The 256085-nt window shown below is 37.9% G+C and overlaps 3 protein-coding genes and 1 non-coding gene across 5 annotated transcripts in view; all 4 read left to right on the top strand.

Annotated features, from left to right (window-relative positions):
* Positions 1-25060: 25060 nt before the first annotated feature.
* Positions 25061-153306, top strand: WDR49 (WD repeat domain 49). The gene is made up of 18 exons (XM_036447693.2): positions 25061-25430; positions 46014-46454; positions 51834-52010; positions 53234-53408; positions 63556-63723; positions 65408-65556; positions 76628-76861; positions 91653-91817; positions 95440-95555; positions 105279-105409; positions 108127-108225; positions 110521-110679; positions 113841-114028; positions 114993-115190; positions 119581-119762; positions 127957-128066; positions 130368-130514; positions 153169-153306. Exons 1-18 carry the CDS (start codon positions 25287-25289, stop codon positions 153297-153299), a joined length of 3114 nt encoding a protein of 1037 aa, XP_036303586.1. The 5' UTR covers positions 25061-25286; the 3' UTR covers positions 153300-153306.
* Positions 33239-33344, top strand: LOC118725022. Its single transcript, XR_004989788.1, has one exon. It is a non-coding gene; the product is annotated as a U6 spliceosomal RNA (small nuclear RNA).
* Positions 153307-160955: 7649 nt separating the features above from the next.
* On the top strand, positions 160956-193494 carry SERPINI2 (serpin family I member 2). 2 transcript variants are annotated; one of them, XM_036447773.2, is made up of 9 exons: positions 160956-161067; positions 163054-163305; positions 168108-168338; positions 169878-170072; positions 170476-170668; positions 180110-180207; positions 184859-184945; positions 188842-188931; positions 193239-193494. In XM_036447773.2, exons 2-9 carry the CDS (start codon positions 163062-163064, stop codon positions 193313-193315), a joined length of 1215 nt encoding a protein of 404 aa, XP_036303666.1. In that variant the 5' UTR covers positions 160956-161067; positions 163054-163061; the 3' UTR covers positions 193316-193494. The 2 variants fall into 2 exon arrangements, with proteins under 2 accessions (XP_036303666.1, XP_036303667.1); XM_036447774.2 differs by lacking the exon at positions 160956-161067 and adding an exon at positions 161246-161356.
* A 40042-nt stretch (positions 193495-233536) lies between these two features.
* Positions 233537-256085, top strand: part of ZBBX (zinc finger B-box domain containing) — a 100026-nt gene continuing 77477 nt past the window's right edge. Inside the window, exons 1-6 of the mRNA XM_045583654.1 lie at positions 233537-233608; positions 241412-241528; positions 243903-244016; positions 245826-245916; positions 252931-252979; positions 254071-254180. Of these exons, the coding sequence (XP_045439610.1) occupies positions 241461-241528; positions 243903-244016; positions 245826-245916; positions 252931-252979; positions 254071-254180 (432 nt within the window). The 5' untranslated portion in view covers positions 233537-233608; positions 241412-241460. The remainder of the gene's footprint in view (positions 233609-241411; positions 241529-243902; positions 244017-245825; positions 245917-252930; positions 252980-254070; positions 254181-256085) is intronic.

Here is a 256085-nt window from a genome sequence, read left to right as displayed (position 1 = left end):
GGTCATTTTTTAGATGTTCAAAATGTTCCCTCCTCACACTTTCTTGAAAGAAAATGATACAATTATAGATGGTAGGTTTTTTTTTATTATTGCATTTTAATAATCTTATCAGGCAACACAAGATTGGCAACCCAATATCAATCCCTCCTATTTTTTTTTCTTTTTATGGAAATTATTTTTTAGATATATATATAGGTAGTAGATGGATAGATATAGTTAGGTATAGATATACACACACACATATAATTTTATTTTTAAAACACCATTTTCCCTTCTAAGCCCTCTTCTACCTCCACCTAGAAATGACTTTAAATTTGCAGAAAATTGGCAAAAATAAGCATAGTACAGAGAACATCTACTCATTTTTTACCCAGATTCAACTATTACTGAGATTTTACCATTTTTGTTTTTAACATTTGCTTATTTACCCTCCCTGAAATCTCAGTGACTCCAGATAATTTCCATGGTCCCCTTTGTCCTTTACAGCTTTAACATAACATATTTCCGAAAAGTATAGTCTTTGTTTCCTCTACTCCCATTTTTAATGGTATGTTCTTCACTTTGGGTTTCCTCATTACATTCAGATTTTGCCTTCCTAAGATACCACATTGGTGATGCTGTGTCATATATCACAATCCATGGGAGACTTTAAATCCATGCTAACATTTCCCCCCGGATTTAGCATCTATTGATGATTTTTGCTTATTCCATCAGTTGCAAAATGGTGATTTCCTAATTATAGCATTTCTTCATTCTGCTATAAGTGGGAACACTCCTTTCTTCTTTATCTCTTTCCACCTGAATGTTTATATTAACTATTGTTTTGGACTCCTGGTTTTCTGTTTTTTTCAGGGCTTGCATTTCATTTCTTACTTTGTCTTGTCTTAGGTTTGGCTAATAGGAGCTTCTGGGTCCTAATCTCTTGTGGCATCTTCTATCTTTCTCCCCTCCTCCCCCCCATACCAACATAAATAAAAGATGTTCCAGGATCTAGAATTGGCAGTTTTTCCAAGGAACCTTGGCTGCTGGGTGTGTCGCCTTTACTAGGTGTTTTCCTGCTGCTAGGCCTATTCAGCAGAATAGGAAATGTGCATGTACACATCTTACGTGTGCTCGTATCCACATTTGATTTAGAAATCATGCGTTCACTGATACCTCCAATTCCATCCCTCTTCACAGGGTTCTTTCTTGCTTTCTCTATTTCATTTTTCTATGTCCCTTTTTCCTCGGAATCCTGGCTCTTTAAACAGTGCATCAGTTTATTCACTTGTTCAATCCTATAATACATCTAAAATAGTTTTCCTTGCTTTTGCCCACAGAATGTATAAAAACACACTTAAAAGCCTGCAATTTTGTTTGTATCCTCTCCCTATGTGTACCTTGCTTCAGACCAAAGATATATAATTACATTCTGTGTTCATAAATTACTTCAATTCATTCTCTTTTTTTTTTTTTAACTTTACTGTTACTTATTTGAAATAAATTGGGTTCAATTGTTTCAGTTTTCTTCCAAGTATAAGATCTATCTTGTTCCCCCTCACCCTTGACAATTACATCTGTGAATTGTTCATGATTAGTACTTTTGCTTAAGTTCTCTCAATCATCTAGGTTGGACAAAACTCATCCTCTAGTAGCTTTTATACCACACCTTTATATAATATTCTGAATTCTTGTATGTTCAAAATAATTTTCCTGCAGCCTTGATAGTTAAAGCATATATTGATTGTATATATCATGCTTGGTTCACATTTTCTTTCCTTAAGTTTCGTGAAAATAGCTTTACTGTTGCCTTGCTTTATACATTACTAGTATGTTGTTTTGAGTAGTCCAATGTCATCTAATTTTTTTGCCTTTACATTATTTTATCTTTTTGCCTGGAAACCTTAAAGATTTTTTTTTTTTTTTAATTTTCAGAGTCCAAAGTTTTATTATGATACTAGAGGCCCAGTGCATGAAATTCGTGCTCTCGGGGGGTGTGGTGGGGGGTCCCCTCAGCCCAGCCTGTGCCCTCTTGTAGTCCAGGAACCCTTGGGGGATGCCCGACTGACCGCTTAGGTCCACTCCCTGGGAGCAGGCCTAAGCCGTCAGTCGGACATCCTTAGCGCTGCCACGGAGGCAGCAGAGGCTCCCTCCACCACTGCTGCACGCACCAGCCGTGAGCCTGGCTTCTGGCAGAGCGATACTCCCCCTTTGGGAGCACACTGATCACCAGGAGGCAGTTCCTGTGTTGAACATCTGCCCTCTGGTGGTCAGTGCATCTCATAGCAACTGGTAGTTTTGCTGTTTGGTTGATTTGCATGTATCAGAATTGATCATTCCAGCTTAATTTTTTTGGCACTTGATGGGCCCTTTCTGTTTGTAGATTAAGGTCTTCCTTTATGTCTGAAAAGTTTTCATGGATTACAGTTTTAAGTATTAACTTCTGTTCCGTTGTTGAGCCCTCTTTGCCTATCTTCTGTTTTAACCACTTTCTCTGAAAACGTCTTGCCTTATTTCATTTTCACTTCTCTTGGTTGTTTTTTCCTACTTTTCTTCAAGACTTAATTTTTTATCCAAATCTACTTTCTCAAGCACCTTCGAATTTAATCTTGGTTTTTGGTATAATTTTCCCCCCTTCATTCAACCAACTCTCATTTCTTCCTATGTTTGTGTTTCTGTTATTAGTACCTCTGAGTTAGGCTACTTTTTTTTATATAATATGCCATATGTTTACTTGTGGATATTTTATTTAGTCAGGGTATGCTGGTATAGTTTTATTAGCTCCTTGGGGTATTTGATTTTCAGCTGCAGAAATGAATTCTGTTGATGTTGGAGAAAGCTCAGTGTGCCTTTATTACCATCAAATGCTTAATTTTCTTATTTTCTTCCCTCCTACTGTCTCATTCTTTTCTGAGTACAAGGCTTCTTCAAAGCAACCACTTCCAGTCTTGCCTCTTGCATGTAGATAACTAGTTCTATGAACTATCAAACGACCCATTTTCAGAATCTTGTCTTTTGCTGTTGCACTTTCTCTTTCCTAGGGGTGATTTAAGTTTGCTTTTTCTAAGTCCTCTGTTCCTTTTCTGTTTCTTAGCACAGAATCTCTTAAACTTGTCCCCACTTGCTCTCCTCACTCACTCCCAGGCTCGCCAACAGTAGGAGAGAAGTGTGAGCTCTGTTAGGATTTTTCTTCTCCACTTCCAGGCGGCACGAAGGTTGTCTCCTAATCCTGAAGGCACAAGTCATCTCAGGTTCAATTTACTCTCTTTGTTGCAATTAGTAATTTTATTTAGGAGGACATGGTGAATATTAAGAATCAGACACCCACCATTATTCTCCTAACCTGAAGTTTCCTTTTTCAGTTTCTAAAATAATTTTGCTTGCTTGTGAAGTCCAAAATTCCTAAAACCTATGGAATAAAAGACTAGGCCTGAGGGATTAATCATCACCTGGTGTTTTCTTGTGGGAGGACAGGTTCAGAGAAAACTATTGGCTCCCCTCAGTTCTGTCTGTCCCCTCCCAGAGGCAGCCCTAGTAGAAGTGAGCTCCACTGCTCTTTCCCGGTGTTGGCACTCTTGCTGCTCACTTGCTGGTTAAATTGGAATAAACTTTTCTGTTTTAACAAAGTTCTAAATGACATATTCATGTTGGCTAAAATGGAATGCTCAAGGGCTTCAAATGAAGAAATAATGTGTTTATTGAGTCCAGTGATTATTTTAAGTTGTCCAGCGAACTATGCAAATTAACTGTGAGAAGTGAGAGACTAAGTATAAATTTTGAGTAAAATCTATTGTTATTAATTCACATGTATTAGTCTAACTTTGACTGCTGTAAGGAAATGCCATAAACTGCATGCCTTAGCTAGGGGTGTCGAACTCAATCAGAGAAGGGGCCAAAATCTAAAATCCAGCCTAAATCGCGGGCCGAATGGTTTACTGAACAGTCATAAACTGACAATGTTAACCAGAAATGTGAATTTAAAATGAGTGGAACAATCTTTTCCTTAACAGTGCTGTTAACCAACTCACATGCTATCAAGCAAAACAGTAATATTGGTATCAAGCAAAACAGTAATATTGGAATGTACCTAAAATGCTCATTGTTTTGTTTTCTGGCTAGATGTCTGACACCGTTTTCCCCGGATCAATGAATCAATGTTCGGTTTTATTTCTTGGGCTGTAGCAACCCGCAAAACAGCATGGAGGTTGTCATCGGTAATGCGTGATCTGTGCTTGTTTTTGTTCAGATTCATTATTGAAAACATCTGTTCACAAAAATAGGTGCTCCCGAACATGGATAGAATACGGGCAGCATGAAGTCGGAGCTCTGGCATTGAGTCGGGGCAGTAGAGGGTAGAAGTCCTCAATTTCAACATCCTGAAACCTTGATTTCAGGCCACTGTCAGACTGAAGCTCGATTATCTCCATCTGAAGGTGATGGGGCACATTGTTGACATCAACTGTAAAAGGATTGGCAAAGATGTCAAAGCCTGAGTGCTGTGTTCTAAAGTCAGAGAAGCGCCGTTCAAATTCACTTAGGAAACGGCTAACTTTGGTAGCCAGCCGACTGCAAGGAAAAGTACCAGAAATAGTGGTTGAGATACTCAAACAAACGGGAAAGTGGGCAAGATTGTCCTGTTCCAGTTGGGACTTCCATAGTTGAAGTTTACGCTGGAATGCTGTGATCATGTCAGACATCTTCGTGATGACTTGTTTGCGTCCCTGCAGCTTCAGATTCAGTCAGGCTAGATGCTCGCATATGTCACACATCATAGCAAAATCACGTAGCCAGGCGGGATCCGACAGTTCAGGCAAGGGCTTTCCTTTACTTTCCATGAAAAGAGCAATTTGTTCTCTGAGCACAAAAAGTCTTTTGAGGACTGCGCTCTTGCTCAGCCATCTTACTTCTGTGTGGTATGGCACGTCTCCATGCTCTGCACCCACCTCCTGTAAAAACTGCTGGAACTGGCGATGATTCAGGCCACGTGCCCGTATAAAGTTAATAGTTTTAATGACTGTGGTCATTATGTCATTCATGTCCAGAACTTTTCCACACATAGCCTCTTGGTGGATAATGCAATGATAAGTAATCAAGGGTGTGTGGCAGTGACTTTTTTGCATTCTTTCCTTCATTAGTCCAACCAAGCCTTTCTTTTCTCCGCACATTGAAGGTGCGCCATCGGTAGTTAGCCCCACCAACTTTTCCCAGGGTAATTTAAAATTATTTATAGATTTCTCCACAGCCTCAAATATATCTCTACCAGTCGTCGTCCCATGCATGGCAGCTACATCCAAAAGTTCCTCAGTGTCAGAGAGGTCGGTCTTCGTAGCACGTATAAAGATGGACAGTTGCGCTGTATCAGTGTTGTCTGTGCTTTCATCGATAGCAAGTGAAAAAGCGAGATAACTGCATGCCTGTTCGGCCAGCTGTGATGATAGATTTCCTGAGAGTTCTTGAACTCTATCTGCAATGGTGTTTCTTGACAAACTGACATTTTGAAAACTCTGTATCTGGTCTGGGCATACTTGCTCACACACTTTTAGCATGCATTGCTTCAAAAAGGCACCCTCTGAAAAACACCTTGAAGTACGGGCAATTTCTTCAACCACTATAAAGCTTGCTTTCACTGCAGCATCATTTTTCGCTGTAGCCTTTGTAAACATTTGCTGCTGTGATTGTAGTTTGCCTTTTAGTTCTTTAACAATTTTATGCTTTTCTTCCAAAGTATATTTGCCATACTTAACATTATGTTTGGTGTCAAAATGACGACGTATATTGTACTCTTTCATCACCGACACTGTCTCATAACACAATATACACACTGGTTTGCCCTCTCTAAGCACAAACATGTATTCATTTTCCCATTTGTCATTAAATTGTCTGCCTTCACCGTCAACTTTTCTTTTCCTGGACATTTTGGGATCAATATTGGCAGTAAAAGATGTAGTTTATTGGAAATCTGCGTTAGAAGGAAAAAGTTGAAAACTGCACAGGGATAGCTTGATTTGGCAGATGGAGTGGGAAAAAAAAAAAAGTCAGTCAATAAATGCCTGGCTGGGTACAGATAGCAGATTCTGTTGCGATTTTTATGCCTGCACTTTATGCCAGGAACTGGCAGCTTCTGCTGTGTATTTTTTATGCCCGCACACTCACTCTCTGCTCTGCCACCTGCACAACCACATCGGATGCCTGACTATAGGTCACGCCTCCTGAATCTCGCGTGACTTGTTATCTATGCGCATGCGTAATAGATAGCAAGTACGGCGCAGCCGGCGAGATCACAAGCCTCCTATGTCACCGTGCGTCATTGTGATGGAATGCAGCGGAGTGCAGTGATGACAGCGCGGTGCGGGCCACATTGCAAGGCCTGGCGGGCTGGATTTGGCCCGCGGGCCTTGTGTTTGACATGTGTGCCTTAAACAGTAACTATTTTCCCACAGGTCTGGAGGCTGCAAGTCTGAGTGTGTGTCAACGTAGGTTCTGGTGAGGACTCTGTTCCTGGCTTGTAGATGGCTACCTTCTCACTGTGTCCTCACATGGCAGAGAGGGAGGGAGGGAGGGAAGCAAGAGGGAGGGAAATTGATCTTAATATAAGAAATTGACTAATGGAATTATGGAGGCTGATAGGTTTCCACATCTGCAAGGTAGTTGGCAAGCTGGACACCCAGGAAGACAATACGTTAGTTCCAGTCTGAGTGAAAGCCTGAGAGCCAGGAAAGCCAATGGTGCAGTTCCCGTCTGAAGGCAGGAGAGAAGCCAACATCCCGATTCAAAGTCCAGCAAGCAATGAAGAGTTATCTCTTAGGGCAGGGTCAGCCTTTTTGTTCTAGACAGGTCTTCGACTGATTGGAAGAGGTCCACCTACATTATGGAGGCAATCTGCTTTACTCAGTCTACTGATCTGAATGTTAACCTCACCCAAAATTACCCACATAGAAACACTCAGAATGATGTTTGACCAATTACCTGGGTACCCCCTTTTCCAGTCAAGCTGACATATGAAAGTAACCATCACAGACTGCAATGAGGGAATCTTGGATCTGTTGTTAAGACTAAGGGGAAGGAGATAACAGAACAACCTAGAACCAACAGTTTAAAAATCTGAATTTAGCCCTAGCCGGTTTGGCTCAGTAAACTGGATTCAAGGATCCCAGGTTCGATTCTGGTAAGGGCACTAGCTTGGTTTGCAGGTTCAATCCCCAGTAAGGGGCGTGCAGAAAGCAGCCAATCAATTCTCATTATTCATGTTTCTATCCCTCTCCCTCTCGTAAATCAATAAAAATAGATATATATTTAAAATCTGAATTTAGAATATAATTCATGTGAAATATTCCATTGTCTTTGAAATGTGATTGTGACATCATTAATGAAGTCAATCATTACAGTAATTTGGATTCTGAATATAAAGTTATCTTAATTTTTTATTTTAACACAAATCAATGGTTTATATTGATCACCCTCACTCCTGAACTATAGCTTACCAACAAGTAGGTCTAAAGAATGATTAAATAGTTTATTTTCATTGAAAAATAAATAGCATTATTAAATATTTGTTAAAATAATTTTATTGACATTACAATGTCACAGAATGCCACTCCCTTCCTAAAACACGCACAGAAAAATAAAGGAAAGCTAGCACAGTGCTTATTAACACTTAACAGGAAATTCATAAATGCTGAAGAAATGACCCATTAGCTACTTTTATTTCAATAATATTAAATGTAGAAAATCTTTAGAGAAGATTTCTACTAAGTGTAGAAAATCTTTAGAGAAGATTAAGGGTGTTAAAAGAGTATTTTATTTAATTTTTTTTCAGAGCAACAAATAAGAAGGAGGGGAATGCTAAGAAAAACTATTGAGCCTTCAAACATTTTGAGGAAGATCTAAGATTGATGCTAAAATTACTATTTAAAAAAAAAAAAAAAGAGGGATGAAGCCCCTGAAACACCCATACACACACACGAATATAAAAATGAATTTTCATACTATGCCTTTTAGCTACAAGATATTAGAGGAAGAAAGGAAATGTTCTAAAGCATGATTCTAAATAGCATTACTTACAAATGTACTGAAATGTTTTATTCCCCATAAAACAATTAAGATGCTTGTTACTGTTTTATAAAGATGCCAAATAAGAGCAAATAGTGCTTCAGAAAAGATGTCTCTTCACCTGGGCACATTGCCTAAAAAGCTACAAATTATCGACAAGACATTATTCTAAATGGAATTTGAAAAAGAAGAATTTATATAGATTAAATTCCAAATGAGCTAAGATTTCTGTGTGTGTGTGTGGGGGGAAGGGGGTGTGTCTGTATAATAGCCTATTTCATTATTGACATTTGTATTTGGCTTCTTTTTAAAGTTTATGCTTTTTTTCTTTCTTATTAAGCTTTTTTTCAAAGACTGTTTTTGAGAGTTTTTATAATTTTGTCTGGTTGACATTTCTATTCCAAGCAAAAGTGCTCAGCTTTTTCAAGCATTTGTTACTAAGATCTTAGTAAACCCAGTCATTTGATACCACTGCAGGGAAAGACTAACCATCTTTCCAAATCAAATCAGCTATTCACACACATATTTAATATTTTGTTTTATTCTATAATTATCCTACCGTGTCTGGTTTTGTGAGTATGGGTAGGTGTTACTCTCTGCATAGTGGTATACTCATTAACATACTTCTTACCTGTGTCCTTTTCTGATGGTACCTGTACTCGGAAGCGCTAGATGAGCTACGTTGGTTTCCTTCAGACCCCCTCTCTTAAGGAAACTGCCTCACCCATCGTCATTGCTGAAGGAAAAGGATCTTAACTGTTCCTTTGTGACCCTTCCCAGCTACACTGATTGGAACAGAGACGGAAACCTTGTCCAAGGGCAGAAAATGGCTGGTGGATGGCCTTTGGGCTTGCCAATTCATGATGAGCCAACCCTCTTCAGATTCCTGTTCCAGCTTCTAAACTGGAGAATTTTAAAGATTGATTGTCAGTGGGAGAGGAAACTGACAAAACACATGAAGCTGTAAAGCAGACAGGGCACCCCTGAGTAATATTGGAAGGAAGCAGAAACTGAGTAAGAATGAGGTAGGGAAAATTGATCTGAGTGTCAATTGTTAGTTCGTAGTGAAGAAGTAATGTAGAAACAAAAGCAGAAACACTGGGAGTTTCTCAAGGTACATTTAGATGAAAATCCATTTGACTGCTCTTGAGATAAAATAATTGAATTCCCAGCCCTGGTTGGGTTCCAGAATAACCTTCCAGTACTGAAGTATTACATCAAATTTGGTGGTGCTGCAATTTCTTCTCCAGGAGTCAGTCTCTCTCTCCCTCCCTTTCTCCTCCCTTCCCTTTTTTAATTGCACTATATAACAAACTCTCATTACTTGCCTATTTGAGAGAGCTTGTTTTTATAACCAAAATAGCCTGACCTACATTGCTTAATGGTAGTTCTTGGGTAGCTCTATTTATGGAATATTAATACTTAGGTATTCACTTGCTTTTCCTAATGCCAGAATACTATATTTGTTCTCTTATTTTCTCTATTCCTCCTCCCAATATATGTTGCCTCCCCCCATTTTTTAAATTTAATTTATTCATTGTTTCAAGTATTACATGAGTCTCTTTTTTCCACCATTGAACTCTCCCCTGCCACTCCCACCTTCTCCCCGCAGCACACCCCTGTATTGTCTGTGTTCACTGGTTATGCTCATATGTATGCATACAAGTTCTTTGGTTGATCTCTTACCTACCCCCCAACCCCCCAACACTCACCCTCCCTCTGAGATTTGACAGTCTGTTCAACGCTTCTATGTCTCTGGTTCTATTTTTGTTCATTAGTTTATATTGTTCATTATATTCCACAAATGAGATCATGTGATATTTATCTTTCTCCAACTGGCTTATTTCACTTAGCATAATTCTCTCCAGGTCCATCCATGCTGTTGCAAATGGTAAGAGTTCCTTCTTTTTACAGCAGTGTAGTATTCCATTATGTAGATGTATGACAGCTTTTTATTTTTATTTTAGGTGTGTTTTTTTTTTCAATTATGGTTGACATTCAATATTATATTAATTTCAGGTGTATATCATAGTGTTGAGACATTTATATAACTTACTAGGGTCCCAGTGCATGAATTCGTGCTCCTTGAAAGGAACTATGGGCTGCGAGGCTGCAATGGGCACACGGGCAGATTTAGCCCATCCTCCACACCCCGCCCATCCCCTCCCGCTGTGGCACCCAGTCCCCTGTCTGCCAGCATCTAGCACCCACTGACGGTGTGGAGCTATTGGGGCCAGCATCGCCATCAGTGGGTGAGAGCGGCAGCTGCTGCCCCCATCACCCTTTAGGAGCAGTGGGAGGTAGAGAAACCCTTGGGTGATCAGGGCCGGCAATTGGGGCCCGTGCTGGGCACCAGCAGTGGGTGTAAGCAGTGGCTCTGGTTCCAGCTATGGGTGTGAGCAGGGCCAGTGCCAGCAGTGGGTTTGAGTGGCAGCTCCGGCACCAATAATGTGTGAACAGGGCTGGCATCAACAAGTGCAAGTACCTAGGGGGACCGCGGCATGCTGGAACAAAGAATTTTCAGACCAGAGGCTCACTCCAATGACTGCGACCAGCACCCACTTGGTTTGGCATCCCTGCTCACTTGCTCCACCATCCCGCCATGACTGACTCCCACCATGTTCTGTGCTGTGCTGCCGACACCTGCTGTGTTCCGTGCATGCCCCCTGGTGGTCAGTGCACGTCATAGCGACTGGTTGTTTGGTTGTTCCACCTTTCACTCTCTTTACATATTAGGGTTTTATATATATATAGATGAGGTGATCCCCTTAATAAGTATAGTACCCACCTGGTATCACACAATAATATTGACTACATTCCCTGTGCTATACTTTGCATCCCAGTACCTGCTTTGTAATTGCCAATTTGTACTTATTTGTTTTTAAATCTTTATTGTTGAGATTATTGTAGATGTCTCTCTTACCCACCACCCAAGCTCCCCTCTACCCAGTTCCCGCATTGCCTTAGGCCCTCACCATGTGTCTGTGCCCATAAGTAATGCATACATGCATATAAGATCTTTTTCTAATCTCTTCCCCCCTACACACACACATACACACTTCCTTCTGCAAATCATCTGTCTGTTCCATTTCCATGCCCCTGACTCTATTCCATTCACCAGTTTATTCTGTTCATCAGATTTTTTAATTTGATTTTTAGATTCAATTGTTAATAGATATGTATTTTGCCACTTTGTTGTTCACATTTTTTATCTTTTTCTTCTTAAGGAATACCCTTCAGCATTTCATATAATACTGGTTTGGTGGTAATGAATTTCTTTAGCTTTTTCTAGTCTGTGAACCTCTTTATCTGACTTTCCATTCTAAATGATAGCTTTGCTGGATAGAGTAATCTTGGTTGTAGGTTCTTGCTATTCATCACTTTGAATATTTCTTGCCACTCCCTTCTGGCCTGAATAGTTTCTGTTGAGAAATCTGCTGACAATTGAATGGGCACTCCCTTTGAGGTAACTAACTGTTTTTTTTTGTTTGTTTTGTTTTGTTTTTTTCTGCTGCTTTTAAGATTCTCTCTTTGTCTTTTGCCCTTGGCATTTTAATTATGATGTGTCTTGGTGTGGTCCTCTTTGGATTTCTCTTATTTGGTATTCTCTGTGTTTCCTGGACTTGTAAGTCTGTTTCTTTCACCAGGTAGGGGAAGTTTTCTATCATTATTTCTTCAACTAAGTTTTCAATATCTTGCTCTCTCTTTTCTGCTGACATCCCCATAATTCGAATGTTGGTATGCTTGAAGTTGTCCCAGAAGCTCCTTACACTATCTTTATATTTTTAGATTATTTTTCCCTTTTGCTCTTCTGGTTGGGTGTATTTTACTTGCTCATATTTCAATTCATTGATTTGATTCTTGGGATCCTCTAGTCCAGTGGTCACCAACTTTTCGGACCTAATAGACCACTAGTGGTTCATGGACCACCAGTTGGCGACTACTGCTCTAGTCTACTATTGAATCCCTATCATTATTATTATTTTTTTAATTTCAGCCAGTTTATGCTTAATTTCTGACTGGTCCATTTCCATTTTTTTGGCATTATCATTAAGACCCTTAAAAATCTCACTTAGTCCCTTGGGGGTTTCTAGAAGATTCTTGAGTAACCTTATAACTGGTTTTGAACTCTATATCCAGTAGTTTGCTTTCCTTCATTTCTTTCGTTTGTGACATGTTTCTTTGACTCTGCATTTTGGCTGCTTCCCTGTGTTTGTTTCTATGTTTTAGGAAAGCTGCTAAGACTTAAGTTGACAGAATGGCCTTGTGTAGTAGGTGTCTTATAGGGCCCAGTGGCTCGGCCTGAGGTGGACACTCTTGGTGTGTACCCCTTTGTGGTGCACAGTGTTATAGTTGAGCCTTGATTGCTGTTGGTGTCACTGGGAGGAATTGACCTCCAGGCCAATTGGCTGTGACTACAGTGGAAGAGCTGCTGTGCAGGAGACACCCTTATGGAAGACTTGTTTCAGTGGGGCTTTGGTGCTCACTGAGTCTGTCCCATGAGTGCGTTGCTTATGGATGTGAGGAGTTGGTTAATCTGGCACAGTCTCACACTAATCGCTGGGTTCACTGGCTCTTAGGTCTCCAGGGAGGTGCAAAGTCAGCCATTGCCTGGGGCCACCCAGCAGGAGTTACAGATTCTTCCTCTTTGTATCGGGTTTGTAATTGCAAGACAAGGCAGGCTGCTGCTTGTTCTAGGTCTTGGGCCTTTTATTGATAGATTTGGGGCTCCCTGCTGCAGCTTGTTTCACAGGTTCCAGCCTGAGCTAGGACAAGTCATTCATATGCAAAAGCTGCTGCCCATAGCTTGAGTGGGGTTGCAGATTGGATGGGGCCGGGTCTCATAGAATCACCACGGAGGAGCAGACACAAAAGGCTGCCAGGTCCCAGTAAGGGAACAAAGACCACTGCAAGCACCTCCATAATGAAGAAAGCCGTCTCCGAGTTCCTGCCCTGATGTCAGACAGTCCAATTCCTCCTCATAGAAGTCTGGGTCCCCCATAGCCTCACGCTGGTGCTGGAGCTCAGAGGAAATAGGAGCTTGTAAGTTCAGTTCATGTTGCTGGCCTTTTAAGAGGAGCTGCTGGGTCTCCAGCAGCCTGTGTGTCACTCAGCCCCAATCTGCACTGTTTTATTCAGCCCATAGTTCTTACTGCTGTAGGGTCTTCTTCTCACAGATCTGGGACCCTCGGCTAGGGGTATAGTGTGGGGCTGGGACATATTCATAGAGATGGTCTCCTTCCCAATTAAAAAAGCAGCACATGGTTGCCGGACTAGCCCGTTCTGCACCTCCACACCTTCTACCAGTCTCAGTGTGCTTTCTTTTTTAATTCTTTAGTTGTAGGACTTCCATTCAGCTAACTTTCTGGCAATTCTGGATGAGGGTTGTTTTGTATTTTAATTGTAATTGTGATGTGATGTTGTGGGAGACAGTGAGTATGGGTGTTTACCTACACTGCCATCTTGGTTCTCCCATCCCTCATTTTTTTTTTTTTTTTTTTTCCCCCCAGATAATTTACCACTAAAATGAGCGAGGAAAAGAGAGGTGAATAGTGTAATTATGCATTGCTGTTCTTTCTGCTGGCCTGCATAATTATCAACATAGCATTCCCCTGGCTAATCAGAAAGTCCTTATAATTTAGAAAAGAATGGTGCCTACAATTCTATCTATCACTAACTAATAAAAGGCAGCTAGATTTTTTTTTTATTTGCTTTTTACTTTTCTGCTTAAGTGAGAAAACCATACATAACAGATACTTCCCAGGTAACAGGAAAGCACAACGATCCTTACCTGTTTGTTCCTTTACCTCCTGAGTGTTAAAAAATACAAAGAGCACAGACCTAGGAAAATGACTTCAGGTGTAGCTTTTCCATGATTGGTGGTCATAATCCTGATCTGTGCTGACCCCCCCACCCCCACCCCATTTTGATCTCCTTCCTTCCATCATAAATACAAAGCATAGAAAACACTCTGACATAAAAAGCCCAGTCTTGATTGGACACCCCACTTAGCTGATTGCCAGAAATCTGGGTTTCCTAAGTCTAAAACTTCATTTATTGCTTAAACTGTGCATATTCTCTAGTATTTTCTAACAAGACAAATGTTTTTATCTTCCTAATTGTATTGATCTGGAAGCATTAGGTAGTATTAGGAAGTATTATTTCTTAAACAAGAAATCTAGGAAAAGGCAGTTATTGATGTTGGTTAGAAGACTCAAGCATTGACTTTTGGAAATACTTTGCAGTCTTTCCCTCATTTACCAGGCATGATGTCTACCTTCGGGGCAGGATGAAGAAAAAGGGAACTCCTTTCCTATTTTACCAGATAAAACAAAAGCCATTCCAGGGCCCACTACAGTCTCCTACCTAGGGTTTCATTGGCCAGCATTGTGTCATTGTGTCAGGTGGCCATTTCTGTCTGTAAAGGAATCTGAGAAAGAAAAAAAAGCAGGCTGTCTTGCCTGGAGTTGGACAAGGTGTTCTTCATGTAATGAATGTTTCATTAGCAAGGAGGAGGCAGAGAAGAGATAAGGGTAGGAAACCCAAACTGTTAGCAATACGTCCAGAAGAAAAAGATTAACAGTTGATCCAGACACCTTTGCAAGCCTCAGAAATACGTGGCATTTGGCCTTTTATAGAATCCCTCTTGAAACATTAACTCCAAGAATTATAAGGAGGTTATGTAACTGGACCTAAGGAAAATGAGAGGACCCTAATGGTTCAAGCTCCTGTACTTTCCTGTCTCAAACGATTATGGAGAAATGGATAACTAATATTATGAGATGCAGGCTGCCCTGGAGAGTGGGCACAGTCATGGGCATCTGGGTGGGAGGAGGGGTGCTGTGACTCATTCTGTTACATCCACTGCTTAAAAATTCCCATGCTTCCCGTGCTCTCGGCAGGCACACCTGGCTCCTCCACACAGCTGTCATGGTCTAGACTAGCTTACTTCTGCAGCTGGACTCCTCCCCAACTCCCTGTCTTCCTTCCCTATGCTGCATGAGCCCTCCAGACTAAACTACTCATCCCCAGAAATCCCCCTGAGGCTATCAACTTGGTTCCCTGTAGACCTTTGACATACTGTGTCCTCTTTTTAAACTCTCTTCTTCCTGTTCTATCTGGCAAGTATCTAATCATCACTTGGGTGCCATCAGAGCTTCAGTTTCTTTCAATCTTCTTTCCTCATTTCTAGCTTTGGGTTAAGAGGCCCTGTCTGTGCTCCCTTGAATCCATCTCATCACTGCTCTTACAGCACTGAATGGCAATCTTCTCTTATTTATTTCACCCAACTAGGTTGTAAGCTTCATGAGAGTAGGGGCCAGTCTGTCTTTATCACTTTATATCACTGGTGCATAACCCTATGCTTGGCCCATAGTATCTAGCAATCACTGCATGGGGAAATGAATGGGTGAATAAACAAATACATTTACACTATATTCCTTTGGGAGAATTCACTAGCTATAAAACAAGTACCAAAATCCCCATGCAGGTAGAGTTGATAGCATAGGGCTCAGCATGTGGCATGCTTGACGGACAGATCCATTAGCTGATCATATGATGATTTCATTCATCATCATGAAAAAGTATGGATCATGTCCACATTCCATGAAATCATGTTCTGGGCACTACATGTGTCTGACCACAATTGTATTACCTGGGACATGGCATCTTTTCTTTTACTGAGGAACTCACAGCATTCTCATACTTTCCCTTCCCCCCTTTTTTTTAAATGAAGTACTGGAAGGGACTTTAAAGACCATGTGGTTTAAATTTGTAGATGAAGATTCTGAAATCAGAGAAGCTGAATAACTTCCTCCAAGGTCAAGCAGCTGGAGGCTGTTGAAGATTTGTGTCATTATCTCCTTTGTTGGAGACCTGACTCACTTTCCTAAATTTAGCATCCTGCTTGGTACATTTGTGAGCCAGACCATCACCACCACTCTATTTTCCCAGCAGGTGGAGGGGCTCTTTTTCCTGAGCTGACTGCCCCCTCTCCACACACGCACATCTGTAGTGGACAGGAACACAGTAATCAGCATCTAGCCATCTGTGTACTCCCCACTCCCCACCCCCTATTCGAGACTGCACTTTAAAAGCTTGCCTTGAAAGGACCTCGTGTGTGTGTTTTTACTTTTTTCAGGCATTGGCAAGAATTAATCCAGAGAATTACAAAGCCAAAATATGTTGAGTAAATTAAGACCCATTTTCTCTGACAGCATTTGGTGTAGGCAATGATTGCAACAGCTCCATCTGCATTTGCAAGATGCCTTCTCTATGAGTGCACTTAACAACTTGATTTAGGAGTGTACTTCTGATATTAATGTCACCAGTGCTGCTCCTGCCACGGGGAAATGGAGGCCCTGGGTCTTGAGGGCTTTTCATGAGAGCGCCAGTTCAGGAGCCCTACATTCTGTGAGAAATATTTATTGTGGCATTGCTCTCTCTCAGGATCACAGCTTTCAGTCTTTTGGAGTGCATTTGTCTCACAACTTTGATTTTTACAAGTTTTTGAATTTCTTTTTATTGCCTTTTATTTTTTTAAATGTCTTCACTTTCTAGATAGATTTTCTTAGAGTAAAGAAAGGTGACATGGCAGCATTTTTCACAGGAGTGCAAATTTTTCTAATTTGTGTGTGTGTGTGTGTGTGCGTGTGTGTGTAAGTACAGGATTGGCCCAAGGGAAGAAATACATTAAAAAAAAAATATATATATATATACATATATACATGTATATATATATTTGAACCTGGCCAGCATGTCTCAGTGGTTGAGCATTGGCCTATGAATGAGGAGGTCATGGTTCGATTTCCTATCAGGGGCACCTGCCTGGGTTGCAGTCTTGATCCCCAGTATGAGTTGTGTAGGAGGCAGCCAATGAATGATTCTCTCTCATCATTAATATTTCTCTCCCTCTCCCTTCCTCTCTGAAATTAATAAAGACATATTAAAAAAAATTGATCCCAATTAATTTCTTGTTCTGTAGTCTCTTTTTTATTTATTAAAACATTTACTCAATAAATATTTATTTGTTGTCTAGGATGCACCAACTGAGCTCGGTGTTTGATAATAATAAACATATTAATAACAAACATTTCTACACATGAATTCTCTTTCTTGTACTAGTATATCATAACCAACAATATTAGTTTCCAAAGGCTACCATAACCAAGTACCACAAAGTGAGTGGCTTAAACAAAAATGTATTATCTCAAGTTCTGGAGGCTGGAGGCACTAAGGAAGGATTTGTTTCAAGTCTCACTCATAGCTTTTGGTGGTTCCTTGGCTTGTGGCCACATAACTCCCATCAATACATGTTGTATGCATTTATGTACAAGTTTCCCCTTTTCATATGGACACTGTCATATTGGATTAGGGGCCCACTTACTCCAGTATAACCTTATCAAAATTTAACTAATACCTCTACCATAACCCTGTTCCAAATAAGGTCATATTCTGAGATATCAGAGGTTAAGACTTCACATAGAACTATTGGGGAAAATTCAAGCCATAATACCAAGTCCAATGTCACCTCTTCCAAAGCCATCTCTGCTCCATCCACCACACCCCCAGCTCTATTTAGGCAATGTCTTCTTTAACTGAACCCACATAGTATTTTATCTATAACATACTTTACCTGTATAACTGATTTTTTCAAATTTTATCCCCTTTCTGTTAAGACCCCTGACTAATAATCATTGGTATCAACAGTGTGATACCTACACATAATAAGTCACATCAATTTTTTTATAATATGAATGAATAAACCATCAGATATTTACATAGCCCTTCTTAGTTAGCAAATGTTTTCATATATATGATCTCATTTGAGCCTCAAAGCAAGTATTTGAAGCGGGCATGTAGGAATTATCCCCAGATATGATTGGTAAAACCCAAAGAAGGTATATGCCCAGAGCTATGTAGACATGGTGGAGGTTGCATTTAAATCCAGGTCTCCTGATTATGACCTTTGAGCTCTTGTATCATTGTGTTTTTTCCCTTTCAGAAATATTTTCATCTCCAAATTACTTCTGCCACCCAATCAGTGATCAGTGCTCATCCAAAACACTGTGACTACCACTCTTCTCCCCTGCTCATTAGGCACCATGTCTGAGAAGCTACACTCTTACACATCTCTTTTCTCTCCCTCTCTCCCTCTTGCTTTAGGTATATGTATAAACTTTCCTTGAGGCTAACCCATTCAGAGAGTCCATATTGAATTAAAATTTTATACTTCCCTTCTAGAATAGAATTTTTAAACAAAACAACTGATGCTGAGGACTCTGGCACTCAGACTATCTAAGAGTCATTTTATGATGGAGAGTAGTGGCACTGTTTTGGTTATGGGAAAGAGCTGTTTCTAATGTCTTTAAAACTGGATTCCAACAGTGCCAGACAGACCAGTTCTTAGGGAAGACTTTTGCAGTTACCATTAGCTTGGACTCATTCTAAGACAGAAAATATTCTTTCAAAGCATTAAAAACCACACATACACACATATTGTATTAATAACTACCCTTGAAAATATTGATTCGGAATGGATTTAGATACTAAAATGCCCTGGAGCAATAAAAATTAGTATACAACCCTGGCTTCAATATGAAGTGTCATGATGTGGCTAATTTTGCCTCATTCTGTTCTACAGTTACAATATTCCAATCCCTGTGCCAGTTCCTACCTGATCTCCTGAGTTGGAGGAATTTGCTTTTCTCTGACGGTGCATTAATATTAATGCTGACTTGTATGCATAATGTTCTTACAATTTGCAGACAGCTTTCACTATGTTATCTCATTTTACCTTCAGAACCATTCTATGAGGTCAACACTTTACTATCTTCATGTTGAGAAATGAGTCAGTTTGCCCAAGATTGCAGGTTGAAAGTGAGACATCAAAGATTTGAGCCTGGTATTCTGGCTCCAGATTTTGAGCTCCTTTGACTTTATTACCTGAGCTATGTTTTATTGTTTCCTCACTTTTGACACCTCTCAGCTCCCAAACTGGGTGATGTTTAGCAGATTATTCTGTATGGGGTTTTATACTATGGAGTATATAGAAGACTTGAGATTTTTTTTTTTTTTTTTTTGTGTGTGTGTGTGTGTGTGTGTGTGTGTGTGTGTTTGTTGTTGCTAATCCTTGTCCGAGGATATTTTTCCATTGATTTTTAGGGAGAATGAAAGTGAAAGGGAAAGACAGAGAAAAACAACCATGTGAGAGAAACATCGATTGGTTGCCTCCTGATGAGCCCTGGCCAGGGTCCAGGCTGGGGAGGAGCCTGCAACAGAGTTATGTACCCTTAATGGGAATTGAACCTGGGACTCTTTGGTCTACAGGCTGATACTCTATCCACTGAGCCAAATTGGTTAGGGCAAGAATCTAAGTTTTGAATTTCAGCTTTTCTACTTCTTTGTTAGGTGATATTGGACAAATTATGTATTTTGTTTAAGCCTTGGTTTCTTTATTTACTATATAAAATGGTGGTCTTAATAGTGCACAAATTATAAGATTTCAAAGATAATTAAAATGATTTTTTTAAAAAAATTGGTATAACATCTTATCAGAAACCATAGCATGACATTACAATTTATGAGTTGTGGGAAGTTGGGTGAGATACTTAATTTTGTTTAGCTCCGTCATCAGTATAAAAAAGGTGATAATATTAGTATTTTGCAGGTATATCGTGAGGTTTAATAAAATAACATTTGTGGGAGTGCCTACTACAAGGTTTGGCATATACTCGGAACTCAATAATTGTTAATTTCCAACCTACCTGCTTTCTTTCTCCCTTCAAAGAGAAAATCAATAAATGTTTACTGGATTTTCAGTGACCCCTTTCATCTAATGATTTTATGACTATTTTTTAGTGGTTCTGTACATGGATGCAAGTATTCAATATCAAGGTGACTTTGACAAACTGTTTTAAAGCTCCAAGTAGAATAAAACACAGTGTTCTCTCAGAGAGCAACATAAAGGAATCTGATAACCTAGTTCAGAGTAATTGCCCAGAAAGTGGCTCCCCAGTGAAAGCCTGGCTGACAACAAACAAGTCCAAGTGCAACCTTGAACGTGGACATTGGATTTCAAAGAGAAGGGTTTTTAAAGCAAATGAGGGCTTAAAAGTTATTAACTGTTGGAAAGACCCACCAGAATTTGCATTAAAAGACTGAACTTGAGCCGAAACCAGTTTGGCTCAGTGGATAAGAGTGTCAGCCTGTGGACTGAAAGGTCCCAGGTTCGATTCCCGTCAAGGGCATGTACCTTGGTTGCGGGCACGTCCCCAGTAGGGGGTGTGCAGGAGGCAGCTGATCGGTGTTTCTCTCTCATCGATGTTTCTAGCTCTCTATCCCTCTCCTTCCTCTCTGTAAAAAATCAATAAAATATATTTTTTTAAAAAAAGATTGAACTTGAGATATTTTTCAAGCACCGATTTTCAACATTCAGTTCAGTGGATCCTATTTGTCTATTGATAAAACCACAGTGGTCTTATTCAAATGGGTTAGAAATACTTAAGTCCATAATTGGGGTTTCTCAATTTTATATTCCACTTCCATATATTTTAAAATTTGGCCATCATTCCTTGCTTAGACTAGAACTTAAACAAAGTAAGCGATAAGTCATTCATTGCAGAATTACACATTTAGCTATTGTGGGATATCAATACTTTATGAATTTTCAGTGTTCAAATACTTGAATAACCTGAGAAATGCTGTTATGACTATAGTTTGCTACTTTGGACATTGTTCAGAAGATAGAAAAAGGCAAACATTGTGCTGTCTAAGATTTAACAGAGGACCTGCTTTCTCAAAAGACAGGATTAATTTAAGGCCAGCATGTACTGTTTTATGGGTCTCTGAGCAATGGTGGACAGAGAGCTGGGTCTCATTCATCTTTGCTTTTCTGGTGCTAGCGTCATGCCTGGCACAGAGTAGGGCCTGAACACATTTTCATCTTACATAAAAATTATATGTATAATAACAAGAAATGCTTTGGTTCAAGAGTGCTTGAATAATGTATTAAGAGTGTCTTAAAAAAAATGCACTCTCAAATTTTTTTCCCTCATTTTTTTTTTTTTTTTAAACATGGAATCCTGCTTGTGTTTCTGACTCATTGTCACCTATTCCCAGGACCCTTCTCTGCAAACTCAAAGCTATAGGTGAATTTCACTTTCCACCCATCTTACTTTACAAATCAGTATAGTTTTATGCAAAGCTCTGTGTTGGGCTATGTAAGGCTACCGGCCTCGGTGAGGTATTGTCCTTGTTCTTAGGGAGTTAATGCAGTCAGAGAGAGCGATACCCAGGAAACTAATTATATTTCAAGGCAGAAAGAAAAAGTGCTGTGGCTAAAGTACAAACAAAATGCTGTGGTTGCAGAGGGGAAGGAGTAATTAATTTGGACTGGGAGGAGGATCAGGAAGGAGGAAGGAAAGAAACTAATATTTATGGAGGGCTTAGAAGCTGCCAAAGGCAGGGCTGCTGCTTTCTTTCCCTCGGGCTCTGGGAGAAGGTTGTGTTGTGGCCCAGGCCAGTGTGGTTCAGTGGTAGAGCATCCATTGGCCTGTGCACCGAATGGTCTTGGATTCAATTCCCTGTTAAGGACATGTACCTGGGTTGCAGGTTTGATTCCCCAGCCCCAGTCTGGTGCATGCAGGAGGCAACCAATTGATGTTTCTCATATCAATGTTGCTTTCTCTCCCCTTCCTCCCACTCCTTTTTTCCTCTCTCTCTATAAATCAAGTGAGGATTAACAACAGCAACAAGAGCCTGGGGAGAGGAGGTTTGGCCACTGGCCCTTGTTGGAAAGGCCCATGTTCCAGAAAAAAGAAGACCATGGGAAGTCACCCTTGTACTGGTCCAAAGGGACATGGACTGAGACAAGAAACAGCCTCTACCAGAGATGGTTCAATGGGAAATGGGGTTGATACAAGGAAGCTGGTTTCAGTTAAAGTGAGGGGGCATTTGGGAGAATTCTAGGCACAGATGAAGAATGTTAATAAGAATAAGCTAACCTAACAGAGGAAAGATGAGGCCCACATTTATGCCGGTGAGTATAAATTACTGAGGAAAAAGGGAGTTGGGAAGAGGACAGATATGGGAGTGTCTATTCAATGGGGAGAGTGCGTCAGGCCCACGGTTCCACAGGAAGCAAAAGTGAGTGGATGTATCCATTTGCTTTGTTTTCTTGGGTGCTTAGCTCTCCAGTATGCTAGTGCGTGTTGGCCTGCCCCTAAAAGCGATGGAGCAAGAGTTGCTTGGTTTGTTAGCCTTCTTTCCAACTAAACTGTCCACTCCTTGAGAGCACAGATTGTCTCCATCACTACACCATTCCCCAAAGAGCTAGCATTGGGGCGGGCACGTGCAGATATTCACAGAACCATATTGCTGTATGAAAAGCAAGAAGATACATTTCAGCAGAGCCAAGAGGTTAGTTATGGATTTTGCAGGGTTGTGGGCATTTAACCTGAAAATGAACCACACAGTTACAAACTAGTTTAAAGTTATTTATGGCTTTACAACCAAGGACTGTTTTTTGATGCCATGAATTTACAGAAAGAAAATGGTGTCAATTGATTAACTTCTACAGTAATTTGTTAGTTGCTCATTCTATTTTCCTTTTTTGACTAATGAGAATATTTAGAGTTGCATGTTTATGAAGGCTAAGTAGCTCAGGCAGTTTGACTGTCTTAGAATAATGGTTCAGTTGGTTGGGTGTCATCCCAGGCACTGAAAGGTTGCTAGTTAGATTCCCAGGTTGCGGGCTACTGAGGATGTATAGGAATTAGTCAATCAATGTTTCACTCTCAGATCAATGTTTCTCTCTCTCTCCCTCTACCTTCTTCTCGCTTTAAAAATCAATAAAAGAGCCGAAACCGGTTTGGTTCAGTGGTAGAGCGTCAGTCTGCGGACCGAAAGGTCTCAGGTTCAATTCTTATCAGGGGCATGCATGTACTTTGGTTGCGGGTACATCCCCGTAAGGGGTGTGCAAGAGGCAGCTGGTCGATGTTTCTCTCTCATTGACGTTTCTAGCTCTCTATCTCTCTCCCTTCCTCTCTGTAAAAAATCAATAAAATATATTTAAAAAATAAACAAAATAAAAATCAATAAAAGATATTTTAAAAAAGAATAATTAGAGAATTTTGCATCATCAACCAGTGGGAAACCTCCTTCTCCTGCAGCTTCCCTTACTGAGCAAAGCCCACCTCTCCAGAATGCTACAATAAAACATTTTGCAAACAGTTATGGGACATAATCAGCTGATCTAAACTACTATTCATTTACAAGTTAGGATGGTATAAGGCAAATTTTATCCATATGTGAGATTGCTTATGGGGGTTTATAATATTAGGGCTTAAAAGTGGTCTCCTAACTTACATGAAGGGCTAAACCAAAGCAGGGAACTTTGTGGTAGACATGTCCCTTTTGCCTTCCTGTGCCCGTGATACACATTTATAATCTGTAACGCCTTTCTTCCCTGTGAGCCTAGGTATGATTTCAAAATCCTTCTCAATTCAACACTTTAGACAGCAAGAGGTTGAGTTTAACCTGAAAGATGAACTAGACAGGTAATCACCCCTGAAATGCTATAAACCCCTCTGGGTAGGTCCCAGGTTCAATTTAGGACTTGACACAGGGTAGGTTTTTAATAAATGGTTTTTGGAATAAATGACAGACAGAGAAATAGATGAATTAAAAATGCATAAATGAAATCTCATTTATTTTTCTAACACAGGCCTAGGAAAGTGTGTAGGATGCTTCCTTCTCTGCCTGGTAGGAAATGTACTGCATGTCACCATTAGCCTTGTGAACACCAGCTCATGGGATGACAGAGTGGAAAGGACCTAGAGAATGTTTAGTGACAGCTCTTCAGAGATGAAAATAAGGTGCAGAGAGGGCATCATCTATATTCAGGCTCTGGAAGAGGGAGCCAGGCAGGCTGCTGTCTCCCACACCTCACTCACTGTGTGCCCCACACCTCATTCACTGTGTGGCCCACACCTCACTCACAGTGTGGCCTTTGGCATTTGCTTTGTCCCTTCATCTGCAGAAAGGGGATCTTGAGCTTATCTGCCTGTGGGGTTGTTGTGAAGCTTAAGCTGGGTAAGGAATACAAAGTGCTTCCTGTAGTGCCTGGCACATGGCAAATACTTTTTAAAATATCAACATTTCTCTCCCCTTAGCCCCCACCCCCACCCCCCCACCCTGCCCTGCTCTTTTTCATTAATAAAAGCTGAACCAGTGATGGTATTATGAGTAGTTTTATCATAAGGTTTATCACATTATGTTTTGCTATGTTTTTCATCAGGTTTTCAGTGAATTGAAAATTCTTTCAACCCACCCTCAATTTACATTCATAGAAACCAAGGCAAAGAGAGCACAAGGAATGGATTCTTATGAAATAAGAAGAAAGAAAACATTTCCTAAGTGCAAAACATACAATTTCTAATGTCACACCTTTTTCTTAGTCTGATCCTGTTGTTTCATAATACATGACACGCTGCATAGAAAATATACTTATAAACGATGTCTAAATAAAATAGTGATAGAATGTAATGAAAAATGAGTGGGCTGAATTGTCCTTTTAAAAAAACCTCAGCGTGTTCATTGTCTATTTGAACTTTCAGGTCAGTTGTTAGTTGGGGGCTGGGGGGAGGAGAAAAGGGAAAGTTGTGGTTGCTTCTCTGTTGGTTGCCAGGAAACATAGAAAGCAGCAGGAACAGAGGGAACAAACTGGGCACTGCTGGGAGGTGGCCTGTAGAGGGGAGCCCTACCCTGGGGCAGAAACCTGGCAGCTGCCCCATCTAATGTCTCCGGACAAGAAAAGGGAGTTTAAAACCACAACATGTCAACAGATGTGAGGTTAGCCAACAAGGCTTTGAGAAGTTGCCTTGCTGGTGCGTGTGAACTGAGGATTAGAAGCTGGACTCTGGGCCCGTTGCTATAAACATTGGGGGAAGAAGCTTTATCCGATTTTAACCAAGTCAGGTCCAACCGAGTGTAAGGAGGGGGTGTTTTACAACCACTGGACTGTGGACTTGGAAAATAAGCTGTGGAATTCAGTAAGAGTGAGGTTGAGGGTCTCATTCTCCACCTCCCAGCTTAAACATTCTGCCTTCTTATTATAAGCCTTGACATGTATGTTTATTTGACATCCTATTGCTAAGTTGGGTTGTTCTTGTTGTTGCTTTTTTTCAAAGATACCTTTGGAAGAAAAAAAAATAAAGATATAGAAATAGTTGAAAGCTGTTGAGAGAGGTGAAACCATTATGAGTTTCCAGAGTGCTGCACCTGAGTTGAACAAGGGGTCAGAGCCTGGGCAAGGGAGAACAGAAGGAGAAGACCACAGCACAGCTTGGCTTGAAAACCAGCTTAGTGTGGGCGACTTTGTCAAAATCCAGAGGGCCTTTGAGGTAAGTGTTCATCTCATTTATTGGAGACTTGAACTTGCTCATGAGGGAGACTAAGATGAAAAGAGATTTTTTCTCTTAAAATTGCTAATATATTTAATGTTTAAAAATAAGTTCACATGGTGATTACTAGACTTAGTGGGGTGATCATATCATAAGGTATAAAAATGTTGCATTGCTAATTGTATACCTGAAACTAATATATCCAATATAGGATTATATAATAACTATACTTAAATAAAATAATAAAAAATAAAAATACATAAAGGCATTATTCTTAAAAACAAAACAAACAACAAAACGAAATTTTTAAAGAATTGGTCAGGCTTGGAGTAACTTTATCCCTCCATTCTTCCAACCAAATTATGCTAGTAAGTATGAAATTGTTTCTGTTGAATACCATTACAGTGAAGGAAGAAAAATTCATTATTGGACAAAATTCTTCTTATAGATTAATGAAAAGTATGGTTATGAGTGGGGAAAGCCAGGTCTCTAAGGTGACTCCCAGCAATAACTCTTCTTGCAAATAACAGGGAAGTAGGGCTTTGGAAATGCCTGCCTCTATTTTGAAAAAACTTTCCCTGCCTCCCCCTGAGTGACACAGCTCCTTTTCAAAGCTGATTTTGCTACTTCATTGTCTGGAGATCACAAGTGAGGGACCTGTCTCCCATTCTTTTTCTAAATATTGGAGCAGTGCAAAGAAAAACAAAATTACAAATTTTCCTTTTAATTCTACATCTATATATATAAAGCCTAAGCAACTGTTCCACTATTCGACTGTTAGACTGTTTGACCAGTAGCTATGATGCGCACTGACCACCAGGGGGCAGATGCTCAACACACAGGCATGGAACAGACTGATGAATCTCAGAGGGAAGGGAAGAGGGGGAGGGCAGGAAGAGATTGACCAAAGATCTTATAAGCATACTAGACGCCTGGTGCATGGATTCCTACACCGGTGGGGTCCTCAGCCTAGCCTGCAGGGACTGGACTAAAACTGACAGTCTGACATCCCTTGAGGGATCCCAGATTGCAAGAGGACACAGGCCAGGCTGAGGGACCCCACTGGTGCACAAATACATGCACCAAGCCTCTAGAATAAAATAAACCTTAAGTATTTTAATTATGCATGCATAATTTCTTTCTTAGTTAATTAGTTGGGCATTTTGTGACTCTGCACCATAAAGAGAATACTCACCAGAATGATTTTTAGTTTCTCATCTGGAGAGGAAGAAGTGCTCTTCTGTGCTGTGGAACTTAAGATAGGCATGAGCCTCCATCCTTTCTACTTCATTATGTTTGCTAAAATATGATCTTGGGCATTCAGAGAGTCCTCTAAGGATGCTTCGAAGTGTCCATATTAATTTGAAATAGATATACAATATTTTGGAATATTACCTTGAAATTAAGAAAGTCTGATGAAATCCAACAACTATATTATCCTATAATTGGCACAAATTTTAATCTTTAGCTATCCAAAAAAAAGGTAGTTGCTAACCACTGAAAAACTACTATACTGTGTTTTGTATTACAAGGTAGATTTTACCTGTGTTGATAAATTCCTGTCCCAATAGCATCAATCATTTTTTTTTACAACAGAATCTATCATATTTAGTAGCAAAGACCTGCTCTGCCCTACACTTTGCTCATTCTAATCTTTATGTATTTGTTGCTCATCCAGCCCCATTTGTCTGAAAGATTTCAGTGCTGCTCATGTCCGATGCCCCAAATAAATTTGGCATATGTTGACAGACGTTGCAAACATTTTGACAGGGCATTGAGAAAAACATATCAGGGGATTATGACAGCTTTGACTTTGCTATGAATAGAAACGTGGTAGTTTTATTCTGGTGCTAAGAACACAAACAATTTGAATGCTCAGGTTTATTAGAAGAGTCAATATTATAATATTAATATGTTAGAGAGTGAAACCACTTCAGAAGGTTGGGGGGTTAGGCATTCTTTCCAAATTACTGATTGATTATCTGGAATAAACCTATGTGCAACTGGTCAATTCAACATCAAGATTTTTCTTTCTTTATATATATATATATATATATTTTAACTTTAAATGTTTTAAAGGCCAGACCACTAATTTTGAAATTATCAGTTGGTAAAGCACATATATTACTGATGGGGGAAGAAATTGTAGTCTAGAGCTTGTATAAACACAGAAAATCTAATGACAGTTTTTAAAAAAGAAATTGAGCTTTGCAGGTGTATTATCAAGAAAAACAATGAAGTCTGTCCATTTTTTAACAGACCCAATGCACACAACATGAAAGAATTGAATGGCACATGTACAAGCAGGACTACAAGTTAAGCCCTTGAGCCAATGTGATTTTCAAAAATCGCATGGACACCTAGAGAAGAATGGCACCAGAGGCGATTTCCATGAAGTCCAGTCCATCAGTCAGGAGCATTGGGCCCACAGGTATAGACAGAGCTGCAAAAGGAAGCATTGCCAACTGTCCTGTCTGTGACACAGAACTTAAAGGCAGTGATTTGTAGCCCAATCACTAACGATGCAATCTGAGTCCCCAGAAATGTTCAGGGAGTGCTCAGAACAAACTTGTCTTGGGGGTGAGTAGAATACACTTGTGCTAACTTCATCTCAAAGGAACGGACAAGTTCAATAGGCAATTGTGCTTGTCTGAGAATTGTGCTTGAGGTGTAATGAAATGAATAAATCCACGGAATGTATGATACCCTCATGCTTGGTTGTCTTTTTCTATTTTTTATTTTTTTTGTCTAAAATTTTACATATATCTTCTTTTTTCCCACTTGACCCTTCTCCCCACCAGTCATTTTCACCCAAGGCAAGCCCCCACTGCCCCAGTCTCAGTGTCCATTGGTTATGCTAATATGCATGCCATTTGTCTCTGGATCTATTCTTGTTCATCAAATTATGTTGATCATTATATTCCATATATGAATGATATTTATCTTTCTCCAACTGGCTTATTTTACTTAGCATATGCTCTTCAGTTCCATCCATGCTGTTGCAAATGGCAAGTTCCTTCTTTTTTATAGCAGTGTAGTATGCCATTGTGTAGATGTACCACAGTTTTTAATCCACTCATCTGCTGATGGGCATTTAGGCTATTTCCAAATCTTAGCTACTGTAAATTGTGCTGCTATGACCATAGGGTGCACATATCCTTTCTGATTGTTGTTTCTAATTTCTTGGGATATATTCCTACAAGTGGGATTACAGGGTCAAATGGGAGTTCCTTTTTTAACTTTTTGAGGAAACTCCATGCTGTTCTCCATAGTGGCTGCACCAGTCTGCATTCCCACCAGCAGTGCATGAGGGTTCCTTTTTCTCCACTCCAGCACTTGTCATTCGTTGATTTGTTGATGACAGCCATTCTGACAGGTGTGAGATGGTATCTTACTGTTGTTTTGATTTGCATCTCTCGGATGATTAGTGACTTTGAATATGTTTTCATATGTCTCTCAGCCTTCTGTAAGTGCTCTTTCAAAAAGTGTCTATTTAAGTCCTTTGCCCATTTTTTTAAATTGATTTTTTTTAATCTTCCTTTTGTTAAGTTGTATGAATTCTCTGTAAATTTTGGTGACCCTTATCTGAAATATTGGCAAAAATGTTCTCCCATGCAATGGGCTTTCTTGTTGTTTTGTTGATAGTTTCTTTCGCTGTTCAGAAGCTTTTTATTTTGATGTAGTCCCATTTGTTTATTTTCTCCTTAGTCTCCATTGCCCTAGGAGCTGTGTCTGTAAAGCTATTGCTATGACATATGTCTATTGTTTTGCTGCTTATGGAGTCTTATAGGATTTTTATGGTTTCCCGTCTTACATTTAAGTATTTAGCCATTTTAAGTTTGTTTTTGTGTATGGTGTAAGTTGGTGGTATAGTTTCTTTTTTTTTTGCATGTATCTGACCAAATTTCCCAGCACCACTTATTGAAGAGACTATCTTGATTCCATTGTATGCTCTTGCTTCCTTTGTAAAATATTAATTGAGCATATGGCTTGGATTGAACTCTGGGTTCTCTGTTCTGTTCTATTGTCCTATATGTCTGTTCTTGTGCCAGTACCAGACAGTTTTTAGAACAGTGGCTTGGTAATATAGCTTGATATCTGGTATTGTGATCCCTCCAACTTTGTTCTTTCTTCTCAGGATTGCTGTGGCTATTCAGGTTTTTTGTTTTATTTTTGTCTCAGATTAATTTTTGTAGAGTTTGTTCTAGATCTTTGAAGTATGCTGTTGGTATTTTAATGGGAATTACATTGAATCTATAGATTGCTTTGGGTAGTATGGACACTTTATTAATGTTGATTCTACCAATCCATCCATGAACATGGTATATTCTTCCATTTGTTTATGCCTTCCTCTATCTCTTTTTTCAATGTCCTGTAGCTTTCTGAGTACAGATCTTTTACCTCCTTGGTTAAGTGTATTCCTAGGTATTTTAATTTTTTTTTTATTAAAAAAATTTTTTTTTTAGTGAATTTGTGAATGGGATTTTTTTTTTCATTTCTCTTTCTACAAGTTCATTATTGGTGTATAAAAAGGCCATAGATTTCTGTAAATTTTGTATCCTACTATATTGCTGAATTCATTTATTAGGTCTAGTAGTTTTTTTTATGGAGTCTTTTTGGTGCTTCCTATGAATAGTATCATGTTATCTGCAAATAAGGGCAGTTTTATTTCTTCTTTTCCAATGTGGATGCCTTTTATTTCTTCTTCTTGCTGATTGCTACAGCTAACACTTCCAGTACTATGTCAAACAGGAGTGGTGAGAGTGGGCATCCCTGTCTTTTCCTGTTCTAAGGGGAAATGAGTTTAGTTTTTGCCCATTGAGTATGATGTTGGCTGTAGGTTTGTCATTTAAGGCTTTTATTATGTTGAGATATGATCCCTCTATTCCCACTTTGCTGAGAGTTTTTATCAAAAAGGATGTTGGATTTTGTCAAATGCTTTTTCTGTATTGATTTATATGATTATGTGATTTTTGTCTTTCAGTTTGTTTGCTTGGTTGTCTTTATAAAATTCTAAAGATCGCTGTAGAATCTGTCTACAGCCATCTTTAGTATTTTATAAAGTCAACCAAGCAAACAATGATTCTGCCACTAGATCTCTCTCTCTCTCTCTCTCTCTCTCTCTCTCTCTCTCTCTCTCTCTCACTGTTTGCTTATGTGTGTCTGAAGGATTGTCAGACATTAGATAGTGTCCATCTCATTAATTGGCAGTGGTCATGCTTAATTGAAAAATGGAAAATTGGGTCTTTTAACTGTGGAGCAAATATTTCACACATATTTCCAAATGAAATATTACATACCATATAAAACTTGGTAGTAAAATTTAGAAATAAAGAAAGTAATGCTTATATTTATTGCAAGATGGTACAAATGAATTACAATCACTTATTGTTTGAATTCCAGTTTTGCCATTTATAATGTGATTCTGCAAATCACTTAACCTTTTTGAGCCTGTTTCCTTTATTTATAACATGGGGATAATAGGGTTGTTGTAAGGATTAAGTAAGATTCTATCTGGAGAGGACTTGAAAGAATAAGTGGTCAATTAATAGCTATGTAGAGGTTGAACCACATGGTGTCTAATGTCTTCATTCCTTTTGAAACTGTTTTTATTGATTTTAGAGAAAGGAAGGGAGAAGAAGAGAGGAATAGAAACACCAATTTTGAGAAAGAATCACTGGCTGGCTGCCTTCTGCATACGCCCCTTTGGGAATTGAGCCTACAGCCTGTGTATGTGCTCTGACCGGGAGTCGAACTGTGACCCCCTGGTTCATGGGTCAAAGCTCAACTAATGATCTACAATGGCTGGGCTCTAACCTCTTGATTCTAATTCATCTATTTCCTAAAGGCAATTAAACATTTAATAACACTCACAATGATGCTTCTATATTCATTTTAGTTGTGGTAGGAAGTGGGGGGTAATAAATTTTTCAAAGATATAAATTTACATAAAAGAGTTCAAAAACATAATTTTCCGTCTCCTACTTTATATTTTATTAACATTCAAATTATTTGAATTGATATCTTGATCCTCTTCTTTAGAACAAGAAAGTTACCTGGGTAGAAGTTACTTGAAAAATTTCCTGTGAATTTCATTTTCTTTCAAGTGGCGGTGTCCATATGTCAGCTTAAAGAGAGGGAAACTTGTATTATTCATAGAATGATAAAATGGTTATTACTCAAACTTTCCTATAGCACCTATAAAGTTTAGAGAAATAGCATGATCTCTGGATATTTATATTATTTTGATGTGAACCATATTTTACATTTTCTTAGATACTTCAAAAGTCAGCTATTGTGTAAGGAAAAATGGCTGAGGCTTGCTGATTTTATAGGAATGCTGAGAAGCAGAAATTACAGGCCAAGGGCAATGGGATGCTGGAAAAGTCTCATGGAGAACTGACATATATTGAGTTTCTTCCCAGAGTATAGCTCTGAAGGTGTTTGAGTATTTGTGTGAGTGTTGCTGTTTTTTTTGTTTGTTTGTTTTGTTTTTTGTAATTCCTTATTGTTGATCTCTATGTGGCAGGGCATTCTGACCTTTGGTCCTAGATGTCCTGCTGCCTATTTGGCCTAGGACTGTCGTTTACCCATTTTGCTGCAGTCACTGGATTGGGTCCTGACCTGCCTCTGTCACCAACCCTGCAATGTATCATCTGCTGAAGCATCTGTTCTGGCTCAGGTGATTGGCCCAAAGCCAAGGGCTGGCCCTGTGCTGTCTACTCCATGCTGCCATTTGACCAAGTCCTGCTAAATCTTTAGATTTAAATCCCCTAAATGACCCATCAAAGTAGAAAGGGCCAAAAAACTGGTAAATTCAGGGTAGGAAAGGTATAGTAAAATTCTGATCAGGAAGTCCCCAGAGATGTTCAGGGAGGGTGCTCAGAACAAACTTGTCTTGGGGGTGAGTGGAATCTAAACACAATACACTTGGGCTAACTTCATCTCAAAGGACCTGAGAAGTTCAGGAGGCAATTGTGCTTGTCTGAGAATTGTGCTTGAGATGTAATAAAATGAATGAATCTGCAGAATGTATGATATCCTCATTCTTGGTTGTCTTTATAAAATTCTAAAGATGGCTGCAGACATATTCTATACCAAGGCCTATCAGCAATGCTTCTTTGTTCCATCAGGTCAACACCAATGTTCTGATACCTTGCCAGGCAGACGAAGTTCTAAGGCGATCAAGAAAATCAAAGTTGCCGAAACCGGTTTGGCTCAATGGATAGAGCACTGGCTTGTGGACTGAAGGGTCCCAGGTTCTATTCTAGTCAAGGGGACATATCTTGGTTTCAGTCTCAATCCCTGGCCCTGGTCTGGACGCTTGCAGGAGCAACCAATTGATGTGTCTCTCTCACATTGATGTTTCTCTATGTCTGTCCCCTCCCTCCCACTCTCTAAAAAAAAATCAATGAAAAATATCCTTAGGTGGAGATTAACGAGAAAAAGAAAATGAGATTGAGTCCTTTTCTATCCCTCCATTATTTGTCCTTTTTTTCCTAAGCTCTCAGGTTCCTCCCAATTTATTAAGGAACAGTCTTCTCTTATCTTCTCATTGTCTTTTGTATCTTTGCTATCAAGTTACCCAAATGGACAGGGCTTCCTGGATGTGTCTCAGGTACTGGAACTATTCTCATCTCTTGCTTCTTTCCTTTCTACCCCAGGAATCAAACACATAAACAAAATCAGCCATTCTTGTTTCATTCCCTTTCCTTAAAACTTTTAGATTTTATCCTGTCTGACAAGATATAAGACAATCCATAACGATTTCAAAAAATTAAATAAAACTTACAGTTAAAAACTCTGCTGCTGGCTTCGGCAGCGCGTATACTAAAATTGGAACAATACAGAGAAGGTTAGCATGGCCCCTGCACAAGGATGGCACACAAATTCCTAAAGCCTCCCCACCCCCGCCAAGAAAAACTCTATGTATTATATTATCCAACAAAATTCAATTTTTATAGAAACCTCAATTTTTATAGAATGTGCAAACTGGATGAAACAGCTGAAACATGATAGAGTTTTCTTTCTCTCTTGTGTTCGAAAATAGAAAGTGGGTGTTTCTAATTGATGGGCAGCTCCAAGTAGACATTCAGGTACCCAGGCTCCTTTTACCTTCTACTTTCCACACTTGCCATACATCAAGCTAGCATGGGGCGGGGTGGAGGGTGTGTGCATGAAGCAGCACATGGGGGAGTTTTTATGGGCCAAACTTACATCCCAATTGCAAGGGTGACTGGAAAATGTAGGCAGGTGTTTGCCCAGAAAGCAGTTTCACCCACAACTCTTAGCGTTTAATGTTAGGAACATTTTCTTCTCTCCTAATAAACCAACATGCTGTATTTTGAAAATGAAGGAGAGTCATGTGCCTAATGGTGTTTTGTGTTCTGCCTTAGCTGCCAAGAAGTTAAAAGCTAAATTTAGTGTTCAACTGATAGAACTATTTTTAGCATAGATTTTTCTGGGACAATTATCTGTTATTTTCATTACATGACTTTTGTTCTTTTATCTTGGCTTTAATGGCCCAACTCCCTATGAACCTTCTGTTATAACTGAACTAGAACACTTTCTGGAAATCAGTGGAGGTAAAATGATGAATACAAATTTAATTTATTTCAAGTATGGTAAGATTTTATGAAGCACTTCTGTAAGTATTTTGACATTTGATCCTCTCACCGACCTGGAATGTAGTCAGGACAGACATTTTTATTTCCCATTTATGCATAAGGAGGATGAAGCTCAAAATGTTTAATGGAATTACCCATGGGGCAGGCAGAGCTAGGGCTCCGAATGTAGATTGTCAACTCTCTTTGGGATGTTGCTCTAACTAAGGATTAGGATAAGGGTTTCATTAACAAAACAAGCATGCTACCTTACCAACACACAGGCACTGTACCTTGGTAACTTGGAATTAATGTATATTCAGCAAGTAAACAATTCCTACAATGAAATCAATGCAGAGAAAGAATGGAAGAATAGAAGGAAAAGATAAGAATAACCCATTGCTTTTTAAAAATTATATTTTCCTGTCTAAAGGCATCTCAATGAAGACTGTGAGAAGGCAAACAGGTAAAGCTTAATTTATAACTCTATTCCATAGTGCACAGTGCATTCAACAGCTTCAGTCAATTCATCACCTACTGAACATGGGCAGCGGGTCAGAGCATTTCTTGCCCTGATGCCCTTAGAGGAATCAAAAACCCTATTTTGATGGCAGCAGAAAATCAGTGAGGCTCGGCAGGTCCCTCTTTTCAGCATTAGGTAATAGCGTGAAGACAAATCCAATTCCACTGCAGCTGGCATGATTGGAAATGACAGGGGACTCGTAGGTGGTTTCACCTGACTTGTTAGAATTCATGGGTGGGGTTAGCCACTAATGTCACCACCAAAGCGCAGGAAGTGGAGTTGTGTGTCAACACATGGAAATTTACTTTTCTTGAATGTCGTGGTCTTTGTGCCGAGTTTTGTGACAGCTTCATGCCTTCTCCAGTTTCTCTGTGTGCTTTCGGAACAGGTGCTTATAAAACTTAATGAGGATCAGAGAGGGTGATGAGGAATGCTTTTTGTGAACAAATAATTTAACCTTGAGCTTTGGCCAGGCTTTCAACAGGAAAGGAAACCACGAAACTTGTTATGAAGAAGAGAGAAGGAAAGCAAAGATGCTTATTGCTGTTCAATTGTGGTACATCAACGTAACCAGACCTATAGACCAAATCCTACTTTTTCAAATTTACTGAGAATTAAAAGGAAACAAGAAAATGAAGAACTGTCATTTGTACCATTTTGATCTCACATTTCTCACATATTTCCAAGTATAGCATACCCAATGATGATATAAGACCCCACCAACTCTGTTGCTAAAAAATAGAAAGCCTCTATATTTTCCTTTTAATTGAAGAGTTTGGTTAGATTCTGTAAACTTTTTCCCAGCTCTAAAATGCGTGAATTCAGGATACAGTAAACTCTTTGACTCAACTTATGGTTTATAACAAGAGGACAACAGCCCAAGTGCCCATCAGTAGATGAGTGGACAAAAAAAGCTGTGGTGTATATTTATACAATGGAATACTATACAGCTATAAAAAGAAGGAAATCTTACCTTTTGTGACAGCATGGATGAACCTGGAGATTATTGTGCTAAGTGAAATAAGCCAGTCAGAGAAGGACAAATACCATATGATCTCACTTCTATGTAGAATATAATGAACAAAATAAACTAATGAATAATATAGAGCCCTAACCGGTCTGGCTCAGTGGATAGAGCATCAGCCTGTGGACTCAATGGTCCCAGGTTCAATTCCGGTCAAGGGCATGTACCTTGGTTGCAGGCACATCCCCAGTAAAAGGTGTGCAGGAGGGAGCTGATTGATGTTTCCCTCTCATCGATGTTTCTAACTCTCTATCCCTCTACCTTCCTCTCTGTAAAAAAAAATCAATAAAATATATATATATTTTAAATAGAACCAGTGGCATGGATACATGGCACAGACTGACAGCTATCAGAGGGGAGGAGAGAGGGGCTGGATGAAAGAAAGTGAAGGGATTAACTAAAGAACATAAAAGCATAACCCATAGACTCAGAGAGCAGTGTGGTGACAGAGGGAAAAGGAGGTGGGGGCTGGGTAGAGGTGGGCAAAGAGGGGGGCTGGGAATGAAAAGAGACTTTGCTTGGGCGATAGGTGCACAATGCACTATGCAGATAATGTTTTATTGAGTTGTACACTTGAAACCTGTATGGTCTTGTGAACCAATATCACCCAAACAAATTTAATTAAAATATTTAAAAAACACACAATTAAACTTGTTTTTAAAAACAGCGTATGCTTAACCTTCTGTAGTGATATTTCCAAATGAAGATCATTGAAGCTCAATTGTTTCTTGGCTGCACCATTCCTCTGGTCAGGCTCTTGCCCCCAAGTTCAAACAGATGATAGTAATAAACTCACTTAGGTCTAAAGCAGAGAACTGACAATGTCCATAGACAGAGAAAAATGATATGGATAATTACACATTTCAGTGATTATGATTCTCTTTATTTAAAAGTGAAAGATAGATTTACTGATTTTTTGTTTTTTCTGCAGTTGCAATTCAATTCTAATTGACCAGTGGTAGAAAATCTAATTGTTGAAATTTTGGTCAAAGAAAGTTTAGTTCCAAACTCCAAATTTAGTATGGAGATGTCAAGATCCATGCCTTTGTTAGCCACAAAATTTAAACTCCATTTATATTGGGGAGCTTCTGAATCACTGATATTATAATGTAAATGAAAATTAAAATCAACTAAAATCTCTTCAAGCAAGCAAAAGGAGTAATATGAACTTTGGCTGGTAGACTAATCTCCTCTGTTCGGTTGTTCAGTCTCTCGTGAATGTGCATTGGAAGGTGAAAATTGGAGGAGGTGATGTATACTGCTGCCTCTGTTTTGGAATTACATATCTAGTTTGCTCCAGAAGGTGTTCATGGGGTTTGACAGCAAACACTAATACATATTCATTATCAATATGCTTGGTAACCAAGGGAAGTTGAGGCAAGTGTGACAGAATGAAGCATGAGAGAGCAGCGTGTTCATTTTAAATTTAATTACAGAGATGGAGGAAAGAATGCATGTTGATAGCACATACTAATTCAGCTGTCACAAAACATTACCCTAAAATCATGGCAAATATTTGGCAGAAGAAATGTTATTTATGGTGAAATGCTTGTTAAAACTAGCAGGTTCTGGGGAAGACAAGATTCTGAGATCCTATTAGAAACATTTTTTTTTTTCATGCAGAGAAAAAGAAACATTGCTGAATTCTAATGATCTGAAGTAAATGCAGGGAAAACAAAAAAGATCTCAAACTAAGGAAATATTTCTGAGGCACACAAGATTTCTATTTATGGATTTTTTTTGATGTGGTTAAAGGTTAAATTCAGTTTGAAATGGGGAAAAACAATAGTTAGTGTGATTCTTGTGACCTTATTATAATCTTGGTGCCTCGACCCATGTGTCATTCATAATGGCTAACTCTTCTAGCCTTCCCTTTTAAGAATAAGTATTTGACGAGCATAGACCTTGTCTGTCTTGTTCAAAGCTGGTGCTGTGAGCTTACAATAGAGTTTGACATGAAGCAGACACTTAATGAATATTTGTCAAATAAATAAATAAACCTACCCTATGCTAGCTTGTGTGCTGTACATGCTCAATACACATTTATTACTGAATAGATCAATAGATAGATATATAGATGGATAGAGGGAAATATTTCTCTAAGTGTCTTACAATTCATTAGACATTACTTTTCAGGAAGAAAATGCTAAACAATGGATAAGAGTAGTGATTCTTGGTCTGTGACATGCTAACACACTGTCAGGTTTGACAGAGGAGAAAATACCCAGATTTCTGTTCAAATTGAATTATACTCTCTCTGTAGTTTTTAACTCGGATCTATATTCTTGTCTTGGGCAAGTCTTTATTTACCAAGTAGGAGAAAAGAAGAAAGTTTTTCTTTCATCATTTCATTATCCAATATTACTATAGGAAAATGTTAAGGGGGAAAAACATAAACAACATTTATGAAAGTTGGCAGGTTTTTGAAAAAATTAAGTGTCTGCTTTGGGAATGTATTGCTCTGTTTTACCAGAAAGGATGTAAATGTTTAGGCTTTCTAGAACTATTTTTTAGCAACCAATTGATGAGTTTTATGAAGAATGAGAAAACCACAACTTTGGGACAATCTACGCAACCTCACATTTTTCTGAAGGAAATGTAAATCTGTTCAACCATCTCCAGAGGGGAGTTTGGCAAGATACATAAAAACTTTAAGAATGTGCGAATTCTATGACTCAGCAATTCTGCTTCTGGGAAATTTCTTCGAGGAACTAATTGGGCAACTGAGCAAAGATGTATGTATAAGAATGTTTGTTGCTGGCTGGTTTACATAATAGAGCAAAGAACTGGGAAGGTTGAAAATAATAGGGGTTTGTAAATTGTAGGTCTTCTCTGTGGAATATTGTGCCACCATTAAAAATAATGATAGCCGAAACCAGTTTGGCTCAGTGGATAGAGCGTCAATCTGCAGACTGAAAGGTCCTGGATTTGATTCCTGTCAAGGGCATGTACATGGTTGTGCGCACATCCCGGTGGTGGGTGTGCAGGAGGTAGCTGGTTGATGTTTCTCTCTCACTAATGTTTCTAGCTCTCTATCCCTCTCCCTTACTCTCTGTACAAAATCAATAAAATGTACTTAAAAAATTAAAAAAAAAAAAAGATGATAAAGGCCCAGCCAGCCCTGGGTTATTGGTTGAGCATTGACCTATGAACCAGAAAGTCATGGTTCGATTCCTCCTTACAGCACATGCCTGGGTTGTGGGCTCTATCCCCATTGGGGGGCATATAGGAGGCAGCTGATCAATGATTCCTCTCTTTTCATTGACTAGAGGCCCGGTGCATGCACTGGAGGGGGGAGGGTCCCTCAGCCCAGCCTGCCCCTCTCACAGTCTAGGAGCCCTCAGGGGCAGGATGTGACCTAGCAATTAGGGGAAGGCGACACCCCCATCACACCTCTGTTGTTGCCACTACCAGCAGTGCAAGCATTGGCTGACCTGGTTATTTGAGCCTTGGGGGTTCTTGGTGGCTGAACAACGACCATCTGAAGCTTGCCTGTGCCTTGCTCTGGCCCTGGGCAGCTGGGCAGCTGGGCAGCTGCCATCCGAGGCTTGCCTGTGCCATGGGCCGGCCCCTGAGGTGGTTGGGGGTGGGGGGGCTGAGGGGATGTGGGACTCTAGAGGCAGGCGTGCAAAGTGGCCAGACCTGCCTAGGGGTGGGCCTAGCCAGGTTGCCTGCCTGCTGCCCCACAGGGCTGCGAAGACTGGGGGCTGCCATCTTGTGGCTGTGGGCACTGCCATCTTTGTGATGGTCAATTAGCATATTTCCTCTTTATTAGATAGGATGTTCCTATCTCCCCTCTCTCCCTTTTTCTCTGATATCAATAAAGTATTTTTTTTAATTATGATAAAAACCAGTATTTATTGTACAAGGCATAGCTTCCTGATGTGGCCAAAAGTGGAAAAGCAGCAAAGATATATATCATGACCCCCACACAGACATTTCTATTCCTATAGAGAAAAAAATCTGGAAGACTGATGGCATTATGGAGGATTCATATTTGGGCTTAGATATATCTTGGATTTTCTATAGTGAAAACAGATTATTTTGTGCAAGATAAATAATTTAAAAAATGCACTTGTACATACACATTGCTAATTGAAAGCACAATGACCTCTACCTCTTCTTTAAGAAAAATATAGTGTCAAGTTTCTTACAAAGGGTATCTTCTTGAAGGTTTGCACTTAGATTTCCTATAAGTTACAGTGAAATCCAAGTTTTGCAAAGCTCCAACGGAAATTTTACAGAGTTTTTCCTTTTTTTTTTATAGGTAGGTTGCTCACTAAAACTGACTATATTGAAGAAAAGCCTTTCTAGGCAGAAGGAAATGATTTTTTTCAAGTATTCTTTGAAAAGGATTCAGGGAAACAGGAAACATTTCTAATGGTCTAAAGTTGTGCCTACTGAGAAAATCAACCAGACATTCTTGCAAGAAAAACTGGAGGAAATGACTGATTATTTTCTTACATAGCAAAATAAATTTACCAACATTATCTTAGGAAGAGCTGAATGAGAATATGCTTTCTAATGAATCTTACAGTTTTCACTTTTACCAGAAAATGAGTTCTAAGAAATAAGGAGTATTGAATTAGTACTTATTTATGTAGATAAGTATATGCGTATACAAAAATATGTATCGAGTCCTGGCTGTAGTAGCTCAGTTGGATGGAGCATGGTCCCAGTTGTGGGCTTGGTATTGAGTCAGGGAACATACCTAGGTTGTGGGTATGATCCCTGGTTGGGTTATATATAGGAGGCAGCCGATAGATTCATCTTTCTCTCTCTCTCTCTCTCTCTCTCTCTCTCTCTCTCTCTCTCTCTCTCTCTCTTACCTATATATTCAAAGATAGTTCAAAGGTAAATTATTTTGCCACACACTATTGAATCTAATACAGGTTGAGAGTTTGTAGCAACGAAAACATAGTATACATAAGCTCATTTTTAGATTGAAGGATTATTTTATCTTCCTTTCTGTGGAGTAACCTTTTGCCAAGAAGGTTAAGATGGACATCTCCCACTCACCTGAAGTTCATAGACCAGCAGAACAAGTTGCTCAAGACAAGACAGAAACTGCAATTCCCCTCAGTGATGAAATGTAGGCTTTATATGCATGAAATGGTCTGCCGGCATTGGTGTCTGGGAATAGGTAAACTTTACTTTCACTGGGCTCACTTAGGATGGTTTATACTTCTGCCTGGAGAAAGAGCAGCTGGAACAGAGTGTACACAGTTTCTGTTTCATGTTATGCTCAAATCTAGCATCTGCTATCATAACGGCAATGGCTGCAGACATAGTGCCACACATAATCCTGTTGTAGAGTCTCCTAGACATATTCTTCTGCCCCACTGAGAAGTCTCTTAGAACCAGCTAGTTAGCAGCTAGGCAACCCTAACAGATAGAATCAGCTTACTTTGTTTTTATTTAAACATTTTACTTGTTAATTTTAGAGAGAGAAAGGAAGGAGGAGAGAGAATGAGAGAAAGAGAGAGAGAGATTGGTTTATTGTTCTACTTATTTATGTATTCATTGGTTTAGTTGATCTGAAGATTGTGGGTTATTGTTAAGCTGATTAACATTATATATTCATTGGTTGATTCTTGTATGTAACCTGACTGGGAATTGAGCCTACAGCCTTGGTGTATCAGGGCAATGCTTAACTAACTAAGCTATCTGGCCAGGATGAATCAGTTTATTAAAAGTAGTAATTCTGTAGAACTCCAGAGACCTTACACAAACACACACACACACACACACACACACACACACACAAATGAATTTAGCTTAAATCCTCAGAGAAGAGTCATTGATCTCACGACTTTATAGTCTCAGTCTTTACTATAAAACCTTTAACAGAGAATTAAGCCTTCTTGAATATAAATGTGCTATACTTACAAAAAATCATACATTGAATTATCAACTAGCCCTCAGAGCTCCTTATTATATCCCTATTTAGAGGTGCAATAAATCAGGCTGAGGCAACCATACATGACATAGTCTCCTTACCACAGCTTGTAATATCCTATCTAATAAAGATGGAATATGCTAATTTACCCTTACTGCCCCACCCTCAAAGATGGCAGCACTTACAGTCAATAAGGAGGGAATATGCTAATTGACTGCCATGCCCTCAAAGATGGTGGTGCCCACAGCCTCAAGATGGCGGTGCTCAGTTCCCTTTGCCCCGCCAGTGCACCTGCCTCAGGAGTCCCCCAGGTCCCTCAGCCCCCAGCCTCCTAGGACTGGCCCAAGGCTCAGGCAAGTCTTGGATGGTGGCTGCCCAACTGCTCAGGGCTGCTGGAGGCTTAGGTAACCAGGGCTGGCCAAGGCTTGCGCTGCTGGCAGTGGAAGCAGCAGAGGTATGATGGGGCATTGCTTTCTTCTGATTGCCAAGTCACCTACTGCCCCTGAGTGCTCCCAGACTGTGAGAGGGGGCAGGCTGGGCTAGAGACCTCCCCCTCCAGTGCATGAATTTTCATGCACTGGGCCTCTAATACATATCTATCTATCTATCTATCTATCTATCTATCTATCTATCTATCATCTATCTATCTAAAATAGAGCAGAATGAATAAAGAAAGATATATATATATCCTGTTTCCCCGAAAATAAGACAATGTCTTATATTAATTTTTGCTCCCAAAGATGCGCTAGGTCTTATTTTCAGAGGATGTCTTATTTTTCCATGAAGAAGAATATGGTACACATTTATTGTTAAATGAAAATAAAGGAAATTTACTACCAATATACGGTACGGTAGTACGTAGTTGTCAACACAAACCAGACAAACTGTGAATCCTACAGTATCAAGAATTTACTCATTTATTCAATGATAATCATGTCATCATCTTCTGGAACATCATCATAACAATCCAATTCCTGAATTTCCTGATGAATTTCTTGTGACTCCATTTCTTTCAGAATCAGTGGACCAAATCTCTCATGTTTAGCAATAGCATTCTGAGACAGAGCCTGGGGGGGGGGCTTATTTTTTGGGGGGATGCCTTATATTTCACTCAGAAGGAAACCTATAAGTAGATCTTGTTTTTGGAGGTTTTTTTATTTTCGTGGAAATAAAACAGCCTCCTTTTGTGGGTTGTTGTTGTTTTTTGTATTAGAGCAGAATGAATGAATGAGTAATTCTAGTCCCAGAACATAAATGGGAACCACTGACAAAACAAGTTAATGCATTTGTGCTCTAAAGTTTGTATAAAAGATTACATACTTTAATTGTATATTTAACTAATTTATTAAAGAGACATGGAATTGATAAACATAAACCACATACTTGTTGATCAAGGCATAATGGTTCTCATTTATTTAGGCTTTTGTAGTAAAGGAAAATGTGTAAATTTTACCCAAAGCTATGCCAAAATTGTGGTTTTATTTTCAAACTTAAAACAACAAAAGCTCATGAGTGAACAATCAGTAATGAAACTGTCAGGTATATGATACAATTTAATTTTCTGTCAAATTTCTTCAAGTTGGGCATATTTATCAAATCTTCCCAGTGCATACTGGCATTATCAATGTCAGAAAATTATTTTCATTGTTTAACTCATTTTGGGGAAGAAAATTTGTTTTATTCTTTGTTTATGGTCTAGTTCCAATTTCATATTTCAAATTATAAAAACAGTTGTTTTGATATTTGTCAGTCTAACAGTTCTTGTTCTTAGAAATAAAAATAAATTACTCATTTATAGCAAGAAAATATTCTGAATTTTAACTTTAAAGTGTTTTTTAATGGAATACTAACATAGATATGAGGTTGATTGATGTAATGTAATAATTTAAAAGATCAACTTTGACTTAGTTTTCAGTTTTGTCTCAGATGGAGTGTTTTTAGGATAAGATTTCTCTCTCTACCACTTAAAATCTGGGTCACTGAAAAATTTGCATGTATCTAAGCTTTTTAGACTAAAAATAATTTAAAAAGATAAGAATAATGGACTTCTGAGTAGTGCAAAGGGCTAGATACCAATTATTTCTCAGGAAGTTAATTTAATTAAAAGCCTAGATTAACTTCTGTTATATACTTTATTACATAGTCATTGCATGCATATCTCAGTTAATCTTTTTGTATAAAGATCTTACACTTCTTGAGAAAAAAAAAGGAGTGTGATTGCTCAATTTATATATAATAAGAATATGGTTAGTTTTGTAGACATTGCCAAACTGTCTTTCAAAGTGGCTGTACCATTTTGCATTCCCAAAAAGCGATGTATGATTGTTCCCATTGCTCTACATCCTTATCAGTATTTGGTGTTATTAGTGTTCCAGATTTTGGCCATTCTAATAGGTGTGTAGTGATATTTCATTGTTGTTTTAATTTGCATTTCCCTAATGACATGATATGGAGCATCTTTCCATATGCTTATTTGCCATCTGTATGTTGTTGTGGGCTGTTGTTTTTTTTGTTTTGTTTTTCTGTTTGTTTTGTTTTGTTTTTTTTATGCTGGGGAGATACTCTAAGGTTTCTGGCCTACTTTTTTTTTTTTAATAGAGTTGTTTGTTTTCTTATTGTTGACATTTAAGAATTTTTCATAAGTGTTTTGTCAAACACTTATTAAAATATATTTTATTGATGTTTTTCAGAGAGGAAGTTAGAGAAGAGAGAGGAATAGAGAGAAACATCAGTGAGAGAGAATCATCGATCAGCTGCCTCTTGCACACCCTCTACTGGGGTTGTGCCCACAACCAAGGTACATACCCTTGACCAGAATCGAACCTGGGACCTTTCAGTCCACAGGCCGATGCTCTATCCACTGAGCCGGTTTCGGCTTGTCAAACTGGTTTCGGCTTGTCAAACACTTTTTATGCATCTATTGACATGTCAGTTAATCTTTATAACAATTTTCTTATAACTGATATTGCCATATTCATTTTATAGATGGGGAAACTAAGGTTCAGCACTGATGTAGCCTTCCAATAGTTCCCTAATTTCTGGTGGAATCAGGATTAAATCTACAATTGTTTGACCTGTTCTATAATAGGCTGCCTCCCAGAACTAACTGTCAACCCTTACTTTTTTAGCTATGAACTATTAGGAAAAGTAGATTCTCTCATCATGCATCTCAATATACTAAACAACCTACCAATATTAAGCTATGTACTTCCTTGAAATATGGATGATTTTTATTATTCATGAATTCTGTATTTGTGAATTTGCCTACTTGCTAAAACTTACTTATGATGTCAAAATCAATATTTAAGGCGATTTTATGAACATTCACAGACATATAAAGGGTAGCAAAAATCTTCCAAAGTACATATTCCGAGGTGAGGTCAAAGAAGAGAATACTGTACTCTGCCTTCTTATTCCAGTTCTCTTACCATAAACAAGAATCCTATTTGTGGTCTACTTAATGCCAAGTTGTGTTTATTGTTGTTGTTGTTTGCATTTTGTGCTTTTGGTTGTTATTTCACTCTTTATATGGCCCCAAAGAGCAATGCTGAAGTGCTACCTAGTGTTTCTAAGTGCCAGAAGGCTGTGATGTGCCTTATGGAGGAAATACCTGTGCTAGGTAAATTTCATCGAATCATGAGTTGTAGTGCTGCTGGCCATGAATTCGATGTTAGTGACTTAATAATATACATTTAAAAAGGTGTCTTTCAACAAAAACACACATAAAACAAAATTACAAATTGATCAGTTGATGAAAATACTGTGTCCAAAGGCTCAAAGAAGCCTAACCCTGTATTGTCCCTAGGATCAATGGTTGAGTATCTGCGGATTTAGTGTTTGTAGAGACTTCATAAAACATAACTAACGTGAACCACAAAAGTCAACTGTATATGTGTTTACTGTTCTTTGTGTGTATTTATAGAAGTGGACTACTTGCCCTTGAATTAAAGTTCCACTGTTGTATAATTTTATTGGTTGTGCTAAATTTTCTTCAGGGATTCACCCACTTTCTGTAAATCACTGAATTAATTTCCTATGGATGTTATAACCAATTATCATGAGTTTAATAGCTTAAAATACACAACTTTATCCTCTCACAGTTCTAGAAGTCAGAAGTTTCGAAATGAGTTTTATGGGGCTAAAATCAAGGTGATGTCAGACTTGTCTTTCTTCAATAGGCTCTAAGCCTTAAGGGAAAATCTATTTCCTTGCCTTTTTCAACTTCTAGAAGCTGCCCATGGTCCCTAATTCATAGCCCTGCATCAGTCTGACCCCCATTTCCATCTTCATATCTAATCTCTGACTCTCCTGCCTCCCTCTTCCACTTACAGGGACACATGTTATTGAGGATGTCTGTTTGTAACACTATCAATTATTTGCTTCCCCAACCAAAGTCACTTAAGCATAAAGTAAAAGACATTTTTCTTTGCATCTTGGAAGAATCGCTGATTAGATCCACCTTGGGGGTGGGGTGTAGCACAACACTCTGTTACTTATGATGATTTCACTGTTGTCTTTTTATTTCGATTTCTAGCCCCTAGAACCAGGTCAAACCATCTGTATGTCTCGAGAAGAGTTTATGCAGAGGATGACGGAGATTGTTGGCTGGGGCACCAAGGAGGACTATGGGAAGCTCTTTGACAAAGTGGATGTGGCCCAAGATGGCTTCATTAACTGGGACAAGCTGACTTCCTTTATGCTCTTAACACTTTATGAAAATGATGAACGAGCAAAGGCGACTTCGGTTCCCCAGTGGAAAGACCTTAAACTCCTACCAGGGAAACACAAGGACACCATTCAAAAAGTCATTTTCTTAAAGACCTCAAGCCGTTATCTGACCATCAGCAAGGAAGGCTTATTAGGGATCTGGGGAGAGAATTTAAAGCTGCAAGAGTCATTTCCCATCACTTCAGACGCCACCAAGCTTAAACACCTGTGGGTGACAAGCCTGGTTTCTTTGGAGAATGTAAACAAGGTACAAAGTCTTTATCCATAAATTTATTGCTTGTATAAGGGGACACATGGTGGGACAGGGTTCCAGATCAATACCAAGTGTTACACCAGCAGCGACAGAGCGCTGCATTACTCTTTTGTGCCTCTAACCTGACCTGGAGGGAACATAAGTAGAGCCGAGGGAGCTACTCTGTATTCCAAGCTGTTCTCTTTGTGTGCCTTTAAATGACTTGGCTGAGGATTCAGTTGCTTGGCTTTGTCTCCACTGTGGCCATGCTGTATTAGATGCAGAACTGAGAGGCTATACAATGCATGGCACAGCTGAGTGCAATTACCGGGAACTGCTTGTCTCATTTTGATGATTTTGACCACTGTACTAATCAGTTTCTTAATTCTGGTGTGTTGGGTCCACTCAGTCCAAATATCAAGTAACATACTGAAAAGACAATCATTTTGTGAGAGGATGCAGCTTAAATAATTTATGTTCTTAGTATTTTATATTAAATAGATGGTAAACTTCATTTAAAAAATTTTAAATTCACACATGAGCATGAATAATAGTATTGAGAACCAATATTCATCTTTAACCATTTTCTAATTCACATGCAATCTTATTTCATCTATACCTCCCCTCTTTGAAATCCAAGACATTCAATCATTTAATCTGTAAATATTTGATATTTTTAAAATGTGTCTGTTTTTAGTATAACCATGACACCATTATACATTGAATATAAATAGCAATAATTCATTAATATAATTAAATATCCAGTCATGTACATATTTTCTTTGTGTGTGTGTGTGTGTGTGTGTGTATGTGTGTGTGTGTGTTTAAGTTGCCAGAATGTGACTGTTTATTGAAGGACAAAGGGAACTGTGAAAACTAAAATAGATTTTAATGAATAAATAACATCAGAGGGACATAGTTAATATTGTGTCTTTGGAGAAAGTAGTTTAATCACTCCTAAACCTATGATTTCACATCAAGAATATATCTTATGTTTCATTGATAGTTTTAGAGAATAAACTATATTTTCCCACTGTAGGTATTTTGTATTATGTAAAACATAATAAATTGCTGTATATTTTAAAAATTTATATGAATTATATTATATTCTATCAACTCTTTGAACAGAACATAAAATTATAGACCTGGCCAGATAGCTCAGTTGGTTAGAAGATTGTCCTGAACAACTCTAAGGTTGTGGAATTGATCCCTGGTCAGGGTACAATGCACCAATCAACCAATAAATGCATAAACATGTGGAACAACGAATCTCTCTCTCTCAACAATCAATACATTTTTAAAATTGCTTAAGAATCAATATAAAATTACATAGTATGCATGCAACTCTTCATACAGCACAGTCGTTCTTTCTTTCTTTCTTTCTTTCTTTCTTTCTTTCTTTCTTTCTTTCTTTCTTTCTTTATTTATTTTTGCCCTTCTTAATTTTTTTTAAAATTTCTTTATTGATTAAGGTATTACATATGTGTCCTTATTGTTTGACAGTTAGTTTTAAACAAGATTCAAATAAATTTCAAACATTGTGAATAGTTGCTATGCCTCTTTTGTTCTACATATTTTCTCCTCTGTGTGGTTTGGTATTATGATAATACTAGAGGCCTGATGAAAGAAATTCATGCATGGGGTGGGGGCTGTCCCTCAGCCCAGCCTGCACTCTCTCCAATCTGGGACCTGCTTAGAAGACGTCAGACTGCCAATTTAGAGAACTGGATCTAAACCGGCAATGGGACATCACTCTCGCAATTCGGGACTGCTGGCTCCTAACCACTCGCCTGCCTACCTGCCTGATTGCCCTAACCATTCTGCCTGATCATCCCTTAAGTGCTCTCCTGCCAGCCTAATTGACATCTAACTGCTCCCCTGCCAGCATGATAATCTCCAACTGCCCACCCCTGCCAGCCTGATTGCCCCCATTGTCCTTCCCCTGTGGGGCTGGGGGAACTGGGGAACTCTGGCTGGATGAGGTGGGACTGAAGAGACTGGGGGATTGAGACTGGATGAGGTTGGATGCTGTGGGAACTGGGTGAGGTGGGGCTGAGGGGACTGGGGGACTGAGGCTGAATGAGGATGAGCTGAGGGGACAAGGGGACTGAAACTGGATGAGACAGGGCTGAGGGGACTGGGTACCACCATCTTGTGGCTGTGGGCACCACCATCTTGTGAGGGCATGACAGTCAATTAGCATATTCCCTTTTTATTAGATAGGATTGGTTTCATAAAATGATTTCAGAAGTGTTTATTCCACATCTATTTTTGGGGGAAGAGATTTAGAAGGACTAGTGTTGATTCTGTCAAACGTTTGTGGAATTTATTAGTGAATCATCTGGGACTAGAATTTTTTTGATTACTAATTTAGTCTTTTATTGTGTATCTGCTGAGTTTTTTTTATGCCTTTGGAGTTAGTTTAGGTAATTTTTGTATTTCTATGAATCTGTTCATTTAATTGAAGTTATTTGTTGCCATATAATTGTTCATGGTATTTCCTCCTCCTCCTCCTCCTCCTCCTCCTCCTCCTCCTCCTCCTCCTCCTCTTCCTCCTTCTCCTTCTCTTCTTCTTCTTCAATACTTACCCCAGGATATTTTTTCCATTTTTTTAATAAGTTTTTATTGTTCATATTATTACAAATGTTCCTTCCCCCCCCCCCCCCCACCATTGCTCTCCTCCACCAGGTTCCCACCCCACCCTCTGCCCTTTCCCCACTCCCCATTGTCCTCATCCATAGGTGTACAGTTTATGTTCAGTCTCTTCCCACAGCCCCCCTCCCCTTTTCCCCAAGAATTGTCAGTTCACTCCACTTCCATACCTCTGATTCTATTATATTCAACAGTTAATATTGTTCATCAAATATTTTGTTATGTATTTGTTGTTCATAATTTTTATCTTTATTTACTTTCTCTTCTGAAAGAACCCCCTTCAGCAATTCATATAATTCTGGTTTGGTGGTGATGAACTCCTTTGGCTTTTTTTTATTAGTGAAGCTCTTTATCTGACCTTCGATTCTGAGTGATAGCTTTGCTGAATAGATTATCTTTGGCTGTAGGTTCTTACTATTCATCACCTTGAATATTTCTTGCCATTCCCGTCTGGCCTGCATGGTTTCTGTTGAGAAGTCTGCTGATAATTGTATAGGTGCTTCTTTATAGGTAACTACCTTCTTTGCTCTTGCTGCCTTTAATATTCTCTCTTTGTCTTTTGCTCTTGGAATTTTAATTATGATGTGTCTTGGTGTGGTCCTCTTTGGATTCCTTTTGTTTGGAGTTCTGTGTGCTTCCTGGACTTGTAAGTCTAATTCTTTCACCAGGTGGGGGAAGTTTTCTGTCACTATTTCTTTCAGTATGTTTTCGATATCTTGCTCTTTCTCATCTTCTGGGACCCCATAATTCTGATGTTAGTTCTCTTGAAGTTATCCCAGAGGTTTCTTACATTATCTTCAATTTTCTGGATTCTCTTGCCTTCTAGCTTCTGTGGAGGAGTGTCTTCTGGCTCTTTATGTTCCAACTCTTTAACTTGATTCTTGTGATCTTCCATTCTGTTTTTAGGACTCTGTATAATATTTTTTATTTCAGACAATGTATTCTTTATTTCTTGTTGATCCCTTATCATTTCTTGTTGATCCCTTATCATTTCTTGTTGACTCCTTATTAATTCTAGTTGATCTCTTTTCAAACCCTCATAGGTCTTATCCATCTTTTCTAGGAAATTCTTGAAAAACCTTATAAGCGTAGATTTGAACTCTATATCCAGTAGCTTTTTGTCCTCCATTTCTTTCGTTTCTGATCTATTTCATTGTCACATTTCGCAGTTACAGATGGGACGGTATTTCAGGGTGGAGCCTACAGCCTTGGCTTCCGTCAGCCTCGCCCTATGTGGCTACTGCGTCTCAGGGTCCTTCAGTACTCGCTGCAAAACGCCTCTGAGAGATAGGTGCCCTTGATTTTCGCCTGCTGCCAAACAGTCTATGCTCTCCCCCAATGAGCCCGGTATTGGGGTTCAGTTCAGTTGGAAGTGGAATTGAAGGTGGCGTTCAGAGCAGACTGGAGCCCCAGTCTCCTTCCTGCCAGGGCAATCCCGCGGCACAGCCAACCATCTTTTATCTGTGCGCAATGTGCGCGCTGCCGGGACCTCCTTTCGCTGCTCCCAGGGGTTCTGCCTTACAGCCCAGCTCCCTATGGATGAGCTCTGGGTCCCCGGGGTCTGGCCTAGAATTGGGGTTCAGAGCAGTCAGAACTGGGGCCCAACACAGTCGGAGTTTTATCTCCTTCCCGCTAGGGAACACCAGCCAGGCACTTGGCCTCCCTCCTCTCTGGCTCCGTCCTCTCCGCGTGCCACGTGTCTCTGTACATTGGGCTTTTACAGCTCCTCCGTGCTTCCTTCTGGTTTTCTCCTTGCTTCTCGTTATAGAATTTCCAGTCAGTCGACTTTCCTGTAGTTCTGGGTAATGTCCATTTTATATTTTAGTTGTATTTTATTGAAATTGTTGTGTGCGGCTGCAGCTAGGTGTTTACCTGGGCACAGCCATCTTGGATCCTCTATCCACATCCATTTTTTTTTTTTTTTTTTTTTTTTTTAGAGAGAGAGTGGAAGAGAGAGGAAAAGACAGAGAGAAATATAAATGTGAGAGAAACACATTGATTGGTTGTCTCCTGCATGCACCCTGACCAGGGTCTGGGCCAGGGAGGAACCTGCAACCCAACCAAAGTATGTGCCCTTGAACAGAATCGAACCTGGGATGCTTCAGTCAGCAGGCCGATGCTCTATCCACCGAACCAAACTGGTTAGGGCCATGGTATCATCTTATAAGCCTTTCTTTTATTTCTATAAAGTTGATAGTAATATCCATTCTCTTATTTATGATTTAGTAATGTGTATCTTTTCTCTTACTTCTTGGGTTAGTTTAGATAAGCTTTGTCAACTTTATTGAAAAATTTGTTTGCTCTTTTAAAAATAGATTTTAGGATATTATCTGGCTTAGGAAGGTTTCTTACCAGGTTTTTATCTATTGAGTTTTGTGACAGCTTCTGCTTGCTTTGTAAAACATGGTTTGTGAAGTTTCTGTTATGACTGTGTGAACCTGTAGCTCTTTGTGTCTTTGTTTTGTTATTAATCATGTTCCCATGGATTGAAGTTGGTGAGTGTATAAAGTAAGAATAAAGAAAGAATGTTCAAATAACTTCAAAGGCAAGTATTTTTTCTTGATTACTGTCCAAAGTTAGAATAAAACACATTTGTGCCACTATGCAATACTTGTGTAATGCTCTTAAGAACCCTTAGGGAATGATGTCTGATTTGGTGCTAAGATTTGCATATCTGCTTTGCATATTGATTTCACTAAATCCATCAGACATGCTTTCTGACTTTCTACATTTTTTCTTTAGATAGCAGTGGCTTTTACAAGTAAAGAGATTTGTTTTTATGATCTGCTGTCCAAAGAACAATTTCCTTGTCAATATAAACTCCAAGGCCTGAAAGGAACACCAATTTGCATGGATTATTGGTATGACCCTCTTGATGCCAATGAATCAATTCTGTCTTTTGGGGACATAACTGGAAAGGTAAGCAAGGGAACAATAATATTAACACTATCTATTTAATTATCAAACAGTAGCTAAATATAGAAATAGAATACAATGAGTGTGACCTTCTAATTGAACTACATTATAGATTATAAGACCACACATGATGGACATAGAAAAAAATGGATTAGGTCATGACACTTTATCTTCTTTATTTTATTTTAAAGTTTATTTATTGATTGATTTGAGAGAGAGAGAGAAACATCTATCAGTTGCTTTCCTCCTAAGGCCAGACCAGGGATTAAACTTGCAACCTAGGTTTGTATTCTGACTAAGAATGGAACCTGCCACCTTTTGATGTATCGGATGACACTCCAACTAACAGCCACTCCAGCCAGGGCCTCTCTTCTTGCTTATAACAAATAATCTCCATTGTGGGTTTTCTTGGCTATGTATAATCTCAATTTTCATATTTAGATTCTATTTTCTTTTTTTTCACCATAGGATGCTTATAATCTTAAAATAAATATTTTTATTGATTTCAGAGGGGGAGAGAAAAATAAAAACATCAGTAATAAGAGAGAATCATTAATCGGCTGCCTCCTGCATGCTCCACACTGGGGATCAAGCCCACAACCTGGACATGTGCCCCAACCAGGAATCAATGTCCAACCATTAAGCAATTCTTACAGTCTTTTAGAGACCAATATTAATAAACATTTAATATCAAATGACTAAAGTTATCTCTCATAACTCTTTCAAATTTCTTATTCTGATTTTTGTTCATAAGGTTTCAGACTTCTCAGTACAAACTTCCTGGAAAGTAATCATTTCCTCTACATTTAACAAAAGATAGATGTATTAGAGAGGGCAGCACAGAACATGGAGGCATTGATGTCTGTCTTTTTATCAAATTCCACCCGATCTCTATAAAATTATTATCTACTGAATGACACTAGAATATTGCTGTGAACGCTTAAGTAGTCTAATTTGAATAATTTACTTTTGTAATTGTCAAAGATTTTTATTCTTACTGTTATTAATGATGAGTGTATCATAAAAGCAAATGAACCGCCCTTGGTAATTGCCTTATTAACATTGTAGTTGTTCTGTCTTTTAATATAACTGCTTGCATCTTTTAAATAATATTGAAGAGCTTCCTATTAATTCAGTATCAATTTTTTTTAATGTTAAAGAATGTAGATTTTTCTTGCAACAATTTCTCTGCCCATGTATGTTTCTTTTTCTGTATTTCTCTCAAGGTTCAAGCCATTGTTTTCACGACAGCTTTGATTTCCCTGTTTGAACGTCCCGCTAGTGCATGTGAAAACGAAGAAGCCACCATGACCATTAACTGGGCAGAACTGCTCTCTGGGTATCACAAATGTTGCTATACATTAGAGCACAAACTTCATCGTGGAGAGTGGGTCAGGCAAGGTATTGCATTTCCATAGTAATGAATGACACGATCAACTTCAACTTCTCCGTTTATATTCTTTGATGAAAACGTTTCCTACAAAATGTTCAAGTTTAGAAACCAGTAATTAGTTCTCTGGAGATTTTGTCCTGGACTCTTTGCTATCCCTTGCATACTAGCAGGACGCTTTCTTTCTTTTATGTCCTTCTAAATTATGCCTCATAGAATTAATTCAGGTGAACTGTGAGCTCAAAACATCTCAAGAGAAGGGAGAAAAATGCCACAGAATCCATTTAACTTCTGCTCCACTCTGATCCTAACTGGTCTCATCTAGTCGCTTCAAGATGCTTAATAAAAGGATTTAACAAATTTCCTCAAACCCACTCCTTTGTTTTCTTTATGCTCTCATGGGAAATATATTATATTACTTTGACTGCCTTCAAAATGGAATCTCCTTAATTACCTTTTCTCCTTTTCCCCCCTCTTTTTTGATATAATGACCGAGTTTCTCTGATCTAGAGTACTTAAGTGACATTTCTCTGTGTGATAGGATTAGTTGTAAAAACAGAAACTATGGAAAGCCAGAACTTTCATAAACCTAATCACCAATCAGTTTATCAGTCTCACAATATGCCTATTTTTTACAAAATTTGCATCTGACGGTGATGATCCAGGTGTGCAGTGTCCACTCTAATATGTCCTTGAGTCCAAACACTGAGGACTATGGTAATTTTCTCATTACTAAATAGCTACACTAAATAATACCCACAGAGAGGAGTGGAAACTCACTCTCATTGACTGCATTGTACATCTATTTCTAATTTGCTTTGAAGAATAGACAGTCAAAATGGACCCAACCATTGGTTCTTATGGTAGTTTTACACTTTTTGGGTTTTAGGAGGTTGGTGTTTTTTAATGCATGATCCACAATAATAATATTTCATAGGAAAACCTATAGATCCTGCATTTTTCCTTCAACATAAATTATACCATGTCTTTGGTACCTTCTACCCATCCTTTAATTATGGTAGAATATTAATATCGGGAAAAACAAACGATGTTATTTTATTTTTATTTTTTGGTCATCAACTGTGTGTGACAGGCCATTGAAGCTGCTTTCAAACAAGCATGATATTTTAATACATAAAACAAAGACTAAATAGACTATGAAAATAAAGTCATAGTTCTTTAAATTTACTTATGGTAGGTTTCCTGAAGTTTACTGCATTATTTGAGTCCCAATGACTTTAAATTAATATGGATAATACAGAGAAGTAGCTAATAGAAATCTACTTTTAAAAAGATTGGGGATGTACTAATTGAGCTGTTTAGATGTACTAATGTTTAGATGTACTAATTGAGAACAGGAATAATGTTTAAGTATGTTTAAGTATCACTTTTATGCTCAGGGGAAGAATGTCAAGTTCTCACTATCAACTCTGTCACACTTTCATTTAAACCATTCAAAAAGCAGCCCTGTTGGTGAAGTAAACTGCTCATGAGTATTTGTTAAATTAAAAGACAAACAACTTTTCTCTTGGGCAATGTGAATTCTTTGCTCATCTTGTTTATAATGTATGCTTTCTTATCATCTATAAACAAGAGAACATTGGAACTTAGTTTAGTTTAGTATCAACAGTAGATATTTATGTATAAAACCTGAAGAATCCAACTTTAGAGCTTAACCTCTAAATCATTGCAATTAGGAAATGGTTAAATAAAAGTTTTACATGTGAAAAACAGTAGGGATCTTTGCTACCTAACCTGGATGATGTAATTTCATAGCTTTTGAATTAAAATTCATTGTAACTAAGTTGGATAATCTTTAGAAGAATAGCTGAGAAAATATATTTACTTTGGCCAGTTTATTTAAATTGTAGACTTCATGTGTCAATCAATCAACAACTATTTATCTTTTATGTGCTTTAAAACTGCTTTAGGCATTGAAGACTGTAGAATTAAGAGTAATTATAGGCTTGACTCTTAAAAAACTTAATATATGAGGAGAAAGGAGGAAGCAGAGAGGAGTGAGGGAGGCTGGAGTTGAATATAGGACAATGGACTCCCTAGTCTGCAAGACTTAACTCTCTCAGGAGCAAGTAACCATTGGCTGCTTTCATTTGATATTCTTTTTACCCCAGCAACATGAATTGACAGCATGTACAATTAAGAAAAGAAATACTTGAGCATGCAGGCTAATAATGTTTCACTGAAGCTAAGGAGAGAATATCTGTAAAACGGAAATGTCAAAGGAAAAACCCAGTTTCCTACATAAGAGTACTAGCCTAGTGCTTTAAGATAAGGTTCCGACTTCTTATTTAATGCTTTGAGGGAGAAAATGTTTTCATCTTGTCTGAGGGGTTCTGTGTCGTATTTTTAATGGAAAAATAATTACATCCTGAAATGCTTGCAAAGTACAGAGATTTCAGGCAATAGTGGCAAGATGTAAATGTCTTAAATCTCAGGGAATTTCCCTTTTTTCGATCTCAAGTAATTGCCTTCTCGTGTAGACAGTATCATTGGAAACCACAGAATGGAGGTGCAGCTGTTGAAAGAGTGAACACTCAACAGTCAACAATAAAAACTATCGACTCTTTATTACATTGAACTGTGTTCTGCCACCTTTGTTTGACCATGGCCAGGAGAAGATACAAAACAGTTTGAACTGAGAGCAACATCACTAATTGCTGTGCTAATTAATGGAGCTGTGCCAGGGAATTTAGAATACAGATGCCAGGCTGTTTCTTCAGAGAGCCTTCATAATTGGTAGGGACTAGGCTTGGAATCAGATTTAGTGTCTTGCTTGTGTGTTGTTCCACATGGCTGTGTCTAAATCAGTCCTCTAGACAAAAAGATGGTGCACCACTGAGTTAGCTGGATCACTCGCCTTTCCTGCCAGTCCCCTTGCTGCATTCAAAGTAGTTGAAACCAGTTGCAAGCTGGTTGCCTAGGTTTGAATAAAAAAGTTTCTCCCTGCAGCTGGTCCTATGGCATGTCTGAAGAGGAAGGTCTGCTTGTATCATGAACATAGATCTAATCAGCATTTTGTAAAGTCATTAAATTAATTGGATTATTTAGAAAATTGCTTACCAATGATGCATTAGAAGCACTTTGATTTTTAAAAAAAGAATAGAGTTGTTTTTATCTTTCCTCTTTCAAATAATGGTTGCTTAGAATATAGAGAGCCCTGTGGTGGTCTCAGAGAATGGGATTCCAACTTCAAAATAAGAAATGTAACTGAAAAGAAATTCTCTCAAATAAGAGAACATCAAAGGAAGTTCAAGGCAGGGTGTTTTCCCAAGTCACATGACTCATAAAGTAAAAGCCCAGAGAAGGATAAGAATTCCTGGTTAGACATGGCCCAGTTTTTACCCTGCTTCAGATCTACCTGTTGGCAAATGACACAGAGTGGTTTTGTTCTAGCTCACTCTAAGTGCACCTAATAGCATTACTTACTTAGTTGTTAGGTATAATTTTTCATTTTCAAGTAACTTTCCCCACATTACCTAATTGCTGTTACACAGGGGCATTTTGACACTTGTGAGGACAAGGATTGATGGTAGATTCCTTAAAGTTTTCTAAAAATAACTAAATGGCAGATTGCAGAAAAGCTGAACGTTAGCATCTTAATGGACAGACATTATCAAGTTGTCTTTTTCTCCCTCAAAATATTATCTAACAAAAATTTATTTTTCATGCATTTATTCTAAGTTTCCACATGCGTTTTTATCAGTAAGTATAAGTGCTATGTGGTGTCATTTTGTGTCTTTTAAAGCCTTACGTAAATGTATCATTCTGCTTGCATTTTCCTGCAATTTGTATTACCACATGTTGTGAGATAAATCTGTGTTGATTTAAATGGATTCCTACCAGTATTTCTCAAGTTATAGATTTTTCTATCTTTTATCTAGTTTCCTAGATAAAGGAGCTTCCATTTCTTGCCACTACAAATTATGCTTCTAGAACATTCTTTACGTATTTTCTCATGCACATACATGGAGTCATTTCAGCTCACATGCTTAGGAGTGGACTTGCTATGTTGTGGGTTTGAGTTCATCTACCTTTAATTGCCAGGGCTGCCACATACAGTTATGCACAACTTTGCCATCTGATGCCAGATGGTTCTTCAAACTGGTTGTATCAACTGTAGGCATATGAGATCCTGGTTGTCCATATCCTCACCAACCTTGGAATTGTTAGATGTTTAAATTTTGCCCATCTGATGAGTGTGAAATACATTCATCAACTGTCATTTTAATTTGCATTCTCCTGATTACTTGTGAGAATAAAACATCTGTCATAAGTTTATTGGCCATTTAGAATTCGTCTTCTGTGAATTACCTAACATATTTTTCTATTGAATTATTTTTCTTTTTCTTATTCATTTGTGCTTCTTTTTTTGTCAGTTATCTGTGTTACAAATATTTTCTCTCAGTGTGAAGCATATTTTTCATTTTGTTTTATGGTGTTTTTTTATTTTTTTATGAAAACAAGTTTTTAATTTTAATGCCAAAATAATCAGTCTTTTATAATTTGTGCTTTTTTTGGTGTATTGTCTTTTTAAAAAATCTTTTTTTAAATTTCTCAATTATAGTTAACATATAATATTATATTAGTTTCAGGTGCATACTCCAGTGATTAGACATTATATAACTTGCTAAGTGATCATCCTGATAATTCTCATACCCATCTGATACCATAAATAGTTATTAGAATATTATTAACTATACTAATGACCCAGTGCATGGATTCCTGCACATTGAAAGGAAATTAATTAGAAGGTGGCCAGCAGGCGGGACTGGGTGAGATGAGCCAGACACATCTTGGAGCCAACCTCCTATAGTCCCTCCCTGGTGTCTTCAGAGTGAGCAGGGGTCCCTTTGGAAGGTGGGATCCCTCTGGAAGGTGAGGTCTCTTGGCCTGGCCTGTGGGGATCAAGCTGAAACCGGCATTCCAACACCCCCCAAAAAGTCCTGGAGTGTGAAAGGCATTCTGCAAAGTTCCTGTGGAATGCAAATGCAAGCGTGCAGTAAACTAGATTCAGGGCCCACAGTGCCCCAGCAACAACATAACCCGTGGCTGAAGGTGGAATTGTGCAGCCTGCAAGGAATTGGGCTCCTTCCTCTCCGGTTTTGGGGAGATCACCTGAAAACCAGTCACATAGTGATTGGTCAGACAGTAGGAGGGACACTTAGCATATTAGCTTTTTATATGTATACTAGAGGCCTGATGCATGAAATTCATGCAAGGGGCTCGGCCCTCATAGCCCTGGCTGCTGTCTTGACCTTCGCTGCTCTGGCTGCTTCATGGCTCTACCCCCATCCACTGGTCTTTCTGGAAGGTCGTTCCTTCCACTATCCATTCTAATTAGCATATTAGCTCTTTATTATTAATATATTATACACACACACACAAACACACACACACACTGAGTGACCAGATTATTATGATCTCTGAATGCATAATAATCTGGCCACTCAGTGTATATTCTATGTAATAAAAGGCTAATATGCAAATTGTCTCCTTGACCAGGAATTTGACTAACAGGCAGGCTGGCCAACTGCCCATATCCCTTCCCCCTGGCCAGGCTGGCCTGACCCCACCCATCACAAATTAATGCACTGGGCCTCTAATATATATATTGGTTGTTAGAAAATAGTCATAGGGTTGCTCTACTTTATATATATATTATGAATTCAGAGATCATAATAATCTGGCCACTCAGTGTATATATATCTGGCCATTCAGCAATATATATATATATATATATATTCCCTATGCTGTACTTTACATCCCTATGACCATTCTGTAACAACCAATTTGCACTTATTAATCTCTTCACCTTTTTCACCTATCCCCTCACCCTCCCTCCCATCTGGCAGCTAACAAAATGTTCTCTGTAGCTATGAGCCTATGTTATGTTTTTTAACAGAAATTAATTTTTTTCCTCTACCAATTCCCAAACTCACCAGAATATTAAAAACAAATCATTTATTTTTAATCAGCTCATCCCATTCCCTAGCCTGGTATTTTAAAAACATCATAACCTATCATTTCCTTTTCTATCTTTCAGAAGGAGGAAAACATATTTTATGTATCAGATAATTTAATTTTCAGGAAATGGCTTTACTCTCACCTTTTACTCAGGCATTCTCAGGAGGTATGGCATTCTACAATTTAATCAGAAACAAGTTCTCTCTTGCTTTACAAATACAGTGTGAATTGTTGAGTCTCCAATATATGACACTGCACACAGGCCCATAAATGTCACTTGGTTATCTGCGGATTCAAATCTTAAAGCTATACTTTGAATACCTGAGCAGAATGTACTTCTTTTTATATCCTTGAAACCGAAGATGATACTTGGATATAATGTGGGAACATGTGACAAAGTAATTTTCTGGGTAGAAATAACTTACTTGGATTATACTGTAGTGACATTAGGGAAGTTCATGAATTTGAAGACATACTTGTAGTATTTGGTTTATACTTTAGATCTTGTAATATTGCCTCACTGAGCCAAGTTACAATAACCCTAAGGATTTTCTCTAAACAAAAGGAATGTTTTAAGTGAGGTTGCTTCCTAATGAGAACAATTGTCATCAGATTTTATACTGTTGGCACTTCTAGTAAAGTAGCAATAGTGGAATTAGCAGGTGATCAGGAACTTCTATGCTCCTATAATTAATGGGAATTATCAGTTTATAGGAACTGATCACTTCTGCATCTTCTTCCCTTCCTTCTTTGCTTCCTTCCTTCCTTTTTTGCTTCTTTTTTTCTTTCTTTCTCCCTCTCTTCTTTTCCCTTCTCTTTCTTTTTTTTAGTAGGAAAGACAGTAGATACAAGAAAAGGACAAAGAGAGAACAAAGAGGACATAAAAATATTGCTCCTCGGGAGTAAGTGACAAGATCAGGAAAGAGAAAACTCAAGATAAAGTGGGGGCTTGGTCTGAGATTGAGAGTGTGGGGGACACAACTGTAGTTGGTAATGGAAACAGTCTCAGATCTGCATGCATGTGGCTGTGTGGCTTTGTGGAAAAGAATGATGCAGTAATGCAAAACAGAGCCCACCACCAAAGAAGAGTGGGTTCAATCTCATTTCTACCTCCAATTAGCTGCCTTCCCTTGGGTGAATTGGCTTTGGACTGTCCATTTCCTCATCAGTAATCTACCTGCTGAAGATGATCGAATGATGCCTAGTACAGGGGAGACATGCAATAAACTGTCCTAATAATTATAACAAATAATTTATAGGCTGAGGGAGACTGCATAATGGGAGATAAGAAAGAAATAAACCATCCAGGCTCATTCCAGGCAGAGTAGAGAAGTATGCCATTTTGGTCTTTAGTGGTGCTTCGGGCTTCATGACACACTTTTCGGTGAATTATTCTGTGTGCCTTGTGCTTATGGAGGCAGCTCTGGTTTGGTTCCCCTTCTGAGAGTCTCAGTCCACCTCAGGCCTTCCCTTTTCTTAGACATTGTGCCCAGACATTGATTAGGAGAATCCAGCATCAACGGCCAGTTAAACTCATCTAAAGAAGTCAAAGCTAAAAAAAAAAAAAAAAAAAAAAAAAAAAAAAAAAAAAAAAAAAAAAAAGGGAGCCCAACATCAGAATTGTTAAACACAAGAGTGAACATCAGTAATTGAAGTTTTAAGAATCACTTGAGAAAGCCAGTGAAGTGTTTCAACAATCCACAATTACCTTGTAGCTGGAGGTTCATCACCTGAGTTCCTCAAGTCTGCCATGGTTGGGCTTTGTGAATGAAAGTGGAGAGGTTCCTAAAATCCTGGTGTTTCATACAAAATGTTGTGTGTATATCCACCTTACTGGTGGAGAGGGCATATAGCTTTCATCCCATTTTCAAAGGGACATTTGGCCTCCTAAATTTTAGGAGCTATGAAGTGATTCTCTGGAGTATAAAATAATGCAGTACTCTCTGGAATGTATTCTGGTGTTTGCTACTTAAAGTGTGGTGATGAGCAAGCATCAGCAGTAACAACTCTGGGTTTGATAGAAATGCAAAATCTTAGTCCTACTGAATGACATTCTGCATTTTTACACTGATCTGATCCACAAGTGACTCACATTGAAATTTGAGAAGCTCTGTTCCAGTGGTAGAAGATCATGCCTGCATTCTGAATTTGTACTTTCACTTTGCCAAATGTTTTGTAACATTAAACTCTACCAAAAATCAGAGTCAGAATACTTGGGCTCCAGTGCAGTCTGACAACTATCAGTTGCTGACTGGCCAAATCATTGAACGTGCCTGGGTCTCTATTGCTTCTTCTGTAAAATAAAGTAGATTAGTCCTCTTTCCAGCTTCCCATACATGTGCTTTATCACCACTTCTCATCGATTGAAATGACATCTTCTTCTCAACACTCACCAAATGTCTTCTAAACCCCCCAGCCCATACTGTTTTGTTCTTTTTTGAACTTATACTTTCTGTACCATTCATTGATCAATTTATTAGTTTTTTCCTAGTTTTTGATTTACATCTTTTATCCCAAGCTTTGGAGCATCCAGACTGTGTACTTCTTCTCTTATTAATTTTGTCATAACCCAGAACACATAGCGGATGCCAATAAATCTTTGAAGATTGGATGCCATATTTGGAGAAACATTGAATACTCTCAATCTCATTAATTTATTTTTAAATTGGTCATGTTAAACCATATATTTTACAGTGAGATAAATATGAAGTATGTTAAATTAAGCTATTCACATAATGTAATATAGGCTCTTAAATTAATAAATTCTAGTTGTTATTAACTCAGTAAAAGGATAGAGGAAAAGAAATGTATTGAGTTATCTGGCCTCTCAAAATTTTCTTGCCTCTAGTATATATATATATATATATATATATATATATATATATGCCATGTCTAGCATAAACAACATACAAAACTAATACTGTGGTACTCACTTGGAGAAATAAAAATTAAAAAAAATCTTAAAATGAAAGATGATATAAGACTCCTATGTTAAAGACAAAAGATATGATTACTTACAACATAGCAAGCAACGTTGGCTTCAGCATATTCATGTTAGTTCCCCTTGCTAGCAAGTCCCCCAGCAACAAAGTATGGTCCCAAGTGAATACTTGCACATGCAGTGGGCTGTTAAAAGAAAGATCCTCAAGTTTAGAGAAGCTGAATCTTTTTTACTGAACCTGATGCAGGTCTGCCTTTCATTCCAGAGAAACACAGTATTTTTCTTATTCTAAGTTTGTGTACATTTTGTTGCAAAGAAAGACACCAAATCTACATTTCAAGGTTTTTTTCTAATCAAATGTCTTTGAAAAGATAGGCTGGAACAAAGAAAGTCAGTGATTAGTTTCAAAAGAAGTACAGGAATTCTAGCAATCTATTGAGAATTATTTTCTAGCAGTCTCACTCTTAATTCTATATTATAGAGATCAGGAATATTTCTAAGGGCCATTCTATTAAAACAACATTCCTCAGACTGTGCAAAGTTACAACATCCTTCTTTGTCATAAGGCAGGAATTTGATTTTGAGGTCCAATCAGAAATCCTTCAACTTGGCACAAATCATTGAGCAAAACATATGACATTCATGAGGGCAGCTATGGTTGGAAGTTGGGAAAAGATCTTTGCTTTTGGAGCCTGAGTCTGAAAGAATGGAAAGGTTCTTCTGACCAAAGACTCCTCACTTTCCTTGCTTGGGAAATAGGATTTTGCTCCACATTTTCTGGCACTGGGTCACAAGTAAGGCAGAAATACCCATTTTACCCAAGTCTCTAGCTGTGTTTATGAGTATTCACTGGGAACTGAGTCCTAGCCATCTCACTCTCAAACATTCTAGACCAGGCACAACTTAGATAAACCATGGTTTTGGCATGAGCTGGAACTCTGAGAGAAGCAGATGGCTGTTAAGTTCCTATTTGCCTCAGACCCCGGAGAAAGAACACAGGGATTTGAGCATATATTCCAATTAAAACATTCAAGGTAGCCTTATGTTGGGTAAAAAGTTTAAATGCAGACTTCGTTGTAACTTTCCAATGTAAATTCTTTAATGGGAGGTCAGTGGATGGGTAATCTGAGTTTAATTTTTAACTTTACATAGTAAAATGGTTCTATTTTGCTCATGTCTTGTGAGAAATCAATTAAATGTTATTTTCCTTTTTTTTTTTTTTTTTAAATCAGTTACTTACAATGCCTCTTTAGATGCTATCATTTCCAGCACAACCAACAATACAAACACTGTGGTACTGGCATGGAGAGAAAAATCAAAAAAGCATCTTCAAATGACATCTTTCAACATTGCCCAGGGCATTCATGCTTTTGATTACCACTCTCGGCTCAATTTAATTGGTACGTAAAATAAATTATGATAACTATGAGGGCCTCCTAGATAGTCTGGGTGTCTATTTGTATGCATAAAGCCTCTTCACCTAGTTGCTTTATTGCCAGAGAGACCAACATTTTATTGCCTGAGAAGGGTTGATAATGATGCCTTATGATGCACAGTGTAGAGAATCTGTACTGGGGTGAAAATCGGAGAAAGTGCCCCGATGCTTTAATTAGTGTTTTTATTAGCACGGGCAGGGTAGTAAAGTGATATACAGAAGACAGTTTGTGCAGTGTCTGCTATTCTACCATCATTCTAACACATCCAAAAGCTTAACACCCCCCCCCCCAATACGTCATTTCCTTGCTACCCATTCCCCCATCCACATGCACAACATGAACTTCAAAATGTAGAACATTTTCCTTTTCAGAACACAACCTCTAATGGTTTTTGAAAATATTCAGGTTATCCTAGCTGTAGGTTATTAAAGGAGAGTTTTTCTTTTGATATACAAAAACGTATTTTAGTTGTGGAAATAAAAGCACCACGGGTTTTCAGACATTAACTGTTTAAATATGTAAACATTTGAAAGCTGATAATTTGGTATGTATGATATTAGATCAAATATTATTTAAAAAAGTGAGGCACTATTAAAAAATGAACAGGGTAGTTATAGAGAATGACCATATATGGCCTACAGAAGGAATCATTTTAACCCTCATTCAATATCTATCATTCATATGAAGAATACTGATAGACTTTTGGCTCTATCAATAGGTACTGAGTATCAATTTAGATACTGAGTTCCTACATTTCCAACAATAATAGCTGACAACAATAGTGAAAGATACTCAGAATATGAATTCAGGAATCTGTCAACATTAAACTTTCACGGAGCATTGCTGATTTATTAGAGAATGCTGGAAGGGTTGGTGAATTGACTTTGGAAGGACTCAAATATCAGCCATTTCACTTACTGATTGATTGCTTAGGTCAATACTTTTCTACTGATCACTATTTTGCACCTGGCACAGTGCTGCCAAAATGAGGGTGAATAAGATCAGCTCCAGTTGGCCCTATCTGAGGGCACAACAGAGAATTCTCTTCTGGCTCTTCTGGTTTCTCCATAGACTCACAGGAGCCGCGTGGTCCCTGCTCTTCACGTGCTCCCTGAGTACAGCAAAATTTATATTAAAAAATACCATATTCTCTCAATTAAACAAGTCAAAAGGCTATTTGTGCTTCTTATTTGCCTGCAAATAATCATTTACATGGCAGTGAAAATAATTTATTTCTTTATAGTTTTTTAATTCATTTGGAAACTTTGAATATTGCTTAATTCTTTCTTACTCCTGGGACAGCTAATATGACTATGTCCCTAAGCTGTGTTGCCTGGCAGGTGGAAATGTCAGGACTGAAACGCAGGATTTTGTCCCCACCAGTTTGGGTCACTGGCTGCTTCCTAAATGGTATTGTGTTGACCTTTCACCTCAGGAGTACCCCTTTTCCCTGCTCCCGTGGTTTCAGCTATTTGTATGATAGAGCTCGTGCCCCATGAGCTTGAACCATTGGGCCATGACAAGATTTTCCATCATTTTGAGACTGGCACTTGTCTACAGCTATAAGACATATTCATTTAAAAAAAAAAAAGATGTGGATTATTCATGTTACTAAAAACATTTTTTTTTTCTTTTTGATTCTGATTAGCAACTGCTGGCATTAACAATAAAGTGTGCCTTTGGAACCCCTATGTGGTCTCTAAGCCAGTTGGTGTTCTTTGGGGTCACTCAACCAGTGTCGTAGCTGTCCAATTCTTTGCTGCAAGAAAACAACTTTTCAGCTTCTCCAAAGATAAAGTAAGTAGCATTGTGTATTTTTATAATTCTGCTTCCCCAGTTCTACCCAAATTTATTATTGATCCTAAACTACTCTGAGAGATGGTTTAGATTTTAAAATACACTGACTAACTACTATGTCTTTGAAAATTTATATTTGCAAAATATACTGATATTTATGTAACAATAATCCCAGGTTGTGGAGCAAAGTATAATATTTCATATTTTTTTAACAAAACCATATACTCATGAATTTAATTCATATTATTGAGCTCTTAATAGATCATATCTTGAGAGTTTTGAGAGTTCTCACTAATTCAATGGAAGAAAAACAGAAATGGGGACAAAGAAATGTTACTTTGGTGAGACACAGCCAATTAGCTGTTGTTGCTTCAATATTGAAGACTCAATAAGTAAGAAATTAAAGTTAATCTGAAGAATCTCAAGTACATTCAGAACATTTCAATTAATCAAATTAGTTCATTTCTATTTGATATTGATGGGATATTTCAAAGATGATGGAAAAAACATGGCAAAGGAACAAGATAGTCCCTGATGAATTCTGACCACATTATTTACTACTTATCTCCCCTCAGAAAAACTTCTTAATCTCTAAGAATCCATCATTTGTTCCTCAGTAAAATTTCCATTTCACATGATGCATGACTTCTAGATCTAGTTAACATGTGATAAGATTTTAAGACTCCTGGTTGTGAAGAGAAGGGTGAGCAATAGGCTTTGGGGGACAGCTTCTCAGACTCTTCCAGTGAATCTAACCTTTTGTTTTATTCTAAAGTGCCATGTAAAAACCAGAAATCTATCTTCAACTCCTAACCTCACCCCATCCTTAAATCCTGCCAAATGAGCATATTGTACTGTGTACCTATCACATCAATCCTCTCCCTTTCTTTTCGGCTTCACCAATCAACTACTAATTCCTGCCACCATTCAAATTCCAAATCTCATATTCCTTTGCTCTAAATACTACCAAGCTTTACTAACACATCTCCTCACTCTAAGATGGGTCTGACTTCAATCTCCCCTCTATTAAGAAAATTTCTCCAATCCTCATCTTTTCCCTTGACCTAACCATGGATTCTAAATGTCTCACTCTTTTATAGAAATCCCTGCCCTCCCAATCTATTTTACTTCCTGCTTTCCTCTTCCATTAATTTAATGCTCCAGCCCTATCAACCTCCTGGCTGCTTTCACGGGTGCGGTCTCCTGGCTGTGCAGCATGCTCTTCCTTCTGCCTTCAGTCCCCTCTCCTCTATGACCAATTGGCAAATTCCTAATTGTTCTAGAAGTTTCAGACTTTTTGGAGTCCTTCATGCACACCTACGTGTTTCCTTGCACTCCCATTGCATCTGTGTGTCCCTTGTTAGAGTCTGTGTCCTGTTGAACTGAAATGGTTATTTGCTTCCTTAAGCAGGATCAGGATCTTTATCTCTTGTACTCTATCCCAGTGCTTGGCCCTTTGTAGTGTTTGTTCCAAGATCAATTGTTGACAGCTTGAAGGGAAGACACATTACTGTGAATCGGAAGTACCACCGAAACTCAGAGTGAAACCTTGTTTTGATGCCCTGCTTAGATTTAATTGTTTTATTTTTATTTTTTTTTAGCTCATTTAGCATTTTGTTCTAACTTTCATTATTGAATTTAAGACAACCTGTCTTGTATACTGAAGGTTGTATATGTACATATTGTATTCCAAGAGGCAAAGATTACTTGTGAAGTTAATTTTCTTGTTTCCCAGGACTTTGCACACATTAGTACACATTAAACACATGTTAAGTACATAATATATAAAATAGTGTAATTGTCCACTAACTGATGGAATTTGTGAAGTTCGGGGCTAAGTCTTCTTTTGGATTGTGCCATGCATACAGGAGGTCCTCAATAATTCTTGAAGAAATAATAAATTTAGTTATTAGTTAAGTTAAAAATATCTACCAAACATATTGTAAATATAAATTAAATACTAGATATTTTATCATTACAGAGTTCTCTGAAAGGTTTGATAACTTTAAATGCAAGTGAAAAAAAAAATGTCCTTAGAGTCAGAACTGGTTGTATACAGCTATTATCAATGTTAAACCTACCTTGCCTCTTCCAAAGCACTTTTATCATTCTATTTTTGCTTGGACTTCTAAAAGCATTACATTATAATTAAGCTTGTCATGCTGTCTTTCACATTAGTCTGAATCCATTTCCCTTTGATAGATGCACGATAATCACAGTCTTTATGTCTTCACAACAAACAACAGGGCTTTCTGCTCTCAGGGTAAGCCTCTGCTTTATTACCATACATTATTTTGGGTATTTTATAGATGGGGGATAAATTAGGGAACAGGGAAAATGAAAGAAAGCATCCCTTTTTTAAAGAGCCTTTGAGTGAACCATATTTTGGTCAATGAATTACTAAATTAGAGGATTTTCAGAGCAAAGTAATGTAGATCTAAATAACTTCCTCTGAAAATGATCTGAGACTAGTTCTCTTTTGGAAGACTTCTCTATTGCCACTTTCCAATGACAAATAAGCAATGTTTATCCCTGTAGAGCTTGGTAGCATTCTAAATGATTGTCCAAGTGCAATCCATTCTAAATGGATTCCAAACTGCCTCACAAAATGGCAGTTGTGGAGCTCAAGGTCCTGCTGGAAGCCAGCAACTTGGTCATTTGATGGAGGAATCCCCATGGGGAGTGAGAGGATTTTCAGCCCAGGGGTTGATATTCCAACCAGTGGACCTGATTAGGCTTTTCTATTGTTCTTAACCCTTTTTCTCTTGGGTTACTAATCCATACCTACCAGAAGCAGATCATACTGTAACTTAATCTCTTGTTTGAGGTTCTGATTTTGCCCAGGGCCTGGTTTCTGTATTGTAGTCTTAAGGTTGGGAAGGAAAATACAGTTAGACTTTTGTGTTGGTGCTTCCATCTTATCTGTTTGTCTTCCTTTTCCTTCTGTATCACAACCCCCCATCCCCCATCCTCAACTTCCCTCTATTTACCCAGGAATAATAATTTTCATTTTCTTTTTTAAAAAAATATATATTTTATTGATTTTTTACAGAGAGAAAGGGAAAGGAATAGAGAGTTAGAAACATCCATGAGAGAGAAACATCTATCAGATGCCTATGTACATGCCCTTAACTGGAATCGAACCTGGGACCTTTCAGTCCGCAGACCGACACTCTATCCATTGAGCCAAACCGGTTTCGGCTTTAGAATTTTTTTGCACTTAACTTTGTTGTTTATTTTTGTGTAAAGTTTTTATTTTCTATAAATGGATATCTAAAATTATTTTAAAAATAATTTCTCTTCCATTAGTTTGAAATGCTATTATTTTTATCATTTGAAGTATTGTATATGAATGAATTTGTTTCTGGATGTTTTATTTGTTCCATCAGTACACGTGTCTTTTCCTACACTAACTTACCGTTGTTTAACTAGCATAGCTTTACTGTACATTTTGATCCTGGGTAGGGCAACTCCTACTTTTTGTGTTTCTTTTTTCAATTTTAACTATTGTCTGGCATTTTATTCTTCAAAATAAATTTTAGGATCAATATTTATGTTCTATAAAAGCCATATTAGTATTTGAATTGGAATTTCATTAAATTTGATATTTTGACACCTTTAAAATATTGAGAAAGTACATCCTGTATTTACCCACTTATTCATTCTTTTAGCTGTTTTTCAGGGGGAAAAAATATGCACAAATTTGTTTTCTTTTCTTTGTTTAGGTTTTCCCTCCATATTTTAGAAAACACCCTTATCATATATATTGTTACCTTTAAAAGGGGTGTTTCTGATGGGGGTATGCCCACTTTCATTATAACCCATACACTGAATTTTTAATTTTTATCATAGTTTTTTAAAAAAAATAATTTTAAACCTGCTTGCCAATTTTAAGTAGTCTTTCATTGTTCATTTTTGGAATTTTGACTTTTAGCTCTTTAATTTCATATTATTTTTTACATTCTTATCTGATAATTTCAATATCTGGAGTCTTTGGTTATTTAAAGTTGAAAATTGCTATTCTGGTGATTCTCCTTCAGGGTGACTTCTTATCTATATACATAAAAGCCTATCAAACCATTACAACCAAACAACCAGAAAAACCAGTTGACCAGTCAACCAGTCACTATGACATGCACTGACCACCAGGGGCCAGACATTCAATGCAGGAGCTGCCCACTGGTGGTCAGTGCACTCCCACAGCCAGCCTCCCATGGTCCCTCCCCCTGTCTAGCAGTCTCTGTCCAGCAGGCGCCAGTTGTCAGGCCCTGGCTGGCAGCTGGCAGGCCCTGATTGGGACTGAGCAAGACGGCCCCGATAGGTCCTGATCACCAGCCAGGCCTAAGAACCCCACCAGTGCATGATTTTCATACACTGGACCTCTAGTATTTTATATTACCTTTTATTAAAAAAAAAAAATATATATATATATATTTTTGCCAATTTTAAGTGTATATATATATATATATATATATATATATATATATATATGTTTTTATTGATTTTTAGAGAGAGGATAGAGAGAGAGAAAAACATCATTAATTGGTTGCCTCCTACACACTCCCTACTGGGGATCAAGCCTGCAAAGTGCTCTGACCAGAAATCGAACTGGTGATCTTCTGGTTCATGGGTCAATGTTCAACCACTAAGCAATACTGGTGGGGCTGCTTATCTTTTCTTGTTACTTTGTGTGTGTGTTTTTTTTTTTGCTGTTGCTAAACTATGGGCTTCCTGAGAAACTAAATGGAAGATGCTTTGCTCCTGAGGAGACATATTGTTTTTGACAGTGGAAATGAGGAAAACTCTGTCCTGAGGCGAATGCATTCTCCTTTTCCATCATCCAGTTTAATTGAACAGTCTCTTGCCTCAGTGCCCTACCTTGCTGCTGGTCCAAGGCTTAGGCTCCTGGTTGTAGTCTCTGCCTTTATGCTTACCCTTCACTGTCTCCATCTTGAGTTTGTTTGTTTTTTCATCTCTTTCTTCTTTTGGAACAGTGGAGGTTGTCCCCACTCCCTGAAGGCCCAGCAAGGCAGCAGTTATGTTTTATTCAGTGTTGTGTTTCTTTGAAGCAGGAAGGCCCCCTGTAGAAACCTACTCTGCAGTCATACTTGAACCAGAGTTCCTTTGTTCTACCTGTTTTTTTATTTATTTCCTTCAAAGATGTGGTTAGTATAAATTTTAAGTAGCTTAAAAGAGAAACTTCAAGTGCTAAGATTTACTTTGTAAAATAAAAGAGGAACTGTTATCTTTGAAAAGCAATGTTAGAAATCTTTTTAAAGACAAGCAGAAATTTTGTTCCTCCCCCCTCCACAGTGTCGTGTGAGTAATGAGAATGGAAAAAATCAATTTCCTTGAAAATTTAAAATTCCCTCAATGAACTTTTATTCTAAAAAAAGAAAGCAGCTAAAATGAAATGTTGACATTAGTTAGATGTATTGCCAAATTGGAACTGGGAAATCAATGTGATTTTTGCAGAACAATTCATAGTGTTAGAAAACATTTTGGGTTTTTTCAATGTCAACGTCAGAATCCACAAACAGACACATCATAAAAATCTGAGTTCTACAGCTGTATGTATTCTCTAATTTTTGTTAAAAAGAATGAAAAAAGAAAGATAGAAGAATAATGGTTATGGTGACAATTTAAAAAGAATAGCACAAGAGATTTTAATTTTTGATTAATATTTTGTTTGACTTTAGTATGGAAAAATAGTGAAAATATTTTTTAACGAAAGATTTGTTTTTTACTTTAAGATAAAAATGTTACTTGAGGCATCTTGCCAGCATATATCATGTCAAAAAAATTGCTTTTTACTAGTCACTGATTATGCTTTTGTGGATTATCCAAGGGCCCAAATTCTAAATAAATGGACTTGCTAATACATAAAGGTGTATTCAGGAAAACCACTCACTTCCTGTTATCCCATTATCTGCAAGTAGGCTATCCATTTTTGTGGATTACACCCTGGAAACCTAAGCTGCTGCACTGTTGTCCTCAAAATCCCCTAGTAATATATATATATATATATATATATATATATATATATTTATATATATACTCTCTCTCTTTTTTATTGTTATTTTATATCCATTTCCTATAGAATGGCAGGAGTTAATAGTAAATGTTTGATGACTCCATAGAGACATCTGAGTCTGTCTTCTACTTTCCCCTCACTCTTATATTATTACTAGAGGCCCCGTGCATGAAATACGTGCACTGGGTGTGTGTGTGGGGGGTCTGTCCCTCAAACCAGCCTGTTCCCTCTCGCAGCCCAGGACCCGTTGCTCCTTACCACCCATCAGCTGGTAGCTCCTTAAAGCTGCTATGGAGGTGGGAGAGGCTCTTGCCACTGCCACTGCAGTTGCGCTCACCAGCAGTGGGCCTGGTTTCTGACTGAGTGGCACTCCCGCCTGTGGGAGTGCACTAACCACCAGGGGGCAGCTCCTGCATTGGGCATCTGCCTCTGGTGGTCAGTGCACATCATAGCGACCGGTCATTCTGGTCATTGTAGAGAAATGGTCACCTAGGCTTTTATTGCATAGATAGCCTCATAAAGCCTATGTGAGATGACTCTGCCCATCTCTGGCTGGGAGCAGGTAGGGGTTCTTCAGCAGAACAAGACTAAAAACACGATGATGTCCATTTCTTTAGTTCGGTTTTCCTGCCACATCTCCTTGAGTTTGTTAGAACTATTGTTGCTTTTGAATCTTTAGATAATGGGTTGGGCAATTTCAGGACATTCTAGACCACATGTGTCAAACACAAGGCCCGCAGGCCAAATCCATCCCGCCAGGCCTTGCAATGTGGCCCGCACCACGCTGCCATCACTGCACTCCGCTGCGTTTCCATCACAATGACAGTTTATGACTGTTCAGTAAACCATTCGGCCCGCAATTTAGGCTGGATTTTAGATTTTGGCCCCTTCTCTGATTGAGTTCGACACCCCTATTCTAGACTAAACTGGCAAAACTTCAGAGCTGGCAGGAACTGTTTGGTAAATGGTGAGAGGTAACATCACATAGCCAAGTTGACAAACCTAAATAGTTTAAAACTAGGACCTGGGTGTCTGGAGTTTCAATAAATTAGTTTCTGGTTCTAGTGTATATAAATACTATAATATTTGCTTTCATAATCCTGCATTATAAACAGGTAAGTAGTTGAAAAAAGATAAAGTAGAAAAAATGTCATCATTCTTATGTGAATAGCTAAATTTTACCTTGATGTAAAAGCATAAGCTTACATACTTATTCTTCCTAATATGAAAAAGAGATGAAATAGAGAGACTTCCAATATGGAATTTTCAGGACTTCACTTAGTAAGTCTGGACAAACACCACAAGTTCTTAGTTATCATGCTATAACTAGAAATAGTGTAGTTTAGGTGAAAATATGTGGAAAATATTAAAAAAAAAACACAATAATTTAATTGTAATTTTTAAACTGAGGTCTTTGTCAATTTATTTATTTTTACTCATAAGAATAAAGAAAACTTCCTTAGGATACCTGGAATAAAAATTGACATTAATTATTGTCCTTTCTGAGCTATGGCCTCATTCTTTGCCAATGAGAATGAGAATCACAAATATTAACTAGATATTTAAGTGACATTTTGTCAAAGGATTGGATTAATAAAACTCCATTACTGTAAGATATTTTTCATGATTAAAAGGATATAGACTAATTAAGGAAGAAGGGCAGTACAGTTATCTGGTTTAAAGCCAAGCCACATAATATTACTGATTAAGCTGAGAGTAAGGTTTCTCATTCAAGGAGATTAGCATTGACCTGAAAACCAAGTAGAGAAGTTAAGGTATAATACAAAGGAAATACTGAGGAAATTAAAAAGAAATACTAATGTCTGATCCCCATGCTCAGAGATTATAATTTAATTGGCCTGAGAAAAGGGCACAAGCATAGGCAATTTCTAAAGCACCTTGGGTATATCTGATGTCAAGATTAAAGAACCACTGGTACTGAGTGTGGCTGAAAACTTATGGGGGGGGTCACATTTCATGAAGTGATTTCTAGGAAAATGCTGGAACACTGTTATATACATTGATGACAGCTTATCAATGCTGTTGTTTTGATTCTCAGTGGAGAGAAAAATTAAATAATTACAAAAAGGTGGTCTTGGTAGAATCATTAATTGAGAGAGTTCTCCAGATAAAGGGAAATCAAAACAATAACATTTATTTTGAGAAAAACTAATGAATATGCACACAATCTGATAAAAATATCTCTAATAGCAAGAAGTAACCAATTATAGACTAGAGAGCTTATTGCTCATGTATTTAAGATTTTTATTTAATTTACATGACTAAATTGTCAATAAAATATTAAAAGCCAATATAAATTACTTGAACAACACAGTGGAAAATGATTCTGGGGGAACTATAGTCCATTAATACTGTTGAGTTATTGTTAATCTATACTCAATTATGCCTCAGATAATTATTCTGACATGAAGTTAATTTTTGTATTTTAGAACAGGGTTCATACTAAATAAGACATGATTTTGGACAATGAAGGCAAGACTATCATAAGTAATATGAGTGTTTGAGAATGACCTAGATATGTCTAATCCTATGGTTTTAACATTCTAAAAATAGTTTATTGATTCTATTTATATTTAGGACACATTAAACTCTATTTGCAAGTCTTGGTTCTTGTAGAATCTATATTTCTGGGGATAAACATTTTCTAAAGGGCTTCCAGAATATTTTAAATAAAAATAATTTAGTAATTTTTAAGAATCAGAATTAGTACTTTAATAAAAAAAAATTCTTGTCAAGAAAACCCAATTTACTCTGTATTTATACAAGGTGGGACAAAGGTAGGTTTATAATTGTGAGTAAGTGAAACATAAGAGTTTATTTTTGTATTATTATTTATTAATTATTGTATTATTTTCAATATGAACAATTATAAACCTACTTTTTTATTCTCCTACCCTGTATACTCACCCACAATCGCCCCACAGAGGAAGGTCCAGGTCACCCTCTATACAGCAAGAGAGGCTCAGGCCAGCCAAGTGACCACACCCCATGCCTGTCGCCTGCAGAGGGAGGCAACTGGTGGCAGGGGAGGCGGGGGCAGCAGTTGGGGGAAGGAAAGTTCCAATAGGCCCTGATTGCTGGCCATGCCTAGGGACCCTACTGAGGGGTCCCAGATTGTGAGAGGGCACAGGCCAGGCTGAGGGACATCCCTCCCCCATGCACAAATTTCATGCACTGGGCCTCTAGTGTAATAATAAAAGAACAATTATTGAACACATTCCATGCTGGTTGTCATGCTAAATGCTTGACATGGGTTCTCATTTAATCCTCACAGCCTCAGATGAGAAAGGCACATAAAAAATTCGAGACAAAGACACTTGCTGGAGGTCACCCTGTGTAAGGGCCAGAGCCAAGATTAGAACCAAAGAAGTCTGGCCCAGAGCTGGTCTGCTAGTCCCCTTTGGAGGGGTTTTCCACTGTCTTCATTCGGACTCAGTTTATGTCACTTGCCTGAATTAGTTCTCACCACAACTTATAGTGGCAACACTTGGACCTGCAAAGCTACTCTTTCTGTTTTTTATTTTTTTCCTGCATTAGTTTTGTTCTATCTGCACATGATCTTTGTATTATGACTGGGCTTGAGTAAGAGGCTAATATTTTTGGATTATTTGAACTTGATATTAAAAGGGCCTGAAAGAAATTTTAGAGACAGGACAGGGAGTTTTAGGGAATAAAGAGGGTCCATGGAAGAGGAATGCATATATGGGGGCTTGAAGACGCAAAAAAATAAAATAAAAATGCTTATCTTACCGGTACAGAGGATAGAGAAATGCCGCAGGATAAGCAGGGAGGAAGACATAATTTCACAGAGGATAAAGAAAAGTCACAAGATATTGAGAAGAGGGAAACATTTTCACAGAGGATAGAGGAATGTTGCAGGATAAGGGAAAAGAAAGAGGTAGGGAAACCTGGTGGACTTAGAGCTTTGAAACTGATACTGTGTAGCAGAGGGACCAATGAGGGGTCCTAGATTGAGGAAAGGTCCAATTAGAAAGGCTCAGGTTCAGACACAAACCTACAGCATATAGAAACCAGGGGCAAAGAGACATGAGACAGAGTTTTAGATTTGTTTCCATTAGAGAGATAGAGAGCAGGCTTTTACCATTTGGGTGCCCCTTCCCGGGGGTCCCTTTTGGGGATACTCCTGCTTAGATGGAGTTTGTAAGTCCATGAATTTATCCTCATCTTTTGTCAGACAAGGACACACTAGAAGAAGTCTGCACCCCCAGCCTCACATTTCAATGTCATTTAAAACACACACAGAGAGAGAAGTAGAGGGAGAGGCAGGAAGAGAGGGAAAGAAAGAGAGCGAGAGAGATCATTAGTTTCCTATTTCTACTGTGACAAATCACCTCAAAGTTGGCTTGAAACAGTACAAAATTACTCTGTGTTCTGTAAGTTTGAGTTCTGGCATGGGTCTCACTGGGCTAAAATCAAGATGTTAGCAGGGCTGTCCTTTCTTGAGGCCCTGGAGGAGAATGCTTCATTGCCATTTCCAGCTTCCTTGTACCGAGGGGGCGACTCCCCGCCCCCAATTTCAAAGCCATCAGCAGTAGGTTGAGTCCTTATTACATTCCATCACTGGGATCTCCCTGGTGATTATATTGGACTCACCCAAATCATCGAGGATAGAGGATAACCTCTCCATCTCAACGTCCTTGATTTATCACATTTGCACTATACCCTTTCTTGAGTTAGATAGCATCACCACACAGTCCAGGGATAAGACAGGGACATCCCTGCGGATCATTCTGAGGGACATCATCTCTGTCTACCACAAGCACCTACTGCATTCCAGGGACCAAGGCAAAACACAATCCCATCCCTAGAGGAGATGGTTACAGCTGATGGAGTATGTAGACGGATAAGGGAAGAACACTATGTGCTATGACGGAAGCGTGACCAACTCTAATACACTGGAGAGAACAACCGCCTGCGGTCAAGGATGAAGCAGAAAAAAAAATTGGCCCAAGAATGAGAATTGTTCTTGACCTTTTCGTCTGACTTTACCACCAGGTTTTGAGACTCTGGGATATTCAGCACCAGCTGTCCATCCAGAGGATAGCGTGTTCTTTCCCCCCAAGTCAGGACTTTGGATGCCTCTTCCACTTTGATGAAGCCCACGGCCGACTTTTCATCTCCTGTCATCACCAGCTGGCCCTGCTGGCCATGGAACGGGAAGCCAGCCAGAGAGTGAAGAGCCACAAGAGCGCAGTCACGTGTGTCCTTTACCATTCAGGCTTGAGGCAGGTAAGGATGCTTTTCTCTCACCCTCCCTACCTATTTCCATAGCCAGAGGCTATTTCCACAATCCCATCTAAGGTCACTGAGGGCAAATAGAGAAAAAACAAAACCGTGGGCAGGGATTTCACAGGCGTGTGCTTTTCTGCGATACTGTGCGTTCAGGTGGATTTGGAGATGATTTTATTTTCAGCCAGCAACACCCCCCCCCCCCCCCCCATGTCAATGGACAAGCCTGCTCCCCTGGTGCAGAGCCTCCTTGGTGGATGGGAGGGGTAAGCCTGGGGGTATTTGCTGGGGAGAGACCATCTACTGCCATGATCACTTCAGGCCCTATTGTAACAGCACTGACAGGAACCCAGTATCCAGCTTTGGGCCAATTTAAACAAGAACTCCAGCCCATTCTTCCCTTCCCTCCATGGAAGGCTCTGCAGTCAGGCAGACAGGAGTAGTTCCCATCTTGTGCAGCGGGTGGAAAGCCCTTTGTTAGTAACAGTGTGTCTTGTCACTACATCAAACATTCTGTTTCCTGGCTATTCCAGGAGATAAAAATCCTTTATGCAGCGATCCATTTTGAATTCCATCTGGGGGAAATGTTCCCCCGTAAATGTGTTACTGAACTTTATGAAGGCAACCGATTCATTCGGCTCCCGGGTGGCCGCTGAGCGATGTGTTTGTTTCCAGGAGAACATTATGCTAATTGAGATCTGCAAAGTTAAACAGCTTAGGCTTGTGCTTAGATGCTGAGATCCGGCATCGCCTGGCCATAAGATAAGCCATATTCCCTGAGGAATTCAGGAAATGGGGCCCAAAGGAGTTCTAGAATACACCATAAAGAAAGCCAAGATAACAAATATATGCAAGTTTTTTAAGCAAGAATAAAATATGCACATGTGGTATATGCTGTAGGAAGGGTCACTGTACAGTTCAGTGTGTGCACCTCTTTATTTTCATTGTTAATAGCATAAATAATTAAAAGCATTGATACACATATAAAGCACACAGAACTGTGTCCCACATACGTAAGTGCTTTCTAGTAGCTGCTAAGCTATAGAAACACTTCTGTGCTGTATTCCATTTTTTAATTATGAAAATGTATCGACAGTCAAGAAAAAGAAAACAATATCATCCACAGTCCCATCAAGCAGTGATATTTGTCACTTTAGAGTAGACAAAACAAATAAAACAGGTTTGAAGAAATACCATGAGCCAGGACTGAGGGAGACTAATTTTTTTTATTTAAATATATATATATTTATTTCAGAGAGGAGGGTAGAGTGAGAAGTAGAAACCCCCCTGGGCTGATGGAGTCCCCAACCTAGGCATGTGCCCTTGACTAGAATGAACTCAGGACCCTTCAGTCCACAGGCTGATGCTCTATCTACAGAGCCAAACTAGCTAACGTGAGATTCCAGCCTTTAAGGACAGGTCCAGGGTGTCTTCCTGGTGTTCACTGCTCGGCAGGGCCTCCCACAGGATTGTGGAATACAAATGAGGAAGCAGACACATGACCAACTCACAAGGCCACAGTGGAGCTGAATGTAATGAAGTAGAGGTAAGAGCTACCCATGGAAAGTGATCAGTTCTGCCCGGGGCTGAGGAGGGTGGCATTTCAACAGAGCCTTGAAAGCCAGAGGAGAAGGAAGTAGTTCCAGACAGAAACCACAATGGGAGCACCTGCCAAGTGGCTTGAGCACTCAGAGTGCATTTACCGGGAGGGGGCCAGTTGGGGAGCACTTGGCAGATGTTGGCGTTGATGCAGTAAAGGGAGCTTAGAGCCAGATGGTGAAGGTCATTCACTGGCCATACCACAGTCTGGTCTTGGAAAAATTATTGCTTAAACCTGGGGTTAAGACACTAATTCTCAGACCCCAGGGGGCTCAGATCTCTTTTGGAGAATCTGGGAGGTCAATACTATTTTAATCATAATATTAACTTGTTTTTTTGTTTTTCACTCTCATTGTCTCATTAGTGTATAGAGTTTTCTAGAAGCTACCTGATGAGCAGTGATATTATTGCTGTGATGTCCAAAGGAATGTGTGCTTCTTATTATTGTGTTTTAACAAATTCTCAGTGTAAATTTCTAATGTAAATTTAGGTAATTTATCTATTATCTATCTATCTATCTATCTATCTTCTATCTATCTAATCTATAATCTATCTATTTCTTCCATATAAATAAAAGTTATTTGAGTTCTTCAATTATTTTAAGAATGTAAAGGGACCTGAAGACCACAAGTTTTGAGACACTTTGGGTTAGAGAAATCGGAGTTCAAATGTTGGGCAGATTACTTACCATGACTAAGCTTCAGTTTATTAACTTTTGAAAATGTGTGTATGTGCATGTTCGTGTGTGCGTGTGTGTGTGTGTGTGTGTGTGCACATGTGCGCGTGCTTCTGGGTCACAGACGTAACAAACAGTAGCAGTATGTATCTCTACTGCATCCCTGGGTATGGCCTCCTTTCGGAAGCAGTTTGTCCTGGAGCCAGCCCTACAAGCTCCCCATACCTCTCAGGTGGAGTGTTGAAGCTTTATCACATCTCTTTTGCTTAACTTCCCCACATTCGTTCATCTTTATGTAATCAGGCATCACGTGACAGCAGATGTTAGGAAGAGTTAGAAGATGATCTGGGCTTTATCACTAGCCTGCTTATCTTCAGGAACACCCTTTGAGGGGAGGATGTTGTTTGTCCTGTCCATTCTCAGCCATTGCAGTTCCTGCTCATAAACATTCAATTATTGGGGTCTACTTTGGTTCCCTCAACACCCTGAGTCTCCCAGGACAGCCCTGGCCATGCTGATCTCATTCCTTTCAGAGCATTGCTCACACCTGGAGATGCTTTCTAGTTATAATAAATACTTGGCAGAAGGGAAAGATACTAGTCTTCCACTTCTGTGTTTTCCAACAACTGTTAACATTTTTCTGAGCACTGAATGGATGCTCAGTTGCTAAATTATTGCCATTTCTCATACCAGGTTCACTGACCCTTGATCTTTGGTATTCTGGTTTGAAGTCTCTTTTGGGGACTTTCCATTTGTTTGAAATTAATGGAAAACCTTTCTTCTATTGCCATTTCAGCTGACATGCTAGTATTACTTAATTCCATTTGACTCCATGGAGACCTAACATTATCCCTATGTAAAAGCAACTTGGTACATTTCTGTGACTTTTCTTTATCTTCATGACTTTTGGCATCCCGGCATCCCTAATCAAGAAAGGAATGGCGAGCCATGCAAATCTTCTTACAAAGACCTGTGTGCTTTGTCACACCCTGTGAAGATTGCCTACACAGCTAGCAGCAGGACAAGTTGGGACAACATCAGAGAGTCCCTGGAATGTGCAATTTTAAAAGAATCAAAGTCACTCAGTATCCTAGAAGTAGTTCTCATAAACAGCCTTTGCAGCGAGTTCTTAACTGAAGCTTAAAAAAAATACCCAAGGATGTTAGGAACCTTTAAGAATATATTTGTAGCTATAAACAGGAATAAAGTTTTAGTTATCACTGCAACTCTCATCCTAATGATGGGGGCTAACCTGTTTCTGTAAAATAGGTAATGTTTCAGTTTGTTTTGCACCAAGGACACACTTAGGGCCAGGCTGGACATTCAAGTGTCATCAAATTGTGACAGACAATAAATTAAATAGTTTCATTTTTGAGAAACATTCCATGCTTATTGTGAGATGTTAGAACAATGCAGCAAAGCTCAAATAAGAAGCTAAATATCATCAGGTTCTAAATATCTCTCTGTGTGTAGACTATTTTGCATAAATGTGGTCTGCAACCCACATTTTTATTTATAATAGATTGAAATGTATTTCCCTGTACCCAAATGTAGATCTAGTTCATCATTTTTTAAAAGGCAGTACATATCCCACTATAGGTATGTATCACCATTTACAGATTCATTTGCCTTGATGATAATTTTGCTATTACGATTTTTTTTTTTTGTATATAACTATATTCACACTCATGACTTTATCTCTCTCGGGTAAAATCTTAGGAATGACTTTCTAGCTTAAAATATATGCACAGTATATAATTTGGTGTACAAATTGCTTCCCATAATTTTAGCATTTCATCCCATCTCCAAGAGTAAACATATTAATCGCATCCATAGTTATTGTACATAGAGAAATTTGTCAGACAATGCTGCCTAGCTGAGACCAGCAGGACTCCAGAGAGCCTGGATGGGTTTCATAATCCATATCGGGAGGTTAGGTTTGGAAATGTGAAGACTAAACTTTCTTTTCCTCATCCAGAGTGGTGCTGTTTCTTGAAGACAACTCTCACACTATCACAAGAAACATCGTTCCTGAAAAACGGCCCTCGGGTGTTATTTTTTGGTTCCAGTGCATCTCCTGTCCTCTTTTCTAGGCACCATTATTTTGGGGAATTGAGATTTTTGAGAATCTAAACAATTCAATGTGTAGTTCCCTTGGTAATTTTAAAATGTGAGAAAAGGGAGGCCGACAAATGTAAGGGAAATTTATCTCCATCTTACAAGACATTATACCTCTGGGGTGCTTGTATTTAGGGCAAGATTGATGAGCTTCTCTTTTGAACAGAACTAGCTGCCCACGGATGGAAGCGATGTCTTTGCCTGCCTCCTCGCTGGGCTCCAGGTGACCTCCATTCTGTTAGCATGGCTCTTCTTCCCTAGCAGGCTTAAGGCTTTACTTGGTTTCATGTCATTCCTGGCCTATGAGGTCTAATCACTAGCTGGAGACATGTGAAGTAAGTACCTCAGTCTTAAGATTATACCAAAACATACACACACACATGCACATACATGCATACCACATTCATTTAAATGTGATTAGCTTGGAAGGAATAACACATTTCAGTGTTATTATTATTCAAAAGAATAATAGTATATACCATGAAAGTTTCTTCTCATCCCGGTTGCCTACCTACCCAGTTTCCTTCCTATGAAGCAACCAGTTTTATGACTTCAGTGAGGCCCCAGCAAGGGCTTTTCTATTCATACACAAGTAAATATATATAGCATCTCTGACCGGTTTCTCAGTGGTTAGAGCAGCATCCAAGAACCAAAGGGTCTCTGGTTTGATTTCCAGTCAAGGGCATGTATCTTGGTTGCAGGTTTGATCCATGGCCCCAATCAGGATGCCTGAGGGAAGCAATCAACCAATGTGACTCTGGCATATCGATGCTTCTCTCTCTCTCTCTCTCTCTTCCCCCCAACCCTTCCCTTTCCTTTCTCTATCGCTAAAAATCAATGGGAAAAAATATCATCAGGTGAGGATTAAGAAAATTAAGATAATAATTTAATTAAAAAATGTTAAAAAATAAAAAATAAATAAAACTAAAAAAAAGAATAATTATCCTCAATTCAAAAAAAGAATATATATGTAATTATTAATTTTAAGAACATATTATTTTAAATGCGGTTTACATGAATGGTAGCATATTATATGCCCAGAAACATTGCTCTGTACATTGGTTTTTCACCTAATGCTACAGATCATTTCATCACATTACCTAGAGAGCACACTCTTTCCTTTTTACAGCTCTATGTTACTTTGTTACATGGGTCTAACAAACGTTTTGTTAATCACTTCTTATAGGCATTGGTGGTAATTCTGATATTTTTCTATTTCAAGTAATGTACAATAGTAGTTTTAACCTTGAACATACAAATTTTAGCACATGTGAGGATATATCTGTGTGATAAATTCCTAGAATTAGTCAGAAACTATGTCAGGAATCCTGATAGATATTGTCCAATGTTCACCAAAAGAGAAGCTGCATTAAATCTATCAGCAGGATAGAAGAGGACCCATCCTCAGCCTATCTCATCCTCATAGTCTTAGCTTTTTTAAAGACCTTATTTATTTTTCTAAAGAGCACTTTTAGGTTCACAGCAAAATTGGGAAGAAGGTATAGAAATATCTTGTTCCTTCTGTCCTCCCTCATGCACAGCCTCCCTGGTTATATACATTCTCCACATTTATTACAACTGATGAACTGAAATTGACCCATCCTTATCATCAAAGTAGAGGTCTGGTGCATGAATTCGTGCATGGGGGCAGGAGGAGTCCCTATGGGTGGAATTGGACCCCTAAATCCAGTCCTGCGTCTAGCGCCCTCCCAAGGGGAGTGGCCTGCAGGTTTTGGCTGAAACCAGCTCTCTGACATCCATAGAGGGGTCCCAGATTGTGAGAGAGCACAGGCCAGACTGAGGGACCCCATGGGTGCACGATTGAGCCAGGGAGGGACCACAGGAGGGCTCCAGGGTGTATCCAGCCCATCTTGCTCAGTCCCAATCAGCCAAACCCCAGCAGCAAGCTAAACTACTGGTCGGAACATTGCCTTCTGGTGGTCAGTGCATGTCATAGCGAGCAGTTGAGCAGTCTTAGCATATCATTAGCATAATACACTTTGATTGGTTGTTCCGTTGTTCTGCCATTCGGTCTATTTGCATATTGCCCTTTTATTATATAGGATGTAACTGCAGTATACATTAGGGTTCAATTTTGGTGTTATACATTTTGTAAGTTTAGACAAATGTATAACAACATGTATCTACCATTATAACATCATATAGAGTAACTTCACTGCCCTAAAAATCTTCTATGCTCCACCTTGTCTTCCCACCATCCTCCCCTAAACCCTGGCAACCACTGATATTTTTACTGTCTACACCATTTTGCCTTTTTCAGAATGTCATGTAGTTGGAATCTTTTATGTATGTAGCCTTTTAAGATTGGCTTCTATCACTCAATAATATGCATTTGCATTTCCTCTATGCATTTTTAATGACTTGTAAGCTATTTTTTACACTGAATAATATTTCATTGTGTGGATATGCCACAGATTATTTATTCATTCACCTGCGAGCATGGCAGTTATGAATAAAGCTGCTACACATCTGTGTGCAGGCTTTTTTGTGGACCTAAGTTTTCAACTCTTTGGGGTAAATATCAAGGAGCCCAATTGTCGAATTGACTGATGTGTTTAGTTTTGTAAAATAAATGCCCATTGCCTTTTAAAGTGGTTGCATCTATTTGCTTTCCCATCAGCAATGAAGGAATGTTCTCATTGTCCTACAGCCTGTCAAGATTTGGTGTTGTCAGTGTTCCAGATTCATGTCATTCTAATGCGTAGGATCACATTATTGTTTCACTATGCACCTCCCCGACCACATATGATGTGGGCCATCTTTTTTACATTATTTGACATTTGTTTATCTTCTTTGGTGATGTCTGGTAAGGTCTTTGGCCCATTTTAAAAATAGGTTCTTTGTTTTCTCATTGTTGAATTTTGAGTTCTTGGTATATTTTGGATAACAGTACCTGAAGAATATGTCTTTTAAGAATATTTTCTTTAAGTCTCTGGCTCGTTTTTTCATTCTTTTGACAGTGTGTGTTGCAGAGCAGAGATTTTTAAATTTAATGAAATTCAGTTTATAAATTATTTAATTCATAAACTATACCCTTGGTGTTTCACCTAAAAAGTCATTGCAAAACCAAAGGTTCTTTAAATTTTCTTCTATATTATCTGCTTTGAGTTCTATATCGTTTTGTTTGTTTTGTTTTATATGTAGGTCTGTGACCCATTCTGAGTTAGATTTCATGAAGGCTATACAGTCTTTCTAGATTCAGTTTTTAACAAGCAGAGTTCCAGTAGTTCCAGCACCATTTATTGAAAAGACTATCTTTCCTCCATCGTATTGCCTTTGCTTCTTTGTCAAAGATCAGCTCATTATATTTATGTGGGTCTATTTTTGGTCTCTCTATTCTGCTCCGGTGATCTATTGTCTCTTCTTTTGCTGATATCACACTGTCTTGATTATTGCAGCTTTATAGTAAGTTATGAGGTTGGGCAGTGTCAGTCTTTTGATTTTGTTCTGATTCTAAAATATATTGTGTTGGCTGCTCTGGGTCTTTGGCTTCTCTCTATAAACTTGTGTAGAATCAGTGCTGTCTATTTTTACCCAGGAGAGCTCTTAGCATATTCATAATCGTTCTTTTCACTTCATGATCTGAGAATTCAAACATCCCTGCCATGTCTGAGTCTGACATTTGCTCTGTATCCTCAGACTGAGTTTCTTGCCATTGAGTATGTTTTGTATTTTGTTCATAGTTGGACCTGATACACTGAGTCAAAGTGATTTCTGAAAATAGGCCTTTAGAAATGTGGCGGTGAGGGTGTGAGGGGCGGTGTAGCCTTCTAGAATCCAGTGGTTAGGTCTCAGACCTTCAGGGGGTCTGTGCCTACGGACTATGACCTTCACACATGCTTCTCTGTTGTCCCTCCTCCCCCTTGAATAGGACAGGAAGGCGAGAGGCGGCTAGACTTGGGAATTGCCCTCCCACAGGTCAATTAGCCTCTGATAAAACCATAGCAGGTTAGGGTCTGGTTAAATAGTTTCTCCTGAGGACAGACCCTGTTGGGACTCTGACATACTACTATTTCAAAATACTTTCGCCTGCCCCTGCCAGGAGCATGAGGGGATTTTTTTTCTTCAGTGTTTAAGGGAGAACCTGGTCGATATCCTCAAAACAAAACATAAAGTGATGGGGTTCCCCCATGACTGGCTCCCCCTGGAAATGTTAACTCTCAGACTTGTCCACTTGGAGCCCGCAGCAATTTGTCAATGGCAGTTCCCATTTCCCTATCTTGGCATTGCTGCCCCAGAGTTTTCAGTTTATGAGTTTTGCTGTGGTAAATTGTGACTTTATGTATTTGCCCAGGCCTTTCTGATTTTGGGGGCAGCGATTTGCCCTGTGACCTCATTTCTTATATTGATCTAAGAAGAGTTGTTGGTTTTTCAGTTTGCTCAGCTTTTCACTTGTTGCTGGGATAGAGTGAGAAATGTCAAACACGCAAAATCAGAACCTGGGAGTCCAATGTTGTCTCAGCTGATTTTTGAAGTAGTTTTTGCTTTCCCCCCCTCTTTTTTTCTTAGCTATTTCTTTACAATGTGAGAGGTGGTGGGATTTTAGAGTCAGAGTGCCCAGTGCTGTACATTGAGCAAGTTATTTAATTTATCTAAGCAACCGTTTTTGTTACTTTTTTAAAACCTAGAAAATAGATATTATAATACTACCCTTATAGTTGTTTTGTGAAGGATGAAAAGATATTGTGAATCAAGACACTCAGAATAAAGCAAGAGCAAAAGATAATTATTAATCAAAAAGTGGGAAATTATATGTCTGTGACTTTGTCCCCTGGTGTCTGTGGGTGTGGGGTGACCTTGGGAGTGTCCTGAATGCCTGCACAATGATCACAGGTGGGCGCATGCAGCCCACGGCCCTTCTCCTCACAGGGCCAAAGTCTTGCCAGCCTTTCTTGAAGTCCTTGAGCAAACCAAGGACACTGTGCCTCAGGGCCTTTGCATTGCTCTTTCCTTCTCTTCACTCAGGGATCTTCACAGCTTCCTCCTTCATCTCAGCCATGTCTTCCTCAAATGAATCCTTCTAAAACCCCCGATTTTGCACCAAATCCCAATGATCTCTACCCACTTCTCAGTTATATATTTTTTTCATATTGCTTCATATAAACATATATATGTAAATTCCTTTTAATATTTTCAAATCTGGTTGCATCTCTCCCCTCTTTCCCCCACTAGATATAAGGGCAGGAATTTTTCACTGATATAACTCCAATGCCTCCATCCTGTGTCTCTCCTATTGTAAGGTGTTCCATAAATTTAAGGAATGAATTACAAATTAATCTAAGAAGAGGCGATATCTAATAAATAAGTTTTATAAATGGAGAATCTGTTGTCTGTATCAGTATTCTGAGATATTATCATTTTTCTCATCTCACTACTTACTGAGATATAACTTCAGAGATTTGATGCAACACAGAAATAAAGAACATAGCCTGCTTTATATTATGGGACTATAAACAGCACTGACTAAAAAAAATAAATAAATAAATAAAAAGAAAAGAAGAGAGAAATTGAATCAAGTGTCCTGATCCCATGGTAACCAGCAACATGCACTGCTGTAATTTTTGATTCCTCTTGTTAGACCTAGGCTTGTGATGCATCTGAAAAAGAGCTAAAATGCTGACTCTTGTTGGAATAGCAAGAAGACAATTAGGGGACATGAGTACAATGTCACATCTCTTAGTGTTGGCTGATTGGCTGTGACAGCCTCAGATGAGAGAGATGAAAAGACCCGTACATTCCTAAACAGTCATTAACTCAGGAATAGAAGGTGGTGCATGCTCCCATCAGAACAACCATTTGCTCACAGAGACACAATGCACTGCAGTGTAGTTTTATAGAAATAGGCCTATTTCTGCTCTGCGACCCCCAGGGTCCTGCCCACATAGGCTGATGAGCAGCAGCCAGAAATAAAGTGAAAACTTAGAGAGATTTAATGTCATCAAAATGTGGCATGTGAATGGGATGCCAATACCTCTCCCTGGGCTTTCTGACCAATCAAAACAGCTTGCTAAAGATAAAGTGCCCTGCATTCTGCAGTCAAACCACTTCCTTCCTCTGCAAGTGTTGTTAACTGCACTTGTCTCTCACTAAACCTTGCAAGCCTTTTCATCTGCTTTGTTATTCTTGTTTTCTGACATTGTCACGGATGGTAGATGTTGGTTAATAGTGATTGTATGTTGTGATATAGTCAGTCCTAGTTTTTCAATGCATTGTTTTTGAGAAGCCTGCTTATTAAGGCAGATTGTCATAAAATTAAATTTGACTGACTATATACTGTTTCATTATTGATTCAGATTTCATGAGGAATTGTTTAATGAGCACAAAAAAATGTTGAAAACTGATGAATAGTATGTTGGAGTTCAGGCACGTGGGCAAAGAAGGGAGAGTGAGAAACAGCAAAAGCGATTTTATTAATTCTTGATTGAATGGCTACATTAAATAAAAGTGGTGGGTGGATGATTAGATGCTTTTTAATGTGGCTGGAGCTAGTCTTAAACAAGTAAGCAAGTATTCTCTGAATATAAACTTATTTTAGTTTGATCTTTTAATTTCTGCCAGGGAATGCCCAACTTTTAGGACAAAACTGTTAGTATGTAACAGGTGCTCAATCATTGTTTTTTTTATATCCTATAGAATAAAGAGCTAATATGCAAATAGTCATCATGCCCTCATGCCATCACACTCTAGTGCTGGGGCCAGGGGACCTGAGGTGGGTCCTCCCAGGACACCTGAGGCCGGTCCTCCAGCCTCCCGCATCAGGGCCAGGAGACCGGAAGCTGTGCCCCACCACCCTACAAGTCTTGAAAGGGGTGGGGCCAGCTAGGTCTGGGTATCACAGGATTTCGAGACATGTGCAGGTGGGCAGGGACTTGACTCTGGGTCCCATAGCATGTCCCAGACTCTAACAGGAGGGAGATTTTCACATACATTTCACTAATTTTCTTTCATCTCTGACACTTATAGAGAAAGGGCAAATAGCAATATTAAAATATTTCCTCTAATTAATTCCCTTTTAATGTGCATGAATTTTGTGTACCGGGCCACTAGTAGAAATAAAAAATTCTTCACAACCTTTAACTTTTTCTTAAAATACCACTTTTCAAATTTTCTCATTTTGTCTTCAATGAATGCAATTCAAATTTCTTAGCAATTACAGTATGAGAAAAATTCACAAGTAGTATTTAATTTGAAATCTTAATGTACATCTACAAATCTGGTTTCTGAAATTGTAATTATCTATATTCCCTGTCATGGTTAGAAGAAAGCAAGATACTAAATATTTTATAATTGATTTGGATATAAAAAGTGATATCAGCCCAAATTAAAGGTCAGACAAATAAAGCTTTCATTGAAATAGTAACACTACCTAATTGTATGACATGCTCTGTGTTTTGTAAATAGCTTATTTATATCTCTTAAATACAGTTTGAGATAGTTATTAGAAGTCTGTCTAGTTTATATGTGAGGAAATTAGAGCTTAGAAAGATTGAATAATGAGCCAAGGTCAGACAACTGACATCCAAACGGAGGCAACCTGGCTCTACGCACAAACTAAAGCAAACAGAAACACACTCAGTTACTTGGAATGATCCGTAAAATGCAGTCATACTATCTCAAAGATCCAGGTCATTCGTCCTAGAAATTACACTATCATTTAACGAAGGTAATTAAATATGTTAGCTACCTTTGATTTCACTAAGAGAAAATGTTTATCAGAATAGTATTGCTGTCCATCTGATGTGGCTCAATGGTTAAGCATCAACCTATGAACCAGGAGGTCATAGTTTGATTCTCCATCAGGGAACATGCCTGGGTTGCAGGCTTGATCCCCTGTAGAAGGCATGCAGGAGGCAGTTGATCAATGATTCTCTCTTATCATTGATGTTTTTATCTCTCTCTCTCTCTCTCTCTCTCTCTCTCTTTCTCTCTCTCTCTCTCTCTCTCTCTCTCTCTCTCTCTCTCTCTCATCAATAAAAAATATTTTAAAAAATAGTATTACATCATTTGATAAATTATCTGATTCTGAGTTGTAATTTTAGGAAAAAAGGTTATGAGAGATTATATGTTCATGATCATTTCTTTGCTGGGATATAATTGTTGTCCTTTTCCCCCTCAATCCCTCTTCTCCATTTATCTCCAGAACTGTCTTTGGTGACCATCTCTTATCTGGACTATTATAGCAGCCTCTTATTTGTTCTCCATACTGTCGCCAAAGGTATCTTCACAAACCAACAAAAATATGTTGTGTGACTCTCCTTTTTATTAAGACAAAGCAATTTTTCTTAATTTTATTTTGACTCATACATCCTATCGATAGTCCAATGAAAGCTGTAGACTATTTATGAGTAAAAATAACTTTATATACATTATTCATTATTCTCTGGCATAGCTTGTTTGGAATTTCAAATATCCACCATCAGCCTGCTTCCTCATCTGATATTCTATCATTTATCCCAACATCTGTACCCTGGTTTCATGACATTTCTATTGTTTTTGTCATGCTTGGAATATTCTCCAAGTTCTCTCTTCTATGCATTCTCTTATCTATCTAGAATACAATGCTGAAATAAAAGAAGGCCTTGTGATGTGTCTGCTATGGGCAGCCTTCACACCTCATTTTATAAGCTTGGGACTAGTATCTAGCTACTTACAATCTCAATTTTATCACTGGTGGATGAGGATGAGATCGGTATTTATTTTTCAGGTTTTTATAAAGATGAAATGAGATAGTGAATGTAAAGACTTTGGCAATCAATAAATACCCATCTTCAATACAGATTTATCATCTTCACTTTTTATTCCCTACCTCCCACCCCAGTGAGTGAATTTGGGGTTCCTTTCTGTGCCCCACAGCACCCAGGATGATACCTCTGAACCTGGAGCATTACTTGACATTTTCTGTTTCTTGTCTGTTTTTTTTTTAATCTCAACAATTTATTCTTAATCCAGATTGCACACTTAAGTAACGTGGGAAACTCTATTTACAAAATGCCCCTCCTTGCTGTAGCCAGTTTGGTTCAGTGGATAGAGTGTTGGAAGGGTCCCGGCTTTGATTCTGGTTCATGTGTCTCTCTCAAATTGATGTTTCTCTGTGTGTGTCTCTCCCCTTCCCTTTCACACTCTAAAAAATCAATGGAGAAATATCCATGGGTGAGGATTCACAGAAAGTAAATAAACAAATAAATAAATAATATCCCTCCTTGGTCCAATTAAATTAGAGTTTGGGCATGGTATGCAGTCATGGTGATTTTCATGGTCAAGCCTAGACTACAGACTCCTTGAGAGCAGGGATTCATCAGTGAACCCACTTCTATCATGGAGCTGCACATTGAACCTCCACCCAGTGATGCCCTAGAATGAATGAATGTGTGTAAGCATCATGGCCAGCTGCTACCCAGGCCTTATACAGTTGATAAACTTTAACCCATTTAATTATGAAAATGCAACACTCACATTTAACATATTTTTAATAAATGTACATTTATTCAATGGTAATCAATACGTAAGCAGATAAGGACATGCTTTAAGTTTTCTCAGAGTAGATGTTGCTTCAGGCAACCTTTTAATGTATATATTCATATGGTTAGTGAGCGGTTCTTGTTTTTTCATTCTTTGGGTATGGAAGTCCTATTGGTGAGATGGTTTTAGAAATCTCTTAAAGGGTGCTTAAATGCTTGGAGCTGAAATTAGTGGTCTGCCTGCCACTATAAGATTTCACACTGTTGGGTTTCTATATATAATTCTTTCCTGACTAGCATTTGTTTTGTTGCCTTTCTCTTGGGGGTGTATATGCAGATTTATATTTAACCTTCCTGTGTTCTTTCTTTTTAGTAACCCATCAATAATAGTGTTTGGCTGTAAAAATATACACAGTACCCCGAGAAAGGAAGAAGAAAGGGACTAATAGCATTAAAAGCAATAGCTCTAGCAATTTGTTGAAATTAACTTTTCCCCATAATGGCAAGCAGTGCTTTCTTTTCTGAATGCCAAATGGAAACTGATGTATAATAAAATGTGTCTTTCCATATAGTAAATAGTGTCAGATCACCATGACTACTAAAATCAACTTTCTCATTTAAATGCAAAAGATTTGTAAGTTTATTTTCAGTAGGATTCGATTTCAGGATGGCTTATGGGCAAGGGAAGTAGATTCCTATCTTTTCTCATAAAGAGAATCAGGACCTTATTATCTCAGTTCTGGCCTAGAAATTAAAATGTTATCAGCTCAACAAAAAGAAAAAACATACATTATAAAAATGTCTCTAACTGTTAGGTGATCCCAGTATGGAAAATGCATAGGTTAGGTAGTGTTATTGCAACAACAGTGATAGATTCTGGGACTATATTTAATTTCTTTACAATGTTATTTTCTCTTAGGTAATCAGTTCTGATGTGGGGTCAACAGTTTGCTTCTGGATGATAGACACTGGGCAGAAAATCAAACAATTTACTGGTTGTCATGGAAATGCAGAAATCAGCACTATGGCCCTTGATGCAAATGAGACACGGCTTTTGACTGGCAGCACAGATGGAACCGTTAAGGTAGGAAGAGGGGGCCAGAATTCTGTGAGAGGAAACACAGTGTTGACTGTATTTATTTGTGTGTGTTTTTTGTCCTTGCAAGAAGAGAGATGAGACAAGGTAAGGAGAGCAAAAGAACCCAAGCCATCTAATAACAAAGCTGTTAGGAAAATAAAAATTCTGTTGAAAAATGAATAAATGGGTTTTCTGAATAAATTATTTAGAATGAAAGCATAACTTGGCTTTCTTATTTCAGAAAGCTTTTTCCAGTGCTCTGGATAGAGGACTACTTTGGGGAATAAGAGGCCTGAATAATTTCAGCTAATGTCTCTCGTTTCCTTTTCCTCGATTTATAAATTGAGAAATCAGGGCATTTCAATATGGCATAGATGCAGTGTTTCCAGTAAATTAATATTTTAGAATCACCCCATTTTGTAATTTTTATTTTTATGTAAAGGTAAGGTAGTCAAGAAAGGAGGAAGAACAATCATGATCTTATTTCGAATTTATCTTACACTCACATGATGTTATGCTGTGGGGCTTTTCTTTATTTTGCAACTACTACTAATTTCTTCTGGGAGAACGACGATACTATTTTACTTTGAAAAAAAAAAAAGATCAAATTTTTATGCCAAGTTAGCTACAATGTGAAATCATGTCCATCAGTGAATCTCCCCCGCTTCCCCGGGCTCTGAGAGTAATGACAGTGTTTGATTGGAGATGACTTGTGACATTCTGAATAAGCTTTAAATGGTTTGCAAACGTCTGTCATATCTGGAGTCATGAGGGTGTTAGATGTCCTTTCCATGATAGGGTGTCTGATGCGTTCAGGGTCAGGGACGCTGTCTGGATATGTAGGTGTCATATCATGGAAGTTGGAGGCAAGCTTGCAGGAGGATTGCAAGATGCTAATGGCCGGTGGGAAGGAGGTGCTATGGCGTGTTACTGTGAAAATCTCTGGGAATCAGCAGAATTTGATTAACCTCTGGGAAGGTTAATGGATGAAGTGTGGACTGGGAGCTTGGATGTAAGCAAAATAGTCTCATTTATGGAAGGACTGACTGGTAAAAGGTGTGAGGGTAATGGAATAATCCCAATCCTAATAGTCAAGGTAGAATAAAATAAGAATAACTAGAAGTGGAGTATTAGACAGAGGCTTAGCAAAAGGAACAAGCAAGATTCTCACTTCTATTCCTGGGGAATGAGACAGAACTGAAAAATAAGGGAAGTGGATTAGGTACCTTTTACTCTTGTCATGGACAGTAGCCATCTGGAGTAGGGCAGATTTATAAATGGTTGCTAAAACAGTCCCAGCTAAGGGACGTGGTAGATTCTGGGCGAGTCACAACTTTACAATATCTATTTATGGTATTATTTTAGGTGGGCTTGGTTAGGAGACACGGGTAGAAAAAAACAGAATGACATGGGTGAGAAGATGTGCACTGTTCTGTCTCAGCTCAAGCCTTGACATCTTAGGAGCTAATGTGAATTTAGTAGTATAATCTCAGCTTTTGAAGGTACATTTATCTTTATCACAATAGCACAACAGAATTCTGAAATTTGGTAACCTCTACATAGGACACATAAATCAGGGTTGAGCTCTAGTGGCTGTATTTATGAAGAAATAAGAATGAATGACATTTTTCAATCTCATTTATCATTTGGCCTCTGTAATAAAGATTTGAAAGTATTGCCCTATTTATCAAGGTTTTGAAGTGCCTGTTTTTTTTAATTAATGTTTTGAATAATTAATACATACATATAATAACATTTAAAATATAAAATAGATGTAAAGTGAAAAAAAAAGTCTTCCACCCTTGCTTCCAGCTCCATTCTGTGCCTGCCACTGTTTCCAGCTTCTTATGCATGCTGCTGGCCTCTGATCATCACTTCTTTCTCAATGGCAGCTCACTGTCCATGCTGTTCTGCATTTTGTGTTTTCTGTCTAGACATTGATTCATATAAATAAAAACAATAGTCATAATGTAAGCTAACATTTAGTTCATGCTTACTAGTACTATGAACCAGGAAATTTCCTAGTGCTACACACACACACACACACACACACACACACACACACACATACACACACACACACACACACACAAATATGGTTGTTGCTTTTATTTTATCAGTTTTACAGATGAGAAAACTGAAGCCCAAGGAGATAAAGTGACTTTCTTAAGATTCCACAGATGGTTTAGTTTTGGCTTAGTTTAGACACATGGAGGTGACTTATTCTTAATGGCTACATTATATATCACTGTATAAATATTCCATATTCTGATGCTCAGTCTCTTATTAACTAACCTATAAATGCTTTCAAATCTTTAGCTTTTATAAACAACTAGAGGCCTGGTGCATGAAATTCATGCATGGTGGGGGGAGGTGTGTCCCTCAGCCCAGTCTGCACCCTCTCCAACCTGGGAGTCCTCAAGGGATATCCAACTGTCTGTTGGGATCAGGTCTAAATGACATTCTTCTCAAAATCCAGAACTGCTGGCTCCCAACTGCTTGCCTGCCTGCCTGCCTGATTGCCCTTAATGATTTCTGCCTGCTAGCTTGATCACCCCCTAATCATTCCCTGCCAGGCTGATCGACGCCTAACTGCTCCCTTGCTGGCCGATTGCCCCTAACTGCCCTTCCCCGCCAGTATGGTCACCCCTAAATGTCCTTCCCTGCAGGCATGGTCCCCAACTGTCCTCCCCTGCAGGCCTGATCGCCCCCAACTTCCCTCCCTTGCAGTTCTAGTCCCTTCCAACTGCCCTCCCATCTTGTGGTGGTCATATTGTGTCCACATGGGGAGGCATTCTTTGACCACATGGGGGCAGCCATCTTGTGTGTTGGAGTGATGGTCAATTTGCATATTACTCTTTTATTAGATAGGATGTTTCAAGAATATTCCACAAATTAGGCCATTTCACACATTTGAGCATCTCTGTGCAATGACTTTCTAGGAGTTGAATTTTTGAGTCAAAATGATATGCATTTTAAATTTGACAGGATGCTAGCTTACCCTTTGTGCATATGTACCCACAATGTCTCATAGCAAGGCATAGTTTTAACTGCTTGGGACTTTAATTACATTCTCTCTTAAAGCATTCCCATTGGGTCTATGTCCTCGCCAATGCCCAAGTGGAGTAATCTAGAATTGCCTGGGCTTACATAAGACTTAGTTCTAGCACCCACTATCAACAAGATGTTTTGTGGGCAGATGATGGAAAACTTGGTACAATAACTGTGTTTCAAGCTCTGTATTAAACCATTAAAATTCCAATCGCCCCTGAGAAATAATGTTAGAGACATTCTTAGAGTGATAAACAAGATTTCAACAAAATCAAAAATGGGGCTCTTCATAATTTCAACTTGCAACCCCCTTAAAAACACACACAAATTTGTTAGCCTTTGAATCAAACATTATTAGAATAAACTGGTAGTATTACCAGAGAGTAATACATATAATGGCTAAATTTCATTAGTGAGGGGATTTTCTTGAATTATTACGTATTCTGAGTAAATCAACCCTAATCCAGAATGGAAACACACACATTTAGAATAATCTTATTACACTGTGCTGTTTCACTCATTGAAGAAGATGTTTTCATTTTTTGTCTCAAAGGTGATTTAAATTTTTGTCTTAAAGGTGTGGGATTTCAATGGATATTGTCACCACACGCTAAATGTTGGAAAAGAGGGAGTTGTGGATATTTCACAGATCCTGGTACTTAAGAAGACAATACTGGTTACAGGCTGGGACAGGTATGATGTGCTTCACACAAAACTGTAGGAAGAATGTTCTTATTTGAATCAAAATATAAAAGAAAAAAAAGAACACAGAAATCTTGACTGATTCTAAGTCATTGACTTTCAGGTAACCTAGGTGAGTGAAACTGTTTGGAATTGACTGACTGCTTAGTGACTATACTATTATAAGATTGTATCGCTTGAGCAACTTTAAGAATTGTTTTAGGGCTTTCTCCTGGCTTTGGAAACCTTCCCTTTCCTTTAACCATTCCAGGTAGGGACATAATACCACATTCTGAGTATTAACACCAAAAGTTTCCCAAATGTGATAGGCAATAAATTCTTAATGCGTAAATTACATTCTCTCAAGTATAAAAGGAGCTCATTTCTTCTTCTCGTGTTGCTTATTTTAAATTGCAGCTCAAGAGGGAAATAGCGCACTGAATTCTGTGTTAGCACCTCCTTCATCTTAGTGCAGAGAGGCCCTTTCACAGCCCACTTACTGTTCTCAAGGAGCTATTCTTCCATTTCATTACAAGGGAAATTACTTTTCTTTCCTTTTTTTCCCTGAGAGAACTAAGAGATCACGAACAGAGTCTTTTCGATGGCGTTGTATAAGCACTAGGAAAATTAAAGTGCTGTGTTTTGAAAATATATTGTCCATAAATTCAACATTTCACAAAATATTGCTCTAATAGGTAATTTGCCCAGCATTATTCACTGTAGAATTATGATCTGAAGGGTTTGAAGCTAGGATTAAACAGATTTTATACCTAGAAAGCTAGCAGGACATACTTGGGGGTTTTTATCAATCATATGAAGGCTTTTCTTCTAATGCAAATGTGCATAGGCAGACAAACAGAGTGCCACACACAGCTCAGTTTCAGGGGAAGTTTGATGATAAGGAAGGAAATATAGACCAAATTATTCTACTTGATATTAAGAACTAATTCAATCATCCTCAAATTTGAAAGACAAGGCTTCGTTATATCCCTGGGAACAATCATGATCCATTAACCACTCATAACTGTTCCAATAGACTATGGCTTAATGATCTCTATAATTAGGCTGTGGCAGTGAATAACATTTAATTCTCTAATATCATGGCATGGTAGATGTGTAGTATTCAGATGACCCAATTTAAATTTGGGACAGAACAAGAAATAATTTTAAAAAGTAATCAGTGTCATTTATAACTGCAGGGATACCATTTTCTTAGATATATGTTTATGATCCCCATAGTTAGAAATTATCATCACATGTCTTATTTTTTATTGCTTCAGGAAAAAATTTTAAAAGATGAGATGTGTAGAGTCAACTGAAAATGGCTTAAAGGAACATCAATTTTCTATCTTTGTGGGTGATCATGTTCTAAAATCTTGGGGAGGAAGCTTTGGAAATGAGAGGAGGAAAGGTTACCACGTTTCCCATCTTTCACCATGTATTCCATTTTCCACAAGGTAGTCAAGACTTGGATCCCTTAGTTGGAATTGAAAGCTAAAACAATGTATTTTCAATGACTTCATGTCATTTTATATTGTTGGATTTAAAAATATATATATATTTTCTAAATCAGTGGCCTTATGTTAGAGGGGTTACTGGAGGATCTTTGCGGAGATCTTTTTACCAGGAGGCATTTGACAAAAGAAACAAGAGTATTGGTCAAGTATTTGGTAATAGCTTGGGAAGGATAGTCCATTATGCCAATTCCTTAATAGTTTAGTGATTAGAGAAGAAATAACTAGAAGACTGACAGCTCATTAAGCTTTCTTTAAAACCCAGAGGAAACTGGTAAGCTGAAGCTTTAACTTCAGGCTCTATCTAAAAAAGCCCTGTTTGCTAATTTTGCCCAGGATGGAATGAGAATTACACTTATTTAGTTAGGTAGATAAATATGTCACCTCATTTGTTTTATCCATAGAGCTTTGTAGCACTCCTTATTTGACACATTATCTAATTTAAACCTTGGCTTCACCTTGGAAGGTATGAGATATTTTATAGATATCTCAAATCTCTATCTTTAGCTCTTATCTCTCTAAACTCACTTTGCTGGGTGTGTTTGACTGCAATCCAAAAATCAACATATTCTAAACTGAAGGCATTATTTATTCCTCTCTCCAAAACCTGCTTCTTCTCTTACATTCAGAGTCTCAGTTAATAGTCAGAGACCTCGGTTTTCCCTTCTCACTCAACTTCACCACCAAGTAGTGACAAAGCCTTATCCATTGTATATTCTAAATATTTCTCAAACTTGCTCTCCTCACTACTACAACTGTATAATTCAGAGCACCATTTCTATATATATGAATGTCACAGCCTTCTAATTTGTCCTTTCTTCTAGTAATGCCTCTCTTTTACCTCTTAAATAGATACTGAACATTTTAGCTACAATGATTTCTTCCTACACAGCATTCTGTCAATGTCACTTCCTTATTTGACAACTTTCAGAGTGTCTACATAATAAATTGAAGTCCCCACTAGCTTGGACCTATTCTTAGTTTCATTCTCACTCATTCTCCTGAACATTCTAAACTCAAGGAGCAATCTACAGTCAGGATATTCCCCAACAAATTCACTGTTTCAATCCCCCTTGTCGTTATTCTCTGCCTTTCCCAAGCATTTCCTCATGTGGCTAATGTGCATTCCTAATTCAAGTCTCGTTCACATTTCTTCCCCATCAGGATATCCCTTTACTCCCAGGATGGAAAAATGCCTCCTTTTTGTCTTTGTGCTTTCTAGCTTCCTGCACTTCATCTAACATAAGAATAGAACACATGCCCTAACTGGTTTAGCTCAGTGGATAGAGCATCAGCTTGTGGATTGAAAGGTCCCAGATTCGATTCTGGTCAAGGGCTGGTACCTTGGTTGTGGGCACATCCCCAGTAGGAGGTAGCTGCTTGGGATCTTGGTGCAGGAGGCAGCTGATCGATATTTCTCTCTTATCAGTATTTCTAACTCTTTATCCCTCTTCCTTCCTCTCTGTAAAATATCAATGTATTAAAAAAAGAAAAAGAATAGGATACATATCATTGAGCATCTATTATAATAGATAGATGATAGATATAGTATGTATATTTATATAATGTCTAGTGCTTAATAGATACTCAATGATATTAGTTATATAACAATGTTTATTGACTAGACAAGGAATCTGATGATTAGCAAGATTAATTTCTTATTAGTCACACTCTGAATAAAAGGCATGCAGGGTATATATTAAAATCCATTCTCTCTTCACAATAAATCAGGAAGGTAAGTGTTACCAACTCTCTTCTATAAGAAAGGAAACGAAGCTTGAAGAAGTTGGGCAGCCGGGCCAAGCTTACAGAGCTAATAGGCAGCTGAGTTAGAATTTGACAGCAATGTCCATGCTCTTTCCATTATTTCTCAGTTACAGATGAAGTTGTTAAATCATGGGAAAGCAACTATATTCTTTTAAACAAGTAATTTGATTAAGTAGGTTGGTCATATCAATCAAAGGTAATGAATCATTTCTGTGCATTTGAAGAAGTGTATAAAAATGTATTAACTTAATAGCACCTTAAAGTTCTAGTGTATCATTATTCCTCCTATCTGTCTCTCAATTATTTTTAAATTGCACCTAAGTGAAAAGCATTGATTTAGAAACTATGATGGACTGAATGTGAAGAAGCATGATCCATGCTCTCAGTGGTATCACATTCTAATTGCGGAATCAACATATACAAGGCAAGACATGGTAAATGTCACTGTAAAATTATTCCAAGAAAAACCTGAATTAGAGAGCCCATATTAACTTCTTAGAAATACTGTAATTCTTATATAGAAAGTATTTCTGTCAGAAAAAGGAAGCCCCAAATTTAGAACTTCTAGAAATATGTTTCTTATAATTTTAAGCAAAATATCCTTTGAGACATAGGGTCAATTATATACCTGGCCATATTTATTTTTGTAAAATTAAGTAAATGAATGATGAATTATCTTTGTTTAAAATAGACATGTAATATGTATATTATGGTAAAATAAAATAAATAATCATAACAGTTTAGTATTTTATTCTGCCTTAAAATTCTGATTCTATACTTGTCAACTCTCTATAAAAATAGACTCAGATTCTTAGTTTTTTCCATTTTATTTCTCTTTCTGTTAAAGATGAGATCACTGTTTATGAAAAATTTTATTCCTTTTAAATACTTAGAACTATACAAACATTGAAAAAAAGAGAGAATCTATTATATAACTTCAAATAATTGTGAAAATATTTTTAAAAAATCTTTTTTATTGATTTCAGAGAAGAAGGGAGAGGAAGAGAAAGATAGAAACATCTAAGATGAGAGAGAGTCATCGATCAGCTGCCTCCTGCATGCCTTCCCTCCACCCCGCTAGGGATCAAGCTAGCAACCAAGCAACCCATCAGGAATTGAATTGGTAACTTCTTGGTTCAATAGCTGACCTACACCCAGCTGGGCTAAAATTATTCTTGATAGCAGTATTCTTCACAGTTTTGTAAAAAAGTGAGTGCTCAAAAATAGCTGTTGATATAATTTGATTTATAAATGTATTTTTAAATGAAATGAGATTAGGGATTTAAAGTTCCTCAACAATAAAATTTACCTATCACGAGATATTAAATACTTAATGATTACCTTAGTAATAAACTCTAATTCTATATGATTCAATTGGTTTATATTATTAGGATAAGAATCAGAATGAAAACTTCCAAAGTTGTGACTTATTTTTGCTAGAGGTCAGGAGGAGGCAGGAATTCACAAATAACTCTCAAATCTAATTTTGTGATGGTTTTAGTATTTTTAATTTGACTCCACAAATTTTAGGGAAATAGATAAAAGTGAACTGATATATAGTAAACTAGTTCTCTGCCTTTGAGATATCCCTTTTTAACCTAAAAGTCAGTACATAGTTCTTATAATTGGACAGGTAACCTCAAAGGGAACGCATAGTTGATTGTGTTCTTTCCAAAAAATTTTTACATAATTTAAGTTTTGTAAAAGATATTTTCCTAACTCATTCATCCTAAAAGGTTGTTTCTTAAAACATTTTTTTTTTTATTATTTTTCTGTACTTGACAGGAAAAACTAATTTTGTTCTCACAGAATTGGTCATTATATTTAAATTCTTAGCTAGAGATATGGTCATCTTCACAAAATGACACAATGACTCTCAGGATTTCAGATATGAGTTGTGAAATGGAACTCGTAAAGTCCTTCAATGTCAGAAAGAACAATCTCAGACTCTGAAAATGGCCTTAAAATTGGCTCATTATGTACTTTAATTTTACTCTTGGCAAAAGTATAAACCTAAAAAAGTTATATTTGAAATGAACGAAGTAAGAAATACAGTGTGGTTCTGAAGGTATTTTAAGGATAGCTGTCATTTCAGGTTGATATTTTAAGGGAAAGTTGGCAGCTAATTAGTTTCTTGAGATTTTGACACAGAAGGTCAAATATCAGAAGTGCTTCTTTTTGCACCATCTTATGAGTAGGACTTTGTGCCTTTGGGTGGTACTCCCTAACCACATCTAGTTAATATGGGTATCTTGGGGAAAATATATTTGACATTGAATTTTAGCTGAGAGATAATAGAAGAGCTAGAGGATTACTTCTTTCCTGTTACTCCCACCTTACATTCTCCATTCTCTGTCACTCCTATCTCACATTCACCATTGAAGGTTAATCTCTTTAATCAACCCAAAAGTTAAAGAGAACATTGAAAGTATATACATATAGAGCTATAATGATATTAACTGTAATATCAGAACTGCAAACTACCTTATTTATATTATCATCAGTGTCCCCGTTCACAGATTCATGCACATTGAAAGGAAATTAATTAGAAGAAATATTTTTAATATCGCTGTTTGCCCTTTCTCTATAATAGAACCATCAACTAAATTCACAATAGACAATGACAGATGAAAACACACATGTGCGATTGGTGTCAGCGAGAGCTTTATATGTATCACACATGCATGTGTCAACTTAGCCAAATTTCTAAACTTTCTAAGTCTCCATTTTCTGGATAATGAAAATAAAATAATATTCTACTGAGTCTCCTATCTACCTACTTCAGGATTTCTGTGAGGGTCAAATGAGATGAGGCACTGGAAAATGCTTCACAGACATTTAGTCAAAGTGTAAAATGTTTGCACCTGGCTATAAAACAGGTCAGGTTCCTGGGCTGAAGAAACTGCAAGGAGGCTAGTTGCTAGGGAGGGAGAGGAAGCTGGGTTTTGCTATGTGACATTATTACCCAACACTCACAAAGACCATTTCCAGGCTGGGTTGGGCTGTGGGCTGCATTTTGCTTTATGGGGTCTTGACAGCATTGGCTGTGATTTTGTGGGGTGTTGTTCCAGGGTGATGGCAGTGCCTGTATCCCACTTTGGGGAAGCCGAGTGTTGGTTTGTCAGCACCAGGTCCATGGTGTCATCGCAGCTCCTGTGTTGAGCATCTGCCCCCTGGTGGTCAGTGCATGTCATAGCTACCAGTCAGACAGACAGCCTTTTAAATTTATATATATATAAGAACATATTAAAAGAACATTTATTAAATTATTAAAAATAGAATTATTTATCCATTGATTCACTAAATATTAAGTGCCAATTATGTTCTAGGAACTGCTGATGAAGAAAGAAACAAAGTCCCTGCTCCCCCAGGCCTTATGTATGGCAGAATAAATGGAAAATAAACAGGCTAATAAACATAAACCACAATATCATATACAGATAATGTAATAAAGAAAAAATTATGTAGGTGAGGATGAGATGCTCAAAGAGACTTTAGGCTTATCAGAGAAGATTTACTTGAGAAAGCAACACTTAAGCAAAAATTTTTCATTCAGTCACTTGATAAATATTTATTGCACACTCAATATATATGTCACTATGCTTGCTACTGTGGGGTTGCAGAATAAGACAAGCTCTCTGGCTTCTGAGAACTTACAATGTAGCAGAGGAGTAAAGACTACATAATGTTTATTAAAGTGAAATGTGAACAATGTAAGAGGTCAAAAGAGGAAGGTATTTCTTTCAATTCTAGTAATTAAGGAAACCTCCCAGAACAAAATAGACCTTAGAGAATGGTGCATGGTTAGTAGATATGGGTCTGTGTGTGAAAGGAAATCCATATAGGGATGGAAGAATACATCATGAGTGACACAGAGCAATTAGAAGCATGAAAGGTGCCTAGAAAACATGAAAGATGCTTAAAGGAGAGCAATAAGAATATTGTTTCAGTTGACCAAAAGGTGAGCTTTGGAAATTTAGCCCCTGAATACTCCCAACAATTCAAAATAGCTCCTGCAAGCAAGAACTTTATTTTAAAACCTTATATTCTATCTTTAAAGTCCAGGTGAAACTTGCATTCTATTATATCAATTCATCTATCCTTATTTTAATGTAAAAAATATTTTCTCCAAAACTCTGAGTAAAATAATCACTTAGGAAGGAATTCTGTATATACCCTGTGACTTCCAGTAGTTCTGTCAAATATTTGCTTGGACATTCATTTGATTGGACATTAGAATTTTATTTTAAAAAGCAAGGATAGAAGAATAGAAAGTAATTATTTTTTCAAAAAATATATATTTTATTAATTTTTTTACAGAGAGAAAGGGAGAGGAATAGAGAGCTGGAAACATCGGTGAGAGAGAGACATCAACCAGCTGCCTCTTGCACACCCACTACTGGGGATGTGTCTGTAACCAATGTACATGCCCTTGAACGGAATCGAACCTGGGACCCTTTAGTCTGTAGACCAATGCTCTATCCACTGAGCAAAACTGGTTTTGGCTGAAAGTAATTGTTCTTAAAGACTTTATTGGATCTAAATATTATTGGGCTTTTAATAATAGGACCACGCATTTGAATTTTTTTCATGTAGGAAACTAGAAATGTTTTTCAATAGAGCATGAGCTTTAACTTTGCTCATGCAGTCTTCCCACTCTGCGTAGACTGCTTTCCTCTTTCAAATCCTACCCATCTATTATGGTTAAGCTCCACTATGACCCCTCCACTCAGCCTTCTATGATTTCTATACCTGGAATTCCATGGCAGTTGATCAGTAACTCCTTGGCATTTACCACAGTTCATTGAATTTTAGTCATTTTGTGTTCATGGCTCTATTTCCTGCAGAATAGAGACTTCCACAGAGGAAATAAGAAATGTTTATAGAATAAATGCATTTTAAGAACCCCCTGAAATGGAACCAGTAATTTAGTAGCAGGATGAGTGTACCAGAGGTGGCTAGTGAAAGTTGTTAAGAGATAGTTACAATCATTCAACTATGAGGTAGTGAGCACTGAACTAGGAAGTTGTCACTGGCTGATACAAATAAAAGGAGGAGATAAATATATAACATCTCACAAAAGTAGAATATACCTGACTGAGAAAGAGAAAGACATGCAGGAGGCTGAAATTATGGTCTATTAACCAAAATAAGGAATTTCAGGAGGGCTGATGAGTAGGGTAGATGAAAATTTTGGATTTTTGTTATGTTGCTAATGTGAGCATTATATGCAACTGCCAACTGGCAAGGTAGAACTATTCAGTCCTGGAAAACGTTATAAATGAAGGGAGTTTAAGAGCCATTTATAAGTGAGATTGGAGCTCACAGTGGTCTATAAAATTCCTGAACAAGCTCTTTTGAGTAGAGAGATGCACTGGAAGAATGACAATAAGGAATGTCCATATTAAAGAGGAGAGAGAAAAAGGAAGGGAAAATCGATTATAGGTAGTGAAAGTCAGGGAGGCAAGAAGAGAAGCAGGACATACTAGAAACAAAAGAGTTTATAGAATGAGAAAGCCACATCCATCAGAGAATAAGGAGTTACAATGATAGGGCTATTGCGGGAAACCTTCAGAGCAGTGGGAATAGAAGGAAGATTCTGGGGGATGAAGAGAATGAGGTCACCAAGTCTGTGGTTACCGATGCTCACTGAGCTGTGTGTGTGGCTTCAGAAGGAGGGAAAGGCTTAGTATAGGCTGGTAGCCAGGGTCCAAATCAAGGGGGAACAGGGTGGCAATTAATGCCCTCACAGTTTTGGGCTCTACACTTGCCCATCGAGCACTAGGCTTTGCATTCTCTGCCCATCCTAGCCCGCCCTCCAATTCACCATCAGGACCCCAAATGATTATTTCTGTTCAACATGTATCTGTCCTGTGTACCATTCCTGTGGAGAGGCATTTTCCAAGTGTGTTCCAAAACTAGTAGCTCTTCAAGACGCTGTATGTGAAAGGACTCTGCGGCCAAGGAAGTCTGGGAAATGCCTCAGGGTATGTTCACAAGTCCTGGATGCTCTGATGAAAAGAAATCTTGTCAGTTTTGTTCAAACTACCCAATAGTATGTGTTCACAGACTCATCCCCTTTTTCATTGTCACAGTCACAAAGCTCTTAGTGGCCCCAATACAGGGAAACTTTGCCAACTAGCAAGGTAGAAACTTAGGGTTCTGGTGATGAAGAATTCATCTGATAAGTGCATACATGTTTGGTATTAATGATTGTGAAAGGATAATTAACTTTTTAATACTAAGTGTTCATAATTTACCAGAGAATTTAATGAGAGTATCCAAGAGAAAACTTAATGTGGGGATTTCAGTATAATGGATGTCATGTGGGGATTAAATTTTGGATAGTGTAGCATTTTAGACCTCTCAAGTCACACTGCCCACATGGACAATAGCTACTCAATATCTCTATTAATTTTAGATCCCCAGCTAAATTTTATATCCCTTTTACTAGGGCTATTACCGTGTTTCGACCTCAGAACTTCAACCAGTTTTTCATCCACCCGGAGGAATGGGAAGGAGGAATACAGCACCAGGATGATATCATTTGTGCTGCATTTTTACCTCCACAAACGCTTGCTACAGGTTAAGTAAACCTTCACTTAACAATCAATGGTGAAAGTTTGAATTTTTTTAAATCTCATTAAAAACACACACACTGCCAAAACCGGTTTGGCTCAGTGGATAGAGCATCGGTCTGCTGACTGAAGGGTCCCAGGTTCGATTCGGGTCAAGGACATATACATTGGTTGTGAGCACATCCCTGGTAGGAGATGTGCAGGAGGCAGCTGGTCGATGTTTCTCTCTCATCGATGTTTCTAGCTCTCTATCCTTCTCCCTTCCTCTCTGTAAAAAATCAATTTTAAAAAATATCTTAAAATTCACACACACACACAGAGAAAAAAAAAAAAAGACAAAAACAAAAAACAAACAAACATAAAAAACTTTTCCCAACTGCAAAGTGATTCGATGTTTTGAAGAAGCACTTTTTTTAAAAATTTTATTTATTTATTTATTTATTTATTTATTTATTTATTTATTTTCATTTAAAGCTACTTTTGGCCATTATTTCTAGGGCACCTGAGCCTGGCTACCTGGCTTTAGATTTTGTTTTCACCACTTGCAACTCATGGTATTGGGCAGGTTATTTAAATCAGTTTTCTATGTGCCACAGGGTTAACAACAGTGTATCTATATCTTATTTTATAGTGAAGATTGAATAAGATAATCTGTGTAAGGGCTTACCTCAGTGCTCAGCACACAGTAAACTCATCAGTAAATGTTAGCTTTTTGAAAAAAAATTTAAATTGATTTCAGAGAACAAGGAAGAGAGATAGAGATAGAAAGAGAGAGAGAGAGAGAGAGAGAGAGAGAGAGAGAGAGAGAGAGAGAGAGAGAGAGAGACATCAATGATGAGAATCATTGATTGGCTGCCTCCCACATGCCCCCTACTGGGGATCAAGCCTGCATCCTGGGCATGTGCCCTGACTGGGAATTGAACTGTGATCTTCTGGTTCATAGGTCGATGCTCAGTCACTGAGCCACACCAGCTGGGTATAAATGTTAGCTTTTATTTTTATTGTCCTTTTTCCAGGAGCAGCATTAGGGCTCTTGGATAAAAATCACACTTCTGTGGCACTCAGATGTTTTGTCATGGGAATGTATTAACCCTTTGGCACAATGTAGTTCAAGTGATATTGGTTAAAGACTGGCTGCATAAAATGTCGACAAATGTAAGCTCTTAAAAGGACCCATGGACAGACTTTGATGTGACATATTAAGGAGAAACAGTCATTATTATATCATTTCTGGCCAAAGAAAAACAACTTATAAAGGCAGATCGCACCATGAAATTAACAAGCCCATATTTTGACAGCCTACTCTTTTTTCTTTTTTTAGAATAAAAAATGTCATTGATTAAGAGGAATGAAAGCTTACAGGAAAAAAGCCAGGATAGCTATGAAGTGTTGCAACATGAAGTGTACTGCTCTATCTACACTTAAAGTTGCAGCGTTTTTTTTTAGGACGTTCCTGATTACCGTCCATCACAGCCAACACTGCTATTCAATTTGCTTTATAGCTGCTGGAAGTCCACCCCCGCAGGGAGTAGCTCATACTGGAGGATAATGGAAACAAGCAATCTGTAAGGCGGTAGAGCTGTTATTCTGAAGTGTCATAAAATATCACTGTAATTGGTGAACAGATAATGTCTTCATTCAGTCCTATGTGCAAATGTTTGCTTAAGCCCTTTGAGAGCAGGGCATTTCAAAATCATAGGAGAAGATGGGTGATCTGATGGACTGCTAAACTGTGGAAATATATGAGTTGGCCAATTTATGAGTTACACAGGTGGCTCTCCCCAGGACAGTATTGGCAAGTTATTTAAATCAATTTTCTATGTGCCACAGGACCAACAGTATATCTATATCTTATTTTATAGTGAAGATTGAATAAGATAATCAGTGTAAGGCCTACCTCAGTAAGGATCTAGTATGTATTACTCTTTTCTCTTTCCAAATCCCAAGAAAGGCACCATTTATACATCCTACTCAAACTCAGCTTCTCCCCTCTGTTCTTTACTGGATTTTGACACTCTGCTCAGTAGGGAGCTGTCCTCATTGAACTGCTGATAGCAGAGACTTGGTCAGACTTGGCCTCAGTAGTTGGATTTTTCTATGTTCTCTGTGATGAGCAGTAAGAAAAGACTCTCTGCAGGGAAAATTGTATGATTAGAGAAAGTAATGTGCAACAAATAATATAGGAGGGAGAAAATGAAAAGAAGACACAGGCATCAAAGAAGAGATATGGGAAACAAATGTAGAGAAACTTGATCTGGCTGCCCTGACTCCTTAAAAAAGTATGATAATTATGAATACCTTTTCAGCACTTATGATATGCTAGGCACTATCCTAGGTACTTCTCATTTTGCACACCAACCCTAAGAAATACAATTTTAACCCAATTTTTTAGATGAGGAAATTGTGGCATCATGTAATTAAATAACTTGCCCGAGGTTACACAGCTAGGAGGTGGCAGAATGAGGACTCAAACTCAAGTTGTTTAATTGCAAAGCCCTTATTCTCTAAAATGAAAAGATAGAGTAATTTTTAATCACACTTAATGCATACAAATGTTTTGAAGATCGTTAAGTTCTAAATTTTAATAAAAATACTCCAAAAATAGAGTACCTATTATATGACAGATTCCATGTAAGCAATTATGCTAATGACTTCTTCTCATTGCAGTCGCTCCTATTCCTCTAACTTTCTGGCAATTTATGTTCTCCATGCTGGCTCACATAGGGAGTTATGACGGAGAAATTGTTCTGTGGAACAACAGCACCGAAAATGCTCACTATGTCCTTCACCCCAATTACCAGAGGCTGCTACACTCAAAACCAGGTGAGTGCAAGTTTGAAACTAAGATAATGTGGCTGAGTCAAGCCACAGCAGGCCTGTTTGTTTATGTATGTTCTGTTGCAGCTTGCTCCTAAATTATAGATGATTGGCTATAAGCGCAAGGGATTAGTGATATCGTTGTCTTGTCAAAGTGACTTTTAAAAAAATCCTTGAGATTTACTTGGCTTAGCAAATTCTCCTTGGCATGCCATTTTTTCCTCTTTATACTCTATCGGTGCTTCTGAATTACTGACAGCAGGGAGCAGGCCTCTCATTTCTATCTAGTTTAGTTGTTGTCAATAAACTTCACCAAATTGCCTTTGAGTGAACCTTGGGTACCCCTTGGTAAGAAAATGGGAACTCTTGTGCACTTGATTGGCTGCTCAGGCTCAGTCTGGAGCTTGTTTTAAATATTATGCCACCTGGAAATCTTAAATTATTTCTTGTTTTAGAAACTTGCCGGAGCATTAGATGGGAGTATATTGTATTTTATGGAAGTTAGTAGAGCACATGAATATTTTATACTTAAGCAAAATGTCTTGACAATTCCCTTTCACATTTTATTTTAGTTTTGTTAGATACTAAAGGTTCTTCCTTAGATTAATTTCTTCGAGTAATGAATATGTTATTTCTCATGGCCAAGCACGGTTCTCTTGTCTCAATTGGATACTCACAAAGGTTGAATTGGATCTTAGGAAAAGACTGGTCTTTGACACAGTGTTTGTTTTTGTTTTTGTGTGTGAAAAGTTGAGGGACTGATTTGATCTGAGTAAAGAAACACAGTTAAGAGATTTAGGACTTACTAGTCTGCAGGTCCCAAATTCTGACCTGCTTTATGTACAAGGAGCTAATTTAGGGCTCATCTGAACCCTCTATGAAGAGGATGGAATTCTGGTTCTTCCTCTATATTGGCCTTCAGGAGAGCACCTTATGGGTCTTATAGCAAACCTAACTGTGGTGACAATTAAAACATAGAGGTATGGTGCAACCACTGTGGAGAACAGTATGGAGTTTTCCTCAAAAAACTGAAAATGCAACTCTCATTTGACCCAGTAATCCCACTTCTAGGAATATATCCTAAGAAACCAGAAACACCAATAAGAAAGGAAATATCCACCCCTATGTTCATAGCAGCACAATTTACAATAGCTAGGATTTGGAAACAGCCTAGATGCCCATCAGCAGGTGATTGAATCAAAAAACTATGGTACATCTACCCAATAGAATACTGTGCTGCCATAAAAAAGAAGGAGTTCTCATCATTTGCAGCAACCTGGATGGAATTGGAGAACATCATGCTGAGTGAAATAAACCAGTCAATGAAAGAGAAACACCACATGACCTCACTCATTTATGGATAATAAAGAACATTATAAACTGATGAACAAAAAGATAGATACAGAGACAGTAAAGCAACAACCAGATTGTCAAATTACAGCGGGGAGGATAGGGAGATATGGGGGAGATAAGAGATCAATCAAAGGACTTGTATACATGCATATAAGCAAAACCAATGGACGAAAAACTCTGCAGGAGGGTGGGCATGTATGGGCATGGGGGGGGCAATGGAAAGATATATACACATATAATACCTTAATAAAAAAAGATAGAGGTAGAAAAGAAAGAAAAACAGATAGCATCAAGTTTCTAAAAGACACGAGAGGCATTGCTATAGATTTCTTGCCTTAAATATTTGAGGATACGTCTATATAGATTTTTCATAACTGTGTGCAGACTATTCATACGTTCTAGGATGAATATCCATAGTTTTTATTAATGTAGATTACAGATAGTGTCATGAAATAATCAAAAACCCATTAGGAATGACTTTCCAAGGTAACTCACTAATAAATAACATTGCTAAAATGATTATTTAAATATATTTAAATAGTTATTATGTCTCATCTTTATTAAATTATTTGCAAGATTAATATTCATGATTAGTAAGCTGAAAATTCTATGATAATAGAATCACATTTATTAATATCTTGAATATATCAAGATCTCTAAGATGTGACTACAAAATAAGGTACTTACAAATTCATATCAAGGGAAAACTCTGTACGTGTGTATGGAATAGGCAAACACAAAGGCAATCAAACAATCCTTCAAGTGGGGGTTGAGAAAGTGAATAGCAGAAGGCTGGATGGATATTAAGTGGAAACCTATTCTGAGACTTGATGGGGCCTTCTGAGACTGGGATGAAGTGGGATCTATTGTTCATAAGCATTTGTTTGAAAAGCAGATGTTTCTGTTCATTAAGACACCTTGTTTTGTCTCTCTCTCACACAAATATAGAGCCTCAAAAGCTCCTCAGTGCTGGGAAGAGCTGCTCCAGCGAGCCCATAGCAGAGCAGGCTACCCTGAGAGCCAGCTCCTATGAGACTGTCACTGAGTGCGATAATGCTGTGATGAGACTTTGCTTCCTGGAAGCAAGAAAAAACATTGCAGCGACAGGTAAACTATATACTTATACTTTGACTGCGGAGTGCTTTGATCTATTGTAAGATGTTGGGAAAGGGTGCAATAAAGAGAATTCAATCTAATTGTATCTAACCATTGTAGAGTTCGACTGTGTCTAGCTGACAGTCAGTACTGGGCCATGGGAGGCCTTGACTGCAAATGAGATTATGGTTCAGGAGGATGGGTCCAAGAATAGGATCCAGACTAGATGCCATCAACAACATATACAGTATTGCATACATCTGAATCAGAGTGAGAAAAACTCTGGCAAGCTACTTAATATGGGCAATGGTCAGAATTGGTGTTCCAGCCATGACATAAAGAGGTTTGGTAGGACAGAGGGCACAGTAAGAAATAGGCAATATCAGATGATATATCATAGAATTGTACACTTGATACCTATACAATTTTATTAACCAATGCCAGCCCTATAAATTTAATTTCAAAAAAATTAAAAAGAAGAAAAATGCTCCAAATATATGAGGGGAGCTTAGGTCTACATGCAGCATAACATGGGAGTCTGAGGCTGACAGCACTGGCACCTGGTTCGGATGGGCTGGGAGCAAATAGTGAGAAACTTAGAGATTGGATGCCATAGCAAAAGTTAAAATAGCTTTCGACTTTTTGTCTTAATAATTTGGAGAGGAGCTTACACTTTGGGTATCTTTACCAGCTGTGCATCAGCTGTGCATCAGGTTAGAGCTTCTGCTGAGAGGTATGCGAACACGGGTGCTGCCACATGATTTACTGTAGTTATTTAATAGGATACAGATGAAATAAACATTTTTTAAATTTCTCCTATGTTTTCAATGGCTGTGTTATCTTAGTGTTGATTCAGCCTGTGTCTACCCAAAATAAAAATATCCCTTTGAGAATAATGCTTATTTTTTACTTTTTATCTAATATATATATTTTTATCTAATATATTTATTTTTTACTTTTTATCTAATATATATATATATATATATATATATATGTTAAAAGCACTTTTAACATATATATATATATGTTAAAAGTGCTTTTTTAAAAAACATTAGGAATCTAGACATATATGTGTTATATGTTTAAAACAACATATCTGAACCATGTTTTCTTTTAAGAAATATATAGATATTTTTATTTATTTCAGAGAAGAAGGGAGAGGAAGAGAGAAATACAAACATCTATGATGAGAGGATCATTGATCAGCTGCCTCCTGAACACCCCACACTGGGCCCACAATCAAACTTTGGCCAGGAATCAAACCATAACTTCTGGTTCATAGGTCGGCTCTCAACCACTGCCTGGGTTGCACTATGTTTTCTATATTCGATTGTCCATATTCAATTTAGAAGTAGAAAATCTGCATGATTTTCATATAAAAATTTTCAACATTAAAACTGACAGTTATAATTCTATAAAGCTTTAGAAGCACCGTGGAATATTTAGAGTAGACTTTGGAACATATTCTGAAACTTCCTATTTTCTGGAACTCACTTATACTCACAATATGAACTATTATCCTGAAATTGCTCTCCAGACTAATTCCTCTTAATGTTATCAGTGTTCCTAAATTGTTTCCACTGAAGCAGCTACATGCTATTATTTCTACTTTAAATAGATATGATTGTTAATCGTCAGTACATTTGTGAAGCAAATTGAAAGTCATCTACAGATTTATCAAATAATAATAGAAACTTTGCCACAGAATAATTTAGATAAAGTGCTTCTACACAGCATATACAAATGGAAAATGAAAGGTTAGTTGTAGGCCTATGAACCAAAAAAGTGTCTCATAATAGCTTACAATAAATTATTGATTAAAAATGTAAAAGTAATATCATAAATAGGATTCTAAGCTGTGAATGTCACATCCTTTTGCAGCAAGAATTCAGGATCTGGAAAAGGGACTGCATACAAATGAATATATTGTAGTAGACAAGAAATATAAATTTAGAAGGCATGGGGGAGCCAGGCGGAGACTTTACTCTCTAGTGGAGAGGTTCTCTGAAACCCTGGACCCATGACCTTTTACTTATTTATTTTTAAAATATATTTTATTGATTCTTTACAGATAGGAAGGGAGAGGGATAGAGAGCTGGAAACATTGATCAGCTGCCTCCTGCACACTCTCTACTGGGTATGTGCCCGCAACCAAGGTCCATACCCTTGACTGGAACTTACCCGGGACCCTTGTGTCCACAGGCTGATGCTCTATCAACTGAGCCAAACTGGTCAGGGTCCATGAGCTTTTATTTACTAGAATACACATTTGCCCTTTAGGAAAGCAAACAATCATATCAATGGTAAAGTGTGGTAACAATAAAAGGATTATCAGGTTAGGGCAGTGGTCCGCAAACTCATTAGTCAACAGAGCCAAATATCAACGATTGAAATTTCTTCTGAGAGCCAACTTTTTAAAACTTAAGCTTCTTCTAACGCCACTTCTTCAAAATAGACTTGCCCAGGCAGTGGTATTTTATGGAAGAGCCACAATCAAGGGGCCAAAGAGCTGCATGTGGCTCTCGAGCTGCAGTTTGCCCACTACTGGTAAGGGTTTGCCTTCAGCCATTCAGCCAAAAGCAGGGCAATATTATGCTGATTGTCAGCCCTTGCTAAATATCAAAGTCCATTATCCTTCTAGCGGACTTCTTACATAATTATGCTAACTACTTGTGGTCTTACCCTCCAGTATATAAGCATGCTATTATACAGATAAATCAATGAGTATGCTACTATTGCTACATTTTGCAGCCAGATCTATGCATAAAGAGTTTTACTTCTTTGGTATTTGTGTCCAATACGTTATGAAAAAAGTTGGGGTTTGTGTAATCAGATTATCAAAAAGTTGCAATTAATGTTTTATAAATATATTTGAAGGCATAAATTAATTCTGTCTAAATAAAAAAAATATCAAAATAATGAATGAAGGAAAGGGAACTAAATTTAATGGAACATCTTACATATTCTATCTAATTTAATGTTCAACATAACCCAGTGAACTTATCAAAGGGTTATGTCAATTTTATATTTGAGAGAATTAAAGTGCTGGGAATTGAATCTCAGGGCTACCCACCTCTACAAAAATGCCATGCTTTCACTGAGCAAGCCACTGAAGTTGTTTCTGTAATCATTGTGGTCACAGCTTCCTAATGAGGTGATTCTTTTCCTGTCAGGAGGTGCTAACTTGGTGTCATGCGGAGGATCTGGGTATGTCAGACTCTGGGACACATTTAAGAGACAACTTCTGGCTGAATTTTTGGCTCATAGTGGAGTTGCATCTATTATTATGGCTACTGATAAACTGAATCGATACCTCGCCACAGGAGATCTTGATGGATGTTTGAAAATCTGGAATATAGAGGTGATTTGAAAACAGTCTACATCCACTTGATTATTTTGACTGCCTTTTGTTGCAGATAACTAGGAATCCAGCCTTGTCAGTATCCTAGATAAAAGAAGAAATATTCATTCTGATTATTTTATTTATTTTTACAGCATTTATTTTTAATTAAAAATGTTTAAATACCATTGACAATCATTATAGTAGTTTCAGATGTATAGCATAGTGGTTAGACTATTTATATAACTTACAAGGTGATCCCCTGACAGTCTGAGTATTTCAAAGGAAACATTTACAAGTATTGAGTAGAGACTTTCTTATTTTTTATTATTATTTTCAGAGAGTTCTTTTAAATAATTTATAGACAATACCAGATTTTCCTTAGTATTAAAAATCTTCTCTTAACATATACTCAAGTCAATCACCCAATTTAGAAATGCAATATTGTCAGTAAGGTACTGCAATATCATTTGAGCATAAATAATTTGGATATGCCTTTTTCAAAACAAGACTTTAAACATAATTTAAATGGAGTACCGGTCCTTCACCTAATATTATTGTCATCCTGAATTAATGTGGGATTTTTGTGTCACCGATTACCTCATCAATTTTCTAATAATAGTATAAAGTTGTATAATATGTGACTACCTATATGTGATAAAGTTCCCCTGTTATCAAATAACTCACTTTCATTTTCATTGTTTTCTTTTCATCTTTCCTCTCCCCCTCCTTCCTTTCTTTCAATTTTTCAGGTTAGTTAGATCAGATAGAAACCTCTTTTTTTTTTTTTTTTTTTTTAAAGTTAGTGTCATTTTTCTAACCTCTGTTATCATGAACTATTCTTTTGCATTTGGATCACAGATTATTGTTCCCAAATGGACCTACTTTTCATTCCTGTATCAGACTTTTTAAAAAAGAAGTAGTATGTCACTGTGATCATTACATATTTGGACTCTTTAAAATGCTGGCATTTCTTTTCATTCAGGAGTACTGTCTCCATTCTAGTGAGAGCAAAACCACACAGGCCCCAACTCTGATAAGATCATTCCAACCGCACGAAGACCAGATAAGTTCCTTGGAGATGTGCGAGCCCGGTGGCAGTTCGCTGATTATCTCATGCTCCGCAGACTGCAGTGTTTGCGTGACTGATGTCTGCGGCGCACCTGTCTACATCTTCGGTCAGGTAGAAATATTGCGTGTTTATTATTCTAGTATTTACTTGACATTTAGTATGAACTTGAGCTGATTTCCATTTGAATCTTATCAGCTGTTGATGTTCATTAGTCACAAAAGAACTGACTTCCATTCTGGAGCTGTAGCCCTAGGCATCTCTCCTTCCATTTACCATTAACCATGGCAGTTCCATCCAGTGGCTGACACCAGAGACAGGGAATCATGGTCTGGGCAGCTAAATGTGTACTAAGATTTTTGAGAAAAAAATTCTTCTCTAAAATAAGTGGATTCTTTCAATTTCAAAATTGAATAAAAATACTATGTGCAGAATATTAGCCTGTTATATGAAACAGATGACTCCATCAAGTAATAATGACGGTAATCAAATAGAACTTTTTAGAAAAAAACAAACTTTTTTATGGCTTATAGCCAATATTACCAGATTCTTTTTTTTAAATTTCTTTATTGATTTATGTATCACATATTTATCTTTGTCCCCTAATTCCCATCCCAAACCCCTCCCCACGCATGCCCCCACCCTCCTGTTGTCTGTCACCACTGGCTAGATTTATATGCATGCACACAAGTCCTTTGGTTGATCTCTCCCCCTTTGCCCCACCCTCTTCTACAGTCCCTCTGAGGTTTGACAGCTGATCCATGCTTCCCTGTCTCTGGGTCTATTTTTGTTCATTAGTTTATGTTGTTCGTTATTTCCCCTAGATGAGTGAAATTATGTGATACTAGAAATACTCTTATAAGGACCAAAAATGAGACAAGCAATAATGGTTATGCTGAGAGGCAAATGAATCAGTCTGTACTGAGTTTCTTTCTTGGACAACAATTCTTTCGAGTCCCAATTTTAATGTCAAATAGTTCCTTATGTGTACATCAGTAATGATATTTCAGTTCTGGCTGGTGAACAAATGGTGGTAATGCAAGTCCGACACTTTCTGCTTTGGTCCTGGGCAACCTGCAGCGACGCACAGCTGCTGTCTGCTGGTATGACAAGGCATTGTCAGTGTCTTCCATCTCTGGACTGTTTCTCTTCTGCCTTCATGGCTGGAGCAGTTCTGTCAATTCCTCTCTGTGCAGGAATCCACATGGTCTTAAAGTTGTTTTCTGAAAATATACAAACATATTCTCGGCCAAAAGTTAATAAAGGAATCTTCTATAAATTTGACTAGGGATTCTTTTCCATTTTTTGACCAAAAGATTTTCCTTTGACCAAAGGGGAAAAAAAACACAAAACAAACCTTGCTCTTCATCATCTGGTTTACGCTTATGAAAATAATAGCTAACATTTGTTGAGTGTTTCCTGTGTTCCCGAGGCACTGTCCTAATGTCTCTATATGAATAATCTAATGTAATCTTCACAATTGCCCATCCATTATGGAAGAACTTTCATTAGTACTGTTTTACAGGTGAGGAAACAGAAGTACAGAGCTCACAGAAGCTAATAAATGGTAGAGTTTTGCTTTGAACTCAAGCTGGTGTATGTCAGAGTTCATGCTTTTAACTGCGTGCTCCCATGAAAGGAAGCTCTCATTTGAAGAGGGAAAAATACCAAAGTGGGGGAATGGACGGAAGGAGCCATTCATCTTCTCACATTCCGGCTCTTTATTCAGTTTGTTTTTATGGGACCTCTGCTCCTGTTCCTTTGGTGCCATTGGGAACAAAATCTTGGTTTGATCTGTTTCCACCAGTACTGCTGGAACACGGTGGTGTGAGGTTACAGAGATGCTTTCATTTCTGTCTGGCTGGTTGGCTTGGTTCCATTCAGCCACCTCAGGTGTCATTCTCATGCCATGAGAGTACAAAGCAGCCCTCTTCATGTTGGAAGACAAAGGCTGTTGTTGCTCATTGTGAAGTCAGTTTGATGATGTCAACCTGTGTGGACAGAATTCTGTACAGCCCTTCAGGGCGTGAAGGGTGAGGGTAAGTCAGAACATAATCTGGGGAGGTGGACCCACAGTTGCCTGGGTACCCTGGGAGTCTCAGTGTAACGGTCAAGAACTGCACCATCTCTTCTGCTCTGCAAATGAAACATCTGCTGGGCTTTCTCAGGTAGAACAGCATCTGAGTGGGCATCAAACGAGTGTGGGTAGGTGTGTAGTGAGTGAGACAGAGTGGGGCACACTGGCTTTCTGAACACATAAAGAGGTGGAAAGCAGTTTCGGGCAGTTGAGAAGCTAATGCAATGCCAGCATTGCTGTACAGACAGGCCACATGGGGTCCCTTGAGATGAGGTGAGGTTAGAATGACGGGTAATCAGAGCATCATCAAGCTGGTGACTTACGGAATATAAGTCTCCCAGATGGGGTTGAAGCAAAAATAAGACTGTTCTACGTATGTGTGGGTGCCATAAAAACTGTGCCCACCAACCAGTCTGTACCTACATTTTATTTTAATTAAGAAGTATGTGCTAGTGAACTGTTCATTTTTATGTCTTGATATTTTTCCTTAGTTGTTTTGCAAAGTCTTTTGAAGGACATCAGGCCCCCAAAATCTGCATGAATTTTTTTTCCTTTTCATTTTCCTGCTATTGAAGACAGAAAAAGAGTCACCAGAGTTGGGGTAGTTTTACAAAGTCAAGTCTGGCAAAGCAGGGACAGCTGTGCTTTCTAGTCCCTTCTGCTTGAGCTGTTAAAGGTGTTTTTAAGACCTTTTTTTTTTTTTTTTTTTTTTTTAAGAATCAAACTGTCTTGAATAAGGGTGCTGCTTGTCTCAACGGATACAGGTGACTAATGCAGGAAAGGGGAAGGGAGGGAGAAAGGATGGAACCAGAAAAATAGCAGATACTGGAGAAGAGTAACAGTGAATGTCTTTCTCCAAGTGTGTAAAAAAGAGACATCCTTTTATAGTAAGATATGGGAGGCACATGGAAATATGTAGATAAGGAGAGCCATTTAGTAAATATAACTAGGTTCAGAACAATTCTTACTGAACAAACTTGCTTTGTAAAGCATAGTGCCTTTTTGCCCTACATTTGAATGACACATTTGTCTTTTTGTTGAATTAATTCAGGGTTAGCAGTTATAAAACAGAAGGAAAGCATTAGTATATTTTAATTTCCCATGTTAAAACTTAATTTTCAAATCACATACAGTCTGATTAAAGTGTTTAAAATTTAATGCAATGTGATCCTACATATTTCATGAAAGAAGTGTTTTTAATCACCGTGAATCACTTTTACAACATAGTTATTGATCAGAGATTGCTTTTCAAGTTAGATTTGTAAAAGTAAGTGGTTTTGTATGTCTATTTTTAGAGTTGGAGAAATGGGAGTGGAGATGATTTAACCACAGAGATACATTTATCCCAGGAAACTGTCGGGTGATTGTGGTATAAAAAGAAATTAGACACTGTGTGCAGTTCTTCAGCGCCTCTCCATAAGCACCCGCCACAGCTGGGTTGTGCTGAGTTATTTTATTGGTTCCTCTCCTCCTCCTGATCTGGGGGCCAGTGACTTTGTTCCTATTCACCCAGTGTTTAAAATTGAATTCAGTTCCCTCATTTAAAAAATGAAAGCATTTCCTATAAGATCCAGATTTCTTGCTTCTTTTGAAAAAGAGCATGCCATTTCCTGAGAGTACCTGTAAAATGAATTCTCCTAGCTCAGTAAGGCCGAATCTCATTTGCCACTCATCTTAGGTGAGCATTGGTTCATCCATTGACACTATCTTCCATCTTAGGTGAGCATTGGTTCATCCATTGAAATTATCTGTCAGCATTTCACTTCGCATGCCCTTTTGGCAAGGTTATCAGTTTGTTAGATAACAAACTGATAGGTCAGTCAGACATCCTGGGGGATGCCTGATGTTACCTTTCTATCACTCTGGCTACGTTCTCTGGTGCATTCCTGTGTATGCAATGTGAATTGATAGAAGACGAGGAAATGGATCCTATATTTAAAACATAAAATAGATTGTCATTGGTATTGTCATTGGGTATATAGATACATATTAAGAATTATAGCCAAGATCTGTGAAAATTACTATATCACATATATTTTTTGGGGGAGAGGGCTGGAGATGCTGAATATTTTAGGAAATAAGATGAAAAGAAAGTAATTATATCAAAAGATACTCTGATAATTCTTCAACAAAACCTTTGTTTTTCTTTTTTAGTAAATATACATCTTGCTACTGAGGATTTTAAAGCAAGAATGTCAATTTTTTGTAGTTCATTATTATATTTTCAGGGAATTTCTGATTCTGTGATTTACTTTCTACCTTTATTAAAGTTACATGTATGTGTTTTATCCTCCCTTATAAGGCCAAGTTTCTGGAGAACAGAAACCATGTCTTATTCTTTTATTGTGTGTGTTTCCAGGACTTTAATTCATAGTGTAGCATATAAGGAAGAAAATAATAAAAAAATAAATCTCTTTGTTTTCATAGGCAAAGCATTGGCGAATTGAAAGCTGTTTTTCTCTCCCTAAGAAGGATAATGATTTAATGGAAAGTGAGATTCAAAAAGAAAGCATAAGGGAAACTGCTTCACTTTCTAAGGAGGAATCATGTTTAGACCCAATAGAACATTCTCTACTTGATAAAAAAGACAAAGATGAGTCAACGTACAAGTAAGTAATTTTAAGTGTTACCAAGATGTCAACTGGTGTCTAGATAAGACTTAAGTAAGGTTGGCCCAAACTCCTTGTGTACTCTGTACAATGTCTAAGGATGACTTTGAGATTTTTCCTAAAGTCAGGGGATAGATAGGTTTGTACATGACAGCGGAGAATGTATGTCCTTGGGGTTATATGTGGTTCTGATTTCTTGCCTCCATTGAATTCTTGATTTCTATTCAGGGTCTTCCAGTCCTTTGCTTCTGCTCTATCAATAATTTACATGTGGAAACTTGCCTCTGTCCTCAAAAACAATATGTGTCTGTGTGTGTGTGTGTGTGTGTGTGTGTGTGCGCATATATGCAACCTGTGTCAGAATGTATGTCAGATTTTAGTTCTGGTTTTGGTAACTTTCACAGAAGTTTCTATGACAGCACTTGAAAGAGATCAACTTTAATATTAGACACAACTCCTTTGAATGCTTCTGGCCTTTCCTTTAATGCTCTTCAGCATTTGCTTCTCTTTGCACCACTCTGCTAGATCCCATTGTTACATTCCTCTTTCTCTCCCATGCCAGGCAGCTTCAGTTATTTCTTTTGTTTCCTATCGTCTTGCTAACCCATGCTCTCCTAATTTTACCTTTCATATTAAATAACTTTTATTTTTTGAAAGGATGCTTTTATTCATTGTATTTTCTTTAATCTGAATTTATTTATTTATTATTATTATTATTTTTTTTACCATACGCATACAGGATTGTAGAAAAATTGCACACAAAGTACAGAGTTTCTATATATCCCACCTTGCCCCACCAAATGTCTTGCATTAATGTGGTCCATTTGTTACAATCGATGAATCAATATTGATCCTTTATTATTAATTAAAGTCCATAATTTACATGAAGGGGGTACCGTTGTGGGTTCTTTGAGGGCCCCGCTCAGAGACCTCAGTATTGCACATTTACAAATCAAAGCTTCTTTGGCCAGTCACCTGTGGCTCTACCTCTCCCTGCTCCCCTGTTGGGGTTACCTTTGGAAATACACATCACAGTGTCTTTCTGTTAGAGTATACCTGCTTTGGCAGGCCTTCCTTCTTGCACAACCCCTCTAGGGCTGACGTCTGCTTGGCCAATAGAAAGCTCACACATCCTTGCCACACCAACTGCTCCCTGTGGTCCCCTCTAACCTTATTCACCTGGGTAGCTCCAGCCACAGCTTTTTGCCTGTAGGCTTTGGCAGGCATTAACGAACCTGTGTCCCTCTCATGATTTTCCGCAGACAACACACATTAAACTCTTTGACTGACTGTGAATGCAGGCTGGAAGTGAAGGGGAAGCTTCCCTCCACTCTCTCTGGAGTGGGCCTCAGTGAACACCAGCGCCTCCTCTCCTCTCTGATGTTATTGCCTATTTGGTCTGTTTATATCCTAGAAAGGTGGTTGGCCTAGGTTTCTCCAGGTTGGTTTTGGAGCTGCTTCAGGAATATGGGGACAGGTTTTACTTTTAATTAATTATTTTGCTTTCAGACCTTTTGGACTTCTGCTGACAGGGAAATGGAAGGGAAAATGAAGCCCTTTTAAAACTTTCTGTTGCACTGAATTACATTTTGGTATTTGTTCTTCTATTTCCTTGAATTATGGCGCACTGAAATGTCAAGTGGCATTTTACTTTCAAGTAGAATGATCTTTTCAGCTGAGAAATATAGCTTGACCAATCCTGTACACTAATAGGATCCTGGGAATGGAAAGACTTTTGATATGACAAAATGTCCCCACCCAGCTATCCATCATAATGTTATAGATCAGGAAATAAAGTTACCCAGGATCACACAGATAAATAATTGTTTCTCTTCCTGTCACACCCCTAAAAGAATAAAGGCAATTGTTATAGATTCCTGTTTAAGAGGACTTCAGCCAATATATTAATTTTCCCTTCCTTGTGACAAACTGTTATTATTATTTTTAAATCAGCCTTTCCCTAGAATTATAAAATAGCAATTTGAACCATTTACTTCTTACTTGACTTCTATCTTATCTTGTTACATTTACTATTGTTGCATGACACTTTGTGTTATGAAAATTAGTGCTGATACATAGGCTTCTAAATTCACAGATTTCTCTTAAACTGAGAGCTTTGTGTTCTGCCAGATTAGATAGGTGTACAGCAGAGTGATTTTTCTCATCTTGGTTGTAAGTTTCTGTAGGCCTTGGGGGAAATTTCCAGCAGTAAGAGGCAAAGTTATCTCTATTGTACTATAGCTTGTCAAATATCAATGTACCAAAAAGTACCTATGGTCTTTAAATTTATGCCTTTAACTAATCTGGGTGACTAGATTGAAATGATTTTAAGACTTTGCAATAATGACATAGTATAGAATAATATCATTTAAGAATTATTAAACAGGTTGAGAGAAAACGGTAAAAAAATGTATCCTCAGAAGTAACTGTCAGGTATACCCCTTACCTCTCACAGGAGGTTTGTGTGGAAAACATACAGGTGCAAATGTCATTGTCAGCTGTAAAATGTTTTTCATGGCCTCTGTCCAATATTGAAGAGATTACAGATTATTTTCTCCCTAATATTATTCTAAAGAATGTGCTGTTTTCCTAATCAGATTAAATCCAAGGAGAGAATGACACCAGTTCTCATTTGTACACAAAAATATGAAAAAAAATGTAAAAAAATTTAAAAAGATGAAGGGAGGGGATACTTTCTGTGTATATATATATATATATATATATATATATATATACACACACACACACACACACACACACACAGGCAGGGCTATGTTTAATGGAGGAGTTAAACAGTAAGAAAGATGGAGAAGCCAAAAGAAAAAGCCAATAAAAAATGGGAGAAGCAGGCAAAATGAAGAAAACAATTTAAAAATTTAAAACTGTGTTCTCAGTTTTAACACCTAAGATTTTTTCCCCCAGGATAAAAACCTTGGCATAGGTTTTCTTCTGGTTTACACATGCATACCAGTTTCCCATAGTGCTGAAGGTATTTTATAATATTATGTCTGAGAAGTAGGTAGGTGTTTAAATGTCATTTTTCATTTAAGCCCTGGGGAAATGAAGGTGAATATAGAATTTCAGAGAATAAGGAAGCTCTAATGCTAAGTTAACAATTGATACAGAGAAATAGCTTTTGCCCTTCCTTAAGTTCTATAAAAATTACCATTAGAAAATGAAAAAAGAGGAAGAAATAAATTAAATATAAGATAGGCAGCAGAAACTAGAATGGAGATGCATTTTTCTTAATTTATGGCAATATTTGGTTTCTGAATTCACACAAAATTAATCTAGAAAAATACACACAAAATAATTTAGAAAATACAACCTTAGGATATTTTTAATACAAAAGTAATACATGTTCATTAGGGAAAATTTGCAAGTACAAATAAGCAAGAAGAAGAAGGTAAAGAGAAATCACCTGTAGCAAAGCCATTGCTAACACTTAGGAATTTCACTCTCCTGGCTTGTTCTGGGCATAGTTATGATAATAAATAAATGTGCAGTGTATAAAAATGATGATTTAGTATACATAATTTATAACGTGTTTTATCACTCAAAAATATACAGCAAGTTTAGTTCTGTATTTTTAATATGAGTGTCCACAAACACCAACATTCATTAATGAGTCCCTAGAAATGTATCATGTGGCTTTTTAACCATTCTTTTCAAACATGTAGACTATTTATAAATTTTCACTGGAAAACATTTCTTTAAATACCTTCATATGCAATTGTTAGAGTAATGAGCTGAATTCAACCTTGGAATAAATTCTTTGAGGTGGCATTGCTGAGTGAAAAGTTTCAAAGGCCCTTGGGTCATCTTGCTAAAATGCTGGCCCTACACATGGACTCTCTCTCCAGCGTATATGAGAATGGCTGCCTTCTGAACCAACACTGAATGCTGTCATTGTCTTAAAACTGTTGCCATAATCTTTCATTATTGTTTTAAATTGCATATTTTAATTGAAGAAGTGAACATTTTTTTTCACATGCATATTAACCTTTGATAATTCAATAGTGAAGTTGAGAGAGATAGTAGAAGTCTATGAAAATAACTCCTGTGACAGCCTTGAGAGAAGCATGTCCCCAGCCTCCTCTTGAATAATTGCTATGGAATATGCTCACCATCTCACAATCACCATCTCTGTTATTGAACTGCTCTTTATTATAGAACTAGAAGCCCGATGCACAAAATTCATGCAGGGGGTTCAGCCCTCACAGCCATGACGGCTTGCCTTGGACCTCACAGCAGGGCTTCATCCAGAAGGTTGTCCAGAAGGACATCTAGAAGCATGTCCTGGCTAATGAGCATATTATGCTTTTATTATTATAGAACGGCTCTGATGCTAAAGTCAAATCTGCCCGTTCGTAGAGGTCTCGTTCATTGATCTTCATTCTTTTATTAGAACAATGAAGAGTGAGTCTTTTCTGCCTGCTTTTATCTATAAATTTTCCTCTGGCTATCATTTAAAAAGTTGCTTATGAGGATAGGGTTAATTATAAGAAGCCAGGATTTAAAAGCCAGATAGGAAATGAAACCTAAATTTCCATTTATTTCTCAGTAAGTTTATATAAGCAGAAGGCATAATTAAAATTAATGGTTTTTAGCCCAAACCGGTTTGGCTCAATGGATAGAGTGTCGGCTTGGGGACTGAAGGGTCCCGGGTTCGATTCCGGTCAAGGGCATGTACCTTGGTTGCGGGCATATCCCCAGTGGGGGGTGTGCAAGAGGCAGCTGATCAATGACTCTCTCTCATCAATGTTTCTAACTCTCTATCTCTCCCCCTTCCTCTCTGTACAAAATCAATAAAGTATATTTTTAAAAATTAATGGTTTTTAGACATGTGAAAAATTATGATGTTCTAAATTCTATAGTAGGGTAATGAGGGAACTGATATTTAATATTTTTATATGCTATTAATTACTTAATTATTCTGCCAGTAGATCTTATGTGAGAAATTAAATTGGAAAATTTATGGCCAACTATAAGGGGAAACATACACAAAGCAATAAAATCTTATTTAAAATCAGGTCTTATGTGACATAAAACACTTGGAGGACTGACAGTTTCCTTTCACCAACAATCTGTGGCAAGAACTATCATACACACATGCATGACAAATGAAAGCAAATGAAAGTCTACTCAACTTTTGAAATTTAAGTCTTAAAAATACTTGTATAGCAAATTACTATTTCTGTAAGTACTGTATGTCCTTATTTTTTTTGGTCTCATCATTCTGCTGGTTCCTAGGAGTCTTAGAACTGGCTGTAGAGAGTATTTGAATTCTCTGCTTTGAGTAGAAAGAATTGTCTTATTTTTACTTAACGTGATAGTAGCCAACACTTGTTAAGCTTTTAGAATAATCCAGGCACTGTCCTAAGGTCTTTATGTGTTTAGCTCATTTAATTGTCACTGTAGTCCTTAGAGATAGCTACAATTGTGATCCCTGGTTCATGACTAGGGAAGCAAGGCACACAGAGGTTAAATGATCAGCTGTGTCAACCAGACAGTAAGAGATGAAACAAGGATCCTACAACAGAGTCAGTACTCTGTGCCACTCCTCCATACTGTCTGTCCAAAAAGCATCCTGTTGAAAAGTTAGTGGTTTCTTAATCAAGTGATCAGATATTTTGCCAAGTACCTGCTATGTATAAGGCACAACTCTAGGCATAGTAGGACAGTGGGGGATTTGCCACACATCATTCTTCCCTTTACGTCCAAGACTGAGGGATGGCTGATCATTTAGAGCACATGTGTCAAACACAAGGCCCGCGGGCCAAATCCATCCCGCCAGGCCTTGCAATGTGGCCCGCACTGCGCAGTCATCACTGCACTCCGCTGCATTTCCATCACAATGACAGTTTATGACTGTTCAGTAAACCATTTGGCCCGCGATTTAGGCTGGATTTTAGATTTTGGCCCCTTCTCTGATTGAGTTCGACACCCCTAATTTAGAGCCTTTCCTTCTCATAGAATTGATGGCAAGACTGCTAGAGCCCGTAGTAGGCCCACTTTCTCGCAACACCATGTAAGACATGTTTGCAGAAGTTTTAAACTCAAGACTCTTTATTGCAGTCTTTTGCTTTTTTGTCTTCATCCATTAGGACTATTGGGGTTTTAGGAATATTCACCTCTTTCTAGTTCCCTGTACATTTTCACAGTAACCATTCTCCCAAATGTCAGATGTCTTTGGAAAAGAAGCATTAGGCTGGCCTCTAAATATGAAGTTAAGTCTTTGGTCTGTTTTTTTTACAGAACTGCTCTTTGCTTAGAGCTTTGTCAATACAGCTCCATTTCCTGGGCTGTCATCTAAGTAGTGAAATTTGTTTCAGTTTCCAGGAGATTTGCTCATACCCTGTGCCCACTTCTCTCCCTCTGTGGCTTAAACTCTTCAGTAGAGATAGTCCAAGTCTTCTGTTTTATACAAAAGATGTTTGATTTGAATACCAATGAGTGGGAAAGCAAGTGGTCTAAAAGCAGGAAACAGTTCAGGATGTTTGGTGGAAAATCAAGGCCTGATATTAACTAGTCTAAAGATAGATCTCACTACTTCTAGGCCTTTCTCAATCTTTTGTGCCTCAATTTATTTCAATAATACTTTTCTAAAAAACAATTCTCACCTTAATAACTATAAGGCCTAACAGCATCCTACTCTGTCCTTCTTTTATCCACCACCAGCTTCTCATTGTTACAGATTCTCCTACCATCATAAAATGACTCTAATATATTGTCATTTATGACTTCAAAGCCCAGATAGTGGCTACAGGATATGTCCCTCTGTATAGGAGATCCATGTTGTGAGGGAGGCCATTCCAGTGTGATCTGGGGGGAAACTGCCACCTGACCTCGGTCTTTTGGAAGGCAAGGGTTTTCTAAAGAAAAGGAAAATCTATAATTCCAAAAAATTAATGTAGATACTATCCCAATCAAGGCAGTAGAATTCCCCTCCTCATCCTCCTTTAAGTGTGGGCTGTACTTAGAAATTTGCTTCCAGAGAGAAGTGTATAGTAAAGAAGGGAAAATATAATTTTAAAAAAATATATATTTTATTGATTTTTTACAGAGAGGAAGAGAGAGGGATAGAGAGTTAGAAACAAAGGCAAGAGAGAATCATTGATCAGCTACCTCTTGCACACTCCCTGCTGGGGATGTGCCCGCAACCAAGGTACATGCCCTTGACCAGAATTGAACCTGGGACCTTTCAGTCCGCAGGCCAATGCTCTATCCACTGAGCCAAACCGATTTTGGCAAGAAAATATAACTTTTAAAATCCAGTGCAGAAACTTGGCCAACCCAACCTCGGTCAGGTGAGGAGGTTAACATCCACAGCAATGAGTCAGGTGACAGCATGTCCCCTTGATAAGATGTGGTGAGAAAATGGTTTCATCTCTGTTGACTTCCTCTCAACAACCCACAATTCCCATCTAACCATAAGAAAAACATCAGGCAAATACAAATTTAAGGGAAATTCTACAAAAAAAAAAAATCTGGCACGTATTCATTGGAACTTTGAAAGACATGAAAAACAAGGAAAGTCTGATAAACTGTCATAATCCAGAATAAACTAAGGAGTCAGCCTTTTGACAATGAAATGTGTAGCCAATAGGGTAGAGGTTATGAAAGTGAGTATGAAATATGTTTGACTGGAATTATATACAACTATATAATGATTTCACTCTGTTTTATTGATAAAACTATTTTTATTGGATCCAAGCTTACCTAAAATTTTCTTACAGATTCATATGAGAATCCTCAAAAATGCTGAATTTTTCTGAATTTTGTATATAAGTGAAGATGCAGCCTGATATCAGATAAAAGAGTTTTTCGCACATCTCACTGATTATCCCACATAATTGGCACATTATTTGTGTTTCTATAAAATTTTCTTCTGCATAGCTTTTTCTCTGACCTACCACTTGTTATGAGTACAAAGGTTTTTCTTTAGATTCTGAGCCTGTCTAGTTCTTACAGTTTTATATTACCACATGGCCAGCAGGCATTTTTTTCAAAGATTTGGCTTGTTTAGAATAAACAAATGTCACTATTTAGGACCACAGGATAGAGGAGATTTTTTTTTATTATTTTATTTATTATTTTTTTTTTGGTCAAAGTAACAGATGTGTTTATAGCCAGAGAGTGTCTGTTCATCCTTTGTGGTTAATTTTATTTCATATGAATTATTCTCTTCCAGTGTCGGATCACCAGAAGTCATAAATTTAGCTATAAAATATAAGGAAAGAAATTTATATAAGAAAAAAACACATAACCTTTACAGCAGTGAAGGTATTAAAAAATCATCTAGTAAGTAATTTCCACTGATATATATTTATAGTGTTATTATTTTTACTGATTGATATGAATAATAGATAGCTATTGTGTGTGCCAGGAATATTGCTGTTCCTTAATAGAATTGAAAGGAAGGTCCTGAGACCCCCACCTAACAAAGGAGGAAAATGAGGCTCAGAGACATTAAGTGATTTGTCCAAGGCTGCACAACATACAAGCAGCAGACATGTAAGCTATAAGACAAAAAACACATGTAACCTGCCCACTTTAGTTCCCCAAATAACGCTGACACAGAATGTGAATTATTTCCCTCAAGTGTTTAGAGATGAAAATGAATAAAAACAAATTTTGCTCTTAGGAAGCCCATAGCCACCCAGAATAGTGCATTCATTTAGTTAAAGGCTGACTAGAAAAATAATTATAAAAAAGTCATTGAAACAAAGGAATCATCATTATACTTAAGTGTATTATTTAACAGTATGATGATTGCCAGAGGGAAGAGGGTTGGGGGAGGTAGAAGAAGGTAAAAGGGGGATAAATGGTGATGGAAGGAGACTTGACTTAGAGTGATAAACACACAGTACAATGTTTAGATGACACATTGCAGAATTGTATAGCTGAAACCTGCATAATTTTATTAACCATTCTCATCCCAATAAATTCAATTAAAAAAAAAAAAGAAGCATAAAGAGAATCAGTCCTGAAGTTCCATCCTATAATGAGACTGTTTCACATACTATGAATCTTTTTTCAACTATGTCCATGGGGAAGCTGCACATTCAGAAAGTAGATATTTTAATTTTAGAATTTAGATTGAAATTTTGCTGTCAAAAGGTACATCCTTATTTGTTAATATTCAATGCACATTTATAAATTGATCTACTCCATAGGATTTTTGTCAGGATTACAAGAGATATTACATGTAAAGCACTTTGAATAGTGCCTGGCATTTTATCGAAACTTAATGCAATTTTATTAGCAATGTTATTATTGTTATTATTATTATACCTTGGAGCACTGTCTTTGGAGTAAAAGATACTTGAGTTTAAGTCTAAGGTCTAAGTTTCCCAGCTGTGCAAATTCGGACAAGTTATTAAAACATCTTAAGCCCACTTTCATTTCCTTATCTATTTCCTATTTATTATGTCAGCAGGGCATAATGGCATTTTACAGGTTGTGGAGATTTCTCCTTTGGTTTGACATAACACACTGCTTCTCAAACTTTGTTCTCTAGCCCAGTGGTCGGCAAACTCATTAGTCAACAGAGCCAACAATTGAAATTTCTTTTGAGAGTCAGATTTTTAAAATTTAAACTTCTTCTAAAACCACTTTTTCCAAAATAGACTAGCTCAGGCAGTGGTATTTTGTGGAAGAGCCACCCTCAAGGGGCCAAAGAGCCGCATGTGGCTCGAGAGCTGCAGTTTGCTGACCAAGGCTCTAGCCTAATGGCATCAACACCACCTGGAACTTAGAAATGTAAGTTCCCACCCCACCCTACTAAGTAAGAAACAAAGTGGGGTGTAATAGCTAGTTTATGCTTTAGTAAGTCCTCCAGGTGATTCTGAAGCCTGGCAAAGTTTGAGAACCACTGACAGCACAGGATCTGTCCCAGAACAGGTGCTGTATCTGTATTATCGATAGTTTTTCCTTTCCCATCTCAATGACCAAAGCACAGTTCCCATCTTCACAGAGCTAACAGTCAAACATAAAACCACATCCTGAATTATGGTTTGCAGGCTTCCAATCTATTGTCCGTTTATCCCAGGAAGCAAAGAGAAAACATTTTCATTGTCCAAGACTATGCTTTCAAGGGTGTGTGATCAAAAGAGCTTTCCTTCCCTCCATCTCATTATCTGCATCATAAATGCAATAACACAGCTCTGGTTTACTTGTTAGCAAAAATGAGAAAGTACCTGCAAATTCAAACATTCAGAGATGTTGTTAAACGAAGTGCATAAAAAGTAGATTTCCTGTCACAAGGGCTGCAGTTTTCTTATAGATAAAAGAGAAACTGGAGCTTTTCCAAAAATGCAGAATGCTAATTTTCAAGGTGAAATAGTAAAAGAGCACAAAATAAAAAATAATGAATAGGGAACTTTAGGTTGCTTTTGGTCCATTTGCTTGAAAGGACCATAGATTTATTGTGAACAGCTGTGCTTACAGGGTTTGCTGATGACTGCAGCTGAACCAGCTGAGTAACAGGAAGGTTACATTTTTTTTAAAAAAAAGTTAACTTGGAAATGTGCTACCTCCTTCTGAGGAATTAATGATACTGGACTTTTATCTCTATCTTCCCCCAACATGGCTGCTGTGAAGGCGTATTTAGGTCATTAAGCATCGGAGTCCTGAAAGACCTACCAGAAGTGAATAAACCGGCTTTTCTTCTAGACCCTGAGAAATACTTCAGGGAAGAGCCAGAGGAGGAGGGCTCCCAAATTCCAGAGCCCCCATCGCTCTCCCAGAGTAAGTCCCCAGCCATTGTCCACTTCCCCATCTCTCCCTGCGAAGCTCAGTGAATTAGAAGAGTGAAGTAGAAGTGAAAGCCGCACGTGTTTGCCTGCTGGGCTGCAGGGAAATGAGGTGTGGTTTGACTGGTAAGATTTATAGCTCCGCTGCTGATCTGTGCTCTCAGAAGGGACAGCCAACTTGCTGGGATACATTAAAAGAATATTTTTATTTTGTCACTTCTCTCCAGTCAGAATGCCATGAAGATGTATTATGAGTTGCTACGGATGGGAAGCCTTCCCTCCACATAATCTTAAATTTTCAAAACATACCAGAGAAAGAGACATCATAAGACTGTCTTAGAGCAGAGTCTCTGCTCATCTGGTTTTGTTCCTTTCATCTAAAACACTACAAATAAAAGGGTATTTATTTTTTTAAAATCTACCTGTATTGTTGAAAGTTTTACAGATGTCCCATTTTTCCCCCATTGACCCTTCTAGCCTGCCTCTAACCCCCCCCCCCCCCCCCAGGTCTTCCCCTCACTATTGTCTATGCCCCTAGGTTATGCATATAAATTCTTTGGTTAATCTCTTCCCACCCATCTTCCCTCTGAGATTCTGTAGTTGTGTCCCATGTTTCTATGTCTCTGGATCTATTTTGTTATCATCAGTTTATTTTGTTCTATAGATTTCACATATGATTGAGACTAGAGTGTATTATGCTAAGCAAAATAAGCCAGTCAGAGAAAGACAGTATCACATGATCTCACTCATATGTTGAATTCAAAGAACAAATAGAGGCTACTTAAAATGTATTGTCTTAGAGACTTCCAGCTGCAGTGTTAGGCTAATATGATGAGTAGACAAGAAAGCTGAATTTAGGAAATACAAGGAAATGCTCACTCAAGATTCAGAAACAAGATGTGTAAGAGGATGCTGTTTTTTAGACTATTATAAGCTTCTAAGACTTTGAAGAATAATATCTGTGCAAAAACGTTCCCCGTAAGGAGAGGCCCTGAGGGAGTGCAGATAACACAACCTGATTCTCAGTGGGAGTGCAGATAGCACAACCTGATTCTCAGGGAGGCATTCAGAAAGCATATGGACACCACAGGGAACTCATTTAAAATAATTAATGAAAAGTGCAAGTTGCAGCTTGCAATAATCAAAAGATCAGAACTACACTCTAACCCTCTTCCGAGATCTGTGGTTTCTAAACTTTTCCAATTCTCAGAGATGGGGATTTGGCATCCTCCTTGAGAAATAATAACCCTGTGGGAGGGAGACATTTCTTCATATCCACCGTTGAGGAAGTTCAGGTCTCTCATCTTCGCTTGGTCCCTTATGAAAAGGGAGAATAGCTGGTTGACATTTAATTTTTTTTTTTTTTTTAAATCTCAGAGAGAAAGGGAGAGGGAGAGAGAGATAGAAATGTCAATGATGAGAGAAAATCATTGATAGGCTGCTTCCTACAAGTCCCACACTGGGGATGGAGCCCATAGCCCAGGCATGTGCCCTGACTGGGAATCAAACCCTGACCTCCTGGTTCATAGGTCAAAGCTCAACCACTGAGCCACGCCAACAGGGTGATTTTTTTTTTTTTTTAATTTCACTTGTAAGCAAGGTGCAGTTGTCATTCCTCATTGCCAGAGTTTTCACTCTAATTACTATTATTATTTTTTTAAATATATTTTATTGATTTTTTTACAGAGAGGAAGAGAGAGGGATAGAAAGTTGGAAACATGGATGAGAGAGAATCATCTATCAGCTGCCTCTTGCACACCCCCTACTGGGGATGTGCCTGCAACCAAGGTACATGCCCTTAACTGGAATTGAACCTGGGATCCTTTCAGTCCGCAGACTGATGCTCTATCCACTGAGCCAAATTGGTTTTGGCTCAGTCTAATTATTATCAATTCCTTTGCCTTTTCTTAGAATTTCTCTTTCCTAAATTAATAATCATGTAATTTCTCTCATGAGGATCACCCATGGCTTCTGCTCGTTTCTTTTAAAACCATGAATCCATAAACATTAGGGATCGAAATAACTGACAGGGCTTTGATGGTATCATTCCATTGTTCTTCCCCAGGGTGATTCATCTTTAAGAATAAATATGGGGAGTACTTATCTCATCCTCCTGAATCACATCCAGAGAGTATGGGGAACAGACAGTTAGAAAAGCTTCAGAGAGCTAAGACAAAGTGTACAACAGTTGAGACATAGAACATGCCCATGGGAGGAAACCAGGATGGAGCCTAGAGTCAGACTGATGCAAGAAAAATGGGTGACACAGCATTCAGAAGCCGGAGAGCAGAAACTGAGAGAGATGGACAGTCAGTGTATCAACACCTCTCCTCAGCCCTGGGGAGAGGTGGGGGGCGGAGGAAGAAAGCCTGTTTATGTGAGGAGCCTGTATACTCTCCTTCATCCACAGATGAAATCTCCTAATGGGCAGGGTGAACGGGTGTGTGGAGAAGTAGAGTGGATAGCTGGATGGAAATACCTAAAATACCTAACAGACTCTAATACATCTTCAAAGAGATTATTTTTTTTTTTTTCTGGATTTGTTAATTTAAAAATTCCTTGTGTTTTTGTTTTTGTTCTAAATAATCTGCCTTTTATTTGTCCTGTGTTAAACTGACAATGAGGTTCATGGTAGCTCTCAATTAGAAATAAATTATTTGGAGATGAGATTAGCAATGTCTTCTGTGTTTCAGGAGTGGCAGCTTTAGAATTAAAACAGAAATAGACATCATCGAGGTAACATTAGGGTAAATTTTCTTTTTAAATCTTTATTGTTGAAAGTATTACATATGTCCCCCTTTTTTCCTCCATTGACCCCTTCCAGCATGTCCTTGCCCCAGACCTTCACCACGTATTCTCTGTGTCCATGGGTTATGTGTATGTGAACACAGTCCTACGGTTAAAAAAAGTTCTTGTAATTTCCACATAGTTTTGAAAAGGTGTGTGTGTGTGTGTGTGTGTGTGTGTGTGTGTGTGTATGTGTTTTTTTTTTCTTTTTGCTTGTTAAATTTTCTTCAACCTTTCTTTCTTTGCCTTTTCTGCAAGTGAAAATAGTTATTTTTTAAAGCCTAACATTTCACTTCACCAACTTGAAGTAGAGACAGAATGCATAATACATGACACCACAGAAGTGGTTCTGTCTAAGTACCATGGAAGAAGCCAGATTAATTGGCTAGGGCCTAGGAATGAATTCAAAGTGGATGTAACATCTGAACTGGGACTTAGAAAGAGTAGAAGTTCAAAGGGGGAGAGGAGTGGAAAAAAAGACAAAATTAAGGAAATAATGTAAGTAGGGCAGAAGTCCAAATGCCTACAACTTGACTGCAACAGCTGACTTCTGATGGTGACATGTTAACTGAGTTTGGCACAGTTGAGTCTGAAATGTGTTGGGTTTGAGGTACTGGTGTGCAATTTATCAATAAAGGTCTAGAGGATGGAAGAAGATTATAACATGCTCTGTGTAATCTATATATACTGAGTGGCCAGATTATTATGATCTCTGAACACATAATAATATGGCCACTCAGTGTATATCTTATATAATAAAAGGCTAATATGAAAATTGTCCTCTTGATCAGGAAGTTTGACCAGCTTGCAGGCTGGCCAACCACCCATGTCCCCTCCCCCTGGCCAGTCTGGCTGGACCTCACCCATGCACGAATTCATGCACCGGGCCTCTAATATATATATACGTAATGGCTTGAGAGTGTGACAACCATTTTCATATTAGCTCTTTATTACATAGAATATAGATTCAGTTCTTTTTTTTTTTTTTAACATATTTTATTGATTTTTTCACAGAGAGGAAGGAAGAGAGATAGAGAGCTAGAAACGTCGATGAGAGAGAAACATCGACCAGCTGCCTCTTGCACACCCCCTACTGTGGATGTGCCCGCAACCCAGGTACATGCCCTTGACCAGAATTGAACCTGGGACCTTTCAGTCTGCAGACCGATGTTCTACCACTGAGCCAAACCGGTTTTGTCTAGATTCAGTTCTATAAAGGTATTGGAATCTCTTTTATGAATATAGATTCTAATTCTCAGTTGAAATTACTCATATTTTCATCCAGTTTTTCCAAAATTTCTGTTTTTTAAAACATATTTATATGAATATTATATTTATAACATAATTTTGAAAATCCTGGCTTGCTAATATCAATATCTACATGATCCTGTGTCTGCTTCTAATGTCTATTTTTCCCTGTTAGGTATTAGTCACACTTTTCTTCCTCTTTATAAGTTCTGTAATTTCTGTACCATTTTTTTAAAATTTTATTTTATTTATTTATTTATTTATTTATTTATTTATTTATTTATTTTTTAAATCTATTTTTTTATTTATTAAATTATTATCTGTGTACATATTTTAACATTCCCCCCCCATACATACCCTCCCTCCCCAGAGTTTTGTGTCCATTGGTTGTACTTATATGCATGTATACAAGTCCTTCGGTTGATCTCTTATCTCCCCCAGATCTCCCTAAACTCCCTGCTGTAATTTTACAGTCTGCTTGTTGCTTTACTGTCTTTATATCTATCTTTTGGTTTGTCAATTTATAATGTTTTTTAATGTCCATAAATGAGTGAGGCCATGTGGTATTTCTCTTTTATTGACTGGCTTATTTCACTCAGCATAATGTTCTCTAGTTCTATCCAGGTTGCTGCAAATGATGAGAATTCCTTCTTTTTTATGGCAGCATAGTATTCCATTGTGTAGATGTACCATAGTTTTTGGATCCAATCATCTGCTGATGGGCACCTAGGCTGTTTCCAGATTCTAGCTATTGTTGATTGTGCTTGTATGAACATAGGGGTGCATATATCCTTTCTGATCGGTGTTTTTAGTTTCTTGGGATATATTCCTAGGAGTGGGATTACTGGGTCAAATGGGAGTTCCATTTTCAGTTTTTTGGGGAAACTCCACACTGTTCTCCACAATGGTTGTACCAGTCTGCATTCCCACCAGCAGTGCACGAGGGTTCCTTTTTCTCCGCAACCTCGCCAACACTTGTCGTTTGTTGATTTGTTGATGTTGGCCATTCTGACAGGTGTGAGATGGTACCGCATTGTTGTTTTGATTTGCATCTCTAGGATAATTAGTGACCTTGAGCATGTTTTCATGTGCCTTTTGGCTTTCCTTCTGTCTTCTTTTGAAAATATTCTATTTAGATCCATTGCCCATCTGTTTACATCTTCCTCTATCTCTTTCTTCAGTGTTGTGTAGTTTTCTGCGTATAGGTCCTTTACTTCCTTAGTTAAGTTTATTCCTAGGTATCTTAATTTTTTGGTGTGATGGTAAATGGAATTGCTTTTTTAGTCTCTGTTTCTATAAATTCGCTGTTGGTGTATAGAAATGCCATAGATTTCTTGGCATTAATTTTGTATCCTGCTACATTGCCAAATTCATTTATTAAGCCAATTAGTTTTTTAATGGAGTCTTTGGGGTTTTTTATATACAATATCATCTCATCTGCAAATAAGGATAAATTTACTTCTTCTTTTCCAATTTGGATGCCTTTTATTTCCTCCTCTTGTCTAATTGCAATGGCTAGTACTTCCAGTACTATGTCAAAGAGGAGTGGCGATAGTGGGCATCCCTGTCTTGTTCCTGTTCTTAGAGGGAATTGTTTTAGTTTTTGCCCATTGAGTATGATGTTGGCTGTGGGTTGATCATATATAGCTTTTATTATGTTGGTGTATGATCCTTGTACTCCCACCTTGTTGAGAGTTTTTATCAGGAAAGGGTGTTGGATTTTATCAAATGCTTTTTCTGCATCAATTGATATGACTATATGATTTTTATCTTTCAACTTGTTTATGTGATATATCACGTTTATTGATTTGTGGATATTATACCAACCTTGCATTCCTGGAATAAATCCTACTTGTTCATGGTGTATGATCTTTGTGATGCTCTGCTGGAGCCGATTTGCTAGAATTTTGTTCAGGATTTTGGCATCTATGTTCATGAGAGATATTGGCCTGTAGTTCTCTTTCATTGAGTTGTCTTTATCTGGTTTTGGTATTAGGGTGATGCTGGCTTCATAGAAGGAGTTTGGAAGTGTTCCTTCCTCTTGAATTTTTTGGAATAGTCTGAGGAGGATAGGTTTTAGTTCTTCCTTGAATGTTTGGTAAAACTCTCCTGTGAAGCCATCTGGCCCTGGGCTTTTGTTTGCTGGAAGTTTTTTGATGACTGTTTCAGTTTCATCCCAAGTCACTGCTCTATTGAGATTTTTAGATTCTTCCTGATTTAGTTTTGGAAGTTTGTATTTTTCTAGGAATATGTCCATTTCCTCCAGGTTGTTCAGTTTGTTGGAATAGAGTTGTTCGTAATATTTTGTAACAATCCTTTGTATTTCGGCGGGGTCTGTTGTTATTTCACCTCTTTTGTTTCTGATTTTGTTTTTTTGGGTCCTCTCTCTTTGTTTCTTGGTTAGCCTGGCTAGAGGTTCATCTATCTTGTTTATTCTTTCAAAGAACCAGCTCTTGGTTTTGTTGATCTTATGTATTGTTTCTTTGGTCTCGATGTTGTTTATCTCCGCTCTGATTTTTGTTATTTCCTTTCTTCTGCTTACACTGGGCTTTTCTTGTTGCTCTTTTTCTAACTCTTTGAGTTGTAGAGTTAGATCATTTGTTACCATTTTTTCTAGTTTTTTTGCAATAGGCTTGTAGGGATATGAACTTCCCTCTCAAAACTGCTTTTACTGTGTCCCATAGATTTTGGATAGTTGTGTTTTCATTGTCATTTGTTTCCAGGATGTTTTTAATTTCTTCCTTGATTTCTTTGGTAACCCAGTCCTTATTTAATAGCATGTTGTTTAGTCTCCATGTGTTTGATTTCTTTGGATTTTTTTCATTGTAGTTAATTTCCAGTTTTATGCCACTATGATCTGAGAAGATGCTTGATATGATTTCTATCTTCTTGAATTTGAAGAGACTTTGCCTATGTCCCAAAATGTGGTCTATCTTTGAGAATGTCCAATGTGCGCTTGAGAAGAATGTATATTCTGTGGCTTTGGGGTGGAATGTTCTGAAGATGTCGATTAATTCCATCTGGTCTAGCGAGTCATTTAGGATTGATATTTCTTTGGTGATTTTTTGTTTAGATGATTTGTCAAAGGGTGACAGTGGGGTATTAAAATCTCCTACTATGCTAATATCAATATCTACATGATCCTGTGTCTGCTTCTAATGTCTATTTTTCCCTATTAGGTATTAGTCACACTTTCCTTCCTCTTTATAAGTTCTGTAATTTCTGTACCATTTTTATTATATGAAAGAAATTATGTATAAAAGATCTATAGATACTGAAATTAATGTTATTTTCTCCCTGAGGTAGTTTACTATTTCCTCCTTTCAACAGAGAACATGAGGAGCCAAACACATTAATCTAATTGGAGATTGAGCTTGGTCAGTGCTTGGTTACAGCTTTAGTTATTATATTATACTTGCTTTACTTCTGATGTCAAATCTCTTTTGTTTTTATGCCTCTCTCTTTAGTGGCCTATTTTCTCTCTTTAGTGGGCTATGTTTCCTGCAAAACTGCAGGAAACTTCGCTCTGCCTCTCCAGTCTAATCTGCCACCTCCCACACCACCCCAGCTCTCAGAATGCATCCTATGGGGAACACTGGCCACAGCTATGAAATTTCTCTGGATTCCAATACATCACACCCACCCACACAGTCATCAAAAGCTTTTCTAATTTTACTTTCCCTTAGAATAATCTCTCTATGATAAGCCTGTTCCCAGAAATGCCCAGGCATGATAAGTCCCCAGGGAGAAGAAAACACTTGGCAATCTCAGCTCATCTAAGAAGGGTTCTACCATCTCTAGAATTTTAATTTGATAATCATGGCTTCCATGGCCCTCTGATAGCTTTAAAATTTTATCTCTGTAATTTACCATGGACTTTTGTTGTTGTTGCTGTTTTACAATCTGGTACAATGAAAAGAATGGCCTGCCTGTACCTATGAAATCTTATTTAGGAATAAAATTCCCGTTGATATGTTTAAAACAGGAAAGTGTCATGACCAGATTTGCATTTTAGAAAGTTTTTAGGAAACTGTGTAGTGGATGCGGGGTAATGAGGCTAGACTAGAGTCAGCATATTAAAGTAACGGGAACTTGTTCCCAACCAGCTACCTGTTTTTGAATCCTCCTTTTGTGTTCTCCTATTTGTTTACATATAGATAAATGACGTAAGCTATTAAGTCCTAAATTCTTCATCTGTTATATGGGGCTACTGATACTTGCTTCTTGGAATTGTGTGGGTTAATTTTAGCATGATGATCATCATTTACAGAGCATTCATTAAATAGTCCCTACTATTATGTTGATGATAAGGAGGCCCAAGAAAGGAAGTATCTAAGCTGAGAAATCTCAAGAAAAAAGAATTGAAAGGATTTTGTGCCCTGATGAGATGTGAAGATAAGTATTGGATATCTAGCTTGGATAATTATGCCCCCAAAGAAACTCTTCTTGAGAGAGAAAACACAGAAGAAGAAGGTGGTTTAGAGTTAATTTTTAGAATATGTTGAGATGGAGGGGTCTGTGGGACATCTCCCAAGAAAAACTAACACTTTTCCAAGAAACTAACGTAGAAAGGAGAGACAATGATTGGCAACAGAAGAGCAACTACAGTGAAGACAGGTTTGTCTCAGAACTAATTTTATTTTTAAGTTCATTTGATTTCTGACTTTGGATATAATATATGGGCATTGTAGAAAATTGGCTAATAAGAAGCAAAGAGAACTTTAAAGAACAAAGGAATAACAGATGTGAAGAGCTGAGACAGAGAGATGAAGGAAGATGCCCATCCAGCAGGTGGAACTTGCTGGAAGTTGGCTTTCAGGGGAGTCAAGGAGGCCATGCACAGGGAGGTGCTGGATCTCAGAACTCACTGCAAAGCCATCCTGGGGGTACTGGGTAGGCTGAGCTCAGGAAGGAGTCACATTGGAGGTCCTCTGCTTGGCTCTCGGGTGTTCTAGAAAGCCATTCACTGGTTGGTGCCAGATGGGTGGCCCTCGGCTGCAAAGCCACCTGAGGTTGTCAGTGGAAGCTGGTGGCTCTGGGCTGTGGAGGAGCCATGTCAGCATTGCAGGAGTCTGCAGTTGGAGGAGCTGGGTACTGGGAAAGTCATGCTAAAGAAGGGCTTGGTGCTGGAGAAACTACTGCAGGAATCTAGTGACAGGAGCAACCACTTGAGAGATCCATTTCTCCTTCAGTGTTTCTCCAGTGCCCTCTAGTGACAGAGCTCAATACCAGACCAGCAGACAAAGGAGAAATAGAGGGCTCCAGGCCATTTTCAGAGAAAGCAGTGAAGAGGGACTTTGGAGGTTAGGGCCAACACATTGTTTTTATCATTTTAACTAGTTCTTCATGCTCCTCCCTTCCCTCCACTCTGGGTTCTTTACACTATTTTGTAACCTTTGAAATCACAGTCATTGTTCCTTCTAAGTTATAAAGCCTTCATAGTTACAGTTGTCTTTGGGGGGAAATTCCATTTATAGAGGGAATAAAACTTGGAACTCTCAAAGCAATAAAGGTTTAAAGGCAACATTTGAAGTACAAGCCTGGCTTCAAGACGTTACCACTAGCTAGCTATATGGCCTTGAACAGGTCAATTAAACTCTCTGTGTGCCTTAGTTTCTTCAACTAAAAATGGGCACCATATTACTTACCATTCTCACAATGCTCCTATGAAATAACCCCTGTGACAGTCTTGTTACAGAGCCCAGCACCTAAAAAGAGTTTGATGCACTTGCATTATTGATAATATTTTGTTATTATTTCCCAAAACAGCTCTATGATATTGGGATTTTTATCATCCCTATTGTTTTATATGAAGAGTCTGTGGCACTCTGTGACATAGATATGTAGACTCTTCGGCACAGGCCTAGAGAGTTTAAATAACTTATCTAGTTTCTCAAGAGCTAGTGAAAGGTGGGTCCTATTAGAGAAGGGCCCATGCTATTAATATTTCTAAGTGCAGCCTTCCTTGTTCAAATAATGTACAAATTGCATTCCCAAGGAAGCCTACTCTTGGGCTGATTTCTACAACCAGCTTTTTACTATAGTATTATCTATTTTTATCACTTTTATTTAAAATTGTTCCTCTCATTTTCCACAGGATACTGATGAACTTAAAAATTGTTATTACAAAAGAGAACTTTTTTTAAAAAAATTCTATTATCAACGTATCCCCCTCTGCTCTGTCATTACAGTGTCCCTTATGTCTTTGCATTGCGTTTTGCACACATTCCCGCAAGCTCCATAATTATAGTGTGCAGAGTTATTTGGCAATTGTTTGATGAGAGGCTCTTTGCCAGACCTACTTTCAATGTTCTAAACTATCTCTTTGGAACTGGGGACAGTTTTCAAACACTTCATAATCCCCAGGTGACTTTTTAGTTTTACCTACTGGGTCTTTTATGTCCTTTTGTATTCTCTTTCCTTCCCTTTCAAGTTGAAACATCTTTCAGACTCTCTCTTTAGCTTCCAAGTTGTTCCCTGCAGACTCTCAAACAGCTTGAAATCCCTCTTTGATATGCCTAATTCAAAAGCCCACTTAGAAGTGTCTCTGGGTCAGACTTGGACAATAAATTCACATCCTTTCGGTACATCTTTAAAACTTCCAGTGCAGAGAAAATGCTGCATTTCTGATACCTCGGGTGAACTGTTTTGGTGTTGTTCTGTCAAAGACAAGATGAATGGGGCAATTAACACAGGTGATTTCAATTAGGCAATTGCAATGGAGAGAATATTCATTAAGGAGGAACATCTCAAAGGAAGGGCAATGTTTAGAGGTAGGTCAGTGAATCCAGGAGTCTCATTCCACTTGTGAGGAAGGGTAGAGAAGGTCTTATCTCAGCACTAGAGGCCCAGTGCATGAATTCACGCACCAGTGGGGTCCCTCCGCTTTGTATGCAGGATCAGGCTGAAACTGACTCTCCAACATTTCCTGAAGTGTCCTAGATTGCAAGAGTGTGCAGGTCAGGCCACGGGACCTCACTGGTGCATGATTGGGGCCAGGGAAGGATGCAAGAGGTTGGCCAGCTGGGGAGGGGACATAGGAGGACTCCAGAGTATGTGTGGTCCATCTCGCTCAGTCCTGATTGGCTGGACCCCAGCAGCAAGCTAACCTACAGGTCAGAGTGCCTGCCCCGTCGTGGTCAGTGCATGTCATAGTGAGTGGTTGAGCGACCTTAGCATATCATTAGCATATTATGCTTTGATTGGTTGAACAGGCAACTGGACAGCTAGACACTTACCATATTAGGCTTTTATTATATATAATAGGAGAGAGCAGAATGGCCCTTTGCTTGTTTCTGTATCCCAAACAAGAAGATGGTAGGAGGGTTTAACCATCTCTGCTTTCCAGGAGCACAGGGATCAGGTCATGCTTGAAATTGGTCCCCCCACTTTGGTTCCTGATGAAGGAATATAATTCATAACTGAACAACCCAGATGTGATCATAAACCTGGGTGGGGCAAAGCAAGGTCTAGGAAGTCATTTCTCAGGGATTCTTGTTGGTGTCACTCCTGCAAAATCAAATTGGTGGCAGCAGTCAGTTGTCTTGAAGTCCTGGAGATCCTGAGAGAAAGGACAGCTGCAAGACAGCAGAGTCTGGATAAGGATTCAGGCTGTCAGGTTTTATCTTATTATTTATTTTAAATTTTATTTTATTGTTTAAAGTATTATAAATAGTAGTACATATGTCTCACTTTTCCATTGACATTTTCCCAGCCTTTTCTCCCCCCAACATCCCCCTACCCCCCAGTGTCTTGCATTCATTGGTTATGCTTATATGCATGGAGACAAGCCCTTTGATCTCTTACCTCCCCACTGCGCCCCTCCCCCAAAACCCTCTCCAGCCTTCCTACTGTAGTTTGACAGTCTGTTCAATGCTTCTCTGCCTCTGTATCTATTTTTATTTATCAGTTTATAATATTCTTTATAGGGCTGTCAGGTTTTAGTTTTAGGCAGATGTGAGACCTGGAAAGGTTAGATTAGGGAATTGCAATCAGATATTGAAGGAAAGTGGAAGAATTGAAAATATAGGAAGGGCTGACAACTGGTACAAGGTAAGCTCCAATCCAATTTGCAGGCAATTCCAAAGAAGGGGAGGAAGTCAATTGAAACTCTACCAAATGAGACAGACAAGACTCTACCTCCTGTTCACTGGTAATCTGGAGTTTACAAAGAGGTGGCAAGATGGTTAAAAAAAAAAAAAAAAAAAAAAAAAAAAAGTGAACTCAGAATCTGACCACCTGACAATACACAATTTTCCATTGAAACACAAAAGTTCTCTCTATAGTTCTTAAACTACAGGTGAAAAAGGTACATGCAGGCCTGTTGTAAAATCTAGTATAATATATATATATATATGCTTTAGAATATAATCTTAAATCTAATACCAGTACAGGCAAAGAATTATTGCTATTATAAAAACCTTCTTACTTGAGCAAATGGTTAAAACACAAGAAGAAACCATTTATAAACATATTCATTTTAAGTAAGAAATGATATATTGCTGTATATGATTTGCTCCAACAAATTTTAAATAACTGGACAGCCATAATGAGTACAAAATTCAGAAACATTTTAGAAATAAAAATCTTTCTTACACTTTATATGTGTGTTTACAGGATGGCACCAAATTATCTTGAAAAATTACATACACCCACAAAACTTTGGGTTGTACAAAACAGAAGTAATTAATATATGAAAAAATGTCATTTAAAAGGTTCAGCAGATGGACCATATCATATTTCGTTAGGGAAATTCAAAGTAAAAAAAACAACAACACAATGAATTATTGCTGCACACCTGTTACACCAGCCCAAGCCCTGAACTCCCACAATTCCAAATGCTGATGAAGATATGGAGTGACAGGGACTCTCAAATTGCTGGCAGGACATCATACAGGAAGTCAGGCCATGGTTTCTTACAAACTAAACGAATTCTATCAGACAATCCAGCAGTCATGCTCCTTGGTATTTACCCAAAGGAGTGAAAAAGCCCTGCACATTGATGTTTATAGCAACTTTATTCACAATTACCTAAAGCAACAAAGATGTCCTTCAGTAGGTAATGGAAAAATAGACTGTGGTCCCTCCAGAAAATGGAGTATTATTCATCATTAAAAGAAGACCTACTAAGCTATGAAAAAACATGGAGGAATCTTAACTGGTCATTACTAAGTGATAAAAGAAAAGTTAATCTGAAAAGGAACATTAAGTGTGATTTCAACTATCTGACATTTTGGAAAAGGTGAAACTATAGTGACAATAAAACTTTCAGTGGTTGCCCTAGGTGGTTTGACTCAGTGGATAAAGCATCATCAGCTTGGGAATTGAAGGGTACCCCTTCTATTCCAGTCAAGAGCCATATGAGAGACAACCAATCCATGTGTTTCTCTCACATAGATTTTTTTTTTCCTCTCTGTCTCTCTCCCTTCCATTCTCTCCAAAAATCAATGGAAGAATATCCTCAGGTGAGGATTAACAAAACAACAAGAAAATCAATCAGTGATTGCTAGAGGTTGAGGGAGAAGAGATGAGTAGGACGTACACAGAAAACTGTTTGGGACATTGAAAGTACTCTGTACTATAATAAGGGATGCAAAAGCATTATCCTTTTGTTCAAACCCCCAAATATGTGCAATACTCAGGTTAACTAAGCACTTGGGATGATTATGATGTGTCAGTATAGATAGATTCATCCTTGGTTAAAAATAAAAACACAAACAAAAAAAACATTCTGGTGAGTGATGTTGATAATGGGGGAGGCTATTCATGTGTGGGAGCAGGAGGTTTATAAGAAATATATGTACCTGCATTTCAATTTTATTGTCAACCTAAAACAGCTTTTAAAAAATGTTGTTTTAGAAAAAGAAAGAAAAAAGTCTCTACAGGTCCCAAATAACAATAATTTAAGAGTTATGTGAAGACCAATATAGCATTGTGATTAATCCTGACCATCCTGTTGTTTTGTTATCTGAATATCACTCGATGATGGCCGAAGTTGAATGACAGCCTGGTAATACTGATCTAGAGTCCAGATTTAAGAACGAGAACCTTGACATCAAAATATGGGCAGTGGCTAATGGCACAGGCATCACCTGGAAACATAGTAGAAATGAAGTATCACAGGCCTCGAGTCAGATCTTTTGAATCACAACCTGCATTTGAACAAAAGATTTCTGGGCGATTTTTTAAATGCACATTAAAGTTTGAGAAGGATTTATCTGGAGGACTTCGAAGAGAATGGAGGGTGTAAATTAGAAGGGCGGTTTTCAGACTAGTGTACACCCATAGACTAACAACAGCTGGCCATTGCAGTGCAATATTTACATCGTAACCCAGTCCCTTCTTTTGGCAAGGTGCCACTATTGTTCATCTGATTAGTGGCCCATCAGGGGACAGGGGAAGAAGCAGATGACAACAGTTTAACTGGGATGCATTAAAATCACTGAATTATTTTATTTTAGTGGAAATCTTTTAGTAACTTCATGACCACCACATCTTTTATTTTCATTGCTTTAAAAACACCTTTTTGTTATCGTTATAACAAATCTTGTCAGGCAGTCAACCAACAAATGAAGTGATGAATGTATAACTATCATACATTCCCAGGTAGGAAACAGTGAATATAAATGTTACCAATAGCACTATGTTGAAGAGCAGGGTTTGTGGCAAGTGGATGGATATATAGTTGTCTGACACAAGAACCACTTTATCACTATTAGGAAGCCAAGCCCTACAGTCTCTGGAATGGAAGAATTCCAAAGTGTGAGGACTGAGTCCACCTCTTTGCATGCCTGGAGGTATCTTTATTCAGTTCTTCATTTATTCAACAAATATGTTTGTTGAACACCTCCCATGTACCAGACACAATGCTGGAGATAAGGGTATATGAGGCATAAAAGCAGAGCAAGTCTTTGAAATCAGTGAGTTTATCACCTGGAGAATAGAAGTAGATGATGCATAAGTAACTTTAAGGAGAAGATAGGTTTGGATAGTGATATTAATACTTAAAGTTCCTATAGTAGCAATCATGTGGGAATTAAGGATGCTTTAGGATAAGTTGCATATTTAAATATTTCTTTATAAGGAGTACCTAACAGAGTCCAGTCAAAACCATAGGAAACTTGGCCAACCAGTTTATTTGCCTCATTAAGAACACTGTACCCTTTGCAATTGTTCTGTGGCAAACAGTGTATTTTATGGCAAGCACATCAGTCAGGATCCGGGAAGCAAATCGAAGGACTATATAATAAAATTTATGATGTGGAATTGGTTTACGGGATTGTGTGGGCAGATGATCAAGTCCAAAATTAAGGAAAGATCATGGGCGAGCAGGGCACAGTCAGAAACTGTTGGCACAGTCAGAAACTGTTGTCAAGTCTTAGAATTTCCACCTCCCCCCCCCCCCCCCCCCCCCCCAGGGAAGCCTGCTTTGAGACATTCCAACTGATTAAGTCTGGCTCACCAGGTTATCCAAGATAATCTTTCCCCTCTACCCCCCAATTATAGAAGAAAGTTTATTTAGAAAGTCACAGAAGTAGAGAGAAGTGAGCCAGCTGGGCTGCATGGGCTCAGGAAACAAGAGGCAAAGGAAGGGATCTTGGAGTCCAAGGTGATGTGCCTGGGGAAAGAAGGAGGAGGAAAGGTGCCGGTGTGCTCTAGAAAGAGTGTGCATTGGGTTCAGGGTACTCTATTTTATTTAAAGTACATTAATTAGGGACTTCTATTACATCAGCAATATCCTTTCAGAGCAATATCTAGACTAATATTTAACTGTACAGCTGAGGACTTTAGCCTTGCCAAGTTAATACGTCAAGAAAACAAGTCGCCAGAGCAAGGCTAAAGACCTCCTTTTATAATCTTAAGTTCAATAAGTGGTTAATGGCTTCTTCCACATATCATAATACATGGCAGACTCACTGGCATCATTGTATGAAAGCATTATGCCATTAACCTAGCAGATGTTGCTCTTCTGAATAGTGAGAAGAAATGATTATCATTATCCATTTAAAAGGTGTTAGGTTAATTTCTACACTGCTTTTGCCATGTAAAGGAGATTGCGATGACACCATTGAAGGCTATGTTGTTTTATGGGCCTCAAATACAAAGATTATTGTAAGTGTTTGGGAAGTTAGGAGTTTTAGAGTGTTCTGGGTAAAGGACATAAGCCAGGATGCAAGCAGGAATCATTTCTAGGTGAGTAGTCCAGGTACCTTTTGTAAAAGAGACCTCAGAAGAAAAGAACACAAGCTCCAGTAATCCATGGAGATATTTTTCTCATTCTAAATAAATCGCCACTTTTATGAATAATTTTGTATTTATAATTTCATATTATTTTTCTTAAAGAAAGATCACAAAATTGTTAGCTTCAGACTCTCAAAACAGGGATCCACTCCTGCATATACATTTCTTAATCATCTGGGGGTTTTTAGCTCAAAAAAAAAGAGAAAGAAAGAAAGAAAGAAAGAAAGAAAGAAAGAAAGAAAGAAAGAAAGAAAGAAAGAAAGAAAGAGAGAGAGAAACAAAGAAAGAAACAAAGAAAGAAAGAAAAAAGAGTTTTACCAGCAGGATAGTCTCTCTCAAGATCTTACAAGGGCTCAGTTAGTTATTGGTTCAATTGTCCTGGAAACTGGTTAGTTACACTGAAAATGTCTCATCTAGTTTAGTTTAGAGACAAACATCAGTAAGACAGTATTTCAGAAGCCATAGTGAATTTCAGCTGAGCTCTATGGCATTCAGAACACTTTATGATTCTGAGTTGCTAATCTGTAGTCAGACGGGACAGGATCAACTGCTAACGTACAGAAATCCACATTATCCCCTACTGTGTTATTAGACAAATGAAAAGTGTTTTCATTTGTAGTTTCATTTGTAGCTCCACGTTTATTCATTTTGCTTAACACACACACACACACACACACACACACACACACACACACACCCTCATTCACCAATTCAGACACTAGAACAGTTAAAAAATAATTCAGTGAAAAGTCTCCCTCCCTTACACAATGCTGATCTTTCCAGTTCCCATTATCATCTATTTCTGGCAACCAGGATTATGAGTTTCTGTTTCCTTGGAGGGTTTCATATATATATATATAAAATAAAAGGGTAATATGCTAATTAGACTGGGAGACCTTCCAAATGTCCTTCCGAACAAAGCCATGGTGGCGGGGCTGAGGCAGAGGTGATTAGGGGCAGTCAGGCCAGGAGGGGAGGGAAGTTGGGGTGATCAGGCTGACAGGGGAGTCAGTTGGAGTAAGCAGACTGGTGTGGGGGCAGTTAGGGTTGATCAGGTAGGCAGGCAGGTGAGTAGTTAGGAGCCAGAGGTCCCAGATTGTGAGAAAGATGTCTGACTGGGATGGGGCCTACACCAGCAATTGGACATCTCCCAAGGGGTCCCAGATTGGAGAGGGTGCAGGCTGTCAGGCCGGGCTGAGGGCCTCCCCGTGCACAAATTTCATGCACCAGGCCACTAGCTTGTGTGTGTGTGTGTGTGTGTGTGTGTGTGTATGTGTATTTTATTGTTGAAAATATTACATAGGTCCTCCTTTCCCCCCCATTAACCTCTTCCTGCACCTGTTCCCATATCCCTCCTCCTCCCCACCCCATTATCTGTGTCCTTAAGCATATGTACATAGAAATTCATTGGTTGATCTCTTCCCACTCACCCTCCCCTGCCTTCCCAGTGGAAGGTTTCTGTATGCACTTATGATTCTGGATTTTGAGCCTTGCTTTCTTTTGATTCACCTAGATATTTTCTCAGCCCCTTTATTTAAACGTTTCTGAATCACTTTATTTTAAATGTATTGGTTTTTGCTTTTGATCCAACTAAAGATTTTTTTTTAAATCATGAAATTGATTGCATCTACCTTAATTGATATGCTAGACATTTTGGTTTTTATTTACCACATTCTTTTATGCTATTTTCTAGAGGGCAAGTGCACAAAATTCATACACTGGTGAGGGGCGGTCTCAGCCCGGCCTGCATCTTCTTGCAATTGGGAACCCCTGGGGGGATGTTGGGCCTAAACTGGCAGTCGGACATCCCTCTCACAATCTGGGATGCTGCATACACCAATGACCATAATTTTCATACACGTGAAAGGCATCTTGCTGTTGTATGGGCAGTTACATTTTTTTTGCCCTGATTATAAAAAAAAAAACAGTATATAACATGATCCTTCTGTAGTACCATTTCCCCCATCTTATGGGTGGAAAAACTGAAGCAGGAGAAGTTAAGTAATTGGCTTTGTCACATAGTTATAAGTGTCAGAATCAGGGCTGGCCACACAATGTGCCACCCAGAGTTCATGCATGATATCGCTGCATCATCCTGTTTTTTCAGTGTTAGCGTAGCCTTGCCAGGTTTTAATTTTTAAATCTAAGAGACTCTTCTCAATATATAGAGTAGGGTCCCTATAGGCCTGGCCAGTGATCAGGGCCATCTGTGGGGAGATCAGTGTTTGGGGCGATTCGGAGTTTCCCCCCCGCTACTAGTACTTGCCTTGGCTGATGGCCTGGCACTGCCCATTTGCTGTCCCCTCTCCCCCATTGCCACTGCCTGTTGTGGTTGTCTCCCTCTTGGGGGACAGATGCTCAATGCATTGTCTGCCCCCTGGTGGTCAGTGAGCATTATAGTGACCAGTAGTTCCTCTGGTAGTTCTGAGGTTCAGTTGATTTGCATATTTGAGTTTTATTATATAGGATTGTTTATACTTAAAGGTTTTCACTAGATCTGTAATTTTTTTTCTTTGTTTTTATTTGGATGGTTGTTATATGTTTCTTCTAGTGGTACCTTTATAATCGTAGGCTCATATAATTCTTCTAGCCCTTTATTTTTCTAAGACAGTAACAATTAAATCCATGCTTAGTGACAATAAAATGAATGTTTCTCCATTACTCAATCCTTCATCCTTTACACAATTTATTCAAGAACATAATCTTTCTTTCTGCTGATTTTTATTTTAAATTTGCTTATGTTGTTATTTGGTTTATCATGAATAGAGCTTCCCCCTTACCCTACCAGTTTTTGTTAATTAAACAAAATATGGCATATACTTTCTGTTTTTGTCATCCTAAACCCCATATTACGTGAGTCTCACTTCTACATTTAAATATATTCTGTGCTCAGCACCCAATCTCCTTCCAAATTTTTCTTAGTCATTTCTCAGGTTTGTTTTGCTGTAATTTCCTATAAAACACTCTTAGGAGCAATAGTCTCTGAATTCTCTGCATGTTGAAACTATTTGTCATTTTTAGATTTAAAGCACTACTTGGATGCATGTTTATAATATCCATACCTCACATATCCTTTCCTTGATTTTTTTTGTTGGTGTTGCTCTACTATATTCTGGTAATGATCATTGCCATGAAGATATCTAATGAAATATATATTCCTCTTCTTTTAAGTGACTCGATCATTTTATCTGGCTGTCAAATGATTTCGTCTTTATCTTTAAAGTCTAATAACCTTACTAGGCTATGCCTTGTTTTTGACTAATCGGAATCTATTATCCCTGGTACACAGTACAGTCAGCCCTTTGTGTCTGTGGCTTTTGCACCTGCAGATTCAACCAACTATAATGTTGGAACTAATAGAAAAAGAAGGTTGTTGCCAATATGTACTATGTATGATGCTTGAGTCTATATTGTACATGAAGAGACTTCTTTCCTTGTCATCATTCCCTGAACAGTTTAGTTTATCAACTAGTTATATAACATCTGCATTGTCGTGGTATTATAAGCCATCTAGAGGTGATTTAAGTATACAGGAGGATGTATGTAGGTTATGTTCAAATACAATGCCACCTGTACTAATAAAAGGATAATATGCTAATTAGACCAGAAGACCTTCTGGGAGACCTTCCAGACGTCCTTCCGGACAAAGCCATGGTGGTGAGGCCAAGGCAGAGGTGGTTAGGAGCGATCAGGCCAGAAAGGGAGGGCAGTTGGGGGTGATCAGGCTGGTGGGAAGGGGAAGTTTGGGGCAATCAGTCTGGCAGGAGAGGGTAGTTGAGGGCAAGTAGGCCCGTGGGGGTGAGGGGGCAGTTGGGGGCAAGCAGACCAGCAGGCAGAGTGGTTAGGGGTGATCAGGCAGGCAGGCAGTTGAGCAGTTAGGAACCAATGGTCCCGGATTGTGAGAGGGATGTCCAACTGCCGGTTTAGGCCCAATCCCTGTGGCAGTTGGACATTCCCCGAGGAGTCTCAGATTGAAAAAGGTGCAAGCTGGGCTGAGGGACCTCCCCCCATGCACAATTTTTGTGCACCAGGCCACTAGTTTACATAAAGGACTTGACCACGGGCTCCTGGATCCAATCTCTGATGAGTAAAAGGATGACTGTATGTCCCTACTATATACATCAAGTGATGCTTACATGAGGAAAGTCTTATTAAATGATAACTTTAAATATTGTTCGGCTTTGATTTTCTTTCTTAAGTACTCACCCCATTTATGAATTTCTTGGATCTATGTTTTTCACTATCTGCCGTTTTCTTCTCTAATTTGTTCTCTTTCATTTTCATCTTGTATTTGTTTTTCTCATTTGTATATTTCATATTCCCCATTATGTCTATTCTCACTTATGCCGTTTCCCTCTATATTTTCCTGAATCCTGACAGCTCACATTTCACCACTTCCTATTGATCTTTATTTCTTTCCTGAGTTCTTTCATTTCTACTCCGTGACCTTCCTTTATAGAAGCAACTGCTTTTTTAAGTTTTAAAATTGATCTTGTGACAAATGCTCAGTAACAATATTTATCTATCCAACGTATCAGTCCACGTATTTAATGAGCTTTGCTGCTCTTTTCAACATGTTTGGTTTTTCATTTTGCTTATAATACCTTTATGTCTGTGGTATGCTGATTTATTTTTTTCATTTTTTCTTTTAATCGATTAGCTTAATGAACTGGCTTTTCTTAAGCTTGAAGTTTGTAGGGGTCCCTGGGTAATACATGCTTGTGATCTGTGATCAGGATAGCCTTCAGATCTTACAACCCACAGGGGCAGACTGCTGTTAGCAAAAAATGGATCGGACATAAGAATAACTCCTATGAACCATTTCTTGCTAAAAACAGTCTGCTCCTGAGGGCTTTTGTGTCCAGTCTTATTTACCTCTGTGCATATCTGTAGGTAGAAATAAAAGACAAAGCATTTGTACTGCAGGGTGAGCCCCTCACCTTTGCTACCTTTTTGCCAGTACTTTCTGAGATGCTAATGTGCTTATGGGCTCCATCCTCATCACTTTCCTCTTGTCTCACTCTGCCCAATCCTGCATCTGGCTGCCCTTCTTCATATTTTATAGGCTTCAGGTTACATCTATCTTTGGGTTTTGCAGAATGTGGAATTTATTTGCAGAGTTATTTCCCCTCACGTTCCTGGCTGTTGCATAATATGAACGAGAAAAGGGAGGAGTGTATTGACTTACATTGTTATGTTTGTATAGGAAGTACAGAGTTTTGGTCTTTTTCAATTTAGTGAAGTTGCTCAGTGTTTACATAGTTTCTTTCCAATTCCTTGGCTTGGTATTTAAAGTATTCCTCAGTCTAGCTCCAGCCTCATTCTACTTTCATCTCCTTCATATTTCTTATGCTTTTGCTAAATCGGATTGAATTATTTAGCGTTAACTGAATGGCCGTTCTTGTTTCTCTATACTTTTATTCAATCTGTTCCTCCAGTTGACATTTCCTTTCCACCTTGGTCACCCTTCCTCATCCCCATGGTTCTTATTATCAATTAAAATCCTATCTGGACTTCAAGCTCCCCTGAATTAGCATCTAATTCTTAAAGATTTGCCTCTGGTTTCTACATATTTTATAATCTCTTTATGTGCTTAAGCACACTTTCCATACCTTGTATCCTCTTAGAACTGTCTCCTACTGTATATGTTAATTTGGTTATTGGGTACTGCTCCTACTTTCTACCAGCTGGAAGAAAACCTATGACTTAGTTATATTTGTGCCCCATTTATGCCTGAGCACAGAACATTGTGCATAATATACATTCAATAAACATTTGCTAAAATGATAAAGTTAAGAAAAGGCTAAAATTAGTTTTTTGAATGCATGGCACAATTTCCTCCTACTTCTCGCTGATGCACAATATTACCGCTCATGGGGATAATTTGGCTATTTTTGTTTGTTTGTTTTCTTTTTTTCTGAAGCCACCGATCCCTGCAGATCAAAGCATCTTATAAGAATATGATTGCAGATGTACTTGTTTAGTCATGCAGGCAGTCAAACTGTGTTTTGATTATTTTAATTGTCTTACTTTAATACAGAATAATTTGTCCCTGGCTTTTTATGGGTCTTTGATAGCTGTTAAGTATATTAAAAAACAAAAATGAAAAACAATCTTCTTTAATCTTCTACTGTTAGATGGTAGATCTCTATCATGATAATAAATATATTATAACCAATTGTGTTAAAATTTAACTTTTAAATTTAAAAAGGAATAGCAGAAGCTTAAACAGAAAATTTCCCCACAAAACTCTAGATTTTAGAAACAACTTTTTAAATAAAGTGAAACTTGAATATTTTCTCCCCACTATTTTATTTAATTGGGCTCCTTTTCAAATATAATTACATGTCACTTCTTCTCCATTTTTTTTTTAGCTTTGAAAGCTGTATTTGTTGAAAAAAACCTGTTTCCCAAAGACTTTCTGGATCGTGAAAGAAGAGCCAAGCAATTATGCCAAGAAACAAATAGTGAAGTGAATATAAAAAGAAATAAGAAGCAATTATAACTGAAAGGAAAATAAATATTTCATTGACACAAGAGAAATACGTGTATGAAATGCAGAAAATAAATAAAAAATTTTTTGCCATCTCCTTTTTTACTTTATATTTCAACTTCAGAAAGTTTTGTTTTCAGCAACATTCTTACCCATTACTTTTCACTTCCTATTTTCAATAAAAGAAAGATTGGACTAAGAGGGGATGATATCAATTGGTATTACCTGTTCTCAAGTGGTTTTATATTTAAAAAATGTACAATTGCAGAACAAAGCATTCTGACCTTTGGTTGCTCCTATAGACAAACATTTTGGTCAATTTTCTTTTAGAAAACTTGATTGAAATTAAACATGAAAAATATTGACACAGTGAATCTCTATAAACTTAACTAAGAAACTATGCCAACTTATTTATCCTTTCTAGTTCTGTGTGTGTGTGTGTTTTAAATGATACTGATAATGCAATAAGACTTTTTTTAGTAGCAGCTGTTCTACTAATTCATAATGATTTATATTCATTCTTATATGAAGTTATTGAGAAATTACTGCATAAGTTCTACTTCTATACTTTGTTATATTGTGTTATACTATACTCTAAAACTGAGTGGCATAGTACAGACAAAGTGGTAGAGCCTGGAGAAAAGAAGGGGCCTGAGGTTATATAAATAACTCACTTTATGTGGAAGGTCAAGTAGACGATATTTAGTTCTGAAACACAGTGCCTCACCTTTTTGATCCATTTTTCTTTATAAATAGCATCATCCATCAGGCAACCAATATTCTTTTATTTTTAAATACTTACCCAAGGATATGTTTCTATTGATTTCAGAGAGAGAAAAAAAGGGAAAGGGAGAGAGAGAGAGAGAGAGAAGAGAGAGAGAGAGCGAGCCAGCGAAAGAGAGAGAGAGAGAAACATTGATTGGTTGCCTTCTTTATATACCCTAACACCAGGAATGGAACCTATGACCTTTCAATGAGTGGGACGATGCTTCCACCAACTGAACCACTTGGCTAGGGCAGGCAACCAATAGTCTTATGCTGCTTTATTTATTCTGTCCTGTAAAAATAATTAATAAATTCTTTCAAGTAACTTTACTATATATTTGTATTTTAAAATGTCCTTCCAAAATATTTGAATTTTGAGAAGACTTTTGCAATAACATACAAAAATAAAGGAAATAACTAACAACATGTAGGGGCCTACTCTGCCCAGTAACTGCAAAATTTTATTGTGTTTAAACCCCACAATAATTATATAAAATATATCTATCTAAGGTTAATATGTGAGAGTTATATTTATTAAAAGAGTGCCCAATTATTGATGGTGAGTTAGGATTGGAGCCCAAATCAGTTTTTGACCTTCACCATTCTGTTTCCTTACCTGTCATTAATTATAAAGACAGTGAAATTAGCTCTAACAGAATTTCCAGCATCAGTGGAGCAAGTTTTAGTTTGGTGGAGAGGATGGCAATGGAAAGGTTTTTAGAAGACAGTTGCCTATTCCATCTATAATTAATTGCATCTGGAGTCAGGCATTGTGACTTTTGTGTATGTTGCTTTCCTTCTCATTAAGCAACATCACATATGAGGAAAATAGAGGAGCATAATACATGTGAAAGAATTCTGATGAATGTCTAAAGAGTGGTTAAGGCCATAGAAAGTATATTAAGAGGAACAAGAAATGGGAGGTCTAGTTTAAGAAAGAGAATTCATTCAGAGATACAAGCTATCCTCAAATATTTCAAAGCTGTAGTGAAGAAAAGAAGTAGAACTAATGAGCATAATTCTGAGAAGGCAGATGCTAGAATTGCTTCCTAATACCTGTTAAAACCTGGAAAAGTTTCTCATCCTCTTCCCATTGGCACTTTCCATCTTGGTGCAGAGTAAGTGGCAGCAGGCACACTGTATGGCTATGAAAGGAAGGCGAAGCCTAGAGAAGACCCACTGGATAATATGTTTACTGGAGCCGAGAGTATGGACGGTGTCACAGGAAGGGGGAGTGAAGGGTGTGAGGGCAGAGAGGGTGAGTGGAGGAGATGACCATCATGGTTGGAAATTAATTACATTGAGCAAATGAGAAGTGAATAAATAAATGAATAAAATTAGGAAACATATTGAGGATAATGAGTGCTAGATATCACACTGTTGTTGAAAGTAATTGCGAAACTTGAAAGGAGGAAATCTAGAAAGAACTCTGAGATTTTGAATTGGGATTGGAGATTTCAGATATCAGTGTGAATTCATGATTTTAGACAAGTAGATGAACAAAGTGGAATATTTAAGAACAATAGAAAATTATGTTTAACTTATTCTCAAATGATTAAAAATATAAATTATAATGTTTATGTATATATTTATACACATGCACTCAACACAATGCATATACATATTCACACACCAACATATTATATAGATAGGTGGATGGGTAAAGACTAGTTATATAGATAGAGCACACATGTGGTGAAATGTTAACTGGGAAAACTGAGAGAGAAGAGAGGGAGATAGTAGTTCTTTTTATTATATCAGCACTTTTCTGTTAACTTAAAAGTATTTCAATGTAAATTATTTTTTTAAAATGAAAATGTTGCCTTGGGACAGAGGATTCTTTGAGGTGTTCAGAAAAAGGCTGAATAACACACACAGGCATATTGCAGAGAATTCTTCCACTGGTTGGGAGATTTGATCGGACAATTCATCATTTCAAACTTTGAGCATATGATTTATGAGTCATATATTGCTGACAAAATAGTGGAGTGAAAATTGAGCCACATTTCCAGAAATTTAAAGGAATATTGAGATGTTAAGGACATGTAACATGGGTACCACATAGTTTGCAAAGGCTCTTTTCCCCATCCATCCATCCATCCACCCAATTATTGAAGGCATATGCAAGGGACTGTTTTAGATGCCAGATATACACAAATAAATAGAAACCACTTCTGCCACCAACTTTCTGAAATGAAAGCATATAAAAATATCATGGTCTATTAAACAATGGTTGAATGAGACCCCTAGTTTTCCTAGAATAATTTATTTTACTAGACATATTTTACTTTTTCTACCCCTAGAGAATACTTTGTTTGAAATTATTAGTCCAAAGTTGTCTGATTGATATAGATAGAGTTCTCTATAGCCTATTGCACGTGCAAAGCACCAAGCTGTGTGTGTCTCTAAACCCTAATTTAGTGCTTCCTCTATGAAAAGAATGGAGAGGAGCTGTCTCACAAGTATATTTAATGAGATAGAGTTTTGAAAAGTAAGAAAGTCTCTTTTAATGTTAATGTTTCTAATACTTAGGAACAAAACATACACAAAAGGAAAAAGCAACAACAACATTTAGTTATGTCTTACTCTTTTATAGCTTACAGCATCCAACTGAGTTAAGCTGATAGTAGGGTCTCACTTATCAAATATTAATAGAACTGAAGACTTTATATGCCATTTCTGAAATTAATATTTAGGTTTAATTATTTAAGACTCGTTTTTCTACAGTGAAAAGAACTTGTCACATTAAAATAGAATGTTGCCAACTCTGGCTTGGGGAGCTCAGTTGGGTGGAGAATCCTCCTGTGCACTGAAGGGCTGAAGGTTAGATGCTCTGTCAGAGCACAAGATTCCCCAGTCAGGACACACATGGTAGGGAGGCAACCAGACAACATTTCTCTCCCACTTCAATGTTTCTCTCCCTCTCTCTCTCTTTCTCTCTCTCTCCGCTCTCTCGCTCTCTCGCTCTCTCGCTCTCTCGCTCTTTCTCTCCCTGCCACTGCCTTTCTCTTTCTAAAATCAATAAGAAAAGAGTTATTTTTTAAAAAATGATGTCCTGGCCGGGACCGGTTTGGCTCAGTGGGTAGAGCGTCAGCCTGCGGACTGAAAGGTCCCGGGTTCGATTCTGGTCAAGGGCATGTACTTGGTTGCTGGCGCATCTCCAGTAGGGGGTGTGCAAGAGGCAGCTGATCGATGATTCTCTCTCATCGATGTTTCTAACTCTCTATCCCTCTCTCTTCCTCTCTGTGAAAAATCAATAAAATATATTTTTAAAAAATGATGTCCCATACTTTTCAGTAGGTTATTTTGTTTGTTATATGAAGATTTATGCTAAATATAATTTAATCTATTATCTTTTCAGAACATTTTTCTCCTATCACACAAAATATATAGAGCAAACTAGAAGAGGGGAAAAATACTGAAATTAAACAATGAAAAAAAATTAACTTTAAGTCCTTTATTTATTAATGAAAATACTTGATTGTGTGTTTTTTAAAGTTTGGAATTAAATATATTTTTACTTATAAAAAAAAGTACAAAATGCTATTAAATGCTAATTAGAAGGATAATGAGATTGAACCTATAAGCCCTTCCTATTATTCTTCCCACTGATGCTCTAGGTACAAAATTGAGTTATAAAAGAAACAGATTTATAAAAAATATTTAAAGGCTTGCAGTAATATTTTATGGACAATTGTGGTATCTTTACTGTCTATTAAAAAAGCTTAAACCAGCGAGGAGAAATTCATGCTCGCTGCTTTTTACTCCCTAAAAGAAAGGAACATGTACAGTCTGTGTGACCTGTGCTAACATAAGGTCCTTACAGAACAACTTCATTAAATGATCTTACTAAGACTGAGTGTCTGTCTCTGTCATTGGGAGGAAAAATAATGGCTTGTTCCTGGGCAAGTCACATTATGACCTGAATGCTGTAGACATAATAATTTGGTAACCAAGTGTACTTGTGATGGATGCTTGCTGGTGTCACTGCCTGGGTAGAAGAGCACTGATTGAATGATAGTCTTAGACATTTGGATTTATTATTTATGAATTGCAGAGTAGAACAGAAGAATGATTGTGTTCTTATGTTGCATAACTGTGATTTTGGAAAATAACCTCTCACAGTGTTATATTAAAAGCTCCAAATGAGTTTGCTTATATCAGAGAAAGTGATATTAGGGAACAACCCAACATTTAGAAAGCATTCAGAGATGCTTAAATGGGCAATTAAAAATTTTAGTAAATTAAATATTATGGCCAACATTGGTCATCAGAGTCCTCAAGTCTGTTACTAAGCTATAGCCTTAGGACACGGAAAGATGCTAACAGGATCCTTGAAAAGCTTTTTTTTTTTTTAACAAAAACTCTTTTAAAGGTATCTATAGTCATTTTACTTATGTTTCATAGCTTTATCAGAAATAATATTACATTTAGTAATCAACAGTAAATATTTGTTTAATTGAAACTGAAACAAATGTTCCATTCCTCTTCCTAAAGGCCACTTATTTAATATCTGATTGTCACTGACATTATTGATTTGAACTAGATTACTAGAACAATGAGATCAAAACCTATTCAATGATGCATCCACTTTTTATTAATGAACTGTTTGTAGAAAAAAATCATGTAAACTGGTAAGAGCACATAAATATAACACCAATGTTAACTATCAAATTACTTATGTTTAATAGTAATATTTTGATGTAATTTGGTAAATCTATAATCTTAATCTGGTCTTTTTGTTCAACATAAAGATTATGTATTTTTTAATATCCAGACTTTTCCCTGAGGATTCAAATGGGCCTTGTATCCAGAGAAAATTCATTTATTATGTAATTTGATTAATTGTTGAGAGCTCTAAATGTAGCAGTAATTTGTCTCTCTGCATTCTGGACTTGATTCAGCTTTATTCTTTTTGTCATACGGATTCAGAAATATTTATGATAGAATACATTGGTATTCTGATGTAGAATTCCTATGAGAAACAAAAAGAGCTAATTACTAGCAAATTTACAGACACTGGCACATTCTTCCAAATTCTGCTTCTTCTTATTATAAAAGAAGTGAAATAATAATATAAACTTCATGATCTTTTATTTTTATTTATTTATTTATTTATTTATTTATTTATTTATTTATTTATTGTTCCAGAAGTCTCATTTCTTTTTCTTTTTATATATATTTTTTAGTAAATAATTACATTTTATTTTATTTTTTTAAAATAAATCTTTATTGTTCAGATTATTACAAATGTGATCCTCTTCCCCCCTTCAATTGCTCCCCTTCACCAGGTTCCCACCCCACCCTCTGTCCTTTTCCCATCCACCATTGTCCTCATCCATAGGTGCACAGTTTTTGTTCAGTCTCTTCCCGCACCCCCACTCCCCTTTTCCCTGAGAATCGTCAGTCCACTCCCCTTCCATACCTCTGATTCTATTATATTCACCAGTTAATATTGTTCATCAGATTTTTAAATTCCCTTGGTTTTTAGATTCACTTGTTGATAGCTACATATTTGTTGATCATAATTTTTATCTTTATCTTCTTCCTCTTCCTAAATAACCTCCTTCAGCAATTCATATAATTATGGTTTGGTGGTGATGAACTCTTTTAGCTTTTTTTTATTTGTGAAGCTCTTTATCTGTCCTTTGATTCTGAGAGATAGCTTTGCTGGGTAGATTATTTTTGGCTGTAGGTTCTTGTTATTCATCACCTTGAATATTTCTTGCCATTCCCGTCTGGCCTGCATGGTTTCTGTTGAGAAATTAGCTGACAATCTTATGGGTGCTCCTTTTAGGTCACTACCTGCTTTTCTATTGCTGCTTTTAATATTCTCTCTTTGTCTTTTGCTCTTGGAATTTTAATTATGATATGTCTTGGTGTGGTCCTCCTTGGATTCCTTTTGTTTGGGGTTCTGCGGGCTTCCTGAACTTGTAAGTCTATTTCTTTCCCCAAGTGGGGAAGTTTTCTGTCACTATTTCTTCTAGTACTCTTTCGGTATCTTGCTCTCTCTCTTCTGGAATCCCCATAATTCTGATGTTGGTTCGCTTGAAATTGCCCCAGAGGTTTCTTACACTATCTTCAACTTTCTGGATTCTCTTATCTTCTCCCTTCTGCAGAGGAGTGTCCTCTGGCTCTTTGTGTTCTAAATCTTTGTCTTGATTCTTGTGATATTCTAGTCTGTTTTTAGGACTTTGTATAATATTTTTTATTTCAGACAATGTTTTCTTCATTTCTTGTTGATCCCTTATTATTTCTAGTTGCTCCCTTTTCATATCCTCATAGGTCTCATTTATTTTATCGGCCTTTTTTAGGATATTGTTGAATAACCTTATAACTGTAGTTTTTAACTCAATGTCCAATCTTTTCTTTTCCTCCATCTCCTTCCTTGTGTCCTTCTTCTTGTCTGCATTTTAGTTGTTTCCCTGATTTTATGGAATAGCTTTGTGTGCTAGGTGTTCTGGTAGAGCCCAATAGCACAGCCTTCCCAGTTACCTGCAGTGGACAGTCTTGGTGTAGCCCTTTGTGGGCTGTGTGTGCAGTCTTGTTGTTAAGCCTTGCTTATTGTTGGTATTTATTTTTTTACAGAAAGGAAGAGAGAGGGATAGTTAGAAACATCGATGAGAGAGAATCATCGATCAGCTGCCTCTTGCACACTCCCTACTGGGAATGTGCCTGCATCCAAGGTACATGCCCTTGACCAGAATCGAACCTAGGACCTTTCAATCCGCAGGCCGACGCTCTATCCACTGAGCCAAAACGGCCTCAGCAACTTCATGATCTTTTAAAATTCTAATATTGCCTTCTCTCTCAGTTCTTGCATATTTCATCATTGATCATTAACCTGATCATATCAGACCTTTCATTCAAATGTGGTAAACACCTGCTTTGGTTTTAGAGGAATTAATCTAACATTCAAGATAAATAGAGTTGGCCTTGACCGATCAGGTGTCCCATATACTAGTGTTTCTCAGCAGACATAAGATAACCGTGAATGATCAGAAGCAAATTTTGAGTAAGTACCTTAAAATTAAATTGCTTTTGAATAAAGTATATATGCAATAATATTAATTATGAGTGTTTAATAGAGTAAGACTGATGTTTTAAGTTTATATTATTTAATAAATACTAAGTTTATCAAGTATATATTATTTAAGTTTATCAAGTTAATGCATTACGTTTATTCTCCTTAAAATATGTCACTATAAATTTGAATATTGCATTCTTATAGGACTATTCATCAGTTTTTTAAGTTCATTAGTACTTTGTGATTTCTAATGAGATATGATCCAAAAGCCAATGAGGTAAATGAATTTTTTAAACCAACATTTTGTGTGAGCTTGTAATTTACTAAGTACCTAGAAATTTTCTATGAGTAATGGATGCTCAAAGAATGTATATTTTAGTTATTAAGATTATTAATAACAAAGAGAGGATAACGTCCTGATTTAGCTATAAGAGTAAAAATACATCCTTCATAATAGTGTTTATTATTTTAATAAAAATCAAGAACATAAAGATGTACCTAATGGAATACCATTTAAAAGTACTGATAACATGGTGACTGAATATCTACGAACTAATATTTTAGACAGAAATCTTCTGAGATAGTAAATATATTAGAAAATGATATGCAGAAATTTATTTTGTGTTAGTTTTTGTTGCACTACTACTAACCACCTTAGGTACCAATCTAATCCTCAATAAAGCATTTGCTTGTTTAATATATGTATGTATATTTTTAGTTTAAAAAACATTATTTTCTATTATTTGGATTGAACTTATAGCTCTTTTTTCTTTGTAAATTTTATAAGCATGTAGAGTTTACCAATATATATTAGAAAATAATTTGAAATATCTGGATAATGACTCTGTAGCTTAGTTTTGGAGAATTTTGACTATTGGTAATCTTTATATATATAGCAGTGATCTTAATGACTTTTAATTCACTTGTGAGTATGGGTGACCTTCCTAATGGCCTATAAAACACTCTAGAAATATAGTTCGTTAATAATTTAAGTTTAACAACACAGTATTCCAAAGGCTTTTATCTTTACCCCCAATTAAAATTACTTCCTACCAATCTATTTGACTAGAAATTATTACGGGCTACTGAAATGTATTATCTGTGGGGGGGAAAACAGTATTAGTGAAATTTATGAGACCTACAGAGTCAGTTTTCCACCACCTCTCTGATAAAATTGCAAGAACTCACTCTGCTCTAGATGTAATCAGGGTTGAATTTTCTGCAATTTTAGTGGAGAGTACTTTAATAAGGTGTCATTAGTGTTGTTGTGACTTGGTTATAGTTTTCAATTGCAGCTTTCTAACATTTGTTATTTGTCAAATTGTTCTTTGATTTAAAAAAAAAAGATTGCTCTCTTTTCCTATTGATGTACCATTTATATTTGGACATAATTTTGTTTATTTATAGTTTTCTCTTCCTTTGGAAAATTGCATGTAGGTTTTGGGGTAATTTTGCTCTACAAATTCCATAACTTTTACTGTTGTAAAAAGTTAGTCAGATCATTTAATTGATTTAAAGTATATTAACTTTTTAATATTATATGTCTAAAACCACATGGGAGTGTGTTCATTTTTTTATTCCATTACTGTTTTTGATCTATAGAGTAGTCTGGACAGAGGGTTCCCTTAATGTCAGAATTATAGGTATTCAATATAAAACCATGGACAAAATAGGAAAAGTGTATCATATGTATACATTTAGAAATAGTATTACTATATTAATAGTACCCCAGAATTATAATTCCTCTTGATTTTAAGAAACTGCTATATATATTGAACTGGTTCTTGAAGGGATATAAAAAAATACCACCAGCACATGGCCTAGTTTTCTTAATAGATGATACTTAGTAAAATATATTTGGGGTAATTTGTCCTAATAACACAGGAAATTCTAATAGGTAGGAAGTTTTCATTGAGCGTAAGATGATAAACTCTGATTACTTTGAAAGCTAATAAGTTTTGAATTAATGCACAGAGGTCAAAATGCTTAAGATCTTGTGGAGTCTCTTATTGGCTTTTTCTGGAAGTCAAGCCTCAAGACCCCTGGCTCAAAGAAATACTGAATTTGCAGTGGATCTTTATCAAGCTATTTGTTCATCTCAAAAGGACAACATTATATTTTCCCCACTTGGAACAACTTTGATTCTTGGAATGGTACAACTGGGAGCAAAAGGAAAAGCATACCAGCAGATAAGACAAACTTTAAAAGTTCAGGAAAATGCAACTGGTAAGATGCTTACATATGATTATTGTTCTGGATAAGATTTGGCCCAATTTATTTTTAAATTATTAGAGAAAAGTTCATGGTCATATAACTTCAACAAATAAAAATGTTGCAAAAAGTATAAAATTATAATAAAATGGGGAATTATAATGTAAACAATATTCATTTCTTTATAATTACTTCCTAATAAAAACATTACCAAAATAATTTATTAAGAAATTAATTCCATACAGATATAAAATTGTGAGTATATATCTATATTTTATTATGCCCTGTTTTAGATAGTTTTAATTAATTGAGAATAAGATTTGTGAATGTGTGTTTGTGTATATGCATATATAGATCCATATGTGTCTATCTACACAGAAATACTCTTCCATTATCTCTTACTATGTTGTGATCATTTTCTCATAGCATGCAACTGCTTCAGAATATAAATTTTTATTGTTGCCTTTTATGGCCTCTTAAAGACATATCATTACTTCCTTATCCCTCCTTCATTAGGTTGTTTCCAATACTTGGCCTATAAAAATGCTTCATGAGCATCCTCACCCAGAAACCTTTGTGTTTATCTCTATCTCATTAGCTTTTTCAAATTAGTTTTCTAAGTAAAATTTAACCTTTGCACTTAAATAAGACCAAGAAAAAACATTAGTGTATACATTTTAGAAGTTTCTTTGGTTAGTATAATACTTTTTAAAGAAAAATTGGAAACACACACACACACACACACACACACACACACACGCACACTTTTCAAAGGCCTTTGTGCATGTGAGTGTGTTTTTTTGTTTTGTTTTGTAGTCTCAAAAGCTTTATCTGCATTAGTGTACCAAAACTTTTGTGCTGGCACCCCATTTCCCTGGCTACCCTGTAATCATTATTTCTGTAATAATTCTAATTTTAAACTTTTACATCCCTGTCACATAATATGCCATGAACATCAGAGGAAACACCTGGGTTTTTGATTTGGGGCTTTATTCACCACACCTAATTTCAGTATATTGCCTTAGCACAGAGCAGTTCTATTTAGGAATTTGTTTTTTCTTCTTTACAAGGTTTTATTTGCATAATTTTTTAAAACAAAGGAAATGTTATGTGAAAAAGAAGTTGGTGGGAGGAAAGTTAATTGCAAGGGTTTTCCTTTGTGAATAATGTAAAAGGAAGCCACTATGCTTCAGATTTAGTTTTGGCTGTCTATAATAATTTCAGCAAATCCCACTACACAGTCTCAGAAACATTTGAATCACATGATACTGCTTTGGAAGGTTAATAGAACATTTATGGAGATGTGTAAAGTTGATTCCATGAGGAACTAGCAAATTAGAGCTTCCAAAAATCTAAATTACTTTAAATGGGTTTAATCCTACAGAGAAACACAGATGTTCTAACAACTCAGGATTGTGAATAATAATTATAGTAATAATGATGGCACTATCAAACACCAATATATATATTAGCTGTCACTGTTTTATATGCTTGATCTACATGGTGTCATTTAATTGTCACAATTGTTTTGAGAGGTAGACGTAACACTGATGGACAACAAAGCAAAAGGATGTTAGGTAACTTGCCCAGAACTAATTCCAGAAATGATTCAGTGAGGTTATAGGTCATAAGAACAATAATAAAAATCCCTGTATTTTTTGTAAGAATATTTATGAAAATTATGGACAATTAAACATTTTTAACACATATAATAAGATGTACCAAACTTGTTTGCTATGATGCTTTGTTAAGGGAGAGAGGTGGGCACTGATGGAAGAAAGCTGCAAAAAGAAAAGGCAGACCAGGCCCAAAGGGTAAAGGTTTGTAAAATAAAAAGAATTAAAGAAAAAAGAGACAGAATTAAGGAGGAAGCAGTGAGAGTACAAGAAGGTGTATAAAATATCTATGGGGTCTGAAGAAAGAAGAACAAAATGGCACTAAGGACAGGAGGAAGTGTAATGCGTAGGAAGGGAGTGCCTTGAACAGCCATATTGGAACCCAAGACAGAAAGCAATATCGCTAATAATGATCCTCTCTTTATTTACAGTTTTTATTATTTTGTTCATCGTGAATTAATTTAAATCAATATTAATTTTTAAGCTGTGTATTACAGTAAGATATTATTTGTCTTGATTATGGAGTTTGTTGGCATCTCCTTTAATTTTATACTTAAGGAAAGTGTTTTGTCGACTCATCTTAGCCCTGGCCCTGCCTTTCATTCCCAGTGATTATCAAAAGGTGCAGTCTGTGGAATCAGCCTGTAGTTTACTTTTTATGCTGCAATCTGTTTTTTCACATGAGCACCCCACTTATGCTACAGATGGGCATCCACCCCCACAGGGACTCTCAGTACCCACGATCCTCCTTCCCCCATTGCCAAGACATCTGCCCAGAATTTACCTTCCCCATTTTACTGAACCTCTGATAACGCTACAGTTTTCTCTGCCTATAATAATTTTGCTTACTAATCAAAGACTTACATGAAGGTGCTTCTTTATTACAAGAGCATTATATTGTAGAACTAGACGTAAGCATGAATTACTGACTCAGCTCTGCAATCAAATGACCTTGGGGCTTGGCACCTCTTAAGTTTCTATATCCCTCTGGATTTTAGACTTCTCACTATAAAAATAGGACTTTGGATGAAAGGATTTATATGGCCCTTCTGGCTAAAATAATCTATAATCCCATAACCCTCTTTGTTTTCATCTTTGGATCTGTCACATTGCATTCACAATTGGCCGTTGGGCCCTTCATAGCAAGAGCAGTAAACATGTACTAAAGTTTGGAACATTTTCTGGAGGTCTTGCACAATCAAACTAAAAGCCATATTCACCCTATGGCTTGTAGATTTTCCATGGCTCTATTTTAGGAAATTAAACTATTTTTTTTATAACTTATTAGGAGCCATGCATGTGTATTTTTTTTTTCTATGCTGAAGAGCTTTATTAATCTGTAAATTAAGTCAAATTTGTAGGGCAGATAACTTTATATTTTCCTCCAAACTTGTGCTATTTGGTGACAGCTTTTTATTGACTTCTGAGTCCAGTGATTTATCAAAGGGCAGCTGACTGTTTGTCACACAGTCTTGGCCCTTAAGTACATGACATAAATCTAGTTGCTCTGACAAATGATCTGGAAGTATTTTTTCTTCCCTTCTCCTTTCCCCATCTGCCCCCATTCCTTTAAAGATGAAGAACAAGTTCCTGAAGACTGTCTTCAAATTTTGCCACATTATTTCTGACCCTAATTAATTCTTTTAGAGAAGCTCTCATGCCTTCCCTCAGAAGTCTTTTTTGTAGCCTCCAGACTACTGAGACATTTTTCTTAGCTTCAGATAACAAGAAATGATTGCATCTGAAATCACTGCATTAACAAGGACAATAGAACTTTTTCCCTTTTTTATCTAAGGAATTCCAAGGTTGTAAAGAATTACCCAAATTCTTTAGATGAAGTTTTCATATCTAAAATATTTTATGTGTGTCTGTGTCCATGAATGGGGAATTATAGTTTGAAATATAATTTACTATACTTTCCAGAGCCCTCTGTGTGGTTGCTTAGACTGTACCTACACAAGAGAGCAAAAAAAAGAGGAGAGCAGAGACTGAAATGTAATCTCCACTTGGCTGGACAAGATAAGTGGCCATGAGATTATAGCTCCCCAGGAAAGGCATCTTTTCATATTTACACAAAGATGCCCTATGGGCTGATAAATTGTTTATACACACACACACACACACACACACACACACACACACGCCTGACACTGAGAAGTTTCTCTCAGTAATAATTTTTAAATCTATTTATTCAATGGGCATTCTTACAATGATAAACTATCTATGTTCAATAGAAACTGATTATATATATATCAACTTTGATGTTATAAAAGTGGTATTTTCAGTATTTAACAGAAAATATAACAAAGGCCCTGAATAAGCCTTTTATTTGAGATACAGTTCCCAGACTATATGATTGAGTTTCAGGATTAAGGCGGAAGGAAATAAAAAATATTGGGACCCTTTGGTGATGACTAGGAAGCCACTGATAAAAAAATCGCAGAATACTCTCATAGGCGCATGCACCTTCCTGACAACACTGCTGTCAGGATGACCCAACGATAAATAAATAATAGGCCAGTGCTGAGTCTTAGCTAATTCTGATGGGCTCATTTGGCTAGTTGTTGTAGTTGGGATGGTTAAAAGTTTTTATTGTCTATGTAGAAAACCAAAGTATACAGATTCATGAACTTGAAGAAATAGGCAATTCTGATTATTATGCAACTCTAGAGATGATTATGTGGGTTGCCTAGTAAATTTCAAATCTTGGACGGGTACCGTTGTTCATAAGGAAGTAATTCTTAAGCTGAAGTTAAAATAATATTGAAGAGAATTCTAATCACTGTCATACCCCCTCATCAGCATCCATTAGCATCCCCCTTTCATAAATACAGCATGTTATGCAAAAAAATGAGATTCTAAAGATAAGTTTTGATCAACTAAAAATAAGCTAAATTTGACTATAAATAATTCCCTTCAGACTATGAAATGTGTATTCTTGTTTTGCACAAATTTTAAATTTACACAGGCCTGTTTTTTACTATTAAGAGCTGATTTCTCTAGGAAAGGCATATTCTAGGAGCTAAATGCTTAAAATACTTAGACTAAATTAGAAAGGATTATTAGTTATACTAAATTAGAAAGGATTATTAGAAAGGGTGCAAAAAGTAGTTCTATGAATCAGATTGCTTAGAAACAAAGCTGAAAAGCTGTTGTTTTTATGTTTCCAATATGTCAGTATACATTGTAATTATTTTTCAGGAGAAGAATTTTCTGCACTGAAGTCATTTTTCTCTGCCACCTCAAAGAAAAAACAAGAATTTACATTTAATCTTGCCAATGCCCTCTACCTTCAAGAAGGATTCACTGTGAAGGAACAGTATCTCCATGGCAACGAGAAATTTTTTCAGAGTGCCATAAGACTGGTGAACTTTCAGAATGCGAAGGCTTGTGCAGAGACAATAAGTGCCTGGGTAGAAAGCAAAACAGATGGTAAAGTTTCCCATTTTCGTAAAATCGTTATTTGAGATTGTATTCATGGGTTTTAATACCTTAAAGTAAACAAAGGTTGAATATTTTCCTACTAAACTGGAAATTTTCTTCCCTGCTATTTAAATTAATACTCAATTCTAAAACCGAGAGATAATTGTGAGCTGCTTTGAAAAGTACACAGATACGTTTTTTTTAAAGACACCCATTTGTGGAATTCTTAATGGAATAATTTTAATCATAATTTTTGTTATAGTATAGATTTTTAAAGTATGACAACAGAAGTAATATCTTTGGCAAGATATTAGATTTGTCAATCCTAAATGCTCCTCTCCACCCATATAATATAAATAACTAATACATCTGCATTGGATGTGTTAATGTTTAATAATAAGTGTTGGTAGTCCTATTATAAACATGGCAATCTTAACTTTAAATTAAATACAAGCCAGCAAAATTTTCAAAGGGCCTATAACATGGAACAGTAGAACGAACATAAGTTTAAAGTTCTACATATGAGTTAAAGTTTTAACAGGTTCTAAGCTATGTCTCATTTAAAATGAGGATGTTATTAAAAATTTCAGGATTATTTTATGTGTAGTGACAAGCATGCATCTGGTCCTCAATTTACAATAGTCTGCTTCTTTGCTTATTTATTCTGCTATAAAAAATTGTGATAGTGTGAGATGGGAACCATAAGTTGAAAACGTGAGGTGGCGTATGGTGAGCTGTGTCCACATTCCTCGGCGGCTCCATGGCACCCAAACATGCTTTTGTCTCATAACTTTAAGATATTCATTTCTGTTTTTTTTTTAGATAAAAATCATTCTGGCAGCTCCATACGTGTCTCTTCCAATGGTCAGTGACTGTAGCTGCAAGAGTAGAAGGCTGAGTGTACCCATTAATGTAGTAATTCTGATTGACCTACTGGAAGACCTTGAAATAAACTTTGAAAATACCGGTAGCTATGCAGGAAAGGATACTGAGTTTTTGTTTTTTTGTCTGCAAAGCAATTTACAGAAATAATCTTGCTAAAGAGAGTTCATTACTAGGTCATTTCAAATTTGCCTAAGATAATCTGTATCTCCTGTTTCCCACAGAATCCCGTTTGTACCCATTTCTTTTCTTTTTTTTTTTTTGTTTAATATATTTTATTGATTTTTTACAAAGAGGAAGGGAGAGAGATAGAGAGTTAGAAACATCGATGAGAGAGAGTCATCGACCAGCTGCCTCTTGCACACCTCCTACTGGGGATATGCCTGCAGCCAAGTACATGCCCCTGACCAGAATTGAATCTGGGACCTTTCAGTCTGCAGACAGATGCTCCACCACTGAGCCAAACCGGTTTCGGCCCATTCGTACCCATTCCTAAGTAAAATTATTTAATAGTACTCCTCTTTACCTTCAAAATTGCTGTGTTTAGGTAAGAAGCATCCTGTTCACAAGTGGTCTGTAAAATAAATAGTTGTTTTAGTTTGATTAAAGCATTTCTACTAAGTTGTTGCATATTTCTCCCTTCCTCCTCTTCCACCTCCTTTACAGGAAAAATTAAAGGCATGTTTTCAGGGGAAGAATTTGGCCCTCTAACTCGGCTTATCCTGGTGAATGCTATTTATTTCAAGGGGGATTGGAAACAAAAATTCAGAAAAGAGGGCACAGAGCTGATGAATTTCACTAAGAAAGATGGTGCAACAGTCAAAATTCCAATGATGAAGGCTCTTTTGAGAACAAAATATGGTAATACTAGAGGCCTGGTGCCCGAAATCCATGCATGTTGGGGGGGTGGCAGTGATCCCTCAGCCTGGCCTGCACCATCTCCAATCAAGGATTCTTTTCACAATCCGGAATTACTGGCTCCTAACTGCTCACTTGCCTGCCTGCCTGATGTCCCTAACTGCCCTCCCATCCTGGCCTGATTGCCCTAACTGCCTATCTGTTCTCTCTTCCTATCTGCACGCAGACATGCTGAGACCCCCAGAGCACCACCATGGCCCTGCCCCCATCCTGATTGATCGTTATGTGATGGCATCCAGGATAATTTGCATATTCCTCTGTTATTAGTATAGATGGGGAATCACACTCTAAAGCATGACTTTGGGAATTGCCAAGTATATTTCATATTTTATTTTCTCTATTGCAGGTTATTTTTCGGAATCCTCCATGGAGTACCAGGTTTTGGAATTACCTTATAAAGATGATGAGTTCAGTTTAATCATCATACTTCCTGCAGAAGAGGTGAATATAGAAGACATGGAAAAACAAATTACTGCCGATCTAATCTTAAAATGGTTCTCTGAGATGCAAGAAGAGGAAGTGGAAATAAGCCTCCCTAGGTTGGTAATATTTTATTATTCTGGTTGTTATATTTTCACTTATGGAGGAATTTGAATTCAGTCGGTCGGCTCAGCGTTAATGAATGCTTGGAAAGACTGTAGGTAGGCAGAAGTTGAAAAGGAAGATGCAAGTGAAAGTCTTACTCCATGTTATGGATACAAAGGTAGGTCTGCACATTGCCTGTATTGTGTTGCCATGAGCAGGACGGTGTTTAAGTGCCCCAATATTCTCTCAAAGGGATAAAGAAATATAACTTCAAACTAGAATGCTAGGATTAAAATAAATTATGATTCTTTTATTATACAAAGTTATTTTTCCAATTTTTTTCATGATTAGAATTTAAAATATTTATCTTCTATTATGTTTAAGAAAAACAAAAACTCCTAAATGCTTAGGATACTATATAATTAAAAGATATGCTAAATCACCTTTGACAGGTAATGCTCTAACAGTCACTGAGTTATACATAGACTCCTAGATCAGTTTAGGTAGTCAATACAAAATGGAAATTGCAAAGGCATGCTCAGTAAGCAATAATCCTATATAATAAAAGCATAGTATACAAATTGTCCCCTCAATCAGAAGTTCATCTGGGAGTTCAACCAGGGGGAAGGGCCAGCTGGGGGAAGGGAGGAGGGCCCTGGTAATGGTAGGTGGCCAGGGAAAGGGAGGGAGTACCCGGCTGGCAGCTAGCAGTTGCTAGGGACCCTACAGTGCACGAATTTTATTCACTGGTTCTCTAGTGACTTAATATACTTCTAGGAGATAGGAGAGATTTCAGAGAGAAGATGTGTCCAAATAAATTAATTTATACTCTATCTGAGTTTTTAATTACTTATTATATATACATATATATATATATATATATATATATATATATATATATATATACATATATATATGTATATATAATAGTACATGTATCTATTTTTCCCCATTGACCTTCCCCCAGCCTCCCCTACCCCCTGTCACATACCCTTCCCCCACTCCGTGTCTTGTGTCCACTGGTGTGCTTATATGCATGCATACAAGTCCTTTGGTTGATCTATTTCCCTCCCTCCCCAACACTCCCCAGCCTTCCAGCTGTAATTTGACAGTCTGTTTCTATCTGAATTTTTAAAGAAACAGGTATCTAATAGATTATATCCTATCATTTTATTTCTAACTAGGGGCCCAGTGCACAAATTCATGCACTGTGGAAGGAACTGGGAGCCACAAGGCTGCAGTGGGCACAGGGGCAGGTCTCCGCTCATCCCTTCCACTCCAACTCGGCCCCTCTCACTGTGGCCCCAGGTCCCCCTGTAGATGGCACAAAGCAATTGGGGCTGGACCATCAGCAGGTGTGAGCAGTGGCTGCTGTCCCAATTACCCTACTGGAGCAGAGGGAGGTTGAGAACCCCTCAGAGGTGGTCAGGGCTAGCAGCTGTTGCTTCCACCTGCTGATGGCACTGAGTGATTGGAATCAGAGCCAACCACGAGCAGCGGATGCGAGCGGCTGTTCTGGCACTGGCAGAGAGGCTGTAGCCAGCTCTGATCGTCCCTCAGGAGCAGGGAGAGGTGAAAAAGACCTCAGGGGTGATCAGGGCCAGCATCTGCTGCTTGCACCTGCTGACACTGCCAAGCGTTCGGGGCCAGTGCTGGGTGCCAGCAGAGGGTGCAAGGGGCAGCTCCAGCACTGGCAGCGGGTGTGAGCCCCAGGTGGAATAGTGGTGTGCCAGAGCAAAGAATTTTCAGTAAGCACCAGAGGCTTGCCTCAGTGACAGAGACCAGCACCCTTGCCTTGGTCTGGCACCCCTGCTCACCTGCTCCACCATCCCGTTGTGACCGATGCTTACTATGTTCTGCACTCTACTGCCTGAAGCCGATGCCCACCATCCCACCATGTGCTGAATGTGCCCTCTGCTGGTCAGTGAACTTCATAGCGACCAGTTGTTCAGTTATTCAGTTGTTGTATTGTTCTGGCCTATTTGCATATTAGGGTTTTATATATATAGATTTTTTTTTTTTTCTTCATACTCAATAAGGCTTGCATGGTCTGTGTGCCTTTCTTCCTGCCCTTGGCTTCTTAAACCTCATGGCTTTTCTCTTCTTTTCCACATAATCAAGATCCACCTAGTTATTTCAACCATTCTTTCACCAACCATTTTTAGTGTTTTTGTTCTTAAGTCTTCGTTGCGCTCTAATGCTATCTCCAACCACTCTCAATTCTGAATCCACTAAAAAACTACTCCTGCTGCTCAGCTACTGATTTTGTTTAGCAAAACCCAGAAAGCAATCACTTCTGGCCTCACCAAGGCTGGAACTTGGGACTCCACATTTACAAGTCTTTTCTTTTCTAACACCCACACCACAACAAAATTTTTCCACTATTCTTCATGCACTATATGTGATTTTTCTGTCAAGCAACATATGTCCCAGTTTCCTATTTTTTAAAGAAAACAGATCATCATACAAACTCATTTCTCTACCCTTTACCTCAAAATGTGTTTGTCTTTGCTAATCATCTCTTCTTTTATCTTTTATAATGTCCTGGAGAAAGACATAACCTATTTTTTCATCCTAACTGTGGGCTCTTGTTCCAAATATTATTAACTGTTCTGTGTTTCTTGAAAATCTTTTTTTTAAAACCCCTGTGGCACTATTCTATTTATTTGTCTCTGTAAAATTTTCCTGCTCCCTAACTTACCTCTTGTTCTTTCTGCTCTCAAATAATGTTTATCTGAGTTTTACTTTTAATGTTTTTTTCTTCTCACTCTCTTTTTTATTTGTCCTTTATTATCATGTCTCCAATCTCCCTTCCAATTCCCTCTACCGGCTCAGTAAATACTTTTGAGTAGACTGACAATTTTATATGTTATTACTCAGTGCTGTGGTTCTTTTATATCTGAACGGATGCATTATGGTTTCAAACTAATGAAGATTTAAGTAAAACTGAAACAATTCAATCAGGTACGTTTGTTTGAGCTCTTGTAACACAACACCACAAACCAGATGGCTTAAAACAACAGAAATTTATTCTCTCAGTTATGGAGATTAGAGAGCCAACATCAAGAGCCATGCTCTCTCTGGAACTCTGTACAATCCTTCCTTGCTTCTCAGCTTCTGGTGATGATCCATTATCTTTGCTGTTTTTCTGCTTACAGATGCCTATTATTACATGGTCATCTCTCTTCCTGTGGATTTATCCTTTCTTATTAAGACTCCAGTCATAATAGACTAAGGGCCTGCTCTATTCCAGTCTGATATCAGCCTACTAATTGCATCTGCAATGGCCCTATTTCCAAATGAGGTCACATTATAAGGTGCTGGGGATTAGAGATTCAACATGTAAAGAGGGGCACAGTTCCACCCATAACATCAATTACTAGTATAATAAATTCTGTTATTCTAAGTCAAAATAAAGCCTCTTTGGAAGCAAAATTTAGTAAATGCTAAAGAGAGAAAAGTTTATCTATAATACTTGTATATAAGCGATAGTAGGAAAGAACATGTGAGTGACTACTGTTTAAGAAATAGTTCTTTCACTTTTTGATGTATACTAGTTAAGAATCAAGAGCAACAAGATAGAGCATAATCTAAAAAAAAAATACTATGGTATTTTCTGGTGTTTATTATGAATAACATACCAGATATCTAATTTTGGGCATTATTCTGCAATTGGATAACAGCTAAAATAATCATCTTTCTTTGTCTAAATGTAATATGGGATCCTATAAACATTAATAGTCAAATTTCCTCAGATTGAAGAGTCTAACATACATTTGAGTTATGTTGGATTCTTCTCTGTATGTGTTTTTACGATTATGTATATGGGCAAAAACAATCATTTAATACATGTAAGTAAGGTAAATAAACAAGTAATTTTTATCTATATATCAATTTAAATTTGTAAAACATTTGGCATTTATATTTTAACTAGGGGCCCAGTGCATGAATTCGTGCACCTTGAAAGGAACTGTAGGCCTTGAGGCTGCGATGGGCCCATCCTTCCCTCCCACCACCCAGCCCCTCTTGCAATGGCCCCTGGTCCCCTGTCTGCTGGCAGCCCTGCTCCCACCACCGCCTCCACTCCCATGCACTGACAGCTCTGGTTCTGTTCACACCTGCTGATGGTATGGAGTGATTGAGACTGGTGCCATCAGCCAGTGCAAGCAGTAGCTGCCAGGCCCAATTGCCCCTCAGGAGCAGGGGGAGGTGGAGAAGCCCTCAAGTGCAATTGGGGCCGGCAGCCACCACTCGCACACATTGATGGTGTCAAGCAATGTGGATCAGTGCCAGGGGCCAGCAGCAGGTGCCAGTGCTGGGCGGGACTGTGGCATGTGGAAGCAAAGAATTGTCAGTAACCACCAGAGACTCACCCAGATGACAGTGACTGGTGCCCTGCCTTAGTTTGGCACCGCCACTCACTTGTTCCACCATCCCACCACTGTCAATGCCTGCCATGTTCCGTGAGTGCCCCCAGGAAGTCAGCGTATGTCATAACGACCAGTTGTTTGGTTGTTCTGCTGTTAGATCTCTTTGCATATTAGACTTTTATTATATAGGATACTTAATGCTATGGTTTTATAATCAGTCTGACTTGGTTATATCTTGTATTTCAGAGATAAGGAAACTTAGTCATTCAAAAAAATTAATTGATTGACATTAGACTAAGTGTTAGGAGATGAGAAAAGTTCCCATGCTTTCTGGCTTATAGCCTTTCAGTCTTATTCTTCTTCTACATGTTAGAAACTTTATATCCTGTCCAGAAGCACAGATTAATTGAGACAGCACTCTAGACAAGGAAGTAGGACAGATGCAAAGTGATAGACATGTTACCTATCAATAAGATGATAGATGGAGTCGTGAAGGATTTGCATGAGAAATTTACTAACAACATGCAATAATGCACAGTAAACTCTAAAAGAAATGGTATAATCAATAAGCACTAGGAGGTTTATTAAAAAGAAGAGAGAAGAGGGGAGAAGAAGCACTAGAAACTGGAATTGTAAATAAAAGCTTCATGAAAGAGGAAGAACTTGAGCTGGGCTTTAGAGGAATCAAGATGGGTAAGTCCTATATGTAATGGGGAGTTACTGAAAATTTCCAAGTAGGATAATGGAGTAAGAAGCAGTGTTTTAGAGGAATAGTCCTTGTTCATGCTGAATAGCTTGCCTGAATTCTTTCCCAACTCTCTATCCCCCATACCTCCATTCTCTGGATCACTACTATGTGTCTTTAAAACAAAGTTTGAGTTTTTGAAAGCTTTTTTGGTCTCTTCATGCAAGATCCCACAGCATCTTCCTTTCTCCCTGCTGAGAAAAGTCTCCCTGTTCCTTGTGTTTATTTCTGCATAGCAGTTATATTAAAAATTATTTGTTTGTCTTTCTCACTGGACTGTGAACTTTTTGATGTCAAGAGCTATGAATATTTTCTTTCTGTGACCCCAGCACGGAGCATACATTTGAAAAACAGTAGCTGTTCAATGAACGCATGTTGCTTTAATCTGAATAGTAGTTATGTTCAGGATATGGTAAACCCAAAAAATCAGTAAAACACCTACTGCAATGATTTTATAACTGAGTAATGAATGTTTAAAGGGAGAAGCTTCACTGGGAATAGCAAGGAACTGGTGGTGAGGAAAGACACTGGAGTGTGTGACTAACTAGATAGGGGCAAGAATGTGTTGAGTTTCCAAGCTTGACTTACTGGGAAAATGAGAGGACTGACTTCTTGTTCTTTTGTAACAGTATTTAACTAAGTACTATGGACTTCTGGAGAGCTCTGGAGTGGACTTTAGAGAGTCCTTAAAGACCTTGAAATTATTAGCAAGTATATGGATATATATATATATTTCCTTGGTGGAAGCTTCATAGTTGTTATTGAATTTTTGATAGTCCAGGTATTTAAATTTGTTAAATACCATATATAGTTCTTTCAAAAGTATAGTAACAACTAAACAACAGTAATACTATTTCTGAGAGGTATTTTCAAAAAACATTTACTTATGTGGCATCTCACAGTATCTTTTCTCAACTGTTGAAACCAGTTCAAGGTAATTAGAGCATAATATTGAAGACCAAGAGTTTTGAAACTTTCTAACTATAAATTTAATTACCTTACTCAATCTTTTTTATTATTAAAAGGGATAATGATAATATGTTCTTTTTAAGATTGACGTTAGTATTATCTATAATAATAAAAGCATAATATGCTAATTAGATCGGACAGCCAAACGATCTTCCAGACATCCTTCTGGGTGAAGCCGGGACTGCAAGGGCCATCCCCCTTGCATTAATTTCATGCATTGGGCCTCTAGTATAAGATAGTGTGTACAAAATGTTAGAACTCATTATTAACTCTTATTGTTTTTATTGTTATTCTAACTCGATTTTTAATATTTATAGGGCATCTACTGCAGTGTCAGCATTGTTCAAAATGCTTTTCCTTTTACCATATCTCATTCATTCCCCACAATAAATTGGATAGAGATCTATTTTGATATTCAGGTTATAGATAAGGTACACCCCTTGCCTGAGGATACATAGCGAACAAATAGGAGAGTCAAAATTGCAAGAGTCAGAACACAAGTTTGATGCAAGGCAACCATGAGGGATCATAGAACAGAGCAGATGATCACTGGTAGAATGAGCAACAAGATAAAAGATGTGGAGCAGCAGTGCAAGGAGACTTTTGAAAAAAGAGAATTCTTACCGTAGGACATGAAGTATCATATTCTTGCTGAGCTATAAATCAGTCCCAGGAGTGGCCAACTGTGGATCTATATGATGGTGAATGTGAATTGTGTGTGGGTGAAAGTGAACTCAGGAAAAAATGAGGCTGTATGTTAATAGGAATAATAATGGGAATAATAATGCTAACTTCCTGGGGTTTATGTGAAGATTAAAAACTATAAACTATATTAATAGAAGTGCTACTTTACATATGACTATTCATGGCTCTAATAATTATGGAAATTAGAACTTAGTTGTAGATTAAAATAGTTAAGTGGGTTTCTATTGCTGTAGGTTTCATTGGACTATATTATGAGCAGGACTGTTACTTAAATGACTCTGGTGATAATTAGGCATTATTGGAACTTGTAATATGTCTTGCAGTACTTGTATTATTATAAATAAAAAAAACCACAGTCAATTTATAGGTGGAACATTTATTCTCTGCCTTTTAAAAGCCCATACTCCATTCAGTTTAATAATAGAGTGTGATAATGAGGCAAAACAAAACAAACAAACCCTCAAAACCATTATCCTGCATATTATCTTTCTTAGTAGGAAGTTCAGAGAAAGAAGTTGAAAGCAGTCGGTATAAAAGAAGCTATTTTCATTATCAGTAGATTTGAATGTGCCTCTTGTGCCCATTGACAGTTAGCTAGTGTTTTGTATGAGTTAATATCTTCCAAAAAGCACAATATTTTACCAAAATTAATTTAGGGCCAGTACGTTTTTGCCACAGCATATTCATTATTTTGAAACTTTATAATTAGGAAGCTTGCTTGTTCAGTATTTGGCAATTAAAACAATGATTAGACTGTTAGACTGATTGCCCAAGTCAATGTCTAGCCCCAGATGTGGACCACCTTGTTAACTAAGCAAGAATCCTGTGCTTGAGCAGTTGTGTCTGTATCCAAATCTGAGAACATGGGCAAATGTTCATCAGGGCACAGACAGAGCAACATGGCAGGAGTTGTCTGGGAATTTGGTTGATGTAGGAATATACATAGCTCCCTGTTTGAGGACTTCACACTCATTTCTTTCATAAACGAATTTTCCACCCTGGTTTTCAAATGCAAATTGATGCTTTGAGCATCTATAATGTCAGTGAGTATAAGTTGTTGTTGTTGTTGTTGTTATTATTATTATTATTATTATTATTATTATTATTACTAGTAACCCAGTGTATAGATTGGGCACATGGAAAGGAAAATAATTGGAAGAAATATTTTAATATTCCTATTTGCCCTTTCTCCCTCACTGCCTGGGAGTGCCACCACTGCTGGTTGCCCTCGGTAGGGTGATCCGGTCCCCACCCACCCTTCCGCTGTTCTTGGGGCCTATTGAGTGCCTCTACTGCTGCCCACTGCCAGCATAGCATTGCCAATGCCTGTCATGTTCTGTGCTGCTCCCTGGTGGTCAGCACACATCATAGCGAACAGTCAAACTCCTGGTCGAATTCCCAGTCAAGAGGACAATTTGCATATTAGGCTTTTATTATATAGGATTATTATTATTATTAAAATGCCAACATGATGTTCAATGATTGCTATTGGCTTGGAATCATGGCTCTGTGCTTAAGAGAGTCAGGTCCTTCTTCACATCAGCTGGGAGAAGAGAGCTGAATCTGAAGTCCTATCTTATGGCCTTGCTTTGGAAGTGAGGCAGGAAAGTTAGAACAGGGAACAAAAGTCTTAATCTTCATCTTATCTGGAACATCACAGGACCTTCAGAGACAGGACCTTACCTGTTTCCCTGCTTCCTTCTCCCCAATTTCCTATAAGTGGGAGGACCAAAAGGAAATTGCTGGAGAGGAGAGACAAGTATGATTCCCACCAGCAACCAGCTGCAGAAGCAGAGGATCACCCTTGCCCACGTTTAATAAAGACCTTCCATCCAAACTCACTGGCTCTCTTCATTCTCCCAGGTTGCCCATTTTCACTTCTAAAGTGTGACCTGCAGCTTTAATAAACCTTCCTGTGTTTTGCTGAATCTTTCTGTCATGCTGGTCAAATCCTTCTCATTCCCTGACAAGGACATGAATGGGTTGAGGCCTCTCAGGGTACTGCCAGGAATCAGAAGTAGTGGATATTTTTGCTTTTCTCCTATAATGTTTATCTTTTATTTCATTTGAGAGATATTTTGTTCCCTTTCAATGTTTTACACCACATACTGGGCTTATTTGAAAATATATTAGGTGAGTTTACAACGGGAGGAAGTCGCCTCAATTATGGCAATGGATGGGGAGGAGGATAATAGGTGATTAAAGCCACTCTGCACCTCAGTAGCCCACAGTTTCCTCCAAGGATTGTTGGCTCCTGTCCTCCCCTCATCACATCCTGGACATCTGCCAGGAAGAGTCTTGGATGGTGTGAAAAACACCTGAGTGTAAATGGTTGCTGTAGGGGAACCTTTAAACATCTAGGGAAAGAGCCAAGCAATTGGAAACTTAAAATGCTCACCCTGTTTAGTTGGGTAATTGTTACTCAAAAACTAGTGTTCTCGTCCCTTCCCACCAGCCATTTATATAGAAAACAAGTTATTAGTAACCCAGAATGGCTAAGTGGAGCAGGGGAAATATGGTGTGTGGAAATGTAAGAAAATGTAACTGGGATAATGAAAACAAAACACAAGATTTCACAATATGATTTCTTCCAAGTTGTCCACTTTATAGATTAAAAAAACAATGGGAGTAGCAAATGCTGACAGTGTTTTGTTTGTTTTTAACAGATTTAAAGTGGAACAAAAATTGGACTTCAAAGAGACTTTGTATTCTTTGAACATAACAGAAATATTTAGTGGTGGCTGTGACCTTTCTGGAATAACAGGTAATATGATAAATAATTTGACAGTATGTTAATATGTTTTCTTAGTAATGATGCTAACCGACTGGTTTTAATACCAAAAGAGTGCTGGGTCCCAGGAAATAAACACATCACAATAAATAAATATCATCGCACTGAGTTGTCTGTAAACACTCTATTTTGCATTTAAGTACTTTTCCTTAATGAAAACCAGAAAGCGTTTTCGAATGTTAGATAAGCCTTCCAACCATGCTTGTAATGAAACTACGTAGGTAAAGTATTATACGGGCTTTTATTTCGGCCCTATTTGGATTTTTTTATTTGAACAATGGGAATTACAACTTTGAGTCTCTCATCTGAGCAGAGCTAATAAAACTCTTATAAACCAATTTGCAAATGTTAATTCGGTAATATCAGAGCCCATGAAACAGGCATTCACAACATGCTGAATGACGAACATAATCAAGAAATTGTAATGCTGCAGCTTGCATTTAGCTTGGGACTGACAAACAAAACTAGGGAGATGGAATCCTTATGCTAACTTGCACCTGGGAAATTGTGCAGGGTTAAGATGTTCAATTAAACAACAAACTCAAGACAGTCTTTTAATTTTTTTCATCCTAACAATACCCATTTGTTCAAACACACCACACACACACACACACACACACACACACACACACACACACACAAAGAATGAGGAGGACCAATTAGTCCCAAGTTACTTACCCCCTTTTAAATTCAGTCTTCTATTTTATAAAAAGAGTCCTAATAATATAGGCCTGTCTATCTGATGGGCTTTTGTATCATGGCATAGAAATTTTGTGTATCCTATATAATAAAAACCTAATATGCAAATTGACAAAATGGAGGAATGGCTGGTGGAATGATTGGTCACTATGATGTGCACTGACCACCAGGGGGCAGATACTCAACACAGGAGCTGCTCCCAGCCCATAGGCCCCAGGGCAGCCAAGGCGGGTGCCAGTGGGGCCTCCCAATCACCCCAACAGTCACCCCACAGATCGGCCCTAATTGCCAGCCAGGCCTAGGACTTTACCTGTGCACAAATTTCATACACTGGGCCTCTAGTTCTTATATAAATCTATGAACTTTGAAGAAGTACTCATTAATTACATGGGTAAATAAACAGAATGAGCTTTCCTGGTGCAGCGGTTGGGTGGGGTACACAGGCAACATAGAAGTTCACTGTCACCTTAACACACGATTTAGCTACTTGTTCTCACAGTGACAGAAAGATCTAACTTCTTTGACAAACTTATCAGCATCAGAAATGAGACAGTCAACATTAAATACTGCAACAGGATGCTATCTGAGTGTGCCTTGGAACATAGCCACTCATCAGCCTGAAATAAAAGAAGCCATTTCCCCAGCACCTCTTCATCTTAAACTTTTTTCTCGCTTTTGGAAGCTTACTTGCTCTACTCCAGACATTTCAAACAGCTACTCACTCTGCAAATTCCCAGCAATTTGTGAGTTCAATAAAATCTCTTTATAACTAGCAGATTTGTCAAGAAAATACCTTTAAAATGTTTCATAAAAGAATTTATGCAAGAGAACTCCTCAAGCAGAGAATAAATGTCCAACATTTTCAGCTCTTTCTCTCCTGAGTTACCTATTGGATTTGTTTTAACTACATTGGTTCTGTCTTAATGCCTGAAATAGACCAAGAAGAGCCAAGGATGGCACTATTCCTGGTCATTAGGAAAAGAGTGATTTCCGTGCCATCCCTACCTTTTATTTGTGCAATAAGCAATCACTAAAGGCCACTGAGAACTGGCCCAGCAACCAGTGCTATGAGATACTTACACAAAAGAGGCACTATCCTGTACTCATGGAGGTCACAAATCTTACATGAAATGCTTTCATAGTTACTTTGGAAATTTTGAGGTGACGATTTGACTTCTAGCTGTTATTCCTTTTTTGTCATATTTAGGAACATAGAAGTTACTCCATAAATGCTAAATAAAAAGTATAAGTGGGACAATGGCACAGTAATATTTATTTGCACATCTTCTAGCAAAGAAGGCTTTTATTTTATTTTTTAATTTGATATAGTCATTTAGAATTTTTATAGAAAATTAAGGGATAGCATTATTACAAAGATGTAGAAAACACTGAGTTTATGGAACCCAGAATTTTTGTTCTGGCCTATTACCTCTCAGGTCCTGTTCTTTTCCCAATTCTAGGTCCTCTCTGTGGTAAGACATAAGACACAAAACCAAGCTGCTTAGTCCAAGAGGCAGAGTCACTGGTCTTGTGACATTGTGAAAACGGACAAAATTCTCTACTCCTTTCCCACTTACTTTTTTGTTGTTGTTGTTGTCCTATTTTTTAAAAATTTTCTTTATTGATTAAGATATTACATATATGTCCTTATCCCTCCTCCCCCCCCTCATGCCCTCACCCCCTTGTTGTCTTTGTCCATTGATTAGGCTTATATGCAGGCATATAAGTCCTTTGGTTGATCTCTCCTCCTTACCCCCACCATCCCCTACCTTCCCTCTTAGGTTTTAATGTCTGATCGATGCTTCTCTGTCTCTGCGTCTGTTTTTGGTCATCAGTTTGGGCTTTGTTGTTGGGATGGGCCCCTAGGTCCTCTTCTCTGTGCTCTCTGTATGAATCCTATTATATTCCAGGCAATCATGGAGAAAAAATATGCCTTTTGCCCTGACTGGTTTGGCTCAGTGGATAGATTATCGGCCTGTGGACTGAAGGGTTCCAGATTCAGTTCTGGTCAAGGTCACATACCTTGGTTATGGGCACATCCCCAGTAGGGAGTGTGCAGGAAGTAGTTAATTGGTGTTTCTCTCTCATTGATGTTTCTAACTCTCTATACCTCTCCCTTCCTCTCTGAAAAAAAAAAAATCTATCTATCTATCTATCTATCTATCTATCTATCTATCTATCTATCTATCATCTATATCTATCTATCATCTATCATCATCTATCTATCATCTATCTTACAGGCCCAGTGCACAACATTCATGCATTGGGGGGTTAGAGGGAGGGGGTCCCTCAGTCTGGCCTGTGCCCTCTCACAGTCTGGAACCCTTCAGGGGATGTCCGCCTGCAGGAGCAGGCCTAAGCTGGCAGGTGGACATCCCTTAAGGGGTCCCTAGTGGCTGCCACAGAGGCAGGAAAGGCTCCTGCCACTGCTGCTGCTCTTTCCAGCCGTGAGCCCCACTTCTGGCTGAGCGCCACCCCCCCCCCCCCCCCGAGGGAGCACACTGACCACCAGGGGGCAGCTCCTGCATTGAGGGTCTGGCCCCTGGTGGTCAGTCGATTTGCATGTTAGCCTTTTATTATATAGGCTATTATTTATATGATGCCTTTTTTTTTTCTTCTGACCTTAAAGCACATTCTCCTGCTTCCTAGTTAATCTACACAATGGGGTGGATGCCCCCTTTTCTCCATCCTTAGACAGGGTGAGGGAAGACTGCTATTAGGAAGGGACATTTTTGCTGAAACCTGAATAACCTGAGAGCTAACAGGCCTGAGGAAGAGCTAGGGTTAAGACTTCACTGCTTCACTTTATAGCTGAAGCTACCACATGAGGACAGGTGGGTAGTTGATGATAAAAAGTCATCAGGCCCAGATGCAATCATAAGAGATTTGGAGTTTATTTTTAGTGAAATGTAAATGTCCCTTTGAAGACTTCTAGCTTGCCTGAGGTGGTTTGCTTTCCAGTAAGCTTGCAAAGCTAGTTCCCCTTTAAGGCATTTCTTCATGAACGCTTTCATATTTGGTGACTTTGGTGGAGGCCACCTGTCTCACATCAGCTTTCTCTCTCAGGGACACCAAGCTCCCTTTCTCCTTCCTTTGAAAGTTTCCAGGCCCATTTCCTCCTGTCACCCTTGAATGTACGGGCCATGTTCCAGTTGTCTCTCTGCTGAATGTTGCGGGAGCAGGATGGCGATGGTTTCTGAAACTCATGATTTCTCTCCTCCCTTCTCAAGGAGGCCATCCTCACGGTGCCAGGAACACTTATCACACACACACACACACACACACACACACACACACACACGCATACCAGTTCCACCGAGGAGAGAAGAGGGGCCTCTCTCCCAGCTCGTATCCACACCAGACCAAAATGTCGTGTGACACCATCTTACACTGAAACATTTGACAGGTTTTGAAGCATACTCTGAAGTGATATTATGACAGATTTTACTGAAGTGCTTTAAGACTTTTATAGTCTCCCCAGTGTATAAGAAAAGTAAATTTTGTTTTAAACTTAGAACAAACTGATACAGAATTTAAAAGACAAGCGGCTTTGAGGTTGGAAACACAGGGTGGAATTAATTCGAATCTGTAAAGCTTCTTTCTTCTTGTCTATAGACCATGGCTAAAGAGAGCAAAGCTGCTGTCCATTCAATATTTCACTTAATGGGGTATCTGATTGGAGGAGTCTACCCTTCTGTCTTTACCTTTTATATCTTGGCCACGGTTGGTCTCTCTGTATCTGTCTCTGTATCATTTCTGCCGAAGCTAAACCTAAGCCACCCTTTTCTCTAGCAAATTAATTAACTTGGAAAGAGTTTTCTTATTTCCTTTTTCTTTGTTCACTTGAAAATGTAATTAACCTGGAACCCAATAAGCAATGGCTCTGAATTTTAACACTTAAATATGCTTTCATATTTCCCAACAGATTCATCTGAGCTGTATGTTTCCCAAGTCGTGCAACAAGTTTTCTTTGAGGTAAATGAAGATGGCAGTGAAGCCGCCGGATCTACCGGTAGGACAATGGGCTTCACAACAAGCTGGGAGGAAAGATTGGTGGTGGTGGGGGGAGCAATGAGCATTAGGGGCTGGCATTTTTGCAGTACTTTGATCTCATTTTTCACTCCTGCTGTCTAGGACTCTGTAGGACACAAAAAGAAATTGATTGTATAAGGTGTGCATGCATCCTGCCATAGCTTAATGCAAATGGAAGAGATTTGATTAGGAGTTGAGGCCCATCACTGATAAGTGCGTATTTGCAAATTGGATTACCTGTCAATTAGCACATAGGATGTGCAAGGGAAAACTTTAGGTTCAGATATAAAATCATTATTGTTCAGGAATGCTCACCCTTAAATAATTGTATTAATTTCATTCTTCCATCCCACCAAGTAGGTCTTTTGTCACTGATTCTTGTCATTATTTCCAAGCAGTGGTTCTTGAACTTAGCTGCATGGCAGAATCACCTGGAAAGCTTTTAAAAATCCTGTGCCCAGTCCAAAATAATTGAATCTATATGTCTGGTGATAAGATCCAGGCTCCAGCATTTTCTCAAGTTTCCCTGATTGTTTCCAATGTGCTTCCAGGTTTGAGAACTAGTGTCTGCAGTGGCTGGCAGCCTATATTTGCTACTGCAAGTGTAGTGCATAGACTAGCATCAGCAGCATCACTCAGGAACTAGTTGGACATGCAGAGCCTCAGACCCACCAGGTTGGCATGGCTCAGTGGTTAAGCATCGACCTATGAACCAGGAGATCATAGTTTGATTCCCAGTCAGGGCACAAGCCCAGGCTTGATCTCCGGTGGGGGGCATGATTCTCCTCTCTCATCATTGATTTTTCTATCTCTCTTTCTCTCTCCCTTTTTTTTCTTAATCAATACAAAAAAAAATGCAAGGTCTCCAGGTAATTTGGGTGCACATTACAGTTTGAGAACCACTCTTTTATGATATATTTCTTTGAACAAATGGAAGTTTGAATAATAACTATGATATACAGTATATAAGAGATACTCAAAAATAATAAGGGAAAAACCTTAAATCCAATTATAAATTTAGGAAGTAACTTTAATGGGTCCTTCATATCTCTATTTTAATTTTTTAGACTATTTGGGTTCTAACCAATATATCATATAAACGGTACATATTATTTAAACTGCCACATTGATAGTTTTTTTTTACAAGTTTATATATATCCTATACTAGAGGTGCATGAAAATTTGTGCACTGGAATGCTAATTGACCTTACCTTTGCTATGCCCACAACCAATCAGAGTGAGTATGCAATTTAACCAACAAAGATGATGGTTAATATGCATATGCTGAGGAAGGGAGGAATGAAGACTGAAGACAGTGTAGAAAGAAGAGGTAGGAAAAGCAGAAAGCAAGGCGGCTGCCAGAGGGAAAGCATGGGCAGGGCGGGGCAGGGTGTGTAGGGTGGGCAGTGGTAGCAGTGTGCATGGCTGCAGCAGCTGCTTGCAGGAATCTTCCTGAAATGGGCTCCTAGTAGGATAATAAAAGCCTAATATGTTAAGTTTATTCATCTGGTTGTCCATTCAACCAATCAAAGTGTAATATGCTAATGATATGCTAAGGCCACTCAACTGCTTGCTATGACATGCACTAATCACAGGGGGCAGATGCTTCAACTGGTAGGTTAATTTGCTGCTGGGGTCCGGCCAATTGGGACTGAGCAAAATGGGGGCAACATGCCCTGGAGCCTTCCAATGGTCCTTTCCCAGCTGGCCACATCCCTTCCTGGCCCAGATAATGTACTGGTGCGGTCCCTTGACCTGGCCTGCACGTTCTCACAATTTGTGACTCCTTGGGGGATGACATAGAGCTAGTTTTGGCCCAATCCCACAGGCCAGTCCGAGGGACTCCAATGATGCACGAATTTGTGCACCAGGCTTCTAATATATGTAAATATATATGTACTTGCATATTTATGTGTATATATATATATTATATATACATAAATATAGACATATAGGTAGATAGATAAATAAATATAGATATAGATATAGATATAGATATAGATATAGATATAGATGAATTTCTTAAATAATTTGTAATGTAGTATCACCAGGTTTTGAAATCTGGGTGTCACACACTGGACTCTCACTTTGTCATCTCCTGAAAGATTTTATATTACTGTATTCAATGAACTTACACTGAAGGGGATATAATATTTCACTTCTTGGAAAAATCAAAAGTTTGCATTGGTATGAAGTTACTCTCCATGTAGACACATTTTACAGCTGCTTTTACATAGAACCAAAAGAGTTATTATAGATCATTATCTAACCCTTTCATTATATTGGTGAAAAACAGACCCAACAAAGTGAAGTGGCTTGCCTGAGGTCAGACTATCAATTTACAGCAAAGTTTGAACTGAATCAATTTCCTAACGTCATGCTCAGAATACTCTCTGCTATTGTCCACTGGCTCTCAATTTAAGTCTAGAGTTCTCTAAGAGACTGTCACAATCACTTGGGGATCAGTAGTAACCCTAATGTGCTTTACCTCAGAACAGTTAGCAGGAGTATGTTAACTTCCAGGCATCTGATCAGGGGTTGCTGAAGAACAAAAAAGCTTGAGTATTCACCCATGAGAATGGAAGTTATATTGGCTGTGCTTTTCTGATAATCACTTTAATTCAGACATGGGCCTGTATTCCTTGGTAATTTGGGCAACAGAGCCCTGATCATCCAGATAAGGCAGTACTCTGCATTTCATGTTGCTAAGATTGTGTTTTATTGTGAAAGGGATCCGAATATGCCACCCCAAAATATGCCACTTTGGCAGAAATACTATTTTGAACCAAAGGTAATTAAGAAACAAGGGATACCAAAAGAACTCTCTACACGTTTCAATTTGCCTAAGAGCAGGACATAAATTGGACCTTTATCACAGGAGATGGAGGTTGGCAGTAAAATGAGTCTACATAACAAGCCATTTGGGTATTTACTTCTTTTCTGTAACATTCCTATGTGGATTAAAAAAATAAACTATGTCTTCTGTTACTCTGTTTTTGTCAGTTTAATTTGCACACCCCAAACAAAGAGTAAAGAGGAACGTTTTGGTTTTTTGTTCAATTGTTTTTCAACTCTAAAGACACGGTATATGTTTTTAAAATGATATTTTCATGGGCCTAAAAATTATACAAAGTCATTGTATTGTTGGCAAAGGAAACATAAAAAATTGAGTGTAGAAATATTTACTCTATAAAGAAAGAAATTTAATCACTCAAATTCACCCATTATAAACATTGACAAATGATATAATAGAACATCATGGTATAAATTATCATAGTAAATATTATTAATTGTTAAGGCAGCAAGTCTCTGCTTCTAATCTCATAATAAAAAACTCCCACACACGGACAGCACAAATCCTAAAAGCTTCCAGCTCATAGAATAATTTTGGGAAGGTAAGTTAAAAAAAATTAAGCTCAGATGTGATTACACAAGCCTGAAGAATAGAAATAAAGTGCAAACATATCTGCACAGGAATTAAACTTAGAACCTTGTAAGAATAAATCATGTAGTGTAAATAAAAACTGAGCAGAAAATTACCATTTAAAGATGAAATATTTCAACTGCTTTCACTAAAATTGAATCTAGTATGTGGATTTCTTCTTCGTTGAGCATAAATGTGAAGTTAGAATTAGTCCCTGAGTGATCCAATATTTATTCTTCTGCTCTTTGGTTTTTAAATTCATTTCAAACTTCTCTGCATTTAGAAAATGGTAATTTTTCCACATGTTAACTCCTCAAACAAGATAACTTTTCCTGTCTATTATCAATAGCATATAATAGTATTATGGGTGTATTTTCTTTACTGCTTTTTAAAAGTTTCTTTGCTGATCTTTTAATGTGAACATCCAAATAACTGTTGTCTCTGTTTTGTAGGAGTCCAAATCCCTGTGATCATGAGCCTGGCTCCAAACCAATTTATAGCAAATCATCCATTTCTGTTTATTATGAAGAATATCCCAACAGGTACCTTTTTGAGAATTTCCTGGGGGAGCTACTTAGGTTAAATGGACCTATTCCTAGATACCAATTGTAATCTACATACCTGAACCACTTATTGTTTCAATGGATATCTGTTGCGTGCCTATTTCATATCAGACATTCTATTTTATGAGATGTCAAGGGCTTAAAATAGGGCAGTGGTAATTATAACTGCCAACATAGCTGTTAACCATGTGCTAACCATTTGCTAACCATTTAAAATACCTATTTCTAAAGCTCTCATCATTCCAATAGGTTATATATTTAACTAATAAAAATATAGACGCTTGAACAGAGGTTATGTAATTTGTCTAAGTGGCAGAGAGGGGCTAGGACCTGTTTTTTCTTGGAAATCAACTCTCTAAGATGTTACTATAGTAAAAATTGGGAGTTGCAGAGTTGTGAAGTTTCAGAGATAGATTATAAAAAAGTAGGTGAGACTAGGTATAGGTTCTAAGTGGGTAAGGGGAGCCAAACATAATTCCAAATCTCTAATTTGGTCCTTTGGTAAAAGATAATGCACTTAGGTGCAAAAGGTAGAGGTGATAGTAGAGGATTGGATTGGCATTTGACACAATGTCAACATGTGACATGGAGCTTGTCTGGGTAGATATATCTGTACTTTCTCTTGAAAAAGAGAGGTCAGGAGTATGATATAGTGAGGGAATTTTCTTTACATGTATTTATATTTAGGACTCCAGTCCATGTGAAGTTATAAACCAGAGAGGAGCAGAAATCATTGTTTATTAATTTCTGTATCCAGCCCAGCATTTGGCTGAGTGCCCTGCACACAATATCAGTGTCCCTAGAGATTGAGAGTATGCACTTGGGTATCAGACCTGGGCTCAAGTCCAAGCTCAGTTAACTAATAGTTGTAATACAAATAACTTATACTTTCTAGGTCCTGTTGTCCTTATCTGCTATACTAGAGGCCAGGTGCATGAATTCCTGCTTGGGTGGGGTTCGGCAGGCCAACAATAGGGTGGATAAGGCTGATCTGTGATGGTGCCGGCCAGGCACAGGGCCTGTCGGAGGTTGTGGGGGAACTAATCAGGGCACCCATCAGGCCAGTTGGCCACCACAGTGTGCATAATAGCAACTGGTCATTCTGGTTGCTTAGCTCTTATATATATATGAATATATATATAGATGAAGATAATATAAGTACTCATCTCATAAATTTAAATAAGAGGACATATGAAGTCTATGGCACTGTGCCTGGCATGTAAGTATTAAGTATGAACAAATCAATAAATATGATTGAGTGAATGACCAAATAAATAAATAAAGGAAAATGAAAAAAAAATTTGCTTGGTTTACATGGACAGAAGACATTTAATTTCAGAACCTAAATCTGTTAGATTAAGTAAATTGTTAGGGATACTAATGTTATTGGTTCCCTAAAGAATATGCCAGTCTATTCTTTTAAAAAATATTTTTATTAATTTCAGAGAGGAAGGGAGAGGGAGGGAGAGAGAGATAGAAACATCAATGATGAGAGAGAATCATTGATTGGCTGCCTTCTGCACACCCCTTATTGGGGATTGAGCCCCCAAGTTGGGCATGTGCCCTGATCAGGAATCAAACCATGACCTCCTAGGTCATAGGTTGATGCTCAACCATTGAGTCATGCTGGCTGGGACCTGTCTCTTCTTTTAGACGCCAGAAACTTCTGAAAACTTTGCCTTGGGAACAGTGGGGCAGTTTTAGATTTGCTGAAACTGCATGAGCACAACTGCAATTCCAGTACTAGATGTGTCAGTGTTCAAAGATATTCTGAGTATGTCACTTGATCAATACATCTTTGACCTCTGGATAACTCTAATTTCTTACAATTAGTATGTAATTATTGAATATGGAGAACAGAATGAAATGAAGCTACATAGAGCATTGATGAACAAGGAAATAAATGGCATTTAGAATAGTGATGTTCACCCTCTGTTTTGAATAGTGATGTTCAACCTGATGACTAAGGCCATGAAATAGCCATCAGTTAAACAGCAGCGACATTCAAAACCCAAAATAAAGTACTTATTTATTTATTTGTGATAAGGCTTCACATTATCAGACCTTATGACAAATTCTACTGTTTTATGATCTTAATTGTAATGAAACTTTCTAAACTGGGGTTACTCCCTTAAAGTATTATTTAAAATAAATGGTGACTCATTTATTAGATGCTATAAATTATTGCCATGTAAAATGTAGAATGGGCTGTTATTTTGAGACAATATACATTCATTTATTTATTTATTTTTCTCTCACAAGTGAACTAAAAAACTATTTAGATGAACAAAAATGATGATTTTGCATAACATAGTAGACTACTAATGCTCTAATATAAAATATATTCATTTAACAATTTCAGAAGTATGAGGATGAGTGATTTTAGACTTAATACAACCAATTTTTATTTAAATTTAAACATTGTTTTGAGTCAAACAGTTCTTTTATGCAAAATCCACACATTATTTGTATCTTTCTATCAGGTTAGTTTTATATATTAGTATAGTCTTTCAAAGCTCTTATTAAGCTGAACACCCTGGGAAATAAATACTTTTTTTAAAATCTTTTAGGCTGAGGGGCTGAGGGGCTGAGGATATAAGACAGTTTTAAAGACTTTCAGAACAAAATGGTGAAACATGCTATATGAAATGTGTCATTTCTGAGAAAGTAGTGAATTATGATTTTGAAACTGACAGTAGTACACTGGTTAGAATTCTTTCAGATCTTGAGTTGAAGGGGGAAAAAAACTGCATGGTATTTATTAATTCTTTTCTTTTAAGTTATTAGCATTGGTTATGTTATTGTATTTTAATATTAGGAGGCAAAAGTTATTTCTGTCTTATGTAGATGTTATATGACTATGATAATCAAAATTGGGACACCTCTTTAAGAATGAGCATAAAGAGAAAAATGGTAACAGTAATGATTTCTGCTTTATCCTGTCTCTAAATCCATGGCTATTATGTGAAAGGAGATTCCATTAATCTTTCTGATTTAGTAGTGAGTAGATGGATGACTGCCTGAAGACTTAATTCCAAATGTGGTTCTCCTTGCTCAAAGAAACAGATTGAAAAGGCTGAGAGAAGTAGCTCTTATATAATGTCTTACACCCCCAAGTGTTTTAAATTTTAAACAATGTCTTCAGTTATGAATTTCTATAAAAGTTACTTTAAAAATTTTCTGAACAAATAATCTGGATATGCTATAGAATCGTAAGATACAAGACTCACTGATGATTTCTTTTGTGAAAAAATATCCTGGGAAAAGTTAATTATGCACCCCTATCTACCTGATAAATAGAAGTATTAGTTTTCTTTATTTTTGCAGAACTATTTTGAGATATTTTATTAGTAGTGATTATAATTTTTAAAGGTGTTATGCATTATAATTATTCATAAAAAGAAGAAAATGTCTGCTGGAGATTTTGTCTATTTCTATGTTCTTGGTTCTCCTGAGGTTGTGTCAATCTTTGGACTGAGCAGTAAAGAGTGAAGAGGGGCTCTCTCACTATTATTCCAAAGACATTTAAGTGTACTTTCAATCAGCTTTAAAATTATGTAAAACTTATTTTATCACTTTGGGAATTATCCTTTATTACACATGACTGTAAGGAACATAAAGCAACAATTGACATGGATCTGTGCAAACGATTTGCCTTACCCTAGTTAGTAGAAAAGAAAGGTGAATGGATTTTGGCCCATCATTTGTCCTCTAGTTTTTAGTTCTTTTTCACTTGCAAACACAAGATGGCTGGAAATAGGTGTTTGCATTTATGCTCTATACTATGTCACTGCTATGAGGTTTTGAAAGCACTAGAGATATGAAAATATTGTCTTAATAGCAGTGAGCTGTGATTCAGAGCTGAAGATCTGAGAAGCTGTACTTATAACCCTAAGGGCTTATGTTACAAGCATAAAAAGATAAGTGCTAATGCCTCAAATTTAAAACTCTACCATGCTCATCACTATTTTATTATGCTGTGTTTGCCTGACCGTCTATATTTAGAACACCTTTTGGTCATTTCATTTCTGCTTTCCTGTATGAGAAACAGGATTCATGTATTTTTCATGACAAGCTGTCGTGGGTGTTAATTTACTTTATAAATCTCCATAAAATAATTAATGATGATATAATTATGTGTGTTAGACTAAGGAGAGGGCTTTACTGTTAGACATTGCTTATTTGTCTTATAGAGAACAAAGGCTAAATGATTTGTTAAAATGTTAAGAAAAACTTATTATTAGCAGCACTTGTTTCTTCAGAAATTTTTTTTTTTCCTTTCCTAGGTTCATTTTTGTTTATGGGGCGAGTGACAAATCCTGACACTCAAAATGTGAAGGGAAGAGATTTAGATTCACTGTGAATGAAATGCACAGAGATTAAGGTGATTACTGAAAAAGAGAATTGATTGTCAAAATATCATCATCTTGCAAATATATTCTGCATATCTTTTTTTGTGTTAAACTGTGCCTGTGTTAATCTGTATTAACATAAACCTGTATTAATGAATAAATGAAATTAACAGTAAATAAAGATCTATTCAATGTTCCTGTTCTTTTGTATGTTTTATATAGTCTATTTGAATCAAAAGCAGAGAACTTGTCTTAATCCTACCTAATAATAGAGTGATATGCAAATTAACCCTCACTCTGCTATACCCACAAGCCATAGCCACCAGCCAATCAGAGCAAGTATGCAAATTAACCCAACAAAGATGGGAGTTAATTTGCATACATGGAGGAAGGGAGGAGTGAAGACTTAAAACAGCATACACATGTGTCAAACACAAGGCCCGCGGGCCAAATCCGTCCCACCAGGCCTTGCAATGTGGCCCACACCACGCTGTCATCACTGCACTCCGCTGCGTTTCCATCACAATGACAGTTTATGACTGTTCAGTAAACCATTCGGCCAGCGATTTAGGCTGGATTTTAGATTTTGGCCCCTTCTCTGATTGAGTTCGACACCCCTAGAGAAGGAAGAAGGAGGGAAATGGAAAGCAAGGCAGCTGTGGCTGCTGGAGGGAAAGCACTAGTGGTGTGTGCATGGTAGGATGAGGTGTGCAGCAGTGGCCATGGGCATGGCAGGTTGAGTGTGCTTAGTGAGACACACAGCAGTGGTGGCAGTGTGTGAAGCTGAGGATAAGGTGGCGGTGGTGGCTGCAGGCATGGTGGGGCAGGAGAGATGGGTGGGGTACGCCCCGCCAATCTCCACCCCCCCACGTCCTGCCACTCCCTGCCCACCACAGCAGGGAGGTGGGGGCAGGAGAGATGGCAGTGGCGGGAGGGAAGCCAGCTGGAAGTCTTGCAGGAATATTCCTGCAACAGGTCCCTAGAATTACTATTAATATGTTAGAATAATCCTATCTAAGATATTTTTGATAACAAGTTTCTGTTATAGATATCAAAATCTCTATATTGATAAAAGATAGTTCACTCCCAGATATAACAAACAGCACTACTCAGGTCATAGGGAAGTAAGGTTCAGATAGAGTGGTTGTTGTGTGCACCTGTCTAGGGTGCTAATTAAGATGCAGAGATCCACTGTCTATGGTAGCAGATTGAGGTTTTTGCTAATCTTATTCTGTGTTGCACTTAATATTTGCATTGTTTCAATACCTTCTAAGACATGTCAGCTTTTTTTGTTCTGATTTATGCTTTAAATATGTCTGTAAAGTAGAAACAGTGAGAACTTTTATAAAGCTTTCCTGTGCATGAAAGTGGCAGTTAAATTAGTGTGATTCAGGAGGCTGGCCTTCCAAGGTTTTACAACACTTAGCTAAGTAAGTGTTAGGGTGAAGATTGTTATCGATAAACATGAAATGTAGAATCCTTCCTCTGAATACCTTGAGCTGTCAGATAGAAATATCTAAAGTAATACAACATTCCAATGACTTGATATAACATATTTCACAGTTTTTCCATTTCCATGTTAATGATGTCAAGTGCCTTTTTGTTTGTCTTTGCAATTCTTGGCAGAGATCTTGATGATAATGGCTACCCATCATTGAGCCCTAATTATATATCAGGCACTAAAATAAACACTTTACATTATGTTAACTGTACTAAAAATCTGATGAAATACTATTACCATCTTTCTGATGAATAAACTGAGACTCTAAGATATTATATAAATCAGTCAAGATTATATAGCAAATAGACATGGTGGTCATTACCATATTTCAAAGTTTAAACCCAAGACTATCTGAGCTAGAAGCCTGTGACCATAATCACTCAGTTATAACTCCTTCTACTAAAATCCTTCAGTGTAATACAGGCTTCTGAAATGTTGTGTTGTCTAGTCCTCTAAGTCTAGGTGTTCATCTACAGCAAAACCTAGAGCAATATTCAAGACATTATGAAGACCATTTTAGAATTGTGATTGCTTAAAACCATAACATTAAAAGCAATGTTCATTTTCCTAGGCTGTCAACTTGAGCTTACTTAGGTATAATACTGTAAATGTTAGTCTATATGTTAATGATATGCCATAAATTTGTTCCTTACCAGGAACTAGTTTGAAAGTATGCTTCCTTCATTCAGGGAGAAGAGAATAAGCTCAGTTACGAGTATAGTAGTTTTATTCAGGCCTGTTCCAGATTCCTGTGTTCCTGGGATTGCCTGCATTCTTATGATCTTCTTCAAACTGAAAATTTCCACTTTTATTGTTTAGAAATATAGTGGCCAAAACATTTCCAAGTTTAAAACTTTTTGTTGTTGTTGTTGTTAAATCTCACCCTAAGATATTTTTCCATTGATTTTTAGAGAGTGGAAGGAAGGTGGAGAGATACACACACAGAGAAACATTGATGTGAGAGAGACACATTGATTGGTTGTCTCCTGCACATGTTTCAACCAGGGCTGGGGATGGAGCCTGCAACCAAGGTACATGCCCTTGGTTGTATGGAATCAAACCTGAGACTCTATAAACTGAGCCTAACAAGCTTGAGGAACCCAGTGGGACTTCCCCTCCTCCCTACATGGGAGTCTGTATTTGTTCTTCAATAAATCTCCACATTTGCTATACCACTTTTCTGTCCGTGGATTCAGTCTTCAATTCCAGTGGACAGATGTTCAAACTCGAGGTCCAGTATAAAAATTCAGTATTGTTATGCCCAGATTTCAAGACCCTCAAGGACCACCAGGGAGCCAAGTCCGATGCAAAAACAAAAAAAGCCTTTATTCAAACTTGAGCCTGGTCTCCCTGCTTCTACCAATGCAGCGGAAGAATGTAGAGAGCCCTGAGCTCTGAAAGTGTGGTCTTTTTATAGGGTTTAGGGTTGGGTGGTAGGGTGATGCTCGGACCACTGAGTTGGCTGGTTCTGATTGGTGGGGTGAGGGCCAGGGTTCGGTTATGCTGGGTTACTTCCCTCTGTATTTCTATTGGCTGATTTAAGGGTGGGTTGGGTAATTGATACATTTTACATAAGATGGAAGACACAGTACAAAATGGAGTCAGTCCTGCTCTGCCCTTGAAAGAAGGCCTACGTGCTAGGAAGGGGCCATGAGACCGTATCTCAAGGCCTGGCCTGGTGTCAGCACTGATAACTCTATCTGGGGCACAGTCCATGGCCTCTCTAGAAGCATGCTCCAACATCCTCACTCTCTAACAGGTATCAGTTAGGAAGAAAGTTTGTCTACCTTTCTTTCTCTGTTGTTCACTCTGTTGGCTGTGCATCAACATTAAGGATGCCCACGGAAGCCTTCGAGGCATCTGGAAGATTGCAGAGGCTCCATCAACCTGGGTCCTTGAGTGCCTGCTGCTTGTTAAAGTCAATTAAAATAGTTAATTATTTCATCTTATAGCAACATTGTTTCACTGTATCTTGACCTTGCCATCACTCCTTGAAAGAAAGCAGCAAAAATGTAGAACGCAATAGGGAAAAACATAGATATATGTTTCCCTCAGTGCCTTGTGCAATGACTCACTGCAATCCAGGCAGCAGCCCTCTTAAGTTGATTTCGTTGCCCTTAATATCACCTTGAAGTCTTGTGGGAGTGGATAATGGAGGAAGAACAAGGAGATAACTTTAGATATCTTTGCAAATATTGATTCTGGCATGGAACTAATCATCTAAGAACAGATATTGTAATCTAATTAACTGAGTCCTATTCTGGTGCATTTTCAAAAGACGGTAAGAGAAAATTTTATTTGATTCAATTATCTAGAGATTACTGGAGAAAGATAATTTGGACGCTTGAATGTTTGGATTTACTTAAATATAACAACCAGAGCTTATATTCATCCTCTTTTTTGTGTGAAATAGGGATTTTTAGGATTGAAATAGGCAGGTTTAGGGGATTTTTAAAATCAAAAGGAGGTCCATGGAAGAAACACAGGGTTACAGAGCCACAAAGGTTACATTTCCATAAGACAAGGGAGTTGGGAGCAGCCAAAGGTCTATATTTACAAAATGAAGGAGGAGGAAGAAAGCCCCGAGGGAAGAGGACAACAGTGAGGGAGGAGAGCCTCCTGTGTGTGTCCCTTGTGAGGTTCTACTTTGAGCTCTGGAGTTGCTATAGTGACCAAATCAGAAGGAGATGGTGACGAATCAGAGGGGATATCAAGGCACACGGATCTTCAGCCTTTATAAACTGTGGAAAAAGGAACTTGGTAGGACTCTTGCCCCCACTCCCCCCACGGGAGCCTGCACTTGTTCTTCCATAAATTTCCACCACTGCTATACCATCTTCTGTCCATGGTTTCATTCTTCAACTGTGGGACAAAGAATCTGGGGAAGCCATCCTTAGGGGAACACCGTGTGTTCCAGTACAAAAATTCTGTATCATTTGTAGAATGCTGTACTTTGATGTTAACTAGTATATTTAATCCTTTTGTGTTTTTTTTAAATCCTCACCCAAGGATATTTTTCTATTGATATTCAGAGAGAGGGGAAGAGAGAGGGAAAGACAGAGAGAAACATCAATGTGAGAGAGACATGTTGATTGGTTGCCTCCTGCACGAGCCCTGACCAGGGCTTGGGTCTGAGAGGAGCTTGCAACCAAGGTACTTACATGCAGCCCACAATGGATATTTTTGTGGCTCAGCTAATATAACAGTTTGTCAGAAATGTTTTAATAAAAATTTCATAACTTAATTTTTACAATATTCTGTTCCTGTTATACATAACCAGAGGCCTGGTGTATGGGAGTCATGCACTGGGGCAGGTGGGGTCTCTCAGCCTAGCCCGCACCCCCTAGCAGTCCTGAAGCCCTTGGGGGATGTCCATCTACAGGGAGTGGGCCCAAGCTGTCAGTTGGACATCCTTAGCGCTGCCATGGAGGCAGAAGAGGCTCCCCGCCACCACCACTGTGCTTGCCATGGCTTCTGACTGAGCAGTGCTCCCCCTGTGGGAGCGCACTGACCACCAGGAGGCAGCTCCTGCATTGAGCGTTTGCCCCCTGGTGGTCAGTGCACATCATAGCAACCGGTCATTCTGCGGTTTGGTCAATTTGCATATTAGCCTTTTATTATATAGGATTATTAATAACAAACTACAATGTTTGCTAATGACTGATTACTATAATTGTGTTGCATTCATTTCCCTCAGTCACCTTATGCTCAGGTGCACCATTTCTCTTCACTAATACTAGCAGTGAATATTTTACCAGCTGATTGCCATGTCATTAGTCTTGGACTGGTTTATTTGGTGTGTGCAACAGGAATATTTCACTTTCAGAAAATAAGAAAAATTGGTTTATTTGCTTATTAATTTGTGCCGTTATTCAGGGACTGGTAAGTTAATATTCAAGAAAAAATATTAATTTTCATTAAAATGTTCTATTATTTTATGTTAATGATTACTCATTTATTTCAGCCCTTTGTATTCAGCATGTCTCTATCGAAATAAACCTATGTTTCTATGAAAATTGAAGCTTTGGGGTTTTTTTGCAGCCTACATATACTTAAATCTTATTTATTTGGCCCATGTTAGCCTTTGAGTTTGACATGCTTGATCTACATTATGCTAAAAAATTAACAAATTAGTCCCATAATTGAACTGGTATGCAAGCTTTTTCACATCCAACTTAAATTTCCCCCAAAGTATTTTATAGTCTGTTCTCTGTACCTATTAGTATGTTTCAATTTTGTTTGTTCATTTATTTTGTTCTTTAGATTACACATATTAGTGAAATCATATGATATTTGTCTTTTTTCTGACTGGGTTATTTCACCAGCATAATACCCTCCAGATCCATCCATGTTGTCATAAATAGATTTCATTCTTTTTTTAATGTTCAAGTAATATTTCATTGTATTCTATTGTATACTACAATTATTGTATACTACAATATACTACAATTTTTTAACTGCTTATCTACTGATGAGCACTTGGGTTGCTTCTATATCTTGATTATTATAAACTGGAAGCCCAGTGAGTGAAATTCATGCACTGCAGGTGGTCCTCACCCCAGCCTGTACCCTTTCATAGTTTGGGAGCCCTTAGGGGATGTTTGACTGGTAGCTTAGGCCTCCATCAGTCAGACATCCTTAGTGCTGCTGCAGAGGTCGAAGAGGCTCTTGTTAGCACTGCTATTCTTGTCAGCCATGAGCCTGGCTTCTGGATGAGCAGTGCACCCCCTTTGAGAATGCACTGATCACCAGGGGCAGCTCCCACATTGAGCAGGATTGGGCCAAAACCGGCTCTTCAACATTCCTCAAAGGGCCCTGGATTGCAAGAGGGTGCAGGCCAAGCCAAGGAATCCCACTAGTGCCCCATTGGGGCCAGGGAGGGACTCAGAAGGTTGGCCAGCTGGGAAGGGACTTTAGAAGGGCTCAGGGTGTGTGAGTGTGTGTGTGTGTGTGTGTGTGTGTGTGTGTGTGTGTGTGTGTGTTGTGTTTTGGCTAGCAGGTGTACAATTCCAAGCCAAATTAAAATGTCACTTTCTTTAGATTTATTCCCAGAAGTGTAATCACTGGGTCATAAAACAGTTCCATTTTTTATTTTTTGAGGACCTCCCATACAGTTTTCCACCCCATCTGCATTTCTATTAACAATGAACAAGGGTTCCCTTTTCTCCCCATCCTTGCCAGCACTTTTTGATTTATTGATGATAGCCATTCTGATAGGTGTGAAGTGATAGCTCATTGTGGTTTTAACTTGCATTTTGATGATGATTAGTAACATTAAGGAGGAATTGGTGGGCTGGGTGAAAATGTGAAAGGATTACAATAATAAGTACAAATTGGTAGTTACAAAATAGTCACGAGGATGTAAAGTACAGCATAAAGAATATAGTCAATAATATTTTTTTTAAATATATTTTATTGATTTTGTACAGAGAGGAAGGGAGAGAGATAGAGAGTTAGAAACATCGATGAGAGAGAGTCATCGATCAGCTGCCTCTTGCACACCCCCTACTGGGGATATGCTCGCAACCAAGGTACATGCCCTTGACTGGAATCGAACCCGGGACCTTTCAGTCCCCAAGCCGACGCTCTATCCATTGAGCCAAACCGGTCCCGGCAATATTTTAATAGCTATGTATGGTGCCAGGCAGGTACTTGAAATATTGGGGTAACACTTTGTAAATTAAATGATTATCTAACCACAATGATGTGCACCTGAAAGTAATACAAAATAATATTGAATGCAAACTGTAATTAAAAAATAAAATAGAACAAGCCTATATAATAAAGAGATAATATGCAAGTTGACCATCACTCCAACACACAAGATGGCTGCTCCTATGTGGATACAAGATGGCTGGGTGATCAGGACAGCAGGGGAGGCAATTGGGGTGATCAGGACTTTAGGGGATGGCAATTAGGGGTGACAGGGCTGGCAGAGGATGGCAGTTGAGGAAGATCAGGCCTGCAGGGGAGGGCAGTTAGGGGTGACCAGGCAGGCAGAAGCAGTTAGGGGCAATCAGGCTGGCAGGCAGGCAGGCATTTTGGAGCCAGCAGTCCTGGATTGTGAGAGGGATGTAGGCTGGACACCCCTTGAGGGTTCCCAGATTGGAGAGGGTGCAGGCTGGGCTGAGGAACACATACACAGGTCCCCACCCTAGGCACAAATTTTGTGCACCAGGCCTCAAGTGTATTATAAAATTTGTCCTTTAGATGTTATATTGGTGAACGATGTCTCAAATATGTGAATTTGGTCAATTAAGTTAAAAACCACAAGAAGATTTTTTTAATGTTAAAATACTTAATTTTTTTATTTTTGATTCCATGAAAATAAATTCACTTTTGATTTCTAATAGGTTAATGTGATTGTATAATTTATATCAGCACTTCTTAAGTGCCTGAGACACTATGAAGTCAAACTGTTTTCACAATAATATTATGAGGTTAATTGCCCATTTACCCTCATGAGCACACAGAGGAGTTTCCACAGGCTACAAGCTGAGTGAGATTGCAACAGATTGAATGCAAAGACAGGTATGTGACTATTGCTTTCTTAAGATATAAAACAGATAAGAAAATATTGTATAAAGATATGCTATTGTATTCTATGACTTTTTTAGATTTTTTTCTAGTTAAACTCAATGTACCCTCAGCCATAACAACTTCTTTTATTTATTTTATTGATTTCAGAGAGAAAGGGAGAGATAAAGAGAGATAGAAACATCAATGATGAGAGAGAATCATTGATCGCTTCCTCCTGCACACTCAGACTGGGGACTGAGCCTGCAACCTGGACATGTGCCTGACCAGGAATTAAACCTGTGACCTGTCAGTCTGCAGGCTGAGGCTCTAGCCACTGAGCAAAACCAGCCAAGGATACTTTGTGACTTCTTAAAATTGGAGAAATAATTTTCTAAAATAAAGTTATGTTACTCATGTTAAATTTAATAAGTTTATTATTGCCATGTTAAAATGAATTCATATAAATATGTTTTAATTAATTAGCCAAACCCAGTTTGACTCAGTGCATAGAGGTCAGCCTGTGACTGAAAGGTCCCAGGTTCAATTCCGGTCAAGGGCATGTACCTTGTTTGCAAGCACATCCCCAGTAGGAAGTGTGCAGAAGACAGCTGATCGATATTTCTTTCTCTCATTGATGTTTCTAACTATCCCTCTCTCTTCCTGTCTGTGAAAAATCAATAAAATAAATTAAAAAAAATAAATATGTTTTAATTAATTAGTTTTGCTTCCTAATATGACAAATATACAGCACTTCAGTATGCCCAGTGACTTGTGAGTGTAAAAAGGGTTCTTGAGACCAAGAAGTTTGTGAACCCCTAGTGTATATTCATAGGCCACATTGACATGAGACAGGCAAACATTACACATACACAAATCTAAATGAGTAATGGGAGGGAGCAGAGAAGCATGAGTCTGAGAACCTTGGACTTTATTACATTATGGAATAGATGCATCACGGTCATACATATCTGCACCACAATACGGACAGACAACTATTTCAAGTATTATAGTACTCCTCACCCCTTTCAATATTTTTCTCACACCAGAAAAGAAAACAGAATAGTTATAAAATCCTTTGCATTACTGAAGGACAGATGGACTGACTATAGGTTGTGACTACAGAGCAGAATATAGCCACAGGAAGGGCCACAGAAAATTAATGCAAATTAAAAAATATATATTCTCTATCATTTCTATCTCTATCTCTATCTCTATCTTTATCTCTATCTCTATTATCTCTTTCTCTATCGATAGCTCTATACCTATAGCATCTATCTATATTTGCACATATGCATGTGTGTGCATTCCCCTTGGAGGAATATAAAATCATACAAATTGTTTTGTAGAGAACAGGCATAAGGAGAAACACAAGATTCATTTTTATTTTCTCAGTGTTTGCAGAGATCTTTCAGGGTAAATGAGGAATTTAAGTAATATTTTGTCAAGGCTCTTTGGCTACAGAAACCCTCATGCTGAAACAGGAAATATGATTTATTTAATGATGTGGGATTATTTTCATTGCCAAGAAAGAAACTGCTATCTAGTTTCAGGGAGCCAAAACCTGGAAGCAACCAACATCAAGTCTTTAAGATGTTATTAAATCATAATCCTTGTATTTGGAACACTATGGTTTTTCATCTTTGTTTCTCTCTGGGATCCTAATAAATTTATTTGTCTTATAGATTGCTGTTTTTGTTGCTTCATAGATATGCTTAAATATGACCCATGTAAATTTCCATGTTTACTAAGTAAAAGCCAAACCATCATCAGAAGCTAGCTAGCATCATCGAATTACTATTTCAAATGCTTAAATAATCTGATTGGCTCTATTTGGGTTGTGTCTAGCCTAGAGATATTCAGGAGTTCTCACACACACACACACACACACACACACACACACACACATGCCCAAGCAACTGAGCAACCAAATGACAGAATGACCTAATGACCAGTTGACCAAATGCTATAATGTGCGCTGACCACCAGGAGGCATATGCTCAACACAGAATCTGCCCCCTGTTGGTCAGTATGCTCCCACAGCCAACCTCTCCTGACCACTTCTCCCCAGGCCAGCCAAACTCCCATGATCCCTACCTCCAGTTGGCCAGCCCCTAAAACCCCAATCAGGATCACTGACCAATCGCCCTCATCCCCATTTGGCCCTGATTGCCGGCCAGGCCTAGGGACCCCACACATGCTCAGTGCACCAGACCTCTAGTTGAGCTATAAGCTAGTTCTCATATAAGTGCTTTATTAGTTGGACAAACACTGCCTTTCACTAAAAATGAGATGAAAAAGTACCCAACAGAGTTCTTCTAGTACTTATCTTTAGGTAACTTAATTACCTTACCCAGTGTCTTAGCCAATTGTGATTACAGTACTTACTGGTGATCACTGCAGCTTTAATAATTGGTATAAACACTCCCTGTATATATCATTATAAGTAACTGTTTTGGTAGAAATCCCCTGGACAATTATCTTTATGAAGCTTGAGGCTTCCTAAGTAATTATTATATAGTAATGACATTTCTGTCTTTGGGGACCAGACTCTCACCTTAATAAATAGAAACCTGTGTATTAATAAGGTTGTTGCAACCTGAGAAGGTAACTGTGGGTATGAGTAGGTCTGCAATGAAAGCAGATAGTTGACTTTTAGCACTGGGATCAATTCTTAAAGTATTCTGTCCAGAATGCTCTTTGTCAGAATGCCCCTAACATGTTGGTCATGTTATAACTACGATTGCACACATCAAATGAAAAGCTTAATGCTGTCCTTTCCTTTCAACCCGAGTCATTTGAATATGCACCATCTGGTCTGACATGCAGCAATGGGCCTTTCCTGGAATAGCCAAAAAAAAAATGGAACTAAAGGAATGTGGTCCTCCCCTTCAATCTTGCCTAGATTACTGAGAAAATTCAAGACCAAACTCTCCTCTGTGGCTATATGCACTGCATCTTTTGTTCCTCTAGTTAACGGGAGAAGTTTGCCTTTATTTTACCAGTACTCTCACTTGTGTCTCTATGTAAGAACCCACTTAATTAAAGGGGAAAAAATAATTTCTATAGCTTCACAGTTGGGAATAGAAGGTTGGATTTTAATTAGACTAATTTAGTAACTAGGGCAATATGACATATGCTGCCATGCTAGCGCTTTTTATAAACATTCATTTGAAATCTCTGCTTTCAAATCTTATCATGGCTATATACGGAAATAATTTCCGCCCGGTCTTTAACAGATTCTAGGGACCCACTTGATGATACCAAGCTCCATGCTATCATATGACATCGCTCACAATTGATGTCCTCAAAAGTATACTTTCCCCAAGGTTGGAATCAGGTTGCGGTATTAGGAAATAGGACCAGAAACCCAAATCCCAAATCTCCTGGCTGCACAAATTCAGTTATCTCCCTTAGAGCCAGGCATGGATCCCATGTAATGAAACTTCTATTACTGTGCCTTCTGTTCAAGGAGCTAAAAGTCTGCAAAACCAAAGGGTGTGTCCATCGGGAGCTTGGGCATCTCTCTTCTATTGTAGAATATGTTTTAGATTCCTGAAATCCTAGAATTCACTTCTTAAAGAGCCCAAGCCACCTTCCAAGATTTGTAGTTCATTCCTAGTCTGTTCTCTCTAAAAAGTACTGCATAGTCAGAGGGTCCACTCCAATAAAAAAAAAAAAAAAAAAAAAAAAAAAAAAAAAAAAAAAAAAAAGGTTAAAGGATTGGTGTTTGAAGGTACATAAATGGAGGTACAGGTTGGGATGCATATGCAGTGAAGGCCCTCCCAGAGTGGGAGAGCGGCAGAAATGGAAGAGAAAAACGGGGTTACTTCATTCAGGGGGCAAGGGCCTGGCTTTCCTTATGCTGTTGTTTTGTTACAAAAACAAAACAAAGCAAAAAAACAAACAAACAAACAAACACAAAACACACAAAAGCGCCAAAACCCAACAAATTCAAGAATTCTAAATTTAAACTTGGTTTTGATTATTAGGAAGATTTATTTATAAAAGTAGGAGAATAGACATACCTTCTTTAATTTTTTGGCTTAATTTATAACTTTTAAATACTTAGACATATGGTATGTGGGCCTCCATTTGTACTCCTTTAGGTATCCACAGATGTAAGAGGTCAGCATGCCTAGATTCTTAGAAGTTTAAAAAAAAAACAAAAAACTGCAAATGCTTTATTAACATGTGACTTTTGCCCTAAATCTAAAGTATTTACTTTATAGGCTGAGCTGGATAGGAAGAGACAAAAACAGAATCCTCTGGCTTATGATAAGACAACTTAATCGGGAAACAAACCAAGGCAGGGCAGCTTGGTTGCATCTCTCCCAAACACAGAGCTGCGTTTCATCCCCTTATATTCTGTCTTCAAAAGCAAAGGAAGGTGAATCTAAAGAAATGCTTGACAAAGGAAAGTAGAGGGTTCACTATAAGACTCAGAGAATAGCTGACTAAACCGACCTCTTCTAGGACTCCTGTATCTAAGAACTATCCTGGGGCTGATAGACATTTTCTCTACACTTGTCTGTGATTTCTATTAGTGAAGAGGAACTGAAGATGGTCAGAAAGGTATTATTTGTATTTCTTGGGCAGATATTGGGTTAAGAAAATATAGATTGAGTACTTTATTCCACGATTCCTTTTGTTGTAATGATCGAGCCCAGAACAAAAATCATTTTCAAGGGTTGTTATATGGATACCTGGAGTTGGCAAACCAAACAGACAACTGAAGCTAAGATTACTGTGTGTAGAACAGCTTGCGGAATGCTCTTAAGCATTGCCTTTGAGTGGATAATGCTTACATGAGGTTAGTGTCTGCCTAGGTGTGCCCTCACCTACACAAACACAGCTTTTGGTGATCTTCAGGGAGAGCGGGAATGCTATTACACAGCATCCAAGTAGCAGAATTAATGGTAAAAGATTCAAATTTCTTATTACAGCTCATCTGGTAAATGAATCCTGTAGTATTTTTCTTAGTAAGCCTATCGTTATCCCACCATCCATGCAGTTTTATGACACCTAGTATTAAAGCACAGTTCAGATGTCAATACAGTTAGCAATGCCAATATTATTCACCACTGATCTGATGAACTGCCACATTTTCCGACAAGCCAAAATGTGGAAGCATTAGCCATATGGTCTGTTTCAGGCTCAAAATTATATCCAGCCATCAGCAATGTTAGTGCTCATAAAAACCTAACCTTTGCAGGGCTCACCCTATGTATAAACATGTTAGGTGGCTGCCTTTGGGGTTTGATTTCAGAGGCTGCAAACCCTTCCTATTCTCAATATTTTTAAAAATTATTTTTAAAATATATTTTATTGATTTTTTTACAGAGTGGAAGAGAGAGGGATAGAGAGTTAGAAACATCCATGAGAGAGAAACATCCATCAGCTGCCTCTTGCACACCTCCCACTGGGGATGTGCCCACAACCAAGGTACATGCCCTTGACTGGAATCGAACCTGGGACCTTTCAGTCTGCAGGCTGACACTCTATCCACAGAGCCAAACTGGTTTTGGCTATTCTCAAGATTTTTAAACATCTACTCTGCACCTCTCATTGTACTAAAACCCACGTTAAATGCTAGAGCTAGAAAGACATAGCTTTTGCCTTTCCAGTCATTGGTGCTGTGAGACTAGCAGGCATGGCTGACTTGCCACAATGTGGAGAATTCTTTCACTAGAGGTGCTCCTTGTCATTAAGTAACTAGGTCTCTATGCTGCCTGCGTTAAAAATGCAAACATGGGAGATAAAACTCCCTGGTTTATTAACGTCTAATTAGTTAGGTAAATGTAAGCTGTTATAAAAAAGAAAAAATAGTAGGTCCCAAATGCAGAGGCTTTAAAAGAGCTGCCAGTTTCTAAGCAATGACTTCATGGACATGATCAAAGCTAAATTGCAGACATGCCCACTTCTGGCTCAAGGCAAGGGAAAAAGAACAGATGTCCAGGGCAAACAATTTTTATCTTAAACCAATGAGGTAGACATTGCACTTATCGCTTCCAGTCCTATTTCCTTGGTGATAACGAAGTCACAGCTCAGAGACAGCTGCCACGGAGTCTGGAAAGCATACTATCCAGCCAGATGGCCACACATCCACTTTGAAATCTACTGTTATGAGGAATAGGAATATGGATTATGATAGACAACCAGCAGTCTCAACCACAAATCATTCAAAGCATCAGTGTTTTCTGCATAGTCCACTCCATCAATTAACGATTACTTTAGTAAAATCTTGAAGTTACAGGGCATAAAACAGCAATACATATTTTTAATGAGGAGAGAGTGAATGACACTTTGAAGGCTAGTTGGGCCTGACTGTGAGTTGGTTGTAGAGTCTCTAGTTGTCTAAGATAAGCTTGGAGGAGAAGATGGCAGTCAGATTTCAACGTGGAGGCATTCTGAGGGATCACCTGGGGCACAGAGAAGTAACAGGGAGGATGTAATCAAATTAAATCAAGATCTTTCCAGAGCTGTCTACAAGCACATCAGTAATTATAATTTCATATATTTAGGTTTGGCACACCATATTACATCTATATTTGCCTCTAAGTCAAATAGGTACAAATAGTACGCATTAATATAAAAATCATTTTAAATTAATGTATTTATGAGAGGTTTCATACTTTTATTCTTTCTGGTATCTGTATTTGGATTATTTTAGAGAACTTTAAAGTATATACTAAAGGTCTTAAACCTCTATTTATATTTATTCATTTAAGATTTTTTAAAATGCTTGAGGCTCCTGGGATTCTGTAGTTATGTGATGATTTGGCGCCACCCAGCAGAGTAAGCAAACATTGACTTTGTGACCACTCGTAAAGCCCAGGGCTGAGAGTGGAGCCAGCTGGCTGCTGGCTGGAAGGCATGCTTAGAGGTGGACTGAGTGGCGCTTCCAATACCAGAACAGCCTGTTCTTATTGTTGGGACAGTAGGCAAGCAGGCAGGCAATTGGGAACTCTTACTAAGATCAGAAAGCTGACCTTTTGCATTAGATTATTACTTTGCAAGCACTGACTCCCACGCACAAAATTTAAAATTTTCTATCTTACACAATTCCCATTCCTCACCTATTTTTTTGTAAATAAACTAAGGTTTGGCTTTTTATTGCCACTATTCAGTCTTTCCACTCTCTTCACCTTATTCCCAGAGATTACTGTAGAGAACCAAGAGAGTTTCTTAATTTGCAGTGAAACCTGAATTGTAAGACATTTTCTCAGATGTATATACGTGGCACCTGAATCAGAGAGTATCCTAAGGAGAAATATCTTATGTATGGGACTATGACTTAGATATTCTAACTTTTACATCTTTTCTATACATCCTTTCAATATCATGAGATTCCCTAGAAATTTTCTCCATTGTATAAATAACTATGAAAGGCATGTTAAACCTTTTCACTATGTGCTGTGAAAAATATAAATATGCTTTTATCCGAATTGCCTTAAAATATTTTTCACATCTTTTTTTATAATGTACATCTTTCCTAGAAACTTCACAGGGACAATGCTGCTCATAAAAAGATGTTATTAAGGGCTAATTATCTCTGAAGATGTCACTTAGGTTGAAAATCTACATAACATCAAAGAAACGATGATAATCTCACCAGTGGGGAAGAATTTATTGGTCACTTAAGTGGAGGAAATGCCTCCTGCATCTTCCTTATGACTTTCAGTAGACTTTTTAATTATTGGTGACACCAACTCACCAGGAATGCCTTCTGTGATCACTAACTTCAGATCAGTAGTTCCTATTCAGTTTGAAAGTCATACTCCTATTAATTCTTGTATCTGAATCATTAGTGGTGCAATTATTTTCCTTGTTTATGAGTTCTATTTTTGCCTCTTCACAGGTTTTGTAACTTATGTCTGCATCCTAGAAATTACCTATAGGAAAAAAGTTAGAATTGAAGAATAATACTTGTCTTTCCTCCTGGAATTTCAAGTTCTCTGGTCATCTGTTTTGAGTGGGGAGGTCATTTATTCATATTTCAGCAAGGGTTCATTTGACTGGGACTGAACTGATGCTCATCTCTGGTCAGCCTATCCCCCCACATACGTATTCCTAAGGGAGGGCATTTCTTTGTTCTCATCAGGATTTGATTTGGAATCTCATATTACCCCTTAGATTTAAAATTTAAGGTATACAGAGAATGTAGGAGATGGGACAGATGAAATGATTTCTTTCTGCATATCAGTCCTGCTTTTACTTCAATTTTTCTCAACAGACTTAGAGTAGGGTGGAGAGGATTGCTGTGCTGAGCAAATTATCATTATACTTGATAGTATTTCGGACTCCAACACATCTCACAATCCTCACCATTCCTCAGTTGGCTTTGTCCCCATCCAGCTGTAAAGTTCAGGGTCTACTTGCATGCAGACTGTCCAGGACTCACTGCTCCCTCATACAGGGCTGGAAATCAGTTCCTCAGGCATTTTCCCTAACTGTTTTTTTTTTTATCATTCCATATATAATATTATTTTTATGTTATTCAGAAGTTTGTGGTGTTCTTCCCACACAGACAGAGCTGAGGTCTCTGTCTCCTTAATGGAAGCAGAAAGTGCCTAGAGAACTTTTAAACATTTTTGAGGTTCTGTTCAAATATTATATAGAAGTCTTTATTAAATTTCTCATTTGAAAGTAATTATGTTGTGGCCCCTGTGTGCAATTCTACAATATCAGTCACATTTTATTTATTCGAGGCATAGTGTAGATCCTATAAATCCATATAATAGAAGTTTGTTGAATGTGTCATATGTTCTCTTGCCTCCCTGTTCTTGAATATGCTCCGTCCCCAACCCTGATTGCAAGAAATTTCCTTTCTTTTATTTTCCTGGGAAACTCCAGCTCATACTTTCAATGCATTTACCACATTGTATAGTCATTTTAATTATGCCCTGACCTCCAGCACCAGAGTACAAGCTCTGGAAAAGAGAAGAAGATAAAGGATCTTGATGCGATTGAAAGAACCCTGGATTCAGTTCCAGAGGGAATGCGTTTAAATGAATTGGCTTTGTACTTAATGGTTTTGAAATTTTTAGTGAATTTAATAACTTTTTTGAAATTGCATATGAACAATGCCTGACACATATTTTGCCTTCATAAATGGCAGTTATTACTTTTGTGTGGTATTAATGGAATATTTGTTATTGAGAAATATTTATTGAACGAGTGAGCTTATGAGTGAGTGAATGAATGACTAATGGCTAGAGTTTTTACTTGCATTATCTTTGTCAATTACTTTTTCTCGTATCTGAGATTTGATCATTGTCATCAGTTTAGCAATGGCTCTTAATTAACTGCTCCTGTACAAGGTTTTTAATGAAGCCAAGTTGACCTGTGATAATACCCTGTCAATAAAGAACAATTTGTTTCGGCTATCTCACATGTCCTCAGATTTTGAAAAAAAGGTTGCAAATGTCATATATCTAAAGCTAAACTTTCTTTTATGTGTTACCAAAATTATTTAAACAAAAAAGGAAGAAGGATTAGTGGTAAATACCAACCAGTAGTGATGATAGCTGCTCATTAAATTTTTTTTCTTTATTGATTAAGGAATCACATATGTGTCCTTATTCCCTCATTGCCTTCCCTCCCCTCTCTCATGACCTCACCCACCTAGTGTCCATTGGTGAGGCTTATATGTGTGCAAACAAGGCCTTTGGTTTATCTCTCCCCCTGATCCCTACCCGCCCTTGCCTTCCCTCTGAGGTTTGATGGTCTGATCGATGCTTCTCTGTCTCTGGATCTGTTTTCATTCATCAGTTTATGTTGCTCATTATATTTCACAAATAAGTGAAATCATGTGATACTTATCTTTCTCTGACTGACTTACTTTGCTTTGCATAATGTTCTCCAGTTCCATCCATGCTGTTGCAAATAGTAAAAGTTCCTTATTTTTCATAACAGCATAGTATTCCATTATGTAGATGTACAGTTTTTTAATCCACTTATCTGCTGATGGGCACTTAGGTTGTTTCCAAATCTTAGCTATGGTAAATTGTGCTGCTACGAACATAGTGGTGCATATATCCTTTCTGATTGGTGTTTCTGGTTTCTTGGAATATCTTCCTAGAAGTGGGATCACTGGGTCAAATGGGAGTTCCATTTTTAGTTTTTAAAGGAAAGTCCATACACAGTGGCTGCACAAGTCTGCATTCCCACCAGCAGTGCACAAGGGTTCCTTTTTCTCTGCATCCTTTCCAGCACTTGTCATTTGTTGATATGTTGATGATAGCCATTCTGACAGGTATGAAATGGTACCCTATTGTCGTTTTGATTTGCATCTCCTGAATGATTAGTGACTTTGAGCATGTTTTCATATGTCTCTTAGCTTTATGTATGTCCTCTTTCAAAAAGTATCTATTTAGGTCATTTGCCCATTTTTTTAGTGAATTGTTTAATCTTCCTTTTGTTAAGTTGTATGAGTTCACTGTAAATGTTGGAGATTAAATCTTTATTAAAGATAACATTGGCAAATATGTTCTCCTATGCAGTGGGCTTTCTTGTTGTTTTATTGGTGGTTTCTTTTACTGAGCAGAAGCTTTTTAATTTGATGTAGTTCCATTTGTTTACTTTCTCTTTAGTTTCCATTGCCCTAGGAGCTATATAGATAAAAATATCACTTCAGCATATTTCTGAGATTTTGCTGCCTTAGGATTCCTCTAAGATATTTATGGTTTCTCAACTTATGTTTAAGTTCTTTATCCATTTAGAGTTTATTTATGTGTATGGTGTAAGTTGGTGGTCTAGTTTCACTTTTTTTTTTTTTTTTTTTTTTTTTTTTTTTTTGCATGTATCTTTCCAATTTTCCAGGATACAAAATTAATGCCCGGAAATCTATGGCATTTTTATACACCAATAGTAAACTTACAGAAAGAGAGATTTAAAAAAAAATCCCATTTACCATTGCACCAAAAAAATTAAGATACCTGGGAATAAATTTACCTAAGGAGGTAAAAGACTGTACTCAGAAAACTATAGGACACTATCCCAAAAAAGGGATAGAGGAAGACATAAACAGATGGAAGGATATACTATGTTCATGGATTGGTAGAATCAGCATAATTAAAATGTCCATACACTGTTCTCAGAAGTGCCTGGTACTGGCACAAAAACATAGATCAATGGAATAGGAGAAAGAAATCAGAAGCTGACTGAAACTACTATGCTCAATTAATAATTGACAAAGGAGGCAAAAGTATACAATGGAGTCAAGACAATCTGTTCAATACATACATATTACATAATAGATTCACTAAGTATTTCTAACTAATACAACATATGTCACAATTAATTCCATGTAGTTTTAAAGTTCATAGAAATACAGACCACATATTTTCTGAACAATCGAATATTTTTGTGTTTTCCATAGTAAAAGCATAACATTGACTATGTCACCTGACCTGTCATAGAATCTTAGTCCTTTCATGTTTGTTGTAAACCGACAATAGTATATCTGACATTTCAAGATAAAATAAATTTGCATTTCACAGTTATAGTCACCATCCCTTTTTTGCTGTGATACAATATTGAAAAGTGGGGGAAAAACACAACCCATTAAGACATCCTGACACATCTACACATTCCTGAAACATAAACAAAATGATGAATTCGAGAGCCCACAAATCAATGTTTCTATTGTAGAGGTTCATTATCTGCTATCTTGCTTGACTGAATAGCTTTATGACTGAAGAAGAGTAAGAGCTCATTCATTTCCCCCTTCTTACAGCACATCAGAGAAGCAGAGCCCTGGCTGAAATGGGCACACTACCAACAGCGTGGATTTTTCTCCTGTACATCAAGATGCTACCAGCCCAGATATGCTTTTTATTTTCTCCCAAACCCCTTTGCTTGATTTTCCTTGTCTGCAATTTGCAATTTGCTGAACTTAAGCTCATTCTCATTTTCCATGCGAACACAACCTTTCAACCCCTTTTCCTTTTTTTTGCCCGTGATTTTGAGTTTAATATTTCGAAAACCACACAAGATTTTTTTTCTCCCTCAGAGGCTGCTGATTCAGCAGGGCATTTTTCCTTTTTGAAAGGCAAAGCCATTTCCAGGGCACGTTCTCCTAAAGATGATTTGTTTTTTCTTAGCCTCAGAAGTTTTGTCATCCTCTGCATTTCTCTCCGCCTAAGAGGCTCCCTTCTGCCTTTTCTGTTTATTTATTGTCTGCTGGGCTAACAATAGTTTTTCTGGAATCAGGGGAATTTCTTACCTTCTGACTTCTTGCTGGTCAACACAGCTCTCCGCTTTGACATAGTACACTTGGAAATGAAATATTAATATATGAGAGAAGGCAGTGTTTCAAGGAAGAAGACAAAATAAGGAAATACATGTCTGATCATTTTCTTATGTCACGAAAGAGAGAGAGAGAGAGAGAGAGAGAGAGAGAGAGAGAGAGAGAGAGAGAGAGAGTGTGTGTGTGTGTGTGTGTGTGTGTGTGTGTATGGAGTGTATACATATGTTTGAATGGGATGGCAAGTCATTTATTTTCCAAAGAGCATCATGGGCCATTTATACAGTGTATATATGAGGTGACTTGTATATCTTTGCAAACCTAGAGTGGTGTTTTTCCTTATTGAAAGGAAACAAAAATTCAATGGGTGACTGGAAAAACAAAGTAAAAATATTGCAAAGGAATTGGAACCAGAGAAGGTAAGATTTAGAAGGAGTCTGAAGAAATAAGCCAGATTTCTGCCACTGCTAATCCCTGCGCTTAACTAATATCTCATGAGCTCTGCAGGTGAGTAGTTTAGTTCTACATGTTTGTAAAGGAGACACTCGAGGATTTAATGATTAAGAAAGGGATCAAAAAGGTAAGCAGTGTCCTGCATATCGCATGGTATTAGAACACAATGCCTTTCTCCCTGGCGTTTCCTCTCCAATAACAACAACCAGATCTGACATTGTAGTGATGTTTTATTCAATTTACGTTTTGTGAAAGGCAGAGAGACAGGTCGTTTAAATCCCCTGAAGTAATTCTGCTACATCTCAGCCTTCATCACCCTTTACTCTTAGGAAAAAAAAGGGCAAGAAAAATTGCAAATGTATTTGTTTTTCAATGGAAATATTCATTGACAAAAGCTTAAAGAGTTAGTGTATCATCATTATTGTGTTTATTTTGAAGAGACTGTGTCCTTTGAGCACTCTCATAATTCATAAACCATAAATATTTATAGCATGTTTGGGCATTCATAAACAAATGACTAGATTCAATAAAACAAAGCAAAAAAAAGAAAAAAGAAAGAAAGGAAAGAAAAAAGAGCTGCTGCTTCTTAAAAATAAGTCAAATCTGGGCATAAAAATATAACAAAAATCTTCAGGTTTATGAACCCTAGTTTTACCCCCTTATTTGAAATTGTGTAGGCGTCCACTTGGATGGGTTAAAAACAAGACAATAGGCCTGAAATGGAGTTGCTTTTGCCCAGCCCACGCCCCTAAAATGACATTTCTAGTTTCTGCTCTCTGGAAAGGGAAACTCTCAATCAGGAAATACTTGATCAGCATTAGTTAGGTAATCGGCCAGATAGAGATAGACGTTGGCCATCGCAACAACCAACTCAGTTTTTGTGCCTCGCACAACACTTCCTTGTTCCTGCTCCCATAAAAACCTTTCATTTTGCACTGCGCCCCAGAGCTCATTTCTTTCTACTTGATTGGAAGCTACCTGATTCAAATCGATCTTTGCTCAAATAAACTCTTAAAATTTATAATATATCTGCTTATCTTTGCACAGATAACACATTGATAGCAAAATAAATATAATATAAATAACATTTCTTTTTCATGAAAATAAAAGGTTTCAAATGTGTCCAAATTAAAACGTTTATAAAAATTTTTAATAGCACATTTTGTTAAAATTTGGTTCATGGATTATCTGCATCAGAATGATCTAAGATCAAGGTTTTTCTTTTTAAAAATATACTTTTCAGAGAGAAAGGGAGAAAGAAAGAGAGAAAATAATCAATGATGAAAGAAAAAATCATTGATTGACTGCCTTTTGCAGTCTCCTCCCTTGTCTCCCCCCCAACTGCCCCCCTCACACACACACACACTAGGAATCAAGCCTGCAACCAGCCTGTGCCCTGAGTAGAAATCAAACCAGTGACTTCCTGGTCCATAGGTTAACACTCAACCATGCAGGTCAGGCTGAAGGCTCCTTAAACTGTGTGTGATGATGTAATGAAGTTACTTTTTTTTCTCCCTTGCTCTGTGGGGGACTGAAATTTTTTTGTTCAATGATCTATACAATGAGACAAGTCCATTAATCTTGGGGCCTGGATGTTGCCATAATGACAGATTGTACAGAAAGTTTCTAGTTCCTTAATCTCATTATCTGTACTTATTTCTCCTGCTACTGGTAACAGACAGTTTGCAAACTCATGCTGTTCTCAAAGCACACTTTGAATTAACAGGCTGGTGGGAGTCCTAAATAATCATAATCTGTGAGATAGCTTTTAGGGACTGGCATCCTATATAATAAAACCCTAATATGCAAATCAATTGAACGGTGGGATGACCAGTCGCTATGATGCACACTGACCACCAGGGGGCAGATGCTCAACACAGGAACTGCCCATTGGTGGTCAGTGTGTTCCTACAGGGAAAGTACCATTCAGCCAGAAGCTGGGCTGATGGCTGGTGAGTGCAGTGGCTGGGTGGGAGCCTATTCCACCTCAGCAGTGGTCGGAAATCCCCAAAGGAGTTGGGGAGCAGGCGTAAGCCAGCATTGGACATCCCCTGAGGGGTCCTGGACTGTGAGAGGGCTCAGGCTGGACTGAGGGACACCCCTGCCAGAGCATGAATGTCTTGCACCGGGATTCTAGTCTTATATAATAAAAGAATAATATGCAAATTGACCATACCTCTGCTACACCACCAGCCACGTCCACCACCCAATCAGAGTGAATATGCAAATTAACCCCAACCAAGATGGCTGTGGCCACAGAGAGCAGGAGGGAGGCTTGGGTTTCCCCAGCAATGGAAGAAGCCAAGCTTTCTACCTGCCCTAGCCAGCCTAAGCCTCCACTCCAGGCTACAAAGTTTCAATTATAGAAGGTAAATAAACCCCAGATACCAGGGCCTCCTCTTGGGTTGCCAGGAGGCGTGGCTGGTCTGCAAACTACCACAGGCCCCTTGCTCAGGCTGCCTCATGCCCAAGGGAACCCCCACCCTGATCCAGGACACCCTTCAGGGCAAACCAGCTAGCCCCAACAATGCACCAGGCTTCTATCCTATCTAATAAAAGAGTAATATGCAAATTGACCATCACTCCAACACACACAAGATTGCTGCCCCCATGTGGTCAAAGATCCTGCCCCTATATGGACACAAGATGACCACTACAAGATGGCCAGCAGGGGAGGCATTTGGGAGGGACCAAACCTGCAAGGGAGGGCAGTTGGGGGCAATCTACGGTAGCCTGCAGGGGAGGGCAGTTAGGGGTGAGCAGGCCAGCAGAGGAGGGAAGTTGGGGGTAAACAGGCTGGCAGGGGAGCAGTTAGGCATCAATCAGGCTGGAATGGGAGTGGTTAAGGGGTGATCAGACTGGCAGGCAGAAGCGGTTAGTAGCAAGCAATCATGAAGGTAGACAGGTGTGCAGTTGGGAGCCAGCAGCCCTGGATTGTGAGAGGGATGTCCAACTGTCCTTTTAGGCCCGATTCTGGTGGGCAGTGGACATCCCTCAAGGGGTCCCAGATTGGAGAGGGTGCATGCTGGGCTGAGGGACACCACTACCCCTTCCCTCCTATGTATAAATTTCTTGCACCAGGCCTCTTATTTTTAGTAAGTCCCAGATGGTATTTATGCACAGGGAAGTTTAGGAACTATTGCCTTCACATAAACCTGAATATTGTCTTTGCTCTCAATAATAAGCCTATGGAACCTAATATCAACTATAATTCTTTTTAGAGCAAAAGAATTTACAAAAGAGAATTTTCTCAAAAGCCAAGCACATGGTCTGGCCCTCACAATACTTTAACTCTCCCTCTAATAGTCACTATCCAGGCCCTGCATTCATCTTTCATCATCTGAAGACCTCTATTCTCTCTGTCCATTAGACTAGGGGTGTCGAACTCAATCAGAGAAGGGGCCAAAATCTAAAATCCAGCCTAAATCTCGGGCCAAATGGTTTACTGAACAGTCATAAACTGTCATTGTGATGGAAACGCAGCGGACTGCAGTGATGACAGCGCGGTGCGGGCCACATTGCAAGGCCTGGCAGGACGGATTTGGCCCGCGGGCCTTGTGTTTGACACATGTGCATTAGACACTCTGTCCATTTGCTCTTTTTTTTTCTTCTCTTGGATTTCAAAGCATTGCATCAGTTCAATCACCTCTCCCATTTCTGTATTTCTTTCACTTACTCCTCCCTCCAATCCTCCCCACCCCGCTTCCAGTAATTGTGACCATTAGCCTTGCCCTAAGTTCAACCTTATCTCTGTTATATTTTGATGCATTCTCCCTTAGTGATCTTCATCCATTTTGATGACTTCTCTTTCTCACTTCTATATTAACAATTCCAGTTTCCCCCTCCCCCATTTTAATACAGTGTTCTTTCCACTATTCCACTCTGCCTATAAGATTACAATCCTTAAAACTATTTTCTTCTTATCATTTCTATCTCTGACAGTGTTAGCCTTTTGCCTTATGGCCTTGCAATTGGCCATACAAGATACATTTTTAGAGTTCTATTACATGCCATTAAGGCATAGTAAAAAGTTAATGTTGTCCCTTGGAGTTGTGTATGACAATAGTCTTGATTCTCTCAGTCACCCAGGCTTACTAGTACAGCCATGCAGACAGACTTTGTTTCTATAGTTATTCATTTATATACTATGGGCCTGATGCGTAAAATTTGTGCTCTGGGTGGGAGGGGAGGTTGTCAGTCCCTCAACCCAGCCTATGCCCTCTCACAGTCTGGGAGCCCTGTGATCCATCACCCCAAAGAAGGAGGCCTACCCACCTGCTGAGGCTCTGTGATGGATTGCCCCCACAGAGGGAGGTCCTGCCCACCCTCCACACTGCTGCCACGGGGTAGCCTGGGCCACCCTCTGCAGGGCAGCTGTGGAGCCCCCTGATTGGTCAATCACCCCACTGTCTGTTGGCCTGGGACTCCTCTGTAGGGTGATGGCCGGGCCCCTGCCTAATCACATCACACTCACCTGGCTGGCCTGGCACCAGTGGGTGTCTTAGTGTGATCATCTGGAAGGTCATCTGGATAGTTGTTCTGCTGTTTGGTCATTTGGTTGATTTGAATATTATTGTTAATTTGACCCTGGTGTGGGTCCACTTATTCGAGCATTTTCCCCCCATAAATATTGTAAATACATATTTTCTTCCTTATTATTTTCTTAATAAGTTTTTCTTTTATCTAGCTTACTTTATTGTAAAAAATACAGAATCCTATATAATAAAAGCCTAATAAGCTAACTGTTTGGTTGCCTGGGCGGCTGTTCAACCAATCAAATGTAATATGGTAATGATATGTTAAGGCCACTCAACCACTCATTATGATGTGCATGAGTACTAGGGGGCAGACAGTCGACAGGTTTACCAGTCACTATGACGTGCACTGACCACCAGGAGGCAGATGCATCGATTATTTGGTTAGCTTGCTGCTTGAGTCTGGCCAATAGGGACTGAGAGAGATGGGCCAGGCATGCCCTGGAACCCTCCCACAGCTCCTCCCAGACTGGCCAGCCTCCTGCATAACCTCCCAGGCTCTGATAATGCACCAGTGGGGTCCCTTGGCCTGGCCTGTGCCCTCTCACAATCCGGCACTCATCAGGGGATGTCAGAGAGCCAGTTTAGGCCTGACAATGAAAGAAACAACCAGTCGCTATGATGTGCACTGACCACCAGGGGCAGATGCTCAACTCAGGAGCTGCCCCTGGCTGTCAGTGTGCTCCTTTAGGGCTCACTGCTGGTGAGTGCAGTGGTGGTGGCAGGAGCCTCTCCAGCTCCAGGGCAGCACTAAGGATGTCCAACTGATGGCTCCTGGACTGTTAGAGAGAGCAGGCCAGGCTAAGGGACCCTAACAATTGCATAAATTTTGTGCACTTGGCCTCTAGTATAATGCATATAAAAACAAAATATGAATTAATTGACTATTTATAATGCTGTAGGTAAGACTTCTGGTCAAAGATAGGATCTTTGTAGTTAAGGTTTTGGAGAGTCCATAGTTATACATACATTTTACACTGCATGTGTATGTAGGGTGGGCAAGGCACTTAACCCCACATGTTCAAGGGTCAACTGTATACTTAGCAATAGAATGCACTGAGGAGCAGTTGACATAGAGCCAGGGAAACACATCCTATAATTCTATGTAACCACCTGGAGCACAAGGAACATATCTTTCACGACTGTGTCAGAATTGGCATTACCCTGAGAACAGAGAGTACCCTCAGTATTGATTTACTTTATCAGTGGGGAGGGTTTTGACAGATTCTCAACCCTCAATTTGTAGGCAGTTTACAGCCAGTGGTTGTTTGGACTGTGACTTGGAAGTGAGAGTGTATCATTAGAGACAAGGTTATTGTGATTGTCAAGACACTTAGGAGCGTATAGAATCTTTTTATTGTGTGCTCTCTTGTGAAGCTCATCACAACCTGAGAAAGTTGGTAACCCTCTAGTTTGGATATTATACTAATGGAAAACTCATGGATGTTAAGAACCTGCCAATTTTTTTTTCTCAGCTACTGTATGTAGATTAATATTCAAATTCAGATCTCAGGATTCTTTATGATCTTTCTATGGTACCAGGCTGCTTTTCTAACACTGCCAGCCTCCTCTTACTATTTAAAAGTAAATAAAGTTTATGACCTTATTCCTGTATAAAATGACCAGTACAGTATTGCAGGTAAAACCAACTAGTACCATAATTGATAACTATTATATACAAAACATGAGACAAAAAGTGAAATATTCAAGAACACCATCTCCTCTTAAGGAAGACATTTAGTAATTCTTAATGAGCCAAATAAAATAGCCATCTAGTTCAATCTGTAAATCTTCCTATTTATCATTGTTCCACCACAGCCTTGAACTCCATTCTTCTAAGTGGCTTAAGTAATAGATGCACTTTTGATAGGGTTGAGACATAAGTCTATGGAGTAAATAAGGAAAGTTTGTGCCTCCCTTCAAAGGATGAATGAATTGGAATTAGAGGGGTAATTGAGCCAGAGGCTAGTTTCAATCTGCCTCTATTTTCCTCTGTGGTGCAAGACTGGGGCTAACTGATGGCAAAGTCCCCATCCTCGTTGCCCTTTGCTCAGGTTGGTGCTTCCATATATGATCTTTGAACCACTGCAAATGCTTGTAAAATGTATGGAGTCTTGAGGTCTATCTCAGATTGATAAAATCAGATTTTCTAGGATAGAGACTTTGATATTTATGAACACTGAAGTCAGGAATTCTGCCAGAGACAGATAACCTGATTGTGTATGCAGGTACAAACCTTTTCCTGGGAAGCTAGCTCCCCAAGTATATGTCAAACTTTTGGCAGCTTTCTGTACCACCTACTAGAATGAATCAACATTAATGAATACTTGCTGATTTTGGGCATGCAGCATTTTGTCTCACAGGAATTGAAATATCAGATGCTTATCTCTTTTTTTGATGGCAGCGAAAACCTAAATTGGAGAGATTAAAGGAAAGTATGGCATTTTTTCTATGTCAATTGTTATTTTCTATTTAGTCTTATTAATCTTCATATATTTTGAATAATAAGCAGCTATATTCTTTGACAGGATTGTTAAATCTGAAATTGTGTTCATGTGCCTGTGTCTTGTTCCTGATGTAATCAGGAAAGAAAATAATATCTAAACCAAAATCTCCAACTTAAGGTAAGAATAAAATATTCAAATAGCAGATATTGTTTAGGCATAGCTATATAAAGCCTAGGGAGAAGGTTAAAGAGAAAAAGTTGCGAAACATTTTGAAATGTTAAATTATAGTACAACTCCACCCAATGGATTTCTTTTGAATTTCACTTGTGCTGAAAAACACTATTATATATATACTAGATGCCATCTGAATTTATATTTGATCATGAGTATGTGAAAATTAAATGACTAGTGATGTGGAAGAGAAAGGGCTGGTAGAAAATATATCCATATATAAACATTTTTTATATATGTGGAAAACTTTCTACTCTAAAAATATATTCCAAATTTTCATTTATCTGTCTGTGTCTCTATATATGTAAACTTAGTAAATAATGTCAATAAAATTTATTTTTAAAATGTTAAGAAACATTTTACAAAGTGCTGATGGCAGTTTTTGAAGCCATCTACATGATAAAAAGGTTATGCTTCTTAGCTCTTGTGTCATGTATTTAATTGGTTGGGACTTATAATCCAATAGTTCAATAAAGACAGAAGTTGAGGTAATTAGATTTTTCTTCCACCTTTTCCATTAACTTGGTTTGCTATTAAAGGAAAATAATTTAATATCTCTACTTCGGTTTCCTCTTCAGTGAAATGAGGACAACCACATTGGCTTTTTTTTTTTTTTTTTAAACATTAGCATCAAGAATTAATTGAGGCAAGGAATGGAAAGAATCACAAGCACATGAAGAAAATGTTCATTAATATTCTGCAAGATAACATCATTACTTTATTTTTTGGAACAGTTTAGAAACACTAGTAACCTAATATTTTTTGAAAACTATACCCACATAAGTAATGCTAAAAAAAGACCAGTAAAACCAATAAAAATGAATACAATAAGTGGCAATGTAGATTAGTTTAGTTGAGCATAAGAAATAATTAAATATGCTTTAGGAATGGTAAAGTGAGGATTAAGCTGCTAAAAATTTCAAATATAGTGGCTTAAATAAGATAGAAGTTAATTATTTCTTTAATATAAAAGAGATGGCCATCCAGACTCATAGGGAGACTATATCACTCACATTCCATTGGTAAGAATTTGGTCACATAATCACACCTAGCTTTTAAAGAAGCTGGGAAAAGTAATTATATATATATATATATATATATATATATATATATATATATATATATAATAGATCAAGGGAAAGCGAGAGACATATAGAAACATCCATCATGAGAGGGATCATTGATAGGCTGCCTCCTGCACATGCCTCCTGCAACCAAAGTACCTACATGCCCTTGACTGGAATCAAACATAGGACCCTTGAATCTGCAGGCTGACACTATCTATTACTGAGCCAAACCAGTTAGGGCAGAAATGTAATTCTTAAGTAGCTTGCTGTATTACCAGGGAAAAGGGAGAAAAGGCTTTTTTTGTTTTAGTCTAACTAGCATTCTGTGAGTTATATTTATTCTCAGCTCAGTTTCTCAAAATAGTTTATAAAATCATTGTATCATCATAAAGAAATCATAGCTACATTTATTCCCTAGTTGATTTCATTTCATACCATTGCTTTAAATTCCATCCATATATTGAATATTCCTAAATTTGTATTTCCAGCTTTGATCCCTGCTGGAAATATACCAGACTGTTATAGGGAAAAGTTTACTCACCTATCCATTTGGTTATATAACATCTCAAATGTATCATGTCAAATGACTCAATGGCACAAACATCCACCTGAAATCTAGAAACCATATTTGATTTCTCCCCTTTACATGAAGCCAATTCTTGATACCCCCATTTTGTCTTTCTTCCATCTGTAATAGAAACCCTAAGTTTTACATGGTCACCTAGCATCCCAGCTATATTTCCAGCTTCCATTGTAGTCAGGTGAGGTCACATGACTAGGTCCTGTTTACTTTGACATCCTGTTCTTGTGTTAACTCTATTTTATCTATAAAAGCCCTTAATATATTAGTCATAGTTGTTTTAAATTACCAAGCTGATAATTCCATCCCTGCCATATTAAAAACTGATAACCTGGATGATATGAACAATTTCTTGAAAGACGCAATCTGCCAAAACACAAGAAGAAATAGACTATCTAAAAAGGCCTATGTATATTAAGTACATTGCATTTGTAATTAATAGCTTTCCAAACCAAAAAGCACCAGGCCTGCAGGGTGAATTCCACCAAAATTTTAAGGAAGAAATTATACAAATTATCTACAACTTCTTTCTGAAGATAGAAGCAGAGGGAATACTTCCTAATTAATTTTGTGAGGCCACATTGCCTTAATACCAAAACCAGACAAAGACATTACAAGAAAACTACAGACCACCATCTTTCCAGTACATGGATGCGGATATCTTATCTTCAGCAAACATAAAGGATAGTGAACATCCTTCATTCCCCAGCCTCTCATCAAATCAATTCCACATCCATTGGTGAATTTTTCAATGTAAATATCGGATCCTTTTCCTCGCCATTAATCTTGCTCCCTCTATCTCCGTCGAGGCCACTAGGACCTACCACACTATAGCGATATCTTCGTAATTAGTCTCCTCTTTGCAGAGTTGGATGACTTGTGGATCTTTTCTTCCCAGTTTCCCACATCTGAGCATCTCTCATGTTTCGGTAATGCTGGACATTTTTAGATTTTCTAAACTTATCATATTCTAACTCATTATGGAGAAGTTTGCATATGTTCTTTTTCCCTCCTCCCCATGCAGAACACTCCCTGATTTCACTTACCCCCACACCAATCTGGAGCTCCTACTCAATCATCGGGGCCAACTCTAGAGAGGGCATCACGCTGAGAAGCCTTTCTTAGGCCTCAACTGTTGGGTTGAGTTAGTGTTCGTCGCTTGTACCACTTCTGTATCATTCTCACATTGTTTTAGTAATTATTATTCTGAATTCCTGTCTGTATCTCCAAATCTAGACTGTTTTTCCAGAGATTACAGAATACAAAACTGTTTTGTTTGTGGTGGTAGCCATTATCTATCAAAGTACCTGGGACATGGGTAATAGGTCCTCAATAAGTATTTGGTGAATGTCCACACCTACATTAGATGCATTTGGTTTTCTGAAGTAATGTAAAGATGGTGCATGCTAACTCTCAGTAGGCATAACGATGGTAAATATATCAATAGTTGGTTCTGTAATGGAGAGAGTTGTGACAGCTCTTTTCAAATGTTTTGGTAGCAACTTCTGCAAAGGTAAGGCTGTTATTATAAAATGTTGCACAGAATCTGAAGAAATCTGCCCTTGAGGATCAGTACTGTAGGAGAATAAAGTTGATGAGAGAAAATTACTGTTAGACATTTCATGTCAAACAAACATTGCAACTCTTGTTTTGTGCCTCCCAGCTTGAGTGCATAAGAGAAAAAAATGCAAATTTTCCAATTGAACTACAGCTAACAGTGCATAAATCTCAAGAAGACAGTAGGACACACTTATTAAAGCTTGGCAAAGATCAGAAATGAATGACTTGTTTTCTGAAGTGCCAGCTTTTTTTTTTTTAAGATGAGCTTTTTTCTAAAGCTGAATCAATTATAAATAATTGTCTACTAGCAAAACCAGTACAGTTAAATGTAAAACTAAGAAATTAAATGGATTGAAAAATAAACAAGAAATTTTTATTTTTTTATTTTTTATTTTATTTATTTATTTATTTATTTATTTATTTATTTATTTTTCAGCAGGGGATGACTTTAAAAGAATGTGAGATGACTTTCTTGTTTTTCTATATATAAGAACATTAAGTTACGGTAAGTGATCAGATACATACTGCTGTTCTACTGTTGTTCAAAAGAATTCTCTGTGAATCTGTACTTTTGACTTGCCTTATAAAGAAACTAGCTTGACTAGTACATTACAATTCTTTTGGCAGTCATCTTAGTCAAGATTCTTTGTTCTGCTCAACTGAAACTATGTCATGCTAGTTTAAGAAACAAAGGTAGCCTTGGCTCATGTGTCTTAATTGATTGAGCATCATCCCATGCACTGAGAGATCAAAGGTTCCATGCTTGGCAAGAGTACATGCCTGAGTGTGGCTTGATCCCCAGTGAGGAGTTGTGCTTGAAGCAGCCAATCTCTCTCTCTCAATCTCTCTCTCTCTCTCTCTCTCTCTGTCTCTCTCATCACTAAAAACATATTTTTAAAAATAAAGAAACAGGGTAAAATTTTTTAAGTATATAGGGGTATATCTTGGAACCCAAGGGCTATGATGTAGTTAGACCTGAAGACATGGAAACTTTTATAAAATGCGCCCCTTATTCCTTTTTATTCTTCCTTTCACCATTTCTCTCTGTGGTCCACATGGCAGAATATTGTGAAACCAGGAACCTCTCAGTTTCAATCCTGCATTCTCACAAGAAAGAATCAAACTGGCTCAGGTCCAATAAACCATTGCATGAGGGGCTGGGTCATACAGGAAAGCATTTCTGCCAAGACACACAGATTGCTTCCAGGAGAAGGGAAGGATATGAAGGGCAGGTTACCAGAGCCCATTATGGGTGATTATCAATTTATGGATGCTATCAAGAAATACTAGTCTCACATTAAATTAGAGAATGTAGTAAACACACACACACACTCACACACACACACACACACACACACACACACACACACACAGTGTTATGTTTGAATAAAATGTCTTTCTAAAGACCTAATCAAATGAGTTCTACCTTCACCTACTCTAGACCTCTTTACATGAGTTGTATGTAGGTGAATGGATATTGGCAACAACTATTTTGGGGGACCAATGCCAGTTCGTTTTTTATCACTGCATGTGGCACCTGCTTCCTGGCTGTAAATAAGTGAATGAGAGAATAATTGAGGACCACATTAATTAATTCATATTATCAAGCTCATTTGGGAGGATTCTGCAATAAATACTGCTGAATAAAATAGGCCGAGTATGGGTTTCATATTGGTCTATATTAGGAATTCTGAAGGAATGTCTCTCAAAACCATATCCTTCATAGTTTTTGAATGATCTTGGGACATTTTCAATTCTGCCTTTAGCTTTGGTTACACTATATGCTGGTGACACCCTGATATATATGACCGGCCTTCATCATTTTCCCAATAAGTAGGCCTACATTTTATTTCTATCATTTCCTATTGCTGTCTCAAAAGTAAAAACTTCAAAACTGAACTCATTTCTGTGTCATTTCATTGTTTCTACTCTCTGTGAACGGTTGTCTCTTGACAACCACATGTTTTTCAGTCTTAAGTCCTGGTGGAGGTGAAGAAAGCCTCTTGAATCTACGTATTTCACTTGCCCTCTGACTTGATTTATTCCAGATTCATCATTTCTGTCTTGGACCAAGATAGCCATGTTTTAATCTTGTTCCTTTGTCTCCAACTTCTCCTTTTGTTCACCTCCATATTGCCCCCAGAATTAACTTTAAATGATGATGTTATAATTATATTGAGATGATGATTTTTTGTTTTAAAGACAATTTTGGGGTTTTCATTGTGAACAGTCTAATGTCTAGGGTGTCTTCAAATTTGTCCATAGTATAACTTTTCATCCTTATCTCCCTGTTGCACATAATTTGTTTGAACTGTATAGAATTCTGACCATGCCACAAACATGTCATGCTCCTATATGAATATATATATATATATATATATATATATATATATATATTTGCTACATTTCATAGTAAAATTTTTTTGTATATCTCCTCTTTCTTTAATAGACAGTGGGTTCCTCAAGGGAAGATATGCAATCTTTGTTCCTCTTTGTAGCTATCTCAGGGTAGAGCTTGTGATGGCACTGATTTTGGATGGATTCTGGTTCAATGAAACTATGCCCATCCAATAAACCTATGCATTTATTTTTCAATAGAGAAAGAATACACACTGTAAGAAGCAGAAATTTATCATACATTGTAATGATTTCTCTACACTTGTGAAACATCAGTAATAATTGCCTTATGTTATGGAAATTTACTTACTGACGAATTCTATGTCATGGATGATAGCCAGAAATTGCAGTGCTAAAAAATATTACAAAAGGACAATGTCACCTCCTAATTACAAGTTTCTCCTTTTTCCTTCAAGTTTAGCCCTTCAGACACATTTAAATATATTCATATCGTACCAATTTAGGTTTTTATGAAATCTTTTTGTAATTTTATGTTGCCGCTAAAGTTCAACTATCCTTGATAATTTGAAAAATCCCATACATATGCAACAGGATGTTATATTCAGTACCTGCCAAGGCATGAAAGAAGTAGAGGCCCCATTTCAAAGTGAGAGTACATTCCAGGGTTTGTAAAAAAAAAAAAAAAAAAAAAAAAAAAAAAGGAACTGCTAGTGAACTTGTTTTACAATCCTAACTGACCACCAACTTCTGCCTATAAAAGAAATTGAGGGGCCAAGGTATGAAGTGGAGATGAAAAAAGTCCTTTTGGAAAGCTGCTGGAATACTATGTGTCCCACAACCTTTCAAAAGATTAAGGCTTGGTACCATCAAAATAATGTCAGTAGTTAAGAACATGATGTTTATACATGTAGAATGTACTTGTTCCAGAGTTTATTTAATTTATTAAGGAAGGAACCATTAGGATGGTCAAGCTGGTTCAAAAACATTTGATAGGCTGACTACATAGGGGCATGTACAAAAAATATTGGCATATGACTTCCAGTAAGGTACAAAACTAGTAAATGTGCTATAGGACAGTAAAATTCTAAGATCTGGGATTATTTCTCTAAAGGACAGTTACATATAAAATTTCAGAGATGTATAAATAGTAAATATTATCACAAAACTGTACATTTTCCTAGAGAATAAGGTAACCTTTGAGTGGGCTCTTAGAGTAGGCATTGAAAAGTTATGTAGTTGCTCCTTATCTTATGTTCATGCTTTGAACAATGTCAGTGAGCAGTCCCTGACTGTCATTTGAAGCCTGGTAGGATATACATCAGTGGGTCGCTGCCATTGGGGACACACTGGGCTAGCTTTTGACTCCTTTCTGAAGAATCAGAAATGCAATTGGTAGGCTGGCTTGTTGTCAATCTCTGAGCTAAAGAGAGGCAACTGTGTTGGCTGTCTCACACTCCCACAATGTGGCAGGGCAAAGTACGCAAAAGCATTTCTTATATGTCACATATGGAACATGCAAAAATAAGAGAAAGTGGGTTATTTAAAATTCTGTCCAGGAGGACCACTGAGATGCTGCAGAGAATAATCACTTCATGCCAGAGACATCATCACGCCTAAGGGATTTAGGGAAGAGGTCCAGTGTGGATGGGATGGGTGGTCTCTGGGTAACAGACAGCTTTGTTGACATAGAATGCCTGACCCTCTAGAGAGGTTTTATAAAAACTTATTTGATTCCAACAGAGGATATTCCAACAAACTGAGAAAAATGCTTCCTAAAATGTCATTTTGCAGCTTCTTTTATGCATTTGAATTAAGGAAGAATTGGAAGGTGTGATTATAGGATAGTGAAGATCATGAGGTCTCTTGAGGAGTCTAAAAGACGGTATTTCAAAGGTGTGTTAACCGAGATGCACAGAAACAACGGACAGGAATTGCTTAAGGCAAGGATAAGTCTTTGACTAAAAAGTTACATGCTTAAGGCATGACTATCCCATATAATAAAAGCATGATATGCAAATGGACCCTAAGGGCAGAACGACCAGAATGACTGCTTGACCAGTAACTGTGAGGTACACTGACCACCTCTTGGTCCCTTTCCCTGGCTGGCAGGCTCCTGTCACCTGATGGCAAATGGGGAACTGGGGTGAGTAGTGGGGAATGCGGGCAGTGCCAGGCCAAAGCCTCCGCCTGTCACCCCACACACAGAGGGTGACCCAGGGGTGGGTGGCGGTGGGGGTCGGGGCCAGCTGCAGGCAGCAGGGGAAGATGGCCCTTTCACAGGTCAGACCTAGGGACTGTACCTGTGTATGAATTTCATATGCTGGGCCTTTAGTTTACTATAAAGCCTACCAGTTAAGAATTTATGATCATATCATCCTGTGAGGTTGTTTTCCATAGAACTGACTTTTCATCCACAGCTTTAAACACCTGTCAGGTGCAGTACCAGCCAAGATAGGACTTTTCTGCTTTAATCCTTATCCTTTCCTGTGATCTTAATATAGGAAATAAATAAGATAGAAGCAAGAATGCAGAATAGGAACATGAGCCTTTTTTAAAATTAAATGTATTGGAGTGACATCCTAGCTAATAAAAGAGTAATATGCAAATTGACCATCACTCCAACACACAAGATGGCTGCCCCCATGTGGTCAAAGATCCTGCCCACATGTAGACACAAGATGACCACCAAAAGATGGCCAGCAGGAGAGGGCAGTTGAGGGCAATCAAGCCTGCAGGGGAGGGTAGTTAGGGTGACCTGGCTGGCAGAGGAGGGAAGTTGGGTGTGACTGGGCCTGCAGGGAAGGGCAGTTGGAGAGGGACCCAGGCCTGCAGGGGAGAGCAGTTGGTGGGGGGACCAGGCCTGCAGGAGAGGGCAGTTAGGGGCAAACAGGCTGTAAGAGGAGTGGTTAGGGGGTGATCAGGCTGGTAGCAGAAGTGGTTAGGGGTAATCAGGAAGGTAGACAGGTGAGCAGTTGGGAGGCAGCAGTCCTGGATTGTGAGAGGGATGTCTGACTGCCCGTTTAGGCCCAATCCTATTGAAGAGGGTGTAGACTGGGATGAGGGACACCTCCCCCTCCAAAAGCACAAATTTTGTATATTGGGCCTCTAGTTGGTTAATAAAATTACATGGGTTTCGATGTACAATTCTATGATACATCATCTATACATTGCTTTGCGTGTTAACCATCCAAAGTCAAATATTCTGCCACCATATATTTGAACCCCTTTATCCTTTCCTACCCCAAACCCCCTTCTCACTGATAACCACCACCATATTATTGTCCATATTTATGATTTTTTTGTTTTATTTTCCTTGTTCATTCACTTGTTGCTCTCAGTTTTATAATCTCTCATTTGAGTGATATCATATATGGAGGTTCCTAAAAAAACACACACAATAAGAACAGAGTTACCATATGACGTTTTCTGGGTATCTACCCCAAAAATGTATTCACAAAGATATATGCATCCCTATGTTCATTATAGTATTATTTATGGTGGCCAAGACATGAAAACAAGTGAAGTGTCCTTTGGTAGATGTTTGGATAAAGAAGATGTGATATGTATACCTGGTTTCAACTGATAACTCAATTTTGAAAAAGAAATGTATTTTAATAAATACTGCTTTTATAATTATTCAAAGTATATACATTTTTGGAATATATATATATATATATATATATATATATATATATGCATATATACACATATGAATACTACTCAGTCATAAGAAAAGAAAATGTACTGCTGTTTGTGACAACAACATGGATGGATCCTGAGAATATAATGCTAAGTGAAATAAGTCAGACAGAAAAAGTCAAGAACCATAAGTCTTTCTTTCAGGTCCTTGACTTTATGCTTGCCTGTCATCAGCAAGCCTGATAACTATGGAAGGAAGAAAACCTTGATGCTAAATCATTTGCAAGGTTTTGACAATTACGTGGGACTGGACATTTTTCTTATCCATCTAAGAACTTTTATTACCTGTGAGTGACCAGAAAAAGTCTTGAGGCCTGCCACAATTTTCCTCTAGGCAGCAGCCTACCAAGTACAAAATAAGATTACTTAATGAGTTGCTGGCTTAATGTGTGTGTGTGTGTGTGTGTGTGTGTGTGTGTGTGTGTGTGTGTGATGGGGGGGCGGGAGATATTTAAGCGTGACCTTGCAGCTACCCTTTACATTCAATGTCTAGTCTCTCAATTTCTTCCTTGTGGATAATTTTTTTTATGTCTTTAAATAGAATATCCTTAGTTCAGAAAACTTGTATTCAAATCTCATCTTCACCCTGGCACAATAAAACATGACTTTGCAAAAACTCTCAGGAAGACTGTTCTCCAATACTGATGTGGAAAACTATTTGCAGAACTGCTGGTGTGTCAGTTAAGCGCACTCTGCTTCAGGACATTGGCTGTCTAGAGGTGTCTCTGTTTTCAGATGTTTCATTTCATGTTGTCACTAATTATGGTTCTGAAAGACAAACACTTCATATTTTTTTTTCATTTTATTGCATAATGTGGAATGGGCTTAGTACTTTTCTTTTCTTTTTATTTTTTGGTTCTGCTTTGTTTTGCATAGCTGTGCATGAATTAAAGTATTTTCCAGAATGTAAGATAATGTCCTTTTAATGCTTTTGAAAAGTTCCAGGATATTTTATTGATAATTTTTATAAATTTAATTTTATCAGTAAATGCTTTTAATAATTCTTCTCTGCAGTGAAAAATGGTGCTGTACAGAAGTGATTGGAGGTTTTGTATAAAATACTGCTCTTGATGATGAGGTCAGAAATGAAGTTTGTTTATTGTTCCCTGCCTGGACTATTCCTTGGCCTGATTACCCCATGTCTTACTCTCTCCCCGAATTCAGAGGCTCCACATCAATCATTAATTAGCTGCCTCTTGCATGCCCACACTGGGGATCAAGCCCCCAGCCAAGGCATATGCCCTGACTGGGAATCAAACCATGACCTCCTGGTTTATAGGGCGACGCTGAACCACTGAGCCACACTGGCCAGGCTATTTTGTTTCTTTATGCTGCTCTGTCTTTAAAAAACCTGGCATATGTATGTTTATTTACTGACTTTATGCCTCCATTAAAATATAAATTTGACAACAGGAGGGGCTATGTTTGTTTTTTTCACTGCTATATTTTAGTACCTAGGATGGTGGACCCAGAATAAATATATGTTAAATGAATGAATGGATGGATGGATTCATGATGAAAACCTTTCATGGTAATTTGAATGGCACAGCTATCAGGGAAATGCAGCTTTAAATAAGAAACTCTACGAGTGTTATATCCTTTTAAAACTTGTCACTGTATCAGATTTAATATTTTATGATTTTTTTTTTTCAGAGTGGAAGAGAGAGAGATAGAGAGTTAGAAACATCAATGAGAGAGAATCATTGATCAGCTGCCTCTTGCATATCCCGTACTGGGGATGTGCCCACAACCAAAGTATATGCCCTTGACTGGAATGGAACCTGGAACCCTTCAGTTCGCAGGCCAAGGCTCTATCCACTGAGCCAAACCAGTTTTGGCAACTGTATAAGGTTTAAAGGAAGGACTCAGTGAATTTATACCTTGAGCAGTAAGATAACCAAAGCCACCACCATCATTTTTAAGTATTTATTAAATACCTACTAAGGGCCTGGTTTAATTCTTAAAGACTTAATGGACCTTGTTTCATTTACTCTTCCATGCAGATCATATATGGACTAAGTGTGATGTTATGGATTAAAATGGGTTTTATAACATGTTCAAGGTCACAACTGTGGCAGCTCTAGAAGTCAAACTCAGGTCTGCCTTCATTTCAAAGCCCAGAGTCATGACCACAGGCTATCATTGTTCTTTCTTATCTATTCTGGCTATAATCGTATACAATTGAATCTGCCAAGGCAAAGCATTGTGTTCTTAAATGAGTATTGGCAGGTGCATTAATGTGGAAAGCAGTGGTGCAGAGGGTGGCATCATAACCACAGACCTTGAGATTATTAGTCCAGCAATAAAGGAGGATTTAGTGTGGATAAGCATAAAAGACTTTTTGACAACTGCCTGCAGAATCAGGTATACATCCCACTTGCAGAATATAAAAACAGCATATTTCAGAAGCCAAAAATTAAGTTCACCTCAGGTGATTCTGGGAAGTGTGGGTTTATATCCCCCCCCCCTCTCTCTCATTACACCTACCTCTCTCTCTCATTACACCTCCCATATATTTGGTGTAAAGAAAAGAGAGTTCTGAGTTTGCCAAGAGACCTGGGTTCTAGTCTCTGCTTTGTCTATTGTGACCTTGGATAAGCAATTGAACAGGGCATATATGCGGAAGTTCTGAACTTGTTTGGGTTCATTCTTCTGGGGTCTGCCCTTTGCTGGCTCTGTAATTTTGGGTTGCTATTCAAGCGTTCTGTGCCTCAATTTTCTTAGCTATACATTAGGCTGTTTTGAGGGTTAAATATTACAAATAAAACTCTTAAAATAGTGCTTGGAATACGTAGGGGCTCAGTGCTAGCCACGGGTTACCCACCCCAGCAGAAAGTCTCCAGACCTGCAGAGTTTCCCAGCCCTTTCCTTCCCTCCCTCTCCCCTCTCCATCTCCTTCGTCCCCTCCCCTTTCTCCTCCACCTAGCCTCTCCCCTATTCCCTCCCGGCACGGCTCCTTAGCTCCCTCTGCCGGCCGACTGCGGCAGGACCCAGCCTTCCGGTTGCTATGGGTACTGAGGCAACGCGGTAACCAAGGAGACCAAGGCGGAAGCTGTGGGCGGCTGGCTTGGGCCGGCGGCTGTGACGCGGGAGCCTGGGGTCTGCAGGTGGGTGGGCCTGCGGCGGGGCTGGGGGTTTGCGGGGCGGGGAGGGGAGCGGGTGGGCCGGCGGGGAGGGAGAGGGGGCTCCGCTGGAGCCCTGGTGGGCCAGAAGGTACTTGCGGAGCCCCTGCCCGGCTCTGTGTCAGCCCTGCAGGCTGAAGGCTGGGCCAGGAGGCCTTGACCTCAGGAGTTGGAAAAGTCCCCTTTTCTGTAGGCAAATGGAGACCTGGATCCAGGGAGAGCCCCAGGCAGGAAACGGGTACCCCCTTCTACAGCCGGACCTTTGAACGTGCTAGCTTCTTTTATTCTTTGAAGTTATTTGCGCCTTAGGAAAAATCTGGTGCCTGAGAAAGCATGATCACACTCCCTTTCCTGGCCTCCTTTCTGCCTGGGCGGCCTCCTGCACCGGCTTCATTCCTCCCAAGTAAAGGTCGCAGAGAGGGATGCCAGATTCCTGATTAATCTGAAGCTGTGGAACTTTCCCCCTCCTTCCCGAATCAGCATTTGAGGGCTCAATATAGCGGTCTGGTAGTTATGTATTTTTTTACACCCTGCTATTTAAAATCCAGAGAGAGCAAGTCTCAGAAAATAAAGTCATATGAAGTTGAAACTTCCCAGGTTAAAGCTATGCAATCTGTATGCTAATAGAAAATTTAAACACACACACACACCAAAAACAAAATGGAATCCTCCAGCTCTCTCTAGTATCTTATCTTAGAGGTTACATAGAGGTCCACCCTGACCTTCCATAAAATATGCCAGCTGTATCACAAATTAATTATTTGAAAGTTCCTCGGTCCTTGGTTTATTTCCTTCAAAACCCAATACTTCCCACAATTATTTTATTTGCTTTTTAATTTTTCTTAATTCCTTCAGCAGAGTGTAAGTCTAATGAGGATTGGGCACTGTACCTGTCTGGTCCACCTTGTTCCACAGCCCTTACCCTGATACCAGGCACAGAAGAGGTGTTTAATGTGTGTTTGTTGAAAGCTTATCACAGTCCGGTAGGATACTTGGGGAGAAAACCCAAATATTTGTTGAAGCGGGAAAGAGGGTGGTGTGTTCATTAAATTTTTTTTCATAAGGTTGATTGTGCAATAAATTCAAAGCAGTACAGAAAAATTAGATACTTAAAACTTAGCACATTATTTTTAAAAAATATTTTTATTGATATTTTTTACAGAGAGGAAGGGAGAGGAATAGAGAGTTAAAAACATCCATGAGAGAGAAACATTGATCAGCTGCCTCTTGCATGCTGCCCGCTGGGGATGTGCCCACAACCAAGTTACATGTCCCTGATTGGAATCAAACCCAGGACCCTCAGTCCACAGGCGGACACTCTATCCACTGAGCCAAATCTGTTAGGGCAAACTTAGCACATTATTATTAGCAATACACTATATGTAAGCCTTCTACTAATTGCTGGGGATTCAAAGACCAAATATTTGAGTAACTTGGGAAACTATACTTATATAAGGGAAGCAGCAAACAAATGACACGAGACAGTGTATAACAGCGAATGAATGAAATATACATGGTATCCTCACAGTATGAGAAACTCTTTTCTGATGGAAGAAATCTTCCTGGTAGAGATGGCCTCTGAACTGGGCATTGAATAGAATACAACTTGTGAGCAGAGATGTGGAAAATTAAGCATAAGGTTTAGGGAGATTGGGAAGCATAATGAGGGATCTTAAGTTCCAAGTGGAAAAACTGTGTATTTGTTGTTTTCCTACGGCTTCTGGGAAATGTTTAATGGCAACCATTTGTGACCCCAGATTACATGGGAGCAACCTGACAATACATTTTCAATGGTGTTTGAATATATTGCTGTAAAATATTTGATGTCAAACAGTTCTTTTTCTAAATTTTCTGTTTATGGCAGATTAAGAGTAGGGAAGGGGCAAGAATCAAAATGATTTCAATGAATTATTTTAAGTAAATAGACCCATATTTAGATTTTGAGTGTTAAGAGAAGCCAACAGGACTGGGAATAAAATTGTAATTCCTGGCTCTATTACCAATCTTGGACAGATGCCTTATTTACCCATTCCTAAAATATTTGCCAGAGAGCACCTAGGGTATTAGTGGATTGTAAGAGAATGAGTGGGAGATATAAAATATAAATACAGGGTGCCCTCAAAACATGTATATACATTTTAACAGCTGATAGCTCAATTGATTTTCATTCTCTTCAGCCAGACTAAGTTTTGAACAAAGGAAATTTATCCTAAAACTAGAGGCCTGGTGTACAAATTTGTGCATTGGTGGGGTTGCTCATCCTAGCCTGCAATCAGGGCTGATCGGGGCTGTCTTGTCCAGTAGGCTGGCCAGGGGGAGGAAGGGGACTGGGAGGTTGGCTGTGGGAACACACTGGCCACCAGGGGGCAGCTCCTGCATTGAGCATCTGCCCCTTAATGGTCAGTGTGCCTCATAGTATATGATAGACTGGTTGTTCTAATTGTTCAGTAGTAATGGTAGCTTAGGCTTTTATATATATAGACTAGAAGCCCAGTGCATGGATTTGTGCACAGGTGGGGTCTGACCTGTCCTAATCAAGGGTGGGACCAGCTTGGGGGGAGGTGCCATGGTCAGTTGGCCAGCTGGCCCCATCCCCTAGTCAAACTTCCATTCAAACTCCCTGTCAAATGGGGACCATTTGCATATTAGTCTTTTATTATATAGGATACTATGGAAAGTTTAAAAATGCAGTCGAAGTACAAACACTGCCTTTATAATTATTCACAGTGTCCCTCCCCCCAAAAAACATATACACACTTTAACAGCTGACCACTCATTTAATTTTCACTCTTTTCAGATTTAACTGATTTAAAATAATGGGTGAAGCCATACTAGGCTTTGAACAAAGGAAATTTATCCACTAGACTTTTTTTTTTTTTTATGAGGATACATAAAATATAAAGTTTATAATACAAAACTGTCAACAGTTAATAAATTGAGGGGCACAAATACAGCAGTGCCTGGACCAGAATAGTCATCAGTTTAAAAAAAGGCATTGGAAAAAAAAAATTATTTCTGTAGATTCTTTTAAATTTTGAAAATGAACTGTATGTTAATGAACACTGACTTTATCCTCATTCAGAGTGTATGTATATATATTTCTGGGGTACCCTATATATGAAAGAGCTTTTTCTTCCTGAAATTTATAGTTTATAAATTTAATACTTTTATTGGTATTCATAATCAGATGTTTCTAGTTAATACAGGATTAATAATAATTGTACATTACTGTCATGCCTTTCAAAATGTTTTTAAGCAATAGAAGAGTTTCTTTATATTAAATCTGACCCAGAGGTTTATTATGTAAAATAGATAAACATCAAATAAGTTGTGGTTAAAGCAGAGCCTTTAATGATCTGCCTATTTCCTTTGAAAGGTAGTTTCTAGGCTTGCCCTCCCTCTCCATACCCCAAGCTCTCTGGAGGCTCCTTAGGAGCCCACTGTTGTACAGGCCATAGATATCCTGAAGATTGAAGGCTGAGAGGTGGGGATCCTCACCATTTTCTTCATGTGGATAAAGCAAAACTCAAGAGATCACTCTGACACAAAGTCTTCTGCACTTAAACACAGTGTCCTATACAATAAGAAAGGAATATGCAAATGATCCGGTATGCTGCAACGTCATAACCAATGTACAAGTGGTAGAGAGCTACAGGAGGGCGGGGGAGCAGGTGGAGAGTTACAGGAGGGTGTGACAGTGAGCTACCAGCCATGGTGGGTGGGTGGCCAGCCGAGGCAAGCGGCAGTAAGCTACTTGCACAAGGATTTGTGTGCGGGGCTACTAGTCTTTTAATATTTTTGTTTTTAGTTGGAAAGTATTTCAAAATGACATCTTGCCCCTTGCTGTCTAAATAAACTTTCTCAGGTGTTCTCCAAGGGAGCCTGAACATAGAATGTGAACTGTGGGTGACCTGGGATTTTTGAATATGTGCTAATGTAAAAAAAAAAAAAAAAAAATCCTTATTTATTGGCTTTTAACCTTTCGGGTTTAAGATTCTCTGAATCTTCAGAAAAAGCAACTAATCTTATATAAGTTTTCAGTTATGCAAAATGGCCCACCTTGAAAACAATGTTTTCCTAAACCTCCCATTTTGCCAGTGTCCTGATGGTAAATTCTTGGAGGCTGGGGCAACTCTTTTTTATTTTTTTATTATTATTTCTTAATTAAAATATTACACATGCCCTCACCCTCCTAGTGAAATGTATTTTTGTGGATTTCAGAGAGGGAGGGAGATAGATAGAAATAGCAGTGATGAGATAACCTTTGATTGGCTGCCTCCTGCAAGCCCCATACTATGAATCAAGGCCGCAATCTGGGCATACGCCCTGAGCGGAATCAAATCGTGACCTCCTGGTTCATAGGTCTTGTTCTCAACTGCTGAGCCATGCCTGTTGGACAACGAGGGCGACTCTTGATGAATTCTCTGAGCTTTTAGATTTTTAGGTCATCATCATAATTTCCTTGTTTCCCTTGGTGGCAGCAGGCCTTGGTGCTTGGGTTGCATTCAGAATGAGAACTGTGTATAAGGATCATCAAATCATCATGGACAATTTTGGGTCATATTGTCTGTAAATGTGTGGGAAAGAACGAGGTTGGGGACAGGGAAATGATGCAGCCTAATAAATCAGGAACCTAGAAAATGCTCCAAGTAACTACTAAACTTTTTGGATTTAATGATAAGACAAAAAAATGAGTGATCAGAGGACAGGTGGAGGTTTGCATCACAGGGATTTTATCTGCATTCCCCTGATTAGGCGACTGAAGTTTTGTGCTTTGCTATTCTTCTTGATGACATTGTTATATCCTTGCTGTCCCAAGAAAGGTGACTGATTCTCTGTTGGTTTTACGAAAGGAAACATGCAGAACGAATGACTCACAATTACAGCCTTTCTTTTTTTTTAAAATTTTTATTCCAGACAAGAAAATTGGCTTCTGTGTGTGACTCGATAAAACATTCAATTGAGAAGAAACCTTACTAATTGCATTTAGTGAAGTGAAATGCCCTCTGAATAAGACCATTTGTTGGTTAAATCACATTATCAGCAGAGTTATAAATCTGAATCATCTCGTGCTAATGAAATTCACTGACTTTTCTTTCATTCATTTCAGTCTTTCTGTATCAGATCAGCTTTATGTGTATGTACACACATAAAAAATTGTATATCTCAATGCATAAATAAAATCAGGCAATGTAAATTATTTTAACTTATTAGACACAGTAACTGTGGATTCTTTTTAAAAATATATATATTTTATTAATTTTTTTACAGAGAGGAAGGGAGAGGGATAGAGAGCTAGAAACATCAGTGAGAGAGAAACATCGACCAGCTGCCTCCTGCATACTTCCTACCGGGGATGTGCCCGCAACCAACATACATGCCCTTGACTGAAATCGAACCTGGGACCCTTCAGTCCATAGGCCGATGCTCTATCCACTGAGCCAAACCAGTTTCAGCAGAAAATGTGGATTCTTTTACTTTTACTTACTGATAATGATAATGATTAAGTATTATTTTTCTTGCAAAACTTACCAACAGTAGACTAGGGTCCAATAGTTGAATTTCTTGATTATAATAATAAAATATATATATATATATATTTTTTTTCTATGTTATAGAAGCAGGATTATTCCAGAAGGTTTTATTAAAGGAAGCTTTTGTAGCCTCTGTTTGATAAAAATGAGACAGAGATTTTACCTACAAAGAAGATGCATCCTCCCCAAAAGCAAATAAAATCCTAGGTGTCTGTTCCTGTGAAAGCTTTAGTTCTTTTTTACACTGATTTTAGCTTTGAGAGACAAGAAATGTTGGTTGAGAAATGAATCTGAATTGGGTGTTCCTCCTAAGTATTTCTGTTGGAATGTCCCATGGTATTGCTGGTGCTTATGTGGCTTTCTCTTTGATTGTGAATTCTTTGAGGGAAGATATCATGTACCGGTTACTTGGGTCACAAAGGATCTGCTACATTAATGTTGATGAAAGGCATAAATATACATACTCCTATGATGCAACCACTCACTACATTGCTTACAATATAAAATTTTGTGAAATTTCATTTTCTAATTATCTTCAAAGAATAATTTCCTTCAGAGTTTCCTCCCAGGTTGTAGAAGTCTACCATTTCATGATGGATTTGATTTTTGGAGGTAGGGTTATTTGAAACTAGATTTGAGTGAACAAAGTAGTTGCTTCTGCTGGGCATTTTTATTTTCAATGAAGCACAACAAAATAGATTTGTGTTTTTTTTTTTTTGAGGGTATGATGGGTTCTGAAGACGGTTTCAAAAGAGACGTTCCCAAAATGTTTTGATCAATGGTGGCATCATTGAAATTATGTTGTGTAGACTTTGAAGTCACAATAACCTTCCATTTGGTTATTCATATTCTGATGCCTACTCTTAAGTCTATGAAAAGCTTCTAGTGTTATTTTATGTTCTTTCCTTAAAACTTTCAGTGACTCTCAGCTATAGAATAAGTTCCAAAAGCCTCATATTGGCATTTAAAGCAACCCATTATTGGGCCTCAGTCTATATTTCCAAGCTTATGCCTACTTTTCCCCTTCATGTAACCTATACATCAATCAAAGGGAAGCAGTCAGTCCCCATTTAAGAGCTGTACTTTCTTATAATGTAGAATGATCATTCAATCCATATCATCATATATAAGCCTTGCTTCTCCTTAAAGCTATATTATAAATACTAGCAAGCTAGAATTCTCTCTTTTCTCTCACTTCTATTATTAAATGTGTAAATTTTATGGCCCTTGTCATTTCCACCTTGTTTTATAGCTTTTAATATAGGTCTTAAATGCTGTATTTGACTCTATGCCATTTGAGCCCAAACAACAAATATTCTTGGGCCTTAACTCCTTCATACTTTCCAGCCCAGAACTTTGCATATAGTGTAGCCTTAACAAATATTTATAGGGAGTATGAGCATATAAGAACACATATATATAAACTTGAGAGTATCAAATGATTTGAGCATTTAAGAGTAAGGACTCTATGTTATTGCTTCTTATATTTCTATAGAGTATTTGGGATTTGGAAATTTTTATTCATATAAAAATCTAATAGTTTTGCATGTGATTCGGTAATTCAGCATTGCAGAGTAAATTATTATAGGGCCATGAATAATTGGGATACTCAGGAAAGAAGGTGTTCTGAATAATTTAATTTTCTGGTTAACTTAGAGTTAGGCAGAAAATCTATTTTGTTTCATTTCTTGTTGAAAATTCTTTCTAAATATGCTAATTTCTTATCTTAGGCTAAGAGCATCATTAAAATTTTCTTTGATAAATGAGAATATTAGAATGCTTTTGGGCAATCATTGCATACCTTAATTCTCATCTTACATTACCATATATGCAAAAAAAGAGGTTTTAAGTTTGGACTGTATCTCTTTTCACTATATTTAGCCTTGGAAGTTATTTTTGGGTGGGAACAAATACATGATATATATTTTTATAACCTTAACATAGAAAAAGCCAGAATATGTACTCTACTTGTGTTTATGAATGCTTTCTTCACTTTCAGTTGAATATTGTTATAGCATTTTGCTACATAATTATTGTAAAATTTTATTTCCATCAGAAATGTTGTATTTATAACTTTATTGGTATATACATGTGTATAAATTATAATACTTTACCACATATAATATTTTTTGTTGTTTAACCTTTGATTTAGCCTTTTTTTCTCCTAACAATTTCCAAGTTATTAGTAGTTTCAAATTTGTAAGTTAACCTCTTTTCCACTGACATAATTCTTTTGTCTTTGTTACTTTTTCAGAAGTTTCCACAAGTAACAGTAATTTGTAGATAATATTAAGACAGTAACCATGAACAGCAAAGACTTTGTAGTGCTTCCATGGGGAAAACCTGGACATTCTGTGAAGCTAAAATATAAGTAAGTGCATACAATATTTACTTAAGGAGAAATAATTGCTGAAGTTTTTGCATATTGTAACTGAAAGCATTTTTGCTTAAGGCTGTTTAGAGTTGAACTCTAAATTTGTGAATTCTTATCTCTTTTTTTGTTTTCATAGCTGTATTTTCATCTATAAGAGGGTTGGCTTGATAATAGTTTAAAAAATAAGAAATAAAATATTTATGACACAGGAATAGAAGGAAAAAGTTATAAATGAAGGTTGTGTATACTATTAAAACTATAGCAGAAAGTTACAAATATTTTTGTGACACTTATATAAAATAAAAAAAAAATATTGCTCTGAGAAAATGGAAAGAAACTTAAAATTAAGGAGACTGTTAGGGTGAGTGACCTTTTAACAGGAAAAAGGAAGCTCTCAATTTGCATGGTTAAAAGATGCTATGTTGAATGCACCTTTCTCAGGAAGAATACCCTCTGTCCTAGATTGCCTGGTAGATCCATTCAGCCAGAGCCAAGCAGCTCTGGGTATCTGGGAATTTCATGATGTGGCGAGGATGCCAGAAGTTCAGTATATTGTTTGCCTTTGAGAACATCTATCTAGAGTCCTTGAAAATTCCCAAGATCTTCCTGTCCAACATCACTAAAAGCCCACTGTTGGGGACAGACTGTTGGTTTTTAATTTTAGTTTCTGAGTTCCCTGGTCCAGACCAATAGTCCTATGGTATTCAATGTCTTCATAGCTTTCCTAATTCTCCCTTTACTGTAAAAGCATTGTGTAACTAGAAAATGCTATACAAATTTATGGCATTATCATGATAAGGATCCACATTTATTTATTTATTTTTTATTTTTTGGTGGGGAAGGGAGGTATGCAATCGCTGATATTACCAATTTCCCTTTATTCTGCTAAAAAGAGAAGGGGATGTGCCTTTGATTTTAGTGATATGTTTCAATGTGTAGAGACTTATAAATATTCATCCAACAAACATTTATTAAGAGTTCTAGGGAATGGTGGAAACAAAAGGAGGAAGTCATAATCTGTCCTCAGGCACCTAGTAGAGGATGTTAGTGAACAAAATTGTCCCTGCAGTTCCAGGGGCTGAATATGTGTCGTTTTGATATACTCAGGTACCTCCCGGTACACCTCCAGTGAGCTCACAAGCACACTGTATCTCAATTCCACTCAGACATGTCCGTGTTCCTCTCTATGCTAGAAGCTCCATCGGGTCTCATGTTCTATTACCTAATTTAGTGAGGGTATGGTATGTAGTAGGGGCTGAATTACACCTTGCAGAGCAGACATAATGAAAGCAATGCCCTTCCCTCAATATCTTTGCCAGCGTCTCTAAACCTTCTGGACAGCCTTTTCCTCTTGTCACTTTTTATATATCTCCCTGGATTGTATTCATTTGGGAACATAGCATTGGCTCCCTTGCTCCTTGGTGACTGCTCCCATCTCTATAAATCAGTTCTCTCTTCTGATTTCCATTATTCTTATTTTGGTTTCTTGCTGTAGCATGTGTGGGTGCCCATTCAGAAAATAGAGATTTAAACTCATGATAGGTAACAAAAGATAGACAGCTAAGTTAGCTTAGAGCCACGGAAGAATCAATGACATGCTGACTAGAAAATAGAAGGAAATGGCTGTGTCAAAAGCTCGGTGGGCTTCAGATATTATAAAAATTTCTTGTTCAGGAATCTATAAGGGGGCTCTTGTCTCAAAAGTTATCTTCTTATTGTTTTTCTTCAAGGAAAGAATTGGTGGTGCTTGGCTCAGTTACCATTTAATCTTTTCGATGGCTTCTGTACCAAAACCCTATAATCAAAAATAAATAAATAAATAATGATAAAAAGAACAGAGCCTGCATGGAGTGTGTGTGTGTGTGTGTGTGTGTGTGTGTGTGTGTGTGTATATAACATAAAGATATAAATTTACTTTAGCAAAAATAAATTTATTTATTTGAAGATTTAGCAAAAAATATGTAGTCTGCTTACACAGAAAAAGTGGTTATTTTAAAGTGTCTTGAAAAACACTCAAATCCTTAGAGAAAAGACAGTATAAAATTTAAAAATAATTTTCCTTTGTTGTCTATTGTGTGCCATAGATATTTGTTTATCTATAAAGGCATAGCTCATATATAAAGTGAATTATGATTTATAACCTCTAGCAATGCAATGGGAAAAATGAGAGTCTAAGATTTGCAGCAATACCTGCTTAAATAGAAAGCAAATGCTAACTTTAGAACCCATATTTTAAAGAAGCAAGAGTAATTAAAATGTTTTATCACTATTTATTACTCATAATTTTGCTTAAAAGAAAAAGTTGATATAAAATTACTTTGATTTTGTTGGTTTACTCCAAATGAACGTTCTGCCTTTAAATCTTATTCAGAAATGCCCGAGAACTGAAGATAGAGAAAGTACAGTTAGAGCTGGAGAACCAAGAGGTGGAAAAGAAGCTGCAAGAGTTCCAATCAACAAGGAACAAAGACAAAGAAGAAAGAGAGTAGGTGACGTTTTTGGATAATTTCAGAGAAATAAACTGAATTATGTAAAGAACTATTTTATGTACTCTTGTCCTTCCAATAAAAGATCTGTCCTGAATGAACAATTTCTGGCTTTTCCTGATGATCAAGCAATATTGAATTTCCCCTGTTTTTTTCTATTTGTGTTTCTTATGTAAGACATGTTGCTTTTTAAAATCACTATGACTTTTGTATCTTCTGGACCATATTTACTCTGACATGTTCTTATTTCTCTGCTTTTATTTTTCTTCTGAATCATTTATAGTCTAGAATTTTCAGGACATTAATACAGAATTTGCCTTTTGCTCCCTTAAAATTGCCATCAACAGGAGATTGCTAGTCTATGTTTAGAGTCATTATTATTTATTTAAAACCTTTGAGGGGCAGGAGTTTACATGTACATACATATATAAGAATTGCTTACAATCATGAGTATGTTTGAAATATTTTAAACCAACATGCTTTAGCTGAAATTCAATGAAAGAAAATTCAAATGTTTATTATAGTTTCAGGATAATTTATCTTTGTCTATCTCCATGGTCAGCAAACTGCGGCTCGCAAGCCACATGCAGTTCTTTGGCCCCTTGAGTGTGGCTCTTCCACAGAATACCACGGCCTGGGCGAGTCTATTTTGAAGAAATGGCATTAGAAAAAGTTTAAAAAATTTGGCTCTCAAAAGAAATTTAAATCGTTGTACTGTTGATATTTGGCTGTTAACTAATGAGTTTGCCGACCACTGACCACTAGTTTATCTCTTTGAAAAATATTCATGACACATGCACACACCCTTTCTCATGACTAGAACATTGGTTTAAACAAGGCATCTCTATAGTGTATGTCACCCCAGGTGACAAAGTTTATTGTGCATCTTGCTGCTCTTCTCTTAATGATCCAATTACCAGTTTTATTTCTTTTTACTTCACTGCTTTGGACTTCTCAGTGGCTCAAAAATGTGTCTGTGAAAGAGAGTTTCTGAAATCAGCTCCCAAGAGTCAGTTTTATTTAGCTGAGGGACCTTTTCTCGGTATTCTAAAAATTTTCTGAAGCTTGACTGAGTTTTCAGAAGAGTTAAATGCTTTACTAAGGTTACATGGGAGGTAAATGTAGCCGGAATGAGAATGTGCCACTTCCTGGTTAGGAAGTTGGAAGCCCAGTGTTCTCATCTTGGCTTTCTTATACATCATCTGTGACCTTGCGCAAGATTTTGTCTCATTACTTTTTAAGTGGGAATTGAACTCCCTGTTCTGTTGACTTAAAAAAAAAAAAAATTGTGAGTCTCAAAGGTACTTTGAAAACTAAACCGTAGAGCAAACAGCTTGCCTTCTTTGTAATATCTGTTACCTTTCAACCTGGGAGCTAATTTTAAGTTTTAATAAGGAATTAATCACTTAGATCTGCTGAATATTTTTTATTATTGTTTTGCTTCCTTTTCCTGTTTATATCTGTGGACCCTTAGCTTTTAAAACTGCATGACAATCTGTAAAGTTTCCTATAAATCAGTAAAGCTATCTATAGTCATTATAATGTCCAAAAAAATGGAATACTTCATCTCTTTGGACATTTCACTTTTATTCATTTTATCTCAAAAATTCCAAATATGGTAAAGCTATATTTCAGAATTACCGAGGATGCTGTGGCATTATTGATATTTCATTTTCATTTTGTGGTGGTCTGTTACATGCTAACAACTGCATTTCCATTTTCTGAAACAGGAAAAATATATTTGTTTTCATTAAAAGGAGAAATGTGTTTAGTTATTATATTTTATTTTCTGTTTATTTATATTAAAGGTCAAGTGACTATCACTGGAAATCTGGAAAAGTGGGAAAATTGGGTAATCCGTCACATATACTGTCACAAAATAAAGGAAATGTTATTAAGGTAAGAAAATATTATTTGATTCTCATGCAGTTTGCTAAGCAATAATATATAAATTATGTTTTCAGGTCTTGCATTACTTTCCATACTTAAGAGCTTACTGTTCTTGTTTTAACAACTGCATATTATTGGATTTTGATTAATTTTTTATAGATTATATAGAACTTTCATATTCAGATATGTTTTTGTTTTTCATCTGCAAGTTGAATTTTTTAAAACTAATTTTTCCCATTCAGTTTTGTTTCTGGTGTCAAGTATTTGAAATAGAACTATGTAGGTTATTTGATATAATAAAGGGACAGATTTTTTTCTGCCTTTTTATTATAACACATTTGCTTAATATGTTGATGTGCTACTTAAATAATAATTATCCATATCCTGTTGATTGTATATATGAAGATACCAAGGGAAAACTTATAGGTTTCCCAGCTATAGAATTACTTTATCTTTACTATCCTATATAATAAAGGGGTAATATGCAAATAGACCAAATGGCAGAACAACTAGTTGCTATGATGCACACTGTCCACCAGGGGGGAAGATGCTCAATTCAGGAGCTGCCCCCAGCCTGCAGGCCCCAATAGCCCAATTGCAGGGCTGGTGAGCTGGCAGGAACAGCCAACCCCTCAGTCCCTCCCTCCCGGTCAGCTGGCTACTATCTCAGGTTGGTGAAAGGGTTACTGGGAGGGGTGGCAGAGGACATGGGAGGTACCAGACCAACGCCCCCACCCTACCAGTCACCCCACACACAGAGAGCGTCCAGCGGCAGGGGGTGGGACCAGTGAGTGGGTGGGAATGACCAGCCTCTCCGTCCCTCCCCACAGCCAGCTGGCATTCTTTCCCACAGCCCAGACAGACACAGGCCTGCCCACAGCTGCAGACAGCTGCTGCTCACTCCTCTCCACCTGCTCCCTGCGTGGGAGGGAGGAGCCATCAGCAAGGTAGCAGGCATTGGTTAGGTGGGTCTGCTGAAGTCTAACCTGTTCAGAATTCCATGTTCTATGCTTAAAGCACCCGATCTTACCCCCCTCAGTGGTGATATGACCTGAAGTCTAATTAGACCTTTTAGTGAGATGGGTTGTCATGCCCCAGGATTCTGCAAGTAGAATCCTCCAGCAAATAAATGCAGTTGAATGTTCAGGTGTGACCAGAATGACCTTGATAGTGCCACCAGCCCCCTGGAACACTCTCAGGCATTGGGCCCATACCCCATCCCTTTCCATGAAAGAAATTTCACACAAACCATCTTCTGTGAGCCGGCCCCCACTGGGGGATCACAGTCTCCTACTTGAGCTTAAAGTATATCCTGGGATGGGCCCACCTTGGGTGCAAGATGGTGAATGGGGAGCTGGGGGTGGGTGGCAGTGGGGGGGCAGGGCCAGCTGCTGGCAGCCCAGCGAGATGGCCCTGATCACAGGCCAGGCCTAGGGACCATGAATTTCATGCACTGTGCCTCTAGTGTATTATAAAAAAACATTGCATTATATGTATGATTAAAGCCAGATGAGTGCCATTCTATAAAGAAAACTGTTTTGCTTCTGAATTTGTTAGTACAAGATCCATGACTTTGTGAGTTTTAACTTATATAGCTTTTATTTTTTACATACCTGTCATTAAACTTTCATTGGGCAGTTGTCATCTACAAACATTTTGCTTGGTGCTTCTAAACTTTTTGGCTTTGAAAAAGCATTTTATATTACTGAAATATGTTTCTTTAATTTTTGGATTAAAAGTTTTATAATCCACCTTCTGTTTTTTATTATCTTTCTGAGACATAGTGTTCCATGTTTTAGACGCTTTTATAAATATACTGTATTAAAAATGATGACTCTGTGATTCTTATCTAATTCATTCTTCAGTATTTATTTTTAAAATATATTTTTTCTGAGAGGAAGGAAGAGGGAGAGAGAGAGAGAAACGTCAGTGATGAGAATCATTGATTGGTTGCCTCCTGCATGCTCCCTACTGGGAGTGAGCCTGAAACCAGGCATGTGCCTTGACCAGGAATCAAATTGTGACCTCCTGGTTCTTAGGTCAATGCTCAACCACTATTGAGCACTGGCTATTCTTTAGTATTTATTAAGTGCCTTCTTTGTCATGTAGTGAATTTTCCTTGTTCTCCAGGAGATCCTTATCAAATGTGGAAGACAATGTAAAATATAGAAAACATCAGTATGTAATTTTTCATAACTATTTAGTGTATGAGCTATCTGTGCTTGAGAAATAATAGTTTAGTTCTGAAAATATTTGAAAGTCTACTAGATGTGTTTGTAAGAAAACAGTGATGAATAAGTCATAATCCTAGTGTCCACAATCTTCATAATTGAGTCAAAGGATGAAAGCATGGAGGGTTGGGTGCTATAGAAGGTGGGTATCCTTATCTAATAAAGAGGGAATATGCTAATTGATCATCACTCCATCACAAACATGGATGCACCCACAGCTGAGGCCAAGTTCCCTTAAGGAGCCTTAATGAGCAATCAGCAGGGACCTGAGGCTAAGCCCTCCCCCGCCCCCATGGGACATGACAGGAGACGTCAGGCCATGCCCCCCACCCAGCATGGCTTGACAGGGGACCTCAAGGCACTCCTCCCACCCTGGTCTAAGATGGGGGACCTCAGGCCATGACCCCCATCCTGAGGTTATGCCCCTGCCTTTGGGGCTTGAGAAGGGTGGGACTGGCCAGGACTGGATCTCACGCAATTTTGAGGCACCTGTGGGTGGGTGGGGACTTGACTCTGGGTCCTGTGGTGCGCCCCAGACTTTGACAGGAGGAAGGTTTTCATATACATTTTACGAATTTTCTTTCATCTCTGACACTTCTTTATAGAGAAAGGGCAAATAGCAATATTAAATTATTTCCTCTAATTAATCCCCTTCTAATGTGCACAAACTTCGTGCACTGGGCCACTAGTCCTAGTATAAGGTGAGCTAGGATAGAAGGGGAGGCCTTAAATAACACTGATTTTTTTCATTGTATGAATGGAATTCCCTGCAGCTTTGGAACAGGAGGATAATAAGATTAAGGTGATACTTTATGATGGTTGATTTTGTTCAAATATCCAGTGTATTTTAAGTTTATAAATTTAGAGCAAATGACATCCAAACTGTTTTGATCATGCATTGCATTAATAAAGAATTTATTTTGAGCACAGCTTTGTGCCCATGAACTCTTTATTTATAAATGGAATTCAATTATATATATATATATATATATATATATATATATATATATATATTTGTTTACTAATATATCATGTAAATTATAAAGCAAAATATAGGTATTAATCAAGGATAATATGTAGATTTTTCTTTGATATTCTCTGCTCTTTCCCTGAGCTTCCTCAGACATGCATACATGCTACTTTGGAGGCCACTGGTATAGAGGCAGAGATCTTTAAAAGAATTTAGAGATCTTTAAAAGAATCTGATGAGAAGAATCTAACTTAAAATGTAGCAGAATAATTAAAAGGATACATGGAACTAAAAAAAAAAACAATGAGAAAGGAAAGGAAGAAATCAAATGTATAATTGATATTGCAGTCTGGGTTGGCTAGGAGATAGAATAAAGAAAGAAGTTAGAAAAAGAGTTCTGGGATATTGATTTAGACCTTCTTCTCTTCCTTCATCTCCTCCTTCCTTCCTTTTCCCCAGCTTTACTGAGGTATAATGACAAAACTGTAACATATTTAAAGTGTTCAATATGATTATTCAATATACATATATGTTGTAAAAGTAACCCTGCCCGCTGTGCTGAATTAATTATTTATCTATTGCCTCACATATTTCTCTCTCTCTCTCTCTCTCTCTCTCTCTCTCTCTCTCTCTCTCTCATGTTTTATCAGAACATTAAAGTTCAACCCTTTTAACAAATTTCAGAGATTTAGAGTTTTTATTTGATTTAGGATATTTTTTTCCATTGATTTAAAAAATATATATTTTAGATTTTTTACTTACAGGAAGGGAGAGGGATAGAGGGTTAGAAACATAGATGAGAAAGAAACATCGATCAGCTGCCTCCTGCACACCCCTTACTGGGGATGTGCCTGCAACCAAGGTACATGCCCTTGACCGGAATTGAACCTGGGACCTTTCAGTCTGCAGGCTGATGCTCTACCCACTGAGCCAAAGTGGCTAGAGCTCCATTGATTTTTAGAGAGCGTGAAAGGGAGGGAGAAAAGACGCACAGAGAAATATTGATGTGAGAGAGAGACACTGATTGATTGCTTCCCACATATGCCCCAACTGGAGCTTGACCAGAATCAAACCCTTGACCCTTCAATCCATGTGCTGACGCTCTAGGGGTGTCAAACTCAATCAGAGAAGGGGCCAAAATCTAAAATCCAGCCTAAATCACGGGCCGAATGGTTTACTGAACAGTCATAAACTGTCATTGTGATGGAAACGCAGCGGAGTGCAGTGATGACAGCGCGGTGCGGGCCACATTGCAAGGCCTGGCGGGATGGATTTGGCCCTCGGGCCTTGTGTTTGACACATGTGCGAGTCTAAACACTGAGCAAAACCGGCTTGGGCAAGATTTAGAGTTTTTATTTGAATTCTCATGTGTTTGTAGAAGCTGAGCAAGTAAATGTAGTTCCTAAGAATCTATAAAAAGCGCAGGTGTGAAGGGAAAAGCTCCAGGTATATGGAGGCCAAGGGAACTTTAATATTTACTCACTCTCTGTTTTACACCAGTCAACAGCTTAGCTGCTTTGTCTGTTTTATCTCATTAAGTGCTTATATCACTCTTAAAAGGCAGCAGTTATTTTTCTAGTTCCACAGATGAAGTAATTTAACATCAAATAAGTAACTTGCTCAAGGTCAAGCATGAGGGCCAGAATTTGAGAGGCAGGCTTTCAGGCTGGCTCTAAGATAATTCTCCAGCTCTGCAGTGAAGGGAGCCTGAGAAGAGAAAGAATAGTGGGAGTAGACTCAAAATAATGTGATTTCCTTGAAGGGGAAAGTGAAGGAAGGTGTTTTTAGAAAATATAGAGAAGTCAACCCTCTCTGATACATTGTGTAGTGGAAAAGTTTTGAGTCTAGTTTTAGACCAGTGTTTTCTCCACAGGGGGCAATCCCCTCCCCCAGAAGACACTGGCAATGTTTGGAGACATTTGATTTCACCAATGAGAGTTGTTTGTTTGTTTGTTTTGCTAATGGTATGTAATGGTTACAGTCCAGGAGTGCAGCTATACATCCACAGTACATTGGACAGCTCTCATAGCAAAGAATTATCTTAGCCAACGTCAAGAAACCCTGTTTAGACTAAATTCCTCACTCATTTCCTTAGCGTTGTGATTTTTCAGACAAGTCATTTGACCTTCCTGAGTTTTTGTCACTGTGTTTGTAAACATGCATAATGATGCTCGTTAATTACTTCACAGAGTCTTTAGCAATGTGTGAGATACTAGGTGTGAAACCAATTGTAACATCAACTGAAAATCACATTAAAATGTCTATTTATGGGGAATGAGAATTTCTAGAAACACAAAATTTGATTTGATGATGATTGGGTCATTATTAGATGTAGAGGTGAGTCAGTTTGTGGTTGCGAGATGGATTCACAAAGTAAAGATTAAAGATGCAAATGAGAGAAGTGCCAGTTTCTGGGGGTTGTAGTCTTTTTTTTTTCATTTTAATTTCTTTATTGATTGAGGCATTACATATTTGTCCTCATCACTCCATTAACTCCCCCCATCACCCCCCCCCCCCCATCAATGCCCCTCACCTCTCTGTTATCTGTGTCCATTGGTTAGGCTTATATGCATATAAGTCCTTTGGTTGATTTCTTCCTCTTACCTCCATCCTCCCCTACATTTCCTCTGAGGTTTGACAGTCTGATCGATGCTTCCCTATCTCTGTATCTGCTTTTGTTCATCAGTTTATGTTGTTCATGTTACAATTCAGACATATCATTAAGGTAGAAATATTGGAAACTTTGATTATAACAATGAGATTAATTTATCTGTAACTTTTACAATATAATTTTACAAGTTTAAAAATAAAAGTTTGATTCATAAGAATTGATTATTTTAATCCCATTTTCTCTTTTGCTGTGTTTGGTACATAGCATTTGAGTAGTTACTTAAAGGACTTCAACAACAAGTGCCTTTTTGAAGCAAAACCACTAGCTTTATTGAGAATAATTAGGCCTAAATTTTCACATGACTGTGGTTGATACAGTCATAGACATAGAGTCAACTGCTGTTCCCATATTCTCATGTACAAATTGGGCAATTGAGTGTGCAAATTACAAATTGAAAAGTAGGCATGACAGGGTCTGTGTAGCTGTGCACGCTCTTCATATTTATCTGTGTACTTCAAATGTTGGTTTTAATGACCAAGGCAAGTAGGTGCAATTGGCCAATCTGTTTTATATATTTAAATCTTAAGATCCCAGCATTTTAAGTGAATATTTGTCTGAAATACCTAGCAGTGAGTCTTATTTACCTTTTATTTCCTACAATTGGAAAAGTCAAGGATCACAAACAATATATTTGGAGGTTAAGTCTATGATGCTTAAATATGTGGTTTCTAAATTGGTCAAATAAGATAATAATATTGGCTCCTACAGTATATAAGCAGAGTAGCTCAGTCATAATTTAGTTCAGATCCAGTCTATGCAAATATTAGACTTTGTGTCTTTCACAGAGATCAGAGCTAGAAAAGCCTTTATAATATTTGAATAGCAGTGCTTTCCTAAAATCATTTGGTGATATCTAATGATATTTGTTTAACATAAGATAATTTGGTCTCATTAATAATTTATAGTGTTTTAAAAGATTGTTTTTATATATTTCCAAAATGTATTTTCTTTTTTATAAAATTTTATTAACTTAATTACAAGGTCTAGTTATGCTTTAATGAGGATCTATTAATTTTATATTATTCTTTCAAAAATATTGTTTTCAAGATGCACCAAAATTTTATAACTTTTGATATTTTTGTTAATGACTTAAACTTTCTTTGAATAAGAGAATGTATAACTAACAAATAGAATCTATTTCATTCATATAGCCTTTTCCTGGAAAAGTAAGATTAAAATTACTGAAGGAGAAGCTTCAAGGTAAACAGTTTACCATTGTATTATTATTTGCTACAGATATATATTTTTTTACACTTGAATTACATAGAAAATTAAAGTGCTAGAATTGTTTTATGCAATAGAAAGATTCCACATCCCCAGATGATGACTCTTTACCTTTGATATTCCAAATACATTTTTTCTTATGTTTGTAGTGGAGGGGGGATTATTTTATTTACAAAGACTATCAAGTTAGAGTATGACTATAATATAGCATTTTTCATAGTGAGGACTTTCATAGCACTAGTACTTAAAGTTTATTAATGTAATCTTTTAACTAGGATAATAATTTGGCAGTATAAATTATAAATTAAAAATGTACTCTAGGAAATTAAGGGGATATTAACAAATTCATTTATATTTTAATATATTTTGACAACAAAAACCTAAATCAATATTGAATATATAATAATTCCAAATGAAATAAGACTTTTTAATAGAGGACAAACCCATTTGATTTGAATGGCTAAGATAATTTGGCAGAACAAGTTCTAGAAATGTATAACATTTAGTATAGAAGAAGTTCTGTGTGGGCTTCAGTTTGATCTGGAGATGTGACAGAATGCCATAGCTATTCTATCAAGAGCATAGTTTTTATGTTTTTTTTGTGTGTGTGCTTGTGTTTAAAATAATATATAATATATATATATTTTAAAATGCCCCACACTGGGATCAAGTCTGCAACCCAGGCATATGCCGTGACTTGGAATTGAACCATGACCTCCTGGTTCATAGTCAACACTCAACCACTGAGCCACACTGGTCAGGCAAGAACATAGTTTTTAACACTTATTACATTCTATAATTTTACATGCCCCATTTAAGTGAATTTTAAGCAGAGTACATGTGGGTGAATATGTGTGGCCCTACGGTCATAGGAAGGGGATTGTGGGGTCCTCAGCTACTGGGAGGATTAGGCGTGGCTACCTGCCATTCTTACCGGCCAGCTAATACTTAAACATTACTTGATAATTTAGAAATATGCATAGTTACATTAATTACTTGATCAATTGAAAATCTAAACATCATATTACAAAGTGATTAGTCTGACTTTTCTTTTTTTTTTCTTCCAGAGCCAGTGAAACAAGGTTTTAATTATCAGATGGCAAATTTTTCTGAAAGAGAAAAGCCCAAGATGAGAGGGAAAGTGTGTGGGCAGTGTGAGAACAAAACCGCTCTGCTTGTAAGTACACTCTACTGAGATACTGGGATAGAACTTACACGTGGTCCCAGATACTGTCCCAACTTTTCCTGCTCTGCCAGCGACACACTTTCCCTCTGTGACTCTTACTGTGACACCTTGGGATGGAGTGTGCCTGCTGCTGGGGAAGGCCCACAGGGCCCTGAGGCGCCTCCTCCAGCTCCCGGGTGAGGCACTAACTGCTTGAACTTGCCCTCTCTGCCTTGGCTCATGCCCGTCAGCCAACACACATGCTTCAGTATCTTCCACCTACAACCTACAACCCAAACCAAAACTGCAGCAGGCATTCTCCTCTCCTCTGACCCCCACATCTCCCTCTGTGCCCCTTTTGGTCACACGTGAAGAGTCTGTTATACTTGTTATCACCATGTTCTCTCCTCTTATTCTCCTCTCTCTCTCTCTCTCTCTCTCTCTCTCTCTCTCTCTCTCTCTCTCTCTCTCTCTCTTAATTGAGGTATATTTTACTTACCGTGAAGTGGAAAGATCTTACTAGTAAATGTATATATAACTAGATGCCTTCCTAGAAATGTCTGCACTCCCAGCAAGATAACAGAAGACTTGTGCCTTTTCCAACTCATCCCCACCGCAAAGGCAGCCACTGTTGTGATTTTTAGCTCCTTATACGTAGTGGTGCCTGTTTTTGAACTTCATGTAAATGGAATTATAAGGTATATACACAGGGGTGGGCTAAGTAGGCTTACAGGCGTGAGTAAATGAAACACAGAGTTTACTCTTTATTTATTTATTTATTTATTATTAACATAATTTTGCCCACCCCTGAATTTATTTATTATAAACATAATTTTGCCCACCCCTGTGTGTGTGTGTGTGTGTGTGTGTGTGTGTGTGTGTATAATTTTTCTGTGTGTGTAAGTTTTGCTGCATGTGGAGATGAGGAGATTCACTCACATTACATTTATCTGTAGTTGGTTCATTTGTATTACTGACTAGTATTCCATAGGATAGATACACCAAGATTTACTTGTTTGTTCATGTGTTGAATGACATGTGGGTTGTTTCTGTTTTTCCCTGTTATGTTGATGGCTGCTCTGTGTACATTTATGTGCAAGTCTTCCTCCTTCCCCCCAATGACATTTGTTCTTTCTTTCCTTAAAAGTTCTAAAGCGAACTTTAAAAAATAGTTCAAAAGATAATGCTTTCCGACAGCTCTCTAACTTTTCATTGGTGTCAATGCCATGAACTTTAAAAAAAAAATATCGTAAAATACATCATAATTTAAAAGTTCCCATCTTAGTCATTTTAAATGCTCAGTTCAGTGGCATTAAGTATCTACATTGTCTGAACATGCAGACATTTATAAAAATATTGGATTTATTTGATTGTAGATTTTATCATTTTTAAAAATAAATGATTAGTATTGCAATTAATGATAAAAAATTGACTTAATGATTAGTAATGTGGGGCTGTGCCTGAAAGCTTAAGCTTTGAGCCAGAATTTGGGGTTGAAATTCTGGCTCCATTAACTATAGTACTTGACAAATTCTTAATCATTTTGTTCTTAATTACCTTCACAATGGAGATACAATGGTCATTATCACTTTAGGGGGTTTGTTGTGAGGATTAAATGAGATGAAACATGCAAAGCCCTTAGAACAGTGAGTAAATGCTCACTAAACATTGTGAATATTGTTCTTTGATTCTAGCCTTCTCTTTTAGTTTCATTATACTATAGTTACCTAATATTTCTTACTATTTTCACCTTTTTGTAGTGTTGGCCTAGTCATTTTATATATCTGATAAATCTGTCTACATTAACGTAGGTAACTATGTCATCATACGGGGACTTACCATTATTAAAATAATACTATTTAAAAAATTAATGGACATATAAAATGTCTGTTGAATTTTTAATGAGAGCTTAGCCTA

The sequence above is a fragment of the Pipistrellus kuhlii genome, unplaced genomic scaffold (genome assembly GCF_014108245.1).
Source record: "Pipistrellus kuhlii isolate mPipKuh1 unplaced genomic scaffold, mPipKuh1.p scaffold_m20_p_2, whole genome shotgun sequence".
Taxonomy (NCBI): domain Eukaryota; kingdom Metazoa; phylum Chordata; class Mammalia; order Chiroptera; family Vespertilionidae; genus Pipistrellus; species Pipistrellus kuhlii.
Note: the sequence above shows the minus strand (reverse complement) of the source record. Positions and strands in the feature narration are given on the sequence as shown.

Coding starts and splice junctions, on each gene's coding strand:
- SERPINI2 (XM_036447773.2), top strand. CDS start 163,062: ATGCTTAAGATCTTGTGGAGTCTCTTATTGGCTTTTTCTGGAAGTCAA. Junction 163,306..168,107: donor AGTTCAGGAAAATGCAACTG/GTAAGATGCTTA, acceptor ATTATTTTTCAG/GAGAAGAATTTTCTGCACTG. Junction 170,073..170,475: donor TCTTTTGAGAACAAAATATG/GTAATACTAGAG, acceptor TCTCTATTGCAG/GTTATTTTTCGGAATCCTCC.
- WDR49 (XM_036447693.2), top strand. CDS start 25,287: ATGAGTTTCCAGAGTGCTGCACCTGAGTTGAACAAGGGGTCAGAGCCT. Junction 52,011..53,233: donor TTGGGGACATAACTGGAAAG/GTAAGCAAGGGA, acceptor ATTTCTCTCAAG/GTTCAAGCCATTGTTTTCAC. Junction 114,029..114,992: donor TGAAAATCTGGAATATAGAG/GTGATTTGAAAA, acceptor CTTTTCATTCAG/GAGTACTGTCTCCATTCTAG.